This window comes from Oryx dammah, unplaced genomic scaffold (assembly GCF_014754425.2).
Source record: "Oryx dammah isolate SB20612 unplaced genomic scaffold, SCBI_Odam_1.1 HiC_scaffold_11227, whole genome shotgun sequence".
In the NCBI taxonomy this organism is placed as follows: Eukaryota; Metazoa; Chordata; class Mammalia; order Artiodactyla; family Bovidae; genus Oryx; species Oryx dammah.
Window position 1 is genome coordinate 3053028 of NW_024080620.1, and position 288358 is coordinate 3341385.

Sequence of the window (288358 nt, forward strand, 5' to 3'; positions counted from 1 at the left end):
CTTCTTCACTTTCTGCCATAAGGGTGGTTTCATCTGCATATCTGAGGTTATTGTTATTTCTCCCAGCAATCTTAATTCCAGCTTATGCTTCTTCCAGTCCAGCATTTCTCATGATGTACTCTGTATAGAAGTTAAATAAGTGGGGTGACAATATACAGCCTTGACGTACTCCTTTTCCTATTTGGAACCAGTCTGTTGTTCCATGTCCTGCTCTAACTGTTGTTTCTTGACCTGCATACAGGTTTCTCAAGAGGCAGGTCAGGTCGTCTGGTATTCCCATCTCTTTCAGAATTTTCCACATTTTATTGTGATCCACACAGTCAAAGGCTTTGGCATAGTCAATAAAGCAGAAATAGATGTGTTTCTGGAACTCTTGCTTTTTCGATGATCCAGTGGATGTTGTCAATTTGGTCTCTGGTTCCTCTGCCTTTTCTAAAACCAGCTTGAACATCTGGAAGTCCATGGTTCACCTGTTGCTGAAGCCTGGCTTGGAGAATTTTACTAGCATTATTTTACTAGCGTGTGAGATGAGTGCAATTGTGTAGTAGTTTGAGCATTTTTTTGCCTTACCTTTCTTTGGGATTGGAATGAAAACTGACCTTTTCCAGTCCTGTGGCCACTGCTGAGTTTTCCAAATTTGCTGGCATATTGAGTGGAGTAATTTTACAGCTTTGTTTGTAGTGATGCTTCCTAAGGCCCACTTGACTTCACATTCCAGGGTAAAGGTTTACAGGCTCAATGAGGACCAACAGTATGACAACACATGTGCCAGGTATGTTGTCTAGCTATGTGGAGCTGCTGAAGGGCATGTCCCTGCTAGTCAGGGCCTGACAAGATATGGTCCACTGGAGAAGGGAAAGGCAAACCACTTCAGTATTTTTGCCATGAGAAACCCATCAACATAATGAAAAGTCAAAAATATATGACAGGAGAAGATGATCCCCCCAGATTAGTAGTGTCCAATATGCTACTGCAGCAGAGAAGAGTTACAGCTCCAGAAATAAAGGACAGGTAGGGTTAAAACTGAAACTTTGCTCATTAATGGATGTGTCTGGTACTGAAATAAAGTCCTGTAAAGAATAGTATTGCATAAGAACCTGGAATGTTAGGTCCATGAATCAAAGTAAGTTGGATATGGTCAAACAGGAGATGGCAAGAGTGAACATTGACATTTTAGGAAGCAGTGAAGTAAAATGGACAGGAATGGGTGAATTTAACTTGGAGGACCATTATATCTACTACTGTGGGCAAGAATCCCTTAGAAGAAATGGAGTAGCCCTCACAGTCAAGAGTTTGAAATATAGTACTTGTGTGTAATCTCAAAAATGACAGAATGATCTCAGTTCCTTTCCAAGGGAAACCATTCAATATGACAGTAAACCAAGTTTACACCCCAACCACTAATGGCAAAGAAGCTGAAGCTGAAAAGTTCAATGAAGACCTACACGATTTTCTAGACCTAACACCAAAAAAAGATGTCCTTTTTGTCACAGGGGACTGGAATGCAGAAGTAGGAAGTCAAGAAATATACAGAAAAATGGTCAAGGTTGGCCCTGGATTAAAAAATGAAGCAGGGCAAAAGCTAAGAAAGCTTTGCCAATAGAACACACATAGCAAACATCCTCTTTCAACAACACAAGAGATGACTCTACACATGGACATCACCAGATGGTCAATACTGAAATCAGATTGATTATATTCTCTGCAGCTAAAGACAGAGAAGTTTCATATAGTCAGTAAAAACAAGACCTGCAGCCCACTGTGGCTCAGATCATGAGCTCTTTATTGCAAAATTAAAACTTAAATTGAAGAAAGTAGGGGAAATAACTGAACCATTCAGGTATGACCTAAATCTAATCCCTTATGATTATACAATGGAGGTGACAAATAGATTCAAGAGATTAGATCTGGTAGAGTGCCTGAAGAACTATGGATGGCAGTTTGCAACATTGTGCAGCAGATGGTGACCAAAACCATCCCCAAGAAAATAAAAAGCAAGAATGCAAAATATTTGTTTGAGAAGGCCTTACAAATAGCTGAGTAATGAAGAAAAGCAAAAGGCAAAAGGGAAAGATACACCCAGCTGAATGCAGAGTTCCAGATAATAACAAGGAGAGATAAGAAAGTTTTCTTAATTGAACAATGCAAAGAAAGAGAAGAAAACAATAGAATGGGAAAGACTAGAGACCTTTGCAAAAAATTGGAGACGTGAGGGAACATTTCATGCAAAATGGGCACAACAAAGGACAGATATGGAAAGGGCCTAATAGAAGTAGAATATATTAAGAAGAGGTGACAAGAATATACAGAAGAATTGTACAAAAAAGGGTCTTAATGACCCGGATAACCACAATGGCCTGGTCACTCACCTAGAGCCAGACATCCTGGAGTCCAAAGTCAATTGGGCCTTAGGAAGCATTACTATGAACAAAGCTAGTGTGGAGATGATAGAATTTCAGCTGAGTTATTTCAACAAAATTCCTAAAAGATGATGCTGTGAAAGTGCTGCACTCAATATGTCAGTAAATTTGGAAAACTCAGGAGTGGCCACAGGACTGGAAAAGGTCAGTTTTCCTTCCAATCCCAAAGAAAGGCAATGCCAAAGAATGTTCAAACTCCAATATAATTGCAATTGTATTGCAATTACAGTACCAGGATGTCAGATATACAAGTTGGATTTAGAAAAGGCAGAGGAACCAGAGATCAAATTGCCAACATCTGCCAGATCATGGAGAAAGCAAGGGAACTCCAGAAAAACATCTACTTTAGTTTCATTGACTACACTAAAACCTTTGACCATGTGGGTTGCAAAAAATGTGGAAAATTCTTAGAGATGGGGATACCAGACCACTTTACCTGTCTTCTGAGAATCTTATATGCAAAACAAGAAGCAAAAGTTAGAACTGGACATGGAACAATGGACTGGTTTAAATTAGGAAAGGAGTACATCAAGGCAGTATATTGTCACCCTGCTTATTTAATTCATATGCAGAGTACATCATTTGAAATGCTGGGCTGGGTAATTCACAAGCTGGAATCAAGATTGCCTGGAGAAATATCAATAACCTCAGATATACAGATGACACCACCCTTATGGCAGAAAGTGAAGAGGAACTAAAGAGCCTCTTGATAAGAGTTAAGGGGACAGTGAAAAAGCTGGCTTAAAAACTCAACATTCAAAAAACTTAAGATCATGGCATCTGGTCCCATCACTTTACGGCAAATAGATGGGGAAACAGTGGAAACAGTGACAGATTTTATTTTCTTTGGCTCCAAAATCACTGTGGAAAGTGACTGCAGCCAGGAAATTAAAAGCCACTTGCTCTTTGGAAGAAAAGTTATGACATACATAGACAGCATATTAAAAAGCAGAGACATCATTTTGCTGACAAAGGTCCATATGGAAAAGCTATGATTTTTCCAGTGGTCGTGTATGGATGTGAGAATTAGACCATAAAGAAAGCTGAGCACCAAAGAACTGACGCTTTTGAACTGTGGTGCTGAAGAAGACTCTTGAGAATCCCTTGGACTGCAAGGAGATTAACCAGTCCATCCTAAAGGAAATCAACCCTGAATATTCACTAGAAAGACTGATGCTGAAGCTGAAGCTCCAGTACTTTGGCCATCTGTTTCGAAGAGCTGACTGAATGGAAAAGACTCTGGTGCTTGGAAAGATTGAGGATAAGAAGAGAAGTGGGCAGAATCATCTCATGTACATTAATTTGAGAAATCTCCAAGAGATAATGAAGGACAGGGAATCCTGTCCCGCTACAGTTCATGGGGTTGTAAGGAGTCAAAACTTAGCAACTGAACAACAACATTTAGCCAAGGAGGTCCTTTTTTTGAAAACATTAAAACACTGACAAATGAAATTAAAGACAACTCAAAGAAATAGAAGGATATCACATGCTATTGGATGGAAGGATTAATGTTGTGAGAATGGCTATACTTACCCTAAAGCAATCTACAGATTTAATATAATCTCTATCAAAATACCCACAATATTTTCCACGGAACTAGAACTAATAATACTAAACTTCATGTGGAACCATAAAAGACTCAGAATTGCCAAAGCAATCCTGAGGAAAAAATCACAAAGCTACAAGCATTACCATTTTCAAACCTCAGACAATACTAAAACCTACAGCAATCAAAGCAGCATGATACTGACACACACACACAGAAAATCATATAGATCAATAGCACAGAATACAGTGTCCAGAAATAAACCCACACACCTATGATCAACTAATCTACGACAGAGGAGGCAAAAATATTCAATGGAGAAAAGTCTCTCCAGCAAGTATTTCTGGGAAACCCAGACAGCTAGATGTAAATCAATTAAATTAGGACCCTACCTCACATCATACAGACAAAGTTAAAACAGTTTAAAGACTTAAATATGATGTGATCCATAAGACTCCTAGAAGAGGATATAGGCAAAAGTTCCTTGGACATAAATCATAGTAATATCTTAGATCAGACTCCCAAGTCAAAATAAATGCAAACATAAATAAGCAAATGAGACTTGATCAAACTTAAAAGCTTTAGCACTGCAAAGGAAGCTATAAAAACAAACAAACAACAACAACAAAAAAAACAGCTTATGCAATGGGAGAAAATGTTTGTAAATGATGGATTGACAAGGGGTTAATATCCAGAATATACAAACAACTCATACAACTCAATAACAAGAAAATAAAAAAAATCCAGTCAAAAAATGGGCAGAAGATCTAAAGAAATGTTTCTCTAAAGAAGGCATCAATTATTAACAGGAACATGAAAAGTTGCTAAACATCACTAATTATTAGATAAATACAAATCCAAACTACACTGAGGTATCACGTCACATCTGTCTGATGGCTATCACAAAAAAATCTACGAACTTTAAATGCTGGAGAGGGTGTGGGGAAAAGGGAAACCTCCTACTCTGTTGGTAGGAATGAATACTGCTACAGCCACTGTGGAAAACAGTATGGAGTTTCCTCAAATATCTAAATAGAGAGCTACCATATCATCCTGCAATCCCACTCCTGGGCATATATCTGGAAAAGATGAAAACTCTAATTGAAGATACATGGACCCAATGTTCATAGCACTAGTTTTCATAAAATTCCCTTTTGAATTCTACCATTTAAAGCCAGGTGGGCTACAGTTCATGGGATCACAAAGAGTTGGACATGACTGAGCATGCATGCACAGCTCACAAAACAGCTTCAACTGGGAACAATATGCTATTTTCTTATGCCCCACTTTGCTCCTGCCCAGTGTTTTCTTGTTAGTGAGAAAATGGAAATTGATTCAGCACTAAGAGCATTCTGCTAGGAGTAAACTGTTGGTCTCTGGGAATGGTAGTGAAAGCGAAAGTGAAGTCGCTCGGTCGTGTCCGACTCTTTTCGACCCCATGGACTGTAGCCTACCATGCTCCTTTGTCCATGGGATTTTCCAGGCAAGAGTACTGGAGTGGGTTGCCATTTCCTTATCCAGAGGATCTTCCCGACCCAGGGATCAAACCCGGGTCTCCTGTATTGTAGGCAGACACTTTGCTGTCCCAGTTACCAGGGAAATCCTCCAGGAATGCTAATAACTATAGTATTTCTTAGTATATCCAAAAATGTTGAAATTGTAAATACAAGAGGGAAAATAGCATGTTTCAAAAGAAAGCTAAATTTGGCCTTACACTTGGAAAACAATTTAATACAGTCAATCCATCCTTCCAACAATACTTTCTAAGATTTGATGTCTTCTTTGATGGTATTACAAATTGTACATTTAAACTGTTGTTAACTGAATATTGTTACTAGACTCAAACAGCAAAAAAGCAGAGCAGCTGTGCTGGACTCTACTTTGGGTTTCCTATTCAGATTGTCATGCACATCCTCCAATTGCTTCTCCTTTTTGCCAGTGGAAATTGCCAGTGGAAATTGCCAATGGAATTCCTCCCTTGGAGTTTATTCTATGCTCATGTAACTTTCCTCCAACTGAGTAATAGAGGCCTCTTTCTTTCAGTGGAACAATTGGACTTGGAGGCAGAAAACCTAAGTGTTGGCCCCCTAGTTCTACCAAGATCTTGAGTATGGGGTTTCCCAGGTGGCTCAATGGTAAAGAATCTGCTTGCCAATGCAGGAAACACAAGAGACATGGGTTTGATCCTTGGATCAAGAAGATCCCCTTGAGTAGGAGAGGGCAACCCTTTCCGTATTCTTGCCTGCAAAATTCCAAGGATGGAGAAGACCGGTGGGCTACAGTCCAGGGAGTGGCAAAGAGTCACAGGACTGAGCACACACACATAAACAATGGGAGAGCTCTTGCATCTTTCTTTCGTTACAGTGCCGCCATGAGCACAATTGAACAAACCACAGGGAGCCCAGTCAGGCAGACAGAAGTTGAGCCACAGAAAGATGTTATAAGTGATCTTAGTTATCTAATTTGCCAGCATATAACTGGTGGTATGACTTCCCTGGGAGCTCAGTTGGTAAAGAATCCGCCTGCAATGCAGGAGACCCCAGTTCATTCCTGGGTCGGGATGATCCCCTGGAGAAGAAATAGGCTACACATTCCAATATTCTTGGGCTTCCCTGGTGGCTCAGCTGGTAAAGAATCTACCTGCAATGTGGGAGACCTGGGTTCGACCCCTGGGTTCGGAAGCTCCTTTGGAGAAGGGAACAGCTACCCACTCCAGTATCCTGGCCTGGTGGTATATACCAAGTTCAGTACTATAAGCATACCTGGAGAAGATATTTTACCATCTGACTTTACAAAATTAATAAGAACTGTTTGAAAATCAACTTCTACTTTGTTCTTGTAAAACTAACAAGCAGAAACCTCAGTTAAACAGAGTTGGGTGACAAGAAGTGGGAGCTCCTATATCCTGCAATGACAGCAATCCAATAACAAGAAGAAAGACTCCTTTTCTTCCCAGGCAGGGACTCCACCTTTGAAAACTCATACTCATTGTTCGCTACAGCCCTCCCAACCCCCTTTTATCCTCCATTAAAGTCTTCTCCTTCCCTTGCCTATGAGAATTTGTCTATGGCTCACCATGATTGCAGACCACAAATTGCAACTCTGCTGATTCTAAATAAACCCATCTTAGCCAGAGAAATATTTGACAGTCTATTTGTTTCAGGTCAGCATTTTTGTGGCATATATGGGGACCAGAGAAGACCCCTGATGGCTCTGAAGCTGATGAGCAGACAGGTACAAGACTCATAATTCAGTCCAATTTCACTCACTGCTTTTCTCACTGAAGAATTTGAAGGTACATCTTTCTCTTGGATCTGAGTTCATGCCCTCTTTGAGTTTGAAGCTCTCCAGGGTTTATTCAGGATCTGAATAAAGGTTTAAAGGTTTTGTTTTTCTAGTTAAGGCCTTGCTCTGTATGTACGTGCTTGTTTGGCACTTCAGTCTGATGTTGAGATCAGACTGCTTCAACCAAAGCTGGCTGAAAATGCTTCAGCTCAATTTCTTCAGGAAAGCGTTGCTTCAAATAAAATTGTGCCAGTTTTTCAGCCTTTAGCCTATTCCTTTGGAAAGTCTATTTTCTGGAGACTGGCTGGGAAAAAAAAAAAAAGCCTTCAGCCTGGCTTTTCCAAACCTAAGCAGTCTTTTTAGGATTGGCTGGGATTGGCTTGCAAGTTGTTTGAAGATTGTTCTTTACTCTAGAGGAAAACTCCCTAGGAAACGGGGTCCCTATCTAAGTATTTTAGGGTGCCTGCCCAAGGACTGTGGCTAGTTTTATGTTTAAAACCTTTGTCTTTCTTCACACTCATTTCTAATTTAAATGGACTAAACTGGAAAAAGTCAATTTAGAATATCAATAGCCATTATGAGGAAATTTTGAAATCCTTTTGAAATCAAGAAAAACTTAATTTTCTTCGAACTAAATTGGAGTACAAAAGCTCAAAAACTTCCAGAATTGAGTGGAGTGCTTATTTTGATTGTATTTTGAGATTTTCCAATATCAGGAGTCTAAAATTGCTTCTCTGCAAAATAAGATTTTAAGACTGAGACAAAGAAAGAAAGAGAAAACGGCTTGCCAATCTTCAGGCTTGTCTTCCTTGACTTCTTTATCTCATACTCTGCCTTCACCTCTTCTTCCTCCTTTCTGTGTATACATACCTCCACTATACCTTCAGTTCAGTTCAGTTCAGTTCAGTCGTTCAGTCGTGTCTGACTCTTTGAGACCCCATGAATCGCAGCACACCAGGCCTCCCTGTCCATCACCATCTCCTGGAATTCACTCAAACTCACGTCCATTGAGTCAGTGATGGCATCCAGCCATCTCATCCTCTGTCGTCCCCTTTCCTCCTGCCCACAATCCCTCCCAGCATCAGAGTCTTTTCCAATGAGTCAACTCTCTGCATGAGGTGGCCAAAACACCAGTATACCTTAAGATCCTCCAAACTAATTCTCCCTCCAAACTTCCCCTTTTCTCTTATACTCTTTCTGCTCCCTTTTCTGCTGAACCTGTCAAAATCTGTCCCTTTAAAAGTAAGCATCAGAGGATCCAGAAGTGAAACACTTAATTTCTTATATTTCCTGGACTAAGGATGAATTACAAGCCATAGTCAAAGATTTTCTCAAGGTAATTCCTCACAGATTTGCTGAGGGATTTAATTTAAGTCATTCAAGTTTATCAGCCTGATTTCTCTGACTCTTATCAGCCCGTTTATATGCTTGTTGGTGAAGGCCAGGACAAGCATTGGATGAAAACCGCCAAACTGGGAAAATCCTAAAAAGCTCTCTAGAATTACAAATTAGAGACCAGTCCACTAACTTATATGATCAGGCTTGGGCAATCACTAGGCAACTTTATGGAGCAATTCTTAGGGCTTTTCCAAAGCCTATTGATTGGAACAAAATGCAAGCTTGCAAACAAAAATCTGATGAACTTTTTCATGATTATTACAATTAACTTTGGAATGTTATTAAAGGGAATTCTGGTCTTCCTTCAAATATTGATTCCACTCAGGTAGCTCTTAACTCTATGTTTACTAATGTGTTGTTGAACTGGGACCTTTCCCATCTAGTAAAAAGGACCAGGATGAAATGAAAAACTGTCTGCTTTAGATTTAGTTAATCTGGCAAAACAATTCACACTTTAGATGAGTCACCTAAATGAAAGACTACCCTAATTCTTAATCTTCAAATCCAGCAAGTGAAGACCCCCAAAACAAAACTCTCCTAGTTTCTGTTATTAGTGTTAAAAAAAAAAAAAAAAAGATGACAGGACAGTTGACAAGAGACTGTTACAAATTCAACAGTACCTTCAGATGGATAAAGTTTACCTTCAGACCTCTAACCAGCCTTTCCAATACCCTTCCAGTTCTCAGAGTTCTGAGGACCTATGGGAAGTCTTTCAATCTTTCCTCTTAACCAGCTGGGAGAAACATTTTGCTACATTGGGAATGAATTTCTTCCAGTCCTAACTGACTCTGGAGCCACATTCTTGATGTTTAATCCCACTACTATAAAGTAGCCAGCCTCTGTTTTAGAATATCAAAAGTGTTTATAATGTGGGTCTCTCCAGTGACCCGCAAGAGTTTCCTTTCTCTGGACCTGTTCCCTTTTCTTTAGGCCCTTTAAGAGGTAAAAACACTTTTCTCCTTAGTACCTCTGCTGCTGCTGCTAAGTCGCTTCAGTCGTGTCCGACTCTGTGAGACCCCATAGATGGCAGCCCACTACGCTCCTCTGTCCCTGGGATTCTCCAGGCAAGAATACTGGAGTGGGTTGCCATTTCCTTCTCCAATGCATGAAAGTGAAAAGTGAAAGTGAAGTTGCTCAGTCGTGCCTGACTCTTAGCGACCCCATGGACTGGAGCCTACCAGGCTCCTCTGTCCATGGGATTTTCTAGGCAAGAGTAGTGAAGTGGGGTGCCATTGCCTTCTCTGAGTACCTCTACCCCTGTCCATTTATTAATCCAAGACTTCTTAAAGAATTATCATGACAGAGTCTTTTTCTCCCAAAAGAGGGAAAGCATTCTAGAATTTGACAGTAGTAGTCAAAGTAACCAAATAGGTGAACTACATATTTGCTTTGACATCTTTTATTTGCTCCATCTCTGAGAGTACTAGAGCAGATTCTGGGAACTGCTGATCATTTCTGTACTGAATCATCTACTACCTTCCTTATGTCAAAATCTCCAAATGATTTTGGCAAAAGTTACAGAGCACCTCCTGTCAAGATTCAAACAGACCCCTCAAAACCTCTTGCCTAGATTAACGCTTTATAAATATAGAAGCTGTTCAAGGCATAAAGCCTGTAGTAGAAGATTACAGGCTCGAGGCCACATTATCCCTGTAGTTGGAACACTCCCATTTCATAAGTGAGAAAACATTAGGGCAGAAATGAAGATTTGCCCAGGACCTCTGTGCAGCAAACTACATTATTATCCGTCAACACTTTATAGTTCCTAACCCTACTACTGCTACCACACAATTGCACACATCTCACATGCTAGTAAAGTAATGCTCAAAATTTTCCAAGCCAGGCTTCAGCAATACACGAACTGTGAACGTCCAGATATTCAAGCTGGTTTTAGAAAAGGCAGAGGAACCAAAGACCAAATTGCCAACATCCACTGGATCATGGGAAAAGGAAGAGAATTCCAGAAAAGCATTTATTTCTGTTTTATTGATTATTCCAAAGCCTTTGACTGTGTGGATCACAATAAACTCTGGAAAATTCTGAAAGAGATGGGAATCCAGACCACCTGACCTGCCTCTTGAGAAACCTGTATGCAGGTCAGGAAGCAACAGTTAGAACTGGACATGGAACAACAGACTGATTCCAAATAGGAAAAGGAGTACATCAAGGCTGTCTATTATCACCCTGCTTATTTAACTTATATGCAGAGTACATCATGAGAAACGCTGGACTGGAAGAAGCACAAGCTGGAATCAAGATTGCCAGGAGAAATATCAATCACCTCAGATATGCAGATGACATCACCCTTATGGCAGAAAGTGAAGAGGAACTAAAAAGCCTCTTGATGAAAGTGAAAGAAGAGAGTGAAAAAGTTGGCTTAAAGCTCAACAGTCAGAAAACAAACATCATGGCATCTGGTCCCATCACTTCCTGGGAAATAGATGGGGAAACAGTGGAAACAGTGTCAGACTTTATTTTTTGGAGCTCCAAAATCACTGCAGATGGTGATTGTAGCCATGAAATTAAAAGACGCTTACACCTTGGAAGAAAAGTTATGACCAACCTAGACAGCATATTGAAAAGCAGACACATTACTTTGCCAACAAAGGTCCGTCTAGTCAAAGCTATGGTTTTTCCAGTGGTCATGTATGGATGTGAGAGTTGGACTGTGAAGAAAGCTGAGCACTGAAGAATTGATGTTTTTGAACTGTGGTGTTGGAGAAGACTCTTGAGAGTCCCTTGGACTGCAAGGAGATCCAGCCAGTCCATTCGAAGGAGATCCAACCAGTCCATTCGAAAGATCAGTCCTGGGTGTTCTTTGGAAGGAATGATGCTAAAGCTGAAACTTCAATACTCGTGCAAGTTTGACTCCTGTGAAGAGTTGACTCATTGGAAAACACTCTGATGCTGGGACAGATTGGGGGCAGGAAGAGAAGGGGACGACAGAGGATGAGATGGCTGGATGGCATCACTGACTCGATGGACATGAATTTGAGTGAACTCCGGGAGCTGGTGATGGACAGGGGGGCCTGGCGTGCTGCAATTCATGGGGTCGCAAAGAGTTGGACACGACTGAGTGACTGAATAGAACTGAAGTGAACTGAACCCTAATACATCACTAAAGTCGACTCCCACTGGAAGTAAATTCTTTAGTAGAATTGACTTATGCAGGGCATTCTTTAGTATTCAGATATGCCCTAAATCAAATCCCTTTCAATTATACAGCAGAAGCGACAAATAGATTCAAGAGATTACATCTGATAGACAGAATGCCTGAAGAACTATGGACAGAGGTTCATGACATTTTATAGGAGGCAATGATCAAGACCATCCCCCCAAAAAGATACAAAAAGGCAAAGTGGTTGTCTGAGGAGGCCTTACAAACAGCTATGGAAAGAAGAAAAGTGAAAGGCAAATGAGAAAAGGAAAGATATACCCAACTGAATACAGAGTTCCAAAAAACAGCAAGGAAAGATAAAAAGGCCTTCTTCAGTGATCAGTGCAAAGAAATAGAGGAAAACAATAGAATGGGAAAGACTAGAGATCTCTTCAAGAAAATTAGAGATACCAAGGGAACATTTCATGCAAAGATGGGTTCAATAAAGGATAGAAACGGTAGGGACCTAACAGAAGCAGAGGATATTATAAAGAGGTGACAAGAATACACAGAAGAACTATACAAAAAATATCTTCATGACCCAGATAACCATGATGGTGTGATCACTCACCTAAAGCCAGACATCTTGGAATGTGAAGTCACGTGGGCCTTAGGAAGCACCACTATGGATGAAGTTAGTGGAGGTGATGGAATTCCACTTGAGCTGTTTCAAATCCTAAAAGATGATGCTGTGAAAGTGTTGAACTCAATATGCCAGCAAATTAGGAAAACTCAGCAGTGGCCACAGGACAAGAAAAGGTCATTTTCCATTCCAATCCCAAAGAAAAGCAATGCCAAAGAATGCTCGAACTACCACACAATTGCATTCATCTTACACACTAGCAAAGTAATGTTTAAAATTCTCTATGCCAGGATTCAATAACATGTGAACCATGAACTTCCATATGTTCAAGCTAGATTTTAAAAAGGCAGAGGAATCAGAGATCAAATATCTAACATCTGTTGGATATCAAAAAAGCAAGAGAGTTCCAGAAGGACATCTACTTCTACTTGGGAAGAAACCCTAACTTGCCTAGATGTAAAGCTGTGGGGTTACACTGTTAGCCCTTCTTATTTCTCACAATCTTGAAGGAGATTTGCCTGACACAAAGTCCCTTAGAGGCTCTATTCTTTGGCAAAATGGCAAAGATTTGCTTCTTTTTGCTCCTTCTCAAACCTCTCAAGAAGTTGGTATCCCCTTGCGAAAGCTTTGACCTTAAGAACATAAGTCTGCCAAGGAGAAATTGCAGTTTTCTCAAATCCAGGTTTAATATTTAGGGCATCTACGATTGTAGCAGCTCTCCTAAATTCTCATTAAACTCAACATTTCTCTGCCAGCCCACCTCACCTCCTATGAAGTCCTTAAAAAAAAATTGCCACTCACATAACTCTTTTATGTTGTAATCACCTGCCCCAGTTACTCTTCTCTCCTTCATCAGTGATGAAGTCCCCTGTGAAGTGAAGTGAAAGTGCTAGTCACCCAGTCGTGTCTGACTCTTTGCAACCCTGTGGACTGTAGTCTGCCAGGCTCGTCTGTCCATGGAATTCTCCAGGCAAGAATACTAGGGTGGGTAGCCATTCCCTTCTCCAGGGATCTTCCTGACCCAGATATTGAACTTAGGTCTCCTGTATTGCAGGCACATTCTTTACCGTCTGAGCCACCAGGGAAGCCCTTACTACTACTTAACACTGAGGGACCATGTCTGACTCCTCTGGATCATCCATAAAAAATTCCACTGGATAGAGTTGACTTCTCATGGTTCATTGATGGTTCTTATTTAAAAGATGACATGGCAAATATTGTACTGTATATGTTATTGTAACTCTCTTTGGTATTGAGGCAGCATCTTTACCTACGGCTACTTCAGCACAACAAGTAGAACTCTATGGTCTTAAACAGATTTGTACATTATCAAGGGACAAAGCTGCCAACATTTATACTGATAGTAGACATGCTTTCAGAGAGCACACAGTTTTGAAGTGTTGTGGAAGCAACATGTCTTCCTTCCAGAGTAAGTAAAATTATAAATGGCTCTATACTTGGGAATTACTAAATACAATAATTTTGCATCCTATTTTAGCTTTTGAGATTCTGAGGCATGCTAAACTTGACTCCTTGGAAGCTAAGGGAAATTACTCTTCTGATATTTCTGTAAAAAAAAAAAAAAATGCTGCTTTTAAAGGGACCAATAGCAGCTAAACCACTAGTATAGTCCAATGGGATATTTCCACAAATAATAATTTAGAAAGACTGACAAGAAAGGCCAAGTAATTGGCCTCAGAAAAGGAAAATCAGGATTGGAAAACCAACACTTGTTGGTTTGATAAAATAAAAAAGCTCTGGTTTGGACCAAATAACAAACCAATCCTTCTAAAACTCTCATTTGTCACTATTGTATGTGTACTAAATCATCAGCCTTCTGACAAATGATAGCCTTCATGAACCAATATTGGTAGAGAAGCATTAACAAGTCTGCAAAAAGTGTCTACCTCACTTGTTCCACTCATTCAAATTACAATCCAGGGAAGCCTGTTTGTACTGCTTTCAGACATTTTAAACTGCTGAATGGACCATTGGAGTTCTGGCAAATGGATTTCATACAACTTCCTTCCTGTAATGGATATAAATATGTTTTAGTCATGGTCTGTATGCTTTCACACTGGACAGAAGCCTCTTCTGTGACTAAGGCCCTTTTAGAAAAGATTACCCTATACATAGAGAACTCTTCTCAAACCTCATAGTGACTGCGGAACCCATTTTACTTTGCCAAATGTTTCAATAAGGCTGTGTGCTGTTTGACTGGTTTTACAATGTTTTCAGTATGCCCTCTGGTTTAGTCGAATGCACTTAGCAACATTATTAAGACTCAGACGGCAAAATTTGTAGAGGCCCTCCAAATACCTTGGTTAAAAGCATTGCCATTGGTCTTTCTAAATCTCAGATCTACTCCCTTTTGGAACTCATAATCTCCCACCTTTTGAGATAGTCTCAGGATTCCCAGTGACTTGGCTCTTGCTCCTTTTGACCCACAGCTGAGAAAAGGAGAGATACTCTGATATTGTAAAGTCCCATAACCATGCTATGGAACAGCAATCTTTTCACAATGCACTCTTGGGAGACAAAGGCCTTAAGAATCACACTTTTGCAGCTTGAATATTTTGTCTATTAGAAAAGACATCTCTAGAGAAACTCTCTTCAACCTCAATGGAAAGGCCACTATCAAGTACTACTAACCACTAACCAACCCTTGTATTGCCAAACTCTAAGGATAGATTGTTGGGTTCATGTGACATAGTCAAAGAAGACACCAAACTCTGACTGAAACAGCACATCATTTGAACACAAAAGTTGATTTCCTAGAATTTAACCAGATGACATATAATGAAACAGATTTTCTAATATATCTGGACCAGACCAGTTGGAATTTTGTCATGGAACATTTGATATTGGTAGAACCCTTTAGATGGTCTTCAGTGTCATGGTCTTGATAGTATGTGGGCATTAGATTAAAAAGTATCTGAAAGTTCTCCTTCCTAACCCTCCTTGTTACTTGAATATGACTTTCATAGTTTGCAGGCTGTACACTTTCTCTTCAAGGTGAGACGTTATATCCAGGAGAGATCTTTCTGATACTGAGATACAAAAAGCCACTGAAACTGGAAAACCTAACCCTTGATCAGTGTTACTCTCAGAGAAAGATTTTGATCAAAAGGGAAAAAAAATTTTAAAACAATACACAGAAGCTTCAATTAAACAAATTTGGGTGACAAGCGGGATAATGCAGAGCCCAACAAGAAAAATTCCTCTTCTTTTCTGGCAAGGATACCACCAATGAAAAGCCACAAACTTTTTTCTTTTTTACTACATCCCTCCCAATGTCCTTTACCTCTTGACAGAAGTATTCGCTTTCCCTTGCCCTTGGGGGCTGTACAAGGTTGCAGATCCTGAATTGCAGTCTCTGCTGATCTTGAAGAAACTCATCTTTGCTGGATAAATATCTGGGTTTCTATTAGTTTCTGGTCAACAGTCTTCTTTCTTACTAAGGGATTAGTGAAATTGTTTAAGCTAAGCCTCCCTACCCCCATTTTTGCCAAAGACAATTTTTTGACTCCAGTTCAGATAAGGTTTCTTAAGTTATCCAGGGTTTAATTTTTTTTCTACCTGTCTAACTTGCACAGAATTATATTGTGGATGTTTGTTGGTTTGCATTTTCAACATGCATCCCTCCTCCTACAGGTGGGTATGGTGACTTTGCTTTGGGGGACTTATCCCATTGAATATGATGCAATGAGACTTCATAAAAGGGCCTTCCCTTCTCCAGGCAAATGGCCCATGATCCAAGTTAAGCTAGTTGGATTCCGTCTTTCTAGAATTTTATTCCTAAACTGAAAATCACAAAGAAAAGGTATGATTGGAGCTAATTTGTCCTATTGGTGGTGGCCCAGAGAGATGTCTCACTAGTTCTTGATTCCAGGTTCTTATAGTTGCTGTTCCTGAACTATTTGAATTCTTTTTTTTTTAATTTCCTTTAATTATATGTTCTACCCCATACTCATCTTTTGAATACTCTTGGCAAGCACTGGTTTCAGTTCCCTGCCAAAGATCCTAGCTGATACAAGAATACAATTTAAGCATCCATTCACATTTTACCTACAATTGTTTTGATGACAAGTGTACCTATCAGAATTGTCTTTTCATTTTTTTGGTCTCTTTGTCCCTGTCTCTGTGTTCTGTTTTTATCCTGTCCCTACTTCTATTTTTGTAAAGAAGAGTATATCAAAATGTCCTCAGTTTGTTTTTAAACTATTTCTTATGCTGGACAGAAAGAATAGATACAATTTATTTCTTGTTAATCATCTTGCCTTATAACTCACTCAGGCTGATTGTCTATTTGTTTCTCTCCTGTAGCTGTGTAGGTTGCAAACTGCTCAGCATAGTACTAGTTGAGTCATCTTAAATGTTCATTAACTCTCAACCACTTTGAGAATTATGATAAATTATTAAGATACTTAAGCCAAGACTAAACACAACAAAAGCATTCTCTAAAGGAGTGGCAGAGTTGACTGTGACTTTTAGATGCTGTTAAACTTTTAGATGCTGTTAGCACCTGAGGCCATTTTATTCTTATTAGACAAATAGCATTAGATGGAAAGATGGGTTTATGACCATAGCAGGGTCCTGCACAGGCTGTCCAAACATAGTACACTGAAATGAGGAGATTCTACTCAGAAAAAAATGAGTTGATGTACTGAATAATGTAAAAAATAGCAGATCATTTATAAAAAAAATCAGTTTATCACTTCAGAGATTAAAAAACAAAGTGTCCAATTGCAAGCAGAATGCTAAAACATAAATGGAAAGGGTATAGAAATGACTATTATTAAAATATTTCCTATTAGCCACAGACATTTACCCAGAAAACCTCAGCAGTCTTGGACTAACACTTGAGCATAAATAACATGGATTTAAGCACCTAATATATGCAATGATTTCCACAAGTATGCTTGAATAGTTGTTATTTTAAAAGTCTAATGTTAAACCTCAGGAATTACCATATCTTCACAAACTCCAAAATTCACCTTATCATCGGTATATCAGGTAATGAAAGTATTGACACAACTTTTATTTGCTCCTGGTTGTTCACACATTTGGAGAATTAGGGCAGAATAATATGTTTTAGAAACATTTCTTTAATACAGCTTTAATACAAAAGAGTTCTTTGTTCTGAGATACATGGGCTTTGTGTTTTCCTACTTTAAATAATTACTGTATTCTCTGGAAAGGTGAATACCAAGTAACCTCTAGTTGGCTGAATTTCTGAATCCCTCAGAAATCCTCTTACATTCACAATTAAATGTAACAAATTATCAGGAAGGTAAAGGCAGTACTATAAACAAAATTCTTAGTGCCCCCCTCCAACACAGGGTCTTTGATATACAAGGAAACAACAAAAAATAATAGACAAAAGTGAATCTCCTAAAGCAAAAATAATTTTTGAGGAGGTGGGGTGTGACTGAGGTTTTCTGAAAAAGAAAATATGTAACTTTATTCTAAAAAAACTTAGTAAAATCTGAGCTAAAATCACAACTAATATTCTTAAAACATAGACTTCCTTAACCATTGCTTTTTACATTTAGACAAAATAGTTGTGTGATATTAATTTATTAGATTCAACTTTGATGATTGCAGCATCATAAAAAGGATCAATGCTACAAAATATGAGTGTCATAAGTTTTTCCAAGAGCCACTTTTTCCCAGGAGTTGTTCCAAGATAATTTACTCCATTGTTAGAAAATTTCAATCGTTTGGTAATATTTGGAATTTTGCATATATTTTTAACAAATATTTAACTGTTTTCATTTTTACAATGAACCAGAAGATAAAGTTAGCCTGAAAGTAAGGCTTGTACTAATGCTCAGAAGGATAAATGGCTGAATGCTTTTCCTTCCTGTGGGAAAAAGAAGCTGTAGTAACTCAGGTAATAGATAGACAATATTCACTTAACACACTGAAAAGTCACTAAGGACTTAATTTGAATTACCTTGAATTACTGATTGATGCTCAAAGTTTGTCAAAAGAATTAACTAATTATGAATTTGAAGATTCATGAAAATCAAACTTCTAATTATTCTTTGTTATCATTAATAAGGACTTCCCTGTAGCTCAAATGGTAAAGAATCTACCTGCAATGCAGGAGACCAGGGTTTGATCCCTGGGTTGGGAAGATCCTCTGGAGAAGGGAATGGTAAGCCACTCTAGTATTCTTGCCTGGAGAATCCCATGAACAGGGGAGCCTGTTGAGCTACAGTCTGTGGGGTTACAAAGAGTTGGACATGACTGAGCGATCAACACACACACATCATTGATGAATCTCAGTGTTAGTAAAAACACAAATATTGTAAGCAGATTTACCATACTGCAGAACTTAAAAATAAAATAGCCAAATTATTTTTAATTTCTGCTCCCAACTTCCAATAGTATCTCTACTTTATGATTTTTCTTTGGGCACCCCAGCTGTCACTGATGACTCCTTGCTCTAGAAGCCCATGATCTGGTTTTTATCTCTGTAGACTTCCATGCCATGCTTGAGTAGGATGAAAGAAGAAAATAAATGAGTCATCTTTCAAACTGTGTGACACAGCTCAGAAATAATTGATTTGCATTATATTGATTGTTGGCAGATCTTATGTCTCACTTCAGTTCAGTTCAGTTCAGTCGCTCAGTTGTGTCCGACTCTTTGCGACCCCATGAATCACAGCACGCCAGGCCTCCCTGTCTCGTCACCATCTCCTGGAGTTCACTCAGACTCATGTCCATCGAGTCCGTGATGCCATCCAGCCATCTCATCCTGGGTCGTCCCCTTCGCCTCCTGCCCCCAATCCCTCCCAGCATCAGAGTCTTTTCCAATGAGTCAACTCTTCGCATGAGGTGGCCAAAGTACTGGAGCTTCAGCTTTAGCATCATACCTTCCAAAGAAATCCCAGGGTTGATCTCCTTCCGAATGGACTGGTTGGATCTCCTTGCAGTCCAAGGGACCCTTAAGAGTCTTCTCCAACACCACAGTTTAAACGCATCAATTCTTCAGTGCTCAGCCTTCTTCACAGTCAAACTCTCACATCCATACATGACCACAGGAAAAACCATAGCCTTGACTCGACGGATCTTAGTCGGCAAAGTAATGTCTCTGCTTTTGAATATACTATCTAGGTTGGTCATAACTTTTGTTCCAAGGAGTAAGCATCTTTTAATTTCATGGCTGCAGTCACCATCTGCAGTGATTTTGGAGCCCCCAAAATTAAAGATCTTATGTCTAGTCACCACTAAACAGTCCATGTGACTGCTGGAAGAAGGCTAATTTATGCATTATTGTGCAGGTACACAATTAATTGTATCATGCATTTAGTTCAATAACTAAGCTGAATTTTGGCTTAATTGGAGCTTTATATCTAAAGTGCTAGGTAACCATGATCTGCCTGTATAAATTCTAATGAAAAAGACTGGAGAATGGGGTAACTATTATATGTCCATGATGTCATCACTTTTTTCTTTTCTAGAAAGGACAATATCTTTTTCTCTTTACCTTATTCCATCCAAATTCACCATAAAGTCTACCTTTATTTTCCCTTCTTTTTTCTGCATTTTCTCCCTTTCCATCATCTGCTCCCCTTCTCTGTCTCCTTTATATTTGAATGTATATTTCTTTAGTTATTATATTAAGAATCATTAACACTATCTCTAGAGCTGAGCCATGTAAAATTGATCATATATAGTAAGGTTTAATACCATCAGGCACTGTGCTAAGTATTTTGACTTTTTCCCTTCTAAAAACCGCAGGACACGGATAGTATAATTAGCATACTCACTTTGTATTATGTCAAGACTGGCTTGACAAGCAGGGTTACCGAAAGCACAAGATGGCGAGAGAATGAGAAACAAGACACAAGAATTCAGTGAAAAGCGAGGATCAGGGGACCAACACCGCTCCAAGGTGAAGGTGCTGAAACTGAATCCAAGCCAGCTTTATTAATACTTTCAGCCATGAAGGAAAGAACATGCGGGGAGTTAAGCTATAACTCATGTGGCTTTCAGGGCCGAAGAACAAAGTGATCATTAACCATTGAGTAACTAAGTCCCTTGGATGGCAAAGAGATCCAATCAGTCCATTCTAAAGGAGACCAGTCCTGGGTGTTCATTGGAAGGACTGATGCTGAGGCTGAAACTCCAATACTTTGGGCACCTCATGCGAAGAGTTGACTCACTGGAAAAGACCCTGATGCTGGAAGGGGTTGAGGGCAGGAGGAGAAGGGGATGATAGAGGATGAGATGGCTCGATGGCATCACCGACTCAATGCACATGAGTTTGGGTGAACTCCGGGAGTTGGTGATGTACAGGGAGGCCTGGCGTGCTGCATTTCATCGGGTGGCAAAGAGTCAAACATGACTGAGCAACTGAACTGCACTGAACTGAACTAAGAAACAGTAATCAATAACAAATCAGTAACTAAGATGAATATTCTTATCTATAGATTTTCCACCAGATACGTAAAACATATGACTCTGAGACGCCAGTTGAGAAGCAGTCTGGGGTCAGTTTTCCAAACCCAGTATCATATCTTGTTTTCAAGACTATGAACTGTTCCCTCTGGACTTGTTCCAAGAGTCTCATGCCTTATAGCATCCAATTTATCAATAATTATAAATTTCTTTTGTGGCCCTTGCTGGGGCCTGCTTTTCTTTTATTCTTCCTGTCTTCTACAGTATTATATATGAGAAACTGAGGCAAAAAACTAGGTCAAAAAACTGGTAAGTGGTAGCACTAGAATTTGAACCCAGGTAACTTGGCTGCAGAGTCTGTAACATTAATAAGTATGCTATGGAGTCTTTCATAGAATAAGAAGAAAATTAGTCTTCCTAAACATCAAGCAATTTAACAAAGTATTATAATCAAGTGGGAGCACAGTCTTAAAAAATGTCACTTCTCATAAATTTAAAAGATTGGGGAAGATTGTCAATTGGCTTTCTTGGCTTCCTTTTCTCATTGAGAATAACAGCAAAAGTGTTCATATTTTATTTATTTATTTAATATTCAGAGTCTATGTAAACTCTTTATAGGAATCATCAAACTAGTCATCTCATTTATGCAGACAGCTGAGAAATCTAAATATGTATTTAAATGTAGTGAAAATTATTATTTTTTTCCCTAAGTAAGCCTTCTATTATTCTTCTGGAATTTTTCTTATCCTAGTAATGGCTCTTTTGTTGGTAAGGCTTTCCTGAGTTATTCATTGACAGCTGCAAAACTGCTTTGCCAAGTTAAAAATAAAATCTGTATTTTGAAAGATATTTGTTAAACATGGGTTGATTTATTTAGCTGCCTGTTTATAACAGTTCTCCAGAGATGTAACTTTAGGAATATATTTTTATCCAAAATCACTATTGAGAGTTCATTATACTCCTCAATGTTTAGGATTTTGTTCTTTCATTTTTGTAATACCCTCTGCAACTAAACACTGACAAAATAACTTTTTACTTTTATTTTCCCTATATCATTTATTATCAATGTCTTTCATAATTCTCCACTGTCACATAGATGATCAAATGAAAATTGTCTTTGACACCAATTATAACTCAAAACAGCAGTTATACCCTTCAAGCTAGTATTCATTTAGCTCTGTAGCACTGCTGTGTCTTTCCTGACTTATCCCATTTCTTATTTCTTCTGAAAACAAATCATCTTACTATAGTATTCCTATTACCTGCTCAGGGCTTAACTTATCATGGGGAGAGCAAGCAGAAATTTAGAAGTAGTCATTTAATATAGGTTGATTGTGAACGAACAAGTGAACGAATGAAATGCTCAAAGGTTGGCCTCATTGCTTTATGCAGAGGAATTTATCTCTTGAAAAGGCCTTTTGGTTGGTTTACGCTACTTCCAAGACTTCTTACTGATTCTTACTTGCTCTCTTATCCTTCAGGTTAGCTTGATTTTTTTTTTAACAAAGTATAATATATGCAAATGAGCATGTTTAGGTTACTACTAAAATATTACCTTATTTTGTTCATTTTCTATATTTAAAAATTTTCAGATATAACACAATGAATATAACAGTGACATTTTTGAGAGAGCATCATATACTTGATATAAAAACAGATCAGAGAATATCTAAGATTTGGTCCAGTACCTGCTTCTGTGTCAGACTCAGAGGTCTATACAATCCTAAATAGTATATAAAAATCTCAAAAGTAGTTAAAACTTCCTTATCACCTCTTCTTGTCAAGATTTAGAATAGTTTTTGTAAAATACATTTGTATTTGTTGAGAAAATGCATTCTTAGAAAAACTATATCAAACTGAAATGTAGGGAGAGTTTGACCCTGAACTAGAGTCTGTGAGCAATCCCAGCCTTCCCTTGGCTCTACTTACAAGGGCAGCCAATATGGTATAGCAAATGGTTTCCTGGATGCTACTGAGGAAGGCAGTAGGGGCATAAGGGTCAGCAGGTCCAAGATGGTGGTATAATTGTTTTATCTGTTTTGTGTCACTGATCTTAATTAGTCAGATCTGGGGTGATCAGTGACTCTACACTGTATTACGTGTACATTAAGATTAGTTGAGCCAGTCAGTCTTCTGAAACATTCTAAGTATCTAGGCCATCATTGTAACCATAATGACTAACTCTATGGAGCATTGGTAGTCTCAGATTGTTTGTGTATCTTTGCTAACCTGTGTGTCTATACACAGAGTATGACTGGATTTGCTTGTCTATCTGTAATAGTTATTAGCCTGGACAGTATTTCTGGATTGATTGGAGTATTGACCGTACCAAAATTTCCCTTACCTTCTTTTCAAAACCTGGCTGAAATCCTGCTCTTCTTGTCAGAATGAAACTTTAAGATAACCAAGACTTAGGTAGACAATAGAGGTCTTTATTAATTATGTATAAGAAATCCAGGCAGGTTTCGTGTTGTGATTATGTATCTGGGTTCTTGGTCTACCCGCCTGCAGAGACACTTGACCTTTTCAATTAGCCCTTCCAACAATGCAGTAGGGGGAAATTAGATGTTCATCCATCTCACTCCTTAAGGTCAGGGACAAGAAACAGGCCAAGTCAAAGGTGAAACCAGAGCATGTCTCAGGTTAACTGTATGACAATGTCACTGAAAAAATCCCATTAACAATTCCCAGACCATAAAAGTGGAATCTGGGTAATAAAGTGTAACCTTAAAAAACATCCCTTTGTGTTTAGTCTAGTTTCATTTGTTCATTGGGTATTCTATGTAGAGGCCTTACATCTGACACTTCAGACCAAAGTTTCTAGTGCAGAATGGCTGCGCCCAACATTTCAGGATGGCAGGCCATTTGCAGAGACACAGGACACAACCCCTCAATTCTAGGCTGTGTGCCGTTGCTGTGCCCTGCATTGATCTGTAGCTCTGAGCAGCACAGTTGTGCCTGACCTTCAAGAATTCCACCTGCTTCCCTGTTGATAAAAACCATATAAAGCAGTTCCACCAATGGCTTGTTACAAGAGTATGTACTCTAGAGTGCAAGATTGTACCTCTTCATTCTTTGGTCAAAAATTAAACTTTCCTCTGCTTCTGAACTGAATGTAGTCTTGTTCTGTTGGCTTGAATGACACCAGGAAGGGGGGCCCTTGCTGGGCCCAACTTGAAAGTGTATGTAACAAATTTCAGTGACCCAGATGATACAGAACATGCACTTCTTCACTAGGCTTTAAGATTGCCCAGCTCCAGTGAGAGATTTGTGGAGGCTTTGGGAGGTTTGATGAAAATGACTGACTGTAATCTTTGAGCTCACTCTGTTTGGGTGGACTCTGGGAGTTGGTGATGGACAGGGAGGCCTGGCATGCTGCAGTTCATGGGGTTGCAAAGAGTTGGACATGACTGAGTGACTGAATTAAACTGAACTGAACTGATGGAGAGAATGAATGAGAGCAGCCTTCAACAGAATTCAGAGCAATTCTGTCCAGGAACTGAATACTGTGGGATTTGGTTTACACACAGCATAACCCCCAGAGTAATAAGTACTGAACCCCCTTGAGGGGATTATACTTCAACATTATTAGGAATCAGAAACTAAACTCATATACCATGTCTACCCACTGCCTCTGGCTCGCCCTGCTGTGGTACCAGCTGCCACAGAACAATGGGGACCTGTGGATGAGAAGGAGACATAGCAGGCTTGCTCTCTGTCTGGCTAGTAGTGCTGTCTTCATAGGGGCTGCACCAGGGCTTTTTATTCTCCTTGCTGACTCCACAGGGATCAACAGTAGTATTCTCCACAGTCTCTTTTGCTAAAGGAAAGTGGCTAGCCTTGTGAGCCAAGAGGCAAGACCAGTATAGGGTCCAATAAATGAGGACTGCCTGACAAAATAGGATGATAATACTACATCTAAGCTCAGAAAAAAAGCACAGGGGATGTTTGAGTGCAAAAGGGTCCCAAGATAAGTACATGATTGCTTATCTAACTTCTTCAGATTGGCCCTGGTTTCCCTGAAGTGGACCAAGAAGGCCTGTGAGCCATTCTCAAGACCAGGAATCCCATTATTAGGAAACCCTGTGAACTGCAAGTAAGAATAGGAAATATCACCACCCAACTCCTCCTTCCTCTCTTTTGAGGCGGACCTCAATGGAGGTTTCACAGTCTCTCTTCCTCTATCGACAGAGAGTACCAGCTGCCCCAGTGATCCAGTGAGGACTCCATGGGAATTCCTCATGGTTTCAGCAGCAGAAGTCTGAAACTCCTCCCTTTCAGCCAAAAGGAGGAAGAGGAAACCTCAGCCTCAGACAACTGTTCAGTTCAGTTCAGTCTCTCAGTTATGTCCGACTCTTTGTGACAACATGAATTGTAGCATGCCAGGCCTCCCTGTCCATCACCAACTCCTTGAGTTCACCCAAACTCATGTCCATCGAGTTGGAGATGCCATCCAGCCATCTCATCCTCTGTCGTCCCCTTCTCCTCCTGTCCCCAATCCCTCCCAGCATCAGAGTCTTTTCCAATGAGTCAAATCTTTGCATGATGTGGCCAAAGTATTGGAGTTTCAGCTTTAGCATCAGTCCTTCCAAAGAACACCCAAGACTGATCTCCTTTAGAATGGACTGGTTGTATCTCCTTGCAGTCCAAGAGACTCTCAAGAGTCTTCTCCAACACCACAGTTCAAAAGCATTAATTCTTCGGCATTCAGCTTTCTTCACAGTCCAACTTTCACACCCATACATGACCACTGGAAAAACCATAGCCTTGACTAGATGTACCTTTGTTGGCAAAGTAATGTCTCTGCTTTTTAATATGCTCTCTAGGTTGATCATTAACTTTCCTTCCAAGGAATAAGCTTCTTTAAGACAGTTGTACCACCCCCTAACGGCCCATGCTGTTCAGGAATTAAGATGGCCAAGCTCCTCTAGCCTGTAGGCAACCCTATCTAAGCTCCTGTGCAAAATTCTGACTGAGGAGAGATGGTCTCAAACCAGAACTGTAACAATTCAAGGGGAATCCCAATTATATCAGAGTCCATACCATCTGGATGCCTCCTATTTTGATCTTTTGAGGAATCCATTAACAGTTTGGTGACGGTTCTACATCACCAAGCCAGACAAACAAAGAACAAAGACAATGCAGATCATTGTCTCTGCTATTTTTTGAGGGGCTGGCAAATCAAGCAGTTCCAAATAACAAGCCCAAATGGGATTACAGAGACAATGGAGAAGACAGAGGCTGACCTGATAGAAAAATATGATCCTAAAGAGATTCAGGGGCTTCCCTGGTCGGTCAGATGCTAAGAATCTGCCTGCCATGTAGGAGGCTTGGGTTGATACCAGGGGAAGGAAGATCCCCTGGGGAAGGAAATGGCAATCCACTCTAGTATTTTTGCCTGGGAAGTCCTGATAGCTTACAGAGAATAATGTTGGATTTGTGATCTCCAAAGAAGATTTAGCTTTAGGACCAGGGACCAGGCTTGATCATTCAAGAGCTTTTGTGTAGCAGAGTTTTACTAAAGTGAAAAAGGGACAGAGAAAGCTTCTGACATGGACATCAGAAGGGAACAGAGAGTGGTCCCACTTTCTAGTCTTATCAAGGACTTATATACTTTTACCAGACCCACTCCCCTAAAATACATCTTAAATTAATAAGATTAGAACTAACAATAAAAAGGTCTTACCAGATCCACTCCCACAACAAACTTCTTAAGATAACAAGATTGCTCAGAAGGTTCTTGTTAAGGAGAAACATGTCCTTGAGCAAGATATATTTTTATACTAGGCAAAGCAATATACAAAAAAAAAAAAAAAAAAAATTGTCCTTTTTGCCTCCTTGAGAACCCCAGAACCCCTTCTCCTCCTTGGAGAACCTGGACTTCTTATCAACCTACCTAGGAATTGACTCTTTCAATTCCATGGACAGAGGAGCCTGGTGGCCATAGATCATGGGATTGAAAAAGTCAGACACAACTTGGTGACTAAATAACAACAACAGGAATTCTGGCAGCAGGAAGGAACTCTGCAGTTGAAATAAGATATTAATCAGGAGCCAATGGAAAACTCTCCAGCCTTGAATGATTCAGTGCCTTGAATGTTTCCAAATCTATCTTAACAATGACATCCAGTAATTGGAAGGGAGTGGAATCCTGGTGAGAATTTTATTTCCCAAAGTGCCCCTGATATTGAGTGTAAAGTTTGGACTGACAGAATGTGGTCCACTGGGGACGGGAATGGCAAACCACTTCAGTATTCTTGCTTGAGAAACCCATGAACAGTATGAAAAGCAAAATGATAGGATACTGAAAGAGGAACTCCCCAGGTCGGTAGGTGCCCAATATGCTACTGGAGATCAGTGGAGAAATAACTCCAGAAAGAATGAAGGGATGGAGCCAAAGCAAAAACAATACCCAGTTGTGGATGAGACTGGTGATAGAAGCAAGATCCGATGCTATAAAGAGCAATATTGCATAGGAACCTGGAATATCAGATCCACGGATCAAAGCAAATTGGTCTAATAGGAGATTGCAAGAGTGAACGTTGACCTTCTAGGAATCAGCGAATTAAAATGGACTGGAATGAGTGAATTTAACTCAGATGACTATTGTTTCTACTACTGTGGGCAGGAATCCCTTAGAGGAAATGGAGTAGCCATCATGGTCAACAAAAGAGTCCAAAATGCAGTACTTGGATGCAATCTCTAAAACAAAAGAATGATCTCTGTTCATTTCCAAGGCAAACCATTCAATATCACAGTGATCCAAGCCTATGCCCCAATCAGTAACGCTGAAGAAGCTGAAGTTGAATGGTTCTATGAAGACCTACAAGACCTTTTAGAACTAACACCCAGAAAAGATGTCCTTTTCATTATAGGGAACGGGAATGCAAAAGTAGGAAGTCAAGAAACACCTGGAATAACAGGCAAATTTGGCCTTGGAATACAGAATGAAGCAGGGAAAAAGCTAATAGAGCTTTGCCAAGATAATGCACTGGTCATAGCAAACACACTCTCGAAAAACACAAGAGAAGTCAAGTCTCTACACATGGACATCACCAGATGGTCAACACCAAAATCATATTGATTATATTCTTTGCAGCCAAAGATGGAGAATCTTTACACAGTCAACAAAAACAAGACCAGGAGCTGACTGTGGCTCAGATCATGAACTACTTATTGCCAAATTCAGACTTTAATTGAAGAAAGTAAGGAAAACCACTAGTCCATCCAGGTATGACCTAAATCAAATCCCTTATGATTAAACAGTGGAAGTGAGAAATAGATTTAAGGGACTAGATCTGCAAGACCAAGTGCCTGATGAACTATGGATGGAGGTTCCTGACATTGTACAGGAGACAGGGAACACGACCATCTCCATGGAAAAGAAATGCGAAAAGCAAAATGGTTGTCTGAGGAGGCCTTACAAATAGCTGTGAAAAGAAGAGAAGCAAAAAGTAAAGAGAAAATTAAAGATATAAGCACCTGAATGCAGAATTCCAAAGAATAGCAAGGAGAGATAAGAAAGCCTTCCTCAGCAATCAATGAAAAGAAATAGAGGAAAACAGCAGAATGGGAAAGACTAGCGATCGCTTCAAGAAAATTAGAGATACCAAGGGAACATTTCATGCAAAAATGGGCTCGATAAAGGACAGAAATTGTATGGACCTAACAAAAGCAGAAGATATTAAGAAGAGGTGGCAAGAATACACAGAAGAACTGTACAAAACAGATCTTCACAACCCAGATAATCACAATGCTGTGATCCCTCACGTAGAGCCAGACATCTTTAATGTGAAGTCAAGTGGGCCTTATAAAGCATCACTATGAACAAAGCTAGTGGAGGTGATGGAATTCCAGTGGAGCTATTTCAAATCCTGAAAGATGATGCTGTGAAATTGCTACATTTAATAGGCAAGAAATTTGGAAAGCTCAGCAGTGGCCACAGGACTGGGAAAGGTCAGTTTTCATTCCAATCCCAAATAAAGGCAATGCCAAAGAATGTTCAAACTACCGCACAACTGCACTCATCTCACACGCTAGAAAAGTAATGCTCAAAATTCTCCAAGTCAGGCTTCATCAGTACATGAACTGTGAACTTCCAGATGTTAAGGTTGGTTTTAGAAAAGGCAGAGGAATCAGAGGTCAAATTGCCAACATCCGATGGATCACTGGAAAAGCAAAAGAGTTCCAGAAAAACATCTATTTCTGCTTTATTGACTATGCCAAAGCTTTGACTGTGTGGATCACAATAAACTGTGGAAAATTCTGAAAGAGATGCGAGTACCAGACCACCTGACCTGCCTCTTGAGAAATCTGTATGCAGGTCAGGAAGCAACAGTTAGAACTGGACATGGAACAACAGACTGATTCCAAAGAGGAAAAGAAGATCGTCAAAGCTGTATATTTTCAGCTTGCTTACTTAATTTATATGCAGTACATCATGAGAAACTCTGGGCTGGAAGAAGCGCAAGCTGTAATCAAGATTGCAGGAAGAAATATCAGTAACCTCAGATATGCAGATGAAACCACCCTTAAGGCAGAAAGTAAAGAGGAACTAAAAAGCCTCTTGATGAAAGTGAAAGAGGAGAGTGAAAAAGTTGGCTTAAAGCTCAACATTCAGAAAACGAAGATCATGGCATCTGATCCCTTTCAGTTCAGTTCAGTCGCTCAGTCGTGTCTGACTCTTTGTGACTCCATCAATTGCAGCACGCCAGGCCTCCCTGTCCATCACCATCTCCCGGAGTTCACTCAGACTCACGTCCATCAAGTCCGTGATGCCATCCAGCCATCTCATCCTCTGTCGTCCCCTTCTCCTCCTGCCCCCAATCCCTCCCAGCATCAGAGTCTTTTCCAATGAGTCAACCCTTCGCTTGAGGTGGCCAAAGTACTGGAGCTTCAGCTTTAGCATCATTCCTTCCAAAGAAATCCCAGGGTTGATCTCCTTCCGAATGGACTGATTGGATCTCCTTGCAGTCCAAGGGACTCTCAAGAGTCTTCTCCAACACCACAGTTCCAAAGCATCAATTCTTCAGCGCTCAGCCTTCTTCACAGTCAAACTCTCACATCCATACATGACCACTGGAAAAACCATAGCCTGACTAGATGGACCTTAGTCAGCAAAGTAATGTATCTGCTTTTGAATATGCTATCTAGGTTGGTCATAACTTTTCATCCAAGGAGTAAGCGTCTTTTAATTTCATGGCTGCAGTCACCACCTGCAGTGATTTTGGATCACAAAAAAATAAAGTCTGACACTGCTTCTACTGTTTCCCCATCTATTTCCCATGAAGTGATGGAAGCAGATGCCTTTACTTCATGGCAGAGAGATGGGGAAACACTGGAAACAATGTCAGACTTTATTTTTTGGGGCTCCAAAATCACTGCAGATGGTGACTGCAGCCTTGAAATTAAAAGACGCTTACTCCTTGGAAGGAATGTTATGACCAACCTATATAGCATATTCAAAAGCAGAGATATTACTTTGCCAACAAAGGTCCATCTAATCAAGGCTATAGTTTTTTCAGTTTTCATGTATGGATGTTAGAGTTGGACTGTCAAGAAAGCTGAGCACTGAAGAATTGATGCCTTTGAACTGTGGTGTTGGAAAAGACTCTTGAGAGTCCCTTCAACTGCAAGGAGATCCAACCAGTCCATCCTACAGCAGATCAGTCATTGGTGTTCATTGGAAGGACTGATGCTGAGGCTGAAACTCCAATAGTTTGGCCATCTCATGCGAAGAGTTGATTCATTGGCAAAGACCCTGATACTGGGAAGAATTTGGGGCAGGAGAAGGGGACGACAGAAGTTGAGATGGCTGGATGGCATCATTGACTCAATGGACATGAGTTTGGGTGAACTCCGGGAGTTGGTGACTGACAGGGAGCCCTGGCATGCTGCAATCATGTTGTCTCAGAGTCGGATATGACTGAGTGACTGAACTGAACTGAATGGAAAACTTTCCAGCATTCCTTGGGTGCTTCAGTGCCTTGAATATCTCCAAGTCTATCTTATCCATGACCCCAAGTAATTGGAAGGGTGCAATCATGGTGAGAATTTTATTTCCCAATATCCCTGACATTAGGTGTAAACTTTGGTAAACATAAATAGATCCAGATACCCCTACCTCTCGAATCTGGTGGAGGTTGTCTACTGGATTTTTAATAACCCAAATATAGAGGAGGAAAAATCAGAGGATGACTGGGCCTGAAGTCACACCAACCTATTGGCTATTGCCTCCCAACATCAACTGATTAGCATGAAAATATGGACTATGTGTCCATTAGGATCTCTATTCTGGTGGGACCCTCATTCCCCACTAAGGGATAGCAAGCCAGGGAAATAAGAACCCAATCAGTGTGCCAAATGTAAAAAAGAGGGACACTAGAAAAGAAAATGCTATTGTCACCCCTGAAGGGCAACTAGGATGACAGAGCCTGGCCTCAACCCTTGAAGGAATATGGTCCAAACGGATGAAGAATGATAGGGCCAGAGATGTCCTAAGCTGGTATTCAAATTGACCCACAAGGAACCCCAGCTGACATTGGACATGGGGAAAAGCATGTTAAATTCTTAGTTGAACCTGATGCTGTTGGTGCCACTTACTAAACTCTGAACACCAGATCACAAGAATTATAAAATTATGGAATATGAGGGAAAGTTCAAGAATGGACATTCACAAAGCCATTAGAATACACAGTGGATGAACATGCATTCACCCATCACTTCCTGTATGTCCTCCAAAGATCTATAATATGCTAGAAAGAGATATATAAATTGGTGGCTATTATCCCCCTGAAGGGAGAAAAACTATAGAGCGATGTCCTCTTAGACAAAGGGCACAAGATCATGATGTTCATGCTCGAAGACAAGCCTCTTCAGATAGAGTAAGTTAATCTCCCTAGAGTAAATCCTGAGGTCTGAGCCCAAGGATGGGATGGAGAGGAAGAGCTGTAGAAGCCAGTCCCTTGATAATTCATCTAAATAAAACCCAGACATTCATGGTTCAATAGAATATAGTACCCTCTCTATCTAGAGGCCTTATTGGGCAGCCTTGCTGGGCACTGCCCCATTATTCAGGGCCTAATTTTGAGAGTTGGACCATAAAGAAGGTTAAGCACTAAAGAATTGATGCTTTTGAACTGTGGTCCTGGAGAAGACTCCTGAGAGTCCCTTGGACAGCAAGATCAAACCAGTCAATCGTAAAAGAAATCAACCCTGAATATTAATTGGAAGAACTGATGCTGAAGCGGAAGCTCCAATACTTTGGCCACCTAGTGCAAACAGCTAGCTCATTAGAGAAGACTCTGATGCTGGGAAATATTGAAGCCAGGAGGTGAAGAGGGCGGGAGAGGATGAGATGGCTAGACAGTATCACTGACTCAACGGACATAAGTTTGAGCAAACTCCCAGAGATAGAGAAGGACAGAGGAGCCTTGGCTTCCCTGATAGCTCAGTTGGTAAAGAATCCACCTGTAATGCAGGAGACCCTGGTTCGATTCCTGTGTTAGGAAGATCTGCTGGAGAAGGGAAAGGCTACCCACTCCAGTATTCTGGCCTGGAGAATTCCATGGACTGTATAGTCCATAGGGTCACAAAGAGTCGGACATGACTGAGTGACTTTCAGTTTCACTTTCAAAGGAGCCTGGCATGCTGCAGTCCATGGGATTTCATCGGGTCTCAAAGAGTTGGATACAACTTAGGGACTGAACAACAACCATTGAAAAGAACCTTGTTAGATCACACCAATCAGTCTGTAATATCCCCATTCTCTCTAGAAAGAAACCCAATGGGGAATACTGGGTGGTACAGGGTCTCATAGCAGTTCATGAAGCCACCTAGGATATAGGTGTCCCTAATCCCTACATCCTGCTGGCCACACAATCTAGTATTCTGTATTAAATTTAAAAGATGTCTTCCTGGGACTTCTCTGGAGGTGCTGTGGATAAGACTCTGTGCTTCCCCTGCAGTGGGGCACAGGTTTGATCCCTGGTTGGGGAACTAAGATCCTACATGCTGCACAGTGTGGCCAAAATTTTTAAATAAATAAAGCATCTTTACTATATTAGCTCAGAGTCACAGGAAAGTCTTGCTCTTAAGTGGCAGAACCCAAATATGCAACAAAAGCAACAATACTGCTGTACAGTCCTGGCCCAAGTGTTCAAAAATTCCACCACCATCTTTGGGGCTAGCAAAAGATCTAAAAAATCCACATCTGAAGAAGAGGATCTTCCTCCGGTACACAGACAACAGTCTGATCACCAACCATAACTAAGGAGACCTCTGACTAAAATACTGTAACCACCGTGATTTCACCTAATTTATAAAAGGATATATGATGTCTAGAAAAAGGCTCAAATATCACAAAATAGGGTGACTTCTCTGGGCTATATTCTCACAGAAGTCAGAGAAGACTATCCCAGGGAAAGAAAAGAGCCATATACAGATTATCCCCTCCTAAAACTAGAAGACAGCCTGGGGGTTTCCTGGGGATGGCTGGTTTTGCCAGATCTAGATCCCTCACTCTGATCCATTAGAGAGACCTCTATATGAAAAGTCCAAAGGAAAGGACGATGAGCCTTTGAGGTGGCATAGTGGTAAAGAATCCACCTGCCAAAAGAGACAGCTGATTTGATACCTGGGTCAGGAAGATCTCCTGGAGCAAGAAATGGCAACCCACTCCAGTATTCTTGTCTGTAAAATTCCATGGACAGAGGAGCCTAGGAGGCTACAGTCTATGGGGTGGCAAGAGTCAGACTGAGCACACAGACACAGAGAATGCAAAGGGGCCTTTTAAGAACTGAAAAAGCAATTACGTGAAGCCCTTGCCCTGGCCCTCCCAGATTTAGCTAAACTGTTTGATCTTTACATTCCTGAGAGAAGAGGAATCGCCCCTAGGGTGTTAGCTCAAGTGCTGAGACCTCTTCTCAGGTGGATGCTTATTTCTCTAAATAATTAGATCAAATCACTAAGAGATGGTCTCCTTGTAGTTATAAGAACCCAGTCTGAAAAGTCATCCAGTCAGGATATGGTCCAGGCTTTAGTAAGTTCTCAGGGAACATAATTGCTATCCCCCAGGAAGTCAATTAAAATTCAGGTTGTGCTTTTAGACAACCCAGTGGTTACCATAAAAACCATGAGAGGAACAAGATGGCAGAGGAGTAGGTGTACATGGAATACATCTCTCTCCACAAATACATCAGAAATACACCTTCGGACTCAGGAGTGCATGCAGAACACCAGCTGAGAGTGGACAGGAGTAGCTGACCAGCAGAAAAGAATATATAGATCCATGCAAAACTCAGTAGGATGAAGGAACTAGGGGGGAAAATGGGAGTGTTAGTAGGACAGGACCTGCCCTCAGCAGGTTGGGAAATGGGAGCAGGGGTCTGATCCCCCTATCAGGGCATCTGAGTCAGAGGAGAAACAGTTAAGGCTTCAAGGAAACAGCTGATCTGTTGGATCCTAAATGGAATGAGAATCAGACAGTCCTTGCCACAGCCATACATAGCCTAGATGGTGCAGTGGCTGGGAGCTAGAGTTTAGGGATTGTGGAGCAATTCCAGGGTGAGGGCTGCTGTTGACTGCAGAGAAACGGATGGAGGGGATGTGAGGGAGGAGATTGTGGTGGGAAATGTCTGTGGAGGAAAGCCGGGCAGCCGTGGAAGCAAGGCGATACTGCTGAGTCATGGGTAGGGGGTGTAGCCATCACTATAGCCTCTCTCCCTACACAAGCCAGCATTGGCAGCTGAACAACAGAGAGGCTGGCTCATCAAACTCCTGACTCACTGAACTACAGAGTAGGATTCCACCCAGGGTGCCCCTCTAAGTGCCAGACTTGCCAATCTACAGAGTAAGATCCCAGGCAGGGGGCCCATTTATGTTCCTGATGCGCTGAACAACAGAGAAGGACCCCAGGCAAGGAAGCTCTCCTAGTGCCTGAATGGGCAGAGCTTCGGAGAAAGACTGGCCAACAAGGCCTGATCACCAGCTACAAGAAGCTCAAAAAAAAGTCTCTGATAGGGCCATAACTCCTGTGGCAGAGGCAGTCCGTGTCCCTGCACATTTGGTGCCACCAGGCTCCCTGCAAGGCAAGCAGCTACCTTCATGCTCAACTGTCCCTGGGGCAGAGTTGCCACAGGCAAAAAAAGTCTTGCACCTATGTATGCAGGGTCACTTTGGTAGTGTCCGACTCTTTGCGACCCTATGGACGCTGGACTGCCAGGCTTCTCTGTCTGGGGGCGGGGGGGGGCGGTTCTCCAGGGAAGAATACTGGAGTATATTGGCCAATACTGGTTGCCATACCCTTCTAGAGCACTATATTTCTTGCTGCCCTAGCTGCCAACTCCTCTGAGTACCTGGTGCTGCCAGAACCCCTGTGAAGCAAGCAGCTGCACCACCTCTACACCTGGCCTTCACAGGGGCAAACCCAAGTCCTCCAGGACAGCCTCAGGAGCAAACCCCAGTGGACGACCCATATCCAGGGGTGGAAATAAAACCACAGTTGAAACCCAGGGGCAGTGTGACTAATGAAGACCCCAAAACCCTTCCATCTGCTGTACAAGCTGCAGATTAAATCCACATGATCAACTAGGCAGAACCTATGTCTGTGGAATATATAAAAGGTCATTGAGAGCTCCCACAAGAGAAAACACACTAGTTCTGACAGCAGTGGACATTGGAAGCAAGAACACAGAAGAGTAGGATCAGATTAGAATCTGAGCTGCCCTCACAGCAGATCCAGAGATCAGCACAGTGTTAGAGGCCATCCTGGGCTTCTGTTGTGGCTCAGCTGGTAAAGAATCCGCCTGCAATGCAGGAGACCTGGGTTTGATCCCTGGATTGGGAAGATCCCCTGGAGAAGGGAAATGCTACCCATTCCAGTATTCTGACCTGGAGAATTCCATGGACTCTATATACAGTCCATGGGGTTGCAGAGTCAGAAATAACTGAGAGACTTTCACTTTCACTAGGAAGATGAAGTAGACTGTGACTCCTAGTGAGGGAAAGGACTCTGACAGCAGTGACCCAAGAAAAAAAAAATTATTATTCTTATGTTTTTTTGTTCCATAGATTCCTTTTCTTTTTCTCTTTTTTTCCCTCCCCACCATCTGTTGTAGTTGTCAATTTTATTGGCACTATGAAATCTAACTAAGCTTTTGGGCTTTTTCTTTTTTCCTTTCTTTTCTCAGTCACTTTATTATTATTATTATAAACCTTTGCTTCTATATTGGGCTTTTGCAGTTCTGGGGAGGTTTTTTTTTTTTTCCTCTTTTTTTAATTTTAATTTTTAAACCTATTATTACTTTTTCTACATTTATTCCTTTGTTTGCTTTTCCTACTGTTCTTTCCCCCTTGCAGTTAATCTTTAATATATATAAATCTTCTTTACCTCTATTTAACTTTGCATATCTATTCTCTCTTTCTTTTCTTTCTTTACCTTAGTCTCAACATATTTGTTAGTTCTATTTTCATTGTTTTATACTACAATTGGTACCTTGCTTTAGTTTTCTTTTCCAGTTTGTGCTGTAGTTAGTTTTGTTCTGGTAGACAATTTTTGGCTCCCTTTGTTCACCAGGTCAACCCATTGTACTTTATTTTTGTTGGACTGTTTTGATTTTGCTTATGGGGGATATGTGTATGTGTATATTCAGTCACACATTTTATTGTTGTTATAAACCTCTGTATCTATTTTGGACTTTTGCAATTCTGTGGAGTTTTCTGCTTTTTCTTCCTTTTTTCCTTTCTCCCTCCCTGCCTCTTCCTTTGTTTTTTATCTTTTCTTTTTTATAATTTTAACTTTTAATTTTTTTAAACCAATTATATTTTTTCTACATTTATTCCTTTGTTTGCCTTTCCTACTATTCTTTTCTCCTTGCAATTAATCTTTAATATATATAAATCTTCTTCATCTGCCTCTATTTAACTTTGCATATCTATTCTTTGTTTCCTTTCCTCTCAACATATTTGTTAGTTTTGTTTTCATTGCTTTATTCCCCATTTGGCACCTTGCTTTAATTTTGTTTTCCAGTTTGTGCTTTAGTTTTGTTCTTAACTGGTAAATATAATTTCTAATTTCCTTTGTTTGCCAGGCCAATCTATTGTACATGATTTTCACTGGACTGCTTTGATTTTGCTCATGGGTATTTAAGTATATGTGTATATTCCATTATCTTAATTTGTATCTGCCTGATTTTGTAACTGCTATTTGTCTGGGGTTCAGCTTTGATTTCTCATTTTTGGATATTTGTTTGAATCTCACTTAATGCCATAATCAACCACTTGTGGAATCTTTATTCCTGACCAGAGATCAAGCCCTGAGACTTTAGAGTGGGAGCACTGACTCCAAGACCCTAGACTACCAGGGAACTAACCCTAGGGGGTATCAAACAGTGAGAACCCACACAAAGGAGACTACTGTAATGCAGGACCTGGCATCACCCAACCACCAATAGCATCCTGTGCAGGATACCTCATCAAAACAACAACCACAACACAAAAATACAAACCTAATCATCAGCAGACATGATTACCACTTCACTGATCCTTGCTCATCAGCGGAAAAACTAACAAAACCTCAGCACAAATCTCACCCTATATGAAGCTTACACAAAGCACTGGACCAACTTTAGAGGGCAGAAACCAAAAGGAAGAAAGTATTCAAACCTGAAGCCTGGGAAATGAGAACGTCAAACACAATAAGTTAAAATAATAATAATAATGAAAAGGCAGAGAAATACTACACAAATGAAGGAACACACTAGAAACACAGAAGTCCAAATAAATGAAGAGGAAATAGGCAAATTACCTGAAAAACAATTCAGAATAATGATAGTAAAGATGATTAAAAACCGTGAAAGCAAAATGGAGAAAATGCAAGAATAAATTAACAAAGATCTAGAAGAATTAAAGAATAAACATGCAGAGACAAACACCACAACTACTGAAATTCAAAATACTATAGAAGGAATCAATAGCAGAATATCTGAAGCAGAAGAATGAATCAGTGAGCTGGAAGATAAAATGGTGGAAATAAATTCTGAAGAGCAGAATAAAGTAAAAAGAATGAAAAGAACCGAGGATAGTTTCAGAGACCACTGGGACAATATCAAATACACCAACATTTGAATAATAGGGGTCCTAGAAGAACAAGAGAAAAAGAAAGGGTATGAGAAAATTTTTGAAGACATTATAGTTGAAAATTTCCCCAACATGGAAAAAGAAATAGTCAATCAAGTCTGAGAGGCACGAAGAGTCCCATACAAAATAAGTCCAAGGAGGAACACAGCAAGACACACACTAATCAAACTAACAAAGACTAAACACAAAGAAAGAATATTAAAAGCAGCAAGGGAAAAGCAACAAGTAACATACAAGTGAAACCCCATACACTTCACAGATGATCTTTCAGTAGAAAATCTGCAGGCCAGAAGGGAATGGCAGGATATATTTAAAGCAATGAAAGGGAAAAATCTACAACCAAGATTACTCAGCAAGGTAATCTTGTACCTTGTATGCAGCAAGGATCTCATTCAAAATTGATGGAGAAATAAAAAGCTTTTCAGACAAGCAAAAGCTAACAGACTACAGTACCACCAAACCGGCTTTGCAAAAATGTTAAACTGATTTATAGGGCTTCCCTGGTGGCTCAGAGGTTAAAGCGTCTGCCTGCAATGTGGAAGACCTGGGTTCGATCCCTGGGTCGGGAAGATCCCCTGGAGAAGGAAATGGCAATCCACTCCAGTATTCTTGCCCGGAGAATCCAATGGATGGAAAAGCCTTGTGGGCTACAGTCCACAGGGTCACAAAGAGTCGGACACGACTGAGCGACTTCACTTCACTTCATAGTCATAAAACACAAGAGAAGAAAAAAGATATATAAAATCAACCCCAAACAATTAAGAAAATGGCAATAGGAACATATATATCAATAATTACTTTAAATGTAAATGGATTAAGTGCTTCAACCAAAAGACACAGACTAGCCAAATGGATACAAAAACTAGACCCATATATATGCTGTCTACAAGAAATCCACTTCAGACCTCAAGACACATATAGACTGAAAGTGAGAGGATGGAAAAAGATATTCCATGTAAATGGAAAGCAAAAAAATGTTGGAGTAGCAATCCTCATATCAGACAAAATAGACCTTAAAATAAAGATTACAAGAGATAAGGAAGGACACTATATAATGATTTACGGAGGAAGAAGAAGACAATCCAAGAGAAAGACAACAATTGTAAATATCTATGCTGCTGGCGACGGAATGAAACACCAACACTGCAGAATGGTTTGAATCTTTATATTTTAACACTTGCTTCTTACAGCTGCTTTATTTTATATCCCTTGCACAACAACCTACAGGGCAAGTTGCCAAGCACTACGATTCAGAGACTATACAGTGCGCAGGCGCAGGGCGAGATAACCTTTACCTTGACTTATTTACTTCAACTAAGACTTTGTTTTGGGGAACTTCCTTATCAACTTAGAATCCGTTTTGTCCCTGGGTCTGTTCCTTTTGAGGAATCAGAGAAACATCCTTGTGTGCAAGAAATGTTCTTTTCCCACGGGAACAAACAGAGGATTCTTGACTGAACATCTCGTTTGCAAGAATGTTCAGCCCTGGTTGAGAGTCTCATTTGCAAGCACTTCTCAACCTTCCTTATACCTTGTTCCCTACACTATGCACCCAACATAAAAGCACCTCAATACATATGACAAACACTAACAGACATAAAAGGAGAAATTGACAGTAACACAATAATAGTCAGTTCAGTTCAGTTCAGTCCCTCAGTCATGTCTGACTCTTTGCGACCTCATGAATCACAGGACGCCAGGCCTCCCTGTCCATCCCCACTCCCGGAGTTCAATCAGACTCACGTCCATCGAGTCAGTGATGCCATCTAGCCACCTCATCCTCTGTCATCCCCTTCTCCTCCTGCCCCCAATCCCTCCCAGCATCAGAGTCTTTTCCAATGAGTCAACTCTTCGCATGAGGTGGCCAAATTACTGGAGTTTCAGCTTTAGCATCATTCCTTCCAAAGAAATCCCAGGGTTGATCTCCTTCAGAATGGATTGGTTGGATCTCCTTGCAGTCCAAGGGACTCTCAAGAGTCTTCTCCAACACCACAGTTCAAAAACATCAATTCTTCAGCGCTCACCCTTCTTCACAGTCCAACTCTCACTTCCATACATGACCACAGGAAAAACCAGAGCCTTGACTAGATGGACATTTGTTGGCAAAGTAATGTCTCTGCTTTTGAATATGCTATCTAGGTTGGTCATAATTTTTCTTCCAAGGAGTAAGCGTCTTTTAATTTCATGGCTGCAGTCACCATCTGCAGTGATTTTGGAGCCCCCCAAAATAAAGTCTGACACTGTTTTGTTGACTATGCCAAAGCCTTTGACTGTATGGATCACAATAAACTGTGGAAAATTCTGAAAGAGATGGGAATACCAGACCACCTGACCTGCCTCTTGAGAAATCTGTATGCAGGTCAGGAAGCAACAGTTAGAATTGGACATGGAACAGACTGGGTTCAAATAGGATAAAGAGTACGTCAAGGCTGTACATTGTCACCCTGCTTATTTAACTTCTATACAGGGTACATTATGAGAAACTCTGGACTGGAAGAAACACAAGCTGGAATCAAGATTGCCAGGAGAAATATCAATAACCTCAGATATGCAGATATGCAGATGGGCTTCCCTGGTGGCTCAGACGATAAAGCGTCTGCCTGCAATGCGGGAGACCCGGGTTCGATTCCTGGGTCGGGAAGATCCCCTGGAGAAGGAAATGGCAATCCACTCCAGCACTCTTGCCTGGAAAATCCCATGGACGGAGGAGCCTGATAGGCTACAGTCCATCGGGTCACAAAGAGTCGGACACGACTGAGCAACTTCACTTTCACTTTCAGATATGCAGATCACACCACCCTTATGCCAGAAAGTGAAGAGGAACTAAAAAGCCTCTTGATGAAAGTGAAAGAGGAGAGTGGAAATGTTGGCTTAAAGCTCAACATTCAGAATATGAAGATCATGGCATCTAGTCCCATCACTTCATGAGAAATAGATGGGGAAACAGTGGAAACAATAATAGTAGGAGACTTTAATACCCCACTCACACCAATGTACAGATCATCAAAACAGAAAATTAATAAGGAAACACAAGTCTTAAATGATACATTAGATGAGGTGGATCTCATTGATATCTTCAGGACATTCCATCCAAATGCAGAAGAATACACCTTCTTCTCAAGTACACGTGGAACATTCTCCAAGATAGACCACATCTTGGGTCACAAATCAAACCTCAGTAAATTTAAGAAAACTGAAATTATATCAAGCATATTCTCTAACCATAAGCTATGAGACTAGATATCAGTTACAAGAAAAAAACTGTAAGAAACACAAACACATGGAAAATAAACAACACGTTTCTAAATAACCAACAGGTTACCGAAGAAATAAAAAGGGAAATCAAAAAATTTCTGGAAACAAATGACAATGAAAATACAACTAATGAAAACCTATTGGATGCAGCAAAAGCAGTCCTAAGAGTGACGTTTATAGCAATACAATCCTACTTCAAGAAACAAGAAAAACATTGAAGAGACAACCTAACTTTACACCTACAACAATTGGAAACAGAAGAATGAAGAAAAACAAAACAAAACAAAATTAATAGCAGGAAAGATATAAGAACTGGGCAGAAATAAATGAAAAAGAAATGAAAGAAACAATAGTAAATTTTAATAAAACTAAAAGCTGGTTCTTTGAGAAGATAAACAAAAGTGACAAACCTTTAGCCAGACTCATCAAGAAAAAAAAAAGAGAAGAATCAAATCAACAAAATTAGAGATTAAAAAGGAGAGGTTACAACAGACAATGCAGAAATGAAAGGATTATGAGACAATTATGAACAACTATATTGCAATAAAATGTATAACTGGAAGAAATGAACAGATTCTTAGAAAAGTTCAGTCTTCCAAGACTGAACCAGGAAGAAATTGAAATTATGAATAACCCGATTGCAAGCACTGGCATTGAATTTGTGATGAAAAAAATCTCCCCCAAAACAAAAGCCCAGGAGCAGATGGCTTCACAAGAGAATTCTATCAAACATTTAGAGAAGAGCTAATGCCTATCCTTCTAAAACTCTTTCAAAAATTACAGAGGAAGGAATACTTCCAAACTCATTCTACAAGACTACCATCACACTGATACCAAAACCAAAGACAACACACACACACACACACAAACTAGAGGCCAATATCACTGATGAACATAGATGCAAAAATCCTCAACAAAATTTTAACAAACAGAATTCAGCAACACATCAAAAAGCTCATACACCATGATCAAGTTGGCTTTATTCTAGGAATGCAAGGATTCTTCTATATATGCAAATCATATTAACAAACTTAAGGATAAAAACCAAAGGATCATGTCAAGAGATGCAGAAAAAGCCTTTGACAAAATTCAGCACCCATTTATTATTAAAACTCTTCAAAAAATGGGCATAGAGGAACCTACCTTAACATGGTAAAGGACATATATGATAAGCCTACAGCAAACATTGTTCTTAATGATGAGAAACTGAAAGCATTCCCCCTGAGATCAGGAACAAGACAAAGGTGTTCATTTTTACAACTATTATTCAACATAGTTCTGTAAGTCCTAGCTACAGCAATCAGAGAAGAAAAAGAAATAAAAGGAATCCAGATTGGAAAAGAAGAAAAGCCCTCATTGTTTGCACATGACATGATACTGTACATAGAAAACCCTAAAGATAGTGTCAGAAATTACTAGAGCTGATCAGTGAATTTAGCAAAGTTGCAGGATAGAAAATCAATACACAGAAATCACTTGCATTTCTATATACTAACAATGGAAAATCAGAAAGAGAAATTAAGGAATCAATCCCAATTACTATTGCAACAAAAAGAGTTAAATATCTAGGAATAAACTTACCTAAGGAGACAAGAGAACTGTGCACAGAAATTATAAGACACTGATGAAACAAATCAAAGATGACATTAACAGACATGGAGAGATATTCCATATTCCTGCGTAGGAAGAATCAATATTGTGAAAATGACTATACTACCAAATGCAATCTTTAGATTCTATGTGACCCCTAATAAATTATCAATTGCATTTTTCAGAGAACTAGAACAAAAAATTTCACAGTTCATATGGAAACAGAAAAGACCCTGAATAGCCAAAGCACTCTTGAGAAGAATGGAGCTGGAAGAATCAACTTTCTTGACTTCAGATTATACTACAAAGCTACAGTCATCAAGAGAGTATGGTACTGGCACAAAAACAGAAATATAGACCAACAGAACAAGATAGAAAGCACAGAAATAAACCCATGCACCTGTGGGTACCTTATTTTTGACAAAAGAGGCAAGAATATACAATGGGGCAAAGACAGCCTCTTCAATAAATGGTGCTGGGAAAACTGGACAGCTCCATGTAAAAGGACGAGGTTAGAACACTTCCTAATACCATACACAAAGACAAACTCAAAATGGATTAAAGACCTGAATGTAAGACCAGAAACTATAAAACTCTTAGAGGAAAACATAGGCAGAACACTCGATGACATAAATCAAAGCCAGATCCTCTATAACCCACCTCCTAGAGTAACAGAAATAAAAACAAAAGTAAACAAGTGGGACCTGATTAAACTTAAAAGCTTTTGCACAGCAAGGAAGCTATAAACAAGGTGAAAAGACAATCTTCAGAATGGGAGAAAATAATAGCAAATGAAACAACTGACAAAGGATTAATTTCCAAAATATATAAGCAGCTCATACAACTCAATACCAGGAAAACAAACAACCCAATCAAAAAGTGGGAAAAAGACCTAAACAGACATTTCTCCAAAGAAGACATACAGATGGCTAACAAACACATGAAAGGATGTTCAACATCCCCCATTATTAGAGAAATGTAAATTAAAACCACAATGAGATATCACTTCACATCCAGTCAGAATGGCCATCGTCAAAAAGTCTACAAACAAATGCTGGAGAGGGTGTGGAGAAAAGAGAACTCTTGAACTTTTCGTGGGAAGGTAAATTGATATAGCCACTATGGAAGACAGTATGGAGATTCTTTAAAAAACTAGGAATAAAACCGCCATCAGTTCAGTTCAGTTCAGTTGCTCAGTTGCCAGGGTCCAGCCCCGGTGGATCCAGGGAATTCAAAGGTGGGGACGGCGTCGGTGTCTTTGGAAAAATACATATGTAATTACAGATATAAAAAGAGATTAGAAACGGATAGTGTAGTGGCAGATAGTGTAGTGGAGAAAAGGAGGCTGAATCCAGATGGGAATTCAGCCAGAGAAACAGGAGCAAGAAAGAAGTGACATGGTAGAATCAGTCTTTCCGGAAACTGATCCAATTTCTTTATTTTGGGGTTTGCTTATATACCTTTTGTTACACATAGGGATGAATACAGAGTCACGCGGGGGTCAGCAGTCCTGACCTTTACCAAAATCAGGTGCTTCACGTAAATGTATAACAAAAAAAGGTCTTATCATCTTCTGGCCATAAGTGAGACCTGCTGACATTCTATGATCCTTTCTTTCTGATAACCAAAAACCTTATTTCTTCCAAGGGTGTTTTTTCTTAAACCAGGAACCACCCTCCAGATAAAGTTGCATTCCTATAGGGTGAGGGTGTAGTGAGTTACAATCAAGAAAGGAATTTATTTAACCCAAGGTTAACAGGATTGATCTTAAAGGTTAATACTTATTTCTCCTATATGTTTAAAGGTTAATACTTATTTCTCCTATATGTTAGTTATATTCATTATATGGGCAGGGAATATGGAGATTTAGCAGCAAACATCAGCCCAACAAATGAAAATGTTTTTACCCATGCTCCCCTTAAGATCTATTTAGTCTTAAGATAGTGATAAAGTTACATTTTCACATAGCAAGGATACAGTGATTTATAACAAAGCACAGTGATCTATTACAAAAGAGAAAATTCATTAACTCAAAAAGTCTAGTATTGCTAACATCAAAAACTACTATATTTCCTTTTCTATATTCAAAATACATTGATTAATATATTCCCAGGTGCCTAAGGATATGGAGGCCTGGCGGCAATCATTGACTCAATGATAAGAAAAAGCCCTATGCTAATTAGGACTCTCAAATACTCCAAAACTCTCTGTGCTGTTTATGGTTAAGAGGTAGTAAACAATCATGTGGCAGGAGTATGGATAATCCTGTCACACAAGCTAGTCTGTCAGCAGAGAGGTTTGACCTGAGACATCCTTGTCTCACCCAGAGCAGGGAATTAGCAGCAATTATTGACCCAACAAATGAAAAACCCTTCACCAATATAATTCCTAACCAACCCACTATAGTAATAATTTCTAACTCCCCAAAAGAATTTGCCTTTAGTAAGTCTAAAACATCTCGTGCCTCTCAGGTTGGGAGGCTGTAAACAATCACATGTGGCTGGACAAACCTATACCGGTGGGCTAGATAACTTTCAGAGGAGTTCGTAAGTTGAAACACTCTTGTCACGCCCAGGAATTTTTATTGCCTTGGAGCTGCACATTTACTCCTTCTCCAAGAGAAACGGTTATGGGGGAGAGCCCCCCGTAAAGTCAGAGGTGTAGGTGAGAGAATAAAACAGACTCTGGGTTTGGGGTAGATGCTCGGGAAAAGGGGGTTTCCTGAGGCTTGATTACACCTTTGCTTATGCCAAGCCTCCTTCCTCATGACCTTTGCCATGGTCAGAGTTCCTCACGCTGGCCCCCAACACTCAGTCGTCTCAGACTCTTTGCGACCCCATAAATAGCAGCATGGCAGGCCTCCCTGTCCATCACCAACTCCCGGAATTCACTCAGATTCACGTCCATTGAGTCAGTGATGCCATCCAGCCATCTCATCCTCTGTCGTCCCCTTCTCCTCCTGTCCCCAATCCCTCCCAGCATCAAAGTCTTTTCCAATGAGTCAACTCTTTGCATGAGGTGGCCAAAGTACTGGAGTTTCAGCTTTAGCATCATTCCTTCCAAAGAAATCCCAGGGCTGATCTCCTTCAGAATGGACTGGTTGAATCTCCATGCAGTCCAAGGGACTCTCAAGAGTCTTCTCCAACACAACAGTTCAAAAGCATCAATTCTTTGGTGCTCAGCCTTCTTCACAGTCCGACTCTCACATCCATACATGACCACAGGAAAAACCATAGCCTTGACTAGACGGACCTTAGTCGGCAAAGTAATGTCTCTGCTTTTGAATATGCTATCTAGGTTGATCATAATTTTTCTTCCAAGGAGTAAACGTCTTTTAATTTCATGGCTGCAGTCACCATCTGCAGTGATTTTGGAGCCCCCCCCAAAATAAAATCTGACAGTTTCCACTGTTTCCCAATCTATTTCCCATGAAGTGATGGGACTGAATGCCATCATTTTCGTTTTCTGAATGTTGAGCTTTAAGCCAACGTTTTCACTCTCCTCTTTCACTTTCATCAAGAGGCTTTTTAGTTCCTCTTTACTTTCTGCCATAAGGGTGGTGTCATCTGCATATCTGAGGTTATTGATGTTTCTCCCGGCAATCTTGATTCCAGCTTGTGTTTCTTCCAGTCCAGCTTTTCTCATGATGTGCTCTGCATATAAGTTAAATAAGTAGGGTGACAATATACAGCCTTGAACGTACTCCTTTTCCTATTTGGAACCATTCTGTTGTTCCATGTCCAGTTCTAACTGTTGCTTCCTGACCTGCATACAGATTTCTGAAGAGGCAGGTCAGGTGGTCTGGTATTCCCATCTCTTGAAGAATTTTCCACAGTTTATTGTGATCCACACAGTCAAAGCTTTGGCATAGTCAATAAAGCAGAAATAGATGTTTTTCTGGAACTCTCTTGCTTTTTCCATGATCCAGCTTATGTTGGCAATTTGATCTCTGGTTCCTCTGCCTTTTCTAAACCCAGCATGAACATCAGAAAGTTCATGGTTCATGTATGCTGAAGCCTGGCTTGGAGAATTTTGAGCATTACTTTACTAGCATGTGAAATGAGTACAACTGTGTGGTAGTTTGAGCAATGTTTGGCTTTGCCTTTCTTTGGGATTGGAATGAAAACTGACCTTTTCCAGTCCTGTGGCCACTGCTGAGTTTCCTATATGACCCAGCAATCCCACTCCTAGGCATATACCCCGAGGAAACCAAAATTGAAAAAGACCCATGTATCTGATTGTTCCCTGAAACACTGTTTCCATAGAATAGAAACACTATTTTCCATAGAGCATGGAAGCAACCTAGATGCCCACTGACAGATAAATGCATAAAGAAATTGTGGTAAATATACACAATGGAATATTACTCGGCCATAAGAAGGAATACATTTGATTCCATTCTGATGAGGTGGATGAACCTAGAACCTATTATACACAGTAAAGTGAGTCAGAAAGAGAAAGATAAATATTGTATTCTAACACATATATATGAAATATAGAAAAATGGTTCTGAAGAATTTATTTACAGGGCAACAGTGGAGAAAGAAACATGGAGAATCGAGTTATGGAAGTGGAGAGAGAGGAGGGAGGAGAGGGTGAGATTTGTGGAAAGCATAACATGGAAATTTACATTACCATATGTAAAATAGATAGCCAATGGGAATTTGCTATATGGCTCAGGAAAATCAAACAGGGGCTCTGTATCAACCTAGAGGGGTGACATGGGGAGGGAGATGGGAGGGAGGTTCAAAAGGGAGGATATATATGTATACCTATGGCTGATTCTTGTTGAGGTTGGCAGAAAACAACAAAATTCTGTAAAACAATTATCCTTCAATAGAAAAAATAAATTAAAAAACAAAACAAAACAAAAAACCTGTCATACATGAAATCCTGCCACCCACAGAAATGGGGCCTCTGACGCATGATTATACGGAAACCATAGACACGGTCTATTTCAGTTGTCCCAACCTAGGAACAAGCCTCTCCCAAAGGCAGAGGAGGAATTGTTCACAGATGGTGTAGGGAAATATCAGTTAGCCAAGATGGTGGTGGTCAGGCTCTCTTGCCCAATGTTCTCTCAATCATACCCCATGTTCTGTAAACAATGATTCTGCATGGTTATGTAACAGGTTAGATCATTTATAGACTGTGCACACACATCACGATGTACTCACATCTGCTGAACCGGTGCTGTGCCAGCCAAGAGAGAATAAACATGTCTGCAGTTTTTCAGTTCAGTTCAGTCACTCAGTTGTGTCAGACTCCTTGTGACCCCATCGATGGTAGCATGCCAGGCTTCCCTGTCCATCACCAACTCGTGGAGCTTGCTCAAACTCAAGTCCATGGAGTCGGTGATGCCATCCAACTATCTCATCCTCTCTCATGCCCTTCTCCTGACTTGACTGCAGTTCCTCCAACTCCTTGAGAGTTTCATCCAGTTTCCCTGCTCATGCCTTGCCCTACCCTGGGTCCAATGAATAACAAGACAGATAGGCACAGCCAACTGGATACACAGTGACCTCCCAGATCTAAGTCATAAAATCACAAAACCTACTTTTGCCCCAAAGGTAGAACTGAATGCCCTCACCTGAGCCTTAGAGCTTGGGACAGGGAAGATACTAAATATTTGCACAGATTCCTGATGTGCATACACCATTCTACAACACATAGGGTTATTTGGAAGGAAAGTGGTATGCTTACTGAAGAGAATAAACAGGTGGAACATGGCTTCCAAGGATATTGAAGCTCTTGGAAACAATACAGCTTCCAAAAAGGTGGCAGTGATTCAGTGTAGGGTCACCAAAAAGGGACGCAGAGATAATAAAGGGGAATAATGAGGTGGAAGCAAATGCTGAAAGGGCAGCCCTGGAACCAGTAACTTGGCAACTATCCCTCATACCTCCAAGGGTAAATCTATCTAACACTCCCTAGCCTGTACAAAGGAAGAATTAGACAAAAACAATGGGGCTCCAGTAGAGGCCTAGGAGGCCATGTGTGGTTAGCTGATGATCATGGACAATACTTCTTTCCCCAACTGCAGCTTGTCAAGCCATCCGGGAGGCTCACCGAGGAACTCAGTCCAGGTGGGAATCTCTATATAATTGGTTACTTGAGGTCATGGTAATTTCTGGCAAGAAAAGTTTAATCAATGGGATAGCCGAGACCTGCACCATGTGCACAATGAACAACCCCAAAACCAGCCTCCCCAAAGGCCCCCAGATAAGGCCCATTGAAACCAGAGAGCTATATCCTGACCAAAATTTGAAGATTGGTTTCCCTGCCTATTGGAACTACTGGGAAATTTCAGGTAGCCCTTGGTCCTAGTACACACATTTTCTAGGTGGACAGAAGCATTCTCTGCTAGAACAGAAACAGCAGCTGAAGTGGCTAAGGTGTTACTAAAAATAATAATCTTCAAGTTTGGGTTTCCAGGATTCCTGCAAAGTAATGATGATCCAACATTTGTGTCTCAAGTGACAAAGGGGGTAACAAGTGACAAAGAGGGTAACAAGGGTCCTGGGCATAAAATGGACCTTCCACTCAGCCCAGAGACTCCAGTTATCAGAGAAAGTAGAGAGATGCAATCAGACCTTGATATGAGTGTTAACCAAGCTATACCAGGACACTCAAGAAAATTGGATTAAGTTGCTTCTATTGCCCTGCTCCATGGGTGGTTAGCCCCAAGGAGTACGTTAAAGTTAAGCCCATTTGAATTCCCATAAGGTAGACCCATTCTCCACAACCAAGAAAAGGGTAAACCAACCTCATATCTCCCCTTGAAATGGAACAACTTAAGTATGCCCTCCAGGTAGGAGAAATCTTTAAACCTCTCACAGAATATGGTAACCAGGTGCTGCTTGCACCCGCTGATCAGACCCTCCTCCCCTCCCAGCCAGGAGGCTGGGTAAAGCTGAAAACCTGAAAAACCAGTAGCCCTTAAGATCAGCTCACTACTAAGTGGAATGGACCTCACTTGGTGGTTCTAACCATCCACTATGCCTAAAGTTACATGGGATCACTCCATAGGCACATCTCACTTGAGTGAAGAGGCCCCAGAGCCCCAACCCCCGGAGAATCAACCTGGGGCAAGAGACTCCCTTGACTATGCTTGTGAACTCCACTCTAACTTGCAGCTTCTGTTCTGGACAACAACAAAAGTGAGACCAGGGAAATTTAGGCCAAGGCAGTGAGCCTCAGCATCAGGGTATACTTTTGCCTACAGCAAAAACAAAAACAACAACAACAAAAAAAAAACTAAAAAAACCTGAATACCTTCATTTTCAGGAGAAAGCTGACATGTGACCATTATTCTCTTCTAATATTTGGGTCATGCATCTTAAACTGTCTGGAACCCTTTGTGTCCAAAACATTATACAAATGGTGGTCATTCAGGGTAAATGCTCAGGGCTAAGGCCTGGGAACAATCAAACACATCTAAAGGCAGCTGGGGAGAAGTACTGCTCCTCTCCCTGGATTATGATGATGCCTCAAATCAGCAGAGGTAGCTACAAAAGACAGACCTGAACCCCGAGCACCTCTCAAGAATGAGGAGCAGGACAAACAACAGAAGAAGGATTTGTCAACCAGCAAAGCCCATTAACAATACTCTGGGAAATAAAAATAAAATCTGAGTGGTAAAAGAAAATCTAACCTTTTCTTTTCCGCTGTGTTTCATCTAGTTTCACTTGCTTGTAGGGTGCAGGGACCTTGCCCCCTGGTACTTCAGACCAGGGCTCTTAGTGCAAAGCGGACACACCCAACTGACTCTTCAATACAAAAATGTGATGGTGAGCTGTCTGCAGAAATGCTGCACCTCTCACACTGAGATCTGGAATAAGAGCTGTGAGCAATGAGGCTGTACCAGACTTGTAGGAACTCTGCTCCCTCCCCACTGACTAGATCCTTATGAAGCCGTTGTATCATAGCTGCACTTAAGATGCAAGGGCTCCACGCCTTTCCAGCTGACAAGACCCTGCCCATCCCTTCCCGGAGAGCTTGTACTCTTGATTGCCAATGTGCTCTTTTCCACTCTATGATGAAAAATAAAACTACTTCTGAAGCAAACTTGGTCTTGCTCTATTGGCTCAAAGGACACCAGCCAGAAGGCCCCTTGTTGAGACCTGATTCTCAAACACCACTTCCCCATCTATGACCTTGAGGTAACCATATCCATGGATACATGTGTGTTCCTCTTGCTTTTGTGATTCCAGCATAGACTGTTTCCCATTTACCTGTCCTTGATACTGAAGCTGATGTAAGTAAATTGAACCTGTTCAACACAAATACCTTGGAAGCTGGAGCCACTAACCTTGGCTCTAATCTCTGCATTTTATTGCCTAATTGACTTAGTACAAAGAATATAAGATATCTTAAGCTGAGTTTTTTTGTTTCATATAAAATGAGAAAGTAAAAATTCTGGGTAAATTATAATTTAGGTGCATGCTAGTTGCCTCATATTACTGTATATCTTTATGGTGCTGAGCAATGGCAGCAAGGCTTAAATAGGCAGGTAATGCTAATGGGGCCAGTCTGTCCAGTTACTGGTAGAAAGAGTTGGCTCAGAAATTTGTGTGTGTATGCTAAGTTGCTTCAGCAATGTCCAACTGTTTGTGATCCCATGGACTCCTCTGTCCATGGGATTCTCCAGAAAAAATATAGCCATTCCCTTCTCCAGGGGATTTTCCCAAGCAAGGGATGAATCCCAGGTTTCCCACATTGTGGGCAGATTCTTTACCATCTGAGACATCAGGGAAGCCTGGCTCAGGAGTTCATGTCCTCATTAAAGAGGAGCCTGGGGATATCGCATCCAAGAATCCAAGGAGTGAGCATTGGTACATAGAAGATTGTACAAATAGCTTGGTCTACAGAGATCACAAATTATCTCAGATGATGATGGGAGGTGGAATTTAATGTGTTGGTGTCCTTATGGTACATGAAGAACTAAAAGAAATTGCAAAGATGGGCTGAATTCAATTTTTCTCTTGAGTCTGGGGGTCTGGGTGGAACTGAGAGCTTTCTGCTGGGTGACAACTGGAGACTGATATATTGATGCCTTAGACATGCCAGTTCACAAGGGCAGAGGCATTTGCACTTTCATAATTCACTGGAGACCACATAAGGTATCCCAGAAGCTGGACTGGAGCCCAAGTAAGCCTATAAAAACAAACAAACAAACAAACAAACAAAAACACATATTCTAACAGGAATCCAGTAGTAAGTGAGAGGGAAAATAAGCAGAATAACCAAAACAGATGGCCTTTAATGAATCTGAGCTGCTATAGAAGAAACATGAAAATGTGAACCAAATTTTTAAAATGATAATTATGAGAGCACATAGGGAGATTGCAGCAGCAGTCACTAAATATTCATGAACTTCACTATTTAACCAGTTTTGCCCAGTGGCTCATAAACAGGACTGATGTTTGTCATTTTTAGGCTAAGAGCTGGTGAGCCACTTTCATCTTTTCCTGTCACAGTGACTTTGGTGACCACTGTTCCAAATGGCCACCCTATAAAGCAGAAGATCACTATTCCTATGCTGAGTTGCAGCATGTATGAAAAAAGACAAAAATCCCCAATTACTATGGTATGAAGTCATTGAGATTTCTAAGTTTGTATATTGCTATGACATAAACTAGTGCTACTCTGAAAAATGTTGACATTTGTTTGTTTTGGGGCCATGTTACTACATAGTCTATTCTCTTTCTCCAAGTTGCTTAGGCACTAGGCAACCAAATACATAGATGATCAAGAGCCTTTAGTACTTAGGATCATATGCAGGTTCTCTTGTTCTGGAATGCAAATTTTAAAGCATTCCTTCTCCAACTTTAATGTGTATGTATGAAATAACTAAGGATCTTGTTAAGATTCAGATTCTAATTTAATATTAATACCTCTGGGCCCTCTTAGAGATTCTGAATTTCTAGCAATCTCCCAGTGACACTCATGCTGCTGATCAATGGTCAACACCTTGAGTAGCAAACTTTTAAGAGGTAGATAGAAAGCTGCTCTCACCTAACCTCTCAAAAGCTTAACTAGTTAAGATTTTCTGCTGTTAGAAGTCTTCAGGTGACAAGGCTTAGGCTGATTCCACTGAAGTTATCTGTGTGTAATTGACCTCATTGTGGAGGCAATCAATCAACTTTTTTCCTCTCATCTTTCTTCTCCTTTCTCTCCACCTCCATCTTCACCCAGCAGTTTTAGTAGCTGAAAGGATTTGGGAGCATGGTGGGGTGCAGTGTGACTGAGCTAGAAGCAGAGAACACTACTTATATTGTCCTCCCACCTATTGGTCTTAACATACCAGAGGTACATACTTCCATAGTATGAAGTTCTCCAGGGCAACACCATTGGATCAAATATTTGATCTGAAGCATAAGTGATGTAGATTTTACTAACTCCAGGAGCCTATTCTAATATACTCAGCTGTTCAGCTAGAGTCGGTGAACTATTGTTAGCTCTGTGACTATGAATGGCTACAAAGTCTGGGAAAATTAGACATTCTATCAGTTGTCACCATTGCTTAGCCCTGGAGAGTCACCATTGCTGCAGCAATGCCATTATGTGCCCCATTTAATGTTTAACTTACCCTTCTCCCATGGTAGCTATTTCATTCCTAAAACACATCCTGCTGTGGGAGAAATTTTCACTTTTTAAAATAGATAGAACAACTTTCTCTATCACCTATCCAAAACTTAGTGTTAAGTTCAGAATTAGGAAAACAAGCACTTTTTTTTTTTCTTCCCACTAGAATGAGCTAAGACTAAGTTATGTTGTGCATCTCTGTTTTGGCTGCAGGCTTCCTTGGTGGCTCAGTGGTAAAGAATCTGCCTGGCTATGTGGGAGCTGCAGGAGACATGGGTTTGATCTCTGGGTCGGGAAGATCCCCTGGAGAAGGAAATGGCAACCCACTCCAGTATTCTTGCCTGGGAAATTTTGTGGATAGAAGAGCCTGGTGGGCTACAGTCCATGGGGTCACGAAGGGCCAGACACCACTGAGTGACTGAGAAAACAGGGAATTACACAGAAATTAATATTGTGAAAAAAGTTCTGAAAAGGAAGCATTCATACTCTGTCATGTTGAAAAAATAATTTCCCGTGTCATCTTGTGTTTTCTGAAGGGTTTTTAAGCATTTTGATGTATTTTTGCAGACTCAGACTCATTAAAGTCTTCTTTTATTCACCAAATCATTAGTGAGTATTGGGAGCTCCACTCACCTTTACACAGTGGATCTCTCTCAGGTAATGGCTGTTGCTTTACTTTAGTTAGCCCCCATGCTAGAGTTTTATTCTGTCTGTGATGTCTTATGTGGTGAATGAAAATTTTTAGACCTACGTATCATTCCATGTTGCAGAGAAGGCAATGGCACCCCACTCCTGTACTCTTGCCTGGAAAATCCGATGGACGGAGGAGCCTGGTAGGCTGCAGTCCATGGGGTCACGGAGAGTCGGACACGACTGAGTGACTTTACTTTCACTTTTCACTTTCATGCACTGGAGAAGGAAATGGCAATCCACTCCAGTGTTCTTGCCTGGAGAATCCCAGGGACGGGGGAGCCTGGTGGGCTGCTGTCTGTGGGGTTTTGTGCCAGGTATAAATTTTCCATCACTACATCTTAGTTCAGGAAATGTCAAATTGATTTTTTCTAAATCAAATTAAATCTTTCTGTGAAATTCCACCTGTTTGAATGGTAAGAATATAAAACTTTTATTTGTGGTGGTCCTTCCTTCCACCTAGAGTTATATGAGAAGCAAAAAGACTTACATACAAGTTGACCAGAAAAAAAATCATTAATTTTTAGTTCTTAATAGTTGTTTCTGAGATGCATCTTTTCTATTTCTCTAAGAAAAAACATCACAATGTCCATGCTAATCTTGGATAATGAAAATTCTTGAGGAATTTGGAGACTTGGTATAGCCACTACCAAGAAGTTTCTCTCTGAAGTTATATAACCTTTTCAAAGTTCTCTGAGGAATGATCCTGGTAGAATTGATGTAGGAATTATTAAAAATGGGAGAGGAATTATTGGAGAAAAGAAGTTGCACATAGTCATTTCAAAGAATGATAAAGTAGATTAGCAATATGTGTGATGTTTCACTGGATCATTGCAGTTTATAATCATGTGTTCAAAATGAGACTGGTCATTGGGATGGCTATCTTTTTCCTTTCTACATTCAATTTCACAGAAGAAGTGCTAATAAGGCAGAGTTCAGAGTATGATGGAGAGAGGAACAAATGACTCAAGGGAGTAGTTATGATAACTAATCATGAAATTTAAGATGGATGCAGTGAAAAGTATTAGAATTAATAGATTCAAAGTGATAAAGAATAGTTGGAGTTGTGATACTGGAGAGAGTGACCTGGGCAAAAAGAGATGATGGTCAGATTATGGCATAATATTGATATATGGAGGGTTTCAATTACTGGTAATGATAAGATACGGGAGTGATAGTTTTTGACTAAGAAAAACTGTAAAAAGAATGAATGATCTAGTACCATGCTGTCTAATATGGTAAACATTAATAAGAAATAGCTACTTCAAATTAAAATTATGTTCATTACAAATTTTGTTCCTGAATACAATTCTCTATTAAATGGAGCTAGAGATCCTGAAAGAAATGTCTGATTCTAGGGTTGGGACAGGAAAAACAAACAAACAAAAAAAAAGAAAATGAGATTATCAACCAAAATTTCAGAGACAGAAATCTGATTGAAATAAAAAGATGTGTATTTGGGATTTGTTAGGACTGAAGTCTGGGACACATAGATGCAAGAAGCACTTGAATTATGTTCTGCTGGACTACAAAATGAAAGAGGCTTATAAAGGTAAGCTCTAAGGATACAGTTAATTACAGCAACTATAGTTAGAGCTGGCCAGTAGTAAGGGTGCTTGCTAATTTAGGATTGATTGAGGTCTGAAATGAGTGTCTAGATACAAAGGGAGAACTTGAAACAATAAAGGTGCAGCTGGCAGGTGTTTTTCTGAATGTGGCTGGGCTGGTGGTGTCCTTGCATCTGATATAGTTCAAAGAAAGTTCAGGTTTTCAGTGGTGAGTATCTGGTCTTCAAGATCCACCTAAGACCAGACACTCAGTGGCCACCTAACTCTGTTTTTTGTATGTCTGAGCTGTATTTCAGCTGTAGTATAGTCATTAAGTCATGTCCAGTTCTTTGCAACCTCAGGGACTGTAGCCTGCCAGGTTCCCTTATCCATAGGATTTCCCAGGCAAGAATATTGGAGTGGTATGTAGTGGGCTTTCTGACCCAGAGATCAAATCTGCATCTCCTGCTTAGCAGGCATATTCCTTACCACTGAGCCAACTGGGAAGCCCACTGAACTATATTAACCCATTATAATTTTAATCTGTCATTAGTCTAGAACATTTTATAATGCCAGAAAGTAAAAAAAGTGCCTTCTATCTCTCTCTTGCTCTCTCTCTCTCCCTCCATCTTTTACACACACAGATAGAATATGTCAAATGACATGGAAGCTAACTTGGAAAAGCTCCTTCTGACCAAAGCTAGAACAATGGAAACAAAATGTATAGTAATGCAGAAAAAAAAAATATCCATGAGTCCATACTGTTATAGATAAGTGAATGAATAAATGAATGAATTAATTAATAAATAAACATATGTGGAGGGTCAACTCTTTTTTACAGAAGCAATACAGTTAATAAATGCAGAAGGAGTAAGGAAATTTTAAAATCACCATTAGTATATCATAGTAATAACTGCTGCAGGAGAGAACCACTAATAAATATTAACATTAGTAGGTGAAATTTTAAGGAATAACAGGATTGTTGCGTACTCTGAATGTATCACTCATCTCCCCCAATTTATTAATTACTCTGATGGCTTTAATGTATGTCCACAAATTCTTTGATAGTGCTCTGTCCATGAGGTAGGATTTAACTCTTCCCCTTGTATTTGGTCTGTATTCTAACACAAATCATGTGGAAAGATATAACTTTGCAGTGGATAAACCTGACAGGCATGTCCTTAGCTATGCAATCAGTATCAACTTTGTTTATATGATGAGATGAGGAGGGTGAACCACCTATGTGATATTATTCCCCCAAATTCATATTCACAATCCAATTACAAAAAACATCCTACAAATAAATATTGAGAAACATTCCACAAAATAGCTTGCCAGTTCTCTTTGAAAGTGCCCAGGTCATGGAGGAAAAAGACACGTAAGAAATTCACAGACTGGAGATAAAGTGATTAAATGGAACATAGTATCCTGGATGAATTCTGGAATAGATAAAGGACGCTAATGGAAAAAAATGGTGAAAATCAAGTAAAGATTGTAGCTTAGTTAATACTATTTTACCACTACTTAACATCTTAGTTTTGATCAATGTTTCATAGTTAACTTTAGTGAAAGCTGAATGAAACTTACTGAGAAATTCCTTCTACCATCTTTGCAACTCTTCTGTAAATCTAAAAGCATTTCAAACTAAAAATTTTATAAAATTATACTCAGGAAAAAATTAAACTCTTCTGTTGTACTAGCAACATTTCAAGTGCTCCATAGTCATGCCTGTTTAGTGCCACTGTATTGGAAAATGCAAATAGAGAACATTTCATTCAGTGCAGACAGTTCTATTGCACAGTTCAGTTCAGTTCAGTTCAGTCGCTCAGTCGTGTCCGACTCTTTGCGACCCCATGAATCGCAGCACGCCAGGCCTCCCTGTCCATCACCAACTCCCAGAGTTCACTCATCCATCGAGTCAGTGATGCCATCCAGCCATCTCATCCTGTTGTCCCCTTCTCCTCCTGCCCCCAATCCCTCCCAGTATCAGAAAAGCTGACCAAAAAAGACAGGAGGAGAAAAAAAAATATCCACAATGAATCACAGGCACAGATAAAGAGGGAAAACACAAAAAATAAAGTCTTACAACAAACATGATCTAGCATAGGTTCGATTGGAGATCCAGCTGAGAAGAGAAAAATAAAAAAGTCTATAATCAAAGATATAATGGCTAAGAAATTCCAGGAATTGATTAAAGAATTAGAAAGCCCAAAGAATTCCTAGCAGAGAAAGTAGACTGAAATCTACATTGATCCATATCAGTGAAAGTTCTGAATACCAAAGAAATAAAAATATCTAAAATGCAGCTGCTAGGGAAAAAAAAAAAGAGCAGTCAATTGATTTTTCCACATAAGCAAGGAAACAAGAAGCTAGTAGAAAAATATGCTTTACACAGTGAAAGAAAATAAATATAAGCTTAAAAGTTAACAATCAGCAAAGATATCCATCAAAAATGAAGGCAAAATAAAGACATTTTTAGAATGACAAAAGTGAGAATTAGAGTTTATGACCAGCATACCCCAGACTGGAAAATCCAACAGAAACTCTAAAATGTTTTTCAGTCACAAGGAAAATTACTCCAGATGGAAAAGAAAGAAAAAGAAGGAAAGAAGGAAAATTTAGGGAAGGAAGGAGGGAAGAAGGAAGAAATAAAATGATAAATATGTGGGTTAAACTGAAAGGATGTTGACTGTGCAGCAATAGCTACAGTCTTTTAGGGTTTAACATATATAGAAAAATAAAGTACACAACACTAAAAGAGCATAAGGTGAAAAGCAAATAAATGGAGTAAGAGATATATGTTTCTTTCATAGTGTATGAAGAATAAGGGGAAAAAAAGGAACTACCAATCAACTCCAAATTTTTATAAGTCAAGGATACATACTGTAGCTTCTTAGGTTATCATGAGATGACTAAATAGAAAAAAAAAATTTTTTTTTCAATAAGCTTGAAAGAAAAAAAAGGAAAAATAATATAAAAGCAATGAGATAAGGAATAAATAAACCATCAGATTTTTATTTAAAGTAAATATTATTACATTCCAGGCAGGTGGACAAACTTTCAGCTAAAGATTGTCAGAACTTTTCAAAAACGCAATGAATTATTTACATATATATACATATACATGTATATAAATAATATGCATTTTTAAACAAGTGACACCTTGAAAGCATAAGAATTCTCTGAAGTTGAGAGGAAAGAATTAAATTAAAAAGAATATTATTTCTGTGGCCGTCCAGTTGTTAAGGCTTCAAAGGGGGATGGGTGTGGTCCCTGGTCAGAGATTTGATTCTGCATTCCAAGTGGCTACCCAAATGGCACTAATGCCAGAGACAAGAGACATGAGTTTAATCCCTGGGTCAGAAAAATGTATGGGAGGAGGAAATGGCAACCCACGTCAGTATTCTTGCTGGAAGAATCCCATGGACAGAAGAGCCTGATGGGGTACATGGGTACAGTATATGGGGTCGCCAAGAGCCAGACATGACTGAGTATATGAGCACACATGCTGAGTGGAGTGGAATAGTAAAAAAAAAAAAAAATAGAATTAGATATAAATACCATGCAAAAACTAATCAAGATAAAGTTGGTTACTATATTAGATTACAACAAGCTTTTAAGTCAAAAACCTTGAAGTCAGATCAAATCAAAATGATAGTAGGTCTGAATAATCATAAAGATATAGTTATTCTAAATTTCAAAATACTTAAGCAAAAAACTGACAGATCCACAAGGGGAAGTATACAAATGCACAAAGGATGATATATTTTATTTTTCAGTTCAGTTCAGTCCATCAGTCATGTCCGACTCTTTGCGACAGTATGAACGGCAACTCGCCAGGCTTTCCTGTCCATCGCCAACTTCCGGAGTTCACTCGAACTCATGTCGATTGAGTCGGTGATGCCATTCAACCATCTCATCCTCTATCATCTCCTTTTACTCTCGCCTTCAATCTTTCCCATCATCAGGGTCTTTTCAAATGAGTCAGCTGTTCGCATCAGGTGGCCAAAGTATTGGAGTTTCAGCTTCAGCATCAGTCCTTCCAGTGAATATTCAGAACTGATTTCCTTTAGGATGGACTGGTTGCATCTCCTTGCAGTCCAAGGGACTCTCAAGAGTCTTCTCCAACACCACAGTTCAAAAGCATCAATTCTTCGGTGCTCAGCTTTCTTCACAGTCCAACTCTCGCATCCATACATGACTACTGGAAAAACCATAGCTTTCACTAGATGGACCTTTGTTGGCAAAGTAATGTCTCTGATTGTGAATATGCTATCTAGTTTGGTCTTAACTTTTCTTCCAAGGAGAAAGTGTCTTTTAATTTCATGGCTGCAGTCACAATCAGCAGTGATTTTGAAGCCCCCCAAAATAAAGTCTGACACTTTCTACTTTCCCCATGTATTTGCCATGAAGTGATGGGACCAGATGCCATGATCTTAGTTTTTTGAATGTTGAGCTTTCTTTTTCACTCTCTTCTTTCACTTTCATCAAGAGGCTCTTCAGTTCCTCTTTACTTTCTGCCATAAGGGTGGTGTCATCTGCATATCTGAGGTTATTGATATTTCTCCCAGCAATCTTGATTCCAGCTTGTGCTTCTTCCAGCCCAGCGTTTCTCATGATGTACTCTGCATATAAGTAAAATAAACATGGTGACAATATACAGCCTTGATGTACTCTTTTTCCTATTTGGAACCAGTCTGTTGTTCCATGTCCAGTTCTAACTGTTGCTTCCTTACCTGCATATAGGTTTCTCAAGAGGCAGGTCAGATGGTCTGGTATGCCCATCTCTTTCAGAATTTTCCAGTTTATTTTGATCCACACAGTCAAAGGCTTTGGTATATTCAAAAAAGCAGAAGTAGATGTTTTTCTGGAACTCTCTTGCTTTTCTGATGATCCAATGGATGTTGGCAATTTGATCTCTGGTTCCTCTACCTTTTTTAAAACCAACTTGAACATCTGGAAGTTCATGGTTCACATATTGTGGTAGCCTGGCTTGGAGAATTTTGATCATTACTTTACTAGCATGTGAGATGAGTGCAATTGTGTGTTAGTTTGAGCATTCTTTGGCATTGTCTTTCTTTGGGATTGGAATGAAAACTGACCTTTTCAGGTCCTGTGACCACTGCTGAGTTTTCCAAGTTTGCTGGCATATTTACTGCAGCACTTTTACAGCATCATCTTTCAGGATTTGAAATAGATCTACTGGAATTCCATCACCTCCACTAGCTTTCTTCATAGTGATGCTTCCTAAGGCCTACTTGACTTCACATTCCAGGATGTCTGGCTCTAGGTGATTGATCACATCATCGTGATTATCTGGGTCATGAAGGTCTTTTTTGTACATTTCTTCTGTGTACTCTTGCTACCTCTTTTAATATCTTCTTCTGTTAAGTCCATAACATTTCTGTCCTTTATTGTGTCCATCTTTGCATGAAATGTTCCCTTAGTATCTCTAATTTTCTTGAAGAGCTCTCTAGTCTTTCCCATTCTATTGTTTTCCTCTATTTCTTTCACTGATCATTAAGAAAGGCTTTCTTATCTCTCCTTGCTATTCTTTGAAACTGTGAAATCTCCAAGAGTACTGGAGTGGGTTGCTATTGCCTTCTCCGAGTGGTTTTCCCTACTTTCTGCAATTTAAGTCTGAATTTGGCAATAAGGAGTTCATGATCTGAGACACAGTCAGCTCCTGGTCTTATTTTTGCTGACTGTGTAGAGCTTCTCCATCTTTGGCTGTAAAGAATATAATCAATCTGATTTCTGTGTTGACCATCTGGTGATGTCCATGTGTAGAGTCTTCTCTTGGTTGCTGGAAGAAAGTGTTTGCTATGACCAATGTGTTCTCTTGCCAAAACTCTATAAGCCTTTGCCCTGCTTCATTCTGTACTCCAAGGCCAAATTTGCCTGTTACTCCAGGTGTTTCTTGAATTCCTGCTTTTGCATTCCAGTCCCCTATAATGAAAAGGACATCTTTTTAGGGTGTTCTAGAAGGTCTTGTAGGTCTTCATAGAACCATATGGCTTCAGCTTCTTCAGTGTTACTGGTTGGGGCATAGACTTGGAATCCCGTGATTGAATGGTTTGCCTTGGAGAAGAACAGAGATCATTCTGTCCATTTTATTTTTAAACATCTCTTTCAGTTGATACATACCAGATAAATACCAGATTTCAGTAGATAAACTTACCAATAGATAAATAATAAGGATACAGGAAATTTGAACAACAGAGTTAATGTGTGCTGTAGTTAAAGAACACTGGACAGTTAAAAGAACACTCACTGAAAATCTGTGGCATACATCACCTACTAAAGCCTATTAAAGCACACACAGAACATTTTTTTAAAAGACAGTATGGAAGAACATGAAATCTTAGGAATTCTTAGGAATCCACATATTTTCAAAATTAAATTCATACAGAATATGTTCTATACTAGAATTAAATTACAAAAATTATCTAAAAATTTCTAAACATTTGAGAACTAAAAAATATACTTCAGGTATTTTAAAAAAAATACATTTTAACTTTGCTTATAAATCGGTCCTGAATATTCACTGGAAGGACCAATGCTGTAGCTGAAGCTCCAATACTTTGGCCACCTGATGTGAGGAACTGACTCATTTGAAAAGACCCTGCTGTTGGGAAAGATTGATGGAAGGAGGAGAAGGGGATGACAGAGGATGAGATGGTTGGATGGTATCACTGACTAGATGGACATGAGTTTGAGTAAGCTCTGGGACTTGGTGATGTACAGGGAAGCCTGGCATGCTACAGTCCATGGGGTTGCAGAGTCAGACATGACTGAGTGACTGAACTGAACTGATGCCTTTAGTTATTATTATTATTATTATTATTATTTTTTGAGTCACAGATGAAGAAAAGAATGTTTATAGTATTAAAAGTAAATAACCTAATAAATATGGTTCATTAAAATTCAGTTAAAATTAATTAATTCTATAAACCCTTCTTATTCCAGCTGGGCAATATATCTTAAAGAGGATTTTGCTTAATCAGCTAGAATCCACCCTTTAGTAATATTTTAAAGTATATATTTAATAGTCATGCTTCCGTCTATGGGGTCGCACAGAGTCAGACACAACTGAAGCGGCTTAGCAGCAGCAGCAGCAGCAAGTTCTGAGGCATACTGTTTTGTCATGGTCTTTACTTTGATTAGGAAACACTGACTGGTATCTCTGAATGAGTAAAGCATAATCAATTTTTAGGCATGAAAAAAAGTCCAAATGTCTGTGCATGCACATATTTATACGTATGTGTTGAAGGAAGACTCCAGAGGGTCTTCCATAAATTCCTAAGTTTTATAGTTTGTTATTATTGTTTGGTCACTAAGTCGTATCTGACTCTTTTGTGATCACATGGACTGTAGTCTGCCACGCTCCTCTGTCCATGAAATTTTCCAGGCAAGAATAGTGGAGTAAGTTGCCATATCCTTCTCCTTCCCTGTGTTGGCAGACAGATTCTTTACTGCTGACTCACCTGTTGCTGTTCAGTTGCTAAGTTGTGTCTGGCTCTTGATACCCCATGGCCTGCAGCATGCCAGGTTCCCCTGTGCTTCACCATCTCCCAGAGTTTGCTCAAATCCATGTCCATTGACTTGGTGATACCATTCAACCGTCCTATCTTTTGTTGCCCCCTTTTCCTATTGCCCTCAGTCTTTCGCAGCATTAGCGTCTTTTCCAAAGAGTTGGCTATTCCCATTAGGAGGCCAAAGTATTGGAGGTTCAGCTTTAGCATCAGTCTTTTCAATGAATATTCAGGACTGATTTCCTTTACAATAGATGAGTTTGATCTCCTTGATATCCAAGGGATTCTCAAGAGTCTTCTCCAACATCACAGTACAAAAGCATCAATTCTTTGGCACTCAGCCTTCTTTATGGTTCAACTCTCAGATCCATACATGATGACTGAAAAACCATAGCTTTGACTATACAGGCCTTTGTCAGCAAAGTGATGTCTCTACTTTTTCATCCTTTGTCTAGGTTTATTGTAGCTTTAGTTCCAAAGAGCAAGCATCTTTTAATTTCACGGCTGCATGAAATCACTGTCCACAGTGATTTTGGAGCCTGAGAAAATAAAATCTGTCACTGTTTCCACTTTTCCCCCATCTGTTTGTCATCTGGAAAGGCCCTCATGTTAATTTTTATTTGTATTTAAATAACACATGTGCATAATCAATAGTCAACTCTCCTCTCACAACTGCTTTTTTTTTCTGCCTTAAGTTTTCATTTTTAATAATCTTCTTACTACTTTTCCTTAAATTCCCTGATTAAATTAGAAAATCCTTTTCTGTATAACCAGATGTCAATTCTTTTCTTTTTTTTGTAAGCTTCCATCTCCTGCTCCAACTTAAATGGGTTAAATGGGCTTCTTTCTTCCAAGTTTGCTGGGCCCCTCTCCTGCACTAAGATGTTCCACTTTTCTGGATTTAATTCTTCTGTTTTAGTGGAGCATCTGACCCAGAAAGGCAGCAAGAACATATTTACAAGGCCTTGTGTGTCTCCAAGCAGAATTCTAGGCTGGAGAGCAGTATCTTCCAGCATTTTGAGCCCCAGCTACACAGGCTTCTGGGGCTGCTACTGAGAAGGCTCCTGCCTTCCTGATTTCTTTGTAAGTGATCATGCTTTCCTGATCCCCAATTTCAAATCTTAAACTCCAACCTCATGTTCTGGATTTCATGGTGATGCAACACGGTGAACCCTCAGCATCTTCCATCTGGAAATGTGTACCAAACTACCAGAACTTTATTGTTAAAAAGTTCTAATTTCTTTGTAGTATTCAAAATTTTGAGATTCATGGCTTAGTCTGTATTTTTATAAAATAAAATATTCACTTAATTTTGGGGACCACAACTGTTTTTTTTACTTGTATGATTCAGCAGCATTTTAATCATTCTGTTTTAGCATAATCATAGGTTGACATATAAATTTATAATATTTAATGTAGGAAAATAATATGTTTGGAATATTATATGGTTTCACATAAATGACAGTGACTTGTAATTAACTGTGAGTTTCAGCTTCTTCTGTTAGTCTGTAATCTCTTGAGAGTAGGTATTTTTGTTTTCACATTGGAAATCACATCATCAAGCCTCATACCTGATGAAAATCAGCTCTAAAAGTGTTAAAATTTGAAATTCTATAGTTTTTCTTTGATAGGGAAAAAGTTGGAGACATGGAAAGCAGAATGGATAATTTTTGAATTAAAACAACTAGAGGCTATTCTTCCTTCTTTGTAGACCTCCTAGTTCACAGTCCTTAACATTTTTCAAAGTAGTTTTCCCTCGTGGCTCAGACTATTGTTGCCTGGAGAATTCCGTGGACAGAGGAGCTTATTTCATTTGAAATGATTTAAAGTGCATATGTAAATAAACATGTTGAACAAACAAGTATTAAAATAGTGCTTTTTTAACCTCTTAAATATTTTATTTTTAAATTGTACACTGAGTTAATTTAAAATAATGTTACAACGACTGAATTTATTTATTTTCTCTAAATGAAAATTATTTTTATTTGGTTACATCTCAGAAAAACTTTTGCAATCAGGTAACACTGAAAGACTCACAAATTTACAGGCCATTTGAAAGGGTGTCACAAAAATCAAATTGAAAAAAAAAAAAAACTGTACACTGCAAGTAAAGTGTTTGCTACTGCAAAGGGAAAAAAAAGATCAACTTTTCCTTATTATACTCTGTTCAGAAATATATTTGTTTTTACTTTTTTAAGAAAAATGATGTTCATATTATTTCTATAATTTTAGATTGCATCTAAATGGATCAAGTTATTTATATCCTTGTCAAAATAACTTAATTTTGTTGATTTCTGGAAAATTAGAGCAGAAACATTGATTATCTCAACTTTGTCTTGTCATTCCTTTTAATTTACTAACTTAGTCATAAATTTTAAGCTGTATTTCAGTGTAGGTGATAAATTTGAATATTATTGAAGATAAGTAACTAAACTTCTTTTAATTCCATATTTAATGATGACAGAGCAAATGCTTTGAAGATGGAAATACCTGACCTAGGAATGGATACAGAATGTTCAAAGAGGCTGGAGCTATGAGTGTATTAAAATGTCAGGAGAGAATATTCAGTTTATAGGAAGACAAAAGGTGATTTTTAAAGAGGCAATTAAATTGCATCCTGCTTGAAAACTAATGTATATTTTATAGCCTTTTAATATATCCATTCAAAATATAGCTTCTCTCATCATCAAAGTCTCTCTTTCACTTATTTATACAACTTTAGTTCTAGAAACTATTAAGTTACAAAATAAATACAACTTGCCAATCAGCTTATTTATTCATCTTGATCTCTTTGAAAGAGAATATAAGATAAAACATGCTAGCATTCACACTACAGTAAGAAATGGCAATCCACTCCAGTATTCCAGCCTGGGAAATTCCATGGACAGAGGAGCTTGGCAAGCTACAGTCTATGGGGTTGCAAATAATCAGACACAACTGAGCACACACATGCACACAACACTCACTTATATGATGTAAGGCATATATAACTTTGTTTCTGTTTTCAGAGCATTGATTAATTTATGTAAAATAGCAGATGTATCATTTGGTACATAATTGCCAGTTAACATTTTATGGTTTCCTATTCTTTTGGGCTCAATAGATCTGAGGGTCATTAACATAAAAAGTGCAATTGTATGAGCATAGACATTAGCTACAAAATTTTTCACGTATGGATGATTCTGCCTCAGATTATAATGTATGGAAATATCATTGATATGGTTAGTCATGCTAAAACATTAAAGCATATTTTGTTTTCTATGTTAGATTCTTTAAGCACTATTGTTTTATCATATTAGACTGGAAGAACTGTGAAAAATGAAACGCGAAAAAAAAACTGTGGAAAATAGAAACGTTTTCTCTAATTTGGAAAACTTGGCTTCTGTATCATTCTAAGGGCTCAGTGTCTGATGATTTGGATTTGGTAAGTGAAATTTGAGATATTCCTAACTCTAAACTGTTAACTACTTCAGAGGCAGTAACTCCTGCATCTCAGGCCACCCCTATGGATCATAGGATTTAATAAGACTCAGAACCAGACTAGTTAGAGTTCAGGGATTTATTCTGACCTTTCTATTTGAACTATCAATTGATGAGGAAAGAAGATACATTTAACCTAAGTTGCACATGCCTTGGGTTTAACGTTTCCAAGTTGGGGAAAAGAGAAGCAGAAAAAACGAAATCTAAACACTTAATTCCCCTGCATCAAATATATTTTCTTTTTAAAAGTTTTTTGCAAATATTTATTTTGTATTGGGGTGTAGCTGATTAACAATGTTGTGAAAATTTCAGGTGAACAGCAAAGAGCTCAAGCTATATACATATACATATACATATACATATACATATATATATATACATATATACACACACATACTTTCTAATGTGCACAGGCATCATTGTGTGGTCTAGTTTAAATAGACTTAGCATATCTCTTTTTGACCTTGCTTGAGGTCTTGTTTTTACTTTTTGGTATCATTCAACATCTTTTGTTCCAAGGCTCTGGCAATTCTCCTTGGTACTTGGTATATAATTTCTACTGAAACTGTTTTTGGCCAAGAATCCCTCATTCTTCAGCAGCTCTTTTCAATAGCATGTCTCCTGCTCCCTCAGTGATTTCTTACACGGACAGTTCAGTTTAGTTCAGTCACTCAGTCGTGTCCTATTCCTTGTGATGCCATGGACTGCAGCATGCCAGGCTGCCTTGTCCATCACCAACTCCCGAGTTTACTCAAACTCATGTCCATCTCATCCCCTGTTGTCCCCTTCTCCTCCTGCCTTCAATCTTTCCCAGCATCAGGGTCTTTTCAGTTGAGTCATCTCTTCGCATAAGGTGGCCAAAGTATTGGAGTTTCACTTTCAACATCAGTCCTGCCAATGAATACTCAGGACTGATTTCCTTTAGGATGGACTGGTTGCATCTCCTTGCAGTCCAAGGGACTTTCAAGAGTCTTCTCCAACACCATAGTTCAAAAGCATCAATTCTTTGGCACTCAGCTTTCTTTATAGTCCAACTCTCACATCCATACATGACTACTGGAAAAACCATAGCCTTGACTAGATGGACCTTTGTTGGCAAAGTAATGTCTCTGCTTTTTAATATGCTATCTAGCTTGGTCATAACTTTTCTCCCAAGTAGTAAGCGTCTTTAATTTCATGGCTGCAGTCACCATCTACAGTTATTTTGGAGCCCAAGAAAATAAAGTCAGCCACTGTATCCACTGTTTCCCCATCTATTTCCCATGAAGTGATGGGAGCGGATGCCATGATCTTTGTTTTCTGAATTTTGAGCTTTAAGCCAACTTTTTCACTCTCCTCTTTCACTTTCATCAAGAGGCTCTTTAGTTCATTTCACTTTCTGCCATAAGGATGGTGTAACCTGCATATCTGAGGTTATTGATATTTCTCACGGCAATCTTGATTCCAGCTTGTGCTTCTTCCAGCCCAGCATTTCTCATGATGTACTCTGCATATAAGTTAAATAAGCAGGGTGACAATATACAGCCTTGATGTACTCCTTTTCCTATTTGGAACCAGTCTGTTGTTCCATGTCCAGTTCTAACTGTTGCTTCCTGACCTGCATATAGGTTTCTCAAGAGGCAGGTCAGGTGATCTGGCATTCCCATCTCTTTCAGAATTTTCCACAGTTTATTGTGATCCACACAGTCAAAGGCTTTGGCATAGTCAATAAAGCAGAAGTAGATGTGTTTTTGGAACTCTCTTGCTTTTTTGATGATCCAATGGATCTTGGCAATTTGATCTCTGGTTCCTCTGCCTTTTCTAAAACCAGCTTGAGGATCTGGCAATTCAGTGTTCATGTATTGCTGAAGCCTGGCTTGGAGAATTTTGAGCATTACTTTACTAGCATGTGAGATGAATGCAATTGTGCAGTTAGTTTGAGCATTCTTTGGCATTGCCTTTCTTTGGAATTGGAATGAAAACTGACCTTTTCCAGTCCTGTGGCCACTGCTGAGTTTTCCAAATTTGCTGGTGTATTGAGTACAACACTTTCACAGCGTTGTCTTTCAGGACTTGAAATAGCTCAACTGGAATTCCATCACTTCCACTAGCTTTGTTCATGGTCATGCTTCCTAAGGCCCACTTGATTTCACATTCCAGGATGTCTGGCTCTAGGTAAGTGATCATACCATCGTGATTATCTGGGTCATGAAGATCTTTTTTGTACAAGTCTTCTGTGTGTTCTTGCCAAGTCTTCTTAGTATCGTCTGCTTCTTTTAGGTCCATACCATTTCTGTCCTTTATTGAGCCCATCTTTGCATGAAATGTTCCCTTGGTATCTCTAATTTTCTTGAAGAGCTCTCTAGTCTTTCCCATTCTAGTGTTTTCCTCTATTTCTTTGCATTGATCACTGAGGAAGACTTTCTTATCTCTCTTTGCTCTTCTTTGAAACTCTGCAATCAAGTGGATATATCTTTCCTTTTCTCCTTTGTTTTTCACTTCCCTTCTTTCACAGCTATTTGTAAGACCTCCTCAAACAGCCATTTTGCTTTTTTGCATTTCTTTTTCTTGAGGATGGTCTTGATTCCTGTCTCCTGTATAATGTCACGAACCTCCATCCATAGTTCATCAGGCACTCTGTCTATCAGATCTAGTCCTTTAAATCTCTTTCTCAGTTCCACTGTATAGTCATAAGAGATTTGATTTAGGTCATAACTGAATGGTCTAGTGGTTTTCTCCACTTTCTTCAATTTCTTTCTGAATCTGGCAACGAGGAGTTCATAATCCAAGCCACAGTCAGTTCCTGATCTTGTTTTTCCTGACTGTATAGTGCTTCTCCATCTTTGGCTGCAAAGAATATAATCATTCTGATTTTGGTGTCTACCATCTAGTGATGTCCATGTGTAGAGTCTTCTCTTGTGTTGTTGGAAGAGGGTGTTTGCTATGACCAGTGCATTCTCTTGGCAGAACTCTATTAGCCTTTGCCCTGCTTCATTCGTTACTCCAAGGCCAAATTTTCCTGTTACTCCAGGTGTTTTTGACTTCCTACTTTTGGATTCAAGTCCCCTATAATGAAAGGGACTGCAGGATGTTAGTAGCTTCCAAGTGTGGATGATCATGAATAAAGCTGCTACATGTGTTATATAGTTCTATGATTAGCTCTCAGTCTTTTAGTTTGTCTTGGAATATGAACTTCACAAGTTTTTTCAGGTTTTTTTTTTTTTTCTTTCTTTTTTTGCCTCCACTCTTAGGTGTAACCAAAGGGTAGAGTGATCTGCATTATATATATATATATATATATATATATATATATATATATATATTTCTCCTATATGGAAGGATAGGGCTGTCTAAAGTTGTTTATTTCTTTGTTGTTTATTTTAGAGTTTCTAGAAAGTCCTCTCTGGAGTTTTTAGCTCTCAGATTTGTCTTCACTGACTCTTGAGCAATTTGTTGATTAGAGATCAAGTTTTCTTACCCCCATCACTGGTTCCCATGGTTATTTCTGCCCATGAGTCTCTGCTATAGTAAACCGTGACTCTCTTTATTCAACTGTCTCTGTCTCTAATCTTGCGGTCAGCATTTCTCATTGAGCCCTACCCTTTCATATAAATTCAAGAAGAGGTGTTGATTTTTCAGGCTGTTCAGCTCTTGTTAGGATACAGTGGAAAATTGAAGCTCCTTATATGCACTACTGGAAAAGTCATCACTATTGTATTTGATGTCCCTAAAACTCTGGAGAAGGCAATGGTAACCCACTCCAGTGTTCTTGCCTGGAGAATCCCAGGGACACGGGAGCCTGGTGGGCTGCCATCTCTGGGGTCGCACAGAGTCGGACATGACTGAAGCGACTTAGCAGTAGTAGTTGCAACAAACTCTGTATATCCTAGTGACTTTATGTGGTATATTCTCCCCTTTATATCCTTTTCCTAATAAGTATACATCCAAATGCAAGTGATCACTCAAGATCCAAATGAAATGATACTTTACAGTGTGGAGATTCCTTAAAAAATTTCAAATAGAACTGCCTTATGACCCAGCAATCCCACTGCTGGGCATACACACCAAGGAAACCAGAATTGAAAGAGACACATGTACCCCAATGTTCACTGCAGCACTGTTTATAATAGCCAGGACATGGAAACAACCTAGATGTCCATCAGCAGATGAATGGATAAGAAAGCTGTGGTACATATACACAATGGAGTATTACTCAGCTATTAAAAAGAATACATTTGAATCAGTTCTAATGAGATGGATGAAACTGGAGCCAATTATACAGAGTGAAGTAAGCCAGAAAGAGAAACACCAATACAGTATACTAACACATACATATGGAATTTAGAAAGATGGTAATGATGACCCTGTATGCAAGACAGCAAAAGAGACACAATATGTAGAGTGGACTTTTGGACTCTGAGGGAGAGGGAGAGGGAGAGGGTGGGATGATTTGGGAGAATGGCATTGAAACACGTATTCTATCATGTAAGAAATGAATCTCTAGTCTATGTTAGATGCAGGATGCAGGATGCTTGGGGCTGGTGCAGGGGGATGATCCAGAGGGATGATGCGGGGTGGGAGGTGGGAGGGGAGTTCATGTTTGGGAGCTCATGTACACCCATGGCAGATTCATGTCAATATATGCCAAAAGCAATACAGTATTGTAAAGTAAAATAAAGTAAAAATAAAAATTTAAATTAAAAAAATTAAAAAAAAATTTTGAGCATATATTTGAGAAGGTATTTTCTCACCTATAAATTCCAGCAAGAATGGCAAGTATAATTGTCTGAATCATACTTACTTATGCACATATTGGCCCTTGCTAGTAAATAATCTGTATCTAATTCAAAGCATCAATACCAACAAAGCTAGATGAGGTGATGGGTGATGGAATTCCAGCTGAGCTATTTCAAATCCTGGAAGATGATGCTGTGAAAGTGCTGCACTCAATACGCCAGCAAATTTGGAAAACTCAGCAGTGGCCACAGGACTGGAAAAGGTCAGTTTTCATTCCAATCCCAAAGAAAGGCAATGCCAAAGAATGCTCAAACTACCACACAATTTCATCCTTCTCACATGCTAGTAAAGTAATGCTCAAAATTCTCCAAGCCAGGCTTCAGCAATATGTGAACTGTGAACTTTCAGATACTCAAGCTGGTTTTAGAAAAGGCAGAGGAACCAGAGATCAAATTGCCAAGATCCACTGGATCATCAAAAAAGCAAGAGAGTTCCAAAAACACATCTACTTCTGCTTTATTGACTATGCCAAAGCCTTTGACTGTGTGGATCACAATAAACTGTGGAAAATTCTGAAAGTGATAGGAATACCAGACCATCTGACCTGCTTCTTGAGAAACCTATATGCAGGTCAGGAAGCAACAGTTAGAACTGGACATGGAACAACAGACTGGTTCCAAATAGGAAAAGGAGTACGTCAAGGCTGTATATTGTCACCCTGCTTATTTAACTTATATACAGAGTACATCATGAGAAATGCTGGGCTGGAAGAAGCACAAGCTGGAATCAAGATTGCCGGGAGAAATATCAATAACCTGAGATGTGCGGATGACGCTACCTTTAAGGCAGAAAGTGAAGAGGAACTAAAAAGCCTCTTGATGAAAGTGAAAGAGGAGAGTGAAAAAGTTGGCTTAAAGCTCAACATTCAGAAAACTAAGCTCATGGCATCTGGTCCCATCAGTTCATGGGAAATAGATGGGGAAACAGTGGATACAGTGTCAGACTTTATTTTCTTGGGCTCCAAAATCACTGCAGATGGTGACTGCAGCCATGAAATTAAAAGACACTTACTCCTTGGAAGGAAAGTTATGACCAACCTAGATAGCATATTCAAAAGCAGAGATATTAGTTTGCCAACAAAGGTCCATCTAGTCAAGGCTCTGGTTTTTCCTGTGGTCATGTATGGATGTGAGAGTTGGACTGTGAAGAAAGCTGAGCACTGAAGAATTGATGCTTTTGAACTGTGGTGTTGAAGAAGACTCTTGAGAGTCCCTTGCACTGCAAGGAGATCCAACCAGTCCATTCTAAAGGAGATCAGTCCTGAGTGGCTGTTCTTTGGAAGGAATGATGCTAAAGCTGAAACTCCAATACTTTGGCCACTTCATGCAAAGAGTTGACTCATTGGAAAAGACTTGTGATGCTGGGAGGGATTGGGGGCAGGAGGAGAAGGGGACGACAGAAGATGAGATGGCTGGATGGCATCACTGACTCGATGGACGTGAGTTTGAGTGAACTCTGGGAGTTGGTGATGGACAGGGAGGCCTGGCGTGCTGCAATTCATGGGGTCGCAAAGAGTCAGACACGACTGAGCGACTGAACTGAACTGAATTCATTAATGTACCCTCTAGCTCATTGTATAAAGTACTCACCACAATGCTTTCAATATTAACCTGGCAGAAGCTACAGCAGACTTTCCCTTGTGCGTTGTCCTGAACAACTTCAGATTCAATAGATGCTCATATCAAATGATTTGTCATTAAAAAAAAAGCTTTAAATTTTACGGTAATATTTAATTTACAGAAAAGTTGCAAAGATTATACAGAAAACTTCTCTATACACTCATCCCAGTTTGTTTACATTGCTATGCTGTATTTGTCAAAACTAATAACCCCCTGTTTGTATATTAATATGAATTAAGCTTCAGACTTTATTTATAAATTCCACAAATGCTTTCATTTATATCCTTTTTTTTGTTCCTGTTTTGCCTCTAAGTTAATTTGGAATTTTCAGTTTTCATTTAAACAGGAGGCAACATAACAATGTTACCAGAAATATTATGGGTTTCAAGACTGGGAAATATGTGGAAGAAATGTTGGGTTAACAATATTGTCTTCTTGGTTTCTATAGATAACTTAGTTGTACAATAGACTGATAAAACTCTAATAGTAAAGTAATTTTCATTTATGTATTTGTATGTGACTCTTCCCTAATCTCCTGTGTGGAACTTGAGAATTTTGTGTGTTCCTTTCAAAGCATCATAGTTCCTTTTATTTTTATTTATTTATTTTTTTTAAATTTAGAACAAAAAAAGCTACATTAAAAAAATTGTACACTTACTAAATTCTGAGCGCTGTGCTAGACACTCAGATCAAATTCAAATCTCTGTCCACACCACATGGTGTGCAAGAAACATGGTATGTATTCAGCTCCTACAAATTAAGAGCTTGTTGCTTCTGAGTCTTCATTCAGTTGAATTGGCATGGAATTCTGAAGCTCTCATTCATATGCTTCCTCCTCTTCCTTCTTGGAGAATTGTGGCAAAGTTCTCATAGCTTATAGGCTGCCAGGCCTTTGATCAGTCATCTCTCTCACTGGTTATTGCTGAGGCATCTATTGTCTCTGAGTACATGGCCTTTTTAGACCTGGGGACTCTCTACTCTTTTCTGCAATGATTAGGACAGAAATATCCTTTGTAATGCTGGATACTGATGGAGTGTAAGGGTCTGCTTCCTAAGAAAAGTCACACGTAGTCTTTTTTCTCAGGATGTTGCAACCCCCTGAGTTTATCCAGGGTTCACAGATCTCTCTCTGCTTGCAGTCCAGGGAAACAGTTTTACTGTTCAGCAGGGAAAAAGTTTTCCTCTTGCTTATAGTTTCCATGGCCTCTCTTTTTCCTCCTGTCTCTTTTCTAAGTCCTAGTTCTCAAGAATCCATAAGAACTGCTTACTACTGTCCCCCCATCCTGCATGTAACATAAGGATCATGCAGGTATCATGGGGCTCAGTCATGTCCGACCCTTTGTGACCCCATGAGGAATGTAGACCGCCAGGCTCCTCTGTCTATGGAATTTTCCAGATGAGAATACTAGAGTGGGTTGCCTTTTTTTTTTTTTTTCCCCAACTCAGGGGTTGAACCCACGTTTTCTGTGTCTCCTGTATTGGCAGATGAATTCTTTGTCACTGTGCCTCCTGGGAAGCACATAACTTACCTCCCCTACGTAAGAAAGCAGCACTCCTTGAGAGGGAGGTGGTTGATACCTATACTCAAAACAATACAATGATGTAGGTAATTTTTCTCATTTTGCAAATGACAAAACTGATGAAGATCTTAACATTCTTACCCATTAAATAAGTGACACAGTGAGAATGGGTAGTCCCAGAACACTGAGTCACAGATGGTCAACATACAAAATTATTAGATAGATTAAGCTATGCTTGAAATAATGGATGATATCACATGCAATATACATACTTTAACACTTAAATTTTAGAGAAAAATGAGTTTCCAAAGCATGGGGTTGCAGACTACATTTGATTTTGAAATTCTGTGCAGAACACATGTCTTCACTTGAACAGAATGTGGTAACAGATGCCTTTACTTATTTCTAGTGAGAATTGAGAACTTTGATTCATAAATACAAGGCAACTTGCCAGTATACCTAATGAGATTTCATATTCTCCCACGCTGATGCTTTTAGCAATCATACTGTATCATCTTATATTATTACCTTGCACATCATGAAACACAGTATCTACTAAACTGGGAATGAGGATGTAAGTGAGTGGGTCAGTAGTCATTCCCTTCATAAAACATAAATAAAAAGGATATATATATATATAGTTTTATTGATAAATGAGAAGCAGACAATACAAGTACAGTTAAAGACTGAACTTAGAATCATATCACAGAAAGGCAAATCAACTTTTAAGTTTAGTTATCGATGTCTTTAAATACTATAATTATTACCTCTGGTAATATTTTAGATACAAAGCCATCCTCCTCCATTTCAATTATAAGTATTTATGAAGAATTGGAATTAGTTTGGTTTTTCTCAAAAGTATTAAACTGTATGGGTTAAACATTTTATTTTTGAATTTGTGTACATTTACTTGGATTTTGGCCAGACATTTACCTTTGTAAGCCAAAAAAAAAAAAATGTGTTTTTTAAAAGATGATATAAGAAATATTTTGCTATGAAAGGTGTGCTGTCCTGTGCTTAGTCACTCAGTTGTGTCTGACTCTTTGTGACGCTATGGACTGTAGCCTACCAGGCTCCTCTATCCATAGGACTCTCTAGGTAGGGATAATAGAGTAGGCTGCTATGCCCTCCTCCAGGGGATCTTCCCAACCTGGGGATCGAACCCAGGTCTGCCACATTACAGGTGGATTCTTTACCATCTGAGCCCACCAGGGAAGCCTGTTATGAAAGGTAACATTGTTTTTAAACTTTAGGAATTTTCATGAAATTACAAGGTAAGAATTCAAGTTCTGCAGACACAAAATAAAAATTGTTCTTATATAATCATTTCAATCTATTTTTATAAAGATGATTTCTTAGAGCAGGTTTACATTCACCCCAAAATTGAGAAATAACCTATTTACTCCCTGTCCCCTACACATGCATAGCCTTCCGTGTTATCAGTATCCTCCAACAGAGTGGTACGTATGTTACAACTGATAAAAGTACTTTGACAAGTCATTATTACCCAAGGTCCATAGTTTATACTAAGGTTCACTTTTACTGTTATGCACTCTATAGGTTTCATAAGGTATAGTGACATATATCTACCACTATAGTATTACACACAGTATTTTCCATTTCCTTAAAAATTTTTTGGCCTAATTTCAGCTATCATCTGGCTCTGAAATTACTAATATTAAATTATTTTATAATCAACTCAAGGTATATTTAAAATCTATTTATTTTCTATTTCAAAAATAAATTTATTAATTTTTGTGGATACTTAATTTTATTCTGTGTGGATTTACACTAAATTATGTTATAATAGATTTTTAATATTACTTTTATTTATTATAGATTTCAGTTGATTCCTTAAAAAGGATATGAAGTCACTAAAATAGTGTAAGTTGTGGTAGAATGTCAACATAGAAATTCCAATTTTAAATCTAGTTGTGGAAAGAAGTGAAGCAAATTAGAGTTTAGGGTTAATGTTAGAACTAAAGTTAGGGGTTTTAAAATTATTTTAGTTTCAATAGAAAAGGAAATGGCAACCCACTCCAGTACTCTTGCCTGGAGAATTCCATGGACTGAGGAGCCTGGTGGGCTAAGGTCCATGGGATTGCAAAGAGTTGGACACAACTGTGCTACTAACTTTCTCTCTTCTCTCTTTCTTAGTTTCAGTAAACGCTGATTTTAGCTCTGACTTTCCTGCCATCCAAAGCAGTAAACTAAAAGTTCTTATCTGAAGAAAAGAAGCATACCTGTTCTGTTGAATAGTGCAGAACATTTAATTAAGAAGTAAAAATACTTTCTTATGCAGAAAATTCTTATTGTACAAATTTTCTCCTTGGCATATTAGATGAGACATGGAATAGATCAATCTTATTATAGTAATTATGCAAACAACCAAAAGCATGTCTCATATAGTAATGTTTACCATAAGTAATGAAGATATATCTTTACAGGGTACAAGAAAATGTGGAGCCTACTGGAATGGAACAACTGGGGTAAAGTTGAAGTGTTCTAAGTTTCACACTTAGGATTTACACTTAAGTGTGAACAGTTCTTTCAGTTTTACTGCCTTCAGTTTTTGTTTCAAATTTTGTTAACTTCAAGTGAGGTAAACCTAAAAGAAAAACAATGGCGAAATAAATCTGATTAGTTAAAAACAGCAAATTGCAGCTATTTAGTAGTCAAGTAGAAAGATGAGTTACAGTTATGATCAGGAAGGAAATTATATTATTTTTGACTATGCAACTATATGGGGCTTCACAGGTGGCTCAGCGGTAAAGAATCTGCCTGCAATGCAGGGGGCACAGGAGATTCAGGTTTGATCCCTGGGTTGGGAAGATCCGCTGGAGAAGAAAATGGTAACACCATCCAGTATTCTTGCCTGGACAATCCCATAGACAGAGGAAACTGGCAGGCTATAGTCCAAAGGATCGTAAAGAGTTGGACATGACTGAAACAACTTAGCACATATGCACCTACAAATGTGTATCAAGTTGCAAGACACGGTACTGGCCACTGAGGTGTATTTCTACTCCCAACATTAAGAATGAGAATTGTGCTGTTGTTGATGTTCAGTCGCCAAGTTGTGTCCAACTCTTTGCAACTCCTTGAACTGCAGCATGCCAGGTTTCCCTGTCCTTTGCCATCTAATTGGGCCATATGAAATTGCCAATATTCAATTATCATTTTACTTACTAAAATAGAAATTTCATATGATTCAAATTAATAATTCAGTTCATATGGTTGAGAGAAAGTTATCAGAATCACAATAGGAAAAGCATAAAGGACAAAGTTGGTGATGATGCCAGAATGAAGACAAATATATGTACAGAAGACAAAATATGTATAGAAAAAAGAACAAACGAAGGATAATAGCTGAATTCCTTGGGATTCCTTCAGAAATGATTCATAGTTAGTCAGACTGGGTATATATCTAATTTCATTGTTTAATCTTAGACTGTGATCAATTCTGTGATACACTCAGTTCATGTTCATATATATATAGATATATATACATATATATTATACATATAACTGCATATATATATATATGTAGTTTCTGGAACAGAGGGAAAATGCTCCCCAGGAGTACAGTAATGTATGATGTTATTTGAACAAGTAAGCAAAAGGTATATATATATGTGTAGTAAAAATATGAAGACTAGTTTGTTAAACACAAATGAAACTCTAGAACTGAACTAATTGAGGCAAAAAGGTTTCCCAATAAATAAATGCAAAAAAAGGTGTAAAGCATTACATAGAACATTATATTATATATCCGAAAAAGAGATAATAAGTGGGTGTATTCACAGAAGAGTTATTTTTGGAAAGATAATAATCTCTGTGGTTACTTTTGGAGAAAGAATTCAGAGATTAAGTTGAGAAAAGTTTTTACTTTTCATCATGTGTTATATTTTTTAAGGGATGAGCTTAATAGGATATTTATAATTTTATTCTATTTTTTTTTTTTATTTTTGGCCATGCTGGATCTTTATTGCTGTGCGGACTTTTCTTTAGTTGCAGCAGGTGGAGAGTACTGTCTAGTTGCAATGTACAAGGTTCTCAGTTTGGTAGCTTTTCTTGTGCAGCACAGGCTCCAGGGCACGTGGGCTTCTGTAGCTGTGGCAGTGGGCTCAGTAGTTACAGCTCTTGGGCTCTAGAGTGCAGGCTCATAGTTTTGGCACAGGGGGCTTAGTTGCTTTGTGGCATGTGGGATTTTCCTGATTCATGGATAGAACCCATGTCTCCTGCATTGGCAGGTGGATTCTACCACTGAGCAACCAGAGAAGCCTTTATATGACACTTTTACAGCTAACTATTTTTGTCATGTGTGGGTTTACTTTTGAAGTGGGATATTAATTTAGTTTTTTAGAAAGTATAATACATTCCATTTTAAATTATATATGAATAGACAAAGAACCACATATGTGGGCAATGTGTAAGTCATATTATAGTATCCATATATGTTGTGAAACATTATTGTGATTATTGATGCAGTTACAGCAAGACTATGTCTTAGAGGCTTTTTCACTCAAATAATAGGTATTTCTTCTAAATATTGATGTGCAGGAAGATCTAAATATAGATGTGTTAGGAAGACAGAATCTTGGCTTGGCAGCCAAACCCCACAGAAACAGTGCGATGATAACATAGCTGGGACTTTCACAGACTAGAAGGAGGTTAAGTTATGGAAATGTTGATCCAAATCCAAAACAGCTCTAGCAATTGGATGATGTTTATTGTCTACTTAGTAGCTGAAATGAATTAATTTCTATTGGCAACTACTGAGATTCATCTACTTACTCCATTACAGAGAAAATATGATTGATTTGGGTAATCCTGCTGTTGGCAACACCTTATAGGCCTTTGTATAACATGTAATTTGACATCTTCCTTTCCTTCCCTGCCCGCTGCCTGTGGTCTAGAGTTGTGTCAGGCAGGACAGATCACATCACACTAGACCAGCCTAGAGGCACATATTATGGGAAGTTTGTTAAAAGGGTTTGTAGGTTTGGAAAGTTCTATGTCTTGACTATCCATGTAGTATATACTATACTTCAGGGGAAAAAATTTTAATTTTCCTATCTTTCAAAGCATTCAGTGAATAAAAACCTATCAGTTCTTAACATCTAATGCTGGTTATTCTATGAATTTTGAACGCTGGATTAATGTTCTCCTATGTTCAGAACATACACAAGTCATCTACTTGTTAAAGCAAGCTACCACCATACTCTTTTTTAAAAAGTTATTATGTAATATTTGATATATACAAATACATATAAGAATGTTACATATGTATATATATGTGTGTGTGTGTGTGTGTGTGTGTATAGCTTTAATATGGGCTTTCCAGGTGGTGCAGTGGTAGAGTCACCTGTCAATTTAGGAGACTCAGATTCGATCCCTGGATTGGCAATATCCCCTGGAGTAGAAAGTGGCAAACCACTCTAGTATTCTTGCCTGAAAACTTCCATGGACAGAGAAGCCTGATGGGCTGCAGTCCATGGGGTCACAAAGAGATGGACATGACTGAGTGCATACCTACACACACACACGTATGAAATTGTAAATTATGAAGTATAATAATGAAGCAGAAATGGTTCTAGCTTTTTACTTAAGAAATAGATCAAGCCAATATTGTTTCAGTTTCTTATACATACTTCCTTCAATGCATCTCTCTCATTCACACAAATAATTCTTATTCTGAATTTTTAGTTTATCATATACTTGTTTATAGACTTTAATCATATATATAGACTATTACTAAACAATATATTTTTCAATATTGGCAATTTTTGAACTTCATCAAAATGATACCTCAGTATGTGAAGCCTTTGTTATGAACTCAACTTATCACCTTCAAAAATTCATCCATGTTGATGCATGAACCTATTATTCATTGATTCTCCATTTGCATGGATAATTTGAGGTATGAATCTACCTCAAATTATCCACTCAATTTCCTTTTGAAAGATATTTGGATTGGTTCTAGGATTTTGCTATTTTGAATAATACTATTAAAAGCATTCTAGTAATTGTTTACTAATTAAAAATTCAAAAATTTCTCCAGAATATATCCACAGAAATGGAATCATTGCTTATAGTATATATCATAGTAAGAAATTATGCCAAATGTTTTCAACTGTTGTTTAGATGAGTTATGCTCTTAATAGCAGTGTTCTTCTTCCTCCAGTCTTATGTGCTTAGGGGCTCAGTCGTGTCCAACTCTTTGAGACCCATGGACTGTAGCCCGCCAGGCTCCTCTGTCCACGGGGATTCTCCAGTTAAGAATACTGGAGTGGGTAGCTTATCCTTTCTCCAGGGCAACTTTCTGACCCAGGAACTGCACTGGAGTCTGCATTGCAAGTGAATTCTTTATCAGCTGAGTGATCTGGGAAGCCACTCCAGTCTTATAGATACTTGATTTTGTCAAAATTGTTTACTGACTTGCTAAGTGTAAAAGGTATCTCATTGCAGGCTTAAGATTCATTTTCATGTTTCTCACAAGGTCCTTTTAAAGATTATTGCTTCATTAATGTTTCTTCTTATAGTAAATACCTATTTAGGTATTTTCTCTACTTTAATTGTATTATTTAACATTTTGTGAATCCTTAATATATAATAGATAATAATGCTTTATCAGGTTTTTCATGGTACAAATATCTCTTCCCAATCTTTGACTTATCTTATTATGAATAAATGTGAATAGAATGCTGTTAAAAATTTGTTTCAGTGAAACACACTAACCTCTCTGAAGTTCTAATATATGTTTCCATGTGATTTGTGCTATTATATTTTGCATTACAGATGCTAACTATTGTGCTGTGTATATTTGAAGTCATTTTCATGATACATAATAAAATTCAAAATTCAGTTTTTAATATAAGTAGCAAAAATTAAAGATAGTCACCAAAGTGGAGCTTACTTTAGGGTCACAGTTAAATATTTTAGACTAATAGTGATTTTAAAAGAATGAATCATTTAACATAGCATTACAAAATAAAGGCTTATCATTATCTTTTTATATGGGCTTTATCACATCTATCAAACCATTTCCACATATTATTTGTAAAAACAAAAATGGTATCTGTTATCTGGGGGAATTAGTATGTCTGTCATTACTATTTAGTGAACAAAAAAGCAACAGAATTATGCCAAACAGAAATAATGTATCAGTTCATTATTCTATGTGGTTAAAATAAAAATAGTCACCCTGAAAATATCCCATAAACTGATCAAAATATACATTTACATGAAAGTGAAAAGAGAGTTTCTCTTCATTGCATAAAGTAGAGCAACAGGCATGCTTTTTTTAAAGAGGATGTTTTACAAGATGGTGTCAGGAGGAAATACATATCTCTAAGGAGAGGACAGTAAAGCATGGTAGAAAAGAGTAGAAAAGTGCTTTAAAAATCAGTTCATGATGTTTCCCCAAATAGAAGAGCTGAGAACCTGCAAGGATAGTTCAGTTGAAAATTGGTGAATACACTTTGAAGATATGTTCATTCCCTTCACTGCTGAAAAATAGCATTCCCAAGACTAGTGCTGGAAGAAGTGTCCAGCAATGCCTTTGTTTCTTAAGCCCAGAGAAGGGTGCTGGAGGTAGGAATAATCTTCTCTGAGCAATTATGTTTGCCAAAAATGAGGGCAAACAAAGGCAGCCAGATAGGAAAACAGAAATTCAGGGCCTTAGGATAACAATACAATCTAGCAACCATGAGAACATATCACTAAAATTGCAATCTTGCTTCTAAATAGGTACAATAGTGAAAAAATGAAAGTGTTAGTCACTCAGTTGTGTCCGACTCCTTTCAACCTCATGGACTGTAGCCTGCAAGGCTCCTCTATCCATGGGATTCTCCAGGAAAGAATACTGGAGTGGGTTGCCATTTTCTTCTCCAGGGATTTTTATGCTAAGGTCCTGCATTTCTGTTTTCCTATCTGGCTGCTTTATGCAGTGCTGTAGACCTGGGCTCCATCCCTGAATCAGGATGATCCCCTGGAGAAGGAAATGGCTGCCCACTCCAGTATTCTTGCCTGGAGAATCCCATGGACAGAGGAGCCTAGCAAGCTACAGTCCTTGGGGTCACCCAGAGTCGAACACGACTGAGAGACTAAGCACAGCACAGCATAAAAATATGATCTAACGACCATGAAAAGTGAAGTGAAAGTGAAGTCGATCAGTCGTGTCCGACTCTTTGTAACCCCATGGACTGTAACTTATCAGGCTCATCTGTCCATGGGATTTTCCAGGCAATAGTACTGGAGTGGATTGCCATTTCCTTCTCCAGGCCACCAGGGAAGCTGGTAAAAGAATCTGCCTGCAGTGCAGGAGACCTGGGTTCGATCCCTGGGTTCGCTCCCTGGGTTGGGAAGATCCTCTGGAGAAGGGAATGGCAATCCACTCCAGTATTCTGGCCTGGAGAATTCCATGGACTGTATAGTCCAAGAGGTCACAAAGAGTCGGACACAACTGAGCGACTTTGACTTCACTTCAGTCATCTCTGGGCATGGCTGCTCAGCCACTAAACGACCATGAGAACATGCCATTAAAATTGCAAACTTGCTCTCAAATAAGTACAAGTCCCTTGGAATCCCCAGGGGATGAGTTCTAGGACCCCTGCAGATACTGAAATCTGCAGAGGTTCAAGTTTTTTATGTGAAATGGTGTTACATTTATGTATAACCTATGAATCATCTCTAGATTACTTATAATAACCTAATACAATGTAATGCTACATAGTTTTTATACTGTGTTGTTTAGGGAATAATGACCAGAAAGATCTTTATGTGTTTAATACAGATACAAGGATCTTCTTTTAAATAATTTATTTATTTATTAATTTACTTAATTTGGTTGGACTGGGTCTTTGTTGCTGCATATGGGCCTTGTCTAGTTTCAGTGAGCAGGGGCTACTTTTGTTGCAGTGTTAGATCTTCTCATTGTGATGGCTTCTTTTGCTGTGGAGCATACGCTCTAGGCACATGGCTTCGGTAGTTGCAGCATGTGGACTCAGTAGTTTCAGTTTTGGGGCTCTAGAGTATGGGCTTAGTAGTTGTGGCACATGGGTTTAATTGCCTTGCAACAAGTGAAATATTCTGGAGCAGGGATTGAACCTATGTAACAGCAATGGCAGGCAGATTCTTATCCACTGTGCTATACTGTGCTTAGTCACTCAGTCGTGTCTGACTCTCTCTGACCTCCATGGATTATAGCCCGCCAGCCTCCTCTGTCCATGGGGATTCTCCAAGCAAGAATACTGGAGTGGGTTGCCATGCCCTCCCTGAGGGGATCTTCCCAACCCAGAGATCAAACCCTGGTCTCCTGCATTGCAGGTGGATTCTTTACCATCTGAGCCACCAGGCAAGCACAAGATACTGGAGTGGGTAGCCTATTCCTTCTCCAGGGGAACTTCCTGACCCAGGAATAGAACTGGGGTCTCCTGCATTGCAGGTCAATTCTTTCCCAGCTGTGCTACCTGGGAAGCCCCATCCACGGTACCACCTGGGAAGTCCAAAGATGCAAGGATCTTGTAGGCCTAACTACATAGAGCATGTCAGCAACAGCATAATGTTTTCTTTAATTCTTTCAACACTTACAGTTAACTTTCCTTTAATGATTGGAAGGGGAAATAAATAGAATAAAACATGGAATAATTAAAATACAAGTACATATAAAAACATAAATGAAGAAAATATAAATTCATTATCTCTCTCTCACACACAGACACACACAGACACACACACACACACACAAACTGCTAACACGAAAACTCTGGCTCTTTTCTCTTGATAACTCTCGGACAATGATGTTGATGGCAATGATGACTGTCATATGGTACCTACAGTGATGATATGGTGTGTGGCACTAAAGGGAAGTGTGAGACACCAGGCTAACCTGAACCTTCTGACAGGATGTCAGAGGAATTACCTATGTTTGAAGAACTGGGTTTTGATTGCAGACATTGATGCTTTGGAGAAGGATCAATAATACTAATGTCAGGATCTGTGGAGGTTGAAGGCTGAGGATCTTCAAGGTTGAAGAGCAAGGCCTCACAATTGCAGATGCATTAGTGAGAAACATCATTATAAGTAGCTCTTTCTTTTTCTTTGCATCCTCAGACACATTTTTCATTGAGATGTTATTATCTCTCAGGTGACACAGAGGATTCTTTCCATAGAAGGAACATACTCAAGATAACATCCTTTAATTTTTGCACTAATTTAAAAACTGCTGAAAAATTTTCAAGTGCCCTCATTGATGGCTCTGCCTCCTGTAAACCTTAATCATTATCATCATCATCTGCAACAGACTTCAGTAGATCTTCAAGCTCCTCATTGGTAAGGGTTCCTCTATGCTCTTCTGTGAGTTCCTTGACATTGTCCTCACTTGTGTCAGAGAAGCCTTCTTCAGCAATTTCCCTTGCAACCTTCAAGGTCTTCTTGACTTCTGCATCCGTAGGGGGGAACGCCCTGGAATCAATGACCATTTAGCTCTGTAAGACTTTCAACACACATTGACTGTCTTGGGCTTGACAGCATCTATAACCTATGCCATAAGAAAATTGTACCTGCAATTGTACAGTTTTTTCATAAATCCATGATGCTGCCACCAAGGTTAACATGAAGGACGGACAAACCCTCCCAAAGGTGAGGTAGATGTAAGTTGCCTTAATGCACTTGATGGAGTGTCTGCAGCAGTTACATAGTGCTTAGATGCAGGAACATCATTTCCATGTTCTCTTTGGTGAAGCAGAGAGATTGGGAATGGCCAGGAACATTATCAGTTATGAGGAGAACCTCGAATGTCAGTCCCTTTTCTCCAAGGCATTTCTTTACTTCGGGAACAAAGCACTGGTAGAACCATTCTAAGAACAAGACATCCATCACCCAAGTCTTCTGACTGTGGTGCCAGAACATGGGCAGGCAATTTTTGGTCTTGTTTTTAAGGGCCTGGGGATTGTTTTCTTGCTAGTGGAGGGGCCTGGCTTGATCATGTGACCTGCTATGTTGACACATAACACAAGAGTAAGGAAAATTTTTCAGGCCTTGCATGCTGAGGTCTGTTTGGCACTCTTATGTATGTGCAACCATGCATCTTCTTGTGGAACAAGCCCTTTTCATGACAACAGAATGTGTGCTCTGGAAGGTAGCCTTACTTATGAGTTTCTGGAGCTTTTCTGGGAACACTGATCCTGCCTCAGCATCAGTCAATGCTGCCTCACCTGTGATCTGTAAATTCTTGGAGCTGTACAGAGCTAGCCAGTCATACTTTACAGTACTAGCTTTAAAGGCATTCCTCTGGTTCTCCTCAACACTTTCCCAGTAGTGCTTATCGTGCTTTCTCAGGCATAATTTTGTCATCAGCAGGGATGTACTTCTGTGATATGTCCTCTAGCCACACATTTAATGCTTTCTCAGTCTTTGTAAGCACTTTGTCACAAACCAGAGAGACCATTTTTGCCATTGTAAGGTAAGCACTAACACTTCCATGATTTCAACTTCCTTCTTTCTGCCTTCTCACATACATGGTCAATACATTCTTACCTCACAACTTACTTTGGCAAGCTGCATGCCACTTCCCAAAAGAGTTAACATTTTTATTTCCTTGTTGAGACATAGCAATTTACCGGTTCCCTTTGCCTTTGAGGGACTGCATGTTAGGATTCTTTTTTTTTTTCCCCACAGAAACAAAGGGTGCCCACAACACAAGTAGCTCAAATAACAAATGCAGGAGAGAGACTGAGAATCTGTGCAATATTAGGAGGCTACAGGCAAGGCGTGCCTGCTTATGACATCATCTGCAGGGACTCATTGTGCTGGGCATGTAGCAAATTCAAATTTAGAGTTTGGGAAGTTTCTGAATTTTTTTCAAATATTTTTAAAATATAAAAATATGGTTAAATCTATGGATACAGAGGGCCAGTTATTACTTTTGCTGGTAAAAATAATCTTCTATAACAGCAGATTTGCATGCTGAACAAATTTTTCAACAAATGTATACAGAAAGACAATAAATGTAAGCCTTCTTAAATTTAGGTAGGTTGATGGCAGGTGATTGTCTCTTTAGTTGAGTAAGAGTGGGGAGCAGCAAGTCAAAGTGGTGAGCAGAAGGGTGCTCTGGGTGCTACCCTATGGAGATGTGTTTTAATGCTTTCTCTGATGATTTTGCAGGGAATACTGTTCTCATTCCAGGTCCTTTAAGGACAGCCCCACGTTATTGTGAGGGCTGTTTTTTTTGTTTTTTTTTTTTTTTTAATTCCATATGTTCCTGAAACCTGTATGCAGGTCAGAAAGCAACAGAACTGGACATGAAACAATAGACTGGTTCCAAGTAGGAAAAGTAGTACGTCAAGGCTGTATATTGTCACCCTGCTTATTTAACTTCTATGCAGAGTACATCATGAGAAATGCTGGGCTGGAGGAAGCACAAGCTGGAATCAAGATTGCCGGGAGAAATAGCAATAACCTCAGATATGCAGATGACACCACCCTTATGGCAGAAAGTGAAACGAACTAAAGAGCCTCTTGATGAAAGTGAAAGAAGAGAGTGAAAAAGTTGGCTTAAAGCTCAACATTCAGAAAACAAAGATCATGGCATCTGGTCCCATCACTACATGGTAAATAAATGGGGAAACAGTGGCAGACTTTATTTTCTTGGGCTCCAAAATCACTGCAGATGGTGACTGCAGCCATGCAATTAAAAGATGCTTACTTGGAAGGAAAGTTATGACCAACCCAGATAGCATATTCAAAAGCAGAGACATTACTTTGCCAACAAAGGTCCGTCCAGTCAAGGCTATGGTTTTTCCAGTGGTCATATATGGGTGTGAGAGTTGGACTATAAAGAAAGCTGAGCGCAGAAGAATTGATGCTTTTGAACTGTGGTGTTGGAGAAGACTCTTGAGAGTCCCTTGGACTGCAAGGAGATCAAACCAATCAATCCTAAAGGAAATCAGTCCTGAATATTCATTGGAAGGACTGATGTTGAAGTTTAAACTCCAATACTTTGGTCGTCTCATGCGAAGAGCTGACTCATTTGAAAAGACCCTGATGCTAGGAAAGATTGAGGGCAGGAGGAGAAGGAGACGACAGAGGATGAGATGGTTGGATGGCATCACTGACTCAATGGACATGGGTTTGGGTGAACTCCGGGAGTTGGTGATGGACAGGGATGACTAGCATGCTGCGGATTATAGGGTCACAAAGAGTCGGACAGGACTGAGCAACTGAACTGAATGGAACTATATGTTCCAGCCATTGAGTAAAATCTTCATTGAAACTGAACTCATTGTTAACAATCAGATACCAATTTTCAAACTGAGCTTTGTGAGAAATCTGCCTTACTATGAGGCTTGCAGTTCCTGGTTACCAAGACACTTAGTCCTTCTAGAATCCATGTGAGTTTTCCAGCCCTCTTTAGAAAATGTTTATTTTCTAAATTTTATCCAACAACTCTGAGTCAGTTTGTTTTCCAAACTTATTATCCCTAACTTCTACCTTCTTCATGAATAAATAATAATTTTAACCAATACTTAAGAGCACTTACTAATTTCTAGGTACTGTCATGAACACTTTACATTTGTTAATTCATGTGTTTCTACTAAAAAAAAAAAAAAACCCTATTGACAGTCCTTATTGGATGTTTTGTCAAAATAATCTAAGTTTATTCCTTCATTTATTTCTTATATTCTCCTTCATTTATTTAACAATTTACTGAACACTTTTATATGCCAAGTGTACATGTAATGCTAATGTATATCAGTGGTCAAAAGGACCTGAAAACGTCCTTTGGTGAATTTTAGTTGGAGAGTTTTAGTCTATCTGAAGTCCTGTCATGTCTCACCTGGATGTGCTAGTATTTTATCAAGTTATTTATGATAGACAGATGTTGTTTTAACTATTTGAATCATAAATGGTATATATGAAAGTTTAGAGGAAAGGCTGGGCTGTTTAAGGTGTTTCCTAGGTATAAGACTTTATATATTCTTTTATATTCTATTTACTATATTGACTATACCAGGAATCTCCCGAGTAATGACAACCTCAGCATGTCAACAAACCCTTGATAAACCAAAATTAAACAAAGTATGATTCATTTAAATATCTCATTTTCTGTTTCATGATGTACATGCTCAGCCTCTCAGTCGTGTCCAACTCTTTGCGACTCCACAGATTGTAGCCCACCAGGCTCCTCTGTCCGTGAAATTTTCCCAGCAAGAATACTGGGGTGGGTTTGCCATTTCCTTCTCCAGGGGATCTCCCTGACCCAGAGATAGAACCTGCATAGTTTCTATCTTCTGCATTGGCAAGTGGGTTCTTTACCACCGAGACACATGGGAGTCTCTGTCTCATGTTCCTTTCTATTTTTCAATCAAAATCTAGCCTTTTTCTGCTCCCTTCTTTGTGCTGTTATCCTCAATGCATTTTTATCTTACTATTTTTCTAATACTTCTTTCTCTCCCAATGCAAAACCATTGAGTTTCCTGGTTGATTCTTCTATTGAATACTATTTTAGGGATTTCTTCATAGACCTATTCTTCTGCATAAAGAAGCATTATATACATGTGATTAAAGTCCCTTCCTTTGGGTGATGCAATGAACCTAACTGTTTTGTCCCTTATCACTCCCCTCTGTTTATAAGCTTGTTCTAAAAGTGTTGGTATTTTAACTTTATCCCAATTTTAAAGTTCCAAATTCATTGTCCTTGGGCAAAGTGTAAAGTTTCCTCCTTATCAGAGATTTATACTCAAACTGAGCTGAAAATTTATCATGTTAACATAATAATACATGTAAAATATCATAAATTAATGTCTCTGAACTGAACTGAAACAAAGCTTAGAGCACATGCACAGACATCAATGAAATGGAGAAAAATAGGGAAAATTGCAATGGCTTGGACATTTCTTTTGTATAAAATGAATAATTACAATACTTTTATCTCTCCAGATAAGCGCTAATAAAGAGTAAACATCAACATTATTTTGGAAAAAAGTGATTTTCCTTGGTTCTTATTTTTAAGTACATTGTTACCATCTAGATTATTCACAAAGTTTCCCAAATGCACAAAATTATAGATTAAATTGCAACATAATAAATCACAATCGATTCACATGGATTCCTTGCTCCTCAGCACTGTGTGTTTAAGATGGAGTGTGCCCTTTGCCAAGATGAAAATATGCCTAGAATTGCAGCTCTGCAGCTCTACATTGAACTGCTGTCTCTTTGTGCAAATCCTTTTGAAGTAGGGCCCTTGTGATCTCATGCTAATTTAAATGCAAGTGAACTGGCAATCTATGTATTTAATGACTCTTTAAAAAATGAACAAATTTTCAAATTGAGCAAAATAGAAGTATGGAAGTTTACATTTGAAAACTAAAGTACATGACAAAATGAGTCATAGAACTTTTATGTCATTTCATAATAATTCCACTCCAGTATTCTTGCCTGGAGAATCCCATGGACAGAGGAGTCTGGTAGGCTACACTCCATGGGGTCTCAAAGAGTCAGACACGACTGACCACCTTAAATTCATAGAATGCTTTTGTCTGAAAAAAATCAAAGTGTCCTACATCTATTCATTTATTTCTGTACTAACAGTTTATGTTCATTTATTTCATTGTATTATTTTAGCATTAGTGAAGGGAAATAACAGGGTATATTGAGAGAAATTAGTTAGAAAATGAGATTATTAAATAAAGAGACTTTGGCTTATTTATTCACAATACCTAATTAAGTTTCTAGCATTATTAAGCACTTAAGAATATGTGTTTTGTCAAAGAAGATATTTTGGAAAAAAGTTACTAGAACACACTGTGATTTAATATAAACAGTATGGAGTTTGATGCTAGACAGATCTGGGTTTGAACATTAATCTAACTGCTTACTGTGTCTTGGTTGGTTTATTTAAACTCTGAGCTCCAATTTACTTGCTTGTAAAGTGAGAGAGTACTGATTATATTAAACAATACAAGGAAAGATCCTAGCTCCTTTCCTGGTGTAGCACAGTGACTATTACTCATTATTGTAAAAATATGCCATTGATTTCAAGATAATAATCAGTTTCTTTTGCCCAAGTATGCTTTGCTCAATTCTTTTTGTTACCCTCATTTTGAGACTGTTTTATCTCTTTATCAATAATTTTGGGCTGCTTTTAGAATGGGAACCATAATCTCCATTTTCCCCTCTAGAGATCTGAAACAACTAAGAATTAAGACAAAGTACAGGACTGATGTGGGAAGAATGATCACTCTTATTATTGATATAAAATAAGTTGGGAGACATAAGATACTGTGGAAACTAGTGAATTGCACCAGTCACACTGGTGACTGTGGTGGTGGTGGGGTGGAGGTGTGTGTATGTTTAGGGTGTGGTGGTGAGACTTGAACAGTTTTGCTCCCAAGAAGTTAACGAAAGTGCTGAACTAAGTATTCTTATTACACAGTCCACCCAAACAGATAAGGTCCTCTGGAGCTTACTTATATTATTGTGTATATTTTGATGTATTGTGCTCCTTTCTATACCCATTTGTCTTCCCTTTGAGATCCTTGAGGTCAGAAAATCTATTTTACATTTCATGTTTCTAGGACTCACTAACAACTGATAAAAACTGAGAACTCAGCACTTTTCAGTGACATGAATAAGTGAATGTTAAGGATTCTAACTGAAAATCAACAGCCTTCTCTCCTGTGAATTCAGGTAGCATATATAACTTGTACCTCTTGTCTTATTATTACCAATGGTTTGCATTGGTTTTATAATTTAAAATACATCTATCATTGATTCGATGGACACGAATCTGAGTGAACTCCGGGAGTTGGTGATGGACAGGGAGGCCTGGCGTGCTGCAATTCATGGAGTCGCAAAGAATCGGACATGACTGAGCGACTGAACTGAACTGATTCTTGTCTCAATGAGAACGGTTGCTCCGAAAGGCAAAGAGAACATTTCAGACACCACACAGTTAGGTACAGTGCTAAGTACAGAAAATATAACTAAGCGTATTCAACATTTGAATGATAACATATAGTCACTTAAAAAAAAATGAGAGTAGCTTTGTAATTTTCTGATTTAAAAGTAGTTTTGCCATCTAGAGATAGTATGATGTTATCATTTTTCCCTGTCTTTCATTCTGTGCCCACACACAGGCACATACACATGTGTATGTGTGAATGCGTGCATAGCTATTACAAAACAGAAAATTATGTGATGCATGGTCTGTTGAAACCCATGTTTTCTATTAGATATGCATCATTAACATCGCCCTATGTCAATATATATGATTAAGCCATATAATTTCTTTTTAAAAAATTTATTTTATTGAAGTATAGTTGATTTACAAGCTATATAATTCTAATAGCTGTATAAAAGTACAGAGTTAGCAATTTTTAATTATGACACTCTTGATGAAAGTGAAAGAGGAAAGTGAAAAAGTTGGCTTAAAGCTCAATATTCAGAAAACTAAGATCATGGCATCTGGTCGCATCACTTCATGGGAAAATAGATGGGGAAACAGTGGAAACAGTGTCAGACTTTATTTTTTGGGATCCAAAATCACTGCAGATGGTGATTGCAGCCATGAAATTAAAAGATGCTTAGTCCTTGGAAGGAAAGTTATGACCAACCTAGATAACATATTAAAAAGTAGAGATATTACTTTGCCAACAAAGGTCTGTCTAGTCAAGGCTATGATTTATCCAGTGGTCATGTATGGATGTGAGAGTTGGACTGTGAAGAAAGCTGAGCACCAAAGAATTGATGCTTTTGAACTGTGGTGCTGGAGAAGACTGTTGAGAGTCCTTTGGACTGCAAGGAGATGCAACCAGTCCATTCTAAAGGAGATTGGCCCTGGGTGTTCTTTGGAAGGAATGATGTTAAAGCTGAAACTCCAGGACTTTGGCCACCTCATGGGAAGAGTTGACTCATTGGAAAAGACTCTGATGTTGGGAGGGATTGGGGGCAGGAGGAGAAGGGGATGACAGAGGATGAGATGGCTGGATGGCATCACCGACTCGATGGAGGTGAATTTGAGTGTACTCCGGGAGTTGGTGATGGACAGGGAAGCCTGGCGTGCTGCAGTCCATGGGGTCGCAAAGAGTTGGACACAACTGAGCGAATGAACTGAACTGAACTGAACTGTTGGATAAAAAATAATGTATGGATGAAAAATAATGTTTTATTGGGACTTCCCTGGTAGACCAGTGTTTAAGACTCCATGCTCCCAATGCAGGGGTCACAGGTTCTATCCCTGGTCAGGGAACTAAGATCTTGCATGCCATGTGGCATGGCCAAAAAATAATAATAAAGTTTTATTGATACTCAAATTTTAATTTTTGTATTTACTAAACTAAATTTGTAATTACTTTTTTGAATTGACTGTTTATATATCTTTTGCCCGTAATTCAATTGGTATTTTTATTTTCAAAAATAAAATTATAAGAACTTTTTATATAATGGATTCATTAAACCTGTGTCTTTAACAAATATTCTAAACATTTCTCCAGATCTCATTTGTGTTTGCAAAATGTAGCTTATGCCAACCCTCCCAAAATAAACTTTTCAGTAGTTTATCATTACTCTAGACCTATAGATTTATACCTGAAAGCATGATTATTTCCTTGTCCCTAGTTCCTCCTGCACATATTTCAGGCCTCAGGGTTCCAGCTGCAGTTATCACACTATGCCTAATCAGTCACTGCACTTCCATCGGATTTCTTTCCATTTTTGTCTTCTTTGACATCCTCTTTGATATTGTGGATTTATATTTTTATTATTCTTTTACATCATCATAAAATTGTCATGATACAGAGAGGAGATTATTTGGCTCTTTAGAGTCAGAAGCCTAGAGCATATTTTGGAAAGTAATTTAGTAGAAATATGATAAAGAACCTATGACAAGATCATGTGAGATCTTATAATATCTCTCTTTTTTGTCCTTAGTGTAGGGTAGGGATGAAATCATTTATCACACTCAGTATTTGAGCATCTACTATGTGACATGGATTTAAAAGGGAAAAGACAGGATCCTTGTTCTCAAAATTTCAATGTCAAGAGAGGAAGTTTTTGCCATTTTAGTAACAATGGGAAATCTTAAGGAAGGTGGTAGCATTTGGGTTTTTTTTAAACATCTCTCTCTCTCTTTAGTCACAAAGTTGTGTCCACCTCTTATGACCCCATGGATTATAGCCTGCCAGGCAACTCTGTCCATGGGATTCTTCAGGCAAGAATACTGGAGTGGGTTTCCATTTCCTTCTCCAGGGGATCTTCCTGAGCCAGGTATCGAACCTGGGTCTCCTGCATTGAAGGCAGATTCTTTACCAACTGAGCTATGAGGGAAGCCCAAGATTTCAATTGTGGAAATAGGAGGAAATGATATTCTGAGTTGGACCAGCATTAGCAACAGCAACAAATAAATGGAATCAAGGAGTCTGTTGTCATATACAAAGGGATTTAATTATCTACTATCTATCTATCTATCTATCATCTATTTTTGTATCATGTTTTTTCCCTTAAGTGGCAGTGATGAATTTGGACCAAGTGATATAATATACATTTTAATGCTTTATGGGAACAATCACAATTTGTATGGCTTCAGATGAATGTCATTGTAAGTATATTCGCTTTCTAAAGTACAAAATATGGTCTCTGTTGTCTCCTTTAGATGTATCCTTGCTTGCTTGCTCACTTAGTGGTTCAGTCCTGTCCGACTCTTTGCGACCCCGTAACAGACCCCTTGGACTTTCAATGTATCATGGCCAACATTTAATGCCATGGCCAGAGAATTGAGGGTCAATCTCAAGAAGGTGTCATCTGAACCAGCTGCAATAAGAATGCTGCATTACTTACAAAACTCTTAAAGTGAGCCTATTTTATAAATGCTGTCTTTGTTATTCATTTATATACATGAAAGATGTTTTAAAAAAATCTGTTATTTAAAACCTAAAACCTTCAAGTACTTCAAAATGGTGTTCACTAGGGTATTTTTCTTAAAAAGGAGAATGAATACTATGATCCCCTGTAGATTCTCACACAGTATTGTAGAAAAGATATGTTTACACAACCGTTTCTGTCCACCTGTGAATTTCCTGATATTTCTTTAATATGACTTCATGACAGAACAAACACAAATTAATGCTCCTGGGCCCCAGTGGAATCCATTTGGAAGTGTTTATATGCACTGCTGAACTAAAAACAAAAAATAAGGTTGCAAATGCCCCTATCAAAGAAGTAGCAGCAACACATTGTTCTGTTTCTGTGAGCACACACATAGTGAAAGTGCTTGTCAGTCACGGAAAGGCTTGGACTTCAATGAGACAGCTATAAGACGCTTCTAAAACTACAGATCCAAATAGTACAGCTGGAGAACAAGTGTTTGACGCTTAAAAATATTGTGCCTCTAGGACTAATTACGCTTTTGCAAACTTAGTAAAACATTGCTGTTTATTTAAACTTCGGCTGCACAAGATCTCCCTCAAATGAATGGTAGCTATTCTGAAGCCTGCACATAAACATCTATTTTGTGGAGAAACTGGCAATTAAGGACTTGTAATGAATTCTAGTCTTTTTCAATCTCTTTAAAAGAACACTATCAAATGAAAGAAAACAAGATATGAAGCATTCTTAAAAAATCTGCCCTGTCTTTCAGATGACTTAAAATACCAGGAAAATAACTTGTTTTCCTATGTTGTACATTTATATGTTCATTTTTTGGTAACAAATCCAAAATAAGTTAAAATTCATGATTCGCCAGCAGGACTTCACACATAATTTTAAAAATTTAAAGCTCTTTTACACTATTCTGGGTAGGTACAATTCCAGATATATTTCCTTGACATGCTAGCTACATGATAGAGTTTTGTTTTATAGGTTCATTGGTTTTAAGATTACTTATGTCCTTTACAATATTCATGGCATATCATGAGTGTCTGAAGGTATTTCATAAATACTGAATTTATTTTACTGTATGTAAGTATAAATTCATGTCTATTGTTTTTAGGAACATAGCAGATGATACAACCTTGTTGAGATTATAGATCTGCTATTTCTCTGTGTTAAACTGAGCCAAGGTTAAAGAATATATAATTACTTTGATTTCAATTTTCATATTTTATTAGTAACAAAAATTGTAGCTTAATACACAAAATAAAAAGAAAAATATTTTAGATTGATGGCTACTTGATCATTACGTCAAAATTTTACTCTGAGAGAGCCAGATATTTCAGAGATGTAGACTTTGTGATGATATTGAAACCACTTCTATAAAGTCCTTCTTTCTATGTGGAATGAATTTGTTGGGAAAGGTCACAGTGCTCCCTTTGTCTCCAATGGTGTTCTCCCCATGGATTGCACATGGCGGAGGATCTTTTATGTACTGCGACTGTTGGTGCATTTTTGATATCCTGAATCATAAAGAATTCATAGAGCAAAAGAAAACAAACAATTACAAAACTAGAAAGGGCTAAACCCAAGTATTGCCTCATGCAAGATTATTCTCCTTTGAATTTCATGGGTGTTTGAAGTTGAATTGGAATGCCATGCAAGTTTCAAGGCAATTATTTGGATTTTACCTGTATCAACCGATGTCCACAGTGCTTCTCTTTCTATAAAAAGAAGCCAAACAAACAAATGAACAAAACAATAATAAAAGGAAAATTCTAATTTCTTGTAGAAATTAACACTAACAACACAGCAAACACACACTGTCTATGTAAGCCCCACAATAGAATCATTCCATAGAGAACGTGTGTTATTATTAGTGACTACATGTGACTTTTTATATTTGTCTAAGATATCAATGAAATAATGACATTCCATTCTTTTCTTCTTACATAAATAAGACACTGGTATTTGTGTTATTTTTTTTCCCCATTTGTCATGGTTAAGCTCTTAGGAGTTATAGTTTTAATTTATAAGATTGTTCTTTCAACCTGGAAAATAAGAGGTTGTAGGAAGGATTAAATATCATTTTGAAAATCCCTGTTCTAGTACCTGTCTTATAGTAAATGCTCCATTAATGTTTGTTGAATCCAAATATGATTCCTTTTGGTGTATTGTCAATCCAGACAGTCTCTTATCCCATCTCTGCTTTTAGCACTCAGAAGTGATACCACAGATGCATTAATAAAAGAAATATAATGGCTAAAAAAATAGCACTTAAAAATTTTTATTTTGGTGGTAGAATTAAGGCACTGTTGCAATTTAGTGGCTGTTAAGATTGTTCCTAGTAGAAGCTGTGCTACGACATTTGACAATCAGCAGAAACCAAGTTTACTCACTCTGCTTTCAAAACAATTTCCTCTGTTCTAGCGTTTACATAATGGCAATTATCTCCTCAGTTTTTGCATTTCTAAAAGGTAATGTCTAGGTCACAGAGTATTTTCCAGTTATGTTTATCCCTATATCACTAGCACACATTTTAGCATCTGGCACGTGATGGTCACTGCATAAATTTCCCTAAGAGGGTGTGACTACTGATTATAAAGCAGACACAAATATTCTGTGGAAGGAAAAGAAGTAATCCACTGATGCTAACAGAGATCGTGGGCAGAAGAAAAAAGTTTCATGGGATATTTTCATGTGAGCTAGTCACAAGGAAAAGTAGTGCAGGCTGAGGAAATGAAAAGAAAAAGGGAAGACAGCTCAACTGAGAATACATGAAGGGAGAATGATGAAAAGGGGATAAAAGGTGTCAAAGTTAAGTGTCACTTCCTCCACACCTATGCCAGGAGTAAGCCCTGACTGGTGAGCCTTTTCTTGACTGGACTGCCAGTATATCAATTCCAATCCTTTGGTTTTGAGGAGTTTCATGTTCTAACTTCCTTTTTTCAATGCTCCTCAAAGGGCACCCACTTTCTATCAAAGTATCTGTGAAGGCTGGCAAGTGAAAGAGGAACTGTGGTGGAAAGAGCATGAATAAATCCAAGGAATACATCAAACTGAGCAGAGATATGGTCAAGAGACAGGTGGTTTACAGGGTCAAACCTGAAGAGGCTCCTGACTATGAGAGTGGGTATTAGGTTATGAATTGACATTGAACAAGTTAAAGATGTATTTATGTGAGACGATTATAGTGAAAATAAGTGCCCGGTTCTGAGCAGTAAATTACCAGGGACATAAGAGGTAGAGGGTAATATGCCATAGAAGTTTGAGTAAAACTTGAGTAGGCAGCTCTTTAACAGGAAATTCTTTCTTTGAACTTCATCCTGCATCCATATTTGTTTGAATCTCCTCTTAAGAATATCTATTGCTTCTAAATATTACAGTCCCTAGTAGCAATCCAAACTTGACCAAGTAACTAACATAGTGGTAAGCTAGAGATGAGTATTAGACAGAATGAATAGACAGATTGAGTACTAGACAGATGAGTACAGAAGCTGATTGCTTAATTTTTCAAGGAATTTGGAAGGCAATTGTTAACTGCAATCATTATTAAAAAATTAAAAGACAACCTTAAAATAGAGTTCAGTTCAGTTCAGTTTCTGAGATGTGTTTGACTTTTTGGGACCCCATGGACTGCAGCACGCCAAGTCTCCCTGTCCATCACCAATTTCCAAAGCTTGCTCAAACTCATGTCAATCTAGTTGGTGATGCCATTCAACTAACTCATCCTATTGTCATCCCCTTCTCCTCTTGCCTTCAATCTTTCCCAGTATCAGGATCTTTTCCAATGAGTCAATTCTTTGCATCAGGTAGCCAAAGTATTGGAGTTTCCGCTTCAGCATCAGTCCTTCCAGTGAATATTCAGGACTGATTTCCTTTAGGATGGACTGGTTGGATCTCCTTGCAGACCAAGGGACTCTCAAGAGTCTTCTCCAACACCATAGTTCAAAAGCATCACTTCTTCTGTGATCAGCTTTCTTTATGGTCCAACTCTCACATCCATATGTGACTACTGGAAAAACCATAGTTTTGACTAGACGGATCTTTGTTGGTAAAGTAATGTCTCTGCTTTTTAATATGCTGTCTAGGTTGGTCATGACTTTTCTTAGAAGGAGCAAGCGTCTTTTAATTTCATTACTGCAGTCACCATCTGCAGTGATTTTGGAGCCCCCCAAAATAGTCTGTCACTCTTTCCATTGTTTCCCCATATATTTGCCATGAAGAGGTGGGACCAGATGCCATGATCTTAGTTTTCTGAGTGTTGAGTTTTAAGGCAAATTAAGCCAACTCTCCTCTTTCACTTTCACCCTGAGGCTCTTTAGTTCTTCTTCACTTTCTGCCATAATGGTGGTGTCATCTGCATTATCTGAGGTTATTGATATTTCTCCTGGCAATCTTGGTTTCAGCTTGTGCTTCATTCAGCCCAGCGTTTCACATGGTATCCACCGCATAAGAAATAAAATAGTACCTTGTATTAAAAGATAGTTTGTATTAAAAACAAAGGTAATTATTATTTTAAAATTATGTACTACACATAATTATTTTAGTAATGTTTATAGTAAAATTATGTATATTTTGTGTGTGTGTGTGTGTGTGTGTGTGTGTTGGGCTTCCCTGGTGTCTCAGCTGTTAAAGAATCCCATACTTTGGCCACCTGATATGAAGAACTTTTTATTGGAAGAGACCCTGATGCTGGGAAAGACTGAAGGTAGAAGGAGAAGGGGACAAAGAGGATGAGATGGTTGGATGTCATCACTGACTAGATGGACATGAATTTTAGCAAGCTCCAGGAGTTGGTGATGGACAGGAAAGCCTGGCCTGCTTCAGTCCATGGGGTCACAAAGAGTCGGACACGACTGAGCAACTGCATATAAACAGACATACACATACAAAAAAATTTTTTTAGAAAGCTGGATGTTAGTCATTAAATATTTACCAGCATGTTACTGAACTAAGTCTTATAAACTTTAGTCTTTGATAAATTTATGAAAGTAACCTATTAAGGTTATTGAAGAAAATAATTGGGATAATACAATACTTATTAAATGGTAGATGTTATCATGATTATTATTTTTTAAAAAACAATATGTTTTTGATAAATACATGTAGGTAGCTTTAAATGTGTAATGCTTTAAATATTTAAGCTACATGATTAGATTTCTAATCAGAAATGATGTTTTTGCATATTTATTAGGAAGAAGTCAGTTCCATTAAGAAGCCTGTCTGAAGACTCTCTAGAAAAGACAGGTTTTGAGAGTCGCAGCCTATTAAAGAGTTGCTAAGGCAACCATTGCTTGCTAATAATGTAGTGACAGCAAAGAAAAGATAATTTGAGGAACAATGCTTCTCAAAATTCAGAGGAGAAATACAGCTGAACAACCCACCACCCCATTGTAAAAAAGTGGCCATGAGCAGTTTCTTTCTTGAATTAGTTATCAGATGGAGAAATTAGATGTGTTCTGCAAGATGGGGAGACTTAGGGGCTAGAGCATATTTTGACCCTTCTAAGATCCCATTGCCTTGACTTCTCATCATTACTTTCTCATGATTTTAAAAATAATGGAATTTGAGACCCACTGTAATAATCTTAAATCTGGATCCTGGCATTTTGATGATGACATTAAAGTATATTGTCATGTTGGTTGCATGACACATGAGAATACATGAAGGGAGAGTGATGAAAAGAAAATAAAAATATGTCAAAGGTAAGTGTCACTTCCTCCGTGCCTGTACCAGGAGTAAGCCCTGATCAGTTTATTTCTTTTAAGTCAATAAACATCTTAGAATTTGGAGAGGTTAGATTTGAAAATCTAAATTGATAAACTAAACAATAGCAAATGTCACATGCTTATGTGATATGGCACTCTCAAATCTTTATTCAGTTTACTTCCTTTTGCTTTATATCAATAAAACAAAATGATGAATTAACTTGAAAATTCAGTTGAGGCCTTTAGTAAGAGAAGGTATTAAACAGAGTTACACTTTTTGTTTTTATATATACTTTGCCTTTTATTAATCTAAAGAGGTAATATTACCACTTTTCTAATGATATAACTGAAGTGTCTATAAAGTAAACCCTATAAATTGGTAAATGCTAAACCCAAATTTTATTCTAAGCCAATCAAATCTGAAGCTCACATTTCTTTATCATTGTATTGAATATTAATTTTTTTTAAATAGAGACAGATTTAAAACTGTTTAATCTTACAATTTTAGGACCAGTTCTATATTACTTTGCTCTGCTGGATTTTTCAGGTTTTTAGGTCTCTCTATATATGTATGGCTTTGTTGATAGAAAAAAAAAATCTCATTTTCCAAGTTGCATCTGGTTAAAAAAAAGCCATCGCTTTTCCTTAAACACAGTAATATTAATTTTGACTGCTGACCAGCTACAAATTATCTTGCAAACAAGTAGGAAACAGAGATCGTATGCAGACACTAAGATTTAGATCAAACAGTTGTACTCCATATGAATTCCTTAATTGGCAAGGTTGCATCTGGATATGCTGGACACAGAAATGAGCAAAAGAAAAGGTTTCTATTTATAAATTTGACAGTATCACATTATGATTTGACATGGACACAGACTGAGGTGGCAAACAGCGATGAAGCAAGAGCTGCAAACAATGCTTAATACATCTTTAGATCACATCTACAAAATAATTGCCCTAGAGAAAGAAACTTGAAATATTTAAGTAACAGATTGGCAATTTAAGACTTCATTTTACCCAGACTTTTTCTTCTCTATCTTGTTGGCTATTTATTCTACATTTAATCCTCTCTGAGTCATAATCTTCACATATTATATTTGCAAGTTTGCAATTGCCAAACCATGTATCTTTCCACAATAACACTTTTTACAGGAAAACTGTTTAAAAATGTATATGCACAAAATGGTCATTGTGAAAAATCCATGCTCCTTTGCCATTTTATCAAAAACAAGTAGGAATTAATGGGTACAATGATATCAGTGTTCCTTGGGACAGTTTAAATTAGAAAGATGCTTAAAGGGCAAAGGAGAAAAATTGATTAAAAAAATCCTAATTCCCTGAGACTTCACTGAATAATGAGCTCTAACTAGGCATGGAAATTTGCTCACATATTATGCAGCTAATTTAGGAGAGAATGAAGAATGGACTGTTGTAAAAGACACACATTATTTCCTCTGGAAAAGCTTTAAACAGTTTGCAAAGTCAAATTTAAAATGCTTTTAATTGCAGTCCTTTATTGTTGCCATGTAAAAACGTGGTTGAAGTCTGTTGAGCAGATTGGATCTTAGAGGAGATGAATGCTAGTTAATATAAAAAAGGATCTTTGAACTCACATTTTTAATGCATACATTTGCTCAGTAAATTCTTTGTCTATGGTTGTAAGACAACCTTTTGTAAATGAGTTTGTGCTTCTTCTGTTCCTATCTTATTACATATCAAATAGACATAGACAAATAGTCCCAGTGGAAAGTCACCCATCATAGCATTGCTGCCTTTTTTTAAAATTTCTGTATACTTATATTAGCTCTCAAAATGACTATCCTGCTCATTCATATAAAACATTAGTAGTCACATATTCTATGTAAGTTTCACATAATATTAATTAAATTTTACTTTTCTTCAAGAAACACACTTTCCAACATTTTTACTAAGTCAGCATTTTATTTGTATTCAATTTATTTGAAAGGAAAGAAGATGGATCTGTTAGTCAACCAGGCTCTTCCGTTTACATAGTGCAATTTAAAAGCTCTGAACTCTTTCGTTTGCAGTGTGCAGGGCTCTCCATCTATGTCAAATTCCTGCAAACTGACTCTACATTTCTTAGGGATAATTTCCTTTTCAGAAGTAAAACATACAAACCTAATCCATATCACTCAAAATACATGCACCCTACACCATAAGGTAGAATGTGGCTTTATATCACTTAAATTTGCCAAGTTTTGGAGTTGCAGTTTTAAGAGTTCTTGGGCATTACATTAATTTCTTGCAATTTACATAGGCAAAGTCATGACTTTAAGCCTAACACTTAGATTTTGTTTTCCCTGCTCATGTAGATTTTCCAAGGGAATACTATATGAATTTGTTTGTTTGTGCAACCAGATTACCTATGTTGTGGCTTCCCTGGTGGTTCAGTCAGCAAAGAAACTGCCTGCAATGCAGGAAACTGACCTCAGTACAAGAGCCTCAGGTTCAATCCCTGGGTTAGGGAGATCCCTTGGAATAGGAAATAGCAGCCCACTCCAGTATTCTTGCTTGGGAAATCCCATGGACAGAGAAGCCTGATGGGCTATGATACATGGGGTTGCAAGAGTTGGACACAATCTAGCAACTAAACCACCACCATCGTCTATTCTACCAAAATGTGGCACAGGTACAGTCATATAAATTTTCCTAACTAGGAAACTTGCTAGCACAGACCTTTATTTTCAAAAAGTCTAATGTCTTCATTTTAAATTCCTCCCATTCCATTATTATAGTTTATTGCTGACAAAGTCTACATTCAAATTCAGATCTCTTTACTTCAGGTCTTGTTTTCCTTGTTACCTAAGTTTAATTTGTTAGAAATTGGAATGAAGATCTTTGATTAAAATGCACCAGTGTAGAGAGGTAGGCCTATGCTTATTCATACAATATTAGAACTTTAAATATATCTTCTTTCTGGTGCTGTGCTCAGTTGTGTCTGACTTTTTGTGACCCCCATGGACTGAAGCCCACCAGGCTATCCCAGCAGGAATACTGGAGTGTGTTGCCATTTCCTACTTCAAGGGATCTTCCTGACCCAGGGATTGAATCTGAGTTTCCTGTGGCTCCATTAGCAGGCAGTTTCTTTACTACTGCCATTGGGAAGCCACTTCTTTCTGGAGTTCCTACTTATTATCTGAGCTCAAGTTCCTAAATCTTTAACTATCTATTGAGCATCTCTCATTAGAATATTTCACAGGAATTTCCAAGTTAGTAGGTGTATCTCAAACCAAATTTAAAATCTTTATCTCTAACCACTTTTTTTTTTTTCCTCTCAAATTCCCTAACTGGTTAAATGCTCTCACCATTTAACCAGCTTCTGAAATAAAACATTTTACTAATTCCTGTGATTGTGTCATGTCCCTGGGTTCTCATGTCTTATGACTTTTCACATCTGCAAGTATAGCTAAAGGTGTGCCACTAATGTCATTCCATCCTTCTCTCTTTTCCACTGCAATAGTTCAAGCCCACATCATCTTCCATTTGAAATTTTAGCACTTGCTCCACTCTCCCCATAGCAATGATTTAACCTCCTCACTACTATCAGAATTAGTTTACAAAAGACACTTGGGATCAACTTTCTTTATTTAAAAAAAAGCTCTTGCTCATTTCCTGAAGCCTATAGTGTGAAGTTCCAGCTCTTTAGCACCATATTCATCTGAATGTATCACTGTGCTATCAGTCCTTTGTTGTATCTACAGACTTAACCATTTCAGTGTACTCTTCCTGTTAATATTGGTTTTTCTGTGACTAAGGATTTTTCCCCAGTAAAATGAATGGCTGCATTGATGGTACATGCAACAGGTTGCTATAACTGGAGAACCAACACTCTAGGAAACAGCCTTCAAGTAATGACACTGGGATCTGGTGAATTAAAACTACAAATCTCACCAATGCTTCTGGTGGAATAATTCTGAGATGAGTGTTTTATACCATTTCCCAGTTTCTCCATGAGGCTAAGGTCCAGTCAGCCAGTTACTCCATTGTCTTGGCTAGCTTAATAGTGCAAATTCATTGACTGCATTCCTTTCCCTGAGTCGTTTCCCCATTCCTCTTCTGGTGCTCTTTCCTCCAAGTAAACTACCTGAGTTCAAATTCTTATAAAGTATCTGATTCTGGAGGACACATACTAAGAAACACATCAGTCATATTGAACATTATAACTTCATTCTTGGTCACTTTTATCCATTTACCCACACTCTAGTTCAATAAGAATTGTAAGAACTATACACTTTTCCCAGAGTGAAACTTACACTGCCAATCTTTCCATATTCATTCATACATTCCCTTCGTTGTCTAATGTCTTACTTCTCTCTTTATTTGGAAAAATAATGTAATCTTTCAAGGGCCTAGTAATGATGTATGCTTTCCTTGAAGCCTTTTCCAAATCCCCAAGAACTTGTATTTTCTTCTCTGCTTCTCTGGAAAGTTATTAAGACCTTATTACTCATCACATTATATTACAGTTAACTGTGTCTGCACTTTGCTCCTCCTATTGGAGAAGGAAATGGCAACCCACTCCAGTATTCTTGCCTGGAGAATCCCAGGGACAGAGGAGCATAGTGGGCTGCCATCTATGGGGTCGCACAGAGTCGGACATGACTGGAGTGACTTAGCAGCTTGCTCCTCCTGGATTGTTTCTGAGCTCCTGGATGGAAATGTTAAAGTTATGCATTTATTTTCCCATAAGGAATTATGACAAATGGTTATATTCCAAATCAGGAATTCAAAAGAAAATATGATGTTTTTATTACTACCTTCTGCCTTCTGTATGCCATGCTTAGTCACTCAGTCATGTCTGACTCTTTGCAACTCGATGGACTGTTGCCCTCCAGGTTCCTCTGTTCATGGGGATTCTCCAGGCAAGAATACTGGAGTGGGTTGCCATGCCCTCCTCCAGGGGATCTTTCCAACCCAGGTCTCCTGTGTTGCAGGCAGATTCTTTACCGTCTGAGCCACAAGGGAAGCCCAGGAATACTGGAGTGGGTAGCCTATCCCTTCTCCAGAGGATCTTCCTGACCTAGGAATTGAATTGGGATTCCTGCATTGCAGGTGGATTCTTTGAAGGATTCTGCTTTCTCTAGCCCACGTGTATTAGTCTGCTTGAGTTGCCATAACAAAGTACCATCGACTGGGTGAATTGAAAAAATAGAAATTTTATTTCTCACAGTTCTGGAGGCTGGAAGTCTAAGATCAGAATTCTAGAGTGGTAAGATTCTGGTAAGGACTCTTCCTGGCTTGCTGTATGATTAGGCCACTCAAGAAGACTGTCCTCTTGTTCTTTGTACATCCCCTGCTCGACCAGTCCTTGCATCACTCACATGACTATCCAACTTTCTGTGGCCAATAAACACATGAAAAGATGCTTAACATTGCTCATTATTAGAGAAATGCAAATCAAAACTACAATGAGGCATACCCTCATCCGAGGTAGAATGGCCATCATCAAAGATTCTACAAATGCTGGAGAGGATGTGGAGAAAAGGGAACCCTTCTGCACTGTTGGTGGGAATGTAAATTGATACAGCCACTATGGAAAACAGTATGGAGATTCTTTAAAAAAAAAAAAAAAAAAGCTAGGACTAAAACTATCATATAACCCAGCAATTCCACCCCTGGGTATATACCCTAAGAAAAACCACAATTCAAAAAACATATAAACCAGTGTTCATTGTAGCACTATTTACAATAATCAGGACATAGGAGCAACCTAGATATTCTTTGACAGATGAATGGATAAAGAAGATGTGTACATATATACAATGGAATTTGGAATATTACTCAGTCATAAAAATGAACAAATTTAAGTAAGTTGTAATGAGGTGGATGGACCTAGAGACTGTTACATAGAATGAAGTGTCATAAAGAAAAAAAAATATTGTATATGAGTGAACATGTAGGGAATCTAGAAAAGTAGTACTGATGAACTATTTCCAGGGAAGGAATGGAGATGGAGATGTAGAGGAGGGACTTGTGGATACGGTGAAGGAAGGAGAGGGTAGTACAACTTGAGAAAGTAGCATTGACAAATATAAACTACCATGTGTAAAAAAGAAAGCTAGTGGGAAGCTGCCATATAACACAGGGAGTCCAGAAGGCACTGTGTGACAAGCTAGAGGGGTAGGATGGGAGGAGGAGGGAGGTGCAAGAGGGAGGGCATATTTTATATACATGAATTATATGTATATACACAAAAATATATAAATTTTATGGGATTGGGGGAAGTAGGAGAAGGGGACGACAGAGGAAGAGATGGCTGGATGGCATCACTGACTCAATGGACATGAGTTTGGGTGAACTCCGGGAGTTGGTGATGGACAGGGAGGCCTAGCGTGCTGCAATTCATGGGGTCGCAAAGAGTCAGACATGACTGAACGACTGAACTGAACTGAATGCATAGTTTTCCCCACCACAGTGTTGTTGTGATCATCCACTCTGCCCTCAGTTAAAATATTAACAAGAATAGTTTTACTTCTTTCTGCCCTTCCCTTTCTTTTCCCTTCTGTCCACTGATATGTATAAACTGTTCCTATGCTTAAGAATTTGTTGGAATTTTTCTTAGAGCAATGCTTCCATTTCCTTGTCACATTTGACTCACATTTAAAAAAAAAATGATTATATCATGTTGCATAGGTCAAATTATCCCTTGCACAAGTCAAAGAAGTGCATTTACCTCACATTCATCCTATATCTGTATAGTTATTTCATAAATTTTATAACATGTGCTTGAAAAGGGGGCACTAGTTTGCTTCACATTGCCTCATGGACTAGGATCAGTTTTTGGCACAATGCAATCAAGTAATACAACCAGCCTCAGGTGTTAGGTTACTGTATGACTCGACCACTCCAAGTACTGAGATGTATTGAAAGTAGGCAGGCAGAGAATATGTGAAATCATTCTGTAGTGGACATGTGAATGGATGATTTGCAGAAGAGATAGTGCATTTCAAATTAATAGCTGTAAATTTAAAATGAGACCAGTTAGAATGGTCTTGAATGTTTTGTTTGTTTTGTTTTTCTTTTTTTCCTCTAGATTTTTTAGTGGCACAAGAGCAGGGCATGAGTGAAAAGAGAGATTGAATCTAAGCTGAGATTTTTCTAGGGGAGGACAAAGAATGAGAGAGAGACAAAGGACTCAAATATATTTTAAACCAGTAATTAAAATGAACAGACACGAAAAGCTTATATTAAAATAGCTTTGGGTAAAATTGATAGTAGACTATAAATGCTGCATAATATTTAAATAAAATATGAAGTTTTGGGGAAAAAAACATACAACCTTTCATATCTATGTATTCAACCAACCACAGATCAAAAATATTTTTTTTAATTCCAGAAAATTCCAAAAAGCAAAACTAGAATTTGACTTGTGTTTGGAACTACTTACATAGTATTTACACTGTACTACATATCATAAGGAACCCAGAAATGATTTAAACTATACAGGAGGATGCACATAGGTTAGGGCAAATATTATGCCCTTTTATATAAGGGACTTGAGCATGCACAGGTTTTGGTATTCAAAGGGGTCCTGGAACTGTTGACCTGCAGATACTGGAGGATAACTGTACTTGCTAAAATTGTCAGCATATATCTTCAAACCAACAAACATATATACTTACTTTAATGGAAGTAAAGGTAGCTGAGGGAAAGTTTGAGAAACAATATATAAGGAAATATTTTTTAAAGTATAACTACTGATGAAAATAAGATGTTATTATTAGTATGTATGACTTTAATAATGACTCAGATTATATGACTTCAAATCTTATTAATTTTAGTGGGTATTTATGAAAAAAATTTGACCTAGTAAAAATTATGGAACATTTTTATAGCTATGAACTTTTGTTACAGAACAAATACTAGTCAAGGTGTTTCCCTGTTACTAACAACAACAAAAAAGTAAGATGTTAATAAAAATGACAACTGAGATAGGTCTACACTTTAAAACATTATATAAACAAGAAATAAAATATTATATATAGCTATTAATTTTTTCATCCCATAGAGTTGAAAACAATAAAGTTTTCCCTTAGAAGATTCTTCAGTTCCGTTCAGTTCAGTTGCTCAGTTATGTCTGACTCTTTGCGACCCCATGGCCTGCAGCACGCCAGGCCTCCCTGTCCATAGCCAATGCCAGGAGTTTACTCAAACTCATGTCCATTGAGTTGGTGATGCCATCCAACCATCTGATCTTCTGTCATCCCCTTCTCCTCCTGCCTTCAATATTTTCCAGCATCAGGGACTTTTCAAACGAGTCAGTTCTTCACATCAGGTGGCCAAAGTATTGGAATTTCAGCTTCAGCATTAGTCCTTCCAATGAATAATTGGGACTGATTTCTTTTAGGATGGACTGGGTAGATCTTATTGCAGTCCAAGGGAATCTCAAGAGTCTTCTCCAACATAACAGTTCAAAAGCATCAATTCTTCTGCACTCAGCTTTCTGTATAGTCCAACTCTCACATCCATACCTGACTACTGGAAAAACCATAACTTTGACTAGAAGGACCTTTGTTGGCAAAGAAACGTCTCTGCTTTTTAATATGCTGTCTAGGTTGATCATAACTGTCCTTCCAAGGAGTAAGCGTCTTTTTATTTCATAGCTGTAGTCACTGCCTGCAGTGATTTTGGAACTCAAAAAAAAAAAAAAAATCTGACACTGTTTCCACTGTTTCCCCATCTATTTGCCATGAAGTGATGGGACCAGATACCATGATCTTAGTTTTCTGAATGTTGAGTTTTAAGTCACCTTTTTCACTTTCCTCTTTCACTTTCATCAAGAGGCTCTTTAGTTCTTCTTCACTTTCTGCCATAAGGGTGGTGTCATCTGCATATCTGAGGTTATTGTATTTCTCCCGGCAATTTTGATTCCAGCTTGTGCTTCATCCAGCCCAGCTTTTCTCATGATGCACTCTGCTTATAAATTAAATAAGCAGGGTGACAATATACAGTCTTGATGTACTCACTTTCCTATTTGGAACCAGTCTGTTCCATGTCCAATTCTGACTGTTGCTTCCTGACCTGCGTATAGGTTTCTCAAGAGTCAGGTCAGGTGATCTGGCATTCCCATCTCTCTAAGAGTTTTCGAGCATTTGTTGTGATCCACACAGTCAAAGGCTTTGGTGTAGTCAATAAGGCAGAAATAGGTGTTTTTCTAGAATGCTCTTGCTTTTTGATGATCCAGTAGATATTGGCAATTTGATCTCTTGTTCCCCTGCCTTTCCTAAACCCAGATTGAACATCTGGAATTTCATGGTTCACATAATGTTGAAGCTCTAATGTGGTGGATGAAACTGGAGCCGATTATACAGAGTGAAGTAAGCCAGAAAGAAAAACACCAATACAATATACTAACACATATATATGGAATTTAGAAAGATGGTAATGATAACCCTATATGCGAGACAGCAAAAGAGACACAGATGTAAAGAACAGACTTTTGGACTCTGTGGGAGAGGGAGAGGGTGGGATGATTTGGGAGAATGGTATTGAAACATGTATACTATCATGTAAAAAATGAATCGCTAGTCTAGGTTCAATACAGGATACAGGATGCTTGGGGCTAGTGCACTGGGATGACCCAGAGAGATGATATGGGGAGGGTGGTGGGAGGGGGGTTCAGGGTTGGGAACTCATGTACACCTGTGGTGGATTCATGTCAATGTATGGCAAAACCAATACAGTATTTTAAAATAAAAAAATAAAATTTAAATTAAAAAAAAAAAAACAGGTGAAATTAAAAAAAGAAATTTAATAAATATATTTCTTATTTAGAAAATGGCTTTATGAAGCTACATGTGAAATATTATATGTATAACTTTTATGCACTGTGCTTAGTTGCTCAGTCATGTTTGACTCTGTGACCCCATGGACTGTATCTCACCAAGCTCCTCTGTCCATGGGGATTCTCCAGGTGAGAATACCGGAGTGGGTTGCCATGCCCTCCTCCAGAGGATTTTTCCAACTCAGGGATTGAACCCAAGTCTCCAGGTCTCTGCATTGCAGGCAGATTCTATATCTTCTGAGCCACCAAGGGAACCCTGTTAACAGATACAGTTTGCAATATATTCTGAAGTTATATATTCTTACAAAGAAATTCAATGGCTACATGTCTTAGGCTTACATTCTTTTTCATTATCTGAGATTTATAAAGAAAGATGTTGCCTGAAAAAAATAACCAATAACCTTAGATAGATCTTTACCTTTTTGTAAGTTTTTTCAAATAGTGTATTCATCAGAGCTGATTGCAACAATTATTTTATCAACTTAAAATACTAACAGAAATTTATAAAAATAATTATAAATCCTTAAGAAAAGCAACTAGGAAAAACTACCATTTTATGGACATTAGTCATTGTGTAATTAACCAATTACTAATATTTAAATAGGGCCATACAGGTAATTTGATACCAGATTAGATCACTAACTTAAAAAATTACACATTGATAGTCACTATAGGACCACAGTTATTCTTTAAAAGGTGTTGAGACTGAGATAAGTAGGAAGAGATATAATGTACCCAGTTTATGTTGAAAACTTTTCTTTTTGCCATTTAGGGTCTTCATGCAGCAGTCAGATTTTTTTCTTTCTTTTATAAAGATAGTTTTTAAATTCCAAAGAAGTTAAAATTATTAAGAATCATTTCAAGATTTAATAAATATTTCCTAAAACAAATCCATTAAAAAGATGTATTCACTATATTCTATTGAATGTAAGTTGTTATAGTCTTAGGATGGGCTTCCTAGAGGGCTCAGTGGTAAAGAATATACCTGTCAATGAAGGAGACATGGGTATGATCCCTGGGTCAGGAAGATCTCCTTGAGAAGGAAATGACAACCCACTCCAGTATTCTTGCCTGGAAAATCTCATGGACAGAGGAACCTGGCAGACGATAGTCCATGGGCTTATAAAGAGTTGCATGTGACTTAAGTGACTAAAACAACAGTAACAATTCGAATGATAAGATACTGTCCACATGCTAAAATTCCAAGTTATCTTTCTTATAATTTGGGGGAAAATATGTATGTAACTTTGGAAAACTTTTCACTTTTTAAATTATATTTTATTGTGCTCTGTGCCATCCTGCCAAAAGCAAAGATAAAGAAAGTAAAGTGGAGGCAGAAGTACAATTGAAGCTTAAAATACATACATACATATATAAATACAGTTATACCTTTAGTGCAAGAGAACTGGGTTCGATCCCTGGGTTGGGAAGATTCCCTGGAGAAGGAAATGGTAACACACTTCAGTATTCCAGCTTGGAGAATTCAAGAAACAGAGGAATCTGGCAGGCTACAGCCCATGGGGTTGCAAGAGTTGGACACGACTGAGCAACTAACACACACACATCTTTAATAGTGGTTTAATGATCAACATAGCTAGAATGATGTTAGAAAAAATGATTATAGACAGTAATAAAACAGACTGTTAGGGGAAACACATTGACTGAAGCTGCCCACCCTGGTGGCACCCTAGTAACCATTTGCATGAGCTGTTTTATGACAGGAGATCCTGGTAAGGAACATGGAACTAACAACCCAACCCGAAGATTTCGGGAAAGGTCAAAAGGAGACACCACATGTCCAACCACCTCCAAGAATCCTTCTTGCTGGCATCCATCTTGCCTGAGCCACCAGGAAGGACTCTGAGTCAGAATGATTGTCTAAAGATAACCCGGAAACTAATACCATCAACATAAAACAGGAGACCTCAAGTCAGAGCAGTCCTCCTGGATAATGTATATGTTGCACTACCATTCCCTTACCCTACTGCTCTCCACCTGGACACCCCTTCCTAATAAAATCTCTTGCTTTGTCAGCACATGTGTCTCCTCAGACAATCCATTCTGAGTGTTAGACAAGAGCCCACTTTCAGGCCCTGGAAGGGGTTCCCCCTTCCTGCAACAAGACTTTTCACTTTTTTTTTTTTTACTTATTTATTTATTTATAGAAATTTTGGTACAATGTATATTGAAAAACATGTTAAAATATTGACATTTCTTACAAAAGGCATTGCAGTACCTGTAAACTTCAAACTGGTGCTTGCTATGGGCACTTTCCATCTACCTCTTCAAGGATTAAATCACAGGTTCTGCTGCAGCTGCTGACTTTCAACACTCCCTAAAGGGAGTTCATGGTGGAGAGCACAAATGAGGCATTTTCTGCTCTGAAAAAAAACTGGCAGAATAGGTCTTCAGATAGATATTTTCCAGAGCAGGCTTTCGAGCCCAATTTTTGCATCTCCTCATACCTAGAAATTCTGAAAGAGATGGGAATACCAGACTATCTGACCTGCCTCTTGAGAAATCTGTATGTAGGTCAGGAAGCAACAGTTAGAACTGGAAATGGAACAACAGACTGGTTCCAAATAGAAAAAGGAGTATGTCAAGGCTGGGTATTGTCATCCTGCTTATTTAACTTATAAGCAGAGTATATCATGAGAAATGCTGGGCTGGACAAAGCACAAGCTGGAATCAAGATTGCTGGGAGAAATATCAAAAAACTCAGATATGCAGATGACACCACCCTTATGGCAGAAAGTGAAGAAGAACTAAAGAGCCTCTTGATGAAAGTGAAAGAGAAGAGTGAAAAAGTTGGCTTAAAGCTCAACATTCAGAAAATGAAGATCATGGCATCCGGTCCCATCACTTCATGGCAAATAGATGAGGGAAACAGTGGCTGACTGTATTTTTTTGGGCTCCAAAATCATTGCAGATGGTAACTGCAGCTATGAAATTAAAAGATGCTCACTCCTTGGAAGGACAGTTATGCCCAACCTAGATAGCATATTAAAAAGCAGAGACATTACTTTGCCAATAAAGGTCCATCTAGTCAAGGCTATGGTTTTTCCAGTAGTCATGTATGAATGTGAGAGTTGGACTACAAAGAAAGCTGAATGCCAAAGAATTGATGTTTTTGAACTGTGATGTTGGAGAAGACTCTTGAGAGCCCTTTGGACTACAAGGAGACCCAATCAGTCCATCCTAAAGGAGATCAGTTCTCGGTGTTCATTGGGAGGACTGATGTTGAAGCTGAAATTCCAATACTTTGGCCACTTGATGCAAAGAGCTGACTCATTTGAAAAGACCCTGATGCTGGGAAAGATTGAAGGCAGGAGGAGAAGGGGATGACAGATGATGAGGTAGCTGGATGGCATGACTGACTCAATGGACATGAGTTTGAGTAAACTCTGGGAGTTGGTGATGGACACCAGGGAGGCCTGGTGTGCTGCAGTCCATGGCATCACAAAGAGTCGGACATGACTGAGTGACTGAACTGATATCTAGAAAAGGGCTAAATTCTTTCATGGTGACATCTATTCCTTGTGACTAGCAGGAACTTTCTGCAAAAATATATGTTTGCTTCCATTAACTCCCTCTTCACTAAATTCATTCATATATTGATCTTTCTCCCACCCCACACCTCTTTGGAGCAGCTTCTCTGAGCTATCTGAAATGCTGTCTCCCAGGCTACAGTCCTCGTTTTGTCTTCAGTAAAACTTAACTAGAAACTTTCACATTGTGCATTATTTTTAATCAGCATATTTTAATAAAGGTTCATTTATAAAATGTTAAGTGTGTATCTGGGTCATTCTTCTACCTTCATTAACCAGCATTGCTTCATTCCATTTAATTTCAGAGACTCTCTTACAAAGGTAGCCATTCTGCCTTTAATTGCCTTTTTTCTTAGACCAATAGCCCCTTTTGTTAGTCATCACTCCTTCTGAATATCAACTCTTAAACAACTGTAGGAGATCATGACACTCAACCTAATTCTGGGCTCTTTCTTCGGAACATCTAAAGTGTGTGTCTGATAATACTCTCAGTAGTATTATAATCTTTTTTCAAGCACTGTTTTCTTGGATGAAGCTAATCTTTTAGCACAGGAGGAGGGACTACAGCTCACAGGTCTCATCTGACCTGTTCCCTTTTTATTTATTTATTTATTTTGGGGAGATTAATTACTTTACAATATTGTATTGGTTTTGCCATACATTGACATGAATCCACCATGGGTGTACATGTGTTCTCCATCCTAAACCCCTCTTCCACCTCCCTCACCATCCTATCCCTCTGGGTCATCCCAGTGCACCAGCCCCGAGCACCCTGTATCATGCATCAAACCTGGACTGGTGATTTGTTTCACATATGATAATGTATATGTTGCACTACCATTCTCCCAAACCATCCCACCCTCGCCCTCTCCCACAGAGTCCAAAGACTGTTCTATACATCTGTGTCTCTTTTGCTGTCTCACATACAGGGTTATCGTTTCCATCTTTCTAAATTCCATATATATGCATTAGTATACTATATTGGTGTTTTTCTTTCTGGCTTACTTCACTCTGTATAATAGGCTCCAGTTTCATCCACCTCATTAGAACTGATTCAAATGTATTCTTTTTAATGGCTGAGTAATATTCCATTGTGTATATGTACCACAGCTTTCTTATCCATTCATCTGCCAGTGGACATCTAGGTTGCTTCCATGTCCTGGCTATTATAAACATGCTATTATAAACTGGCTATGCTGTGATGAACATTGGGGTACAAGTGTCTCTTTCAATTCTGGTTTCCTCGGTGTGTATGCCCAGCAGTGGGATTGCTGGGTCATAAGGCAGTTCTATTTCCAGTTTTTTAAGGAATCTCCACACTGTTCTCCATAGTGGCTGTCCTAGTTTGCATTCCCACCCACAGTGTAAGAGGGTTCCCTTTTCTCGACACCCTCTCCAGCATTTATTGCTCATAGACTTTTAGATAGCAGCCATTCCGACTAGCGTGAAATGGTACCTCATTGTGGTTTTGATTTGCATTTCTCTGATAATGAGTGATGTTGAGCATCTTTTCATGTGTTTGTTAGCCATCTGTATGTTTTCTTTGGAGAAATGTCTGTATGGTTCTTTGGCCCATTTTTTGATTGGGTCATTTATTTTTCTGGAATTGAGCTGCAGGAGTTGCTTGTATATTTTTGAGACTAATTCTTTGTTAGTTGTTTCCTTTTTTTTTTTTTGGTAAATGCAGTTGAATCAGAACAGTCATAATAATGTCTTTATATATTGTCTATGACTATATTTATACCACATTCACAGATTTGAATACTTTGAGAGAGAGTAGATAGACCTCAAAGTCTAAAATATTTGCCATCTAGCATTTCACAGAAAAACAACTTTTCTGATATATACTCTAGCAGATTCTTCAGGAAGGACACATGTCCACAGTGTTCCCTAATTTCTGATACCTTTCAATATAGTTTTTCCTATTGCCTTGATATTTCAAAAAAATCTTAGCCAGTTTGCACTGGTTTAGTTTAACTTTTTGAAATTGCTTCTCTCTTGTTGCCTTGTACATTTCTTTCGAGAAATCTAATACCAGTGGACTTATATTGCCTTTGTAAATTTCATTTTATTTATAAAAATGCATCTTTAAAATTTGGGGCTTCCAGGAGACGCAGTGGATAAAGAATCCACCTGCCAATGCAGGAGACCTAAGAGACATGAATTTCATCCCTAGGTCAGGAAGATCCCCTGGAGGAGGGCATGGCAATTCACTCCAGTATTCTTTCCTGGAGAATCCCATGGACAGAGGATCCTGGAGGGCTAGAGTTCATAGGGTCACGAAGTCTTTGACACTATACTGAAGGACCTGAACACACATGCATACATCTTTAAAATTTAGCAGTTTTACTAGGTTACATATTACAGCTGATTATTCTAGATCAATTTTTGTTAATGTGTAAGTTCAGGTATTCTGTTTCTGGAAAGTTTTCTTAAAATGTAGTTTTAATGATTAGTTCTGTAACATTGTTTTTATTTTATTCTATAGGGATGTAATTACAGACATCTATAATCTACCTCTTTGCCTGTTTTCCATTTCAGCCACTTTCTACTGCTTTTTATTGCTTGCTTATCTTGTTTGATTTCTCATTTATTTATTTTTAAAATTACTTTATTGCGATGTAATTGACATACAAAAAGAAGTATATATTTAATGCATACAACTTAATGAGTTTGGAGATAAATATATACCTGTGAAATCATCAGTATAATCTATACCATAAATATACGTATTCACTTCAAAAGTTTGCTTCCACTCTCCTTATTTATTATTATTATTTTTGTTTGTATGTATGATAAGAACACTACATAAGATCTGTTCTCTTAGCAAATTTTTAAGTATTTAATACAGTGTTGTTTACTATAGACACTAAGGTACAATAGTATATATAAATAGATCTCTAGTACTTATCTTGTATAACAGAAACCTCATACCCTTTGATTATTACCTCCCTTTTCTCCACTTTTTACTTAAAATTTTAATTTTTATACTAATCATTTACTTTATTTATTGTAATTATCTTCATTCTTTTCTTTAGGTTTTCATTAACTTTTGGTTTAAATCTATTTTCCTTTTGGTCCCTTATGATTTAGTCTGCATGTAAGATAATTTGGTTTTCTTGTTCTATTTCTTCACTGTTTGATTTGTTTTTTTTCCCAGCTTTTATTGCTCACTTTTGTTCCTGGATTTTTATTTTCAGGCTTAAACTGTTTCTTGTATCTAAATGCTGGCTTAAGAATATTTGATTCAGCTTTGAATTTTGGTTCTTCTTGTTTTCTCCAATTTTATGGTGTTTTGGGAGGCTATTTTTTTCGTTAGCAGGATGTCTTCTGTGTCTTCTGATTTCTTCGTGTGTGTGTGTGTCTGTTTGGTATTTTCTGAAATGGGTTTTTAGTTTGTGAGCTACCACTACCCCTGCCCACTCCTGAGTAGTTCTGACTTATGGATGGTGGTGGTTTTGTAGTGTGGTGCAGGTAAAGAGTTGATGAATCTTGTTTCCTTTCCATTTCTTATGACCACAGTTCCTTTGTTTCCTTTATTTTTGATCATATTCTCCAAAAAAACTACCTCTTTTCCAGAGGCAATGCTTCCTCAAAACTACCATTTCTGGTTCTACACACTAAGTTCTTTTTCTGTAACCAAGTCTTAGCTTGTAGTTAGTACTTTGTCATTCATTCCAGTTTCTCTTTCAGGCGGTGATTTAATCTTTGCTTTGTTTAATATTCCTTTCCCCTGAGCTCTTCTTCATAGAATCTTAAACATTCCTCCTTACCGTTCCTCCATTCCGAGGCAATAGGATATCTATAGGTAATTTAAAGTTTGAAATATACTCTGTTAGTAATGGTAAAAATGAGTAAACTGTATAGTTCAATTTGTTCTCAATGTTGATTTTAAATTTTTCATTTTATACTGTTTTGAGGGCATGTGTTGATTTTCATTTTTCTCCACATCCTAAAGAGTTAATCTCAAGAGGTTTTATTATGGATGAATTTTAAATTTTAAGGCTTTTCTCCCTCATATCTATTTGAACGACCATATGGCTTTATTATTTATGTTTGTTAATTTAGTGTAAAAGTCTTTCATTATTTTACAATTAACTGTTATATCTTTCTAGGAATTCTATATAGTTCTTAACCAAATTGGTTAGTACTTATTTATTTTTGCTGCACCAGGTCTTTGTTGCTGCATGTGAGCCTTCCTTCTCTAGTTACAGCAAGTGGAGGCTACTCACCAGTTGCAATGTGTGCGGGATTCCCTTTGTGGTCCTTTTCTTGTTGCAGAGCACGGGCTTTAGGGCACAGGCTCAGTAGTTGTGGCTCAAGGGTTTAGTTGTCCTGCAACATGTGGGATCTTCTCAGACCAACATCAGACTTGTGTTCCCTGCGTTGGCAGGGAAATTCTTAATCACTGGACCAACAGAGAAATCCAATTAGCTCTTTATTAGCTTTTATGCTTATCTCTTAATTTTATAACCCACCAAATATATTTATTTTATATTGTGTCTGACAATTTCAATACCCAATTGAAAGTGATGTGTAAGTTTTATCTTCCTTTTGTGTGCTATGCTTCTTTGTTTGTGTGTGTGTGTGTGTGTGTGTGTATGATTGTATTGATAAAATAGTTTTCTTTGAAACTTCATTTGTGGGAATTCTTTGACATGTGTTGGGGAGGGAAACTTTTCCCTCTTACCTCTTGGTCTTTTTGGCTGGTTGAATAATTAAAATGACATACGATAGATTAATTAGAGAAAAGTAAATTTAATTACATATGTACAAAGAATCCATGTTACATGAGAGTTTCCAAAGAGAGTTGGGTAAAATGAGGTATATATGTCACCAAAACCTGAATATTCATTTGAAGGTCTGATGCTGAAGCTGAAGCTCCAATACCTTGGCCACCTGATGCAAACAGCCAACTCATTAGAAAAGACCCTGATGCTGGGAAAGATTGAAAACAGAAGGAGAAGTTGGTGGTAGAGGAAGAGATAGTTGGATGGCATCACCGACTCTGGACATGAATTTGAGCAAACTCTGGGAGATAGTGAGAGGGAAGTCTGGTATGCGGCAGTCCATGGGGTAGCGAAGAGTCGGACATGACTTAGCAATGGAACAACTACAACAACAAATCTTGGGGTGACCTATCCTGAACCCCATTACTTGATATGAATAGACTTTCTCCCAGAGAAGATATATGTCCCTTTTCTCTCATTTTTCTGGGGAAACCACCAATCGTGGATTAATTTAAATTAAATTTTCACTTTGAGGTCATTTTGATCACTAAGGTAAATAATATTGTGGGGAAAAAATGAAATGAGGGTATAAACTTGGAGAGAAAAGTATAACACTGAAGCTGTCTTTCATCCTGAAGACATTTGCTACAAGACAAAATTGATCTCCAGTTTACACAATATTACAGGACTAGGCTTTTTAAGAAAACAAAGCCCAGAAACTTGCCATGGAGGGACGTTTAATATGAGATAACCATGTAAGGATGTAATTCCCGGTGTAAGAGTGAACTAGAAATAACTCCCACACACGGGCCTACAAGGATAACTGGCTAGTTTATAACCTGATGCTTAACAAGCAAAAACTCTCTCCATTGCTACATGAAATCTGAGATTCATGGCTCATAAGGGTTTGTAGCTGAAATTCCCATTCCTTGGGAAACATTTATGATATTTGTTAAAAAGGTGTATCCGCTGAATCAGATGGATTCAAAGATTATGAATTTTAATAAACTTAAAAAAATTCCATTGAAATTTGAGAGTCATTTCTGTTTGGACTTTTTTTGGTATCAAAATGCTATGACATAGTCTGTGCTGAAATGGATTCCTTTGTGTAGGTGATTATGTTAATAATAAATTTCAGATAATAAATCTCTACTATTTTATACTTTACATTACCTGTCTTATATTTGAGATCTAAAATATACACATTTACTTCAAAGCAACAGCACAGATTATTGGGTCCAGTTAATACTTGAACTAAAGCAATTTAGAGTTTAAACAATGATAATAAGTTAGCAATTGCTTCAGAATACTGCCATTGAATCTAAGCACTTTTCTCCTTAGGTTACCAAGCTGAAGATTCAGATCTCCAAAAAGAGAATCTAAATGGTTTATCTTGATTTGTGTGCCGCCCCACCCACCCCCCACCCCCCATCCCCATCCCACCCCCGCTTTGAAAAAGAGAAGGCAAGGGGTTGTTATGAACAAACTTTGATTGATAATCATGATAGAAAAAACATGAAAATAAAGTCATACTTCTCCAGTGAGTACTGAAAAGGGAGAAAAAATAATGGTCAGGCATAAATAATAGGTGTACACTATGATGATATTCTATTAAGTAAAATCAATGCTTCAGTAATATATGGCTTTGCATTGAATGAACTTGGCACCTAAGTATATATATCAGATTATATACTATTTTGAACTAACCCAAAAGATTGGATTGTCAAATCATATTCACAAAAAAGAGAAATTACTGAGTGTCAAACTCTAATAATAAGTTTAAAGGTATCAGCAAACAAGGAGCTAGAAGAAGCGTGCATAAGGAGTCATCGTAGAGACTAAAGGCCTCTCAGGTTCTCTGACTCAGAGTTAATAAATTCTTCAAGTTAGGTGCTCATGTTTTTAGTCAACTAACAAGAAGTGTTTAATCTTAATAACACAACCTAAATGACATTTCCCAGGGAGACACACCTTAGGAATACATAGCTTCTAAATTTATGTACTATATAAGCAGTGGACATCTGGGATTTCCTGATAAGAATATTTTTTATGTAAGTACCCTTTCCTAGTAAATATAATTAGTCCATCTACCCAGAGGTCCAGTTATGATGTTAACAGGAAGATAAACCAGGTCACCTACTGTTATAGACTGAATAGCTATGCCTTTCCAAAATTCTTATGTTGAAGCCTTAATTCCCAATGTGATAGTATTTGGAGATGGGACCTGTTGGATGTGAATATAGGTTTAGATGAGGTCCTGAGATTGGAATGCCATATGATAGCAATGGTGTACTTATAAGAAGAGATAGAAAATCAGAATATTCTTTGTTTTTTTTCTGTGTAAGGACACAGTGAGAAGAAGGTTGTCCATAAGCCAAGAAGAGAATCTCATCAGTAACAAAATTTGCTAGTGCCTTGATCCTGGCCTCCAGAATTGTGAGAAATAAATGTCTGCTGTTTAAGTCAGTCAGTTCATGGTATTTTGTTAGAGAAGCTGGAGCTGACTAATATATCTGCTTTCTTTTCATTATCCTGGAGACTTTCCTATAACAAAGAGGAAGAAATAGCCTACAAGTCAGATCCTTTAAGTTCTACTTTACATATATTAAACAGTTTTTAAAAATAGGTAAATTAGATGTGTAGAAATCTACTTTTTATAATAAAGCTTAAAACCCTTAAACATATCTCTGCTTAACTGCCCTCTTTTAAATCTCCACATCATACTTGCTTTATTTACTACAATTATTCAAATATTACCTTTTTAGGGAAACCTTCATATAGTACTCTGTTTAAAATTGGAAACATTCAGTTCCTCCTTTATCTCCCTTCTATTTTATTTTTTCCGAGCTATTCATATCTTTGCTTAACTTATTTTACTTATTTTTTTCCTCCTTTCTCATCCTTAACTCTATCACTAGACTATAAATGCCAAGATAACAAGTTAAAAAAAAAAAAAAAACTACTGTAAATCTAGTGCCTGGACTTTGTCTGGGACTGAAAAATTACCAGTCGAATTTTTAATGAATTAAAGAATGAAATGAAAGAAGCTGTTAATGCTTTCATTCTTTTGAAAGTAAGTACAAAAAGTAAAATGTGAAGTGAAAATGAACGTTGCTTAGTTGTGTCTGACTCTTTGCAACCCCTATACCCCCATGGAGCCTGCCAGGCTCCTCTGTCCAGATTCTCCAGGCAAGAATACTGGAGTGGGTTGCCATCCTTCTTTGAGGATCTTCCCAACCCAGATACCAAAGCCAGGTCTCCTCCATTCCAGGTGGCTTCTTTACTTTCTGAGCCACCAGAGAAACCCAAATATTGGAGTGGGTAGCCTATCCCTTCTTCAGGGAATATTCCTGACCTAGGAATTGATGGCTGGATGGCATGACCGACTCGATGGACGTGACTTTGAGTGAACTCCGGGAGTTGGTGATGGACAGGGAGGCCTGGCGTGCTGCAATTCATGGGGTCACAAAGAGTTGGACACGACTGAGCAACTGAACTAAATTCAACTATTTTTCCATTTTCCAATTTCCATTCAGAATAATGAATACTTGGATTATATTTACTTGATGGTTAATTTTATGTATTAACTTGACTGGGGCTCAGGGTTACCCAGAGAGTTGACAAAACAATATTTCTCAGTGTGTCTGTGATGGTATTTCTGGAACAGATCAGTGTTGGAATCAATAAACTGAGTAAAGAATATCAGCTGTCACTAATATGGGCAGGTATCATCTGAATCCTTGAGGACTAAATAGAATGGAGCTGAGTCATTTGTCTTCTGCCTTCAGACACTGGAGTTCTTGGTTCTTGGGTCTTTTGCCCCTGGGACTCACACCAGTGTTCCCCAGCCCCTCTTCTCACACCTTCAAACTTGCACTGAATTATAATACCAGCTTTCCTGGTTCTCCAGCCTGCAGAGAGACTATGGGACTTCTTAACCTCTATAGGTGTGTAAGCTAATTGCTATAATAAATCTATGCATCTCCTTGGGTTCTATTTTTCTAAAGAACCCTGAATAGTCCAATTAATAAACATCATTCAGCTCAATTCAGTTCAATTCAGTCACTCAGTCGTGTCTGACTCTTTGTGACCCCATGAATTGCAGCATGCCAGGCCTCCCTGTCCATCACCAACTCCTGCAGTTCACCCAAACTCATGTCCATCGAGTCGGTGATGCCATTCAGCCATCTCATCCTCTGTCGTCCCCTTCTCCTCCTGCCCCCAATCCCTCCCAGCATCAGAGTCTTTTCCAATGAGTCAACTCTTCACATCAGGTGGCTAAAGTATTGGAGTTTCAGCTTTAGCATCAGTCCTTCCAAAGAACACCCAGGACTGATCTTTAGAATGGACTGATTGTATCTCCTTGCAGTCCAAGGGACTCTCAAGAGTCTTCTCAAACACCACAGTTCAAAAGCTCATACCTAGATCTTTAGCACAGTTTTTCAAACTGTGGTTTAACTATGAACTCTATTTACTGAGATGGGAGGAAACAAATATTTTAAAAAAAGACAGAGGCTAGAATAGAACAGAACAGAAAATATTGCACATTTTAAGAATGACCCAAGTTTGGGGACTTCCAGGACAGTCCAGTGGTTAAGACTCTGTAGAGGGCCTGGATTTAATCCCTGGTTGGAAAACTAAGATCCCAGATACCCATGAGATGCAGCTGAAAAAAAAAAAAAAAAGTGAAGTGAATTCGCTCATTCGTGTCCAACTCTGTGACCCCATGAACTGTAGCCTACAGGCTCCTCTGTCCATGGGATTTTCCAGGCAAGAATACTAGAGTGGGTTGCCATTTCCTTCTCCAGGAGATCATCCCAACCTAGGGATTAAACCTGGGTTTCCCACATTGTAGGCAGATGCTTTACCATCTGAGCCACCAGTGAAATGATTATTTCAGAAGTGTGTGTATTGTGTGCACACAGGGTTACCTTGTAAAATACATTCTGTTCTTTGGTTACAGTGCAGAAAGGTTTAAGAACACTGACTTAGTACTGATAAATCAATGTGTGAACTACATTTAAATCTTTTTAAAGTGGAGTTACTATTTTTGAAGACTACCCTTTGTGTTTTTATTGCTGAGGCCCACAGAGCATTCTAAGGACCAAATAAAGTTCCAAGGAGCATTTTTTCATCTTGGTATACAGACTACATTCTTTGCCTTAATATAATTTGCATCACTTTCTCAGACCTAAAACTTTCCTTCAAACTTGATTATTAATAAATCACAAAACTGCAGTTCCATTCTGTCTCTGAAATCATTCCTAAGTGCCAGTAGTGCTAATTACAAATAGTATACAAAATTATCAAGCAAATTCATGGTAAAATACATACAATGTTTTCAAAACCACAATTCCTGTTTCTAACTTTCTTTGCAACAATAAAAATCTGTTTTGGAATCTTCTTTGAGTTTTAACAATTCCACTATTACTCACAACTGGAAACAAAGTAATGGAAACAACATGGAATATATAGATACTATTCAATCTCAAGAGGGTAATTAGTGTTTCTAAGAACACTCAGAATTAATTATATTGAATTTAAGAATTTTCAGCTATGTCTTTCACTGAACATTTTCTCATAATATTTATATCTGAAGCAAACCAGTCCCTTGATGTTAGTCTCTTAATAGTTCATTATAAAACATTAATAAATAGACTTCATGAGAATCAGAAATTCTTCAAATGTGATAAGCTCTGAAATGGGAAAAAATTATAGAGCACTTATATTCTTGGAAGGTCAGAAACTTTTGTGAAAAGGACTAAGTCAATACTTGATTTTGCTATCAAGCTGATATTCTGGGAAGCAATCTGATACATGGCTTAGATTCTATAGCACTTTGAGAAACTGTTAGTAGCAACTTGGATATCAAAGTGATTTTGAATTGTAGAAAATAGATTTATGATATATTTAGACAAATGAAAGAACAGATTACTCTGATGTCCAAATGCTCTGCAAATGTGATTACTAATGTTTTGTAAACAGTGTTTGATTTTTTAAAAAGTCAACTTTATTAAGGGCTATTTAACTTGCAATAAAATGTTTTAAGAATGCCATTGATGAAATTAGTTGAAAATACCACAACAATCAAGATATAATATGTTTCCATTACCCCTGAAAGTTCCTTCATTTCTCTTTCTAAAATTTATTTTTAATTGAAGGATAGTTGCTTTAAATATTGTGTTGTTTTTTGCCATACATCAACAAGAATCAGACATATATGTACATATGTCCCTTACCTCTTGAAGCTTTCTCCCACCCCTTTACACACCTCTAGGTGTCACAGAGCCCTGGTTTGAGTTCCCTGAGTTACATAGCAAATTCCCACTGGCTACCTATTTTACATATGGTAGTGTTTGTGTTTCCATGCTACTCTTTCCATTCATCCCACCCACTACTCCCCCCACCCAGTGTCCATAACTCTGTTCTCTATGTCTATGTCTCCATTGCAGCCCTACAAATGGATTCATCAGTTTCATCTTAAATTTTGCATACATGCCTTAAACAAACAACCCAATCAAATAGTGGGCAAACGACTTAAAAAGACATTTCTCTCAACAGACACTTGAAAAGATACTTGACTCATCAGTTCAGTTCAGTTGCTCAGTCGTGTCCGACTCTTTGCGACCCCATGAATCACAGCACGCCAGGCCTCCCTGTCCACCACCAACTCCCGGAGTTCACCCAGACACGAATCCATCTAGTCAGTGATGCCGTTCAGCGATCTCATCCTCTTTCATTCCCTTCTTCTCCTGCCCCAAATCCCTCCCAGCATCAAAGTCTTTTCCAATGTGTCAATTCTTCGCATGAGGTGGCCAAAGTACTGGAGTTTCAGCTTTAGTATCATTCCTTCCAAAAATCCCAGGGCTGATCTCCTTCAGAATGGACTGATTGGATCTCCTTGCTGTCCAAGGGACTCTCAAGAGTCTTCTCCAACACCACAGTTCAAAAGCATCAATTCTTCAGCGCTCAGCCTTCTTCACAGTCCAACTCTCACATCCATATATGACCCCAGGAAAAACCATAACCTTGACTAGATGGACCTTAGTTGGCAAAGTAATATCTCTATTTTGAATATGCTAACTAGGTTGCTCATAACTTTTCTTCCAAGGAGTAAGCGTCTTTTAATTTCATGGCTGCAATCACCATCTGCAGTGATTTTGGAGCCCCCCAAAATAAAGTCTGACACTGTTTCCACTGTTTCCCCATCTATTTCCCATGAAGTGATGGGACCAGATGCCATGAGCTTAGTTTTCTGAATATTGAGCTTTAAGCCAACTTTTTCACTCTCCTCTCTCACTTGCATCAACAGGCTTTTTAGTTCCTCTTCACTTTCTGCCATAAGGGTGGTGTCATCTGCATATCTGAGATTATTGATATTTCTCACGACAATCTTGATTCCAGCTTGTGTTTCTTCCAGTCCAGCGTTTCTTCCAGTCCAGCGTTTCTCATGATGTACTCTGCATAGAAGTTAAATAAGGAGGGTGACAATATAGAAACTTGATGTACTCCTTTTCCTATTTGGAACCAGTCTGTTGTTCCATGTCCAGTTGTAACTGTTGCTTCCTGACCTGCATACAGATTTCTCAAGAGGCAGGTCAGGTGGTCTGGTACTCCCATCTCTTTCAGAATTATCCACAGTTTATTGTGATCCACACAGTCAAAGGCTTTGGCATAGTCAATAAAGCAGAAATAGATGTTTTTCTGGAACTCTCTTGCTTTTTCCATGATCCAATGGACGTTGGCAATTTGACCTCTTGTTCTTCTGCCTTTTCTAAAACCAGCTTGAACATCAGGAAGTTCACAGTTCACATATTGCTGAAGACTGGCTTGGAGAATTTTGAGCATTACTTTACTAGCATGTGAGATGAGTGCAATTTTGCAGTAGTTTGAGCATTCTTTGGCATTGCCTTTCTTTGAGATTGGAATGAAAACAGACCTTTTCCAGTTCTGTGGCGACTGCTGAGTTTTCCAAGTTTGCTGGCATATTGAGGGCAGCACTTTCACAGCATCATCTTTCAGGATTTGAAATAGCTCAACTGGAATTCCATCACCTCCACTAGCTTTGTTCTTAGTGATGCTTTCTAAGGCCCACTTGACTTCACATTCCAGGATGTCTGGCTCTAGATGAGTGATCACACCATCGTGATTATCTTGGTCATGAAGATATTTTTTGTACAGTTCTTCTGTGTATTCTTGCCACCTCTTCTTAATATCTTCTGCTTCTGTTAGGTCCATACCATTTCTGTCCTTTATTGAGCCCATCTTTGCATGAAATGTTCCCTTGGTATCTCTAATTTTCTTGAAGAGATCTCTAGTCTTTCCCATTCTGTTGTTTTCCTCTATTTCTTTGCATTGATCACTAAGGAAGGCTTTCTTATCTCTTCTTGCTATTCTTTGGAATTGTGCATTCAGATGCTTATATCATTCCTTTTCTCCTTTGCTTTTCGTTTCTCATCTTTTCACAGCTATTTGTAAGGCCTCCCCAGACAGCCATTTTGCTTTTTTGCATTTCTTTTCCATTGGGATGGTCTTGATCCCTGTCTCCTGTACAATGTCACAAACCTCATTCCATAGTTCATCAGGCAATCTATCAGATCTAGGCCCTTACATCTATTTCTCACTTCCACTGTATAATCATAAGGGATTTGATTTAGGTCATACCTGAATGGTCTAGTGGTTTTCCCCACTTTAATCAATTTCAGTCTGAATTTGGTAATAAGGAGTTCATGATCTGAGCCACAGTCAGCTCCTGGTCTTGATTTTGTTGACTGTATAGAGCTTCTCCATCTTTTGCTGCAGAGAATATAGTCAATCTGATTTCGGTGTTGACCATCTGGTGATGTCCATGTTTAGAGTCTTCTCTTGTGTTGTTGGAAGAGGGTGTTCGCTATGACCAGTGCATTTTTTGGCAAAACTCTATTAGTCTTTGCCCTGCTTCATTCCGCATTCCAAGGCCAAATTTGCCTGTTATTCCAGGTGTTTCCTGACTTCCTACTTTTGCATTCCATTCCCCTATAATGAAAAGGACATCTTTTTGGGTGTTCCTTCTAAAAGGTCTTGTAGGCCGTCATAGAACCGTTCAACTTCAGCTTCTTCAGCATTACTGGTTGGGACACAGACTTGGATTACTGTGATATAGAATGGTTTGCCTTGGAAACGAACAGAGATCATTCTGTCGTTTTTGAGATTGCATCCAAGTACTGCATTCCAGACTCTTTTGTTGACCATGATGGCTACTGCCTTTCTTCTGAGAGATTCCTACCCTCAGTAGTAGATATAATGGTCATCTGAGTTAAATTCACCCATTTCTATCCATTTTAGTTTGCTGATTCCTAGAATGTTGACGTTCACTCTTGCCATCTCCTGTTTGACCACTTCCAACTTGCCTTGATTCATGGACCTGACATTCCAGGTTACTATACAATATTGCTCTTTACAGCATCGGACCTTGCTTCTACCACCAGTCACATACACAGCTGGGTATTGCTTTTGCTTTGGCTCCATCTCTTCATTCTTTCTGGAGTTATTTCTCCACTGACCTCCAGTAGCATATTGGACACCTAGTGACCTGGGGAGTACCTCTTTCAGTATCCTATCATTTTGCCTTTTCATACTGTTCATGGGGTTCTCAAGGCAAGAATACCGAAGTGGTTTGCCATTCCCTTCTCCAGTGGACCACATTCTGTCAGACCTCTCCACCATGACCTGTCCCTCTTGGGTTGCCCCACGGCATGGCTTAGTTTCATTGAGTTCGACAAGGCTGTGGTCCTAGTGTGATTAGATTGACTAGTTTTCTGTGAGTATGGTTTCAGTGTGTCTGCCCTTTGATGCCCTCTTGCAACACCTACCATCTTACTTGGCTTTCTCTTACCTTGGGCATGGGGTATCTCTTCATGGCTGCTCCAGCAAAGCACAGCCACTACTCCTTACCTTGGATGAGGGCTGTCTCCTCCCACCACCCTTCCTGACCTTCAACGTGGGATGGCTCCTCTAGGAGAAATGCAAATCAAAACTACAATGAAATATCACCGCACATGGGTCAGAATGGCCATCATCAAAAAAACCTACAAACAATAAATGTTGGAGAAGGAGTGGAAAAAAGAGAACCCTTTGTACTGTTGGTGGAAATGTAAATAGATACATGAAAGGTCACTATGAAAGGCAGCATGGAGATTCCTTTAAAAACTAGGAATAAAACTACCATATGACCCAACAAGCCTTCGTGTCTCTTAATTACCTTCACTTCTGGCTCAAGGCCAGCACTAATCTGCTCTCTTTCGCTGTAGATTAGTTTTGCCTCTTCTGTAATTTCAAACTCAGTTTGTTTTTGAGATTCATTTATGTTGTTGAATGTAACCAATAGTTTGTTCCTCTTTTTTGACTCAGTTGTGTGTGTAATCCTTGGGACTTCCCCAGTGGCTCAGTGGTAAAGAATCATAGCTACTGGAAAAATGATAGCTTTGACTATACAACCTTTATTGGCAAAGTAATGTCTCTGTTTAATACTGCCAAAATAATTTCTAAAGTGTGTGTAGTATTTTATGTTTTTGCTAATAGCAAATATTGAACACTTCAGTTGTTCTGTATGCTCACCAGTATTTTATATGGCTACTTGTTTTAGCTTTTGTCATTCTAGTGGATCTATGTTTCTATCTCACCAGATTTTAATTTGCATTTCCTTGAACACTAGTGATGTTAACCATTTATTCATATCTTCATTGGTCATTTACATATCTTCTTTTGTTAGCCATTTATTCATGTTACTATCTCACTTTTAAATGTAGCTATTTTTCTTATTATTGAGCATTATTTGTATATCCTGTATTTTATACAAAGTTTTTGTCACATTTCAAATATTTTCTCCAGTGACTTTATTTTTAATTTTTCATAGTTCCACTGTATATTATAATTATTTTTAAGTATATAAAAGATTTTTAGTTGGAGTTACACTTTCAAACTCTCAAAATGTAATAGAAAGAATATACAGAAATATAAAAGGATATAGTATACCTAAAAAGCACCATGAACCAATTCAACATAACTAAGATTTATAAAAATTTCACACAAGAGTAAGATGTTGTTTTCTTTAGAAAAAAAGAAAAGAATCCAGTTCTATCTTTTACTGGAGTTGAATGTTTCACATCTCTGTATTGTGTAGACAGAAGTTTTTCAAAGATTTGGGGAGATAAGACTTTCATCTGCTTCCATCAATCCTCTCAAATTCTTTTCTCTTTCTCTGAAATACTTCAAGTGTCTGACTTTGAGCCTCTGTACGGTGCTGTGGGACACAGATTTACTACTTGACTGCAGCTTCCTTGTTACATATTCTAGGATACAATGTTCTTTTCCAAGTTTCTTTATGAGAAATTCTCTGTGTTTTATTTTCTAATAATTATTTGAAAAGTAGCATCCTCTTTTTATTTATTGTTATTCTTTTCATTTATTATGATTTCAATGGAGTCTCAGATGAAACATGACACCTATATGTGCTCAATAGATCATCTTAAACTAAAAGTGTGTTTCAATCAGTTAGAAACCAATCTGAGGCTAAGTCCTTCACAACAATGAAGTCTAACCAGTTCCTGACATCACTTCTCTTTCCTCTCCAATCAGTTAGAAGAGTAATTTTGCCATATGCTCTGCTGCTGCTGCTGCTAAGTCACTTCAGTCATGTCCGACTCTGTGCAACCCCATAGACAGCAGCCCACCAGGCTCCCCCATCCCTGGGATTGTCCAGGCAAGAACACTGGAGTGGGTTGCCATTTCCTTCTCCAATGCATAAAAGTGAAAAGTGAAAGTGAACTCACTCAGTCGTGTCCAAATCTTAGCAACCCCATGGACTGCAGCCTACCAGGCTCCTCCATCCATGGGATTTTCCAAGCAAGAGTACTAAAATAGGGTGCCTTTGCCTTCTCCAAACCATGGTACTAAACTCCTATGTTTTCAAACCAGGAGAGTATTGACCACTGATTCCCGCCCCCCCCACCCCCCCCACCCCCCCGCCGGTAGCTCAGTTGGTAAAAAATTCGCCTGCAATGCAAGATACCCAGGGTTGATTCCTGGGTCTGGAAGATCTTCTGGAGAAGGGATAGGCTTCTCACTCCAGTATTCTTGGGTTTCCCTGGTGGCTCAGCTGGTAAAGAATCTGCCTGAAATGTGGGAAACCTGGGTTTGATCCCTGCGTTGGGAAGATCTCCTGGAGAAGGGAATGGCTATCCACTCCAGTAGTCTGGCCTGGAGAACTCCTGGACTGTAGAGTCCATGGGGTCAAAAGAGTCAGACGTGACTGAGTGACTTTCACACACACACACACACACACACAAATAGCAGAAGATGAGCAATCTGAATTTGGGATAAAAGTACATGTGGATGACTAAGAAATTCTTGGAGGTACAAGGAAATCTGATGAGAAATTTTGACTAAAACTATCATTGTACAGTCTCATTTTGATTATACCCTGTTCTGATCAACAAAATGAAGTTTTGTTTTGTTTAGTGGCAAGAATTGATTTATTGTTTTTTGTTTGCTTGTTTAGAACACATAAAAGAATGGTAAATTGATCCTTGAAATCTCAGAGTGGAGAATAATGTCATACAATAGAGATCTTTCAGGTGGGTCATGAAGTGACATAGAAGTTTATTAAGCAATGGGTCAGATTGCTTTAATGGGAAAGCCTTCTGAGGAGTAGGGGAGCTCTCTGCTGCTGCTGCTAAGTCGCTTCAGTCGTGTCCAACTCTGTGCGACCCCATAGACGGCAGCCCACCAGGCTGCACCGTCCCTGGGATTCTCCAGGCAAGAACACTGGAGTGGATTGCCATTTCCTTCTCCAGTGCATGAAAGTGAAAAGTGAAAGTGAAGTTGCTCAGTCGTGTCCGACTCTTTGCTACCTCATGGACTGCAGCCCACCAGGTTCCTCCATCCATGGGATTTTCCAGGCAAGAGTAATGGAGTGGGGTGCCATTGCCTTCTCCAAGGGGAGCTTTCTAACCTCTGTCAAATGTTAGAATCTGAGATATTTCTGCAAGTACTGGTGGGCCATTAAAAACCATTCTTTATAGGAAGTTATATGGGCTGTTTATATATATGTTTTAGCTAATGAACCATTAATTTTGCCAACTTTTACCTCAAAATAAATGGACTTGATTTCAAATCTTGGCTTATTCTTTATAAGCGTATAACTACAGGCAGGATACATAAGTATACAGAACCTCAATCATCTGATATGTAAGATCATGAGATATTATTTCAAAGGTAAGTGGTAACTTTATAATTCATATAAAAAGACACATAAAATATGTATTTGTCACAAAATAAATGTTTTACAAATTCTAACATCATCACCACTGTAATTTCAATAACTGCATTTCATTGCATAGATGTAATTGCACTCCTTTTATATTTTCTTATTTTTGAGGAGGACAGGAATTATTCCTCTTTTTTCCATTTTTTGGTCCAGGTCAATATGGCTAAAGAAAATTCATATTTAGTATCTTCAAAAGGAACACACCAGTTTCAAGTAGGTTATAGCTCTGGGCATGTATCTATTTTTCTATACATTGTGATTTCCTTTACTTTTCAGATATCTTTAGGAAGCAAAAAAATCATGTTCATATTCCTAGTATGAAGGAGTTGACAGGAACAAAGCATTTAGCAAAATAGTATAAAAGGCAAGTTTGCAACAGCCCAGCAGGAGAAAGAGATCAATGCACCAAAGCATCCTGTAATATTTTTTGAGTGATTGAAAAAATACTCCCTTTCTGCCTGCTCTGAGAAATCTTTGGTGCATGTGTGAAATCAGCTCTACAATGGCAATTGAGCAAGGAGTGGCCAACTGCCTTGATACTCTGGGCTATTCCCATTCACATGCCTGCAGTAGCCATCTCATAAGAATATCTTTTCAGAGCATCTGCAAACAAACCTGGATAGACCACCCCCAAACCATACACCAAACTGTGGAAGTAAAGTCATCCTCTCTCTCAAAGAATAAAGAAGTGGTCTGATTAAAAAATAAAGTACAGTGTCCTATTCACTATTGCTTAATCTCCACTATTTTAGAATAGAACTCTCGAAAGACCTAGTCCCCAGATACTGAGCTGAATACACAAACACTAAGAACTGAAACAAGGAACAAGAAAAAAACAACCTTTAACATGAGCAAAATAGTGCTAAAAAAGTATGTTTGTTTTAGTTCGACTAAAGGAGATTTCAACAGTGTTTCATAATTGTAATAAAAAAATCATCAGAAAAACACAAAATTTTAAAAATTAAAAGCTTTTTTTAATTAGTAAACTAATTTTTAGTAAGTTTATGTTTACAGAAAAACTGAGCAAGAAAATGAGTTTCCATTTGGACCCGCACCTGACCTATCTCTTGAGAAACCTGTATACAGGTCAGGAAGCAATAGTTAGAACAACATGGAACAACAGACTGGTTCCAAAAAGGAAAAACAGTACGTTAAGGCTGTATATTATCACCCTGCTTATTTAACTTATATGCAGAGTACATCATGAGAAATGCTGGGCTAAATGAAGCACAAGCTGGAATCAAGATTTCTGGGAGAAATATCAATAATCTCAGATATGCAGATGACACCACCCTTATGACAGAAAGTGAAGAAGAACTAAAGAGCCTCTTGATGAAAATGAAAGAAGAGAGTGGAAAAGTTGACTTAAAGCTCAACATTCAGAAAACAAAGATCATGGCATCCAGTACTGTCACTTCATGGGAAATAGATGGGTACACAGTGGAAACAGTGTCAGACTTTATTTTTCTGGGCTCCAGAATCACTGCAGATAGTGATTGCAGCCATGAAATTAAAAGATGCTTACTCCTTGGAAGAAAAGTTATGACCAATCTAGACAGCAAATTAAAAAACAGAGACATTACTTTGCTGACAAAGGTCTTTCTAATCAAGGCTATGGTTTTTCCAGTAGTCATGTATGGATGTGAGAGTTGGACTATAAAGTAAGCTAAGCACTGAAGAATTGATGTTTTTGAGCTGTGGTGTTGGAGAAGACTCTTGAGAGTCCCTTGGACTGCAAGGAGAGATCCAACCAGTCCAACCTAAAGGAGGTTAGTCCTGGGTATTCATTGGAGGGACTGATGTTAAAGCTGAAACTAATACTTTGGCCACCTGATGCAGAAAGCTGACACATATGAAAAGACCCTGATGCTGGGAAAGATTGAGGGCAGAAGGAGAAGGGGACGACAGATGATGAGATGGCTGAATGGCATCACTGACTCAATGGACATGGGTTTGGGTGGACTCCTGGAGTTGGTGATGGACAGGGATACCTGGTGTGCTGCCGTTCATGGGGTTGCAAAGAGTTGGACACAGCTGAGTGACTGAACTGAACTGATATACCCCCAATCCCCTGGATGAAAGTTTTCTCTATATTAGCATCTTGAACTAATGTGATGCATTTGTTGGAATTATTAATAATTAATGAGCCAATATTAATGTTATTATTAAAGAAAATTTTTTAACATTAGGTTTCACTTTTGATGTTGTAAGGACTTCTCAGATGGCCCAGACAGTAAAGAACCTGCTTGCAATACAGGAGACCTGGGTTTGGTCGCTGGATCAGAAAGATCCCCTGGAGAAGGAAATGGCAACCCACTCCAGTATTCTTGCCTGTGCAATCCCATGGACAGAGGAGTGCTGGGAGCCAGCGTGAGAAACTCCACCAATGGCAAAGTTCATGAGGAAGGAGGCTTCGGCTTACGCAAAGGCGGGATCAAGCCTTAGGAAACCCCCTATTCCTGAGCATCTACCCCCCAAACCAGAGTTTGCCTACTTTACTTATGCTCTCACCTACACCTTTGACTTTACAGGGGGCTCTCCCCATCACCATTTCTCTCAGAGAAGGAGTTAACTTACAGCTCCAGTTAATAAAAATTCCTGGCCGTGACAAGAGTGTTTCAACTTACAAACTCCTCTGAAGGTTCTCTAGCCTGCCTGAGTGTTTACAGCCTCCCAACCGTGAGAGGCACGAGATGCTTTAAAACTTTCCAAATACAGACTCTTTTGAGAAGTTAGAAAATTATTAGTATACTATAGTGGGTTGATTAGAAATTATATTTGTGAAGGGTTTTTCATTTGTTGAGCCAATATTTGCTGCTAAATCTCCATATTCCCTGCCCTTATAATGAATATAACTAGCATATAGGAAAAATAAGTATTAACCTTTAAGATTAATCATGTTAAACCTTAGGCTAAGTAAATTCCTTTCTTGATTGTAACCCACTACACCCTCACCCTATAAGAATGCAACTTTATTTGGAGGGTGGCACTTGGTTTAAGAAAAAAATCACCCCTGGAAAAAATAAGTTTTCTGGTTGACTGACTGTTATCAGAAAGGGCCATAAAATGTCAGCAGGCCTCATGGCCAGAAGATGATGTAAAACCCATAAGACCTTTTTATACATTTATATGAAGCACCTGATCTTGACAAGGGTCAGGTCTGCTGACCCCTGCGTGACTCTGTATTCATCCCTATGTATAACAAAAAGTATATAAACAAACATGAAAAATAAAGAAATAGGATCAGTTTTTGGAAAGACGGATTCCCCCGTGTCGTTCTTTCTTTTCCCTTCTGGCTGAATTCCCATCTGGAATGTGGGTACTCACCAAGCCTGCTAATTTTGCCTGGGCTTCTAAGATCGGACTGGGGAGGCCTCAGTGTCTCCTCTCCTTTGGGAGAATGGAAAGATGCCTGTGGCCTACGTAGTGCCTGTGGTGCCTTTGGTGATTGGTATTCCACGTAAACCAAGTTATTCAGCCTCTTTTTCTCCACTAATCTTCCTACTACACTATTCCTTCCTAACCTCTCTTTATATCTGTAATTAAATGTTTTTTCCTAGGACGCCTACTCTGTCTCCCCTTTGAATTACTGTGGATCCACCAGGGCTGGACCCCGGCAGAGAAGCCTGGCAGGCTACAGGCCATGAGGTCACAGAGTCAGACACAACTGAGCAACCAATACTTTCAGCACTTTGGTGTTGTACATTCTATGAATTTTGAAAGATGTTTGATAACATGAGTCTTGTTTGCTTAAAATGCAATAACAGAAGATTAACTGGATACCAACAATAGAAATTTGTTTCTCATAGTTTTGGAGTCCAAGAAATCCAAGAATAAGATATAGGTAGATAATCATGATCAAAGCAATTTGCACAGTCCTACCACAAAATATCATCAGAGTCAGCAGATTGTCTCAATATATGAATTTGGGGTGAACAACAAACATTCAATGTATAGAAACCTGTACCATCATTCAGTTCAGTTTAGTTGCTCAGTCACATCCAACTCTTTGTGACCCCATGGACTATAGCACACCAGACTTCCCAGTCCATCACCAACACTTGGAGCTTGTTCAAAACTCATGTCCATCGAGTCAGTGATGCCATCCAACCATCTCATTCTCTGTCATCCCCTTGTCCTCCTGCCTTCAATCTTTCCCAGCATCAGGGTCTTTTCCAATGAGTCAGTTCTTTGCATCAGGTGGCCAAAGTATTGGAGCTTGAGCTTCAGCCTCAGTCCTTCCAATGAATATTCAAGACTGATTTCCTTCAGCATTGACTGGTTTGATCTACTTGCAGTCCAAGAGACTCACAAGAGTCTTCTCCAACACCACAGTTCAAAAGCATCAATTCTTCAGTGCTTAGCTGTCTTTATAGTCCAACTCTCACATCCATACATGACTACTGGAAAAACCATAGCTTTGACTAGGCAGACCTTTGTCAGCAAAGTAATGTCTTTTTTTTAACACTCTATTCAGATTGGCCATAGCTTTTCTTCCCAAGAGCAAGCGTCTTTAATTTCATGGCTGAAGTCACTATCTGCAGTGATCTGGGGGTCCAAAACAATAAAGTCAGGCACTGTTTCCCTGTTTTCCCATCTATTTGCCATCAAGTGATGGGACCAGACACTATGATCTTAGTTTTTTTAATGTTGAGTTTCTAGAGAGTTTTTTCACTCTTTTCTTTCATTTTCATCAAGAGGCTCTTTAGTTCCTCTTTGCTCTCTACCATAAGGGTGGTATCTTCTGCATATCTCTGGTTATTGATATTTCTCCTGGCAATCTTGATTCCAGCTTGTGCTTCATCTAGCCTGGCATTTCACATGATGTACTCTGCATATATTAAATAAGCAGGGTTACAATATGTAGCCTTGACATAGTCCTTTCCTAATTTGGAACCAGTCCATTGTTCCATGTTTGGTGCTAAGTATTTCTTCCTGACCTGCATACAGATTTCTCATGAGGCAGGTAAAGCGGTCTGTTATTCCCATCTCTTGAAGAATTTTCCACAATTTATTGTGATCCACACAGTCAAAGGCTTTAGCATAGTCAATAAGGCAGAAATAGATGTTTTTCTGGAACTCTCTTGCTTTTTTGATGATCCAATGGATGTTGGCAATTTGATCTCTGGTTCCTTTGCCTTTTCTAAAACCAGCTTGAGTATCTGAAATTTCATAGTTCACATATTGCTGAAGCCTGGCTTGGAGAATTTTGAGCATTACTTTACTAGCATGTGAGATGAGTGCAATTGTGCAGTAGTTTGAACATTCTTTGTCATTGCCTTTCTTTGGGATTGGAATGAAAACAGACCTTTTCCAGTCCTGTGGCTGAGTTTTCCAAATATGCTGGCATCTTGAGTGCAGCATTTTCACAGCATCATCTTTTAGGATTTGGAATAGCTCAGCTGCAATTCCATCACCTCCACTAGCTTTGTTCATATGATGCTTCCTAAGACCCACTTGACTTTGCACTCCAGGATGTCTAGCTCTCGGTGAGTGATCACACCATCAGGGTTATCTGGGTCATGAAGATCTTTTTTGTACAGTTCTTCTGTGTATTCTCACCACCTCTTCTTAATATCTTCTGCTTCTGTTAGGTCCATACCTTTTCTGTCCTTTATTGAGCCCATCTTTGAATGAAATGTTCCCTTGGTATCTCTAGTTTTCTTGAAGAGATCTCTAGTCTTCCCAGTTTTATTGTTTTCCTCTATTTCTTTGCATTGATCACTTAGGAAGGCTTTCTTATCTCTTGCTGTTCTTTGGAACTCTGCATTTAGAAGTGTATATCTTTCCATTTCTCCTTTGCCTTTTGCCTATCTTCTTTTCTCAGCTATTTGTAAGGCTTCCTCAGACAACCATTTTGCCTTTTTGCATTTCTTCCTCTTGGGGATGGTCTTGATCCCTGCCCCCATACAATGTTATGAACCTCCATCCATAGTTTCAGGCACTCTGTCTATCAAATCTAATCCCTTGAATCTATTTGTCACCTCCACTGTACAGTTTTAAGGGATTTGTTTTAGGTCATACCTGACTGGTCTAGTGGTTTTCCCTAGTGGTTTCTCCAACTTTAGTCTGAATTTGGCAATAAGGAGTTCATAGTCTGAGCCACAGTCAGCTCCCAGGCTTTTTTTCTTTTCTTTTCTTTTCTTTTTTTTTCCCTGACTGTATAGAGCTTCATCATCTTCAGCTGCAAAAAAATATAATCAATCTGATTTTTGTATTGACCATCTGGTGATGTCCTTGTGTAGAGTAGTTTCCTGTGTTGTAGGAAGAGGGTGTTGGAAGAGGGTGTACCATTATTACAGTATCATTAAAGAAAAGATCACTTGTGTTCCACCTATTCTTCTCTTCCCTTTCTTTCCAGTGTCTTGAATCCATGGAACCTCTTATCTTTTTACTCTCCTTAATTTTCCCTTTTCCAGAATATATGGTAGTAGCCATTCAGATTGGCTTGTTTCATTTAGTATTATGAATTTTTGACATTCCTTAATGCCTTTTCATTGCTTAAGAGTTGATTTCCTTTTATTTTGAATTGAATTGAATTCAATTCAATTCAATTCAATTCAGTCGCTCAGTCGGGTCCGACTCTTTGCAACCCAATGGACTGTAGCCTACCAGGCTCCTCTGTCCATGGGATTTTCCAGGCAATAGTACTGGAGTGGATTGCCATTTCCTTCTCCAGGGGATTTCCCCAACCCAGGGGTCGAACCCGGGTTTTCTGCATTGTAGACAAACGCTTTACCGTCTTAGCCACCAGGGAAGTGCATTTTATCATATGGATGTCCCGCAATTTGTTTCTGCATTCCTCTTATTGGCAAGCATGTTAACTGATTTACATTTGATAACTATAAATAAAGTTTCTATAAACATTCATGTACAAATCTTTTGTAAAGAAGTCAGCTTTCATCTCATTTAGTTAAATGATGTATTTAGTTAAATACAAAGGAGCATGATTACTGGATCTTATGGTAAGCATATGTTTAGTTTTACAAGAAACTACCAAACTATCTTCCAAAGTGTCTGTGCCATTTTATATCTCCATTGCAATAAATAAGGGTTCCTGTTACTCTACATCATCATGAGTATTTGGCATTAACTTTAACTTGAATTTTGATAATTCTCTTAAGTGTATAATAGTATCTGTTGTTTTTATTTGCCATTCTTAATAGCATGTGATGTTTATCATTTTTCTCACATGCTTAGTTTCCATCTGCATATCTGCTTTGGTAAGATGTCTGTTCATATCTTTGCCCTTTTTTAAATTGATTTTTTGCTCTCTTATTTTAAGCTTTATGATGTCAGTTCTTGCTAACTTGATCTATACAAAAGACGCAGAATAATTGACACAATATTGAAGAAGAAGAACAAAGATTCACAATAAAGCTAAAATAATCAAGAGAGTATGGTGTCGCCTTGGTAAATGTGGAATCATAGGATACTTCTGTCATAGTCTAACAGTAGACTGTCAGTTGAACAGATAAACCTGTTGCAAAGTAAAAGACATAGGGACCTGTGATAAACATAGAAAAATATCATGGAATGTTTATCTCAGAAACAGAGAAAACTAGATAAAGAGATGGAGAAGCTTCAGGAATTGCCAGTCTCAGTTGCAATTGTTCTATGCTGGCCCCCTTGTGGGATATTATAGCTGAAAGGATTAGTTATCTCTATTGTCCAAGGTCTCAGGTATATCTTATACATATTTTGAGTGCTTTTTTCTAATTATGTTTTCTTTTTCATTTCAAATTCTAATCATTCACTGCTTATATTTACAAAAGTAGTTGACTTTTGTGTGTTAATCTTAAATCTGTCAACTCAACTATAATTGTTTATTTGTTCTTGATTTATTGTTGTTTTTGACTCTGTGACCTTCTATATAGATAACCATGTCATCTGTGAACAAAGATAGTTTTATTTTTCCCTTCCCAATCTGTTTACCTAATATTTACTTCTCTTGTCTTATTGCATTAATTATGGCTTTCAGTACAATTTTGAATAAGAGTGGTGAGAGGGATCATCTTTACTTTGTTCCTTGTCTTACTGGTAAAGCTTTTATTTTCTTACCATTAAGCATGATGTTAGCTGTAGATTTTCTGTAGGTAAAAGTTTTAATAAATTGTATCTTTCAAGAAATTGGTCCATTAATTTAGGTTATCAAATCTGGAGAGCATAGTATTGTTCATAAATTCCTCTATTATTCTTTTAATGTCAATTATTATCCTGTTAATGTCTTTTTGTCATTGTTTAGTCTCTAAGTTGTGACCAACTCTTTTCTGATCATATGGATTATAGCCCACCAGGCTCCTCTGTCCATGCAATTTCCCAGGCAAGAATACTGTAGTGAGTTGCCAATTCCTTCTCCAGGAGATCTTCGCGACCCAGGGATCAAACCTGCACCTCCTGCCTTGCAGGGGATTCTTTACCACTGAGCCACTTGGAAATCCCCCAATGTCCTGTTAGTTAAGACATGATAAAAATCTTACAAAAGAGAATTTCTGATCTCTTCTTTCTCTGAGAATAAGAACTTGGCTTTTTAAAAATTCGTGTGTTGTGAGGCACCCAGAGTTTAGGTTACATTTTAAGCTAATGTCATCAGAAGAGGAAGTTCTTACAGATAGAGGCTTTGATTTTTGAAGAATGTTAGTATTTTAAATATTCTAAATAAAACTGAATAAAGAAGATTACAAAAGTAAACTCTAAAGTCAAATACAAAGACAAAAAAATGAACTTAACTCTATCAGAAATTAACAAACATAATGAAATATGCAAAATATTTTTTCAAGAAAATTTTGAATACTTCACTTTGCATGCAATCATTAATGTACAGTCTAAAGATAAATAAATAAAATAAAAGCTTCGAAGTCATCTTGTCCTTAACTTAGAAAGCTTTCTTTTAGATATAGTAACATAGCAAGCTTCTTGGATATTTGTTTGCTGTTTTTCATCGAGTTGAGAAATCATAAATAATGCACAGGTTCTTTTAAAGATAGACAACCCACTTCAGTATTCTTGCCTGGAGAATCCCATGGACAGAGGAGCCTGGTGGGCTACAGTCCACGGGGTTGCGAAGAGTCGGACACGACTGAGCGACTTCACTTTCACTTTCACTTTCAACAAAGGACAACAAAGTTGTAGGATAACTTAAATGCACACATGCTTCTTGTTTTCTTCAAAATATGGATAACAATTAGAGATTATTTTATATATTTTTCTCCATCCAACCATGGTAAAATGTCTAAGGAGTCACAAAATTATTGTCACAAAAGAGAGTATGCAACACTTAGTTAATGTTGAGTTCTACTAAATCATATTTATCTTTGTAATATTTCTTGAACCTATCTTCTTATATTCACTGTCAGTTTTTTCAGCTTAGTCTCTCAGTATTTTTAACTAGGAATTCTGAATAGGGCCTCCACCTCCAGTTTTTTCTGTTTCTCTCGAGTACCCATCTGCTTCAAGAATGATTTCTAAGACTTAACATAACTTTAGCTAATCTCTGGCCTAACTTTTGATGGATCATCATTGTTTATAACCTCAAGTCTAAGTTCCATACTAGGTCATTAAGTGTACTCTTTCTCCCCTACCCATTCTTACTTTTCTTTGGAAACACATGTACTCATACAATATGTTCTAGGCATAGTTAGCTATTTTTAGATACCTGATGGTCTCTCACTTTCTCATCATTGAAGCACACCTCTCTTGTTTCTTTATTTTGCCCTTGAAACATCTCTTCGTATCTCATTTGTGGCAGGAGGCATTCCTAACAAACATAGATTACAGAGCTCGAAAATGCAAGTTTCACCTATAAATATGGAAATCGAGATCAAAGTTGATAAGTTAGCCCAAATCATAAAGTTCATAAGGGAAAGAGTTATGATCAACCCAGGTCTTCTGATTACAAGCTTTGTTCTCATTCTGCAATAGGGAAAAAAAAAAAAAAAAAAACAGCTGTCACATAGAATATTTGATTCTTTATAGATGATTGTTATGATTTTTATGCAAATATTTCTAAATTATTCTAAGTCTCATGTTCTTGTAAAATGGAATGCACATAATACCTACATTACAAAGTTGTTGTGAATGTTAGATGAAATAGTTATACAAAAATTTTTGTATAACTTCTAGAGGCTAGAAAGATGTTAGCAGAAATACCTTTTACAAATCTTTACACATTTCAAAAGATTTCAAAATTCTGACTTGATTTTTTTAAGAAGGAAAAATTTAAATATTATTTACTGAGTCCATGCCATATGCCCTAAAGTATATTGATTACATTTAATTATCACAACAGCACTTTAAGAAAACAATCATCATTTTCACTGGGTAATGTAGCGCCCAGAATCTCCCCATCTGCTTGGATTCTGTCCAGAAATAAACCTTGTGGCTGCCAGATTCCTTGAGAAACAGCCTCAGCTGAAGAAAGTTACTCACCCAAGGTCACAAGCTCTTCACTGCTCATATCAAAGGACTTGTCAATTTGGGATTATGAAAGCTCATGCCTCTCAACCAAACTCTATATAACTCTGAAGCATCACTCTATCTTCAGAACCCAAGTAGAGTGAGCTGTGGTGTCTGTTGATCTATTACAGCTTAATTTCTCTTTCTGCCCACTCCTGCTTCTTCCATTTTCTTTCATACATATCGATGTCAAGAGCACTCACTAATAAACCTCCTTCATGCTTATAGCTAGCTGTCTTGGAGTCTGCTTCTTGCAACAGCCATGACTCAGATGAGAAAAGAGAAAACCATCTTAAAAGCTGCAAGATGTGTCACCTATCCTCCAAAACCAAACCTCTTACTACCCTTTCTGATGAGAGCTCCATGGGTCTTCCCACTAACTACTATAGAGTAACTAACAAATTCTGAGTACATCATGTGATTCATCATTCAGGGAATGGTAGCCCTCTGAATTTAAACCTTTTTCACATGCTCTGTAATTTCTGATACATGCTTGCCTCTCTTCTGTACATCATTATTTGAAAGTATAAGTTTAGATGCTGTCTTGAACCCCAATTTTGGTTACAATTCATCAGAGACTGGTATTTTTATTCAACTCTTTTAGGGCTAGGACAGAGTCCTTAAAAACAAGACTGGAAGGCTGTCAGCTGTATTCAAAGATATCCTCATACGACAATTTAGACATCATTTTCCCTCATATTTTTTTGTCATTTTTTCTTTGTCCCCTCTCTTATCCCTTGTTTCCACTACTATGACCATCTAGACAAAGCAGTTTGGTTAACTTTTTAAAATGGATCGATTATCTCTCTCTCTCTCTCTTTTTTTTTTTTTATAAAATCCCTTTAGTCACTGGCTTCACATTTCCACCCCCAATGTTTATCATCTGGTCACTGCAGATGGTGACTGCAACCATGAAATTAAAAGACACTTACTCCTTGGAAGAAAAGTTATGACCAACCTAGATAGCATATTCAAAAGCAGAGACATTACTTTGCCGACTAAGGTCTGTCTAGTCAAGGCTATGGTTTTTCCTGTGGTCATGTATGGATGTGAGAGTTGGACTGAGAAGAAAGCTGAGCACCGAAGAATTGATGCTTTTGAACTGTGGTGTTGGTGAAGACTCTTGAGAGTCCCTTTGACTGCAAGGAGATCCAACCAGTTCATTGTCAAGGAGATCAGCCCTGGGATTTCTTTGGAAGGAATGATGCTAAAGCTGAAACTCCAGTACTTTGGCCACCTCATGCAAAGAGTTGACTGATTGGAAAAGACTCTGATGCTGGGAGGGATTGGGGGCAGGAAGAGGAGATGACAGAGGATGAGATGGCTGGATGACATCATGGACTCGATGGATATGAGTCTGAGTGAACTCTGGGAGTTGGTGATGGACAGGGAGGCCTGGCGTGCTGCAATTCATGGGGTCGCAAAGAGTCAGACATGACTGAGCGACTGAACTGAACTGAACTGAATGCATCTTCAATGCAAGGCCAATAAATATAAATGGAAGTGTGTTTGAACAAGTTCGGTGGTGATAGAACATTACTCAAAAAAGATATTCAAAGGATTAGACTAAGTTAAGTCTAGGTAAGAGTGTATCATTAGGGGCAAAAAACCATTTGCCCTGCTGATATAGTAAAATAAGTGATAGAAAAATCATTCAGCTAGAAGTCCTCTTTATTCCCCATAAAAACTTTCCTAAATTGTCCTTCAACCAGAACTAATGTATATAATAAAATATGCAGTGGCAATGAAGTTGGCAACTGTGTCTTAATGAATATGTGCTAGGGAAAAAAATATGCTTAATTGACAGCCCTGGAAACACAAGCACTATTGCTCCAGGAACAGATACAGCAGAAAATATTCCTGTACAAGTTTCTCTTATTGCGTCCCTCTGGACAGGCTGGTTTTGACATATGAAAAGGCAATTAAATCTGTTTAGCTTGTGTATGGCTGAGAACAAGGCATGTGCTGAGTCCCCATAAAGACAGGCATTAGGTTTTTTTTTTTTTTTTTAAATTTTTTTTTTTTTTTTCCTTTCTTTCTCGGCAATGGAATCTCTGAACTGAGATATTGGTTTTTCTAAAGGTGTCATTCAACCAGAGAGTGTTTCTGAATCCTGCAAGAAAATTTAAAGTGTTCTTATTGATGGAATAAGTTAGAATACAGGGCAAGTGGTTTCACTCATTTAAATTGGCATAATAGTCTTAGCCTCAAAAATCACAACCACTCCATTTCTCCCCAAAGTTTCTTGTGATAAGTCATCTGGCTTATAATTCAGACAGGCAGATGGCTGCTAGAGTTCAAGTCAAATCTTCATTTCTCCAAGAGATGGAAATCAAGTCAAGGGAGTAGGTGTTAAATGGAAGAATTATTCAGTACACTGACCAGGAAGGTTTGGGAAGTTATTATGAAGGAATCATTGAAACTATCAGTTCAGTGCAGAGTGGTAGGAAAGGAAAGTAAACAAGATAGTAGGCGATGTGAGTATCAAAAGAAAAAAGAATAATCAGATATCATTCCTTTATACTGTACTTTTTCATCCCTTCTGTAGTAATCTTAGATATGTGATTCTGTGTTGCCAAAAAAAAAAAGACCATGGTACAGACAGGTAATGTAATGTCTACTGCCAAAATGACTGTAACTTAAAAGGTTTTGAGCGGAACAAGATAGGTATTCCTGACAGATGGGTGTCAATTAGAAGAAGAGAATAATAACACTAGCTAAGATTTACTGTGTTCATGCATTAGAAAATACCCTAGCACATGGAATGGTAAAATATACTAATAAATTTAATCATTTGACATCTGAAAAAGATCAACATTATGCTCATGTTGGAGATGAGAGAGAATACAGGCTCAAAAAGATTAAGTATCTTGACAAGGTCACAAAGATAGCAAACTTTGAGATTATTTTTTTCAATAGATGATTTGTAAATCATGTATATCATATTCGTTTTATACATAGGGAAAACAGTACATTTAAATATAAAGAAATATGTATAGATGTAAATTTATAGCTAATGGGGCTATAATATAGATGTCAAATCATTTTAGTTGCAAGAAGAACTTATGCATTTTTACCCTTGAAAAAATAGCTGAGACATTAGAGGGAGACAAAATAAAATACTGTATGATCTCATTTATATGTGGAATCCAAAAGAAAAAAAAAAAAGAATTTTGAGTCTTGTCAAAAGAAATCAATTTAAAAGCTTCTATTAGAAAAAATATGGGAAAATTTTGCTATTAAAAAACCCCTAGTGATTACAACAAATTCAAAGGCATCAAATATGTTTAAATTCATGATTATATAAAAATAACAATATGAACAAAGAAAAGTAATCTGTCACTCTGGGAGGATTCTAGTGGACTTTGTCATTTTTTGAAAATAAGTCAATAAAATGAAATAATAGATCATATATCTTGCCTCTTCTATATGGTCTCCACCCCCTAACAGTCCATTAACTGATGAGAGAAGTTTTTGTTACAGAAGTTTTCCAGTTACTAAACTTGTGGAAGAATAATAGAATTGTATATTACCATTAACATTTCTTAAAAGAAAGCTATCCAGGAATTAGGTTCTTTTTATTGGGAGGACACAAAGCTCTGTGAAAACCGTCTTATCAAAATATTTTGAACTTAAATGTAATTCCACCTATAGATTCAACTACCAGAAAATCCTTATAATATTAGAATCACCTACTCTGTAGGGATACAATTAGCAAATCCCAGTCTTTGGGAAAGTCTACAGGAAAAAGGAAGTAATTACTTTAATGTAGAACTTACAAGAAAAGATGAGAAATTGATGAATATTAAATCTAAATATTTTGGAGAAGGAATATTAAATCTAAATATTTAAAAAGCCTTGATGTATTAACATATTAACATAATATGTTGACTTCATTTGTATACTCTAAACTATCCATACCCATCCACCCATGCCCACCCCATGCTTACTTACACACATATGTGTGTATATGAATGTATTATATAATTTTGTGTGTGTTAATCGCTTAGTGTGTCTGACTCTTTGCGATCCCATAGGATGTAGCCCACCATCCTCTCTCTATGGGATTTTCCAGTTAAGAATACTGGAGTGGGTTGCCATTTCTTTCTCCAGGGGATCTTCCTGACCCAGGGATAGAACCTGAGTCTCCTGCATTGCAGGCAGGCTCTTTACCATTTGAGCCACTAGGGAAGCCCATTATATAATTATATCTATAAATATATTGTCTCTGTGTACATATATGTAGTATAGTAATATGTCATGTATCTATCATCTCTCTATCTAGAGACTGAGAAAGAAAATGAGCAGTCAGAAAGGACATGAAGAAAGAACATACAAAGTGTGGCATTTATGAAATAATTGAATTTGAAAAGGGGAAATGGCTATATAATGATGTTAAGGAATTATTGTTCTAGATTTTTAGATATGGTAATGGTGTTTTGATTATTTTTAAAAGTCATTATCAGATAGATAGATAGTAGATAGACTGGAGAATTCATGGATTAAATAATACAATAACTGGGGAAATGAGAGAGTGGATGGACTTTGCAGTTCTTATCTGGGGTTGGTTTTGTCCCCCAGTGGATGTATGATGAGGTCTGGAGATATTTCTGATTATCATGACAGGGGGTCAGAATCTACCGGCAACTAGAAGCAGAGGCCAGGGATCCTACTGAACAAGTTAAAATGTACAGGACAACCTGCTTCCTCCCAAACACACATAAAGAAGTATCTGGTCTTAAATGCCTATACCACCAAGGTTGAGAAACCACAGGTTATAGATTAAAAAAAAAAAACACTTTTGTTTACTTTTGTACATATTTAAACTCTAACACAATAAAATGTAAAAATAAATTAAATAAAAGAAGGTGATTTGAGGAGATTTAATTGTGTTCAATGATGATTTAGAAGATATTCACATATGACCAATAGATTTACCCCACAGAAGAACTCAGTCACAGGAATGTGCAAATTATGGAATCAATTTAAGATGATATAATAATCACGATGTAAAAATGTTTTTATTCTTAGGAAAAAATTTAAACTCCCTGAAATAGTTTTTAGACTGGAGAAAATTGATGAAAATAGGAGAAGCAGGGGACCCTATGATAAGAGAACCTAATAAATGAAAATCTGGAATTTAAAATGAAATGTTTTAGAGAGTGATGATTCACTTAATAAAATACATCTTTAAGAAAGATTCACTGTGCAATTTCTTTAAATAAATTTCTCTTCTGCATTAATTTGAATTGGTTTACACATATTTGACTGAAATGCAAATTTTGGGGAACTTGAATAGAATGTGAATAAAATGTGACAAAAACAGTAGGTTTACAATGTGCTTAGTTATGTGCTTAAAAAGTTCAGTAAGAAAACCCTTGAACACCTTTAAGAAAATTCTCTAGTTAGAAGCTGATTTATAGTTAAGTCTGTAATCCTTCCTCCATTTCTTCCTTCCTTCCTTTCTTTTAGTCAAACCACAGCTTATGGGATCTCAGTTCTCTGACCAAGAATGTAACCTGTGCCACTGCTGTGAAAACACTGAATCCTAAACACTGGACCACCATGGCACTCCTGAGTCTGTAATACTTTAAAAAATTTAGTCAATTAAATTTCTTCTAAATTAGTGAAAATCTCAGGAAAAGAGCAGTAACCTAGAAAATTTATTAAGACAGGAGCAATAAGGAAAGAAAAAAATCCACATTTGCTTATTTGCCAACATCCTAGAGGAAAAGCAGGTGGCATGAGTCATGTTTCTCTACTCCATTCTGATAAAGAGTGATATAAATGTGAAGAGTGGTTCCCACCTTTTTCCTAAAAGGAAATTTGACATACTACTGTTTTTGTTAAGAGTTTTAATAGGTAGAAGGTAATCACCATGCCAACAATAGCTATCAGAAATTCTTTGGTGAGATTTTGCTCTAATAAAATACATATCTCATTAAAATTAACCATATACAGGTCTTATGACAGTATCTGAAGATGCCATGCTATCAGTGAACTCAGCAAATGAAAATTATTAATCTATCTAACATGTTTGCTGAGCACTTATATGTGTCAGGAACAGTTTGTCTTTTTACAACGTATAGTGAAGGAGAGGGAAAATAAACCATTAAAAAACACTAAATGTCAAGTAGTGATAATTTTTCTGAAGAATATTAAGCTGTGAAGACAAATGAGCAGTAAAAGGAAATAAGAAGTGACTGGGGATGCTATTTATGATAGAGTGTTGAGAGAATAGCATCTGAGGAATTGATATTTCAATTGTGAGAGGAAATAGCCATGGAACTTTCAGGCACACAGCAAGAGTCCTGAAGTTTGAATTTCTTTGGCACATACTAAGAATGGAAAGAGGCCTGGTTGGTCAGAGCACTGAGATAGGAAAGTGGAAAGAAAGATGCTGAAAAATATCCAGTGTTTGGGATTTATTCTAAGTGCTGAGGGAACTGTTAAAGGTTGGAGAGCAGGAAAGCAACATCATCTCATTTGGGTTTAAAAAGTTCATTGTTGTATAAGGGATGTATTTGAATAAAGTAAGACAAAGAACTCCATGCAACAATCCAAGGAAGATAGGCTGGTGCTCTGGATCAATATGTATGGTTGTAACAATTGTTGTTGTTGTTCAGTCACTAAGTAGTGTCTGACTCTTGGTGACCCCATGGACTGCAGCATGTCAGGGTTCCCTGTCCTTCACTATTTTCCTGAATTTGCTCAAACTCATGTCCATTGAGTTGGTGTTGCCATCCAACCATCGCATCCCTCTCTTCCTGCCTTCAATCTTTCTCAACATCAGGGTCTTTTCCTGATGAGTTGACTCTTTGCTTCATGTGGCCAAAGTATTGGAGCTTCAGCTCCAATATCAGCCCTTCCAAAGAATATTCAGGGTTGATTACCTTTAGTATTTACTGGTTTGAGCTCCTTGCTGTCCAAGGGACTCCCAAGAGTCTTCTCCAACTCCATAGTTCAAATGCATCAGTTCTTCAGTGCTCAGCTTTCTTTATGATTCAACTCTCATATGCCTACAAGACTACTGTAAAAACCATAGCTTTGACTATATGGACATTTGTCTGCAAAGTGATATCTCTGCTCTTTAATATACTGTCTAGGTTTGTCATAGCTTTGCTTCCAAGGGGAAAGTGTTTTAATTTCATGGCTGCAGTCACCATATGCAGTGATTTTATAGCCCAAGAAAATAAAATCTGCCACTGCTTCCACTTTTTCCCTATCTATTTGCATGAAATAATGTGACCAGATGTCATGATCTCAGTTTTTTGAATGTTGAGTCTTAAGCCAGCTTTTTCACCCTCCTCTTTCACCCTCATCTAGAGGCTGGTAGAGTAGTATCATTTGCATATCTGAGGTTGTTGATATTTCTCCCAGCAGTCTTGATTCCAGTTTGAGATTCATCCAGTCCTGCATTTCTCATGATGTACTCTGCATATAAGTCAAATAAGCAGGGAAAAAATGTGCAGCTTTGACCTAGCAATGGTATTATCAAAAAATGGTGATTCAGGATCTATTTTGATGATTATTACATTAATGCTTGCTTACAGATTAATAATGTGATAGGAAAGAAAAGAATAAAGGAGAACACTACAATTTTTGGCCTGATGACTACTTAAATGAATGGGGGAATTTATGAGGAAAAGTGAGAAAGAAAGGCTTTAGATGGAGGAAGAGAATGCTGTTTTGTAGCAGAAAAGTGCAAGGTACCTATTATTTATGAAGTGGAAATATGAGAAGGCAATGAGATATATCAGAGAAGGCAATGGCAGATATCAGAGAAGGCAATGGCACCCGACTCCAGCACTCTTGCCTGGAAAATCCCATGGATGGAGGATCCTGGTAGGCTGTATCCAAGGGGTCGCTAAGGGTTGGGCATGACTAAGCGACTTCACTTTCACTTTTCACTTTCATGCATTGGAGAAGGAAATGGCAACCCACTCCAGTGTTCTTGCCTGGAATCCCAGAGACCGTGGGCCCCTGTCTATGGGGGTCGGACACGACTGAAGTGACTTAGCAGCAATGAGATATATGAGTGTTTAGTTCAAAATAAAGATTCAGAGTAGAGATATAAATTAGATATCATCAGATTATGAATAGTAATTTTTAAATGAGGTTGAATACATTTATATAGGTATATTTGTACAGATAGAAAAAAGAGCTGACAAATCTGAAATACAATTAGAAGGTTTTCAGAGGAGCAGGAGCTGTGAGAGATACTGAAAAAGTCTCTTAAAGTAAAAGTAAAGGCAAGTTTGTGTTGCATCCTAGAGTCAAATGATGAAAATATCTTAAAAGAAAGAATTCCATTACCTGGATCTAGTATTTCAAGTAAGATGTGGTGAGAACATCAGATTGAGGATTATGGAAGACATTGGTCATCATAGTAATAGTAGTTTCAATGGAGTTATAGAATCACCTTCATTTAGATTGAACTAAATTGGTTACAAGAAAAATATTCAGTTGAGTTCAGTAAAGTCATTCAGTGATGTCCGACTCTTTGCGACCCCATGAATCACAGCACGCCAGGCCTCCCTGTCCATCAACAACTCCTGGAGTTCACTCAAATTGACATCTGCCGAGTCAGTGATGCCATCGAGCCATCTCATCCTCTGTCGTCCCCTTTTCCTCCTGCCCCCAATCCCTCCCAGCATCAGAGTCTTTGCCAATGAGTCAACTTTTCACATGAGGTGGCCAAAATACTGGAGTTTCAGCTTTAGCATCATTCCTTCCAAAGAACACCCAGGACTGGTCGCCTTTAGAATGGACCAGTTGGATCTCCTTGTAGTCCAAGGGACTCTCAAGAGTCTTTTCCAACACCACAGTTCTAAAGCATCAATTCTTCAGCACTCACTTTCTGCACAGTCCAATTCTCACATCCATATATGACCACTGGAAAAACCATAGCCTTGACCAAATGGTCCTTTGTTGGCAAAGTAATGTCTCTGTTTTTGAATGTGCTATCTAGGTTGGTCATAACATTTCTTCCAAGGAGTAAGCGTCTTTTAATTTCATGGCTGCATTCACCATCTGCAGTGATTTTGGAGCTCCCAAAAATAAAGTCTGACACTGTTTCCACTGTTTCCATATCTATTTTCCATGAAGTGATGGGACCAGATGCCATGATCTTCATTTTCTGAATGTTGAGCTTTAAGCCAACTTTTTCACTCTACTCTTTCACTTTCATCAAGAGGCTTTTTAGTTCCTCTTCACTTTCTGCCATAAGGGTGGTGTGGATCACAATAAACTGTTGAAAATTCTGAAAGAGATGGGAATACCAGACCACCTGACCTGCCTCTTGAGAAACCTATATGCAGGTCAGGAAGCAACAGTTAGAACTGGGCAGGGAACAACAGACTGGTTCCAAATAGGAAAAGGAGTACGTCAAGGCTGTATATTGTCACCCTGCTTATTTAATTTATATGTAGAGTACATCATGAGAAACACTGGGCTGGAGGAAGCACAAGCTGGAATCAGGAGTGCCAGGAGAAATATTCAGTAGAAAGAGAGAAAAAGGATTGGTGTTCATTTTTCTAGCAATTTTTTTATGTCATGCTGCATATGCCAAAATATAGAACTGAACCAATTTATAAAATACAAAAACAGTAAAAAATAAAATATTTTATGAATTTATATAAAAGTAATTCTTTTAAAAAATGAAGTCAAGAATATTAGGAAATAAGTGAATTTTTTTTCCCCTTGATGAAGGTACAATTCAGAAAAATAAGTGTTTTATGAACACAGCTGTTAGTATAATTATTATTGGGCTAGCTGTCAAGTTTTCCTGTAACTTTGGAAGAATTCTGTAGGAAAACTTACAAAGATAACTTCAGTCAGTACCATTTCACTTTGACTATTGGCCACTGGAGTGCCTATAACAAAGATGTGATATTTTACTCTTGCCAAGATAAAATAAAGTGCAAATTAAAATATACCTCATCTTTAGAACTTACTCTTGAAAACAGGACAAATTTTGTTGGTTACTCCTCATTTCATTTCAAAATAGGCCAAAAATGCACATAGAGATTCAGAACAATGATTATAGGAAGGCAGCCTGCCCTAAACAAAGAGAATTTCAATGACAGAACTTTAAGGCTGGATCCTAAATGGCCTTAAGATTGTGATATCTTCCTTCACCACTTTAAATGATTGGTTTTAAATGATTGGACCTTAGGAAGAATTGAACCATTTTATCAATCCTTTTATTTTATAATACAGAGCCAGATACCATGCAAGCATGTGTGTGCACCTGAGTGGTTCAATGCATGATATTCTCCAGATTCACTGTATTCCTTAGTCAATTGAGAAATAGCTAAAAAAAAAAATAAATAAAATAAAAGCCCTGAACCACTTGCTGGATGGAGAGTCATATTACTTTATTTTCTAACACTGCCATATGCCTTTGCCACCCCAGGAAGATGGCCATTGTCTGGCTTGGCTTCTTTTGACCCCAACACAATGAGATGTTTAGCAGTGAAAGAATCCAAGCCAAACGTAAACATCTGTAAAGAGATTTCAGCTTCTCCCACCACTCTGAACTTATAGGATCATATTGTAGACATGGGACCTAACTTTCCTAGTGGCACTCTGGAGAGTCTAGTTGATACAACCTGGAAGTTTGAGAGAGTTAATATGCCTGTGGTCAGTGGTGGGCCACTGAAAATCACCATCACAGAAAACTAACCAATGTAATCATATGGACCACAGCCTTGTATAACTCAAAGAAACTATGAGCCATGCCACATAGAACAGAACATAGTGGAGAGTTCTGGCAAAATGTGGTTCACTGGATAAGGGAATGGCAAACCAATTCAGAATTCCTGCCTTGAGAAACCCATGAACAGTATGAAAAGGCAAGAAGATAGGACACTAAAAGATGAACTTCCCAGGTCGGTAGGTGCCCAATATGCTACTAGAGATCAGTAGAGAAATAACGCCAGAAAGAATGAGGAGATGGAGCCAAAGCAAAACCAACATCCAGTTGTGGATGTGACTGGTGATAGAAGCAAGGTCCAATGCTGTAAAGAGCAATATTGCATAGGAAGTTAGGTCCATGAATCAAGGCAAATTGGAAGCAATCAGATAGGAGATAGCAAGAGTGAATGTCAACATTTTAGGAATCAGTGAACTAAAATGGACGCACACGGGTGAATTTAACTCAGATGACCATTGTATCTATTACTGTGGGCAAGAATCCCTTAGAAGAAATAGAGTAGTCATCATAGTCAAAAAAAGAGTCAGGAATGCAGTACTTGGATGCAGTCTCAAAAAGGACAGAATGATCTCTGTTCCTTTCCAAGGCAAAACATTCACATTATGGTAATCCAAGTCTATGCCCTGATCAGTAATGCTGAAGAAGCTGAAGTTGAACAGTTCTATGAAGACCTACAAGACCTTTTAGAATTAACACCCCCAAAAGATGTCCTTTTCATTACAGGGGGCTGGAATGCAAAAGTAGGAAGTCAAGAAACACCTAGGGTAACAGGCAAATCTGGCCTTGGAGTACAGAATGAATCAGGGCAAAGGCTAATAGAGTTCTGCCAAGAGAATGCACTGGTCATAGCAAACACCCTCTTCCAACAACACAAGAGAAGACTCTATACAAGGACATCACCAGATGGTCAACACTGAAATCAGATTGATTATATTCTTTACAGCCAAACATGGAGAAGCTCTACATAGTCAGCAAAAACAAGACTGGGGGCTGACTGTGGCTCAGATCATGAACTCCTTATTGCCAAATTCAGACTTAACTTGAAGAAAGTAGGGAAAACCACTAGATCATTCAGGTATGACCTAAATCAAATCCCTTATGACTATACAGTGGAAGTGAGAAATAGATTTAAGGGACTAGATTTGATAGACAGAGTGCCTGATGAACTATGGATAGCAGTTCATAACATTGTACAGGAGAAAGGGAGCAAGATCATCCCCAAGAAAAAGAAATGCAAAAAACCAAAATGGCTGTCTAAGGAAGCCTTAGAAATAGCTGTGAAAAGAAGAGAAGGGAAAAGCAAAGTAGAAAAGGAAAGATATACCCATTTGAATGCTGAGATCCAAAGAATAGGAAGGAGAGATAATAAAGCCTTCCTCAGTGATCAGTGCAAAGAAATAGAGGAAAACAATAGTGGGAAAGACTAGAGATCTCTTCAATAAAATTAGAGATAGCAAGGGCACATTTCATGCAAAGATGAGCTTGATAAAGGACAGAAATTGTAGCCTCGTAACAAAAGCAGAAGATATTAAGAGGTGGCAAGAATACACAGAAGAATTGTACAAAAAATATCTTCCTGACCCAGATAATCACGATGGTGTGATCATTCACCTAGAGCCAGACATTCTGGAATGTGAAGCCAAGTGGGCCCTAGGAAGCATCACTATGAGCAAAGCTAGTGGAGGTAATGAAATTCCAGTTGAGCTACTTCAAATCTTAAAAGATGATGCTGTGAAAGTGCTCCACTCAATATGTCAGCAAATTTGGAAAACTCAGCAGTGGCCACAGGACTGGAAAAGGTCAGTTTTCATTCAAATCCCAAAGAACGGCAATGCCAAAGAATGGTCAAACTGCTACACAATTGCACTCATCTCACACTCTAGCAAAGTAATGCTCAAAATTCTCTAAGCCAGGTTTCAGCAATACGTGAAATGTGAAATTCCAGATGTTCAGGCTGGTTTTAGAAAAGGCAGAGGAACCAGAGATCAAATTGCCAACTTCCACCATATCATTGAAAAAGCAAGAGAGTTTCAGAAAAACATCTATTTCTGCTTTATTGACTATGCCAAAACTCTTGACTTTGTGGATCACAATAAACTGTGGAAAATTCTGAAAGAGATGGGAATATAAGACCACCTGACCTGCCTCCTGAGAAATCTGTATGTAAGTCAGGAAGCAACAGTTAGAATTGGACATGGAACAACAATCTGGTTCCAAATAGGAAAAGGAGTACATCAAGGCTGTATATTGTTACCCTGCTTATTTAACTTATAGGCAGAGTACATCATGAGAAATGCTGGACTGGATGAAGCACAAGCTGGAATCAAAATTGCCAGGAGAAATATCAATAACCTCAGATATGCAGATGACACCACCCTTATGACAGAAAGTGAAGAGGAACTAAAGAGACTCTTGATGAAAGTAAAAGAGGAGAGTAAAAAAGTTGACTTAAAGTTCAACATTCAGAAAACTAAGATCATGGCATCCAGTCCCATCACTTCATGGCAAATAGATGGATAAATAGTGGAAACAGTGGCAGACTTTATTTTCTTGGGCTCCAGAATCACTGCAGATGGTGACTGCAGCCATGAAATAAAAAGATGCTTACTCCTTGGAAGAAAAGTTATGACCAACCTAGACAGCATATTAAAAAGCAGAGACATTACTTTGCCGACAAATGTCCGTCTAGTCAAGGCTATGGTTTTTTCCAGTAGTCATAGACTTCCCTGGTGGCTCAGACAGTAAAGCATCTGTCTATAATGTGGGAGACCCAGGTTTGATCCCTGGGTTGGGAAGATCCTTTGGAGAAGGAAACGGCAATCCACTCCAGTACTATTGCCTGGAAAATCCCATCGACAGAGGAGCCTGGTAGGCTACAGTCCATGGGGTCACAAAGAGTCAGACATGACTGAGCGACTCCCCATTCACATATATGGATGTGAGAGTTGGGAATATAAAGAAAGCTGAACACCAAAGAATTGATGCTTTTGAACTGTGGTGTTGGAGAAGACTCTTGAGAGTCCCTTGGACTGCAAGGAGATCCCACCAGTGAATCCTAAAGGAAATCAGTCCTGAATGTTCATGAAAGGACTGATGTTGAAGCTGAAACTCCAACACTTCAGGCACCTGATGAAAAGAACTGTCTCACTGGAAAAGACCATGATGCTGGAAATGACTGAAGGCAGGAGAAGAAGGGGATGACAGAGGATGAGATGGTTGGATGTCATCACCCACTCAATGGACATGAGTTTGAGTAAACTCTGGGAGTTGGTGATAGATAAGGAGGCCTGGCGTGCTGCCATCCATGGGGTTACAAAGAGTCGGACGTGACTGAGTGACTGAAGTGAACTGAGAACCAGGAGTCAGAATCAAGAAGTCTGAAGATAAATCTTCCTTTCTTTCTCTTGGTGACTGTTGCAAAGCCCCAAGGTCCCCTTCAAACTCTTCTACATGCTTCATATAACCGTATCGCAGATAGTTTGGAAATACATACACTTTAATTGATTTATCTTCTTCTCTCCTTTAACCCTTAATGCCTCGGGATTGTACCTCTCAATAAAGTCTTAACCTGTAACAAAATATCAGGTTGTATTTTGTAAGAAATCTGTATTAATACAGAAGCCTTGACAGAGAGGTGAAAAGTGGTTCTACCACATTTGAACAAGTGTAAGCACTTTTTTTTAATTAAGGAAAATTCTTCTCATTGTAAACAATTTAAAAAATGGAGTAAGGATATTTCGTATTTATATTTATGAAAATGCTTATTTTTAAGAAAATATTTACTGGATGGACCTAGAGGTCATCATACTAAATGAAGTAACCAGAGAGAGAAAGATAAATATCATATGATCTCACTTATATAGGGAATCTAAAAAAAAAAAAAATACAAGTTAATTTACATTGAAAACAGAAATAGACCCACAGACTTAAAAAGCAAACATGGTTACCAAAGGAAAAAGTGGTGGGGAGGATAAATTGGGAGCTTGAGATTAACATAAGCACATTACTATATATAAAATACATAACCAGCAAGGACCTATAATGTAGCACAGGGAACTCTGCTCAATATTCTGTAATGACATAAATGGTGAAATAATCTGAAATGTATATATATGTGTATATATATATATATAACTGAATCACTTTGCTGTACACCTGAAACCAACACAACATTGTAAATCATCTATACCTCAATGGTCTATTGAAAGGATAATCCGTCTTCTTGGGAAATCACATATTGATGGTACCATTTGGTAGGGAGAGGAGTTATGGCTGCAGTATCATAATAATTCTAGTGATGGGAAGAGGAAGTAAAATCACACATTTCCTCCAACTCTGAAAACTGTAGAGAGTAGGAAGTAGTGACGGGGTGACAGAAAGGGGCATTTGAAAATGCACACGTGGGAACTGTCAACCTTAGAAGATACACAGTCTCTGTCTCTAATACAGTTTCTGCTTCTAATATGCCTACATCAAGTATCATAAAGAAGAGAGTTACAAGAGTGCCCTGGACATGTACAGGAATTTAGTAAATAATCAGAACCAACTAAAGGATAGGGTATGTGTCTGGGGGTGATGTGAGGTATGGCTAGAGTTAAATAAGCTAGAGAATTAGCTGATTATGAAAGACTGTATTATCCACAGTAGGAACTTTATATTTCTGACAGTAGAAAGCCATGGAATGATTTTAATTAAGGGAAAGTAACCTTGCCTTTCTTCTTAAGCTAGGCCAGATCCAGTTCCTGGGCATGCACAATGGAAGACCACCAAATATATATATATATTTATTCATTTGTTCTATCACCAGCTGGTCTTCATTTTTCACATCAAATTTGCATCTAAGTATGGGCAGAAAATTTGATATGCTGTGTCCACATATTTCAATTCAGCAAAATTCTGGAAATTGATTCAAAAAAATGCAACAGCATCTCATTTGTTAATGAAAAAGTCAGGTAAGAAAGTGTTTGTTTTTTTAAAACTGAAACAATGAAAGATGTCACAGGTAAAATTTGTGTCAATTCTGAAAATAAGACATGAATGAAAGAAATGTCCTTCTTGTTAGAGGGGTAAGAACTTCTATCTCAAATTCATAATTGAGCATAAAATCTCTGGAGTCAGGCTTTCTGGATTCATACTCAGCTTTGCCATTTGCTATCTGTGTATTTGTGGGCCAGTTGTTTATCCTCTTTGGATGTTAATCTTCAATTCAGATAAGAGAGTATAGAAATATACCTATATTTTAATAGGTGAGGATAAAGTGAATTAACATATATATATATATATATACATATGTAAAATACTTGGCACAGTGCCTGGGATATTGTAAGCAGCTTAAATATATTAAAGGCTACTGAGTAGAACTTCCCCCTCTTGAACTTGATCACTTGTTTTTTTTTTTTGTTTTCTGCCTTCATAAGTACTCACTTAGTGGAGATGAAAATCACAAGGATTTGAAGAGATGCAAGGAATATAACCTCAGGAACAAATACACTCAAGGTTATTATTGTTAATGTCTTTCTATTGCAGGATTGAAAGGATTCAGAAGGGCTTTAAATTTTGAAAAATATAAAGCTGGACCTCATGACTTAGGTCAACTCTAGAATTAATGGAAAGCAAGGACCTTCAGATCTGATTACTAGAAGAGTTTCCAGGACAGAACTGTGTAGAGAAATAATGTTGTGTATTTTTATGTAATATGCCATATGTTGTCTTCATTGGAAAGCTGATGGTGGCATAAATGTTAAAGAAGGTGAGGAAACATATTGTTCCCTGGGGGGGTTGCTGGTGGCCTTCTCCTCAGGTCCCTCACGTTTCTTATTAGAGAAGCTGAGATTTTTAAAGACCTGGCACCTTTTCCTGAAACTTCTAATATTTACTTTAGGAAAGGGCAGGTTCTCTCAGCATGCCACCTTCTGAACACCAATGTGCACAGCAACAGAGAGAAAAGCTTGTTATTTTATCTTCCAGGCAGAGAGAATGAATAGCAGGCAGGTGGCTGTGGGATGTAACAGGCTGGTCTACAAAGAGAAGAAAATGTTTCTCTCCAGAGGTTCCTGAGCTTCACTTTGAGTTCTGCCACCTGAAGGGGAAAATGCCAATAAATTTACATCATCATTAAACTAGCATAAGATGATTCTGATGATCTCATTGTTCAGTATAGATGGGACAAAAAAGGAAACAAATAATCCTGAGAGAAGTCATATCTCCAGTTGCACTGAAAGATGAACTGTGTGTCATTAAATATCAATAGATACAGATGAGAAGATAAAAATAGATTTTCCTTTACATTAGCAGAGCAGAGACTAAAAAACACTAATGAAAAAGAACCGCTTGCTCCGACCAGTCACCGCATGATGCCATACAGCGGGCAGAACCAGACAAGCTGCCTCTGCAGAATCACTGACACTGTTAAGCTTGCCAGCGAAGCCTTTCTTTACGTCTAACCTTTAACAACATGAAAGCATTCACACTCTGTCCTCACCAAGTTACCGTCTGCACACTGTCTTCTCACAATGTGAGCTCTTTTAGTTTTCTTTCATTTAACTTAGGACATGGATATGAACATTGCCAAGGTAGATATTTTCAGTTCTAATTATTGTCCTAACTGGAGAGATTCTCTGGGGCAAGGAAAGAAGTTTCGTGCAAGCCACCTGTTAGATGGCGTGTCTCTGTTCTCCGCTATCGGCTTTGTGGCAACCTGTCATGCTCAGCCATCCTTTCTCCCACAGACCTTTTTCTTTTCCCTCCTTGATCGCTCTCACTTTCTCTTTACCTTCCTTCCCAAGAAGAGAGATTTGAGTGTGATATCTTTTGACATTGTAAGCAGTGCAGGGCACAAGTTGCCCATTACAGGCTTGTGAACAGATGGTCAGTTGGATAGAACATATTGACCCATGATTTACTGAGAGAAAGATTAAAAGGAAAATCATGAGGTTGAGGCACAGGATATCGGCTTTTTCTATCAGAATAAGTATTTCTTATAATAGCACAGTGAATCTTTAACTAAATACCAGAGGCTTTAAAATATTACAAAGGTTTCCTAAAGTCCCTGTGTAGTATTCTTGCTATAATTTATACAGCATATGTGTCCAAGCATTCAACTAAGTGTACCTGCCTATCTTGGAAAAAACAACATGGAATTGTGATGAGGTGGTAAATGGGGAGAAAGAGTGATGACTCGTTGTCCTGTTTATATATTTAAGCCTGAGAGGAATACACAGAAGAGAAACTCTTCTCCAGTCCACTCCTCAAAATCAATCAAAGATTGAATAATTTAGAGTTAAGTGCCAATGCACTTAGATTAGAGAAATGTTTTAGGGTTCAGATATCTGTATCTGTGGCTATTATCTTAGGTCCAGTTACTTAGTAATAAGTGGCAGAAATCCTTGTGCAAGTGACTTAGTGAAGGAGAAACCTGAGTGATCAGGCAGGGGAAAAAGCTATGCAGAGATGTGTTTTCAGGGTAAATGTAACCCAGGCCAGAAGTTACTAGGAGTTCTGGCACATAAATTACACTGGACAAGGTCCTGAGTTATTATGCTCTCCATAAGTCAGTCAAGGGCTTACTGGTGGCCCTGTAGAGAGGCATAATCTTCCAGGAATCTCCCTGTAAAGTAGTTCCCATTAACCAATGATGAACCTAAAGAGAAGAGTGCAGGTTTGAATGGTTAGTACCAACACTGCAACAGCTGAGGCAGGTGTGAATCAGACCTGCAAAGGTGATCTGAATGGGCATCAACAGTATTTGCGACAGGAACGTTTTCCAATTCAGTTTAACCCAACAATTTTTGGACATTCAATACTTTCAAGAAATAAGTATAAGTGATACAGAGATTAATAAAATATATAATTTCTAGCTTCAAGGAAACAAATATGTACATAACTATCCAACTATGATCTGAATTTTTTCCAGGTTTTCTTATTCATTAGTAGGTGACATATTAATATTCAAGTTAACATCAACAAATTGCATTGGCTTATGTGGTCTCTCCATTCTGATCAAAGTCTGTTCTCGATGGTGTCAGAAGTTGAGTCACAAAGAAGTTGGGTTCACTTTTCTTGTCTATCCTTACTTGAAAAGGTATTTCATCGTATCTCAAGGCTTTGAAATCCACCTGGTAACTGCCACATCTATATTTCAATTTGAACATGTCTCTTCAACTCAAGAGTCAAATATTCAAATGCATATTGCATATCTCCTTCTTGGATATCTAATAGGCACCTAAAACTAAACAAGTCCAAAGTGGAACCCATCATAGCCACTTCCTACCCACCTCCAGCTACTTTTCCTGCAGATTTCCCTATCTCACTAATGATTCCATATGTGGCTAACAAAATTAGATTCATCCTTAATTATTCTCTTTTTGTAATACTTGTATCAGCAAACTATATCCACTCAATCTCTGATATGTTTAGAATCAGAACTCTTCTCACTTTGACTGCTGTTACCTTGGCCTAAGTGGTATCAGCTATCAGTCCTTTCCTGGATTATGGATAAACTACTAAATGATCCATACTTATTTTCTTTAACTTTCCTCTCCCTGACTTCACTCCCCGACCCCCACCACCACATATATAGTCCTCTGTCACCACGACAGCCAAAATACAGACACTATCACATCAATCCTTTGCTTTCACCATTTCACTTGAAGAAAAATACAGTGTCTTTCAATAGCCTACACAGCACTCTATGACTTGGTGCAATTACAATATCTGTCAGAATGGGCTATAAAGATTTTTTTTTGAAAATTTATGTTGTAAGTTAGCCCCCAAGTCATTCTACAAGTTGAAGCTCAGAAAATGAGCCAGTGCTAGCTCTGAAACCTGGCAATGAATGTACCTATGGGCTTGTACTTAAAATTGTGTGTGAGATTATCATTAAACGTTTGTAGAAAAATAAGTCAGAAGACAAGAGGTTTGGCACAGAACTGTGAGAAACTTCCACTTTTCACAGTCACGTGAAGGTTGGAAGGACAAGCTTGAGAAATGGAGAGTAGATACTAGGGACCAAGAAAAGTAATCAAGAAAAGTGTGATTAAAAAAATTTTAAAAAGTGTGATATCAGGAAAGCTATGAGTTATATAGAAAAATGAGACATCTCTAATCTTAAGAAGCTAGTATTCAACCTTTAGCTGTGAACTAATTCAATGACTGAATTTCTTGATCTTGCACTGGGTATATGCTACAATCACTGACATTTTAAAATATAATTATAAAAGCTAGACTATTCTCTGTATGTTCTGTAGTAATCACAAGGTCAAGTATTGGCAATAATGACAATGACGTTACACTTATTGAATGCCTATCACATTGTACATCTATCTCAGTAATTCCTATTTCCATGCATTTTCATGGCCATTCTTTGAGAAATACTTTGAAAATGCCTAGTTATTTGGCATTTATTCCTATTGTAAATAACTTTGATAGTCTTAGCAATCTTACATTTTTTATTTAAGGAGAAAAATGATCATGATGTTTCACCTATATAACTTCTGATTTCTTGTCCATTGAATAACAGATTTTTACAGTTTGTACAATATATGAAAACTTAGGAAATTTTCTATATACTTTAAGGTGTCAGTGAATGACCACAGGAATTTAAGCTCTTTAGAACAGAGTTAAATATATATATATATATCTTACACAGTTGTGATGAAAATTAAGAGAGATGATGTATTACAGTGTATTTGGCAAAGGATAAAATATTATATAGGCATGATTATTCATTCATCAAATAGATGTTATGACGCGTACAGAGGTAGAACACCCTCTGATGAGCAAAGGGGTTAATATGACAAAGATGATTTATCCTATGACTAAATCTCTTTCCTCAAGATGTTTTCATTCTAGTATTGGAAGACTAGAGTAACTTCAGCATAAGTAGAAATATACTAAATGCAAAACTCAGATGACAAACTCCTTAAAGATGGGGACCTCTTCATGTTCACTATGATTTCTTCAATGCTCAGAAATGGTACTTGACAGGTGCACTCAGTACTTAATAAATTGGTGAATATAAATAAATAATAAAGGCTCAACAGAAATAATAGATGAAACAGGTCATAAAATTTAAAGCCATATTCAAATGTAAATAAAAGATAGTATTATGAATCTTCAAAGGAAGGAAAAATCACTTCTGAATAATAAGAAATAATTAAGCTCCATGGAGAAATGGCATTTGACAGGACTAGGGAAATTTTAACAAGTAAAGATTAAAATTGTTTTTAAGATGGAGAAGTGATGAAAGCAAAGGGCAAAAAGTCTCATGTTTCACATATATTAATAGTATATAATTGGAGAGCTATAAAAGACAAGGTTGTTTTAATATAGGTTTAGATCAGAACATGGTAATCAATAATGTAGTCTAAATTTGCAATGTAAAAGAAAGCTGATTTTGAACATTTTAATACACTGAGAGATATTAAACTATGTGTTTGAAAAAGTAGTCATGCTGTGGTGAAAAGATAATTTGATTAAAAGTTAAGACATTTTAAATTAGTCATATTGGATAATTAGAAAAATAACATTGACTAAATGTTGACTAAATAGGACCTTTCACTCCCACTGGAAAACCTATTAAGAAAAAAGGCTATAAACTATGGAGAAATGTTTGCTATTTGTCACTGTTTAAATAACTACCTCATTGACTGAAATGTTTAAAGAACTAAATATTTTTCCACAGTTGCAGCCACCTGGTGAGTTGCTAACAGTTAGACAAAGGCAACCTTGAGGAAACATATTTATCACTACACCCCATGCAGTTCCAGTCATAAAGAGTTCAACCCCAAAATGGATATTTCCCTTAAGCTGTAAAATTTGGTTTCAGAAAAAAGCTCCCTAGAGGAATTAAACTTTCTTTTTAAAAAATTGATTTGAGTTTAATAGTTATTCAATTATGCTGTTGTTCAATAAACTTTTATTAAACCTACATATGCTTAACACAAGTCCAGGCACTGTGGCGGTAAACAAGATAAAACTTCACATTATTATACTAGACACTTAAAATATAAACATTGCATCTACACTTGATGGCAGAGAAACTCAGAGGGACATTTTCTAATCATTTATGCAGAAGATACAAAAATTTTCTTTATTACATCTATTTTGATTCCAGTGCCAGAAATATATGTAAGTGGCAATTAGATACAAAATTATGACCTGCATAACAATCCATTTACTTTAAAGATAAATGAGATTGGAGATAAAATCATACTACATTCATATCTAAAAATACTTTTCATTGCTTTCCCAGGTTTTGTCAAGAAAGCTTCTTATGTAATTTTATTTAATGTATACGCTTATTGTAGAAAATGTAAAAAATACAGATGAGTATAAATTATAAGATAAATTACCTTTGATCCAACTTCACAAAAATAACAGTGTTAGTATCTTAGATTTTTTCTTAATAAATTCATCACTTAAACTATTTAAAAAATGGAAATAAAGTAAACTAAATTTGTTTACAATATTTTCTTTTTGCATTATATAAAGAGAAAGATGAAGCCCTTTCTCACAACCTCCAGTTCATCTTTAGGTCACTTTCTTCTCCTATTAGAAATGGGTGTAATATTCCTGTCTTTTCTCTGAATTTACCCATCTCTCTCCATTTCTCCTTATTCTTTGTTTTCATCTCTTTACTTAACAATCTGCAAGTGTGCTTTTGTTTTTAATAATAATTGGATCATACTATGCAGGGAGAAGGCAATGGCGACCCACTCCAATACTTTGCCTGGAAAATCCCATGGATGGAAGAGCCTGGTAGGCTGCAGTCCATGGGGTTGAGAAGAGTTGGACACAACTGAGTGAATTCACTTTCACTTTTCACTTTCATGCATTGGAGAAGCAAATGGCAACCCATTCCAATGTTCTTGCCTGGAGAATCCCAGGGATGGAGGAGCCTGGTGGTCTGCCATCTATGGGGTCACACAGAGTCAGACATGATTGAAGTGACTTAGTAGCAGTTAGTAGCATATTAAAAGACACTACTTGGAAGGAAAGCTATGACTAACCTAGATAGCATATTCAAAAGCAGAAACATTACTTTGCCAACAAAGGTCCGTTTAGTCAAAGCTATGGTTTTTCCAGTAGTCATGTATGGATGAGACAGTTGGACTGTGAAGAAAGCTGAGCACCGAAGAATTGATGCTTTTGAACTGTGGTGTTGGAGAAAACTCTTGAGAGTCCCTTGGACTGCAAGGAGATCCAACTAGTCCATCCTATAGGAGATCAGTCCTGGGTGTTCATTCGAAGGACTGATGCTGAAGCTGAAACTCCAATACTTTGGCCACCTCATGTGAAGAGTTGACTCATTGGAAAAGACCCTAATGCTGGGAGGGATTGGGGGCAGGAGGAGAAGGGGACGACAGAGGATGAGATGGCTGAATGGCATCACTGACTCTATGACATGAGTTTGAGTGAACTGTGGGAGTTGTTGATGGACAGAGAGGCCTGGCATGCTGTGATTCATGGGGTCACAAAGAGTCAGACACGACTGAGCGAATGAACTGAACTGAACTGAACTGATGCATAATGGTCTGAAACAATTTTTAACATATTGACAGTAAGTTATTTCAATATATAAAGATTCAATTTATCCTTTGTAGTGGCTACTGGTGTTCCATTATATGGATACCTCACAAATTTATTCAACAGTACTCTCACTGTTAAATGTCTAATTATCAATGTTTATTGTTACAAAAAATGGAATAATAAATATACAAATGCATATGAAACTTTATGGGCATTTCTGGAATTAGTGATAGTCAGATATAGGCTATTCCTTTAGAAAATTTTAATAAAAATGTTGAAATTACATTCAGTTCAGTTCAGTCGCTCAGTCATGTCCGATTCTTTGCAACCCCATGAATCGCATAACGCCAAGGCCTCCCTGTCCATTACCAACTCCCGGAGTTCACTCAGACTCACATCCATCGAGTCCGTGATGTCATCCAGCCATCTCATCCTCTGTTGTCCCCTTCTCCTCCTGCCCCCAATCCCTCCCAGCATCAGAATCTTTTCCAGTGAGTCAACTCTTCACATGAGGTGGCCAAAGTCCTGGAGTTTCAGCTTCAGCATCATTCCCTCCAAAGAAATCCCAGGGCTAATCTCCTTTAGAATGGACCAGTTGGATCTCTTTGCAGTCCAAGGAACTCTCAAGAGTTTTCTCCAACACCACAGTTCAAAAGCATCAATTCTTCCACACTCAGCTTTCTTCACAGTCCAACTCTCACATCCAGACATGACCACTGGAAAAACCATAGCCTTGACCAGATGGACCTTTGTTGGCAAAGTAATGTCTCTGCTTTTGAATATGCTATCTAGGTTGGTCATAAATTTTCTTCCAAGGAGTAAACGTCTTTTAATTTCATGGCTGCAGTCACCATCTGCAGTGATTTTGGAACCCAAAAAAGATAAAGTCTGAGACTTTTTCCACTGTTTCCCCATCTATTTCCCATGAAGTGATGGGACTGAATGCCATCATCTTCATTTTCTGAATGTTGAGCTTTAAGTCAACTTTTTCACTCTCCATTTTCACTTTCATCAAGAGGCTTTTTAGTTCCTCTTCACTTTCTGCCATCAGGGTGGTGTCATCTGCATATCTGAGGTGATTGATATTTCTCCCGGCAGTCTTGATTCCAGCTTGTGTTTCTTCCAGTCCAGCGTTTCTCATGATGTACTCTGCATAGAAGTTAAATAAGCTGGGTGACAATATACAGCCTTGACACACTCCTTTTCCTATTTGGAACCAGCCTGTTGTTGCATGTCCAGTTCTAACTGTTGCTTCCTGACCTGCATATAGATTTCTCAGGAGGCAGGTCAGGTGGTCTGGTGTTCACATCTCTTTCAGAATTTTCCACAGTTTATTGTGATCCACACAGTCAAAGACTTTGGTATAGTCAATAAAGCAGATGTTTTTCTGGAACTCTCTTGCTTTTTCCATGATCCAGTGGATGTTGGCAATTTGATCTCTGGTTCCTCTGCCTTTTCTAAACCCAGCTTGAACATCTGGAAGTTCACAGTTCACGTATTGCTAAAGCCTGAAATTATATTAGAAACATTTTATTTTTCTGTTTATTCTATTCCTCAATCCTATATGTATTATTTATTAAGATTCAATTATTTATTATGTTTGATGGTAAATGCTGCAGATATATTGTTAAATAAAATACAATCCAAGCTGATAAAGTTTGGAATGGGGAACTTTGGGATCTAAATAAGTAATTTTACACAGAATGGCAAACATGCAATAGAAGGAAAAAAAATACACCTAAGCTCAGTTGAGAGGAGTCAAAGAAATTCTGCTGGAAATACTTTTAATTTGGACTAGTGAGAGCTATTCAAGTGAGATTGGGTTATAAGAAAATAACCTAACAAGAATAAAAAAGCATGTATTAGGTGGTGAAAATTCAGGGTTCCCATCTGACCATTTCTAGGCATGACCATACTTGTTTTCACCCTAATGAGAACCCTAGGGCAGTCTCCTGGTGCACCCTATATGCATGCATGCTAAGTTGCTTCAATTGTGTCTGACACTTTGTGACCCCATGGACTGTAGTCATCTAGGTTCTTCTGTCCATGAGATTCTCCAGGCAAGAACACTGAAGTGGGCTGCCACACCTTCCTCCAGGGGATCTTTCCAACCCAGGGATCCAACCTGAGTCTCTGATGTCTCTTGCATTGACAGACAGGCTCTTTATCACTAGCACCACCCAGGAAGTTCCCTCACTTGGGTCTGACTCTTCTGATAAAAAAGATCTTAATGTGAGCACATCTGCTCATGACACCATGACATCATGACACCACCCTTATGGCAGAAGGTGAAGAAGAAATAAAGAGCCTCCTGATGAAAGTGAAAGAGGAGAGTGAAAAAGTTGGCTTAAAGCTCAACATTCAGAAAACAAAGATCATGGCATTCAGTCCCATCACTTCATAGGAAATAGATGGGGAAACAGTGGAAACAGTTGCTGACTTTATTTTTTGGGCTTCAAAATCACTGCAGATAGTGAATGCAGCCATGAAAGTAAAAGACACTTACCCCTTGGAAGGAAAGTTATGACCAACCCAGACAGCATATTAAAAAGCAGAATCATTACCTTGCCAACAAAGGTCCATCTAGTTAAGGCTATGGTTTTTCCAGTAGTTATGTATGGCTGTGAGAGTTGGACTATAAAGAAAGCTGAGCACCAAAGAATTGATGCTTTTGAACTATGGTGTTGGAGAAGACTCTTCAGAGTCCCTTGGACTGCAAGGAGATCCAAAAATTCCATCCTAAAGGAGATCAGTCCTAGGTGTTCATTGGAAGCACTGATGTTAAAGCTGAAGCTCCAATACTTTGTCCACCTGATGCAAAGAACTGACTCATTGGAAAAGACCCTGATGCTGGGAAAGATTGAAGGTGGTAAGAGAAAGGGACAACAGATGAGAAGATTGGATGGCATCACCGATTCAATGGACCTGAGTTTGAGTAAACTCTGGGAGTTGGTGATGGACAGGGAGGTCTGGCGTGCTGCAGTCCATTGGGTCGCAAAGAGTCGGACATAACTGAGCAACTGAACTGAACTGAATGTGAGCAAACATCTATTGGAAAAATAGTGAAATTAGAGCTATTGGAAGGAACACACCAGTTTTGTAGTGGTGGAGGGAGAGAAAGTTCAGTAGCTGCAAAGGGAACATCTTAGACCCTGAGATGTATTACAGCTATAGGAACATTAACACTATCTGACTTTCAGAAGCTCCTTCACCCCTAACCTTTCTAACAAAGGAAAAACCCTGTGAGTCTCTCCCAAGTGATTTCGAGTATTGTTTAACTGACCATAGGGTTTCCCATCCTTCATTAGATGATTCTGGCTTGACCATGATTTAATTACCACCCTTCTTATCTTACTGAGAAGTATATCTTTGGTGGGTTGGGGGAGCTTCCTAGAGGGAAAGGTAGCTCATTATTTATGTATACTTCATAGTCAGTTATCCATACAACGGGGGTTAACCAATAAGAAAAAAAAAAAAGGTTATTTAATTTTTCCTTGACTTTAGCTGATACTACCAATTTGCATTAAATTCAAGTCAGCATCAAATCACTGACTCGGGTTATTGGGGTGTTGAACTCACCCCTCATGTTTCTCTTGCTGGCCAAGGTAGTGACTGTGAAATTACTAACACATTCTTCTGTACCTAAATTGATGCCTTGGGCGAAATGAAGAGGTTAATACACAAACTTTAGGAAGGTCAGCACACAAACTTAAGGAAAAACCCACTTTGGTTTCTAAGTTAAACTCTGGTGGTTTATGGGATTTTTTAAGCTGATGGGGTCTGGGAACTTGACTCTGAGGTCAATACTACAAATTGGTCTCATCCTGATGCTTGAAGCATTGTTGGTAATCTTTATAAAATGGCCTATGAGACAAAGGGAACAGGTTTGGTTTCAGTCTGTTGGTCAGATTTATAAAAGTGGCCAATAGAGTACTGTATTTATGGAAAATTCACCTGAAACCAAGACAGTGGCCTCTCTACACAAATCACATCTGGCATGATCCAAGGCTTCTAGGCAAACAAAAATATTCCCATCAAGGTTAACATTCCAAAAGCTTAGAAATTATCTCCTGGAAGTAAAGGTTAAAATTTTTATTATGCAATATCTCACTTTACTCTATGATTGATTCCTGTCTTCAATATGTTATAACCCAGAAAAATTAGCCATCTATGATTTTGAAAATTGGTTGTCTTGTCATTTTGTGACATGTCTGGTAATAGGAAACTAATTACCTCTAAGATAGATTCTTTTTATTTTGGGGAAAATTTATCATTTATATTGAGACTTCAGATAACATATGATACATATTGCTTTACATCTAGCACAGAACTTTGTGTGTAATTTTTGTTAATTAAAGTTATTTTAAATGAATAAGAGCACATATTGTATTTTTGCTCTACCATGAACCAAAGTCTAATATCACATGTGACTGCAACTAGACATTTATAAAAATGGGAGAGATAAAAAGGGAAGTCCCCTGAAATAAGCAAATGAGGAATGGAAGAACTTCTCTTATTAAGGAAAGGGAGTGAAAAATCTCAACAGAATATGATATTTTGCTGCTGCTGCTAAGTCACTTCAGTTGTGTCCGACTCTGTGCAGCCCCACAGATGGCAGCCCACAAGGCTCCACCATCCCTGGGATTCTTCAGGCAAGAACACTGGAGTGGGTTGCCATTTCCTTCTCCAATGCATGAAAGTGAAAAGTGAAGATTGAAAGTGAAGTCGTTCAGTAAGTGTCCAACTCTTCGTGACCCCATGGACTACAGCCTACCAGGCTCCTCCGTCTATGGGATTTTCCAGGCAAGAGTACTGGAGTCGGTTGCCATTGTCTTCTCCGAAATTGTGTTACACTGATAGAGAAATAATAAATCAAGAGTGAGTCAGGCAAAATAAGGCTGTGTGATCTCATGATGCCTTCAAGGTAGCAGAGGTTATTTGATGGATAGCTGACCTTTCAAATATAAGGTGAAGAGAATGTACTTCTTATTGGTATTTTGCTCTGTGTTTAAGTTTACTGATTTTTCTCTTTCAACCCGATTACTAGAGAATAAAATTGAGATTGTAAAATGATCTTTAGCTTAACTACTAATTCAACTCTATTCACAAGCCAATTGAAAAACTATAAAATATTTTGAGCGTTGAGATGGTGACCTTGTTATCAAGCTGCCACAGTGCACTTCATTTCTCCATTTCAGTTCACTTTATAGATTCAATATTGAAGCTAGGCAGTATATTTACAAAATACTTAAAGTTACCAGTGTCAAACTGATTATCTTTGAGTTTTCCTCATTTCCATTGCCTTTCAGAAGTTAATTTTGCCCATGCTTTTAATATCCTGGAATCTTAATATTCTTGAAATTTTCATGTTTTATTTCCTTGTCATTTGAGTGAGACAGTAAATTTGGAACTCAGGCTAAATTAAATCTAAATGATGACTATGTATATCCCACATGTATGCCATCCCCTATACAGCTAAAGAATTATAAACCTACCTGTCCCATGTAAGAGACATATGAATTAGATGGATTATAATCAAGGTAATATGTGTGCTCAGTCACTCTGTCCTGTCTGACTCTGAGGCACCATGTACTATAGCCTGTTCATGGAATTTTCCTGGCAAGAATATTGGAATGCCATTTCTTACTCCAGGAGTCTTATCGACCCAGCTATTGGATGCACGTCTCTTGCATGTCTTGCATTGGTAGGCAAATTTTTACCACCAGCGCTACCTGGGAAGCCCATAATCAAGGTAAATTTCATGTAAATTAGACATAGATGATTATATTTATCTGCTGTAACAAGCTAATTTTTAATCATTGAAAGAGAAAGTGAAAGTCACTCAGTTGTGTCCAGCTCTTTGCGACTCCATGGAATATACAGTCCATGGAATTCTCCAGGCCAGATACTGGAGTGGGTAGCTTTTCCCTTCTCCAGGGGATCTTCCCAACCCAGGGATTGAGCCTAGGTCTCTCATATTGCAGGCGGATTCTTTACCAGCTGAGCCACAAGCAAAGCCCAAGGACACTGGAGTGGGTAGCCTATCCATTCTCCAGCAAATCTTCCTGACCCAGGAATTGAATCAGGGTCTCCTGCATTGCAGGCAGATTCTTTATCAACTGAGCTATCAGGGAAGCCCAATTTTTAATCATTAACCAATTTAACATACTATGATTTATTTTACTATTTTTGTGACCTCTGTATATCACTTTAGAGACTAGATATGATTAAATAAATGGATCATATCTATGTTACAAATAGACTAAACTAGCTTATCAGTGCTCTGGATCTCAAAATAAAGCAGAGATTTAAATTATTTAGTGATTCTGATCCATGTGCATTGACTAAACATGGTTTATGGTCATGGCAATAAAGAACAGTTAAAAAAAACTCTGTCTAAAATATACACATTCATTTATTGAAGAAGTCAAATTTATTTATATACTATTTATTTATTTATTTTTACCTGTGGTGAAATATACATAACAAAATATACCATCTTAACTATTTTTAAGTGTACAGTTCAGTAGTATTAAGTACATTTATGTTGTTGCACAGCCTCACTACCACCCATCTTCAGAACTCTTCATTTTTCAATAATGAAACTCGATACCCATTAAAGAGGCTTCCCAGGTGGCACAGTGGTAAACAATCTGCCTGCCAATGCAGGAGATGCAAGTTTGATCCCTGGCTTGGGAAGATCCCCTGGAAGAGGAAATGGCAACCCACTCCAGTATTCTTGCCTGGAGAATTCCAAAGACAGTGGAGCCTGGTGGCCTACAGTCCATGGGATCACAAAGAGTTGGACACGACTGAGCGACTGTGCATGCATACCCATTAAAAATTAACTCTCCATTCCTTTTTCCCTCCAGCCCCTGGCAACCACTATTCTATTGTCTGTGTCTATGATTTTGATTATTCTATTTCATGTAAGTGGAACAATACAATATTTCTCTTTTTATAACTGGCTTATGTCACTTAGCAAAATCTTCCTCAAGGTTCATTCATTTTGTAACATATGTTAGGATTTTACTAACTTTACTTTTTAAAGATTGCATAGTATTCCTTTGCATCTATATACCACATTTTATTTACCCATTCTTCTGTGAATGGATACTTGTGTTGTTTCACATTTTATCTATTGTGGATGATGCTGCCATGAACTTGGGTTTATAATAAGTCTTTAAGAATCTGCTTTAAATCTTTTGAATATATGCAGAAGATGAATTGCTGAGTCATATGGTAAATCTTTTTAAAATTTCTTGAGTATCACCACACTCTTTTCCATAGTGCTGTCCCATTTTACATTCCTACCAACAGGGCACAAGTGTTCTAATTTCCCCATTTTCTCACCAAAACCTGTTATTTTCACTTTTTGTTAGTAGCCACCCCAATAGGTGTGATGTACCTCATGTAGATGGTTTAAAAAAAATACTTTTGATGAAAAAGCAATACTTTCCTGGCTCAACTTCTTCAAATTTCACCTCCTAGAAGAAATTTCTGTCAAGTTTGTTATCAATTAAAAAAAAAATTTTTGCAGTCCTGATCTTTCAATTAGATATCTCTCCTTCCTACAATGAAATACAAAGATTTGGTTTTTCCCTTATTACAGACACACATGCACACGTACACACACACACACACACACACACACACACACACACACACATGGTCCCTTTACCCTTTTTCTGGTTGTTTATGTCTCCAATTTTGTTTACAGCAATTAAAAGTTTACATTATTTTTCTTTATAGCAATAGGTAAAGTTTACATTATTAATATGATGTAAATATTTTCACAGCTGAGTCAGGTAATGTGAAAAGAAAGTGTTAGTTGCTCAATTGTGTCTGACTCGTTGAGATCCCATGTGCTATAGCCCACCAGGTTCTTCTCTCCATAGCATTCTCCAGGAAAGAATACCAGAGTGGCTTGCCATTCCCTTCTCCAGATGATCTTCCTGACCCAGGGATCAAACTCTGGCCTCCTGCAATTCAGGCAGATTCTTTATCATTTACATGCCACTCACTCTCCTCAGGTTATGTATCTACAGATATGGAGAGCTGACTAAGGGATGTGAGCATCCATGGATTTTAATTTGTATAGGGTGTTTTGGAACCAGTCCCCTGTGGATTCAAAGGGGCAGCTGTATTTTATTTTTCACCCAAACTTTTGATTTCCTTGGAATTAATAACTGGGATATTTTTGTTTGTTTAATTTCATAAGATTGGTTGTAGTTTATTATCAAACTCTCACAGAAACATAAATCGCTAAGAAAAATTTGCTGAGTACCTGCTAGATTGCTAGGTACTGCTCTGAGAATCTACAATATAACAGATATAACAGTATCCCATGAAAAGCTAGTTGACCATTTGGAGCTTACTTTCTCACTGGTCGGTGAGACAGATAATAAACACTACTGTAATAAACAAATGTACTACCAATAATGTCAAAAGGGCTGGAAACTGTGGGGAAAAAACAGGTAAGCATAATGGGTAGAATGCAATTTTTGGTATTAATAAGAAGTTGGAACAGGCTCCTTGGAAAGCCAAATTTGAGAAGATGTGAAAGGAGTGCAGGCTTCAAAGTAGACAGCGAAATAAAGGAGGATGCATGGCATGTTGGAGAAACATGTGTAGCAAGAACTGAGGAAGTGAAGAGGTGAAGGGTAGGAAATGAAGTTAGGAAATGGAGCCCACCTAAGAGTCTGTCTTTCATTCTGAGGGAAAGAAGCTTTTAAGTCTTGAGCAGAGAAGTCTTCATCTGATATCTGTTTTAAAAGAATCTTCTGTGACAACCTAGAGGGGTGGGATGGGGTGGGAGGTGGGAAGGAGGTTTAAGAGGGAACCTGTGGCTGATTCATGATGATATGTGACAGAAACCAATACAATATTGAAAAGAAATTATCCTCCAATTAAAAATAGATAAATTTAAATTAAAAAATATAATAGTAAATAAAAAGAATCTTCTTAGCTTCTGTGTTGAGAAAAATGGGTACTATTTGGAGGGGAGGTCAGAAGACAGCAGGGTAGAATAGGAAGAAGAATTAAGTGGCAGTTAGTGAGTCAGGTGAGATTCTTGGTGGTTCTGTTGTTCACATACATCAGGAACTCTGTGCATTTTGTGTTTTTATTTAATCATTATTGCCAGTACTTTTGCAGCTTCCTGGGTGGCTCTAGTGGTAAAGAACCAACTTGCCAGTGCAGGAGACAAAAGAGAGATGGGTTTGATCCCTGTGTCAGGATCATGTACTTTTTAAAAAACTTTTTATTTTTACTTTATTTTGCTTTTCAATACTGTATTGGTTTTGCCATACATTGACATGAATCAGCCACGGATGTACATGAGTTCCCAATCCTGAACCCCCCTCCCACCCCATATCATCTCTCTGGATCATCCCCGTGCACCAGTCCCAAGCATCCTGTATCCTATATCAAACATAGACTGGTGATTAGTTTCTTACATGATAGTATACATGTTTCAATACCATTCTCCCCCTTGCCTCTTTCTCAAAAACCTACTGAAACATTTGTTTCATAAAAATGGAATCACCAAGAAAGAAGAAGACTTTAAATAGTAAATGGTACATCTATTGAAGGCAAAGGGCATCCTGGTGATGATGGTGAACAAAAATTCCTGTTAAGAACACAGATGTGAAGCGGTCCATTCAGACTGCTTAATGAAGGCCAGGAGGGCTGTGTGCTCAGTCATGTCAGACTCTTTGTGACTCTATGGATCATAGCCAACCAGGTTCTTCTGCCCATGGGAGTCTCCAGGAAAGAATACTGAAGTGAGTTGCCATTCCCTCCTCCAGGGGATCTCAACAGAGGAATAGAAACTATAAAAAATAATCAAGTTGAAGCCTGAAAATGTTCTTATTACAGTCTCACATTCAATAGCTACCTTGACTGAGTAAACAACTCTAATACAAAAGTAACTCCTTTTAGAATTTTGAAGAAATTGTTACTTTGCCTTCTGACTTCCAATGTTGAATTTTCATATCATAGCAATGGGACCCCAGTGTGATTCATTTCCACCTCCTTTTCTCCCATATTGTATTTTTAAAGACAAGAAACAAATGTTTTAATCTCTGGGAAATCTTCTAGTATTATTTATTCTTTATTAATTTCTTTCTCTATGTTTTTCCATTTATTTATATTTGAAATTTTTATTATCTAGATATTAGACCTCCTCTGTTCTGTTCAGTTCAGTCGCTCAGTCATGTCCGACTCTTTGCGATGCCATGAATCGCAGCATGCCAGGCCTCCCTGTCCATCACCAACTCCCAGAGTTCACTCAGACTCACATCCATCGAGTCAGTGATGCCATCCAGCCATCTCAATCTCTGTCATCCCTTTTCCTCCTGCCGCCAATCCCTCCCAGCATCAAAGTCTTTTCCAATGAGTCAACTCTTTGCATGAGGTAGCCAAAGTACTGGAGTTTCCGCTTTAGCATCATTCCTTCCAAAGAAATCCCAGGGATGATCTCCTTCAGAATGGACTGGTTGGATCTCCTTGCAGTCCAAGGGACCCTCAAGAGACTTCTCCATCACCACAGTTGAAAATCATCAATTCTTCGGTGCTCAGCCTTCTTCACAGTCCAACACTCACATCCATACATGACCACAGGAAAAACCATAGCCTTGACTAGACGGACCTTAGTAGGCAAAGTAATGTCTCTGCTTTTGAATATATTAGCTAGGTTGGTCATAACTTTTCTTCCAAGGAGTAAGCGTCTTTTAATTTCATGGCTGCAGTCACCATCTGCAGTGATTTTGGAGCACCCCAAAAATAAAGTCTGGCCCTGTTTCCACTGTTTCCCCTGTTTCCTCATCTATTTCCCATGAAGTGATGGGACCAGATGCCATGATCTTCGTTTTCTGAATGTTGAGCTTTAGGCCAACTTTTTCACTCTCCTCTTTCACTTTCATCAAGAAGCTTTTTAGTTCCTCTTCACGTTCTGCCATAAGGGTGATGTCATCTGCATATCTGAGGTTATTGATATTTCCCCCGGCAATCTTGATTCCAGCTTGTGTTTCTTCCAGTCCAGCGTTTCTCATGATGTACTCTGCATAGCAGTTACATAAGCAGGGTGACAATATACAGCCTTGACGTACTCCTTTTCCTACTTGTGACCAGTCTGCTGTTCCATGTCGAGTTCTAACTGCTGCTTCTTGACTTGCATACAGATTTCTCAGGAGGTGGGTCAGGTGGTCTGGTATTCCCATCTCTTTGAGAATTTTCCACAGTTTATTGTGATCCCACACAATCAAAGGCTTTGGCATAGTCAATAAAGCAGAAATAGATGTTTTTCTGGAACTCTCTTGCTTTTTCCATGATCCAGCAGATGTTGGCAATTTGATCTCTGGTTCCTCTGCCTTTTCTAAAACCAGTTTGAACATCTGGAGTTTCACAGTTCACGTATTACTGAAGCCTGGCTTGGAGAGTTTTCAGTATTACTTTACTAGCATGTAAGATGAGTGCAATTGTGTGGTAGTTTGAGCATTCTTTGGCATTGCCTTTTTTTGGGATTGGAATGAAAACTGACCTTTTCCAGCCCTGTGGTCACTGCTGAGTTTTCCAAATTTGCTTGCATATTGAGTGCAGCACTTTCACAGCATCATCTTTCAGGATTTGAAAGAGCTGAACTGGAATTCCATCACCTCCACTAGCTTTATTTGTAGTGATGCTTTCTAAGGCCCACTTGACTTCACATTCTAGGATGTCTGCCTCTAGATGAGTGATCACACCATCATGATTATCTGGGTCGTGAAGATCTTTTCTGTACAGTTCTTCTGTGTATTCTTACCACCTCTTCTTAATATCTTCTGCTTCACATTTGTAATATTCTTATTCCTATTTTATAACTTTTTATTTGGTTCATATCTTGAGAAATCTCATACTCATGCTCATGTCAACTGAAGATATTGTTTCCTTTTTCACTGAAGATAATTTTTTAAAAATTTAAAGATTTTTACAAACTCATACTTAACACCAATTTACTCAGATACTACCATCGGGTCCCATCTGTTTTGCCTGTTGTCTGTGCTATGGATGAATTACCCATACTTCTATCAAAGACTCCATATCCTTTCACATACACAAAGATGCCAGTCAAATTCTCTGTCAGTTCTCCAATATTTTGCCTATATCATTTTTTTTTAATTCTCCACAGGATTATTATTATCAGTGTGTTATCACACTATAATTTACCTCATCTTAAAATGGCTTGATCCTACTATCCTCTCCCTCTGACCACTCATCTTCTCTGCCTTTCAGGAAAAAAAAAAAAAAATCTTGGAAAAATTGTCTACATTCATTGCTCCATTTTCCCTTATCTCCTTTTTTCTGAAACCCAGGCAAATTTGACCTTTGTTGCTAATAAGTCACTTTTTGCACTTGTTACCACTGGTGTTGTTGTCAGTGACCAACTTTTTGATATTCTCAAAGGTTAGTAATTAGCATCTGTCAATATTACTTATCTTATTTATGGCCTGCATTGCCCACCAAAATGTATGCTCCATGAGGGGAGAATACAGGTCTATTTTGTTCACTGACTTAGAACAGTAGTTTTCATTATCTTTTCATTAACACTTGTTAAAATAATTGGATCCATTGCCTCCTTTAATGTCTCTGTGGATATTAATTATCAATTTGCTTCATTTTTTTCTAAGTTGTTTACATTTTATTTCATTATTTGCCAGTTAATTCATTCATTTATCCATTTGTCTCACACCTTTCATGTGGAATGCTTTCTTTAAAAGCTTCATGATCTATGACTTTAAATTGAATACAATAAACTGTGGAAAATTCTGAAAGAGATGGGAATACCAGACCACCTGACCTGCCTCTTGAGAAATCTGTATGCAGGTCAGGAAGCAACAGTTAGAACTGGACATGGAACAACAGACTGGTTCCAAATAGGAAAAGGAGTACATCAAGGCTGTATATTGTCACCCTGCTTATTTAACTTATATGCAGAGTACATCATGAGAAACACTGGGTTGGAGGAAGCACAAGCTGGAAACAAGATTGCTGGGGAAATATCAATAACCTCAGATATGCAGATGACACCACCCTGATGGCAGAAATTGAAGAGGAACTAAAAAGCATCTTGCTGAAAGTGAAAGAAGAGAGTGAAAAAGTTGGCTTAAAGCTCAACATTCAGAAAACGAAGATCATGGCATCCAGTCCCATCACTTCATGGGAAATAGGTGGGGAAACAGTGCAAACAGTGTCAGACTTTATTATTGGGGCTCCAAAATCACTGCAGATGGTGATTGCAGCCATGAAATTAAGACACTTACTCCTTGGAAGAAAAGTTATGCCCAACCTAGATAGCATATTAAAAAGCAGAGACATTATTTTGCCAACAAAGGTCTGTCTAGTCAAGGCTATGGTTTTTCCAGTAGTCATGTATGGATGTGACAGTTGGACTGTGAAGAAAGCTGAGCACTGAAGAATTAATGCTTTTGAACTGTGGTGTTGGAGAAGACTCTTGAGAGTCCCTTGGACTGCAAGGAGATCCAACCAGTCCATTCTAAAGGAGATCAGTCGTGGGTGTTCATTGGAAGGAATGATGCTAAAGCTGAAACTTCAGGACTTTGGCCACCTGATGTGAACAGTTGACTCACTGGAAAAGACCCTGATGCTGGGAGGGATTGGGGACAAGAGGAGAAAGGGACGACAGAAGATGAGATGGCTGGATGGCATTCCTCACTCGATGGACATCAGTTTGAGTGAACTCTGGGAGATGGTGATGGATAGGGAGGCCTGGTGTGCTGCAGTTCATGGGGTTGCAAAGAATCGGACACGACTGAGTGACTGAACTGAACTGAACTGAAGAAGCAAAAAACTAAAAATCTTATTTACCTCGAAATGTCTCGATTTTACCAATTAGCTCTGTTTAAACCATTCCTCACACAGCAAAATCAAAGAAACTGGAGGAATGTTTACATTTGCCAGGAAAGAAAGACTTTGAGTGAAGCAGCTCTCACATTCAGGTTGAGCTCTGATCTGTGTATGTGTGTTAGTCGCTCAGTCGTGTCTGACTCTTTGCAACCCCGTGGACTATAGCCCACCAGGCTCCTCTGTCCATGGAATTCTCCAGGCAAGAATATTGGAGTGTGTTGCCATTCCCTTCTCCAGGGGATCTTCCCAACCCAGAAACCAAACCCCAGTTTCCCACACTGTAGGCAGATTCTTTACTGTCTGAGTCACCTGGGAAGCTGGAGTTCTCTTCTATGCGTGCATAAAAAAGACTCCAAGCAGCCCAGCAAATGTTAAAATAGCTAATTAGAAATCAAGTTTATAGTCTAAGTTAATTGTATGCTGCTGCTGCTAAGTCACTTTAGTTGTGTCCAACTCTGTGCAACCCCATGGATGGCAGCCCACCAAGCTCCCCTGTCCCTGGGATTCTCCAGGCAAGAACACTGGAGTGGGTTGCCATTTTCCTCTCCAGTGTATGAAAGTGAAAAGTGAAAGTGAAGTCGCTAAGTTGTGTCTGACTCTTAGCGACCCCATGGGCTGCAGCCTACCAGACTCCTCTGTCCATGGGATTTTCCAGGCAAGAGTACTGGAGTGGGGTGCCATTGCCTTCTCCATAATAATATGCTAAAACCAAACAAAACAAAAATCAATATTGGGAATAGAAAAGAATCCAAAGCTTCTTCAACACAATACTCACAATGCCCAGAACATAATCACAAATTACTGGATTCATTAAAAAATAATAAAATGTAACCAATCTTCCAAACATAGGTAATAAATAAAGACAGGTTCCAAATCAGAAAAGGAGTACATCAAGGCTGTATATTTAACTTATATACTTAATAACCCTGCTTATTTAACTTATATGCAGAGTACATCATGAGAAGCGCTGGGCTGGAAGAAGTACAAGCTGAAATCAAGATTGCCGGGAGAAATATCAATCACCTCAGATATGCAGATGACATCACCCTCATGGCAGAAAGTGAAGAAGAGCTAAAGAGCCTCTTGATGAAAGTGAAAGAGGAGTGTGAGAAAGTTGCCTTAAAGCTCAACATTCAGAAAACGAAGATCATGGCATCTGGTCCCATCACTTCATGGGAAATAGATGGGGAAACAGTGGAAACAGTGTCAGATTTGATTTTGGGGCTCCAAAGTCACTGCAGATAGTGATTGCAGCCATGAAATTAAAAGATGCTTACTCCTTGGAAGAAAAGTTATGGCCAACCTAGATAGCATATTCAAAGGAGAGACATTACCTTGCCAACAAAGGTCCGTCTAGTCAAGGCTATGGTTTTTCCTGTGGTCATGTATGGATGTGAGAGTTGGACTGTGAAGAAAGCTGAGCACCGAAGAATTGATGATTTTCAACTGTGGTGATGGAGAAGTCTCGAGGGTCCCTTGGACTGCAAGGAGATCCAACCAGTCCATTCTGAAGGAGATCATCCCTGGGATTTCTTTGGAAGGAATGATGCTAAAACTGAAACTCCAGGACTTTGACCACCTCATGTGAAGACTTGACTCATTGGAAAAGACTGTGATGCTAGGAGGGATTGGGGGCAGGAGGAAAAGGGGACGACAGAGGATCAGATGGCTGGATGGCATCACCGACTCAATGGTAAGTTTGAGTGAACTCCAGGAGATGGTGATGGACAGGGAGGCCTGGCATACTGTGATTCATGGGGTCACAAAGATTCGGACATGACTGAGCGACTGAACTGAACTGAACTGAACCCTTAGATGGCAAATTTAAGAGAAAAGCACTTTAAAGCAGCTGTTATCACTTTATTCAATAATATTAAGCAAAACATGCTTAAGATCAATAAGCAAGTATGAAATCTCAACAGAGGAATAGAATCTGTAAGAAAGAATCAATTTAAAGTTCTACAATTGAAAAGTAAATGAAATTAAAATGACTGGATAGGCTTAAGAGAAGAAATATAAATTATGTTATCTTATTTGAAGAAATAGAAAAAAAATGTATTGACCCCATAAATGAATGGAGAACAAAGTATCTTGTAAAATCAAAATTTCCAGTATATAAGCATTTCAAATCCCAGAATGAAAAGACGGAAAAAATGAACAAAAAATATTTGAAAAAGCAACTGCTGAAAATTTTCTAAATTTAGTAAAAGTCATAAATTTACATATTCAGAAGGTTACTGGTCCTAAAACAGTATAAATACAAAGTAAATTACATTTTATTCAAAATAAGATAATCAAATAAAAAGACAAAATCTGAAAGCAGAGAAAAAGCATGCATTAGAACAAGGGTCAACCATTTCAAAACCATGTATATCCTGTCAAGACAGTGGAACTAATCATGACAGTGGAATATCCTGAGGGCTAAAAAAAAAGCAATGTCTATATTTGGGGACATTAATAATATCCTTCAAATGTAAAAGCATAATAAGGTATATTTAAAGGAATGAACTTTATAAAATTAATTGCCAGAAGATCTGCATTAAAGGATATGTTCTAAATAGAAACATATATTCAGAAAGGAATATGAGGTGCACCAGTAATTAAGATTATGACTATAATATTTATTTGTGAATTTAAAATTATATTTATACTTATAAAATTTTTTCTTTATTTGATGTACATATGAGTGTTTAAATAAAATATACAACCTGTACCAACTCCTCTGTCCATGGGATTTTCCAGGCAATAGTCCTGGACTGGATTGCCATTTCCTTCTCCAGGGGATCTTCCCAACCCAGGAATCGAACCCGGGTCTCCCGCATTGTAGACAGACGCTTTACCATCTGAGCCATCAGGCAAGTCCAGATTAAAATATATATCCATATAAAATGAAACTATAACATAAATTATGTGGAGAGCGGTAGTTCAGTTTAGTTCAGTCGCTCAGTCGTGTCCAATTCTTTGCGACCCCATGAATAGCAGCACACCAGGCCTCCCTTTCCATCACCAACTCCTGGAGTTCACTCAGACTCACGTCCAACGAGTCAGTGATGCCATCCAGCCATCTCATCCTCTGTTGTCCCCTTCTCCTCCTGCCCCCAATCCCTCCCAGCATCACAGTCTTTTCCAATGAGTCAACTCTTCACATGAGGTGGCCAAAGTACTGGAGTTTCAGCTTTAGCATCATTCCTTCCAAAGAAATCCCAGGGCTGATCTCCTTCAGAATGGACTGGTTGGATCTCCTTGCAGTCCAAGGGACTCACAGGAGTCTTCTCCAACACCATAGTTCAAAAGCATCAATACTTCAGCGCTCAGCCTTCTTCACAGTCCAACTCTCACATCCATACATGACCGCAGGAAAAACCATGGCCTTGACTAGAGGGACCTTAGTCGGCAAAGTAATGTCTCTGCTTTTGAATATACTCTCTAGGTTGGTCATAACTTTTCTTCCAAGGAGTAAGCGTCTTTTAATTTCATGGCTGCAATCACCATCTGCAGTGATTTTGGAGCCCCCCAAAATAAAGTCTGGCACTGTTTGCACTGTTTCCCCATCTATTTCTCATGAAGTGATCGGACCGGATGCCATGATCTTTGTTTTCTGAATGTTGAGCTTTAAGCCAACTTTTTCACTCTCCTCTTTCACTCTCATCAATATGCTTTTTAGTTCCTCTTCACTTTCTGCCATAAGGGTGGTGTCCTCTGCATATCTGAGGTTATTGATATTTCTCCTGGCAATCTTGATTCCGGTTTGTGTTTCTTCCAGCCCAGCATTTCTCATGATGTACTCTGCATACAAGTTAAATAAGCAGGGTGACAATATACAACCTTGACGTACTCCTTTTCCTATTTGGAACCAGTCTGTTGTTCCAAGTCTAGTTCTAACTGTTGCTTCCTGACCTGCATACAGATTTCTCAAGAGGCAGGTCAGGTGGTCTGGTATTCCCATCTCTCTCAGAATTTTCACAGTTTATTGTGATCCAAACAGAGTGAAATTCTTGCCTGCATGCCTGCTAAGTCGCTTCAGTCATGTCTGTGTCCGTTTCCAACTCTTTGAGACGCTATGGACTGTAGTCCCCCAGGCTTCTCCCTTCATGGGATTCTCCAGGCAGGGATATTGGAGTGGGTTACCATTTCCTTCTCCAGGGGATCTTCCCAACCCAGGGACTGAACCCTGAGCTTTTACATCTCCTACGCTGGCAGGCAGGTTCTTTACCTCTAACGCCACCTACGGGGTGGTAAACGGAACTGTTGGTGAAAATCTTGGAATTTACATTAAGAACAGTAAAATACCAACTCTTAAGGAACCTGGAATGATAGGAACCTGGTATGTTAGGTTCATGAGTCAAGGCAAATTGGAAGTGGTCAAACAGGAGATGGCAAGAGTGAACGTCAACATTCTAGGAATCAGCGAATTAAAATGGACTGGAACGGGTGAATTTAACTCAGATGACCATTATATCTACTACTGCCAGCAGGAATCCTTTAGAAGAAATGCAATAGCCATCATGGTCAACAAAAAAGTCTGAAATACAGTACCTGAATGCAGTCTCAAACACGACAAAATGATCTCTGTTCGTTTTCAAGGCAAACCATTCAATCAATATCAGAGTAATCCAAGTCTATGCCCCAACCAGTAATGCTAAAGAAGGTGAGGTTGAACGGTTCTATGAAGACCTACAAGACCTTTTAGAACTAACACCCAAAAAAGATGTCCTTTTCATTATAGGGGACTGGAATGCAAAAGTAGGAAGTCAAGAAACACCTGGAGTAACAGGCAATTTTGGCCTTGGAATGCGGAATGAAGCAGGGCTAAGGCTAATAGAGTTTTGCCAAGAGAACGCACTGGTCATAGCTACACCCTCTTCCAACAATACAAGAGAAGACTCTAAACATGGAAATCACCAGACAGTCAATACCAAAATCAGATTGATTATATTCTTCACAGCAAAAGATGGAGAAGCTCTATACAGTCAGCAAAAACAAGACTGGGAGCTGACTGTGGCTCAGATCATGAACTCCTTATCGCCAAATTCAGACTTAAATTAAAGAGAGTAGGGAAAACCACTAGACCATTCAGGTATGACCTAAATCAAATTCCTTATGAGTATACAGTGGAAGTGAGAAATAGATGTAAGGGCCTAGATCTGATAGATAGAGTGCCTGAGGAACTATGGATGGAGGTTTGTGACATTGTACAGCAGACAGGGATCAGGATCATACCAATGGAAAAGAAATGAAAAAAAGCAAAATGGCTGTCTGGGGAGGCCTTAAAATAGTTGTGAAAAGAAGAGAAATGAAAAGCAAAGGAGAAAAGGAAAGGTATACCCATTTGAATGCAGAGTTCCAAAGAATAGCAAGAAGAGATAAGAAAGCCTTCCTTAGTGATCAATGCAAAGAAATAGAGGAAAACAACAGAATGGGAAAGACTAGAGATCTCTTCAAGAAAATTAGAGATACCAAGGGAACATTTCATGCAAAGATGGGCTCGATAAAGGACAGAAAAGGTATGGACCTAACAGAAGCAGAAGATATTAAGAAGAGGTGGCAAGAATACACAGAAGAACTGTACAAAAAAGATCTTCACGATCAAGATAATCATGATGGTATGATCACTCACCTAGAGCCAGACATCCTGGAATGTGAAGTCAAGTGGGCCTTAGGAAGCATCACTACAAACAAAGCTAGTGGAGGTGATGGAATTCCAGTTGAGCTATTTCAAATCCTGAAAGATGATGCTGTGGAAGTGCTGCACTCAATACGCCAGAATTTGGAAAATGCAGCAATGGCCACAAGGCTGGAAAAGGTCAGTTTTCATTCCAATCCCAAAAAAAGGCAATGCCAAAGAATGCTCAAACTACCCCACAAGTGCACTCATCTCACACACTAGTAAAGTATTGCTCAAAATTCTCCAAGCCAGGCTTTAGCAATACATGAACCATGAACTTCCAGATGTTCAAACTGGTTTTAGAAAATGCATAGTAACCAGAGATCAAACTGCCAATATCCGATGGATCATTGAAAAAGTAAGAGAGTTCCAGAAAAACATTTATTTCTGCTTTATTGACTATGCTAATGCCTTTGACTGTGTGGATCACAATAAACTGTGGAAAATTCTGAAAGAGATGGGAACACCAGACCACCTGACCTGCCTCTTGAGAAACTGATATGCAGGTCAGGAAGCAACAGTTAGAACTGGACAAGGAACAACAGACTGGTTCCAAATAGGAAAAGGAGTGTGTCAAGGCTGTATATTGTCACCCTGCTTACGTAACTTCTATGCAGAGTACATCATGAGAAATGCTGGGCTGGAAGAAGCACAAGCTGGAATCAAGATTGCCGGGAGAAATATCAATAATCTAAGATATGCAGATGACTCCACCCTTATGGCAGAAAGTGAAGAGGAACAAAAAAGCCTCTTGATGAAAGTGAAAGAGGAGAGTGAAAAGTTGGCTTAAAGCTCAACATTCAGAAAAGGAGATCATAGCATCTGGTCCCATCACTTCATGGGAAATAGATGGGAAACAGTGGAAACAGTGTCAGACTTTATTTTTCTGGGCTCCAAAATCACTGCAGATGGTGACTGCAGCCATGAAATTAAAAGACATTTACTCCTTGGAAGGAAAGTTATGACCAACATAGATAGCATATTCAAAAGCAGAGACATTACTTTGTCCACAAAGGTCTGTCTACTCAAGGCTATGGTTTTTCCGGTAGTCATGTATGGATGTGAGAGTTGGACTGTGAAGAAAGCTGAACATCGAAGAATTGATGCTTTTGAACTGTGGTGTTGGAGAAGACTCTGGAGAGTCCTTTGGACTGCAAGGAGATCCAACCAGTCCATTCTGAAGGAGATCAGCCCTGGATGTTCTTTGGAAGGAATGATGCTAAAGCTGAAACTCCAGTACTTTGGCCACCTCATGCGAAGAGTTGACTCATTGGAAAAGACTGTGATGATGGGAGGGATTGGGGGCAGGAGGAGAAGGGGACGACAAAGGATGAGATGGCTGGATGGCATCACCGACTCGATGGACGTGTCTGAGTGAACTCCGGGAGATGGTGATGGACAGGGAGGCCTGGTGTGCTGTGATTCATGGGGTCACAAAGAGTAGGACAAGACTGAGCGACTTTACTGAACTGAATGACGCTGGCAGGCAGGTTCTTTACCTCTAGCGCCACCTTGGCGGTGGTAAACGGAACTATTGGTGAAATTCTTGGAATTTTCATTAAAAACAGAACAATACCAACTCTTAAACAGACCGTGAAAGGTTGTATATCATAACCCTAGATGGTGTAAATGAAACTTTTATATATTGGCGTTTGAAGCATAAACTGGCATAACTGCCTGAGAAAATTGCTTGCAATACCTAAAACAATGAATCATATGTTTATCTTATGGCCCAGTAATTACACTGCCAGTTTTATTTCCAAGAGAGATAAATGCATTTGTCCACTAAAAACATGTACAAGAACATTCATGACCACTTTTTTCTTAGTAGTTATATACAAATTGTAAATTTCTTCCTGCCCTCAGTCTTTCCCAGCATCAGGGTCTTTTCAAATGAGTCAGTTCTTTGCATCAGGTGGCCAAAGTACTGGAGTTCCAGCTTCAACATCAGTTCTTCCAATGAACACCCACGACAGATCTCCTTTAGGATGGACTGGTTGGATCTCCTTGCAGTCCAAGGGACTCTCAAGAGTCTTCTCCAACACCACAGTTCAAAAGCATCAATTCTTCTGTGCTCAACTTTCTTTATAGTCCAGCTCTCACATCCATACATGACTACTAGAAATGTCCTATAGTATCTTTGAAAACTTGATTCATAAAAATAATCAAATGTAGTTACCACAATCATATTTTAATATTTTGGCAGATAAAAAATCACATTATCATATATATTTATATAACTTAGATGAAATACTTAATAAAATTGTTATTTATCTAAGAGTTAATGGTAACCTTGACTTTCAAAAGTTATTAATTATATCTACCAATAGTAACAATAATTTCTCAAATCTGAATTTTGATGAGCCAACATTTATTTAGGAAGTTAAATTGTAATTTTCCTTTTCTAAGGACATAGAAGCACTTTTTCCTACTTAATTGTTTAAATATAGAAGTTAGTGTAAAAACAGAGTAATGAAGAAAATAATTTAATCATTTATCTTTTAATCATGTGCACTTATTGATATTTGGTATTAACATAATCTCATATATGAGAGGGAAATTAGTTTATTGGTTTAATAATTACATTTTAATACTTATTATATGTAGTCTGAATTATAATCATATGGATTAAGTTTACCACATCATGTCTTAGTTCAAAATGGTATCATTAGAGCCCTAATAAGAGATAGAGAATGTATGACTGAGTGTTTCCATTTATAACAAAACAAGACCAATTCCGTAAGGTTGTCAGTTGTTATTACACAACTTCATTAAAATCTGCCGTCATCAATTATTTGTAATCTATTTTGAATTTTTGTTTTGTTTCAAATTTTCATATAAAACTTTTAACCATGTCTTGTAAATCAATAATTTAGAAACTAAATGCTGTCTTTTTCATTTATCTTTTGTTTATTTTGTTTAATTAGCAGGACAGTAAAACCAAGGGCACTGTGATTGAATGAGACAAAGTCACCAACTTTGTGAAAAATATGGCTACATTCATACTTTATTCTCTTATTAATCATTTTATTTAAGCTGTTAAATATAAAGACATAAAATTTAAGAAAATATAGTCTTCATGATATTAGTTGATAAGAATAATTCCATGTCTTTTTATTTTTAAAGAAATATACATCCTTGGCATTTTTCTAACATCTGTAAAAAATAAGATTCATCATTTCTTGTTTTAAAAATATTGGTAAATTTCATTATCTGGTTAACATATCATGCATCTGCACTTTAGAAAGAATGCAGCAGGTGTTCCATTTCATGGCCATCATTGCATAAATATGACTAAATTTTCATTCTCTGTAAAGAAAATAACAATACACTTGTAAATGGATAAACAAGATATCTATGAAAGAACCTGTAGCAAATCCTTTTGATCTTCAACAGAATTAATCAAAATATTTCTGCTTTTTTCCACTGATATGGTGACTTGAAATGAGTGCAAATGAATTACTTTCTTTCATTGGCAATATTTATTAGTCAGTAGTTCTAAAGTAGCAACTTTTATAATTCACCTGAAAAGAAGGCAGCAATGAGCAAAGTACATGCCTTCCCTTCAAAGCCCTTCCAATTTGATGAGGTTGGACACTGTTATATTTTAAATGAATAATCAACAATGACCTACTGTATGTAGCACAGGGAACTCTGCTCAATATTATAAGGCAACCTGGATTGGAGGGAGTTTGGGGAAGAATGGATACGTGTATAGGTATGGCTGAGTCCCTTTGCTGTCCACCTGAAACTGTCACAACATTGCTAATCAGCTATACTTCAATACCAAATAAAAATGTTTAATAATAAAAAGAAAGACAAAGTAGTTACAGTATGATAGTGTGAAAGTAAACCATGCTGCTAAAGTAAAACATCTCCCTAAATGACACAAAACACATAACAGAAGATCATGGGCTCAATTAATCTTTAAGTTTGTTTAAGTTCTTATATTGATTGAGGCCAATAGTTGATATAATATGCTATGCAATTTGTTTCAAAATGATAGATTCTGTAAAAGTCAATTGGTTGCTATTTAATAGAATAGATGCATTGACATTGGATCATACTTTATCTCACCCTGTACTTTTCTTGGCTTCTAAAGTTTTCCTTCTGAAGTTTCTGTCCTATTTATAAGAGTTTATCTTACTTTTCATTTTTTTCCTAAACACTTCAAATCTGTCATCCTAAAGAACTCCATATAATTACTTTTAACTTTCTCAAATAGAAGTTGACCAAAAAGTCAGGTTTTTTCTGACATGATGCTGATACTCCAAGGTTACTTAAAATTTTTTTTTCTTAAATAGCTAGTCCTCTATTAATGCATTCATAAGACTACATCCCCCTTCCCACTTTCCATCATCTTAGCTCATGCATGCAAGTGTCTAAGGTACTCACTTTGCTTTGATGAGGACTTTGGTACTTATTTGAAAAGCGCCCTCTACCCCAATTCCTGTTGTCATTTTGGACTGTTTTTAAATCCAATGATGTGAGTCATAAAACCCATTTTTAAACCAATATGTAATATTTATGTACTGAGCATTGTGTAAATCATTAGAAATACAGAGCTGATTATTTCAGAGCCTCCAGCTTCAGGAGCTCATATTGTGAGACAAACAAGTGAGCCAAAGAGTTATGGTACAATCTTTCATTAAATATAAAACAATTTTGTTTAAAAGCCTGTGGATAGAAAATCTAAATAATTCTTACTTAATAAAGTAAGACATATGCCATTTTATAACCTTGACTCCAGTCTAACCCATTAATCTGATTTCCATATCTTCATTTACTAATCTCTGAATTTCTCTGCTTACCACCCAGCAGAACTCCAGACTTTATCCTCATCGAATTTCTCTCCATTCTTTAAACTTGCCATGGCTTTTGTATTTCTGTGCTGTTTTTCATATGGTTCCATCTGTCTGAAATATCTACCAGCCTCCTTGGCCATCTGTCAAACTCCTGTTCATACATTCTAGTTTAAAAATTAACTATCAGATGAAAATTTCCCTGATACTGCGAAGAGGTTGTAAAAATCGACTCTTCTGTTCTCCCATGCCCTTTGTGTGTACCTGACATCATATATTATAGTAATTTAAAATGCCATCTCTTTAACATGTTTCTAAGCTCCTAGAAGGCAGAGTCTGAATATATATATTTAGTAGTTGGCATATAATAAGTGATCAAAAGTTTTTTTTTAATGAAATAAAGACTGACACATAAAAGAGAGAAGATACTAGAGAAATTCACATCAAAGGAAAGGTTTTATTTTATTCCTGTGATGTTTCTTAGATGCAACTTTCCTGTTAATAACTGATAAATTTTTAAGTGTAATGAAAATTACCTTTAAGGTCTCTCACTTGTCTAGACATCTTTATTAGTCAAGTAAGCTAACTTCTCTCAGGAGCAAGCCTCAAATTAGAGTACTTAACACAATAAATTTTATTTTTTGTTCATATAAATTCCTATTCTGGTGTTCCTATTAAGTAGTTTTACAAGATGGCCCTATTCCATGTGGTGTCTCTCACAAACCCAAGCTTCATGCAGCTTATGAATTTGCCATATGTAAAATATGGTTTCTGAATGTGCTGACAATGGAAGAAGAGCTCCTCTTCCATTTTCCTTCTAGCTAACCTCTCAGCCAGAAACTGTCACCTATCAATTCTTCTCATATTTCATTGGCTAGAATTAGTTTCTTGGCATTATCTAGATACAAAGGATTGGGAGATATTCCCAGGTGCAACTTATACTATAGAGATTATGGATATCAGTGGTCCATTAGCCTTCTGTGTTGCACAAGTGAACTGGCTTAAATAACTGTAAATAGTAATTATTAGGCTGAAGCTAGGATTTGATGATAGATGAGAATTTGAACTCACTAAAATAGGCATCTGTAGATGACTAAAGAAGAGGCATAATTAACTATGGATTGAATTAACTATTTTGAAATGTTCTCTTTAATTTGGATAGGACCTTAAATTTTATAATAGATAATTTAATAGACCAAGAAAATACACAACAGTGACTTGTTTTCTGAATTTTATTGTTGCTTTAGAGGAAATATGTTTTAGGTCATGATCCAGCATAAAACATGTAAGTTTTATTTAAAGTTCAGAAAATTGATACAAGGAATTGGAATTTTTGGTTTCCCTGGTGCCTCAGATGGTAAAGAATTCACCTGCAATGCAAGAAACACGAGTTTGATCCCTGGATTGGGAAGATCCCCTAGAGGAGGGAATGGCTACCCTCTCCAGTATTCTTGCTTGTAGAATTCCACAGACAATGGAGCTTGGTGGGCTGAAGTCCATGGGCTCTCAAAGAGTCAGACATGACTGAGCAACTAACACTCACTTTTCACTGGAATTTTGTCTTGCCTTAATCCAAATGATCTAAGTCTCTGTGGAAACCTGATTTCATGTGCAGTTGCTCCTCATGTATGATTTCTGTTCTTCTGTGACAAATGGGCTCACAATTCTGTCTCAGTTATAATAAAATATGAGTTTTAGTATTTTGGTTTTGAATCCAAACTTGCACATACATGGCAAAATAGAGTTGATAGCCGATATTACTATTTTGCCAAAATGTTTATTGATTGCTGTCTATATGTCACAAAATTACAAGGCACTAGACCTTTGCAAAATCTCAGTTAGATGAAATTATATGAGATTATTTTCTGTAGGATATACAAAATCCCATTTTGTATGCTACTATTAATTTTTCTTACTACCACTGTATCTGCCTACCACTGCAACCTGAACATATGATAATCATTTTATATATTGACAGATGTTTACTGTGTATTTGTTTCTTGTGCTAATCTTAGTACTAGATATGAAGAATACAAAGATTAACAAAACTTTTTGTAAACTTCCAGTATGCAGTGTTTCTCAAAATTAATTGACACAGTCTCTTAGTAAAAAAAACAAAAAAAACAAAAACAAAAAAAAACCTGTTTTGACTTATCAACATTCCAAGGAACTTTCAGTTCAGTTCAGTCTCTCAGTCATGTCTGACTCTTTGCAACCCCATACTGCAGTCTTCCCTGTCCATAACCAACTCCCGGAGCTTGCTCAACCTTATGTCCTTCTAGTTGGTGATGCCATCCAACCATCTCATCCTCTGTCATCCCCTTCTCCTCCTGCCTTCAATCTTTCCCAGCATCAGGGTCTTTTCCAATGAGTCATTTCTTTGCATTAGGTGGTCAAAGTATTGGCGCTTCAGCTTCACCATCAGTCCTTCCAATGAATACTCAGGACTGACTTCTCTTTAGGATTGACTGGTTTGATCTCCTTCTAGTCCAAGGGACTCTCAAGAGACTTCTCCAATACCACAGTTCAAAAGCATCAATTCTTCAGTGCTCAGCTTTCTTTATAGTCCAACTGTCACATCCATACATGACTACTGGAAAACCATAGCCTTGACTAGATGGACATTTGTTGGCACAGTAATGTCTCTGCTTTTTAATGTGCTGTCTAAGTTGGTCATAGTTTTTCTTCCCAGGAACAAGCGCCTTTTAATTTCATGGCTGCAGTCACCATCTGCTGTGATTTTGGAGCTGAAGAAAATAAAGTCTGTCACGGTATCCATTGTTTCCCCATCTATTTGCCATGAAGTGATATAACCATATGCCACGATCTTTTTTTTTTTTTTTTGAATGTTGAGTTTTAAGCTAACTTTACCACTCTTTACTTTCACTTTCAAAAAGAGGCTCTTCAGTTCTTCTTTGCTTTCTGCCATAGGGGTGGTGTCATCTGCTTATCTGAGGTTATTGATATTTCTCCCAGCAAACTTGATTCCAGCTTGTGTTTCATCCAATCTGGCATTTCACAAAATGTACTCTGCATATATGTTAAATAAGCAGGGTGACAATATACAGCCTTGTTGTATTACTCATGACACATTTTAGAAATATTACATTTATATATAACACAACAGATACAATTGAAGTAATCCTATCCTTTTAGCAGAATAAGAATGGGTTTCAGAATGTGATGTAACTTAGTTTGAATTCTTCCTTTGCCATGTTATATCTATCTAATTTAAAGCATATTTCCTAATCTCTCTAAACATCATGTTCTCAAACCTTAAAATAAAATTGTTGTTACAGTTAAAGAACATGTGAGAAATAATTGTGCAGAACACAAATGTACAGCAGTTCTTTAATAAATGTTAATTTATTTTCACTTCAGCTTTTAATTTTTTTTTAAATCAAAATAAAAAAGGTTTAAAGACTTGATGTTAGTCACTAGATTACAAACAGCATCTCTACTTTTTAAAATACAGGAAAATATAACCGTGTTCACCCAGTAATAACAGTAGGTCATCTGGAAGATATGAACATGTAGCTTTCATGCTTCACAATATGAGTTATAAGGAAGCAGCCTTGCTAAATTGCTAAACACATTTCCATTACGTTCATACATCAATCCAAATGCTTAGTAATGTAAAGGAACAGTGTAGATTAACTTCAGAGAAGATTGCCTATACCTTGCAACAGTGAAATAATCATGCTCAGAGATCATATAGAATATTTTGTTTATTTAGCTCAACAATAGAACAATTTACTGGTAAGAAAAATAATAGTTGAATATTCAGTTTTGCATCTTGAAAAAATAGTAGCTTGTGAAGTGATGGTTTTTTATCCTCTACCATATCTTTCATCTTTTTATTCATACATTCTTCCAGTTATTCAATAAACATTTGCTGAGTATCTACTGTTTTCCAGAAATTTTACTAGGCATTGGAGTCACTTATAAGCAAAAATATGTATGGTTCTCAACCTCGTAAAAATTTAATTTATTCTTTTAGAATCAACTAATAGTGATATCTAACATCATTGATCTTAATTTTTTTTACCACTTCTATAAGATAGGCACTATTATTATTTTGATTTTGAGTCTATTGAAGTAGGGTTATGATGAAATCACAGAGTTACCAAGTGCTGCAACACAGGCAGTTTGCTCTGGAGTCTACATGCTTAAGCACCATGATACACTGCCACTACTGTAGTGGCTTCCATCAGTACAAGATACATCACTGCAGGACCTAATGAAAGCCACCTGGAGATTTTTAATCTTATCTGGTAGATGTGTAGCACTCACTTATTGATAAAGATTTTGGAAATTAAGTAATAATAAACATTCCGGTTTTTAAAAAGCCATCTATAGAAATATAAAAGTACCTTTTTACAGGGTACAGAGTTTCAGGCCTCAAGGGCTTTGCTTCAAAGTTGAGTATGAATTTCAAGAAATAAACTCACATAAAATAGTTTTAGTTATACTACATTAGATATGTTGGGTTGCTCTGTTCCACTTAGCTCCAAATGTAACATTATATTTTCAAAACCATTGCTGTGCCATCATTTTTTTACTCTCCCCTCTAAAATTCCTAGAAGTTGACATGCTTCCAATATGACAGATGCAGCAAAATGACTAACTATTTTAGGAGAAAACTATTATAAATACATAAAAAGAAGAGCAATTCATTTTGTATTTTATTTGCTAGTTCCTATAGGTTATAACACTAGTGTTTATGATATGACTGGTTATTTTCAAGGACAGAGAAAATATTTTCTACCTAATAGGTTTCATTTTGTTTACTTCAATTCCATTGTTTTAACAACAACAACAAAAACTGTATATTTTAGAAAACAAATATACTTCAAGAAACAATTCTTTAAGAAATGTGTTATTGTAAGACTCAAAATAACAATAATATAAATCAATATTCTATTGCCAGCATGCTGCTGCTGCTGCTGCTAAGTCGCTTCAGTTGTGTCCGACTCTGTGTGACCCCATAGATGGCAGCCCACCAGGCTTCCCCGTCCCTGGGATTCTCCAGGCAAGAACACTGGAGTGGGTTGCCATTGCCTTCTCCAATGCATGAAAGTGAAGTCGCTTGGTCGTGTCTGACTCTTTACGACCCCATGGACTGCAGCCCACCAGGCTCCTCCAACCAGGGGATTTGCCAGGCAAGAGTACTGGAGTGGGTTGCCATTGCCATCTCCGATTGCCAGCATGGAAAACATTAGAGTCTGATTTACATTTATTTTCATATTGCTTCTTCCCTCTCTTTCTTGTTTTCAATAACTACTTACGGAACTCTAAGCTGTAACCAAAGGAATTAAAGACAGTAATAAAATATTACTTGATATAAAAAATATTTTTGTTTCTCTGAAATTGATATTTTACCCTCCCTAATAAATATTCTATTTTTACATGTATTTAACTAAACATTTTTTTATTTGTTTCTATCAAGTAGAATATCAATGCAATAAATTTTCTGAAATATTTACTAATTATAACAAAAAATAAAAATAAACAACAAGAACCATACATGTTCAACTAGTGTATAATTCTTATAAAATTATTTCTCCCTTCTTGACTAAATATTCCAGAGTACTAGGTAAGGGAAGATTTGTCATTTTATAGTCAATATTTTATTTTCTGTGTGAGCGAGTAAGAGAGTGAAGTCACTCAGTTGTGTCTGACTCTTTGCGACCCCATGGACTGTAGGAGCCTACCATGCTCCTCTGTCCTAGATAAACTCTAAACATTAAGTTGACTCCAGACAAATATTTATTTTTACTTTTGGTATTATTTTAATAAATATATAATATTTTTCTTCAATTTATTTTGCATAGTGTCAGGAAGGAAGAAATTTTCCTCTACCCTTCTAGGTTCTTCTGCCTGGTTTAAGAATTAAACTGACATGAGAAAGATTAGCAAAAGAAAATCAAACAAAAGTTTAAAACCATGTAAACATGGGAGAGATCTCAGAAAACTGAGTAACTTGTCAAAATGGCTGAAACTCTCACCTTAAATATCATCTTCAGCTAAAGGCAAAAAGATGTAGGGAGTAGCAGTTTGAGACATCAGAAGGAAGAAAGGCAATTGTCATGGAAATGGAAAAGTAAATGCTTTGTAAACAAATGTTTTCTGGGCCTTGCAGAGACAATCGAGACAGAGGAATTTTAACAGACTTTACTAGGTTCCACATGTAATTTTGGGAAGATTCCCTGGGGGAGGGCATGGTGCTTGGGGAATTCCATGAACAGATGACGTTGGCAGGCTACAGTCCCCGTGGTTACAGAGAGTGGGACACAACTGAGTGACTAACACCTAACTGGGACAAGATTTATCTGTAGTGACATCTCCCTTCTTGGAACAGGTCCTCTATCCTTAGTTTGAAAGAAGAAAGATAGTGCCTAACTTTGTTTATATTAATAATTAGAAATAGTTTGAAGAAAGTGCCTGGAATTTAGTAGGCACTCAATAAATGGTAGCTAAATTTAAAATGCCAAAAATTCTTTGAGACAGATTTTTGTGAATGAATTGTGTCTCTTTGTGGGAACCCATGGAACATAGCCCACCAGACTCCTCTGTCCATGGGATTTTCCTCGCAAGAATACTAGGGTGGGTTGTCTTGCCCTCCTCCTGACCCAAGGGATCTTCCCTACTCAGGGATCAAGTTTCTCAGGTTTCTCGTATTGCAAGAGGATTCTTTACCTGCTGAGCCATCAGGGAAATCCAATTATATGTATGTGTATATATATATGTATATATGAAGGAAATGGCAGCCCACTCCAGTATTCTTGCCTGGAAAATACAGAGGAGCCTGGTGGGCTGCAGTCAAGAGGGTCCCAAAAGAGTCGGACCAGACTCAGGGAGTAAAACAAAACAACTACGTGTATATGTACATATCATAATGAATTTTTAAGATGAAAATGGCAATAATTTTTATCCTACTGGATATCTGGATACCCATGGTTATTTAGTTAATTGTGCAAAATCGCTTTCCCAAGTACATCTTCAGTACTCTTTGAGCTGTTTTATCAATGAGTATTTAGTCACTACTAAATGATTTGGTTCTTAGAGGCTTTTAATTCAGTCTTTGGGCAGTTAAGAGGTTCTGTTCTTCCTTTCTCCTTTTTATTATTCACTCATTCTTTCATTCATTCTTCTTATTTATTCACCCATTCACTCATACTATGTTCACTTAATAAATCTATACAGAGAAACGGTTATCTGCAATAAAAATATTAACAGTGTCCTGCCCTCGTAGCTTAGACTACTTTTGACTTTTATTCATCAAACATTGATCGGGTATGAATGTTGTGTCAGGCTCTTTTCTAGGAGTTGAGAACATAGGTGAGGAAGAAAAAAAGTACCCTTCTTTCTCTCTTGGAATTTATGTTGTCATAGAAAAATAAAAACAGGTGTATGGAATAAATAGAATATAATATTATACAAGCACTAATAGAGTATAAAGGAGCTTCCCTGGTAGCTCAGATGCTAAGGAATCCACCTGCAATGCAGGAGACCCTGGTTTGATTCCTGGGACAGGAAGATCCCCTGGAGAAGGGATAGGCTACCCACTCCAGTATTCTTGGGATTCCCTGGTGGCTCAGACAGTAAAGAATCCTCTTGCAATACGAGAAACCTGGGTTCGATCCCTGGGTTGGAAAGAGCCTCTAGAGGAGGGCATGGCAAACCACTCCAGTATTCTTGTCTGGAGAATTCCATGGCCAGAGGAGCCTCACCGGCAGCAGTCCATGGGGTTGCAAAGAGCTGGACAAGACTGAATGACTAAGCACAGCACAGCAGTTGAATGTAAAAAAAGGTAACATAGTTACTCTGACTGAGCAAAGCCTTTCTTCATGATCAGAGACACATACTTTTATAGAATCCATTTTTATAAGTTGGATTTTTTTCAGTACCTCCATTTTGGTGCCACTATTTGCCATTGTCCTGCTGTGCTTTAATTTGTCCTGAAGCTAAACTGTCCAAGAATCAAAATTGATTTTTATTTTCAGCTAATTAATATTTTTCTAATTTAGCTTATTTTCCCTGTTTGGGAAATGAGAGCAAATATTTCTCTGGTCTTCCTTCATACTATCAAGCTAAAATGGAAATTGGGGCCTTGCTTCTGCTTCCTCTTTGTCCACTTGAGTGTGTCTCTAGTGAAGAGAACTTCTCAGTCAGAATCAGATGCTTGTAAAGTAAAAGAGCTGCTGAATGCCTAAGGCATGTCTGAGCAAGCTTTACTGCCCTATTTATAAGACAACAGGGTGCTTTGCTTAGAAAACCCAGCTTCTTCTGGGAACCCACAGGCAAGTTGGTTACCAGGCAACAACTGATTTCTTATGAAAACCAAATATAAAAGCCTACATCATTAATTAAACAGATAAGGATACAGTCTTCCCATAGTTACTAACCTGAAAGCAAGGAAGTTATGCATCAAATATGTATAAATCATCATTTTGGTTTTGCAAAGATGCTCTTGTTTTAGTCATATACAGCAGGTAACTGCTGTGAGAATAAGATGAGTAGCCTATATTAAAATGTCACTTATTGGTTAGAGCAGTTGAATAGTTTTTATCTATTAGGAAAGAGATTACAGCCAGGAGGTTTATATGTAAATTTCAGAAAAGGTGCACACGTTGTTGTCAGTTTAGCGTAAGCTGTGCCATTTCAGTCTTAGGTGATAGAAAGAGGACAGACAGAGAATAAGCATGTTATGATAGGCCCCAAGGAAGCAAAGCAGAAGGAACAAAATAAATTGCAGCATTCAAAGTCCTATTAAGTAGATCATTGTCAGTATTTAGATTTCCAAAATTAAGTCAGAGGGGAATGTCATACAATTGAGCAGTTCTTTTCTAGAACCATGATGTGGCAGCTACTGCTGTAAGCACTAGTCAGAGGCTAACTGCACTCTGTTCCACTCGTAAGCTCTACTAGGCCGCAATAAATAAGTTGGACAGATACAGAAAGGAAGGAACACCCAGCACCTTACATTATTTCTACCAAGAGATGAATGATAGGTATGGGGATGTTAGGAGGAACAAGGAATTAAACTTGTTCCCAGGAAGATAAGAATAAGATGTTTGCAGGCAGATATTAGTCTGGCGATCTCAGAGAATATGAGCTGGTTTGAATATCTCAGAGCATTTTTGTGAGGTGTTTCTCTGCTTGCATTCATAATTCCTATAACTGGTTAAATTTTGATGTCCTCTGAAGTTTGTTGTCCTCTGATAGGCAGGTGCCTAAGAATGTTGATTTGGAAAGATGTAGTTATATTTTCTGTAGGGCTTCCTAGGTGATGCTAGTGGTAAAGAACCCGACTGCTAATGCAGGAGACCTAAGAGATATGGATTCAATCCCTGGATCAGGAAGAGCTCCTGGAGGATGGTATGACAATCCACTCTAGCCGTCTTGACTTGGGAAGCCTGTGGGCACAGGAGCCTGGCAGGCTACAGCCCATAGGGTTGTAAAGAGTCAGGCATGACTGAAACAACAGCACACACACACACACACACACACACACACACACACACACAGAGTTATATTTTAAAATTAATGTTAGTATATTATCTTTTTAAGTGGGTAGAACAATGATGTACTTGAAGAGAATACAGTTGACCACTCTTTGTATGTGTATGTGTGTGTATATTTTTTAAAGTCACATGATGGTTGTTTTATCCATGAACTTGACAAGTAGATTGAATTGTATACCCAATCATATACCCTTCTCTACTTACCCAGCTTGTCACTTGAACAAACGTTGACTGAAATTTTTGTCTCTGAAGCAATTATGAATGAGAAAACGGTTATGAATATATACCAGTTTTTCAGGACAACTATATCCTTATTTCCTAGTTTAGTTTTTTCAAGGTCAGGAGAAGGCCTATAATAAGTCACATAGCTTGAGTATTATAAGCAACTGCCCCCCTGAATCTTTGAGTAATTCGTCCAAAATCCAGTTATAATCTGCATCCAGTGTGATGTCAAATGTTCGTCTGTAAAAGATAAGAAGAAATCCAGATTCTCTTCTCTGCTTCCTCTGGGAAGTGTCTCTGGTGATAAGACTGGAAAATAGGATGATAAGAGTTAATTGACATTACTACAAATTTCTTTCAAAAGTTGAGCAGTTCAATGTTTTTTCATGATTAGATTCAAGTTATGCTTCTCCAATCTGGGAGGGATTGGGGGCAGGAGGAGAAGGGGATGACAGAGGATGAGATGGCTGGATGGCATCACTGACTCGATGGACGTGACTCTGAGTGAACTCCAGGAGTTGGTGATGGACAGGGAGGCCTGGTGTGCTGTGATTCATGGGGTCACAAAGAGTCGGACACAACTGAGCGACTGAACTGAACTGAACTGAATAGATATAGTACAAAAGCTTTTTTTGTGACCCATTTGAGGTATCACATTCAGATACAAATGTGGCAAAATAAAAATTGGTTAATCTGAGTATATGGGATTTTCTTTTACTATTTTAAAAACTTTTAAATAAGTTCACTATTATTTCAAAATAAAAGTTCAAAAAACAATTATGATTGACTTTGGGATGTATTTCATAATAAATTCCTAATGATATTCTTATTAGATAAGCTTGAAATATATTTTTGAGGCTATTAAAGTTATTATATGGCTGTTTTTTAGAGGGTTTCTATGGTTTTCTTTGTCTACTTTTCTTTATGTCTTCATGTTTGTCTTAAACATGATCATATGGATGATTAATTCTGATTATTGTAACTGTAAACATTCAGTATTAATGACTACATTATTAAGTTCTAATTCCCACATTTTATAATGTTTTGCTTTAATTTAAAAGATAAATGTAGTAGGTTTTTAAGTGATCGCTTAATAGATCCAGATTTTTGCTAGTGTTTTCACTTGTGTTGTCTAATTTAATCTTTCTAATAACACAGTGATTTATGTGCTGTTGTCTCAATATTTTAAATGAAGAAAATGACTTTCAATACATATTTTTTCAGGGTCATGAAATTTTAGTAAATGAGTCAACACTGGGATCCAAAGCTATCTGGCTTAAAGTCAATGGACTTTCAGTACAGTTTCATTTCAGGATTAAATTTGTTATTCACAATTTTAATTTTAATAGGTATTCTACATGATCTGTGTTGAAAATAGAATGACTGTGATAAGGGAACACTTAAGAATAAGAAATTTTCAACTTAATTTTTAAATAAACATTTCTCAAGCACCTAGTAAGATGTGTAGATCAAGATATTGATTACATATTAATCAGCAAATTAAATCAGATCTTTTCTATCTTCACCATACATTTTTAATTCAGAAGTTGACTAAATCATTAATACATGTTCAAATTTGTTGGCATGATTAATACAAAATTGTATGCTTTTTTCCTGTGGTTCTAACATGGTGATTCTCAACAGGAACGAGAGGGGAAATAAATAAATAAATAAATAAATAAATAAAACCTGGAGAAGGCAATGGCACCCCACTCCAGTACTCTTGCCTGGAAAATCCCATGGACGGAGGAGCCTGGTGGGCTGCAGTCCATGGGGTCGCGAAGAGTCGGACACGACTGAGCAACTTCACTTTCACTTCACATATATATAACCACTTACTGTTTCTCCTATCCCACACTTACCTCTGAGGCTACAATGGAATCTGGGCATGATTTAGACATTGGGTGTATAAAAGCTTTGCTTATAAATCTTGACAAATGCCCTACAAAATTCTCTCATAATCATTCTGTAGTTTGGGAATAAAGTTATATTCTGAGAATATCATATCACCATTCAAGAAGACAAATCAGAGAAAGAATTTATGCTTTTATGACATTGGCTATTACTGGTGACTTTGATCTAGTCTACATAAAAAACTAACATTTAAGAGGTTTAACGCTTCTTAAAGATTATATATTATGTAATTAATATGCTTGATTTTAATATTTTTAATAACAAAAAATACTAGGCCGTACTTGCCCTCTGCAACAGCCCATAGTCTTGTCTGTGGAGTGTGTTTCTCTCGAAGTAAATGCAGTTCTTACCAATCAAAAAGAAAAAAAAATAATAGTAGTCAGGCAAATTAGGATGTCCAGGGTCATCTCATACCCCCAATAATATCTATATCCATTATATAACAATTTTCACTTCTGCTTTGAAATTATTAAATAATATATCTTCTCTTTTCGATTTTTTTGACTGTGCCTTAGTGCAGGCTATATAGTTAGATTGTTGCAGTAAAACAAATTATCAATACAAATACAAATTTATGTGTATGAGTATGTGTGTTCACCAAAACCTGCAGAGTTCCTCCGTCTCATCTAAGATCAGATTCAATCTCCTGAGCCCTGTGTTGCTTTATTTTTTGTTCTGAGTCAATTTTATTTATAACTTTCTATGGGGCATTCATATCTGCTATATATATGGCCCTAGAACCCAAAACCTCTTATGAGGATGGGGAGGGAGACAGGAGTGAACTTCAGAAGGGTGGGGATATATGTATACCTATGGCTGAGTCGTGTTGAGGTTTGACAGGAAAACAGTAAAATTCTTAAAGCAATTAACCTTCAATAAAAAAATAATTTTTAAAAACCTCTTATAAAATATTATTATTATGTATTTCCCAAGGCATAAATACTCTTTCATATTTCTAGATCTACCTTTTGAAAGCCATGTTCAGCTATAAACTGCTTAGCACAGTGTGTGCTCGTTCATATCCACCTCTTTGCAACCCTATGGACTATAGCCCACCAGGCTCCTCTGGTCATGGAATTTTCCAAGCAAGAATACTGAATTGGGTTACCATTTCCTACTCCAAGTGATCTTCCCAACCCAGGGATCAAACTCACATCTCTGTGTTTCTTGCATTGGCAGGTGGATTTTTTACCACTGTGCCATGCAAAGCCTGATATTTAATAAAAGCTTATAATAGCTACCATATATTATTATTATTTTTACATTGATTGGGCAATTATTAATCTCTAAGCCTAGCTAACTACCTCAAAACTTTTGTGCAAGGCTGTTAGCTAAGAGAAAACAAGATGCCTGTTTTACTAATATTGAAAAAAGTGGTGAAAAAATTTAATTCCCATACCCCATTGATGAGTCTGGAGTACAGTCTTTTTTTCTATGAAGAAAAGCCCATTGCTATTGCAAAAACTATTTAGATGACATAAGTATTGAAAAGTGCTTTATTCCCATTAAGTGACATGTATTGGACTCAGTTTATATAAAAAGGTAAATGATCCAGAATAGCCAACACAATAATGAAGGAGAAGGACAAAAACACTATCCTGTCTCAAGTCTTGCTATAAAGCTTCAGTAGTCAAAGGGCCTCCCTGGTGGCTCAAATGGTAAAGAGTCTGTCTGGAATGCAGGAGACCCAGGTTTGATCCCTGGGTTGGCAGGATCCCCTGAAGAAGAGACTAGCAACCCACTCTAGTATTCTTGCCTGGAAAATCCTGTGGACAGAAAAGCCTGGGGGGCTACAGTCCATGAGATCGCAGAGAGTTGGACACGACTGAGTGACTAACACTTTCACTTTCACAGTAATCAATACAGTATGATATTGGTAAAAGAAAAGACAAATAGATCAATGGAATGGAATAGGAAGCCAAGAAACAGATCACATAATTATAGCCAAGTGGTATTTGACAAAGGAGAAAAGACAACATGATAGTGTAAAGTTGTTCTTTTCAACAAATGGTGCTGAAAAAAATGAACATCTGTATGCAAAAAAAGGAAAAAAAATCTAAACACAGACCTTACACCCTTCACAAAATTTAATCCAAAATGGATCATAGGCTTAAATGTAAAATGCAAAAGTATAAAACTTCTAGAAGATAACAGGAGAAAATCCAAATGACTTTGGATATGGTGATAACTTATCAGATACAGCACCAAAGAAGAAATAATTGATAAGCTAGATTTCATTAAAATTTAAAAACTTGTGTTCTGTGGAAGAGAAAAAGAAGCAACAGACCTGGAGAAAATCTTTGCAAAAGACATAAAGGGCTCATTCAAGATACATACAAAAACTGTTAAAACTCGGCAATAAGTAAACAAACAAACAAAAATGGGCCAACCACCTTATAAAACATGTCACCAAAGAAGATACACAGAAGGAAAACAAGCATATGAAAAAAGTTCTTTTCATCATGTGTCATCAGTTCAGTTCAGTTCAGTCTCTCAGTCGTGTCCCACTCTTTGCGACCCCATGAATTGCAGCATGCCAGGCCTCCCTGTCCATCACTACTCCCGGAGTTCACTCAACTCACATCCATCGAGTCAGTGATGCCATCCAGCCATCTCATCCTCTGTCGTTCCCTTCTCCTCCTGCCCCCAAACCCTCCCAGCATCAGAGTCTTTTCCAATGAGTCAACTCTTCACATGAGGTGGCCAAAGTACTGGAGTTTCAGCTTTAGCATCATTCCTTCCAAAGAAATCCCAGGGTTGATCTTCAGAATGGACTGGTTGGATCTCCTTGCAGTCCAAGGGACTCTCAAGAGTCTTCTCCAACACCACAGTTGAAAATCATCAATTCTTCGGTGCTCAGCCTTCTTCACAGTCCAACTCTCACATCCATACATGACTACTGGAAAAACCATAGCCTTGACTAGACGGACCTTAGTTGGCAAAGTAATGTCTCTGCTTTTGAATATGCTATCTAGGTTGATCTCCTAGATCTTTTTTGGAAGAGAAAACTCCTTTTCTTCCAATGAGTAAGCGTCTTTTAATTTCATGGCTGCAGTCACCATCTGCAGTGATTTTGGAGCCCAGAAAATAAAGTCTGACACTGTTTCCACTGTTTCCCCATCTATTTCCCATGAAGTGATGGGACTGGATGCCATGATCTTCATTTTCTGAATGTTGAGCTGTAAGCCAACTTTTTCACTCTCCTTTTTCACTTTCATCAACAGGCTTTTTAGTTCCTCTTCACTTTCTGTCATAAGGGTGGTGTCATCTGCATATCTGAGGTTATTGATATTTCTCCTGGCAATCTTGATTTCAGCTTGTGTTTCTTCCAGTCCAGCATTTCTCATGATGTACTCTGCATATAAGTAAAATAAACATGGTGACAATATACAGCCTTGACGTACTCCTTTTCCTATTTGGAACCAGTCTGTTGTTCCATGTCCAGTTATAACTGTTTCTTCCTGACCTGCATACAGATTTCTCAGGAGGCAGGTCGGGTGGCCTGGTATTCCCATCTCTCTCAGAATTTTCCACAGGTTATTGTGATCCACACGTGTGTCATCAGGGAAATGTAAATTAAAACCAGATACAGCTATGTATTTACTAGAATGATGAAATCCAAAACACAACATCAAATGCTGACTGTGATGTAGAGCAAAAGGTATTCTTACTTACTACTGGTGGGAATGAAAAATTATAAGTTACTTTTGAAGAAAGTTTGATTAGTTCTTGCAAAACAAAACACGCTTTTACCATATGTTCTAGGAATTATACTACTTAGTATTTACTCAAATTACTTAAAAATTATATCCACAGAAGAACCTGCACATGATTGTTTATAGGAGTTTATTCATAATCACCAAAACTTGGAAGTAACAAGATGTCCTTCAGTAGGTGAATGGATAAATAAACTGTGACAATCCAGACAATGAAATATTCAGTTCAGTTCAGTTGTTCAGTTGTGTCTAACTCTTTGTGACCCCATGGACTGCAATACACCAGGCTTTCCTGTTCATCACCAACTCCCAGAACTTACTCAAACTCATGTCCAGAGAGTCAGTGATGCCATCCAACCATCTGATCCTCTGTAGTCCCCTTCTCCTCCTGCCTTCAATCTTTCCCAGCATCAGGGTCTTTTCCAATGAGTCAGTTCTTTGCATCACGTGGCCAAAGTATTAGAGTTTCAGCTTCAGCATCAGTCCTTTCAATGAATATTCAGGACTGATTTTCTTTAGGATGGACTGATTTCCTTTAGGATTGGCAGATTTCCTTTAGGAAGGATCTCCTTGCAGTCCAAGGGACTCTCAAGAGTCTTCTCCAACACTGCAATGTGAAAGCATCAATTCTTTGGTGCTCAGCTTTCTTTATAGTCCAACTCTCATGTCCATACATAACTACTGGAAAAACCAAAGCTTTGACTAGATAGACTTTGTTGGCAAAGTAACGTCTCTGCTTTTTAATATGCTGTCTAGTTTGGTCATAGTTTCTCTTCCAAGGAGCAAGTGTCTTTTAATTTCATAATGAAATATTATTTGGTGCTAAAAAGAAATGAGCTACAAAATCATGAAAAGACAAGGAAAAAACCTAAAAATATATTAATAGGTAAAAGAAATCTCTGAAAATTGCTATATACTGTATGAATTTAACTACATGACATTCTGGAAAAGACAAAACTATGGAGACAGTGGGAAAAAAAAATCAGTAATTTCCAGAGGTTGGGAGGTGAATGAGGCATAAATAGGCAGAGCATGGAGGATTTTAGGGGTAATGAGAATACTATGTATGATACCAGAATCATACATATGTGTCATTATACATTTGTCAAAACTCATAGAATGTACCTGACCAAGAGTGAACTATGGACTTTGACTGATAATATGTATCAATGTAAGTTCATTGACTGTAATAAATGTACCAATTTGGTCCATGAAGTTTATAACTGGGTATGATGTGTGAGTGTGGGAGCAACGGGCATAGGGGAACTCTTGTGCTTCCTTCTCAGTTTTGTTGTGAAACTAAAGCCTCTCTAAAAAAAAAAGAAAAAAAAAACTACTTAATCAAAAAGTGTACATTGAGCTCTTACTACATGTCAGACGTTGTTGGCTTTGGGGTATAAAGATGCTTTAAGCACACAGTGGAAGTGGATAATTAAACAGATAATTTCAACATAATTTTTGGGTGATAAGATAGTGATATACATAAAGCCCAGAAAAGGGAAAATAACAAGGCAAAAGAAAAAGTCAGAGAAATCTTGGAGAAGAATTTTCTTTCTGCTTGAGCTAAAGTTTTAGAATTGTGTGATGATGGTTCAGATGGTAAAGAATTTGCCTGCAATGCAGGAGACCTGGCTTTGATCCCTGGGTAGGGAAGATCCCTTGGAGAAGGGAATGGCAACCCACTCCAGTATTCTCACCTGGAAAATCCTATGGAAAGAGGAGCCTGGCAGGCCCATGGGGTCACAGAATTGGACATGATTGAGCAACTAAACACTTGAGCTAAAAGCTTTAGAATTGTGTGATATAATACATAGTATAGAATTTTCACTAATATGAGAAAAAATGGGAAATCATTTTCATTTATCATTTTAGCAAAAATAATCTTTCAACATTTCAAGTTTGTATAAGGTAGAGTAGGAGTGCACTTGAAATGTTGAGTCTGAGTGAACTCCGGGAGTTGGTGATGGACAGGGAGGCCTGGCGTGCTGCGATCCATGGGGTCGCAAAGAGTTGGACACGACTGAGCGACTGAACTGAACTGAACTGAACTAAGGACTGTAATTGATGAAAATATATTTTATAACCCATGAAAAAATTCCAAAATACTACATATTTGGAATAAATGCTCAGAGGTAAACATTTAATATTACTCTGCCATATTTTAAATTTATAAAGAATTACCAGAAAATGATTTATTTTCTCACTTGTATGTTTTCTTGTATTGTTTTACATCAATTAAATCTTAAGCCAATACATTGGCTTACATAGCTAAGAAGTCTAGAGATAAACATGAGTTTAAATAGGGCTGAATATAACTCATGGAAGGTAATTAAAATCGTGTCTATCTCTATTCTTTGATTTGGCTTTACTCTCTATTGGCTTCATTCTTAGGCTCCATGTGGTACTTAAATGACTGCCAATAGCTCCAAGACAATTGTGCCTCATGTTCACTTCAAATGGAAAGGAGAATGGAGTTCCTGCTCAGGTCCAAGGATTATTTGTTTGTTCCTCAGTAAAATTAACACCCACCCCAGAACCAATCAATGGACCAGCAATAAAAAGTTATTCTAGTTAATATGACCTGGGTAAAATGTTCCATTCTGGAGTTAGAGAATAGAAACCAACTTGAAAGGTAGATACAATGAAAAATATGTGATTCTATGCAGAAAATTCATGATGCTAAATAAAGGATAGATGCATGGCAGCTAAAAAACTTCAAATGTCCTGGAGATATCAACTGCTCACTAAGCTCCAATACCCAATATATCTTCTTTATTCAGATACTAGAACATCTGAATGTCAGCCATACATATACTCCCTTGAGTGTAGGCAATATCTCCTAGTCTGTCTTAAAACTACATGAGTTATTCATCTAAGTTTGAGCCAAGGGGTATGAGCAGAGGTTGTGTTTGAAACTTCTGAATGATCTCTTTAAAAATGGTTGTAGAGATGTGATTGGACCAACAGTCTGTCATATAGAGTGAAGTAAAGCAGAAAAAACAAATATTGTATATTAATGTATGTATGTGGAATCTAGAAAAAATGGTACAGATGAATGAATAAAGTTGAGGATGTAGAGAAGGGTGGAGGGAAGGGGAAGGTGAGGTGAACTGGGAGATTAGGTTTGACATAAATACACTAGCATATGTAAAATAGATAGCTGGTAGGAACCTACTGTATAGCATAGTGTTGTATAAAATCTGCTGTATATTTATAGCTCAGTGCTCTGTGATGATCTAGATGGGTAAGATGGGGAATAGTTTCAGAGTCCAAGAGGGAGCAGAAATATGTATACGTACAGCTGGTTCACTTCGTTGTACAGTAAAAACTAATAAAGCATTGTAAAGCAATTATACTCCAATAAAAAAATGGTTACTCTGAACTCTCTTCTCCAGCAGATCTTTCCAACCCAGGGACTGAACCCAGGTCTCCTACATTGTAGGCAGACGCTTTCCCGTCTGAGCCACCGAGGAAGTCTATCCCATTTTACAAGCAGTGAAATGACAGTGATTTTTGGCAACATTGGAAGTGTCAGGGAGGGGAAAATTTCTTTCTCTTCTTCTTGGTTCTTTGGGCCAGTAAATAATTAACTTAATACAAAACAGATTAACAGGAAAAAAAATAATTTGGTACATGTGAAGGTCCCTTAGACATATGACCTAAAAAGTGACCAGAACAGGCAGCTTTTCTATCTTTTAAATAAAGAAACAACACGCCTGTGAAGATTGAAAACACAGAGAAGTTTGGGCTTGGGATAGCAAATTAGTGAAGAAGTAGCAGGATTTGTGTATACAGCCTTCTTGGCTTCTAAATTCTCCATTTCAGGTGATAAGGATGCCTCTCTATTCCCTAGTACAGGGAGAGGATCATTCATATGGGAGATTTCTTTTCTCCTTTCAAGGGGCTCAGAGTGCTTTTCTTGCACCAGCTATTTCTTAAGTAACTTTAATTCAAAATAATCAGTATGCCAAAGTGGCATGTTTGGGGGCAGCCCCTTGAGCCCCATCAGAAGCCAAATCTAGAACCGATGACTCTTTCAATACTCTGAAAAAAATCTCAATATTTTGAAGGCAAACATGTATATCTGTGTGTTTCCAAATAACTAGTTTATTTTTTAGCCACTTTGATTTTAACAAATTACTATTATAATTGCTTAGAGTTATGCTGGGATCAGCAATGTAGTTTGTCTAGAGAAGAAAGACATTTTCAATTTTATGCATAATACTCTGAACCTACTCACACTATTTCTAATTTTTTTCTTTAAATAGGTAAAATCTACACTTAAGAGGAAAAATATGACTTCAAATCAGACACTTGACTAAAGTAATAAATGAATTTTACATTCAGCATTGTTTAGGTTCAGATCTATTTTATTGATGACTTAATGCCACAGATCAACTCTTTCCTGGCCAGGTAGAACTGCCTTTAGACTTGTCCCTGAGGAGAAAGTTATTAGTATCTGTCAATGCCATCAAAATTATCACAAAATAAACAGATATTATACTTCAGAAGGGATTGTTTTAAACACAAAGTTTGATTAATTTTGACACAAACCGTGTTGTGGCTCTAATTAAGTGTCCTGGTGGGTTAGTCTCTGTTGAGAAGATTTCCTTACCCTTAATGACAAGTATAAATGACAAGAGTTGCTATTTCAGACAGGAGATGCGAAGGCTTCCAAGGCAGCACATTTTCTTGCAGAAAAGCATAACATTCAGAACAGCAAAAATTAAATGAGGTTTAAAAAACCCCAATCTGTAATAAGTACAGATTGTCAATATACTCAAAATACTATTGTTTCATCCATCGGTGAGTCAAATGGTTTGAGTTCATAAGTAATACTTCTCCCAGCTACTTGTCCTTTCACATACCTCACCTATTAGTGTGAGTTTACACTAAAATAAGTATGCACAATCCAGGACTGAGAATTTCCATAAGATCCAGGGTCTCAAAACTTAAAGAACATAATGAACCAAGTTACAGACTGTCCAAACCTAGTGGATTTCCTGAATATTTATAAACTAGCAATTATGCAACGCAGGAGATGTGAGACACAAGTTCGATCCCTGGGTTAGAAAGATGCCCTGGAGCAAGGCATAGCAACCCACTCCAGTATTCTTGCATGGAGAATCCCATGGACAGAGGAACCTGGTGAGCTACGTTCCATAGGGCCACACAGAGTTGGACATGACTGAAGTGACTTAGCATGCACAAAACATCTATCATTTAATCTAACTTCAGACACATTTCTGAGTGTTTAAAATGTATTAGCTCAATAAATTCTCCTAACAACTCCATAAAAAATGGTAATACATTATCTCTATTTTACAGATAAATAAGCAGAAGCCTGTAAAGTTTACATAACTTGCTCAAAGTCAGCTAATAAGTGACAGGGGGCAGCTATCAGATGCAACCAATCTGATTTCATACTCTTTACTCTATTGTTTAAGAAGATAAAATCTATTGTATGGAAAATATTGATATTTGAAAGAGAAGGAACTGATGAACTTTAACAAATGTTTATGTTCGTATGTTTTTAATGAGAAGGAACATATGTGTAATGGTTACTATAATTCTAACACCGATTTATTTGGTCTTTAAGAAGCCCAAATCATACAATGATACTTTTTCCAGGGATGGGAAAGTGGTTACTAGATATGTTACTGGTTTGTGAACAGTGAAATCCTAAATTTTGAGACTTTTATTCTACAGTGAATAAGAGAGATTGAGATGGAAAGGAGATGGTTATCTAGGAAGTGTAGATGCTGGAAACCAGAGTAAAGCAAGAATATAGCAATATTGCAGGGGAAATGGGAGCCTTAAGAGCAACAGAAGAGTTTGTGGGCAGAGGAGGTAGTGTTGGAAGCTACTTTTTGTGTGCTTCTCACATTTATAAACTGATTTTCAAAAGATAGTCTATGTCTATTTAGTTGTTACTCACCAGATTTGATCTACTACCCATACTTCATAAATATTAAAAAAATAACTTGAACACATTCTTGCCTTCTGCTCATGCCATTTTGGCTCTTCTGTTCTCACCATTTACAAAACCTATATTCCAATTACCTGAAGGAATTTTACACCCATGTGTTGTTCTTTGCTTAGCTTGCTGAAAAGAATAAGCATCTTTATTTAGTTAAGTGAGTTTAGGGTGTGCCATTTGTTTTCCAGCTTTAGATATTTCTTACTGAACAAGGAAGATACTTTAACCGTTTACCCTGAGGCTGTGTCTGTTGGAAGCAAGGAAACAGTAAATCCATTCTTTCAAATATTGGTTAATTTAGGAAAGACAATACATTCCATATAATTTTAGACTGAGGTTGCTGAAGTGTTGTCCACTTCATGCCAATGGGTATGCTCTATAAGTACAGAAATATTTATGAGAATATCATTTATTCTATATTAATTAAATAGTAATTATTAATGGCTTTCAATTGATCAAATACTGTATTATGCTGAGATATATTGATGTCCTAAAGGAGTTTTCAGATTAATAAGAAATAAAGGTAATGTTCATTGTAATTTGTTTAGCGCATATGTGCCAAGGAAAATGCTAAGGACTTTGTATGCATTATTTCATTTGGTCCTCTTGGGAAGGAAAATAAAATTCCCTTTCTGGTTAGTATAATAATTAAATTGACAGATTTAAAGAGAAAATCAAGTTTTAATTTTGTATGTACAAGAGTTCACGGAAATATGAAACTCAAAGAAAAGAGCAAAACAGGCAGCATTTACATCGTTTAGACTGGACTTCCCTGGTGGCTCAGATTGTAAAGAATCTGCCTGCAATGTGGGAGACCTGGGTTTGATCCCTGGGTTGGGAAGGTCCCTAGAGAAGGGAATGGCCACCCACTCCAGTATTCTGGCCTGGAGAATTCCATGGAGAGAGAAGGCTGGTAGGCTACAGTCCATGTGGTCACAAAGGATTGGACATGACTTAGCAACTAATACTTACATGCCTTTTAGACAAAGATTTAATACATTTGTGAAGAAACTGACAAGACAAGTAAACTTAGGTTTGGATACTAATTAGTGAAGAAATTCAGCAGAGTTGCTTTACATTGTTTTCTTTATCCTGAATTCCTTGTCTCCAGGGTAAAGTTGTCTCTCTCCCTCTTAATGCAGACAGAGTACCTTTCATATATAAGACGTGTTTTCTGCTTTCAGAGGGGACAAAAGAGTGTCAGAGCATCATTCTTGCACTAGCTGTTTCTCAAATAACTTTAATTCAAAATAGTCAATAGGCCAAAGTGGCATATTTGGGGGCAACTTGCTTTGAACCCTATTAGTCCTCAAAGCCAGTCTAGAGTTTAGGCACTCTTATTAAAAATGGCTGACATTATGTGCCTCCCAGTGCACACATGAAACTCCGTCAGTGAAAAATGGAGTCTTACTCCAGTCCCTTGAATCTTTCCTGGTTTGTGAATGCTGTGCTAGTTTCAAGTCTAGCCTCAAAGACCCTTGCTGGGTTTTGCTACCTGCCTATGGGAGATCTGGATACCATAGAAGCAGTGCAGGCTACTTTAGCAGAGACAGAAGCTTTTGTGGAACCAGACATGTACAGGAAGAGGTCAACTTGGAATCCTGCTGTATCTAGCCTTCGAATAATTCCAATATTGCTATTGTTCAGTCACTCAGCCATGTCTGAGTCTTGGCGACCCTATGAACTGCGGCACACCAGGCTTCTCTGTCCTTCACCATTGACAGGAGCTTGCACAAACTCATGACCATTGAGTAAGTGATGCCATCCAACCATCTTGTCTTCTGGCATCCCCTTCTTTCAATCTTTCCCAGTATCAGTCTTTTCTAATGAGTTGGTTCTTTGCATCAGGTGACCAAAGTATTAGAGCTTCAGCTTCACCATCAGTCTTTCTAATGAAAAGCCAGGATTGATTTCCTTTTGGATTGACTGGTTTGATCTTGCAGTCCAGGGGATTCTCAAGAGTCTTTTCCAACACCATAGCTCAAAAGCATCAATTCTTTGGCACTCAACTTTCTTTATAGTCCAACTCTCACATCCATACATGACTACTGGAAAAACCATACATTTGACTACATGGAACTTTGTCAACAAAAGTAATGCCTCTGCTTTTTAATATGCTGTCTAGGTTGGTCATAGTCTTTCTTCCAAGGAGTAAGCACTTTTTAATTTTGTGGCCTCAGTCACTATCAGCAGTGATTTTGGAGCCCCCCCAAAATAAAGTCTGTCACTGCTTCCACTGTTTCCCCATCTATTTGCCATGAAGTGATAGGATGGGATGCCATGATCTTTGTTTTTTCAATGTTGAGTTTTAAGCCAGCTTTTTCACTCTCCTTTCACCTTCATTAAGAGGCTTTTTAGTTTCTCTTTGCTTTCTGCCATAAGGGTGGTATCATCTGCCTATCTGAGGTTATTGATATTTCTCTCAGCAATCTTGATTCCAGCTTGTGTTTCATCCAGGCCAGCATTTCCCATAATGTACTCTGCATATAAGTTAAATAAGCAGGGTGACATTATACAGCCTGGAGGTACCCCTTTCTCAATTTGGAACGAGTCTGTTTCTCCATGTGTGGTTCTAACTGTTGCTGGTTGACTGGTGTATAAGTTTCTCAGGAGGCAGGTAAGGTGCTCTGATATTCCCATGTCTTTAAAAAATTTTCCAGTTTGCTGTGATTTGTGGGGCCCTAAATGGGAAACCTTAAAAAAGAAGGGCTAGCTTTGCTGTTTAGAGCTAAGATGGCACCTGGCGGAAGAGATGAGGGTGTGGCCTAAGTTGTCTGTCAAAACTTTTGATTGGCTCTCTTGATTTCTGTGCACGTAGACAGCGTGTGATCACCATAGACGCCTGCTATAATGATGGCACATGACGATTTGACCTTTAATGTGATTGGTGCAACTATGGGAAGTCCCTCACAAACCCCTCCCTGCTTGCCTTTATAAACCAAGGGCTTACAACAATAAAGCGGAACTGCTTAGACAGAACTCCTGTTGCGTATGATTGTCTCTCAATCGCCGAGGGGCTGGGTTGGCGGACAGCAGGCTCACCTCTCCTCGGGACCCTCGGCTTTGCTGAGGGAAGTTCCACTGCCTCTCTCTTTCTGCAGAGCGCCCCCCCAGAAACTGGTGCCCAATGTGGGGCGTGAAGCAGACAGACAGAGGTGGTGTCACCGTGCGGCTCTGAAAGAAGGAGCGACGAAGGACCCTAGGCTGGTCGCAGTGCGGAGCTCCCCTTTAGAGGAGTATCGCCCGAGGTAAACCGGATTTCAAGGTGGGCCCCCCTCTGTTTTGAGGGAAGTGGCAAAAAACTCTCCTGACTTATTTTTGTTCTCCTCTTCTTTTCTGATCTGTCCTTAATTCCTTTTTCTGGAGTTTCAGTGAACAGGCGAACAGTTGTGGAGGCAATTGATGAGTACTGGCTAGGGCCACTCTCTGGCGGACTTTGAAGGCCCCACAACAGGTAAGCCTCAGTATCTAGAGCCCGACCAGGTGAAACTCCCCTTTAATCATTCTTAACTGAGGACGTGGCCTAGAATCTTCCCTGTGGGCACGGGTCAGGCACTTAAAGGCCATTAGGGCGCCTGCCACTTGAAGACTCCCGTGACAGGATAAGGGGGTCATGGAATGGGCTGAAAACCTCTAGGGTGCCCGCCCCCAGCAAGAAAACTTCCGTGCAACGACGTAGGCACATAAACAGTTCCAAAAGCATACCATAAGCCCAACTTTCTGGCCGCCACCACTCCCGGTAGGATTTTTGGTGGTTGTCTTCAGTGACTTTTCTTTCTGTTCTCCCACGGCAGCATGGGAAATAACATCAGGAAATCTGATGAGCCCTCACTCAAGGCACTGAGATATATGCTCATAAGCAGGGGACTTGAGATTTCTGATGCTCAGGCCATTAAGGTCTGGGGGACCATTGTACAGTTAGCCTCCTGGGTTGCTTTGGCCAATCTGTTCTCTTGGGACACTTGGGATCGAGTACAAACCCTTGCTAGGCAGCAAGAGGCTCAATACAGTGAGGAGCCCCCCCTTAGGGTTCTGTCTGATCATTTTGGCCCTCAAGCTCTACTTTTCATGGAGCGAGGAGCATGTCACTGATACAGATACCCCCAATTCAAAATCAGAAAAACAATGGGAAATTCCCTGGCCGATAGAGCAGCCTCCCTTACAATCCAAGCTTGTAACTTACAAGATGCCTATGATCTTCACGATCTTACTCATATAAATTGGAGAGGGCTACATAAAAGGTTTCCACAGATCCCTATTAGAGAATTAAAGAAAATTATACATACTTGTAAATCCTGTCTTCCTTGTTTACAGGTACCACCTTTACAGCCCCCAGGAGTAAACTCTCAAGGGCTAAAACCCAATGTGCTGTGGCAAACTGATGTGACCCATTATTCCCCTTTTGAAAAACTTAAGTATGTTTTTGTGTCTATTGACACTTACTCTCATGCCTGTTGGGCTACTGCCCACACAGGAGAAAAAGCAAAACATGTTCAAAGCCATTTTTACAATGTTTTGTGACGTTAGGCCTTCCCCATCAAATAAAAACAGATAATGGCCCTTGCTTCATCAGCCAGAGCTTACAGAAATTCTTCCAACAATGGCACATTCGTCATAACACCGGAATCCCACATAACCCCCAGGGACAAGCCATAATTGAGCGCCACCATCAAAATTTAAAGGCTCAATTACAAAAACAGAAAGGGGAAATAAGCCCTCACCAGCAACTTGGAATGGCACTCTTTACTCTAAACATTTTAAATTTTTCAAAAAATGAACCGATACCATGTTTTCAAAAACATTGGTCTAACCAAGAAATAAAACCTGAAATACAAGTGAGATGGGAAGACCCCATCACTGGCCAGTGGAAGGGGCCCGATCCACTCCTTACAATGGGAAGAGGATTCGGATGCATATTCCCCATTAGGGACCCCAGCCCTATATGGGTGCCAGCAAGGAATCTTAAATTTACACCACAAGAGAGAGATCAAATCTCAAAATCTGACACAGATTAAAGAGACACTCACATATTGAGTCCAAGAACAAAAAGTTCCTGAAGCGATCTTTTTCCCTTTCAGATCATCGATGCGGCGACCCTGGTGGACACTGCACCTGGTGATCATCGGATTACCTATCATCTCCTTGCTGACCTTCGTCATTGCCACGGCTGTGCAACAGTTTTTAGAATCTTTGAAGCCTGGGTTTAATGATACACAAGGCCATCAACCATGAGGGTACAACAGTGTCAGCATCCGTTCTGGGAGTTCAACAAGCTCAGACCATCAAGGTTATAAACAACATATCCACTGTCTCTGCTCAAGGATTTCAAACCAGCTTGAACACCTGAGATTCACCATAATGGGACTCCAACAACAGCTTGATCTCCACGCCAGAGCGATCGAGACGTTGACTGTTCTGGCACGCATAGACTGTGATGTGAAATACCCCAGCTTTTGTCTGACAGCTTTTCCAGTGTTAAATGAGACTCTAACAGGTGAAAAAGGGAGCAATGGACCTATGGGACTGGATACAAAGTCCATTTACCTGGTTTAAAAATGCTTTCTATTTGCTTGTTTTTGTTATTCTGCTTGTTGTGATGTTAAAGGTAAAAAAATCTCACAGCATGCAATAGGTGCTTACAGCAAAAAATAGTTATGCTTGCCCAGGTCATGGAAAAGGAGCCCCACATTGGGCACCCACAAAACCCCTAGATTAATTTAGCCCTTCAAGAGATTAACCGAGACAGATAAATAAAAAGAGTTCTAGATGCCCATCATCTAGAGAGATTCCACCTAGCCCCCAGAGGTGGCTGGATAGCCAATGACAGGTAAGACCCTTAGAGGAGGGCAACCTAAGACAGGCACAGCCGCGAGAGGGGCTGGTGAGGCTGGAGGTTGGCCGCCTACAGCTTTATGCCTTGCTCTACAGAACATCAATACAAATGTCTCGAGGGCTTAAATAAAATAAAAAGGGGGAGATGTGGGGCCCTAAGTGGGAAACCTTAAAAAAGAAGGGCTAGCTTTGCTGTTTAGAGCTAAGATGGCACCTGGTGGAAGAGATGAGGGTGCGGCCTAAGTTGTCTATCAAAACTTTTGATTGGCTCTCTTGATTTCTGTGCACGTAGACAGTGCGTGATCACCATAGACTCCTGTTATAATGATGGCACATGACGATTTGACCTTTAATGTGATTGGTGCAACTATGGGAAGTCCCTCGCAAACCCCTCCCTGCTTGCCTTTATAAACCAAAGGCTTACAACAATAAAGCGGAACTGCTTAGACAGAACCCCTGTCACATCTGATTGTCTCTCGCTCACCAAGGGGCTGTGTTGGCGGATAGCAGGCTCACCTCTCCTCGGGACCCCTCGGCTTTGCTGAGGGAAGTTCTACTGCCTCTCTCTTTCTGAGGAGTGCCCCCCCCCACCCCCGCAGTGATTCACATAGTCAAAAATTTAGTGTAGTCAGTGAAGCAGAAGTAGATTTTTTTTTTTCTGGAATTCTCTTGCTTTTTATATGATTCAACAGATGTTGGCAACGTGATCTGTTTCTTCTGCCTTTTCTAAATCCAGCTTGAATATCTGGAAGTTCTTGACTTACATACTGTTGAAGTCCAGCTTGGAGAATTTTGAGCATTGCTTTGCTAGAAAGTGAAATGAGTGCAATTGTATTGTTGTTTGAACGTTCTTTGGCATTGCCTTTCTTTGGGATTGGAATGAAAATTTACCTTTCCAGTCTTGTAGTCACTGATGAATTTATCTTCAATGAAGTAGTCATAGTAATATTTTTAAAACATAACTTTCTGCTGAGAACTCTATAATTGTTTCCCTTTTGACTCAAAGTGAAAAAATCAGTCTTTACCACACTCTTTCTTTTGTCATTCTTACATATTCCTCTTTTCTTCCCTTACCTTATTTCAGTCACACTGACTTTTCTGTTCCTTGACCTCATCAGGTTCCTAACTTACAGCCTCTGACTGTCTGCTGTTTGTATGAGCAAAGCTTTATTGTTGTTGTTCAGTTGCTCAGTTGTGTCCAACTCTTTGATCCCCATGGACTGAAGCATGCCAGACTTCCCTGTCCTTCACCATCTCCTGGAGTCTGCTCAAAGTTGTGTCCATTGCGTCAGTGATGTCATCCAACCATCTCATCCTCTGGTGTCCCCTTCTCCTCCTGTCTTCATTTTTTTTTCCAGCACCAGTGTCTTTTCTAATGAGTCAGCTCTTTGCATCAGGTGACCAAAGTATTGGAGCTTCAGTGTCAGCATCAGTCCTTCCAATGAATATTCAGGGTTAATTTCCTTTACGAAATCAGGAACCAGGAGAGCTTAGCCTGTGTATCACCATAGCCATCTCCCTCGCCTCCTTCAGTGTGTCTATCTAACCTCATCATTGCACACCACTGCCATCCTTTTCACCCTTCCCTGTGTTTTCTTAGTGTCAAAGCAATTATCTCATTGTAACATTCTATATTTAGTGATGTATGTTGCATCGTATGTTTGTTTTCCTCCTCTCTTTCCCAGTATTACTTCCATGAGGACAGTGGTACTTTTGATCATCCTTCTACTCTAAGGGCTCAGTGGGTAAAGAATCTGCCTGCAATGCAGGAGACACAGCAGACATGCATTCAATCCCTGAGTTGGAAAGATCCCCTGGAGGAATAATTGGCAACCCCCTCAAGTATTGTTGCCTGGAAATTCCCATTGACAGAGGAGTCTGGTGGACTTCAGTCCAAAGGGTTGCAAAGAGTCAAACGTGACTGAGAACATGCTCCTACATGCCACTCTAAATACCTTAAACATGCAGTTGATTATATCTGTCACATGAAGAACTAAATGAGTGGTTCATGGGGAAAGTTTGGATGGTTTTAAAGTGGTGTTTAAAATAAAAAAATAAAAAGTCACTGAATGGAAAGTTTTCACCAGCTTTAAACTTCTTTTAAACAAATCAAGCTACCCAATGATTTTCTAAGTTTTAGAAGAAGTGAAGATAAAATAAGTTGAATCTTTACTTAAACTTTGTAATAGCCTGACAAATATTTTTGGATCAAATATTTGGTAATATTGTATCTTATATTCTGTAGTTTCATCACAAAATATAATGAAGCACTCAATCTAAAAAACCATGTTAATGAAATATATACATCTGTTTCATGATTCTTGGGAGGGAGCTTCCCAAGTGGCACAGGTGGTAAAAAACTGCTTACCAAACAGGAGATGTAAGAGATGTACTTTCAACCCCTGGGTTCGGAATATCCCGGGGAGAAGGAGATGACAACCCACTCAAGTATTCTTGCCTGAAAAATCCCATGGACAGAGGAACCTGGTGGGCTATAGTCCATAGGATTACAAAGTCAGACACAACTGAGGTGACATACAGAACTATGATACTTGAAATATTATTTTTAGTAATAGACAATTATAAACATATTGTATTTGTTTTTTATCATACATCCTTGGACATTTCTCTGGTTTATTTTACAATTACTAATCAAGAAGTAATTCCTTCTTCCTAATAAACTGATTATAAAGTATGGGAGAAACAGAGTTATCCTGGATGAACCCCAGGTTTTGATCAAAGCAACTGGACAGATGGAATGATCATCAGCTAAAATGAAGAAAGATACAGATAGGGCAATTTGAGGGGGTGAGTAATCAGAAGCTTTGGGATATATTGATTTTGATATCTCTACTTAACATCTAAGTTTATCTATTCAGACACTTCTTTGCAGCATCTAAATTTCTGAAATCATCGCTAGAAAGAATAGCTGCAGATTGCTGGCAAATGGTGTTTGGAAAACTATTTATTATTATTATTTTTTTAGTTGTAAAATGGGAAGACAAATATCAAACTTTTAGATTTGTTATGAGAATTAAATATATTAGTAATATTAATACGTCACAATTTACCTTGCATATAATAATATGTTAGCTGTTTTCATGTTATGTGTAAAAAAGGACTTAATAACTAAACTGGTTCTTCATCATTACAAAAGGCAGAGAATGGTAACTTCAACTAGATGTGATAATAAAACATCAGATGTCTGTTCAAATACATATAATCTAGTAATTTTTGATAGCACAGGCATAATAAATCACAAACCAAGGAGACTCAAATGAAGATCATTTGCTTTGTGCTTGCATAAGCATTTCTTTCGCTTTTCCAAAGCTTAAGATTGAGAGCTAACTAGAGATCTGAGGGAAAAAAGGCAAAATTTAGGCCTGGTCACATACTGATCACAAACTTCTAGAAAACACAGTGTAGGTAATGGTCTTCTCTTACTCTGGGGACCTAGTAATTGTGTAGACCTTCCCTTCCATAACTTCTGTGAATACAAATGAAGTGTTCAGGTGGAATTTACATAATAGGTGACTGCAGCTATCTTATCATGAACTTGACTTTTTTTACATAGCTATGAATAGCAAATTCCTTAAGTGCATAATATATATTATAAACTGGTAGATTTTATAATTTAAAGTTTGAAAGAGTTTTTCCCTAAGTTCATCTAGAATGCCCTGACACCTCAAAAGTGAATGTTTCATTTTTTTCCCCCCTTTGGTTGCTATAGAACAGATGAATATTAATACTTTCAAATGATGGTGAATGCATTTTTTTTGTTGGAGGATTATTGCTTTACAATATATGGTGGTCTCTGCTGTGAATCAGGGTGAATCAAGCATGATTATATACATATAGGTCCTCTCCCTCTTGAGCCTCTCTATCTCTCACATTCCATCCTTCTACATCATCACAGAGCGCCAGGATGGGCTCCCTGTGCTATTAGCAGTTTCCCACTAGTTATCTATTTTGCACATGATAACCCTGTGTTTTAAAATGTTACATATAGAAAACTAACTTTGTGTCCAAAGGTAGTATTGCTATAAGATATGTCACAAATATACTTGTAGCAAAATATGGACAATGTGTTCTAAATACTTCCTTTACCTCAACCCCAGTTGTGTAATGGAGTCTGTCAGGTGACTCAACTTAGAGTATAAAAGCTAAAGGAAATTTACTTCTCTCTTAATTTCTCTAATTCAAGAGGAAAATACTAGAATACCAACCTACCATGCTAATTATTTGCTTTTGGGTCACAATGTTCTACTTTCCCATTGAATCATGCTATTTCCTTTATCAATATTTATTCATGCACTACACTGACAGCCAAAAAAAAAAAAAGTGTCCATGACATAGTCTTAGAACAATCTTAAATCCAGTACAGCAGTTTTTGCTTGGAGTGACAGATTTGAGTGTGAAGGAGGGGTTAAGATCCATGTGTGTCATGGTTGTCCTGTGCTGATATCACATGCTATAAAGCAGATTATAGTGTCAGTAACAGCTGGTGGTGACATTAGAACCTTCGCTTTTTTATTCCTCCTGCATTACCTCTTGAAAATAAATTAGAATAAAAGCAAATAAGCAGAATAATTTTATGTAATAGTAACTGCTATAAACAGAATTAAATGTTAAAAAGGAAATAGGAGTATGATGGGAGTGTGGTTTAAAGAATAAAAGCAAATAAGCAGAATAATTTTATGTAATAGTAACTGCTAAATAGAATTAAATTATAAAAAGACAAAAGGAGTATGATGGGAGTATGATTTAAAGAGTGGTCAGAGAAAAAGTCTCTGAGAGGTGCCTTTTGAGGTGATATTTGAATGACAAGATGATACAAGCCATGAGAAGAATTTGGGGTTAAGTGAATAAAATGGAAAATATGCCAAGTGCAAACAGTCTAGGAAGGAAATAAGGTTGGTGTGATCTAGAGAAGCAAACAAGGCTAGTGTATAGTAAGGGTGAAGTTGAATAGCATGAAATAAGGTTTACTTGTTTTGTAGTGGAAAGAAAATTATCGTATTAATAAATGTCATCAAAATTGTTCCTAAAGAAAATTCTCTATATCTAGTAAAATAACCATCGATCTTGGAAACATTAGGTTAGAAGAGGAGACCATATTCTGGAGCAAGGCAAAGAAAAAATAGCCAAAAATCTCAGCAGGAGGAATAAACATAATTTGGACGGAAAGGGAAGAGGAGCAGAAAAGAGAGGAGAAAGACAGAACACAGACACACTTTGGAATTCTGACCCCAACTTGATGGAAACAAATCCAAGGTCCTTTGAAAAATTGATATTTTTAATGATTAATTTTTGACTGTAGCCAAAAAATTAAAGCTATATACAGTCAGCAAAAACAAGACCAGGAGCTGACTGTGGCTGAGATCATGAACACTTTATTGACAAATTCAGACTTTAATTGACGAAAGTAGGGAAAACCACTAGACCATTCAGGTATTACCTAAATCAAATCCCTTATGATTAAACAGTAGAAAGTGAGAAATAGATTTAAGGGCCCAGATCTGATAGATAGAGTGCCTGATGAACTATGGAATGAAGTTCATGACATTGTACAGGAGACAGGGATGAAGACCATCCCCATGGAAAAGAAATGAAAAAGAGCAAAATGGCTGGCTGGGAGGCCTTACAAATAGCTGTGAAAAGAAGAGAAGCAAAAAGCAAAGGAGAAAAGGAAAGATATAAGCATCTGAATGCAGAGTTCCAAAGAATAGCAAGGAGAGGTAAGAAAGCCTTCCTCAGTGATCAGTGCAAAGAAATAGAGGAAAACAACAGTCTGGGAAAGACTAGAGATCTCTTCAAGAAAATTAGAGATACCAAGGGAACATTTCATGTAAAGATGGGCTCGATAAAGGACAGAAATGTTATGGACCTAACGGAAGCAGAAGATATTAAGAGGAGGTGGCAAGAATACACAGAAGAACTGTACAAAAAAGATCTTCACGACCCAGATAATCATGATGGTGTGATCACTCACTTAGAGCCAGACATCCTGGAATGTGAAGTCAAGTGGGCCTTAGAAAGCATCACTACAAATAAAGCTAGTGAGGGTGATGGAATTCCAGTTGAGCTATTTCAAAACCTGGAAGATGATGCTGTGAAAGTGCTGTACTCAATATGCCAGCAAATTTGGAAAACTCAGCAGTGGCCACAGGACTGGAAAAGGTCAGTTTTCATTCCAATCCCAAAGAAAGGCAATGCCAAAGAATGCTCAAACTATCGCACAATTGCAGTCATCTCACATGCTAGTAAAGTAATGCTCAAAATTCTCCAAGCCAGGCTTCAGCATACAAGAACTGTGAACTTCCAGATGTTCAAGCTGGTTTCAGAAAAGGCAGAAGAACCAGAGATCAAATTGCCAACATCCGCTGGATCATGGAAATAGCAAGAGAGTTCCAGAAAAAACATCTATTTCTGCTTTATTGACTATGCTAATGCCTTTGACTGTGTGGATCACAATAAACTGTGGAAAATTCTGAGAGAGATGGGAATACCAGACCACCTAACCTGGCTCTTGAGAAACCTATATCCAGGTCAGGAAGCAACAGTTAGAACTGGACATGGAACAACAGACTGGTTCCAAATAGGAAAAGGAGTACGTCAAGGCTGTATATTGTCACCCTGCTTATTTAACTTATATGCAGAGTACATCATGAGAAACGCTGGGCTGGAGGAAGCACAAACTGGCATCAAGATTGCTGGGAGAAATATCAATAACCTCAGATATGCCGATGATACCACCCTTATGGCAGAAAGTGAAGAGGAGCTAAAAAGCCTTTGATGAAAGTGAAAGAGGAGAGTGAAAAAGTTGGCTTAAAGCTCAACATTCAGAAAATGAAGATCATGGCATCTGGTCCCATCACTTCATGGGAAATAGATGGGGAAACAATGAAAACAGTGTCAGACTTTTTATTTTAATTTGGGCTCCAAAATCACGGCAGATGGTGATTGCAGCCATGAAATTAAAAGATGCATACTCCTTGGAAGGAAAGTTATGACCAAACTAAATAGCATATTGAAAAGCAGAGATATTACTTTGCCAACCAAGATCCATCTAGTCAAGGCTCTGGTTTTTCCAGTAGTCATGTATGGATGTGAGAGTTGGACAGTGAAGAAAGCTGAGAGCTGAAGAATTGATGGTTTTGAAGTGTGGTGTTGGAGAAGACTCTTGAGAGTCCCTTGGACTGCAAGGAGATCCAACCAGTCCATTCTGAAGGAGATCAGCCCTGGGATTTCTTTGGAAGGAATGATGCTAAAGCTGAAATTCCAGTACTTTGGCCACCTCATGCAAAGAGTTGACTCATTGAAAAAGACTCTGATGCTGGAAGGGATTGGGGGCAGGAGGAAAAGGAGGAGACGGGGACGACTGAGGATGAGATGGCTGGATGGCATCATGGACTCGATGGACGTGAGTTTGAGTGAACTCTGGGAGTTGGTGATGGACAGGGAGGCCTGGTGTGCTGCCTTTCATGGGGTCACAACGAGTGGGACATGACTGAGCGACTGAATTGAACTGAACAAAATTGAAAGATGGTTGATCCTTGGAAGAAAAGCTATGACAAGTCTAGACAGCTTATTAAAGGGCACAGATATCACTTTGCTGACAAAGTTCTGTCTAATCAAAGCTACAGTTTTTCCAATAGTTATGTACAGACATATGTGACCGTTGTACTATAAAGAAGACTGAGTGATGAAAAATTGATGTTTCCGAATGGTGGTGCTGGAGAAGACTCTTGAGAGTCCCTTGTACTGTAAAGTGATCAATCCAGTCAATCCCAAAGGAAATCAACCCTGAATGTTTATGGGATGGACTAATGCTAAAGCTGAAGCTCCAATACTTTGGTCTCTTGATGTGAAGAGCCAAATCATAGGAAAAGACCCTGATGTTGGGAAAGATTGAGAATAGGAGGAGAAGAGAGTAGCAGAGGATCAGATGTTTAGATAGCATCACTGACTCAATGTACATGAATCTGAGCAAACTCTGGGAGATAATGAAGGACAGGGAAGCCTGGCATGCTACAGTTCATGGGGTTGCAAACTGTGACATGAGTTAGTGACTGAACAAGAACAGCAAAATGACATAATCATTTGATTTTTGTATATATTGCAAAATGATTACCACTAATCATTTATTACTAAAGGAGTTCTACTGAAAGGTAGAGCCTACATTGAGAAAGATAAAGCCTTGAATGGTGCTGTTTGCTGTCACCTAACCCTCACCTCTTAGCTTCCATCAAAATTCTACTGCATACAGCTGCCTGTGTTGAATTGTGTGTGGCATGGAGATAAGAAAAATCACTGTAGGATTTGAAATGGAGAATGAGAATTCCACAAAAGCCAGAGTTGGAAGAAAGATAGAGCAAGGAAACAGCATTCACAGAAAGCTTAGTTCCAGACAGTCTAGCATATACCATAAGAAGCAGGGAGGAAAGAGTCTCTGTTATTACACAATCTCATCCTTCATCTCCACAGAATTCTTTCTTTTGTCCTAGAAGCAATGAGGATTCAAATTAGTAAAATCAGGCCCTGCCAACACCAATGATGTATCAGTATTGGCCAATCATATTTCTGTTATCATATTTCACAGGGGGCAATCTTCAAACAAACAAACAAAGCAAGCTTTCCTAATCAAACTGAAGATCAGAAAAATGTACTACCCTGAACTCATCTCTGACCTCACACTGGTCAGAATGGCCATCCTCAAAAAATCTACAAAGAATAAATGCTGGAAGAGGGTGTGGAGAAATGGGAACTCTCCTGTGCTATTGGTGGGAATGTAAATTGATGCATCCCACTGTGGAGAACAGCATGGAAGTTTCTTAAAAAACTAAAAATAGAACTACCATATGACCCATCAATCCCACTCCTGGGCTTATATCCAGAGAAAACCAGAACTCAAAAAGATATATACGCCCTTATGTTCATTGCTACACTATTTACAACAGCTAGGACATAGAAGAAGCTTAAATGTCAGCAACATGGATGGACATAGAGATTGTTATACTGAGTGAAGTAAGTCAAAAAAAGAAAGGTAAATATTATCTGATATTATTTATACATGGACTTAAAAAAAAAAAGGTACAGATGAACTTATTTACAGAACAGAAGTAGAGTCACAGAGGTAGGAAACAAACATACAGTTCAGTTCAGTTCAGTCACTCAGTCGTGTCCGACTCTTTGCGAGCCCATGTATCACAGCACACCAGGCCTCCCTGTCCATTACCAACTCCCAGAGTTCACTCAGACTCACATCCATCGAGTCAGTGATGCCATCCAGCCATCTCATCCTCAGTCGTCCCCATCTCCTCCTGCCCCCAATCCCTCCCAGCATCAAAGTCTTTTCCAGTGAGTCAACTCTTCACATGAGGTGGCCAAAGTACTGGAGTTTCAGCTTCAGCATCATTCCCTCCAAAGAAATCCCAGGGCTGATCTCCTTCAGAATGGACTGGTTGGATCTCCTTGCAGTCCAAGGGACTCTCAAGAGTCTTCTCCAACACCACAGTTCAAAAGAGTTACCAAGGGATAAAACGAGTAGGGAAAAATTTAGAGATTGGGACTGACAATATACCCACTAGTATATATAAAATTGATAACTCGTAAGACCCTGCTGTATAGCACAGAGACTATAATGGGCTATATTTTAAAGAGAATCTGAAGAAAAAAACAGTGGATATATTTAAATGTTAGCTGATTCATTTTGTTGCATACCTGAAGTGAAATTCACTCAGTCGTGTCTGAATCTTTGCGACTCCATGGACTGTAGAATTCTGCAGGCCAGAATTTGGAGTGGGTAGCCTTTTCCTTCTCCACGGGATCTTCCCAACCCAGGGATTGAACTCATGTCTCCCAAATTACAGGCAGATTCTTTACTAGCTGAGCCACAAGGGAGAATCTAGTACAAATTTGTAAGTCAGCTATACTTCAATAAAAATTAAAATAAATATAAAGCAAGTGAAAAAAAAAAAAAAACCCAAAACTTTCCAAATCAAAGATCAGTAAAATGTACTAAAAGTTACAGTTTTGAAGAGACACTAAACCCTTGTGAAATTACATGAGAATCAAAATTGCTGAGAACTCTGTCTACATATTTTTGCATCCAATTGTCTGCTAAAGATAAAATCAACTCTATGGTTATAAAAAATAATCTGTTGCAGTACACTGGCCTCTGGATAAACAACAAAAATACAAAATCCAGACTTGATTGGTATTTTTCATGAAAATAAATATATTGGTTCCTCAGCTTAAAATCAGTTTCCTTTTTCTTAGGTGCTGGGAGCAGATAAAAACAAAGCTGTCAACTCCACACTATGTTGAAGGTGACATCTGCAAATGCAGGTTTCCTTCTTCCATTGTCTGAATCACTTTAATCATTCATATTTGCAGCTGTTTGAAAGGGCTCTTTATATGCATCTTTTTCTTGGGGGCAGAGAAATGGAACTGACTATTCATTTAGTCCACTTAGAAAAAACCCCAAACCGTGTATTCTGAGATACTGAGCCTATCTTTTTGGAGTTGCAGCTGTTTTCTAGCACCGGTTCTTTTATACTTCTGAGAAGGAAAAGAAATGGCTTTATTTATTGCTTAGAAAAAAATGAATCTTCTTGAATTTGCTGCAATTAGATTTCTAAAATTGAATGCATTGAACTTGAATCACTCTGGGGTTAAGAAATAATAAAGCATGTGCTTGATTACTGGAAAGGCTTGTTCTTGTTTGTATCTCATATTTTTAAAATTTATTCAAGAATCATCATTGTTATTTTCATCACTTTTTGTCTCCCTTTGGTATTCCAGACACTGGAAGGTCAGCACAGTGGATGTGGAGAGACTGTTCTGTGCTCCCTGGACCTGGCCATATTGTCTGGATTTCTCTGTTTTTAGTATGGAGCAAGTTGCAAATAGAAATGTCCAAAAAATGGAGTGGTGATTTCAAAATGTGCAAAAAATAAGCAAAAATATTATGCAGATGAAGAAAAAATGTGATTTAAGACAGGGAATAGTTATAGAAGTGATGATAGAGTTAACCAAGAAGTCAGAGGCATTAGGTAAAGCATCTGCATATATAATAAGGGGAACAATGACACACTACCTTGTGGGCTAATTGGCTTCAAGAACTCGATATGACAGTTATATCATATTTCTTGTGTTTTTGACACTCTTAGGACGGAAGATTGATAAGAAGAGCATAAAGGGGTTTAAAACAATCTTGTTGGGTGTGAGTAGCATGAGAGCACCTTTTCATTGGCACCTGAAAAAAGGTGGTTTACAATTTACTAAATAACCATGAATATTTCATTACAATCCTATATTTCTTGACTATCAATTCATTCATTCATAAATGTTCACTACTAGCAGAACACATAAGAAAGACAGCAGAAATTACCAGAAAAATCAATCACTGTAAGAAAAAGTTCCATGCCAAAGTAATCAAGAATCTGAAACACATTTATTTTTCAAAGCAACATCCAAGGTGGGTTAACATTAGAAGAATTAACTGCTTAAAAAGTTAATTAAAATTTTTGTTGAGTAATTACTAAATGCCATTCTAACCAATGTACAGAACAGACTGAATTCAGTGAAGATATGTGTAAAATGGTTTTATGTTTTGCCAACCACTGCTTTCAACCATACACTACCAAACCTGTCTTTCTAGGGCATTAATGATACCTCAGGCAGATCTCATAGCTTCCTAGTCATTTTCAATCATGTTTATTTTACTCTGGTTGGAGTGAACTAAAAATCTTATATTCAGTTTAGTGGTTACTTCATTCTATTTCCCAGACCAGCCCACTTTTCAACGTGAAGGACTGCAGGCAGTAAGCTGGTAAGAAATTCTCAGCGAAGAAAATTTTCTGGGCTCCCAGCAAAGGTGAATTTGCATTGTCATGCAAAACACTTGAGACTAATAGGAGTTGCTTCACTTCTCTTCAGTTCTCATGAGAAGTGAGCTGTGATTTTAGGTTTTCTGCCTTTCCTCTGGGTTTGTTTACTTGCCAGTGTTTTGGGATTTGCTTAACTAGAGCTGTTTTTGTCTGCAGTTGTTTTGCTGCTGCTCTGGATAACATCTCCCCCACCCTGCCCCCACCTAACCTCTCTATAGCAAGCATCCAAATCTTCTGGGGCACACGTGTGAGCTCTTTAAAACTTTGGGTGTCTCTTCATGGGGCAGGTCCCTGTACAATGTCTCAGTCTCTTTGAGATCCCACCCCTGTCAATCCACCCCCACTTTCTCTAGCTGCCAGGGTCTTTCAGAGCTGGGATATTGGCAAGATGGCTAAAGTCTACTTTAGTCTACTACTGTGCATGGTGTCTTCTTGGCTCATGTGATTTCACATGTCCACATCGAACTGTGTAGGTTCAAGCTTTTGCACTGAGAACTGTACCCATCCACCTCCACATTATCTTCATTTTTGTCTATCACTGTGTATATAAACACAAAATGTAGACCAGTGAGGATCTTTACTGAGAGTCTGATATACCAATTTTTCCATCTTATTGTCAACAAGTCTTTATATGGAATTCTCTTGGAGCTCCCTTCACTCAGTTTGGTACTTTCCCATGGACTGAAAAATTCTCCTCATCTCTGTTCCTTGTGCACTAATATAGCCTAGGGGTTAATTATGGCCTGGGATGATGGTTGGGGTAACGTAGCTTCACATACTTGAAACAATTTTATCCCCAGATTTAAGTTCAGATAGCCTTTTGTGGAACAGTAGAAAAAGCGACATGGCACTTTTAAGAGTTTAAAAATTACTTTGTATTATTTCTATGATTAATCTAGCAGATAAAATAAGACCTTATTTGGCTCTATGCAGAGATAGTGTAAAGTTTTAATCTTATGGATTTGTTGTTGTTTAATTTCTAAGTCATATTCAACTCTTTGCAACCCCATAGACTATAGCCCACAGGCTCCTCTGTTGATGGAATTTCCTAGGCAAGAATACTGGAGTCGGTTGCCATTTCCTTCTCTAGGGGATCTTTCCAAACCAGGGATCAAACTCACATCTCCTGCACTGACAGGTGGATTCTTTACTGCTGGGCCACCAGGGAAACTCCAGTCATATGGATTTTGTCATAAATTCCTGTTGGAAGAACTGCTTTACATTCACAAAGTCCTTCCCAAACTCTTGACCCAATAGATACCCACTCTGATGTAGTTTGCCAGAAGTGAGATTAAAAGAGGTCACAGAGATTCTGATGACATGTAGGTTACAGAAAATAAATAAGAATATTAAAAAGGCCAAGTGTAGACAAATAGCAAAGATTTTCCTTTGATGAACATCAAAGTTAAATATGAATAAATTCACAAGGAATAAGCTAGTAGCAAAATTTTCCCTGAAAGAAGTCAGAAGAACATTTTTATTTCTACCATTATTTCTTTATTTACCAAATAGTTACTGAGCACTTTTTGTCATGCACTGAGATACAACATTTACCTTAGAATATATGTTTCTTACCTTCACAGAACAATCATAAAACATGTGAAGTCATAGTCTATACATGTTTTAAGTGTCTATGGTAAAAGTATGTTTCAATGATCTTCACATTACAAAATTACTGTGAAAAGACAAAGAAAGACTTAAAGGTGGGCATAGAAACATGGAGGCATTTGTGACTTTGAGCAATGAAGCAGGATGATCATGTTTATGTTTTACTGTTTATAATTTGGAAAGCAATATAAAGGATGGGCAAGGGGAGGTTTGAGAGGGAAATAAAAATTAAAAAGAACATTTGGGAGGTTATGGCATAGATTTCTTATTTCTTAAACATTTAACATACCCCAAAGTAGTTTCTTATTAACATATAATGTTGCAGATATCAAGGTACAAGGCATGGTTCCTAACATGAAGGAACCTGTATTATCTTACGAAAAGTAAAAAGTGTGCTTGCATGTGTGTTTGTGTGTGTGTGTGTGTGTTGCTCCTGTAAAGGAAATTGATGCCAAATGAAATGACTGGCAATTGTTGGCTACTTATCTTCATGGTCAGAGAAGGCAATGGCACCCCACTCCTGTACTCTTGCCTGGAAAATCTCATGGATGGAGGAGCCTGGTAGGCTTCAGTTCATGGGGTCACTAAGAGTTGGACACGACTGAGTGACTTCACTTTCACTTTTCACTTTCATGCATTGGAGAAGGAAATGGCAACCCACGCCAGTGTTCTTGCCTGGAGAATCCCAGGGATGGGGGAGCCTAGTGGGCTGCCGTCTATGGGGTCACACAGAGTTGGACACAACTGAAGGGAGTTAGCAGCAGCAGTAGCTTCATGGTCTATAAATTCTTAATGGCACAATGAGCTATAGGGAGCAGTAGTTCTGGAGTATTTTCTACTTATTTTCATTCAGCTAACAATGAATTGAATTTTTTCCATCTATTATAGGATAGAAATAATGTAGGGTAATACAATATAATAAATGATAACTAAAAATTCAATACAGTGTCCAAAATAAATGAATATAAATTAAAATGCCCTAATTTGGGACTTAAATATTGCCTCACTCTATTGCCCTGAGCATACAAACCACTTAACCTCCACCTTGGTTTCCTCAAACTGGGAGCTAGCAATTATTTACCTACCTCATAAGAATGTGAGGATTAATTAGTTAATGTTTATAAAGTGCTTTAAAGAGGAAAGAAGCTGAATAAGTAGGGTTATTAATAGTACAGCCACTTAATTTGATTTTAGTGTTTGAGAACAATGCATGTCTAATTCAGCAGTTGCCACACAGCCATGGTTGCTATGCCTTTAGAATGAATTCATTTTTGGTTTCTTAAAGAGCAGTACCTTATAAAGCAACTACTATAATACTAAAATACTACATCAACTATAATTTCAGAAGACACTGGTTACATGGACCTTCTTAGGTGGCTCAGATGGTAAAGAATCTGCCTGCAATACAGGAGACCTGGGTTATATCCCTGGGTCCAGGAAGATGCGTATGGCAACCAACTCCAGTATTCTTGCCTGAGCCTGGCAGGTTACAGTCCATGGGGTCGCACAGAGTCGGACACGGCTGAGTAACTAACACTTTCACTTTCACATAGACCTAGAGCCAGGTAATTTAAGGTCAGAATGCTTTCATCAAATAAAAATTGTGTAGAGGATGGTACACCATTTCTACATAAATGATTGCTAGCATGCATTTATTCAACTCTTGCAGCTTTGCAAGAACAGTTCTAACTATCTTATGTAGATTATCTCATGTAGTCCCAATAACTATTCTATCAGATAGATACTCTGTTCCATTTTACATGTGCTATATTATGGTTCAGAAAAGTTAAGTAACTGGATCTAAAATACATACTTTATTGATAGAAACAGAATTTAAATATGACATGTGTGTGGTTAACTATTGAGGTGGATTGCCTCCTAAGAATGATCATGGAAATTTAAATAATACTTGTCCTTATTTACTTGTCCTAAGACTCCATTAGAAGAAACTTATAGTTCCCCACTGTGCTGTCTCTTCATATCCACATTTACTAGCAAAGCCTTTAGATGCATGACTACCTCTTCCATCTTTAAGCATTGGCCTCACTTCTGTCTCTTAAGGCATTTACAAGCAGGTTGTAGAGACTCAGATAGATTGATAATGTAGGGTTTAACCTACCACTAGGGTTCATAGTGGACTTCACTGGTGGCTCAGCAAAAAAGAATCCACTGGCAATACAGGAGATGCCCTGCAGAAGGAAATGGTAACCCACTCCACTTTTCTTGCCTGGGAAATCCCATGGACAGAGGAGCCTGGAGGGCTATATTCCATAGGGTCACAAAAGAGTTGGATGTGACTTAACAACAAAGGTTTATAGCAAAGATTTCACACACTATAGACAAGACTTACAATGTTTCTATGCCATCTCCTGCCTGCTAGCTATGTGCCTTCTATGCTCTATTTTGGATTAGTGTATGGATTTATAAGTTCAGCTTTCACTAACTCCAAGACCCTTCCATCTTATTGCTGAGTCCTTTAATTCAATGTCTTTGCTCTCTGGTAGTACAGCATTTATTGTTTATTGCCTCCTCTTCATCCAGTGTCTTGACCTCCTAATTTCCCAACCCAACAATTTTTGGCATATTAAAAGTAATCAATAAATATTTCAATGAAATATTTTAATGCACAAAATCTGGCCAGGAAATTTGGCAACAACTCACAACTGCTTCCCTGGAGGAATCACCTTCATGATTTCAACTAAGAACTCCAAGGGTTCTTCTTCTATCCAGTCAGAAGTACTTATGAAGGGTCCAAGAATCCTGACTAACCCATGCTTATGTGGTCATTTTCACTTTACTAGATAAAAAGAGCTCATTCAATTTGTGATGGAGTACTTAAAGGCAGTAACCAGAACTTTGAGGAGGGAATTTCAGACCCTTCTATCTTTGGCATCCATGAGCTTGTCATGTGGTCATGGCCTACAGTTGAAACCAAGAGAGTATATCATAAATATGTATAATAGATTTTTTTCAAATTAGAGACTGTGATGATTTATTAGATATATGCAAAGAATGTTTTGCAATGTATTTAAACTATATGGTATATACTCCCTTCTAGTTTTAAAATTCTATGATTCTAATGGTTTTCTATCCTTATAGAAATTTTAAGATCATACACATTTCAGAATAACCTAATAGCATACAGTTATTGTGCTGTGTCTTATCATCCTTTAGATATGCTGTAAAACATTGATGTGATAGTTATATATTCTTCATCAACAGCTTGTGGTAGGCAAATGACATGTGAGCTAAAGTGTTGTAAACCTCTTATTTAGAGCACTGTCATATTTTATAGTTAAGGAAACCAGTGACTACAGAGTTTAAAATACCCATTTCCAGTTTTATAGTTATGACAATAATAAGTTACAATTAGAAACAAAGTCACTTGCCATCATAATCACACATTTCTTTTCATATGTGACTTTACCCTTTTTCACATAACCATTCTCTTCATAAAACAGCTCGCATGATTTATACGCAGATTTTCTACATAGCATTACAGGATGCTATAATTGGAAGGGAACCCAAGGGTACTTTAACTTTACAGATGGAGAAATTGAAGATGAACTTTATACCAAGACACAAAGCTCTTGCTAAGATACAGCCAGTTTGAGCACAGATGTCCAAGTCCAAGTCTAGTGATCTTTTACAAGGCCATCAAAGTAGTATGCTGGAGGAGAAAATTCAAAGTTTGAAAAAAATCTGATTTTATTAATGCTATAAAATATGGTTGGTGTCTCAGTTTATCATAAAAAGTATATTTTTTAAGAACTGTTGATCATGCTGCTTCAGCAGGCTATATGATAACCAAATGAGCAGTTACAAAATAGGAAGCTAGAAAGTATCTTAAAGCAAAAGATGCCATATTTTTCCACATTCTACATAAAGAAACCCAATGAGTAAATAACAGAAAACAAATAAAGGCCAGTAGACTTAAAGCTAAAATTCACCTTTCTTTATTCTTACTGCTAAATATTTCTAGTGAGATAAGGAGTACAGACTCATCTCTAGATTATATGCATTCCATTAAAAAGATAATAATCATAGAATGTTTTAAACAATGAATTAGACATGCATTTTAGGCCAAAAAAAAAAAGAAAGGCATAAGCTTTTTTCATTAATTTTCACAGATATGGAGTTATTAAAAATTCAAGCATCATATTTAATGGTAGATATTAGAATATCTTGATTTTGTAATACCCTTTGTAACTCAATAATGAATCTTTTGCATGTTCTATATGTAACCTTGCCTTTTGAATGCTAATATAAATGTTTCCTTTCCATTATTATCATTACCCTGCATTATGGAATAATTTGTCTTATAGATGGCTGTTTTCCATGTCCCTTTTACTGCACGTCTGTCAATGAACTTGGAATCAGATGTTTCTATCAGCTTACTGTCTAGGAGAAACACTAGAGGAAATGCAAAAACATCAGGAACAGAATTTTGGCTAAGCTCACTTATATTTGTGTGCTACAAGCAGCTTACAACAAAACCTACAATTTCCTTTATGAATATGCTTGCTTAAAGTAGCTCACCTTCACATTTTCTTCTTCCTTTCTGAAGATTTACCTTTAAGCACTTTTCCTTCTTGTTTTGTAGAAATCACTCTGTGATTTATGAAATGATGGATGAAGCCTTCATCACTGACCCTCTTTGTCCTACTGAGAGCATTTTTCTATTGCTCCCTTCTTTTGACCCTATCCTATTCTTCTTTTAAAAATAACAGTCATTTCTAATCATCTAATTGTATATGGGATAGTATTATGCAAAAATTACTTTGGTTGAAGTAACACAACTCTAGGTGGGCTGTCAATTTGGTAAGATTATCAGAATTGTAGTTTTATCTATAGAGTATACTAGCATTATGATGTATTGGTCACTTACATGAAGGTTAAAAAATATACACCAGAAAGGTGAAAGATGGTTTTCCCAAGGGATATACAATGTAAACCACATACAAAAGTTAGAGGGAAGAAGGCGTAGGAAAACGGCAGAGTAGAAGGACTTGCCCTCATTTTCTCCTGCGAGAACTCCAAAATTACAACTCACTGCTGAACAAACGTCGACAGGAGAATGTTGGATTCCCACCATAAAAAGATACTCCATGTCCAAGGGCAAACAAAGGAGAAGCCCCAACGAAATGGTATGGAGGCAAAATCGCATTTAGAATCAAACCCTATACCCATCAGAGACACTCTCAAACAAATCTTGTGTGCACTAGAACCCAGAGAACCCACAGAGACTAAGCAAGAACCGTCTTTGAGTGTCTCCTGTGGAGGTATGAGTCAGCAGTGGCCTGCCACAGGGGCAGGGGATCTGGGTGCAGTAGACCTGGGTATGGCATAAGCCCTGTTGGGGGAGGTCACCATTAACCCCACCATAGACCACCGGAACTTACATAGGACTGGAGAAACAAGACTCTTGGCGGGCACAAATAAAACCGTGTGAGCACCAGGACCCAGAAGAAAGAGCAGTGACCCCACAAGAGACTGACTCAAACTTTTCCATGAATGTCCAGGAGACTCTGGCATAGGCATGGGTCTGAGGTGGCCTGCTGCAGGGTCGGGGACACTCAGTGCAGCAGTGGATGCATGGGACATTTTGAAGGAGGTCACCATTATCTTCATTATCTACACCATAGTTTGGCCTCAGGTCAAACAACAGGGAGTGACACAGCCTGGCCCATCAAGAGAAGATTGGATTAAAGATTTACTGAGCATGGCCCTACCCATCAGAACAAAACACAGTTTCCCCCTCAGTCAGTCTTTCCCATCAGGCAACTTTCATAAGCTTCTTATCCTTATCCATCAGAGGGCCAACAGAATGAAAACTACAAACACAGAAAACTAATCAAACAGATCACATGGACAACAGCCTTGTCTAACTCAAAGAAACTATGAGCCATGCAGTTTAGAGACACCAAAGATGGATGGGTCATGGTGGAAGTTCTGACAAAATGTGGGTCCATTGAGAAAGGAATGGAAAACCACTTCAGTATTCTTGCCTTGAGGATCCCATGAATGGTATAAAAAGGCCAAAAGATAGGACACTGAAAGATGAACTCCCTAGGTCAGTAGGTGCACAATATCCTTCTGGAGATCAGTGGAGAAATAACTCCAGAAAGAATAAGGAGATGGAGCCCAAGCAAAAACAATACCCAGTTATGGATGCAATTTGTGATGGAAGTAAAGTCCAATGCTATAAAGAACAATAGGACATAGGAACCTGGAATGTTAGGTCCATGAATCAAGGGAAACTGGAAGCAGTCAAACAGGAGATGGCAAGAGTAATCATCAACATTTTAGGAATCAGTAAGCTAAAATGGACTAGAATGGGCAAATTTAACTCAGATGACCATTATATCTACTACTATGGGCAAGAACCCCTTAGAAGTGGAGTAGCCATCATAGTCAACAAAACAGTCGAAAATGTAGTACTTGGATGCAATCTCAAAAACAACAGAATGATCTTTGTTTGGTTCCAACGCAAACCATTAAATATTGCAGTAATCCAAGACTATGCCCCGACCAGTAATGCTGAAGAAGCTGAAGCTAAAAAGTTCTATGAAGACCTACAAGACCTTCTAGAACTAACACCCAGAAAAGATATACATTTCATTATAGGGGTCTGGAATGCAAAAGTATGAAGTCAAGAGACACCTGGAGTAACAGGGAAATTTGGCCTTGGAGTACAAAATGAAGCAAGTCAAAGGCTAACAGAGTTTTGACAAGAGAAAGCGCTGATCATAGAAAACACCCTCCTCCAACAACACAAGAGGAGACTCTACACATGGACTTCACCAGATGGTCAATGCTGATATTAGATTGATTATATTCTTTGCAGTTAAAGATGGAGAAGCTCTATACAGTCAGCAAAAACAAGACCGGAGGCTGACTGTGGCTCAGATCATGAACTCCTTATTGCCAATTTTAGAGTTAAATTGAAGAAAGTAGGAAAAACCACTAGGTCATTCAGGTATGACTTAAATCAAATACCTTATGATTATACAGTGGAAATGAGGAATAGATTCAAGGGATTGGATCTGGAAGAGTGCCTGATGAACTATGGATGGAGGTTCATGACCTTGTACAGGGGATAGGGATCATGACCATCCCCAAGAAAAAGAAATGCAAAAAGGCAAAATGGTTGTCTAAGGAGGCCTTACAAATGGCTGAGAAAAGAAGAGAAGCTCAAGGCAAAGGAGAAAAGGAAAGATATACCAATTTGAATGCAGAGTTCCAAAGAATAGCAAGGAGAGATAAGAAAGCCTTCCTCAATGATCAGTGAAAAGAAATAGAGGAAAACAATAGAATGGGAAAGACCAGAGAGATCTCTTCAAGAAAATTAGAGATACCAAGGGAACATTTCATGCAAAGATGAGCAAAATAAAGGACAGAAATGTTATGGACCTAACAGAAGCAGAAGATATTAAGAAGAGGTGGCAAGAATACACAGAATAACTGTACAAAAAGATCTTCATGATCCAGATGACCATGATGGTGTGATCACTCTCCTAGAGTCAAGCATCCTGGAGTGTGAAGTCAACTTGGCCTTAGGAAGCATCACTACAAACAAAGCTAGTGGAGGTGACGGAATTCCAGTTGAGCTACTTCAAATCCTATAAGCTGATGTTATAAAAGTGCTATACTCAATATGCCAGCAAATTTGGAAAACTCAACAGTGGCCACAGGACTGGAAAAGGTCAGTGTTCATTCCAATCCCAAAGAAAGGCAATGCCAAAGAATGTTCCAGCTACTGCACAATTGCACTCATCTCACATGCTAGCAAAGTAATGCTCAAAATTCTCTGAGTCAGGCTTCAATAATACATGAACCGTGAACTTCCAGATATTCAAACTGGATTTAGAAGAGTCAGAGGAACCAGAGATGAAATTGTCAACATCAACATCTGCTGGATCATCAAAAAAGCATGAGAGTTCCAGAAAAACATCTACTTCTGCTTTATTGACTACACCAAAGCCTTTGACTCTGTAAATCACAACACACTATTTAAAATTCTGAAAAAGATGGGAATACCAGACCACTTGACCTGATTTCTGAGAAATCTGTATGCACATCAAGAAACAACAGTTAGAACTGGACATGGAATAACAGACTGGTCCCAAATTGGGAAAGTAGTACTCAAGGTTGTATGTTGTCACCCTGCTTATTTAACTTACCTATAGAGTACATGATGTAAAATGCTGGGCTGGACGAAGCACAAGCTGGAATCAAGATTGTTCGGAGAAATTACCTCAGATATGCAGACGACACCTCCTTTATGGAAGAAAGTGAAGAAGAACTAAAGAGCTTCTTGATGAAAGTGAAAGAGGAGAGTGAAAAATTTGGCCTAAAACTCAACATTCAGAAAACTAAGATCGTGGCATCCAGTCCCATCAGTTCAGTTCAGCTCAGTTCAGTCGCTCAGTCGTGTCCGATTCTTTGTGACCCCATGAATTGCAGCAGGCCAGGCCTCCCTGTCCATCGCCAACTCCCAGAGTTCACTCAGACTCACGTCCATCGAGTCAGTGATGCCATCCAACCATCTCATCCTCTGTTGTCCCCTTTTCCTCCTGCCCCCAATCCCTCCCAGCATCAGAGTCTTTTCCAATGAGTCAACTCTTCGCATGAGGTGTCCAAAGTACTGGAGTTGCAGTTTCAGCATCATTCCTTCCAAAGAAATCCCAGGGTTGACCTCCTTCAGAATGGACTGGTTGAATCTCCTTGCAGTCCAGGGGACTCTCAAGAGTCTTCTCCAACACCACACTTCAAAAGCATCAATTCTTCGGCGCTCAGCTTTCTTCACAGTCCAACTCTCACATCCATACATCACCACTAGAAAAACCATAGCCTTGACTAGACATACCTTTTTTGGCAAAATAATGTCTCTGCTTTTGAATATGCTATCTAGGTTGGTCATAACTGTTCTTCCAAGGAGTAAGCGTCTTTTAATTTCATGGCTGCTTCATGGCAAATAGATGGAGAAATAATGGAAACGGTCAGAGACTTTACTTTTTGGGGCTCCAAAATCACTGCAGATGGTGACTGCAACCATGAAATTAAGATACACTTGTTCCTTGGAAGAAAAGTTATGTCTAACCTAGACAGCATATTAAAACACAGAGACATTACTTTGCCAACAAAAGTCCATCTAGTCAAAGCTATGGTTTTTCCAATGATCATATATGGATGTGAAAGTTGGACTATAAAGGAAGCTGAGCACCGAAGAATTGATGCTTTTAAACTGTGGTATTGGAGAAAACTCTTGAGAGTCCCTTGGACTGCAAGGAGATCCAACCAGTCGATCCTAAAGGAAATCAGTCTCGAATATTCACTGAAAGTGTTAATGCTGTAGCTGAAACTCCTAAACTTTGGCCACCTGATGTGAAAAACTGACTCATTTGAAAAGACCCTGATGCTGGGAAAGATTGAAGGTTGGAGAAGGGGATGACACAGGGTGAGATGGTTGGATGGCTTTTCTGACTCGATGGACATGAGTTTGAGTAAGCTCTGGGAGTTAGTAATTGGCAGGGAAGCCTGGCATTTTGCAGTCCATCGGGTCACAAAGAGTCAGACATGACTGAACAACTGAACTGAACTGAAGAAGATTAGATGCTTACTATGTGATATTGTAATTTTATTTTTCCTGATTCTGTTGGGTACTATCCCAAGATAATTTCTTCTAAAGTTTGTCTTTAGGGGAGGGGAAAAGAAATCAAAGATTATATCTTCCACTTATTGATACTGATTAAACATCAAGAATCAGGTGCTTTACATAAATGATATAACAGTACAAAAACTGATGATTATTCTCAATGGCCATAGTTTCCCATGGAATGAACAAACAATTGAATGCTAGGTACAGAATAGGAGACAAGAGATAGTTATATCAAGATGAGTACTCCATGTCATTGCCTCGATCTCAAGGAAGATTAAGCCAAAATAAATCCAAAATGAAAATGCTTTCAAATTAAAAGCTTTGTCTCATTAATCAAATTGGATACCTAAATTGGGAAAGGATAAATCCTGTCACATTTTGGATTTGTTAAATGTCTGGAAGTATTTTCAAATGAAAGATCTTCCTAAAATTCAATGCAACAAAATGTCAGTCACTTTTATCTTTAATTTTAAAACATCTGAGTAATGTAGACATAAAATGTATTCCTATGCTTTCAGGTTATTTTAGTCATTTGATTAAAAGTTTGCTTTTTGGGAGATTTTCAAGAAGACAGCTTTCAAAGGTTTCAAATTTAATTAAATAAACTTGGTGAATTTAGCTGTTCTATTTTGAAAAATTTCTACCCAATGCTAATTGGTCATCATGCATCCAGCTATTTCTTTTTTCTTATGAATATTTAGCTGAAGGTACAAGATGATGCAAGCATTTGAACATATGTTACTAATGCAAAGTCAAATGAAGGGTGTTATAGGACTTTATTATTACTATTTTATGATAATCAAAATTAAACAATCTAGTAAATGATATTGCTAAAATACCAACTATTTTATTTTTAATAATTATAGTCTATATGGGAAAGCATTTATTAATGTTATACATCAGAATATATGCTTTGGAAGATAGAGAAATTGATTGAACACCTTTTCATGCTAACAGCAATCTCAATTCTTTTAATATATAGTAGCCTATTGTTTTGGTTTTCAATGAAACTTTATAATCCCTGTTTGTTCCTCTGGTGGACTGTGTTTCAAATTCTGTAATGTTTAAAATATATTTTGAAGATTACAAGTAGGCTCTTTTGAGTTATAATTTAGAATCTGAGTCTGCCTTTTAATATAGCTATATTTTTATTATGGTTGATGGACATTCTTCTAGGGTTTTGGAATTTTATTTTAATTCTGTTAGTTTATATAATTTCTTTTTAGATGTTTGATTTTATGTATGTGAGTGGGAAATTGGTAGTGCTTCAATAAGCTGCTAGATAACACCATACTGCATCACTGATGTTGGAATATTCTTCTGTGACTTACTAGGGCAGATATGTAAGAGCATGAAGACCTGAGAAGCAATATTTGGGAATGGCCAATGGCACATGGTTTAGTATAATTAGAACAACTTTTTCTATACTCTAAAAGAACTTGCTTCTAATTTCAATATTTATTTTTGTTTTTAAACAGGAAAATTCACAATTGAACAGTTAACATTTACATACCACAAAAACTAAGTTACGCAGTGAAGCATTTCCCCTTCTCCCTTGCTCCAACAACCCATGTCATCACCTGATCATATAGGTAGCTCTTGGTTTTGGTATCCTGAATATTCTTCAAGATTCTTGAAAACATATACAAGGAAATACAAAATGCCTTTCCCCCTCTTACTTTCTTAGCACAAGCAATTGTATACCTCTGTTTTATAATTGGCTTCTCTACTTTACAATTTTTGCATATGAAAGGATTTCCTTATTCTTCATTTACTATCTTGCAACTTATTTAACCCAATATCCTATCAATGTCCATTTAAAAATTTTCAATATTTTTCTACTAGAGATAATGCTTTAAAGAATATACTTTACACTTGAATGTGCATAATTTTGTGCAAGTACGAAGGTGTCTGAAGTATATATTCCTAGAAATGGACTCGCTGAGGCAAAGGGCATACAAATTTATATTTTGTATGGATCTCGTTAAACCTTCCTTCATAAGGATTTTATTTATGCATATTATACCATCCTTAAATGGGACTGTTTCCACACACTCTTGACAATAAAGTTGTCAAACTGTCTTCTTTATTGCTGTTGTTCAGTCACTAAATTGTGTCCAGCTCTTTGCGACCCCATGGACTGCAGCACACCAGGCTTTCCTGTCCTTTACTATCTTCCGAGTTTGCTCCAACTCATGTCCATTGAGTTAGTGATGCTATCTAACCATTTCATCTTCTGTCACTCTCTTCTCCTTTTGCCTTCAATCCTTCCCAGCATCAAGATCCTCTCCAATGAGTCCACTCTTCACATAAGGTGGCCTAAGTATTGGAGATTCAGCTTCAGCATCAGTCCTTCCAATGAGTATTCAGGATTGATTTCCCTTCAGATTGACTGGTTTAATCTCTGTGCTGTCCACGGGACTCTGAAGAGTCTTCTCCCGCAACACAGTTTGAAAGTATCAGTTCTTTGGTGCTCATCCTTCTTTATTGTTCAACAGTCTTATCTGTGCATGACTACTGGAAAATCCATAGCTTGACTATATACATACCTATATATTTGGATTTTGTTATTCCATTATTGAGCATCTTTTCACATTTAAAACCCCTTTGTATCTCTCCTTTACAAAGAATTGATTGTTTACATCCTTTGCCCATAATTTCTAGTGGTCATTTTTGTATTCATTTAAAGGCACACATTATTAGGGAGATTAATCATTTTTTCTACTATGTTAGAAAAAACAGTTTTTCTACTATGTTAATTGTAATATTTCCACACTTTTAATTTGCCTTTTGAGTTTTTTGTTTTTTTTAAATCACAGTCTTTGCCCTATGGTTGAATTTAGATTTTGTGATATAATTTTATAAATCTTCTCTTTTATTCAAATCTATTGAAGTTGTGTCATACTTTAAAAAGCGTCTTGACTCTGAAATACAAAATAATATCCCTAAATTTTCTTCTAGTATTGTCTGTTTTTTGTTTCAAATTTATATCTTTGACTTTTGAAGATAATCAATTTAGAAAGATATAAATTATAGATTCAGTTTTATTTTTCTGGGATGGCTATGGTGCTGTTCCAATATCATTTATTGGGCAGACAATTAGATTTCTCTGTGATTTGAGATGCTATCTTTTTCTTATTAATTCAGTTCATTCAACAAATGGTTATCAAACTAACTGCATGTCAGGCATTGCTCTAGAAACTGGTAGGTAATTCACCAGGGCATAAAATATGCAAAAATCTATCCTCAGAGAGTTTACATTTTAAAGAAGGAGACAGAACACCAAATTGGAAAGTAACACATATTATGAACACTCTTAAAGGCTAAAGTGAAAGTGAAAGTCCCAGTCATGTCCAACTCTTTGCGACCCCATGGACTATACAGTTCATGGAATTCTCTAGGCCAGAATACTGGAGTGGATAGCCTTTCTCTTCTCCAGGGGATCTTCTCAATCCAGGGGTTGAACCCAGGTCTCCCGCATTGCAGGCAGATTCTTTACCAGCTGAACCACAAGGGAAGGCCAAGAATACTGGAGTGGGGAGCCTATGCCTTCTCCAGTGGATCTTCCAGACCCAGAACTTGAACTGGGGTCTCCTGCATTATGGGAAGATTCTTTACCAATATCAGGGAAGCCCACTAAGCCCACTGAAATGCTAAAGAGAAAATAAAATAAGTAAATAGATTTCTGAGGGAGAAATTCTGTTGTCATCTTTAAATAGGGTGAAATATTTTTGGCAAAGGTGGAATTTGAGGGGAAAAAAGAAGATAAAAGAAAAAAGCTTCAAGGAGTGAAGAAGTGAGGTTTTTTTAATATAAGGGATAAGAGATATGTAGGAGGGAGAAACAGTCAGCATGAATCTCTGAACCTGGCACTCACCTGGTACATTCTCTTTAAAACTGGAAGATCTATGTGACTGAAACAGAATAAGCAAGGGGAGAACAGCAGGAAATAAGATCTGACCCTTGATTAGGTATCAGGTTGAGAGAGCTCTGTGTAGGAATCTTACATTTTACTGAATGAGATAGGAAGTCAGGGAGGGGTTTGCACAGATAAGTGGGATGACCTGACTTATATTTTTAAAGATCACACTGGTTGCTTATGAGAGAATAGATTGTAAAAGAAAAAAAAAAAAGCAAAACAGGGAGACATTTAGGAAGCTATATCTGCAATAATCTGGGTGAGAACTAATTTGGAATAGAGTTGTAGTTCACTCTGGATGCAGTGGTGAAACACATCACAGAGGAATCCAGGACTGAGTTTATTTTGTTATTCTCTGTGCTGTTTTCAAAGTTTCTTGCTATAAGGACTTCCACTTAAATTTGACCATATGTCTGTTGACTTGATATAAGGTTGTTATAGAATTCCAGGGAGTAAGATGTGCTGTCTGTAATACTCAGAGTGACTAATCAGGTGTTGGACCTCCTGAGTAGTTTTTAACAAGTTGCCTTTAATGTTCTTGGGTTATGGTTTAGATAGCTCCTATAGTGAACACTTGGGTGATGGTGTCTTAGATTACGTCCTCCCTCAAAGGCCATTCATTTTTTTTAGTTTTGTTTAGATAGCATTCAATGCAATACAAGCAGTTTTCTCAGCAGAGGCTATTGTCAAAAAGTCATTTTCATATGGATTGTATATCTACCAATAGTTTACATTTGTAGTAGAGTTTATCTCACTCACTGATACCCTGTTATAAAGGCAAATTCATTTTGTTTTCCTCTCCATTGTTGCTGTCATTTAGTGCCTAAGTCATGTCTGACTCTTTTGCAACCTCATGGTCTGTACCCCAACAGGCTCTTTGTCCATGGGATTTCCAGGCAAGAATAGAGAGGGTTGCCATTTCCATCTCCAGGGGATATTTCCAACCCAAGGATAGAATCCATGTCTCCTGCTTGATAGGCAGATTCTTTACCACTGAGTCACCAAGAAATTCCCTTTTCCTCTCACTGAGTCTGAGCACCAGAACTAAATGCCTGAAGTGGTAGCATATTTAGTCACTGTTAAAGTGAAGAGGAACTAAAAAGCCTCTTGATGAAAGTGAAAGAGGTGAGTGAAAAAGTTGGCTTAAAGCTCAACATTCAGAAAATGAAGATCATGGCATCCGGTCCCATCACTTCATGGAAATAGATGGGGAAACAGTAGAAACAGTGTCAGACTTTATCTTTGGGGGCTCCAAAATCACTGCAGATGGTGACTGCAGCCATGAAATTAAAAGACACTTACTCCTTGGAAGAAAAGTTATGACCAACCTAGATAGTATATTCAAAAGCAGAGACATTACTCTGCCGACTAAGGTCTGTCTAGTCAAGGCTATGATTTTTCCAGTAGTCGTGTATGGATGTGGGAGTTGGACTGTGAAGAAGGCAGAGCACTGAAGAATTGATGCTTTTGAACTGTGGTGTTGGAGAAAACTCTTGAGAGTCTCTTGGACTGCAAGGAGATGAATCTGAGTGAACTCTGGGAGTTGGTGATGGACAGGGAGGCCTGGCGTGCTGTGATTCATGGGATCGCAAAGAGTTGGACACGATTGAGTGACTGAACTGAACTGAACTGAACTGAAAGTGAAATCACTCAGTCATGTCCAACTCTTTGTAACCCCATGGTCTGTAGCCTACCAGGCTCCTCTGTCCATGGGTTTTTCCAGGCAAGAGTACTGGAGTGTGTTGCTATTTCCTTCTCCAGGGGAATCTTCCCAACCAAGAGATCGAGCCCAGGTCTCCCGCATTGAGGGCAGCCGCTTTCCTGCCGGAGCCATAAGGGAAGCCCTAGTCACTGTTAAGATGTCAAAGAAAGCAACAAAACAATTTTCTTATTTGAGTCTCTGTGGCCCACAATAACAATATCTTCCACTAGTCAGTCAGGATATTAAATTTAGAAATGACTTTGAGTAACACAACTTCATGAGTTAGCTATCTTCTGAGAAAATCAAGTAGTTTTTTTTCCTTTTAGTTTGAGTTATTATTTCAGCTGTACAACCTTGGCACGATACATACCATTGTTGGCCACGCATTCCATTGAATCTAAGGAATAACCATAACTAATCCAGCTTGTACATGCACATGGTAAACAGAACACTAAGATGCCCTGAAGATTCCTAAACTCTTGCGTACTACTACCTTTTCTCAATTATTCAGTCAATCACTAATCTTGGTACCTCTCTGGAGGGATTTTGAACATGTAATACAGATGCCAAATCAGTTGATCTTAAGATAGAAAGACTATCTGGGTGGGTTTGAGCTAACCATGTGAGCCTTTAAAAAGCAAGGAATTTTTTCCTATCTACTGGTAGAAGAAGAAATCAGAGATTTGAAGTATAAAGAAACGTTTAAATAAGGGGATTCTGTTTGCTCACTTGGAAGTTGGAAGGGGCCACGTGGAAAGAGACTGAGTGCTCTATAAGATCTGAGAGCAGTCCTTTCCTAACAGTAGATGAGAGAAACAGATTTGATCCTATACCTGCAAAGAACTGAATTCTGTCCACAGACTGAACAAGCTTGGAAGAGGCTCAGAACTCCAGATGAGAAGATAACTTGCAGATACCTTGATTTCAGTCTTGTGACACACTCAGAGGAGAGCTCAGCCAGGCGTTTGTGTGGACTTTTGACTTGTAGAACTTGAAGCTTATAAATGAGTGTCAATTCAAGCTTCTATGTTTATAGCAATTTTTATGCACATTAGAAAATAATATAGCACTCAAGCTCTCAGAGTATCTTTATCAAAATGGAAGAACAGGATGGTAGGCAAAGAGCTAACAAATATATTTCACATAGGCTTCCCTAGTGGCTCAGAAAGTAAAGAATCACCTGCAATGTAGGAGACTAGGGTTCAGTCCCTGGGTTGGGAAGATGCACTGGAGAAGGGAATGGCTATCCACTCCAGTATTCTTGCCTGGAGAATTTCGTGAACAGAGGAGTCTACAGTCCATGCATCAGTTGTCACAAAGAGTCAGACACAAACTGGTGACTAACACGTTCACTTTGTTTACTTCATCGTTTGTATTGCTACTAAGAGAATTTCAGCTAGACTCACTAGTCTTTGTAATTTTATCAGTTTTCCAGCTTTCAGAAATAATTTCATATATGTTTTAGCATCTCTTCAAAGAACTTTGCCTCCTATTTTCTACCTATCAAAAGTATCACCATCTGGGAGTTTTCCCTTGTGGTGTATGTATTCTCATATCTTTTAGATAAACTGCTTGTGTGACAGTTTTAGTCCCTTGAAGTTTCCAGCTATGGTTCCATCTCGTCTGGGTTGTGAATCGTATACCTCCAAAGTCTTGCTGCTTCCTGGATTAATGGACAACTATGGCCACTCTATATTTTTCTGAGATCTAAGCCAATGATACCCCAGTAGCCACTCTAGAAGATTCTGGGCTAATGGACACTATGGCCATACTGTGCACTCTTGGGTCATTTGGCTTACTGGTGAACATTTGTTTGTTGTCTCTAGGTGTCCCTAGCTTTCAAACCCTAGGGTGGTCCAGTTAGTCTAAAACTCTGTAAACACAAAACCCTACTTTATCCACCTACTCTCATGCAGATATAACAAAGGTATTGTTCAAGAGAAAATAAACAATATATATATATGGCTAGAGAATTAGTAGGAGAAGGCAATGGCAACCCATTCCAGTGCTTTGGCCTGGAAAATCCCACGGATGGAGGAGCCTGGTAGGCTGCAGTCCATGGGGTCACGAAGAGTCGGACAGTAATGAGCGACTTCACTTTCCCTTTTCACTTTCATGTATTGGAGAAGGAAATGGCAAGCCACTCCAGTGTTCTTGCCTGGAGAATCCCAGGGACGGTGGAGCCTAGTGGGCTGCCGTCTATGGTGTCGCACAGAGTCAGACACGACTGAAGCGACTTAGCAGCAGCAGCAGCAGCAGCAGAGAATTAGCAGAGCACAAAATACTCCTGAACTCTCATTGTTTCTCACCATAAATTTTCTGCATTCATTATGGCCAGCTTAACTAGAGAGCAGTGTTTGCCTTCTCTGGAAGACAGGAACAGAATCAGAAGTACCTCAAGAGCAAGCCCTGCATCTGTGCTGATTTGTATTTACAGATGATTATTACAGGGTCTAGGGAACCCCATCCTCATCATCATCCTCTGAATAGCAAGAAATTGAACAAGATAATTCTGCATCCATGGACATCATTAGAAACAATGCAAACCAAAGGCCAAAGGCAGCATACAGAGGGTCCTGAGAGCTGCCTTATTTGTTAGAAATGATGACTTCACAGAAAGATGCTGATGCCTCTCTTCAGATGGACTCATTTCAGCTGTTGTCAGTTCTTTGCTAAGCTATCCCCCAAACAGAAGTAAGAGGTATATTTCAGACAGAACTTGTCTTTCTGAATTTCAGAATTTGTCTAGCCAGATTTGTCTCTCATTACATCGATGCTCATGCTCATGTGTAGTATGTCTGTTCACATTATTTTCTAGATACTCTGTAACCTGTGTTTGGTTTCACTCTTTGAAAAAAGAGATGTTTAAGAAAGAGTTTTACACTTCCAGTTGGTAAATGCTTTTGTTTTATGGTTTAACCATTAATTTCTAGTTTTATTCCATTTTTTTTTTTTTTTTTAGATAATATTGTGTTTGTTGCTGTTTCTACCTTGGAAGGTTGCCTTTGATAGTAAATGAAAAAATTTAATAACTTCTATATAAACAATTGAAAAGAAAGCCTACTCCTACTCTAAAATCTTTGAAGCAAAGAGAAAACCCAAGAAAATCACCATTATGTCATTCCTTGGGTCTCAAAATCATAGCCTATTTACCTTCTCTTTAACTTTCAGAGACATCTTATGTTTGTTTTATACATTTTATTCAAAATTTTAGTTGTTTTCAGTGGATAAATAAAGAAAAGTATGTTTATTACATCCTCTTTATATTATATCAATTTTCAAATCATTAATAAATCTAATTAATTTTATTATTATTGTTATTGAACTATATTTGATACACAGATTGCCCGGAGAAATATCAATAACCTCAGATATGCAGATGACACCACCCTTATGGCAGAAAGTGAAGAGGAACTAAAAAGCCTCTTGATGAAAGTGAAAGTGGAGAGTGAAAAAGTTGGCTTAAAGCTCAACATTCAGAAAACGAAGATCATGGCATCTGGTCCCATCACTCCATGGGAAATAGATGGGGAAACAGTGGAAACTGTGTCAGACTTTATTTTTTGGGGCTCCAAAATCACTGCAGATGGTGATTGCAGCCATGAAATTAAAAGAGGCTTACTCCTTGGAAGAAAAGTTATGACCAACCTAGATAGTATATTCAAAAGCAGAGACATTACTTTGCCAACTAAGGTCCGCCTAGTCAAGGCTATGGTTTTTCCAGTAGTCATTTATGGATATGAGAGTTGGACTGTGAAGAAGGCTGAGCACTGAAGAATTGATGCTTTTGAACTGTGGTGTTGGAGAAGACTCTTGAGAGTCCCTTGGACTGCAAGGAGATCCAACCAGTCCATTAGGAAGGAGATCAACCCTGGGATTTCTTTGGAAGGAATGATACTAAAGCTGAAACTCCAGTATTTTTGGCCACCTCATGTGAAGAGTTGACTCATTGGAAAAGACTTTGATGCTGGGAGGGATTGGGGGCAGGAGGAAAAGGGGACGACAGAGGATGAGATGGCTGGATGGCATCACTGACTCAATGGACGCGAGTCTGAGTGAACTCTGGGAGTTGGTGATGGACAGGGAGGCCTGGCATGCTGCGATTCATGGGCTCGCAAAGAGTCAGACATGACTGAACGGCTGAACTGAACTGAACTGAACTGATCATGTTAATTTCAGGTGTACAACATAGTGATTCAACATTTAAATATATTACAGAGATCACCATAATAAGTCTTGTTACCATTTGTCCCCATGGAAAGATATTACAATATTATTGACCATATATTTCATATGCTGTATATTACATACCTGTGACTTATTTATAATATAACTGCCTCTGCACTGGAGTTAGAGTATGTGAGATTTTGCATGCATGTTTTAGAGCAGAGGCTCTATTTCCTATAACCTTCTTGTTCTCCTGAACTTAAGCCCAACTTGTTTTCTAAGCTAGACATTCTGGGGGCCCAACTTCCTGGCACAGGGCCTGTAGGCTGGGAAGCCTGATGCAGCGCTCAGACTCCTTGCTCTCCAGGGAGGACCACTGCTGTTGTGATACTCCTCACATTTGTGGGGTGCAGACCTGGGAGCATGTGTCCTGAGTAGACCGTGTCTTCACCCCTCCTACGTTTTCATTATGGCTCCTTCTTTAAATCTTTAGTGGTGTAACCTCTTGTCTGTTAGTTTTCAAGGCATTCTCACAGAGAGTTGATCTCTATGTAGTTGTAATTTTGTGCTCCATGGGAGGAGATGAGTACAGTGCCATCTTGGTTCCACCTCCATAAATGTTTATTGTTTCTGAAACAAAGATTCTTTTGTGTATGTCTGAGTTTCATAGTCATCTATCTGGTAACATGTCCCTAAGGAACTTTGTTATACTTTTCTTGTTGTGCTGTTTTGATAGTGATAAATTCTCTCAATTTTTTTAAAATCTGAAAATATCTTTATTTTGCCTTTATACCTTAAAAGTATTGTGATTGGATAAGGAATTTTGCAGCTTCCCTATTGGCTTAGTGGTAAAGAATCTACTTGCCAGTGCAAGAGATGTGGGTTCCATCACTGAGTCAGGAAGATCCCTTGGAGAAGGAAATGGCAACCCACTCTAGTATTCTTGCTTGGGAAATTGAATGGACAGAGAAACCTGGTGGGCTACTATCAATGGGATTGCAAAAGAATTAGATATGACTGTTCAACTAAATGACAACAGAGGAATATTATTATTATTCTTTCATCACTTATGTAAAGGACTCATTCCATTATTTTAAGATTTGTATAGCTTTTAATCAAAAGTTAATGGACATTCTTATTACTCTCTTCAATATTAATTGTTTCTTTTTTTATTCTCCATCTCTTTTAAAAAATTTCTTTTAAAATTTGGTTTTAGTAATTGACTATGATATACTTATATGTGTTGTTCTTTGTGTTGATCCAGTTCCATTTCATTCAGATATGTGGATATTTAGATTTATGACTCAATTTCATCATAAATTTAGACGTACGTCTACACAAGACATCGCAAGATGGTCAATACTGAAATTAGATTGATTATATTCTTTGTAGCCAAAGATGAAGAAGCTCTATACAGTCAGCGAAAACAAGACCAGGAGCTGACTATGGCTCAGATCATGAACTCCTTATTGCGAAATTCAGACTGAAATTGAAGAAAGTAGGGAAAATCACTAGACCATTCTGGTATAACCTAAATCAAATTCCTTACAATTATACAGTGGAAGTGAGAAATAGATTCAATATATCTGATAGACAGAGTGCCTGAAGATCTATGGAGGGAGGTTTGTGACATTGTACAGGAGGCAGTGTTCAAGGCCATCCCCAAGAAAAAGAAATTCAAAAAGGGAAAATGGTTGTCTGATGAGGCCTTGCAAGTAGCTGAGAAAAGAAGAGAAGCTCAAGTCAAAGGAAAAAATGGAAGATATACCCATTTGAATGCAGAGTTCCAAAGAATAGCAAGGAGAGATAAGAAAGCCTTCCTCAGTGATCAGTGCAAAGAAATAGAGGAAAATAATACAACAGGAAAGGCTAGAGATCTCTCAACAAAATGAGAGATACCAAAGGAATATTTCATGCAAAGGTGGGCACAATAAAGGACAGAAATATTATGGACCTAACAGAAGCAGAAGATATTAAGAAGAGGTGGCAAGAATACACAAAAGAACTATACAAAAAAGATCTTCATAACCCAGATAATTACAATGATGTGATCACTCACTTAGAGCCAGATACCCTGGAATGTGAAGTCAAGTTGGCCTTAGGAGGCATCACTACAAACAAAGCTAGTGGAGGTGATGGAATTACAGTTGAGCTATTTCAAATTCTAAAAGATGATGCTGTGAAAATGCTCCATCAATATTTCAGCCAGTTTGGAAAACTCAGCAGTTTGGAAAACTGACCTGGAAAAGGTCAGTTTCATTTCAATCCCAAAGAAAGGCAATGCCAAAGAATGTTCAAATTACTGCACAATTGCACGCATCTCAAATGCTAGCAAAGTAATGCTCAAAATTCTCCAAGCCAGGCTTCAGCAGTACATGAACCTTGAAATTCCAGATGTTCAAAAAGGCAGAGGAACCAGAGATCAAATTGCCAACATCTGTTGGATCCTAGAAAAAGCAAGATAATTCCAGAAAGACATCTACTTCTGCCTTATTGATTGCTCCAAAACCTTTGACTGTGTAGGTCACAACAAACTGGAAAATTCTTAAAGAGATAGGAATACTAGACCACTTTACCTGCTTCCTAAGATATCTGTATGCAGGTCAAGAAGCAACAATTAGAACCAGACATGGAACAACAGACTGGTCCCAAATCGGGAAAGGAGTACATGAAGGCTGTATATTGTCACCCTGCTTATTTAACTTATATGCAGAGTACATCATGAGAAATGTTGGGCTGGATAAAGGACAAGCTGGAATCAAGATTGCTGGGAGAAATATCAATAATCTCAGATATCCAGATGACATCATCCATATGGCAGAAAATGAAGAGGGACTGAAGAGCCTCTCAACGAAAGTGAAAGAGGAGAGTGAAAAAGTTAAACTAGGCATTCAAAAAAATCATGTAAGAAATGAATCGCCAGTCTAGGTTCGATACAGGATACAGGATGCTTAGGGCTAGTCCACTGGGATGACCCAGAGAGATGATATGGGGAGACAGGTGGGAGGGGGGTTCAGGTTTGGGAACTCATGTACACCCATGGTGGATTCAGGTCAATGTATGGCAAAACCAATACAGTATTGTAAAGTACAATAAAAAACAAATAAATTAAAAAAAAATACTAAGATCATGGCATCAGGTCCCATCACTTCATGGCAAATAGATGGGAAACAATAGAAACAGTGGCAGACTTTATTTTCTCAAGCTCCCAAATCACAGCAGGTGGTGACTGCAGCCATGAAATTAAAATACACTTCCTCTTTGGAAGAAAAGTGATGACCAACCTAGAGAGCATATTAAAAAACAGGGACATTATTTTGCCAACAAAGGTCCATCTAGTCAGTGTTATGGCTTTTCCATTAGTCATGTATGGCTGTGAGAGTTGGATTATAAAGAAAGCTGAGCACCGAAGAACTGATGCTTTTGAACCGTGGTGTTGGAGAAGACTCTTGAGAGTCCCTTGGACTGCAAGGAGATCCAACCTGTCAATCCTAAGGGAAATCAACCCTGAATATTCATTAAAAGGACTGATGCTGAAGCTGAAACTCCAATACTTTGGCCACCTGATGCGAAGAACTGACTCATTGGGAAAGACCCTGATGCTGGGTCTCTAGGACAAGAATGGGACGACAGAGGATGAGATGGTTGGATGGTATCACTGACTTGATGGACATGAGTTTGAGTAAGCTTCAGGAGTTGGTGATGGACTGGGAAGCCTGGCGTGTTGTAGTCCATGGGGTCATAAAAAGTTGGACACTATTGAGGTACTGAACTGAACTGAAGTGAAAGGGTTAATTGAAGCTATACATATTTCTGGGTCTCCTTTTCTACATATCTCCCTTGTTTTCAGTTCCCTGCCCTGAAAAAACATTGCCACCTCCATATCACTGAGATCTAACTTTTGTTTTTTTCTAAATAGCAAGATCTATAACCCTTGAGCTCCATTTCTCTATGTATAGGTTGGAAAGGGCTGCCAGGCAGAAAGTTATTACACTTGTGAGGCTAAACTAATGTGTTTCCTTCTTTCAAAGTTTATGAGATAGCAACTGTGCACTGTTTTTTGTTAATTTCCTGAACATAATAGTTTCATATATTTTTTACTGAGTTTAGCTGCTTATGAGAGAAGATAAGTTAGGGATCTATTAATTCACCCAGACCAGAACCAAAAGATGGCCCTATTCTGGAGGTTGTAACTTAACTTTTAATTTATTTTTTTGTTTTATAATTGTTTCATAAAAAGGAATATGGAAAATGTCGATCTTTACAAACATTTGTTCCAGACATCTTAGTAATTAGACATCTTATATATCTTAGTAATTTCTTATTTAAGAATAAAAAATTTCTTTATTTAAGAATATTTCTTGGGTATGAGGCATGGCCCATCACTATCTCATGTGATGGAGATGTAATGAAGAATATCTCAATTATACCCATCTCCCTACTGAGTTTTGAAAAATAGCAAGAGATTTTGCTAGAAATTTAGGCAAAAATAAATAAAAACAATTTGTATGCTTTATAAAGACTATCCTTAATGATCTTAAAGTTACAGATAAGCATGAAAACATTTAAGACTACATTTATATGGGAGGATAGTGCATTGCCTGGAAAGCTTTTTGGGCAATGGAAGACTATATATTAGCACACATAAGTAGTATTATGTGTTTGCCTCCTTATATCCTTTACTGGGGCTTCCTGCTTTGCTCAGTGGTAGAGAATCCACCTGCCAATTCAGGAGACTCAGGAGACATGGGCTTGATACCTGGGTCAGGAAGATTCCCTGGAGGAGGGCATGGCAATCCACTTCAGTATTCTTCCCTGGAGAATCCTGTGGGCAGAGGAGCCTGGCAGGCTGCAGTTCATAGGATCACAGAGAGACAGACATGACTGAGTGACTGAGCATGGACATATCCTTTATTGAGGAAATGGTTGGGCCTTGGGACAAGACTAAAGGGACAAAGGGTAAATAGGGTAATTGGATAGTCCCAAGGGGCTCCAGGTTCAGTATACTGACATGGGATAGGACTGAGAGTATCTGTGATATAAAAAATATAATCAAGGTCACTAGATTTATAATGAGGTTCTGGACACTTGTAAATATATGAGCCTCATATGGAGACACTGATGCCAAGAGAACCCCAGGACAATGGGTATGCATATGATGGGCCTGTGAAAAAATTGTTAGGAGATCACACTAATTCAGTTTAGTCATCACTCACTTATGATACTTCCCCCATCTCTCTTTTCCTTACACTTTTAGTGTGACTATGCGATAATTAAATGGAAATGTTCAGAAAATGGCATTGAAGAAAATCACTTGATTCAACAATAAAGATTTTAATGTCTGTCATCAAAATCTAGGTTTCTTTAAAGTCACAGACTTTAAGAAGAGGATCATGAATGAAATCCTGCAAGACACTGATTTTCAAAAGTTAAGTGGAGGAATATAATACTATATAGGAAATTTAGAGTTCAGTAATGAAGTGAGGCAAAGGTTGTAAGGACAAGAAAACCAAAGCTGAGAGTTAATCAACACTAGACCTGTATTACAGAAATGTTGCAAAGAGCTCTTCTACCAGACACAATAAAGCTACTATACACAAAACTGTGAATGAGGTGATAAGTAAAGAGAATCAGAAAATTCCAAATCTCTATCAGAAAAGGTTTTTAAATACTCTATTACAGAATAAAGATTAATGGGAGAAATAAAAGGAAACAGTTATACATATAGAGAACAAACAGGTGGTTTCCAGATGGGACAGAGTTGGAAAAAGGAAGAAATAGGTAAAGGAGATAAGAGCTACAAACTTCCAGTTGCAAAATAAATGAGCTATGAATATAAAAGCTACAGTGTGGGGAATGTAGGCAACAACTATGTAATACCTTTGTAGAGTGACATATTATAACGATTTATAGTGGTGATCATTTAAAAATATACATAAATATCAAATCAGTGTATTGTATAACAGAAACTAACATAGCATTGTGGCCAATTATACTTCAAAAACTAAGAAAGAAAACAGTTAACAATGTCAATACTTCAAAGGAATCAAATATGATAAAAACGTAAAAGTTTCAATTGTAATTTGTAATTAGCATGTCACCTTTAACCCCTGCCACAGCAGTTTCAGTGATGGGTAGGAAAAAGACCACCCAGATTGCTGTGAATTGAAAACTAAATGAATGGTAATAAAAAGGGTAACAAAGACTATAGACACCTTTGTCATCTCACTTCACTATTAATTAGGTAATGGCTTTTTGCTGCTTTTTAAATTGTTGTTAATTTTAAGATCAAAGATAACTTAAAAGTGTTTATGTCCTGAAGGGTCAGTAGAGGGGAAGAATGTAAGGAAATAGGAAGTCAGGTCTCTGAAGAGGTACATCCAGAAATAGAAAAAATAAACTAGTGTGATTTTTGATCTGTGTGTGTGTGTGTGTGTGTATGTATATGTTTGTGGCTGGCATAGTAAGAAAGTTGATGAGATTATTGTCCTCTTAGATGACAGAAAAGTCACCTTTTCTTCTGAAGTAAAAGTTAGAGGTATCTGCTAAAAGTGAAAGTGAGGTATGGGTGTCTTAATGAGACCAGGAGGAGTTTGGAATGACTTCAGCAGGCATTAAAGAGGAAGCCAAACAGAGGTGCATCCCTGGATTAATAGTCATAGTCAAGGTCCCAAGTGAAGTTGGGAACACAATCCTACAGCAGTGATAATCCATTCAGTTGGCTTCCCCCCCCCCCACTGTTCCTTATGCTAGGCAAAGAAAGAAGATAGGCAGTTGGTATGATAAAGGATTTCGGTTTTTGTAGGGACAATTCAGAAAGGGATTAAAATGTGAAAAGACAATTTATGGAAATTGTTAATGATGTCAAATGCTATAGAAACATCATGGCACATGAGAATTTGCAACAGCCCTTCTATTGATCCTTGGGCTTTCCTGGTGACTCAGTAAAGAATCTGCCTGCAATGCAGGAGAGCCAAGTTTGATCCCTAGGTTGATAAGATCCCCTAGAAAGAAATAGTTACCCAGTCCAGTATTTTTGTCTGGAGAGCCTCATGAAGTGAGGAGCCTGGTAGGCTACAGTCCCTGTGGTCACAAAGAGATGTGCATGACTAAGGGACTATCACTTTCCACTGACACAAAGAGTGAGGGTTTAGAATGTTTGTGTTCTCCAAAATGAAAGCAGAATCTTTATTATAGCATGCTGCCTCCTGTCTGTCTTCCCAATAACAAAAACTCAGTATCATTTAAAATTTATTTTATTGATATTAGCTCATATAAGAAGGAAAGTACCTTCATTTAGACAATTTAGTCTGAATATGAAAGGGATAAATATTTTATAAACTGTTATTATTCTTAGCTATGGTTCTGATAATTTAAATTTAATTTTCATGTTCTCTTTATACATCTAAGTAACAATAATTACTATCTTACTATATTCACATCAACTGCACATGCTCCTGGAGCTGTCTTTAAAAGTACAGGATTTATGTTTGGATGGTACACATGGTATAGTGAAATTTTGACATATGTTACTTAGTATTCTCATTAGGAACCTGAATGTTAGGTCTATGAATCAAGGGAAATTGGAGGTGGTCAACAGAAGATGAAAAGAGTAAAGATCAACATTTTAGGAATCAATGAACTAATATTAGGCAAAGGACAATATTTGCCAAGAGAATGCACTGATCATAGAAAACATCCTCTTCAACAACACAAGAGAAGACTCTACACATAGACATCACCAGATGGTCAACACCAAAATCAGATTGATTATATTCTTTGCAGCCAAAAATGGAGAAGCTTTATACAGGCAGCAAAAACAAGACTGGGAGCTGACTGTGGCTCAGATTATGAACCCTTTATTGCCAAATTCAGACTTAAATAGAAGAAAGTAGGGAAAACCACTAAACCATTCAGGTATGACCTAAATGAAATCCGTTATAATTATACAGTAGAAGTGAGAAATAGATTTAAGGGACTAGATCTGATAGAGTGCCTGGTGAACTACGGACTAAGGTTCGTGACATTATACAGGAGACAGGGATCAAAACCATCCTCATGGAAAAGAAATGGAAGAAAGCAAAATGGCTGTCTGAGGAGGGATTACAAATAGCTGTGAAAAGAAGGGAAGCGAAAAGCAAAGGAGAAAAGAAAAGATATTCCCATTTGATGCTGAGTTCCAAAGAATAGCCAGAGAGATAAGAGAGCCTTCCTCAGCAATGAATGAAAAGAAATAGAGGGAAATAACAGAATGGGAAAGATTAGAGATCTCTTCAAGAAAATTAGAGATATCAAGGGAACATTTCATGCAAAGATGGGCTTGATAAAGGACAGAAATGGTATGGACTTAACAGAAGCAGAAGATATTAAGAAGAGGTGGCAAGAATACACAGAAGAACTGTACAAAAAAGATCTTCACGACCCAGATAATCACGATGATGTGATCACTCACCTAGAGCCAGACATCCTGGAATGTGAAGTCAAGTGGGCCTTAGGAAGCATCACAACGAACAAAACTAGTGGAGGTGATGGAATTCCAGTTGAGCTATTTCAAATCCTGAAAGATGATGCTGTGAAAGTGCTGCACTCAATATGCCAGCATATTTGGAAAACTCAGCAGTGGCCACAGGACTGGAAAAGGTCAGTTTTCATTCCAATCCCAAAGAAAGGCAATGCCAAAGAATGCTCAAACTACCACACAATTGCATTCATCTTAAATGCTAGTAAAGTAATGCTCAAAATTCTCTAAGCCAGTCTTCAGCAATACAGGAACCATGAACTTCCAGATGTTCAAGCTGGTTTTAGAAAAGGCAGAGGAACCAGAGATCAAATTGCCAACAACTGCTGGATCATCAAAAAAGCAAAAGAGTTCCGGAAAAACATCTATTTCTGCTTTACTGACTATACCAAAGCCTTTGACTGCGTGGATCACGATAAACTGTGGAAAATTCTGAGAGAGATGGGAATACCAGACCACATGACCTGCCTCTTGAGAAACCTATATCCAGGTCAGGAAGCAACAGTTAGAACTGGACATGGAACAACAGTTTCCAAATAGGAAAAGCAGTACATCAAGGCTGTATATTGTTACCTTGTTTATTTAACTTATATGCAGAGTACATCATGAGAAACGCCGGGCTGGAGGAAGCACAAGCTGGAATCAAGATTGCCAGGAGAAATATCAATAACCTCAGATATGCAGATGACACCACCCTTATGGCAGAAAGTGAAGAGGAACTAAAAAGCCTCTGATGAAAGTGAAAGAGGAGAGTGAAAAAGTTGGCTTAAATCTCAACATTCAGAAAACAAAGATCATGGAATCTGGTCCCATCGCTTCATGGCAAAAAGATGGGGAAACAGTGGAAACAGTGTCAGACTTTATTTTTTGGGGCTCTAAAATCACTACAGATGGTGATTGTAGCCATGAAGTTAAAAGACACTTACTCCTTGGAAGGAAAGTTATGACCAACCTAGAGAGCATATTAAAAAGCAGAGCTATTACTTTGCCAACAAAGGTCTGCCTAGTCAAAGCTATGGTTTTTCCAGTGGTCATGTATGGATGTGAGAGCTGGATGGTGAAGAAAGCTGAGAGCGGAAGAATTGATGCTTTTGAACTGTGGTGTTGAAGAAGACTCTTGAGAGTCCCTTGGACTGCAGGGAAATCCAACCAGTCCATCCTAAAGGAGATCAGTCCTGGGTGTTCATTGGAAGGACTGATGCTGAGGCTGAAAATCCAATACTTTGGCCACTTCATAGGAAGAATTGATCATTGGAAAAGACACTGATGCTGGGAGGGATTGGAGGCAGGAGGAGATGGGGATGACAGTGGATGAGATGGCTGGATGGCATCACCGACTCAATGCACATGAGTTTGGGTGAACTCTGGCAGTTGGTGATGGATAGAGAAGCCTGGCATCCTGCGATTCATGGGATCACGAAGAGTCGGACACAAAGGAGCAACTGAACTGAACTGAACTGAACTAATATGGTCAGTAAATCTTTAATCTGATTTTCTGTTGATGGGTGGGGCTCTGTTCCCACCAGATTGTTAAGCCTGAGGACAAAAACAAGCTGGACTTTAAAAAGACAGAGGAACTGGAGATCAAATTGCCAACATTTGTTGGCTCTTAGATAAAGTTAGCAGAGAAGGCAATGGCAACCCACTCCAGTACTCTTGTCTGGGAAATCCCATGGATGGCGGAGCCTGGTAGGCTACAGTCCATGTTGTCACGAAGAGTCAGACACGACTGAGCGACTTCACTTTCACCTTTCACTTTCATGCACTGGAGAAGGAAATGGCAACCCACTCTTATTCTTGCCTGGAGAATCCCAGGGATGGGAGCCTGGTGGGCTGCTGTCTATGGGGTCGCACAGTGCCAGACACGACTGACGTGCCTCAGCAGCAGCAGATAAAGCTAGAGAACTTCTGAAAAACATCTACTTCTGCTTCATTGACTACACTAAAGCCTTTGACTGTGTAAATCACAACAAACTGTATTAAATTCTTAAAGAAATGGGAATACCAGACCACATTACCTGCCTCCTGAGAAATTAGTATGCAGGTCAGGAAGCAACACTTAGAACCAGACATGGAACAACTGGTTCAAAATTGGGAAAGGAGTACATCAAGGCTGTATATTGTCACCCTGCTTATTTAACTTCTATGCATAATACATCATGCAAAATGTCAGGCTGGATGAAACATGAGCTGGAATCAAGACTGCTGGGAGAAATATCAATAACTTCAGATATGCAGATGATATCACCCTTATGGCAGAAATCAAAGAGGAACTGAAGAACATCTTTTTGAAACTGAAAGAAGAGAGTGAAAAGCTGGCTTAAAACTCAACATTAAAAAAAAAAAAGATCATGGCATCTGGTCCTATCACTTCATGGCAAATAGATGGGGAAACAATGGAAACAGTGACAGACTATTTTCTTGGGCTCTAAAATCACAGAAGATGGTGACTGCAGCCATGAAATTAAAAGGTGCTTGCTCTTTGAAAGAAAAGCTATGACAAACCTAGACAACATATTAGAAAGCAGAGACATCACTTTGCCAACAAAGATCCATATAGTCAAAGCTATGCTTTTTCCAGTAGTCATGTACAGATGAGAGAGCTGGGCAATTAAAAAGGCTGAGTACTGAACAGCTGATGCTTTTGAACTGTGGTATTGGAGAAGACTCTTGAGAGCCCCGTGGACAGCAAGGGGATCAAATCAATCTATCCTAAAGGAAATAGGTCCTGAATATTCATTGGAAGGACTGATACTGAAGGTGAAGCTCCAATACTTTGGCCACCTTATGCCAAGAGCAGACTCATTGGAAAAGACCCTGATGCTGGGTAAGATTGAAGGCAAGAAGATAAAAGAAGGACAGAGGATATAATGGTTGGGTGGCATCACTAACTCAAAGGACATAAATTTGAGCAAACTTCAGGAGGTGAAGGACAGGGAAGTCTGTCATGCTGCAGTCCATGGGTTGCAAAAAGTCAGACACGATTGAGCAATTGAACAACAACAAATGCTCATTATATGGCTTCCCAGGTGGCTCAGTGGTAAAGATTTGAGTTCCATCCCTGGGTCAGAAGAAGGACATGGCAACCCTCTCTATCATCCTTGCTTTGAGAATACCCATGGACAGAGGAGCCTGGAGGGCTACAGTCTGTAGGGTCACAAAGAGTCAGACACAACTGAAGTGACTTAGTGCATACTCATTACAACAGATCTTAGAAGTATTTATCATTTTATGCATGAGTAAGCAATTTCACAGGTTTAATACCCTGCCTAGAATTGCAATGTTTTTAAGTAATAATAAGCAATAATTAAGCCCAATCTGTAATAAAATATGTAATATCTTTTAATAAGTGGCTTAGAAAATTTCCACCACATATTTCTTTCCATGATTCTTCCTAACATTTGGTTTCCACAGCCCTCCTGCATATGAAACACCCCATTCTTAACTTCTGTTCCCTGATTTCTGAAGCAGGTACTGAGACAACACCATTGCAATCCATAACTCTGTAAACAAAAGTTTTTAAAATATTCTTTTAGAATAAAAAGACTAACTTTTCACAAATACATCAAAACATGGACTTATTTATGACACTTTTCATCTTAAAAATCCAATACATTTGAATTTTAAAGATTTATTCATTTTTAAAAACAACTTGGATCTCCTTATTTGGAATTATCTTCTAAACCTCCACACATAGTCTGAATTTCCTTTCCTTTAATTTTCTTTAATGGTGGCATATCAGTATTGTTCTTTTAGGGTTAGGTTTGTTTTTGAAAGGGTCATTTTATTGAAGTCATCAGTCAGTTCAGTCGTTCAGTCATATCTGACTCTTTGCAACCCCATGGACTGCAGCACACCAGGCTTACCTATCCATCATCAACTCCCAGAGCCTACTCAAACTCACATCTATAGAGTTGGTCATGGCATCCAACCATCTCATCCTCTGTCATCCCCTTCTCCTCCCACCTTCAATCTTTCCTAGCATCAGGGTCTTTTCCAGTAAGTCGGTTCTTCACATCAGGTGGCCAAATTTTTTGAGTTTCAACTTCAGCATCAGTCTTTCCAATGAATATTCAGGACTGATTTCCTTTAGGATTGACTGGTTGGATCTCCTTGCAGTCCAAGGGACTCTCAAGAGTCTTTTTGAACGCCACAGTTCAAAAGCATCAATTCTTCAGTGCTCAGCTTTCTTTATAGTTCAACTCTCACATCCATACATGACTACTGGAAAAACCATAGCCTTGACTAGATGGACCTTTGTTGGTAAAGTAATGTCTCTGCTTTATAATATGCTGTCTAGGTAGGTCATAGCTTTTCCTCTAGGAGCAAGTGTCTTTTAATTTCGTGGCTGCAGTCACCATCTGCAGTGATATTTGTCAAACTGAATGTCAAGCACTTGACATTTTTGTTTAACTTTAAAAAATTTAATCCTCACCACAATCTAAGCACTATTATTTTGTACTTCATTTTATAAACCAACAACTGAGACATAGTGGGATTAAGTAATTTTTCACAAAGTCACTGATACAATGAAGCTAGAACTTAAATATAGATCTATCCAGTTAAAAATCTAAGACTTTTCATTCATTCTGCACACTGTATCTCAGACTGGAAATCTTTTAAAGCAGTCCTCAAATGTTTTCAAATTGATAAAATTTTGAGTAAGTGTATGTTCTACAGGCAAATACTCCAAAGAAGTATGTATTTTTGTATGTAAATATTTTGGTGAATTTAAAAAAAATATTGATATAGGTCCAAGATATTAATTTTTATCTCAATATTTGCCAGCGAGGAGAAACCATACAATTTCAAAGTCCATAAATCAAGAGTTAAGAAAATGGGTTGGATTTGGTGAGCTTGGAGGATTGTGAGGGAGGTATTTATTTCTCCTTTTAATATCTCAACCCAGGGTTCAAACCCAGGTCTCCTGCTTTGCAGGGAGATTCTTTACCACCTGAGCCACCAGGGAATCCATTAATAGGTTACTAGCTGTGATAGGTTTATAGCTACAAAAATACTTTGTAAGAAATAATTCCCATTACTGATGGATTAATCTATTTTAGAACACAAATTAGAATGTTTTCCAGAAAGGCATGCCTTATTTTGTCAAATGGTTGAAGGGATAGCAAATATTTACAAAATATCTGTAGTGGCAAAGAATGTATTTGGTACATTTCACTCTTCAGCAAAGGGAAGAAAAAAGTACCTAATGTACGTTAAATAAGAATTTTGTTTTACAGACAGTTATTTCTCTAATCATTAAGGTCAAAGAAAACAAAATTTAGATGGAAGGCTATTAAGTAAATTGCTTAGAGGTAATTGATACCGCTGTCAAAGTAAATAATTTTAGTCTTTGTGTTATCATATTTTAAAAAGGTATCTAGTAATAGTTAGATATTTATTTTGAAATAACATGACAAATCTTGATGATGTAAAAGTATAGGCAAAAGTGCTCAATTAAAATTCTCTTCTATCTGGAGAATTCTTAGTGAAAGTGAAGTCACTCAGTCATGTCCAACTATTTGCAACCCCATGGACTGTAGCCTACCAAGCTCCTCCATCCACAGGATTCTCCAGGCAAGAAGTGGAGTGGCTTGTCATTTCCTTCTCCAAGGAGAATGCTTAGGCACTATCTCTGTCTAAAATCTTTGTGATGATTCTAAACACAAGATTTTATTATGTTTATTTTTTATTATGATTACTTTTATTCTATAAGTGCCTGAAAGTGTAGTGGGTTGCCAATGTAGAAATAGAGCTACAAGATTACAAAGGAAAGCCAATTTTTTTTTTTTTTAGGGCAGTGCTGGGAGCTGTAAATTTTGAATAGAAGAAAAATTACTAAATATGTCAATAAACATAATTCTCCTTGGGTTCAAATGATAGCTTTAGCCATGCAGAAGGCAACCTGATGCAATTTTTGTTTGCAGTGTGCATTTATCTGGATTTTCCATCTCTGTCTTAACTGGAAATTATTGTATGTATAAAATACATCACAGATTATGATGATTTTATTTTGCTTTCAAATTTTGTTAGAATAAATACTGTGTACTTTAACTAATATAGGGTCATTTAAGCTTCTTGAGGCAGACAATACACATATCTGTGGTGAAACAAAAAAATGAAATTATAGGGCAACATTTAAATAAGTACAAATATTGCCTAAACAAAAATTACAAGTTAGTCTACTGTGGAGATGTACTTTGTATCTCCACGTTTTGAACCATGAACAATTATTGTTAGTGGTATCTGAAAGTTAGAGAAAAATTCTTATTTGTTTTCTATGATTTTTTTTTTCTTTAATGAGTTAGTGATGTCTGAAGTACCTACTGCTGATGTAAACCTGGCAGCATTCTCAACTCATTTAGCTACTATCTCAGTAGGCAAACAAAGCCTGGTGGGAGTGATGATTAAAAAGTAACAATTGAGGCTGAACCAACATGGACAAACCAAATTTATAATGGAAACTTTACTGATGTTGGGCTCTCCTGTCATTTCAGAGAACATAGTGCTTCAATTATACAGTATCTTTGTTGAGTGAAAGTCACACTAGAGAGGCAGCACAGATGAAGGAATGGTGAATGAACCTCCTTCTCATCCTGTGTCTAAGAGATGCAGTCCTGAGAATGAATAATATGAACCTTGCCTCTCAAGCTGTTAGGTGTTACTTATAAGGAAAAAATGAGATAATTATCTCTCACACACTGATAGGAAGTGGGAGAGTGAAGGAGAAGAGTTATTCCTATAATATACAATTATTTTATTAATAAGACTTTCAGATTCCTAATTCCAAGGATTTTGTAATCAAAGAGAAAATTAAATCCAGGGTTGCCACTGAGATAAACTCTGCATTTTGGAATACATCTCAGGAAGAATTCCTGACTTCATTTTTATATCACAAGATACATTGAAATTGGATTCACAATTTAAACATATATATATATATATTTTTTTTCTATTTTCTGATAGAAAAATAAATTTTCAGCTTGAGGCTGATTCTCTTATTCCACACATGTGGACTGTCTGGAGTAACTAGCATCTCTGTTGAAAATCACTGAAAGATATACAGGTACATCTTTTTCCTGAAGTTTTAGGATCAAAAGAATGATTTACAAAGTGATCCTCACATTGCACAATATGTAGAAGACAAATTATAACTTTTGACTAAATGTACGTGAAGTATGTGAATGTCAACATCTTTTCCTGAACATTGAGAAATACAACTTTATGAACATTTTATAAAGATAATTTATCTTTTTTCTGTGAATCTTAGAATAACTGCCTCTTTATTAAGATATTGTATCAATGTACTTTAACACAGTAATGTTATTATGTTTACCTTCCTGACCTCAATCAATTCATAATGATTTATATCAAGAAATATTTAAAATGTTTATAAAATCAAAAGTTACCTCTAATCTCTTCAGTACAAATTCACCCCCTCTCACTATTTAGAGAATAAACAGAGAAAATATAGAAAATAATGTCAGTTTAACATGATCAAATCAGGTCTCCAATTATAATCTGAGGATCAAAAAGCAAAATAAATCATACACATCCTTTTTCATATGACAGAAGCAGGTTTGTTTCTTGCACAAACAAGACAAAAATGGTTTCCGTAGGAACAAGGCATCATGTGAAAGCTCTCAAAACAAATCCCTCTACCAGATAGTTTCATTCTGAACCTCTGCTTGTAGATAAGCTTGCATGGAAAATCAGCTATTGCCTCTCTCAAAACTGACAGGTAAATTCAAGCAGGTAGAGAAAAATGCCAACAGGTAACAGCACATGCATCACTCAGGGATGCTTGCATGTCAGGAATGATTTGTATCAATCTGTTCCCAAACTGAACCACCCTTTAAGAACAATTGTATTTTAAAAAGAAAAAAAAATGATAAAAAGAAAATATATTTGAGCTTTGTTTTCAGCGATACATGTAAGGCGTGGTTGGGGGAGGATTCTGAGGCAAACACTTCTGAGTCCTTATCTGAAAGGTTTTCACTAAAACAAAAGTGCGAAGGCTCTGCATGGTGGCTGACGACCATTGTGGGTGGCAGGAATCTTTTGAGTGAAATAAAATCTAGCTGGTGGGATAAATGGGGATTTTATAGTGCCTTAACTGTAGGAAAGTTAGTGGACATTCGTCAAGCTAGGTTAATGGTGGGTGAATAGAAAATGGTTTAAGGTAATTTCTGAAATGGTGAGCTATAGTAGGTGTAGATTTGCATAAATTGCAAAATCCATTAAAGGGCTCCTTTTTTGGGGCCACAAGCAAATTTTTCATGATTTCTTTTGAATCCCTTAGAAAATTAGTAGCTGCAAAATTATATCCATTCAGTGTGGACCCTGGAAACTACTTAGGAAGAGCAGTAGAATTAAATGGACTTCTGCAGTTAAGCCAGATTGAGCAGTGCCTTTATTTCCTTGTGTTTAATTTGTTTGTTTGTCAAAAGGTCAAAAAAACAATACATTTGAGGAAAAACATCAGAAATGTCAGGAGAAGAGATGCAATTTAAAGTATAAGGTGATGTGAATATAGCATAGAGATGCAGCATTCTATTTTATACTTGACATTAACTGATTAAGAGAGCCATGTGGGTGGGGCTAGGTGAGATGCAATGCCAGGCAGAAAGAGAGATTTTAATGGACATGCAGTCCCAATGTATAAACATTGTTGTGATTCAAATCAACAGCTCAACAAAGGAGTTAAAAGTAGAAATAGGTATCATTTTGCTATCTACTAGAGGAAAATTATGACATTCAAACTGGCTAGGAGATATAACAATCATTAAAATCCAATGTTAAATATTTTCAAAATCAATAGATCTGAAGAGTGAATGAACAGTTATTTATAAAATCATATATTCTTTTATATTTCTATATATGCCTGGAAATCTACAAAATCAATAGCAAGTGTCTTCTATTTGTATATCAATTAGACTATTAGTAATATGCTTCTACCTACAAAGACAATGCAGTAAATATAATTGAGACTTTGTCAAACTTGAGCTCCTTTAGGATAGGTAATTTTCTTTTCTCTTTTTCCTTTATTTGCAGCTTCCTGAACACCTACAAAGGGCCCCATACAGGATGTTTCAATGAGTGTTTAATTAATTAACTAGACATACAAGACGACTCTATGCATACCTGAAATAAGTGCCATCATCATTTTCATCTTGCATTTAGTATTCTGTTTCTTTCCTATTTCTACCCAGGCTAGGATTTGTGATTTGTGCCACACATAGTTGTGTGAGTATAGATGGACTTCTTTGATTGGGTTTGGTCACTGCTACTGTTACGTTTACAAAGGCAGAGACAGATTTACTTTTCTTTGGCTCTCCAGCTTCAAATAGAGAGCATCCTATACTTAACAATAAATGTTCATCAAATGAATGCATTGAGTGCTACTAGCGTGGAATTCTGATTCCAAAATAGAATATAATCTTTTAGAATTCAGATGGTGTATATTAAGAAGAATAGTGGCTAAGAACATGGACTTTGAGGTCAAATGAGAATGTTCACAGTCAGGTTTTTTGCCACTGTAGTAGTCAGGCAGCATTGAGCAAGTTAATTAAGCTATATGCCTTCACTTTTTAATCTAGATAATTGGATTATAATAATATCTATATGAAAATCTTATGGAGGAATAAGTAAGGTAATACATGTAAAATGTATAGGCTATTGTCTGGTAAGTAGTAAGTGTTTAATTTCTGTTAACTTATGTAATACCTGTGCTCATATGAATATGGCATCAAACCTGTGACTTTACTTCTTATTAGTTAGAGTTAGGTAATGCCGAACAGTATAAATGGTTAACAGAAACACTGTATATCAGAATATTTATATGATTGATTAGTTCATCTGTTTGCATACTGCATAGGCCTAGAATATGCTAAAGGGACAAAGTCCTCTCTTACATTATCCTGCTTAATTAATTGATGGATAAATAGGATGGTGCACGGTTGAGAATCTATTCCTTACAGTTATCATGTATTCTCTCAGAGCCAGAACTACTACTAGGATCATGATAGGACTCATTTCTTCAGGGGCCTGATATATATTTTCATTATAAACAGGAATTTAAGGAGTACCTGATTCAGGAGTCAAGGTGTTCCTGCTTGAGAAGACCATGGCAGATGAACCTTCCCCCTTACCTGCAGTTGTCTGGTCCCAGGAAACAATCAAAGATCCATAATGCTATTTTTATGGAGATAACCACTGAACACAGCTATATCAGCTTTGCAAAATCTCAAGTCAAACCTTGGTACAAGATTTAGACTTGTTAAACTCTCAGAAACTTAAAGCATCAAATAATCTTAATAGAGAAATGGATGCTCAAACACAAACTAAGGGGAAATGTAGCAATGAGGAGCTACACAGGAAAGGCACAGAGTGCAATGCAAGCAGCATTGGTCACTAAAAGTGTAAGCATTAAGTCTCAAATCTTATCCTGAAAAGAAAACAAAAATACAATAAAAATTAGCTTTGGCCCATAGATGAGAAGCACTTCAAAGAAGGATTATTAGAAAATAAAATTAATTAACATAAAACTTGGAACAATCTGACTTCCCTATTTTACAGATCAAGTAACAGAGTTATCACTTCACGCTCTTGTCAAAAGTTCAGGTCAAATTTACTAGTGAGGATTTAACTAGATCTCAGTTCTTTTATTATCTATACTCCTAGTGAATTAGAGGAAGGAAAATAAATAGACAAGTGATTAACAGAATTGTCACATGCCCTGACTATATTCAGTAAGTTCTTTCCCATCTTAAATGGTCCACGCAGTCTAAGGCATTGGCATAGACAATAAAGGAGAAATAGATATTTTTCTGGAACTCTATTAATTTTTGATGATCCATGGATATTGGAAATTTTATCCCTGGTTCCTCTGCCTTTTCTAAAACCAGCTTGAACATCTGGAAGTTCACAGTTCAAGTATTGCTGAAGCCTGGCTTGGAGAATTTTGAGCATTACTTTACTAGCATGTGAGATGAGTGCAATTGTGTGGTAGTTTGAGCATTCTTTGGCAATGCCTTTTTTGGGATTGGAATGAAAACTGACCTTTTCCAGTCCTGTGGCCACTGCTGAGTTTTCCAAATTGGCTGACATTGATTGGAGCACTTTCACAGCATCATCTTTTAGGATTTGAAATAGCTCAACTGAAATTCCATCACTTCCACTAGCTTTGTTTGTAGTGATGCTTCCTAAGGCCCACTTGACTTCACATTCCGGGCTGTCTGGCTCTAAGTGAGTGGTCACACCATCACGATTATCCGGGTCATGAAGATCTTTTTGGTACAGTTCTTCCGTGTATTCTTGCCACCTCTTCTTAATACCTTCTGCTTCTGTTAGATCCATAACATTTCTGTCCTTTATTGAGCACCTTTTGCATGAACTGTTTCCTCAGTATTTCTAATTTTCTAGACGAGATCTCTAGTCTTTCCCATTCTATTGTTTTCCTCTATTTCTTTGCACTAATCACTGAATAAGGCTTTCTTTTATCTCCTTGCTATTCTTTGGAACTCTGCATTCAAATGGGTATATCTTTCCTTTTCTCCTTTGCTTTTTGCTTCTCTTCTTTTCACAGCTATTTGTAAGGCCTCCTCAGACATCCATTTTGCTTGTTTGCATTTCTGTTTCATGACGATGGTCTTGATCCCTGTCTCCTGTACAATGTCATGAACTTCCATCCATAGTTCATCAGGAACTCTATCAGATCTAGTCCCTTAAATCTATTTCTCACTTCCACTGTATAATCATAAAGGATTTGATTTAGGTCATACCTGAATGGTCTAGTGGTTTTCCCTACTTTCTTCAATTTAAGTCTGAATTTGGCTGTAAGGAGTTCATGATCTGAGCCACAGTCAGCTCCTGGTCTTGTTTTTGCTGACTGTATAGAGCTTCTCTTTATTTGGCTGCAAAGAATATAATCAATCTGGTTTCAGTGTTGGCCATCTGGTGATGCCCATGTGTAGAATCTTCTCTTGTGTTGTTGAAAGAGGGTGTTTGCTATGATCAATGTGTTCTCTTGGCAAAATGCTATTAGCGTTTTCCCTGCTTCATTCTGTACTCCAAGGCCAAATTTGCCTGTTACTCCAGGTAGCTCTTGACTTCCTACTTTTGCATTCAAGTCCCTATAATGAAAAGGACACCTTTTGGGGATGTTGATTCTAGAAGGTTTTGTAGGTCTTTATAGAACTGTTCAACTTCAGCTTCTTCAGTGTTACTGGTCAAGGCATAGACTTGGATTACTCTGATATCAGATGGTTTGTCTTGGAAATGAACAGAGATCATTCTGTCATTTTGGAGATTGCAACCAAGTACTACATTTCGGACTCTTGTTGACAATGATGGCTACTCCATTTCTTCTAAGGGATTCCTGCCCACATTAGTAGATATAATGGTCATCTGAGTTAAATTCACCCATTCCAGTCCATTTTAGTTTGCTGATTCCTAAAATGTTGACATTCACTCTTGCCCTCTCTTATTTTACCACTTCCAATTTGCCTTGATTGATAGACCTAACATTCCAGGTTCCTATGCAATATTGCTCTTTACAGCCTCAGACCTTGCTTCTATCACCAGTCACATCCACAACTGGGTGCTGTTTTGCTTTGGCCCCATCCCTTCATTCTTTCTGGAGTTATTTCTCCACTGATCTCCAGTAACATATTGGGCACTTACTGACTTGGGGAGTTCTTCTTTCAGTGTCCTATCTTTTTGCCTTTTCATACTGTTCATGGGGTTCTCAAGGCAATAATACTGAAGTGGTTTGCCATTCCCTTCTCCAGTGGACCATATTCTGTCAGACCTCTCCATCATGACCTGTCCATCTTGGGTGGGCCCATATGGCATGGCTTAGTTTCATTGAGTTAGACAAGGCTATCATCCATGTGATCAAACTAGCTAGTTTTCTGTGGTTGTGGTTTCAGTCTGTCTTCCCTCTGATGCCCTCTCTCAGTGCCTACCGTTTAACTTGGGTTTCTCTCACCTTGGACGTCGGGTATCTCCTCACGGCCACTGTTCCTGAGCTTGGACATGGGGTGTCTCCTCTTGGCTGCTCCTGTGCCATGCAGAAAGAGATGGGAATACCAGAACACCTCACCTGCCTCTTGAGAAACCTGTATGCAGGTCAGGAAGCAATAGTTAGAACTGAACATGTAACAACAGACTAGTTCCAAACAGGAAAAGGAGTACGTCAAGGCTGTATATTGTCACCCTGCTTATTTAATTTATATGCAGAGTACATCATGAGAAGTGCTGGGCTGGAGGAAGCACAAGCTGGAATCAAGATTGCTGGGAGAAATATCAATAACCTCAGATATGCAGATGATATCACCCTTATGGCAGAAAGTGAAGAAGAACTAAAGAGCCTCTGGATGAAAGTGAAAGAGAAGAGTGAAAAAGTTGGCTTAAAGGTCATCACTCAGAAAATTAAGATCATGGCATCCGGTCCCATCACTTCATGGAAAATAGATGGGGAAACAGTGGAAACAGTGTCAGACTTTATTTTTTGGGGCTCCAAAATCACTGCAGATGGTGACTTCAGCCATGAAATTAAAAGATGCTTACTCCTTGGAAGGAAAATTATGGCCAACCTAGACAGCATATTAAAAAGCAGAGACATTACTCTGATGACTAAGGTCCGTCTAGTCAAGGCTATGTTTTTTCCAGTAGTCATGTATGGATGTGAGAGTTGGACTATAAATAAAGCCGAGAGCTGAAGAATTGATGCTTTTGAACTGTGGTGTTGGAGAAGACTCTTGAGAGTCCCTTGGACTGCAAGGAGATCCAACCAGTCCATCCTAAAGGAGATCAGTCCTGGGTGTTCATTGGAAGGACTGATGTTGAAGCTGAAACTCTAATACTTTGGCCACCTGATGCGAAGAGCTGACTCATTTGAAAAGATCGTGATGCTGGGAAAGATTGAGGGCAGAAGGAGAAGGGGAAGACAGAGGATGAGATGGTTGAATGTCATCATCAACTCGATCGGCATGAATTTGGGTAAACTTCGGGTGTTGGTGATGGACAGAGAGTCCTGGCATCCTGCGGTTCATGGGGTTGCAAGAGTTGGACACAACTGAGCGACTGAGCTGAACTGAACTGAACTCTTTAGACTTGTCAGTTCTTCCTTTCGACCACTGTCAGCTTCCAGAAACCCAGTTCACAGCAATCCCCTCTGAAGCAATTCATTCCACTTCACAGCTCGGGCACTAAACTGATTTTCTTTAAGCAAAGTTTATTGATATAATATATAATTGAGTGTTCTGTTTCTCTATCTTCTTTGAAGTCAAAGATATAATAAGACAACAGATTCAGATTGCATTTTATAGGGCTGCTGCTCAAATTTCTCAGCTTCTGAGATGGCGAAGTGGAAAAGAATCTGCCTGCCAATGCAGGAGATGCAAGAGACACAGATTCAATCCCTAGATCAGGAAAATCCCCTGGAGTAGTAAATGTCAACTCACTCCAGGGTTCTTACCTGGAAAAATTCACTGTACAGAAGATCCTGGAGGGCTACAATCCATGCGGTCACAAAGAGGCTGATGCGACTGAGTGCATGCACACATTCAAATTTCTAGCTTATTCTTTGGCTCCCTTGACCCTTCTAGTGGAAGACCACTTGTATGTATCAATAGTCTTGTTAATAAGAATCATTTGACTCTATTTGTGGGAGAAGTATTTGCTTGTCTCATTTTTTATTGCTTGATGTTTATTTCCATTAAAGAGAAGCACAGTTTTACTCTAACCACAGTCTCTTAAACAATGCTTCACTTTAAACATGCCAAGTTTAATTTTTAATATTGTCTTTTAACACTCAGGAAAAGAAAAATTATGCTCTCACACATGCTTGTTTAAAAAATCATGATATTGCTTTAATTTTCAATTTTCTTCAGCATTATTCATTTTCTAGTAAGACGGCTAATACTGAATCAATTTTGCATTCTGCTCTACATTTTATAAAATTCCTCATATAATACATGATTTGGGTTTCATAATGGCATACAAAGGTAAACAGGCAGTTCCCATCATCCATATTATAAAGAAACCAAATTTAAGAATTGGGACTTTCCAAAAGTCATATTGCCAATGAAAAGCATAGAGTGTTGAAACTTAGGTCTTTTGATTTTATGCCTTATTTTTTTAAGCAGATTGTTCTTAGGAAAAAACAACAACAACAACAAAGGAAATGACACAGATGGCTTTTAAAACAGTCTTCCAATGGTTTATCTTTTAGCATTATAGTTACCATCTTAAGAAAACGGGCATCATATATGGTTATGTATGATGTATACTTGCTAAAGCTTATCTTTTGATATTTTTTTATTTTTTTCCTCAGAAAAGGAGATTCATAAAATGTTCATTGTAGTTGAAAGGAAAAGTTATAAATCAGATAAAGACAGCATTCAAAATCATTTTAAATTGAGAATAATAAAGGATGAGCTTAGTTATTGCAGAATTACCATGTTAGCAATAAACTGGAAAGACTATAGAAAGAACCAATTTCCTATTCTCATGAACAAATTGCTGCTTAGAATAGTTTTATTGGTGCCTGGAAAGGAGAAGGGAGGCCTCCAGTTTGTTTTGTGATGTGTAATAATTAAGTAACTGATGATAGCACAGCAGTTTTCACTGTGATTATGGAGTAAATTTTTTCCACAGTGGGGTGCTGCTCCCTGAGAATGGAGGATGAGTCATTTTCTTACATCTATTGGTGAACACTGAACTTAAAAATGAGACTGTTTGTACTTAGAGAGGGCTTCCCAGGTGGCTCAGTGGTAAAGAATGGCCAAGTAGGAGATGCGGATTCGATCCCTGGGTCGGGAAGATCCCCTGGAGAAGGAAATGACAACCTACTCCAGTATTCTTGCCTGGAGAATCCCATGGAAAGAGAAGCCTGGTGGGCTAAGGTCCATGGTGTGGCAAAAAGAGTTGGACACACCGAGTGAATAAGAGCAGCAACAGCGGTGCTTAGAGCTACAGTTAACAACAATATGAAGCATGGTTGAAATAGTTTTAGAAAAGAGAATCGGCCTCAAGATATTTAACAACAGTGGATTAGACGTACAGATAGTTTATATATTTCTTAACGATTTTGAAGAAGTAGATATTAAGTTAGTGAAGTGTGCCCATTACACAAAGTTTTCTCTGAGAGTAAACACTTAGGATGATTGTGAGAAACTCTAGATGAAGTATTAGATAGCATACTTTCAGAAAATATTAGATGGGTCTAAAATAATGTGTGTCAGTTAAAAAAAAAAAAAAAAGCCTCCTTTATGTCTGGAGATTTTTTTAACCTCGTGACAGTTCAATCAGTCCCTGTGGGGCTAGAGTCAATTGGTGTTTAAAGTGTGACAGTAATGCAAAATAGTAATACTTTGTAAGAGATTCATGATTCAGATGATAGCTGCCATGATTCTATGATCTCACCTCTCAAAAGGAGTGCCCCTTTTTATAGTTGATTATTTCATCTGAGAAAAACCATAGAGAATATGTGTTTCAAGATAAGAGAAATATGTAATTTTAAAAGCTGGCTGTAAACCAACTATAAACCATTTGTAAATATGATATTGATTTGATGATAGGAAATACTCTTGATTGAGCTATTGCGTTCAATACTATAAAAAACAATATGAGAAAATTCTTTCCATCATATTGTCCTTAATATTTTATTAGATGACTACTTAATTCAAACTACAATTAAGTCATTAGATTAAAAAAAAAATGTGTCTCTTCTTATCATGAATTCCCTGGTGGCTCAGATGGTAAAGAATTTGCCTACAATGCAGGAGACCAGGGTTTGATCTCTGGGTTGGGAAGATCCCCTGGAGAAGCAAATGGCAACCCACTCTAGTATTCTTGGTTGGAGAATTCCTTGGACAGAGGGGCCTGCAGGCTATAGTCTATGGGGTCAGAAAGAGTCAAACACAACTGAGCGACTAACATTTTTATTTACCATGAATTAGAAATTTGGGAGGGATTTGGCTCCCCACAATGATGTACTACCTTTATTTTTCAAATACATTTAATCAAATGACAAACTGTTTGAAAATACTAGTCAAATGTGGATTTTAAAAAGTTCTCTTCATAACACAGAATCACAGTTAGTATATTGATTATAATATTTTTTACATACCTTCTCTGTCTTAGGTCTTAAACAATCTTGTCTGGATAGATTACCATTTAACAGTGTACGCAGGCTCAGGTAAGAATGAATTCTACCAGTAGTATTGGGAATATGATATGTGTCAAACTGTGTTTTGTTCTGGAAATACGAGACTAAATACTTGCCCTCTGAGAAATCTTCAGACCGTAAGATGCTAATCATATTTCAATGTAATACAGTAAAGACTCTGAGATACACAGCTATTTTGAAAACCCATCGACAGCTCATTCTGAAGTAAGGGATGGGAAGATATTTGGAGAGTAAAAGTTAAGTTAAAATTTGAAATATAGGTAGGATCTTTCAAGTTAAAAATTATTAAATATATTCAACGTGAACTTCATGAGGTGGATAATAAGACGATGTGTTATATAACTCTAAATGAATTTTATATATAATTTATATTATGAGACATGGAACAATGGACTGGTTCAAAATTGGGAAATGAGTACATTAGGCTGTAAATTGTCACCCTGCTTTTTTAACTTATATGCAGAGTACATCATGTTAAATGTCAGGCTGGATGAATCACAAGCTGGAAACAAGATTGCCGGGAGAAATATCAACAACCTCAGATATTCAGATGATACCACTCTAATGGTAGAAAGTGAATTGGAGCTAAATAACCTCTTGATGAGGTAGAAGAGGAGTGTGAAAAACTGGCTTAAAACACAACATTCAAAAAACTAAGATCATGGCATCTGCGTCCAATTCTTTGTAACCCCATGGACTGTAGCCTGCCAGGTTCCTCTGTCCATTGGATTTTACAGGCAAGAATACTAGAGTGGGTTGCCATTTCCTTCTTCAGGAGACCTTCCTGATCCAGGAATCAAACCCAGGTCTCCTACACTGGCAGGCATGTTCTTTACCACTAGCACCACCTGGGAAGTCCCTCATGGCAAATAGATGGAGAAAAAGTGGAAACAGTGGCAGCTTTTATTTTCTTAGGTTCCAAAATCCCTGAAGATGGTGACTGCATCCATGCAATTAAAAGATGCTTGCTTCTTAGAAGAAAAGCTGTGACAAACCTGGACAGTATATTAAAAAGCAGAGACATTGCTTTGCCAACAAAGGTCCATGTAGCCAAACCTATGATTTTTCTAATAGTCATGTATGGATGTGAGAGTTGAACCATAAAGGCTGAGTGCTGAAGAAATGTTGCTTTTGAATTGTGTTGCTGGAGAAGGCTTTTGAGAATCCTTTGGACAGCAAGGAGATCAAATCTGTCAATTCTAAAGGAAATCAACCCTGAATATTCATTGGAAGGATTAATGCTCAAGCTCCAATACTTTGGCCAACTGATGCGGAGAGCCAACCCAGTAGCAAAGATCATGGGGCTGGGAAAGAGTGAATGCAAAAAGAGAAGGCAGTGGCAGAGGATAAAATGGTTAGATAGCATCACTGACTCAATGGATACGGTTTGAGCAAACTCTGGGATACAGTGTAGGAGAGGGAGGCCTGTCATGGTGCAGTCCATGGGGTCACAAGGAGTCGGACACAACTTAGCAGCTGAACAACAGCAACATATTGTAAGGGTATGAAATGTACATCTGTGCATGTGTATTTGTTAACTTATAGGGGTGTGTGTGTGTGTGTGTGTGTGTGTGATGTGAACTGGAGTGAGGATTGAGAGGGCCTTCTAAGAGAGTTTTGTCATTTGTGTAGGGAAAAACACTTAAAATAATTTGGACCCTTCATGATAAATGTTCTCTCCTCAAAACACACTCTTGTAAATTTGAATCCAGTGAGCCTTAATAGGCTTGTTCTGTCTGATCTTGACTGCTGTGAAGTAGTCTCAGACTGAAACGCGGAATATATCAAAAAGCCTCTTTGGTTCATTTCAGGATGAAGGTCACATCCATATTAATTGCCCTTATAGTGAAGCCTTCCTAGAGGCCACCTGTCAGAACATCTGAAGCTTGTTGTTGCTGCTGCTGCTTCCAACATGGCACCATTTCCACCCTTACTTTGACTTCTAAGAGACCCATCAATGTTGATGGTAAGAATCTGGGAAGGGACATGGCAGAGATTTACTGGCTCAGGCTCAGTTCTCTCCTAGAATACTAAAATTCCTTTTTCTCTGTTTCTGGATCTAGCAAATACAGGTCATGTAAATTTAATATTTTCCAAAAGGCCCTTTGAATAGTCACTTACTAAAAAAATATATTAGTTGATTTCCCAGGTTTCCCTTCAGGTTTTAGATTGAGCATTCATTCATATGTTTTAGACTGAACATGAATTCAAATGATCTGTTTTACATTTTTGTGAAATAAACAGCACCACTGCAGGGACCTCACCTACATTTGGGCTACGTTTGAATAGGTGCTTGTGCTTAGTTGTTCAGTTGTGTCTGACTCTTTGTGACCCTGTGGATAGACTCTAGCCTGCCAGGCTCCTCTGTCCAAGGGATTTTTCAGGGAAGAATACTGGAGTGAAGTGTTATTTTCTCATTTCCTTTTTAAAATTTGTTTTGATTCATTTTCTCTCTCTCTCTTTTTTTATTGGAAGATAATTGCTTTACAATACTGTGTTGGCCTCTGCTATACACTAACATGAATCAGCCACAGGCATACATATGTCCCCTCCCTCCTGAACAACCCTCCCATTTCCCACCCCATCCCACACCTCTAGGTTGTCAAGAGCACTGGGTTGAGTTCCCTGTGTCTTCCCACTCGCTATTTTATATATGGTAATGTATATGTTTCCATGCTATTTTCTCAACTGGAACCATGCTCTCCTTCCTCCATGTGTCCACATCTGTTCTCTATGTCTGTGTCTCCATTGCTTCTTAAGTCTCCTTATTATTTATTTCAAACTTGTTGTGGATGCATGTGGTGTAGGAAAGATGAACTATTCATTGATGAAATAGTGTGAGAAACAAGGGGTATACAGACAAGGAGGCTTCTTTGCTTCAATGTTTCTTAGAGTGTTTGATATGTTAATGCCCAATGAAAACCTTATAGAGAGGTATGGCTAAAAGGAAGAGTTATTGATCATATCTTCTTAACCTATTTGATTTTTTACCTGTATTTTTTCATTGTTTTTATTCTCCAAAGCATTTCATAGAGCACACTTTAGAAAATTCTGGCTTAGGTTATGTTATTCAAGTAGATTATTTTCATGTGGCTCTTAGTACCTGTTAGCATTCTGTTGGAGACAGATTCTCTCGTCAGTGAGTCTACCCCCACCCAAGACTAGTTCTGACCTCTTGATGTAAACCATATCTTGGCCAGTATTTTGTCCTTTTTACCACCATACCTAGACCCTGGACCAGCAATCTGCCTGTGCCTACTTGTATTACTTTGGATGACGAGACAGGTAATAAATTTATAGAGTAGTATGCTAAATGGTGATCAATGCTATGGAGAGAAGAGTAAGTAGCACTAATAAAATAAATGAGTGATCAGTTACTGTTTTCGGTAAGGAGGCCAGAAATGACTTCTCTAATGAGGTGATGTTTGGACAGAGACCTACAAAGGGTACATAAGTGATCTGATGATAAAAGATGAAAGTAGGTAAGGTGGGCTTTATGGTAACTTTGAGTGTAACTTTTCTTTTTGCAGGACCATCATTACTCTCCATTTGAAAATCCTTAGCAGTACAAGAACATCATTATTTTTTATTTTTTTAATATAAATTTATTTATTTTAATTGGAAGTTAATTACTTTACAATATTGTATTGGTTTTGCCATACATCAACCTGAATCTGCCACAGGTATACACAGGGTTAGTAGAAGGAAAGAAATCTTAAAAATTAGGGCAAAAATAAATGCAAAAGAAACAAAAGAGACCATAGCAAAAATCATTATTTTTTATAGCTCAAATTCACTTATTTGAAAACTATAAATGTTTTTCCTTCTTTAAAAAATGTATCAAGTGATTAAATGGTATATGGTATCATTCTGATTTTTTTCAATACAGATTTAATCTAAACTTAAGCTGTTTATAAAAGAAATAATTTCTTAGCTTTGTGTATGCCTTTCTAAGCACTCATAATTCTAAGAATAGTTGCAATCCAATTGTATACCTTTTATTATAATACATAACAGGTTTTTTCTCTGACTCAGCATCACGTTTATACCTTGCTGAACTGACAGATACGGTCTTGAAGAAAATTTGTTATTCCCCTATTTTTCTCCTTAAGGAAATCAGAAGTCACCTATTATAACTAAATTCTCCTATTTTAAATATTCTTATATTTTAAAATAATAATAACAGTTCAGTTTACAAATCTCATTACAATTTTATGTAATATTTCACCAAATTAGTTTCAATAGCAAACTTAAAATTAATATATTTTGAATAATCACTATCAGTTGGTGCTCTCTGAAGTGCTGAGTACAGAGAGTAATATAGATAGTCTGGACCTTCTCTTTTAAGACATTTATATCCCAGAGTAGAATATAGCCAGGTCATGTGAGGTACTATTGATTTTTCTGTTCTATGGGTGAAGACACTGAGGCAGATTGAACTTGGGTTTACCTCACTTTACACCCTCTACTCTTCATTGTTTTGTCATTTCTGCATGTTATCTAGGGAATTAAGGAAACTCATCAATAAACTGAAAATTCAATACAGTATTGTTTCATATTTTATGGCTGAAGGCATAATGCCAAGTTCTGGAATCAAAATTTGTCATGTTGTAAATCAACAGCTCTTCTGCATCAGCTTGGGAAAAAAAAAACACCTTGGGTACTATTTAAAAGAAATATTTTTTAAGCTATATCTCAGACAATAAGTCTGTAATAAGCTGCATTTTTAACAATTTCTTGAATGATTCTGATGCAGATGACTTGTGAGCCAAGCTTTGTGAAATGTAGTTAATAGTAATAAGGTCTACAAAATGTTAAAGGAGACAGTCAGTAATTAAGCTAATGGGTCCATCAGACAACACAGGCATGAATAGGGCCACAAAAGTGCAGCATCAAAGAGAGCTCTTGGTAAGTTAGAACACTGAAAAGGCAAGGATGCAATTGTGACCCTGGCATTTTTTTTTTTTTTAATCTCAGATTGTGCTAGTCGATTTGTGTCTGTTGGTCTCATCCAATGTCCACTCACTGGGCTCGGGACTCCATTGGATTTCATTACTCAGGGGAGCCTCAGTCCCCTGCATGTCAGAGACACACTCAGCATAAGCCTAGAACAAGCTTCCTCCCAAACCTGAAGAGGTCATGACCACACTACTCTTAATGTCAATGACCACAGACTAATTATCAACAAAGTGTAAGCATCCTGCTCTTATCCAATTCTAAGTTTAGAGATTTTTCAAGCATTGCAGGCTTTGAAGAAGATGGCATACACACACACACACACACACACACACACACACAAAAGAAACATTCAGGATTTTTTTAAAGCATTTTAATGATCTTTTCAAATTCATTTGAGACATAATCCATAAACCTAAATTTATTATTTAGTATATAGCATTGAATGCAGATACTTTTTTGCTTATAAAATGTTCTCTGTTGACTTCATTCTAAATGGAAAAAGTCAGGAAAAAAAAGTATTGAAAACAACTTGAAAGACTTGTGCTGCTCTAAAATCTCTTTCATGGGTAAATAATAACTGATTCATAACTTCAAGGTTTTATATTAGGCCAGAGTAAATTCTTTGTATCAATTTTAAATGACATTTAATTACCCAGTTTTTCAGAGGTAAGTGGATTTTTAGATTCAGGTAGTTTATTTTATTGGTCTTTTGTCTTTGTATAGTTTGAGGAAAAGAATAAGCACATTTTTTTTTTCCTGTCTCTTCAGAGGAATGATTTCTAGAAACTATTCATTTCAAAGATACTTTATCATACTTCTACTGCAGCTTACTCCTGAGAATTCATTTTAAAGACAACAAGGAAGAATGTTAAAGAGGAATCTACTGACAATCCAAAAGCTCACTGAAGTCACCTTTTTCAGCATCAATGTCTGAAGAGTCTGATTTAGCAATAAGTTAATAGAAATAAATGAATCCTGCTAGTGAATTAATGTGATTTTAACTGGGATTCACTCTTTTCAAATAATGTTGCAGCTTTTGTGGTTTAATAGTTTGATTCAAATTATGAGAATTGCAAATTTTGTCAGACCAGCAAGTATTTAGTGAAAACTCCCAAATCCCATCACACAGTTGATATTTCATTTAACTTATGTTAAGATTAGGAAGTGATTTCAAATATGTCAATGTGTCCACTGGTGCCTCTTAAAGGCTTAAGAAAACATTAAGCAGTATGCATTCAATTATTTAAAGGGGAAGAGTAAGTGTCAATCATTTCATTCCATCTGTGATTCTCTTATTCTTTGAAAAAACAAACAAAAAATATTTCCCATATTTTCTGGTGGTTATATACTTAGTATCTTTCTCTTCCACTCTGTTTTTTAATTAGGAACTTCTGGGGACTTTTGTCATAGTACTTAGTTCGTAGATACTTAATAGATATTTGCTGAATGAATGGATAGATGAATTAATAGGAAATTTATTTTGTGTTTGCACAGAATACATTTGTCTCTGGAAGGAAGGAAGCAAAGCGGAAAAATGTACAGTAAAAGACTTCTTGGGACACGTAATCTGGAAACAGGGTGAACACATGCCTAATCACCAGGATTTGCTTTCATTATGTGTGGAGTGGCCAGGGAGACAGTGGCATTTCTTCCACTTAATGACTACTTGACCTTGGGTAAGGCACCTTAATTCTGATTCCTCATTTTATATATAAGTTTTTGTATAAAGCTGCTCCCACAGACTCAGATGATTATGAAAGGCACGTACCATTCTGCTTGAACCTTTTAGTCCTTCTTCCCCAATAGCCAGCTGCCCTATATCCTGTGCTCTGGGAGGAGGGTAATGATTTTATTTTAAAACGTTGCGGATGTATTTCCTGAGTATCTGTCTGAAAGCCCTGCGATTCACTCAGGCTTAACTTACAAAGTGGCAGATCTCTCCCTTCAGGGCAAACACATCCGCTGCTGTGTTTACAAAACCAGTGAAGGGATATTCCTCTTTCTCCTTTAAAGTTTATTCATGCCTCCATGTGCTCAAGGAGGCATGACTAAGCTGCATGGCATGAGGAAGTCTCAGGAAGTAGAAGTTTTTTAATAGCTATAGAGCCTAGTTCTAGCAATTCAGATTGATTAAAGTGGTGCAGCTCTTATAATTTATTTTGTGCATATGAAAGTAATTTTTACATATAAAAATGGAACCTTCCTCTATCAGGCAGCATCCAGGCACATTTTCACATTATTTAGCTGCATAAGTACTGAACTGAGAATCAGCAATTGTGGGCTTGGTTTATGTCTCTGACTTCTTTTTTTGACCTTGACTTAGCCCATGACTGACTATGAGGGAAAAAAAGCATGACAAAAACTATGCACTTAATAATGATCAAGTGTGTAGCACTTCCATCAAAAAAAAAAAAAAGCAAACAAACAAACCACAAACCTGCAGTGTCTGAATTCATTTTACTTTTCTAGCAGCTTTTATTCAATTTAAACTTCAAATGCCAGAAAGGTAATATTTTTTAAACATAAATTTGATCAAAAGTCTCTGATAATTCTGCTTAAAAGTCTCTGATAATTCTGACACTCCATTGCCTATGGTAATAACTCCTAAACCCTATAGCCTGGCATTCAAACCCTTTCACATATCTTACTTCAGCCTAGACTGGAGCTGAGCAAACAGGGACAGAGCAGGGTCCTGTTCCTTCCTCCCCAATATTTCACACCCCTGCCCATCTCTCCTTTGCACACTGTACTTGTTACATTAGACTACTCTTAGTCCAGAAAACAGTCCACATATGTTTCCTCTATATTCTCTTTGCTGATGCTGTTCCTTCAGCTTAGAATGCCCTTTCCTTTTATAGTCCCTTTTCCACAGAGGCAGGAGGAGAAGGGAACGACAGAGGGTGAGATGATTGGATGGCATTACCAACTCGATGGGCATGATGAGGGAGGGAAGGAACAGGCCAAGCTGACTCCATCTTGAAAAAGAGGGAAACTCAGTCTTGCACTTTCAGTGAGCTTTGGACTATGTGCCTGGTAGCCATGGGGATAACATACCTACAGCTGAATTGGCCTACTGCACTGATAAACACCAGATTCCATACCAAGATTTCCTATCACCAAGGAGAATGTAATAGTCCCTATGTGGTCAATCACCTTTGTCATCTTTATGGCACCCATTGGTGTAGGCTACAATGTATAACCAGCTGACCCTTCTGATTATGAATCATGGCTGTAACCTGATTGTATCTCCCTTTCACGCTTTCCAGGCTAGGTTTAAGGAATTTGGGGATGTGGGCTTGAGCAGTATGCTTAAGGTTTTTAAAGTTTTCACAAAAGTCAATCAGGGTCCTTGGCTAAGAGGAGACTCTGCCTTGGGCCCGCTGGTGTAATAAACTGCACTCCACTATCTGCATTGTCCTTCTGAGTAAGTTTGTTTCCTGGAATGTGTCGCTACAACAAATGAGTTTGAGCAAGCTGTGGGAGCTGGTGAGGACAGGAAAGCCTGGCGTGCTGCAGTACATGGAGTTGCAAAGAGTGGAATGCTACTGAGAGACTGAACTGAACTTCCACAGATGACCTATACAACCTTTTCCCTATAGCTTTCTCTAACATATATCTTTACCCAGAAATACATGTTCCCTGAATCATATGTAAGCTGCCCTAATGCGTCTGTGTGTGCTAAGTCACTTGTCAGACTCTTGGCAATGCTATGTACTGTGGCCAGCCAGAGTCCTCTGTCCATGGGATTCTCCAGGCAAGAATACTGGAGTGGGTTGCCATTTCCTCCTCAGGGGATCTTCCCCACCCAGGGATCAAACCCTGGTCTCTTATGTCTCCTGCATTGGCAGGTGGGTTCTTTATCACTAGGGCCACCTGGGAAGCCCCCAGGCTGCTGTAATAGGTAGTACATTGTTGTATTTGACTCACTTTAGAGTAATTTTTGCCTCTATTTTTCTCTTGCTAGACTTTGAGATATGTAAGATCAAGGACTGTTTCTTGTTTATTTTTAATTTTCTTGTGTCTTTCACAATAATTTGTACTAAGTGACCATTTGCTGTTTGATGAATGGCATTGAATTTCTGGTACTTTGTAAATTAAAAGACGCTTACTTCTTGGAAGAAAAGTTATGACCAACCTAGACAGCATATTAAAAAGCAGAGACATTACTTTGGAACAAAGATCCGTCTAGTCAAGGCTATGGTTTTTCCAGTAGTCATGTATGGATGTGAGATTTGGAGTATAAAGTTGAGTGCTGGAGAGCTGATGCTTTTGAACTGTGGTGTTGGAAAAGAGTCTTGAGAGTCCCTTGGACAACAAGGAGATCCAAACAGTCCATCCTAAAGGAAATCAGTCCTGAATATTCATTGGAAGAACTGGTGCTGAAGCTGAAACTCCAATACTTTGGCTACTTAATGACTCATTTGAAAAGTCCCTGATGCTGGGAAATATTGAGGGCAGGAGGAGAAGGGGATGACAGAGGATGAGATGGTTGGATTGCATCACTTGCTCAATGGGCATGAGTTTCAGTAGACTCTGGGAGTTGGTGATGGACAGGGAGGCCTGGCGTGCTGCATGCAATCCATGGGGTCGCAAAAAGTAGGGCACGACTGAGCAACTGAACTGAACTGTTTATTTTTAGCAGAACTAATACAATGGAACTGATTTGAGACAATTTGTGATTCCAGCAAAACTTGCAATTTAATTGGTGGTTTTCAGTATGAGGTAAACAAAGTATTAATACTAATAACTAGCTTTATCAAATGATCACTATATACTTGGCACTATGTTAATGATTTTAGTATCATTTAATTAAATCCATTTATTATATCTGAAAGTGAGTATTGTCTCAATTTCTAGTTGAGGAAAGCGAAGCTAAGAGAGGACAAATTGGTTGATCAAGGTATGAAAGCTAATTAATGGTATAGCCTGGGTTTGAATTCAAGTTTATTTAGTTTCAATCTACACTGCTATGCTTAGCTGCTCGCTCAGTCTTGTCTAATTCTTGTGACCCTGTGGACTGTAGCCCACCAGGATCCTCTGTCTGTGGGGATTCTCCAGGCAAGAATACTGGAGTGGGTTGCCATTTCTTTCTCTAGGGGATCTTCTCAACCCAGGGATTGAACCCAGGTCTCCTGCATAGCAGGTGGATTCTTTACCATCTGAGCCACCAAGGAAGCCCTAATACACTGTGCTTAGCTACTTAGGACTCACAGACAGAGCTATGAGTCCGCCTCAGTTCCTCTCTATTCTTTATTCCCATGTCCAATCCATTGGCAAGTTTTATGGGTATTATCTCTCTGGATAGAGTCCCAAGTCCGTGTGTTTTCCCTCATCTCCATTTTGTTCCTAACTACCATCACATCATTTCTTACTTTGACCATGGTAGTAACCTCATCACTGATCTACCTGTCCTTATGCCTGTTCCTTAGTCCATGCTTTATTCTTTACTCATTCCTGGAATCTTTAACACAGAAACACACACAGACACACACACACACATTCCCATGTTACCTTCTGCTTAAAGTCTTCCAGTAGCTTCTTACTGAGTTTATAATAAAAATACAAGACCTATGTAATCTGGCTCCACCCTTTGTCTCAGATATCGTGTCATGTTAGCTTGCAATTACACAAAATTCTTCAGTTGCACAGGCCCCCTCTTTGTTTCTCAGCTCCATCAGTCTTGTTCTTATTGTAGGGCATTTGTATTCGCTGTGGTCTCTGCTTAAAACTTCTTCCTCTAGGAAACTTCCATAGTAGAATCTTGCTAATCATTTATGTGTCAGAGAGGCTTCTCAGATGTGAATAAGGATTCCATAACCTCCATTACTTTCTGTCATGTTACTTTTATTTTTTTTAATCTTCTTGGCACTTATTGCTTTTTGAAATCATTTATTTACTCTTTCTTCTCAGAAGAATTTGAGAATTTTGTTGGTAGAGACTTTGTCAGTACTCTTCACTCCTGTAACTCCAAACCTAGTCAAAATACATATATCAAATTATTTCTGCCATTGATAGGTAGTTTTATAGAAAAACACACGACTAATTTCTGTTTGACTCTGTGGGAGAGGGCAAGAGTGGGATGATTTGGGAGAATGGCATTGAAACATATATAATATCATATATGAAATGAATAGCCAATCCAGGTTTGATGCATGATACTGGATGCTTGGGGCTGGTACACTGAGATGACCCAGAGGGATGTTATTATGGGGAGGGAAGAGGGAGCGGGGTTCAGGATGGGGAACACGTGTATACCTGTGGCAGATTCATGTTGATGTATGGCAAAACCAATATGATATTGTAAAGAAATTAACCTCCAATTAAAATAAATAAATTAAAAAAATATAAATATTTGTAAAGTGAAATGAAATTAAACTTTTTAAATTTGAGAAGCTGCCAAAAAAATTCTGTTTGGGATTTTCAAGCTTATTTGGATGTCAGGAACATTTTCTTCAATTCATGGTACGCTGTATTGGAGAATGAAGTCAAACAGACCTGATCTAAGATTCTGGTTCCATCATTTACTGAGCTTGTGACATTGGGCTCTTTGACTCAGTTTCTCCATCAGCAGACTTCCTCAAACATAGTATTACAATCTGCCAGATGACTGGCATATTGTCTGGCACTCACTATTTTGGAGCTATTTTAATGTATAATATCACAAAAGAGATTCAAAGAAGTACTGAAGACTAGCCCTGGAAAGATAGCCAAAGAAGGCTCAGCGGTGAAGTAAAGTTACAAGCTGGGTTGAAAGGATTTCTATAGGGAAAGGAATAAGAAATTTTAAGCAGTGAGAACTGTGCTATTAAGGACACAAATGTGAAAAATGAAAGACTCCTTTGGTGTATTAAGGGTACAAAAGTTTTACCAGATTAGAATACTGTATTTAGAGTAATAACTTAAAGGATATTTCTGGGAAATATGGCATAAAAAGAGGCAGAAATCTAGAAGATTTTTATTCTTATGCTCATGTACCTATAATTTGGAATTTGCATATGGGCTTTATTTTATAAAAGAAATATTAGTAACCTGAATTTTGAAAGTTGCTATTATAATATTATATTATCCCTATTGTATTACTTTAGTTTCTTTATTCACATTAATATACTATATATTATATTATCATTGCCATGGTAGTAAATACATAATTTTGTTGTATTAATTATAACTATTAAAAGATATAATATATCACATATAAATACAAATATATATATAACATATATTATGTAGTTGTTTGTATACTTATGCATGTACACTTTTGCTTGTTTTTTAGTCACTCAATTGCTTCCAACTTTTTGTGACCCCATGGACTGTATTCGACCAGTCTCCCTGTCCGTGGGACTTCCCAGGCAAGAATATTGGAGTGAGTTGCCATTTCCTTCTCCAGGGGAGATTCCTGACCCAGGGATTGAACCCAGGTCTCCTGCATTGCAGGCAGATGCTTTACCACTGAGCCACCTGGGAAGCCTATACATATATACTACCTATGTGTAAAAGAAACGTTATAGTTGTTGCATGCATGCTTAGTTGCTCGATAATGTCCAACTTTTTGTGACCCCATGGACTGTAGCCCACCAGGCTTCTCTGTTCACAGGATTCTCCAGGCATGAATACTGGAGTGAGTAGCCATTCCCTTCTCCAGGGGATCTTCCTGATCCAGGGATTGAACCTGAGTCTCCTGAATTGCAGGTGGATTTTTTACCACCTGAGTCACCAAGGAAGCTCTCTTGAATAAATATTCATATTTAATTGTACTTAATTCATTGTTAACTTGAATATCTGTTCATAGAGTTTCCATGGTTACTGTTTCACTTTTTGACTCAGATCAGGTACTGTTAAACACAATCTATGAACTGTTTATACTTTAAGAAAAATATTAATTAAAATCAATTGTTTTATATCTTTATTTCTTTTCCTCCACCCCAAGACATAGAGTAATATAATAGTTTTAGTTCCAGTATT